The sequence below is a fragment of the Salmo trutta genome, chromosome 6 (assembly GCF_901001165.1).
Source record: "Salmo trutta chromosome 6, fSalTru1.1, whole genome shotgun sequence".
NCBI lineage: Eukaryota > Metazoa > Chordata > Actinopteri > Salmoniformes > Salmonidae > Salmo > Salmo trutta.
The window spans coordinates 41215431-41441549 of NC_042962.1; the positions used below are offsets into that span (position 1 = coordinate 41215431).

The window sequence follows — 226119 nt, forward strand, 5'->3', positions numbered from 1 at the left end:
AATCGACACTGAGCTCAACATTGATAAATAAATAAATACAAATCACAGCCCATCATCTGCAAAACTATAGGTGTCGATGAGTTATTAAAAAGATAGTGTTTATCAGAGCACCTTTATTTTTTCATTATTTTTTAAATTTCTGTACAATTTATTGATTGAAATTCTATTTCTGTGTTGAGTATTTTTATTTGATTTTACACACACAGCCGTCACACACACACACACACGCGTCGTTTATCTGCCATTTTCAAGTATTAAGTAATACATACTTTGGAATGTATTGTTGGAGCGCTCTCACATATAGGACAGTACATACTAATACAGTAAAAAGATCATAAAAAGAACATCAATTTAAAAAGTGTTTTGTGGTAAGATCATTAAAAACAGTTCAGTCATGCTAAAAATAGCTCAGGTTGTTTGGTTTAACCATTTAATTAGGAATTAGAATACTAGAATGGACATGAACCTTGTTATTTAATTTTATTTAACTAGGCAAGTCAGTTAAGAACAAATTCTTATCTACAATGATCGCCTACCCCGGCCAAACCCGGACGATGCTGGGCCAATTGTGTGCCGCCCTATGGGACTCCCACGGCCGGATGTGATGCACCCTGGATGCTGCATCACAAACAGAAATGTAGAATATTTTTTTTTTTACATTTATGGTCTGTTTACATATATTGTAGAGGCTATTTATACAGAACATCTGTATTAAACCCCTATAAACTGCATTTATAATTATATTACAATATTTTAGGTTGACAAATATCCTATTACACAATTTCTGATCTATCACATGCCTTACTGTCACAGGCGTCGAAAGGATTAGACCAAGGCGCAGCGTATATAGTGCTCATCTTCATTTATTTTGAGAGAACACTTAAACAAAATAACCAAACGACAAACAGTTCCATAAGGTACACAGATTATACGGAAAACAACCACCCACAAAACCCAAAGGAAAACAGGCTGCCTAAGTATGGCTTCCAATCAGAGACAATGAAAGACACCTGCCTCTGATTGGAAACCATACTCGGCCAACAATGGAAAACGAAACATAGAAATAGAAAACTAGAACAAATTCCCCTAGAAACAAACAAACCCCAAAACACACAAAACAACCCCCCTGCCACGCCCTGACCATTCTACTATGGCAAATGACCCTTTTCACTGGTCAGGACGTGACACTTTCCTGCAAAGTAAAATCAGGATTAGGCCTCTACTGTCTTTCATTCAGACTGGTTTGGATTTCTCCCTGACCAATATTGCTGGCATTTTAACTGCATTCTGGTACTGTGTTCTGGGGTTTATGACATAGTCCCTAAGACCTCCATGGGATTAACACACACACACACACACACACACACACACGCACGCACGCACGCATGCACGCACACACACGCACACATACGCACACACACATACCACTGTGTGTGCTCTTGTAGTCAAAGTAAGGTTTTGGCCCTCAGCAAGTAGCACAAGTCAGGGAGGACCATGTCAAAAATATTCATGGAATGAGCAGGGCATGGATTTGGCTCTTCTGAGTCCTACCCACGCCATGCCTAGGGCCTATTGAGTGAATGAACAATGAGCCAGCTAGTGCTAGCATGCACTGTGCTCAAGACCAAAGGGCCAGCATAGTGAAATGTGTGTGAATGATAGCCTTGCACATGATCAGCTGCAGATGAAGGGGGAACATTGACTCATCTTTAGGGATTGTCAAGGTCATCCTTTACAACTGTATAGTAAAGGCATGCTTTTTATGGTTAAGTAAATAGAATGAATTATATGGGCAAAACACTGAACATTCGTCAATTTAAAAAAGTTATGCAATTGTAGCCGACGGCGACAGTAAAATGTCCCATGTGGGTCTCAAACCCAGGTCTCCCAGTCTGATAGAAAACGTACTAACTGTTCCAATAGGGTTAACACACATGGGGGAGATCACAATTATCTTACCTAGATAAGGATCGCTACACTATCCCCTCCATTCAGGAGAGCACATCCCCACATTTCCCTATACCAAGTCCTCCACATACAAGCCACTCTGATGGCCGCAAGGCCACCAAATCCCACTTCTGACACCAATGTAGTAAATGGCGCAAGCGTAATGCCATTGAAAACTATGTGAGGGACCTATGACAATATTTTAAGTCTTACACAATGTCTGCTCTTTATTTGATGTGTAAACAAAATTGAAAAAATCCTTTTGAGAGACAGTAATAAGCTGCTTATCAGGCCTGTGATATTGGTTGGCAGACATCTTGTATTGTCCTGAGCATCTTGTCAAAGTTATCTTTGTTATGTTGTTGTCAAGTTTGGAATAATTGGCGATACATCGTTATTCGGTTATCAAGCATATCTTAGATAATTAGGCACCACAGCAAGTGACCACAGCAAGTGACCGTCTCTGCCATTTACAGTTTTTAACAATCACTTTGGCACTAATTTCAGAACCTTGTGGTCATTTTTCATTTTTCAAAACACAGGCTGTCCAATGTTCAAAACATTGCATTGTGCATTCATATCTTTAAAGAAACCTTGCACTTGCAGAATCATCGGTTCAAATAACAAATTTATCATGAAATACCATAGGAACATTAATTTAGATCACCCACACACAAGATACCGATAGTTTCACTGTGTAGTTGTTTTTACAATCATTAAATATTGTAGTACAAAATATGTGACACGTTTCATTATGCTACGACACGTAAATACATCACTGTAAAAGGACTAGACACAGTGGAATCATTGAACAAAATATGACATTTATTGATGAAATACAATACAATCACAACATTTGAATCAAAGCAAAAATAATTAGCTACAAAAAAAGACAAAAACTACAGTAAAACGTCAACTTCAGCATTCCTCACCTGGCTTACTGTAAAAAGCAAAACAAAGGATTGACTACTGTACTTATATATTTCCATCAACCCTGTCTTGTGGATTTGGCCACAGGTTCTCATCCACATCACAATGGATGTTTTCATTAGCCAAACATCTTGGGAAGAATCTTCGGGCATGGCGAATCCAGGCCTGACACTGGTCTGCCGTGATGTCATTGCATGCGTCATCCATGGCCTGGAGAAGGGTGGTTTGTTCGTGAGGGCGCCTATTATATACCTTCCACCTCCATGTGGACAAAAATTCCTCAATCGGGTTAAGGAAAGGAGAGTATGGGGGTAAGTACAGGGTGGTAAATTGTGGTTGGGCCTGAAACCATGCTTGCACCATTTGAGCATGGTGGAACCTGACATTATCCCACACAATGACATAGCTCATGCCATCAGCTCTACAGACCTGATTTAGCTCATCAAAGAAGGTTACATTCGAACAGCGAATCATGTGGCTGCCTGCAACTCAATATATAGAGTAGAGAGCTTTAGATGTTGTTCGACCAAACATTAGAACAGGCAAGATGAGTAATCTAAGCAACTTTGACCGTGGTATGATTGTTGATGCCACACATGGTGATTCTAGCATCTCAGAAACAGTTGCCCCCCTGGGATTTTTACGTACTACAGTCTCTAGAGTTTAAAAAGAATGGTGCGATAAACAAACACATTCAGTAAGCGGCATTTCTGTGGGCAAAAACACCTTGTTAATGAGAGAGGTCAGAGGAGAATGTCCAGACTCATTCAAACTAACAGAAAGGTCACAAATGCTCAAATAACAGCTGTTTAAAACAGTGGTGTGCAGAATGGCATCTATTAACGTACAACACCATGAATAATTCAGGCTGTTGTGGAGGCAAAAGGGGGTCCTACCCAGTACTAGGTAGGTGCACCTAATAAAGTGGCCAAAGTGAGTGTACAGCAATGTAAAATCTGAAAACATGGTCTGGAAAAGGGGTACATGGGACCATAGAAACAGTGTCTGATAAAGAATGATGATGAAATATTACAGCCGTAGATAATGTAGTCCAATTGGTTCATATTCCACGGTAATTGGTGTCAATGGATCTCATTATCCTGAAACTTTCATGATCTAAACATGGAATATTGTTTGTCAGTTTCCATAAAACTATGCATTAAGAGTAATGCAACATCTACTTATCATTTTGAGCAGTTGTATCAATTGATAGTTAGATCATTGTAATGAAATGAATAGACAGTCATCTCAGATGTACCGTAAATTCCGGACTATGAGCCGCAACTTTTTTCCCACGCTTTGAACCCCGCGGCTTAAACAATGACGCGGCTAATATATGGATTTTTCCCGCTTTCAATTTTTTTTTCTAAAAAAAAACATTCTGTGACGTGCTCAGTTTTTTGGCGGCATGAAGCTTTCATTAGACCAATGAAATTGCCGAACGGGTCAAGGTCAAACAATTTTTTTGTTTACTGTTTAGATTAAATCGAGCGCTCTCAAACTTCCCATCATTCTGATTACTGTAGTCATTTTGTCACCCTCATCATGGCAAAGACACGGAGAAATGCATATGATGCAGCTTTCAAGTTGAAGGCGATTGATCTGGCTGTTGGAAAAGGAAATAGAGCTGCTGCACGGGAGCTTGGTCTTAATGAGTCGATGATAAGACGTTGGAAACAGCAGCGTGACAACTAAAGCTTACTGCAAATTTTTTATTTTTTGTTACAAGCCGTGTTTCGTTAAAGCCTATTTATTTTTGTTACAAGCCGTGTTTCGTTAAAGCCTATTTATTTTTGTTACAAGCCGTGTTTCGTTAAAGCCTGTGTAAAGTTCATTTGTTTCAATGTACCGGTAGGCACCTGTGGCTTATAGACATGTGCGGCTTATTTATGTTCAAAATAATATTTTTTTTTAAATTCAGTGGGTGCGGCTTATATTCAGGTGCGCTTAATAGTCCGGAAATTACGGTAATGTGTGAATTGCATTTTGAAATGGTAATACTTTGATGTTAAGTTGTGTCATTTTGAACAGGTGATTTTAGTTCAATGAACAAATTATCTTAGCTTTATGTCTATTGTATCCAAGCAATTGGAAAAAGTGTCAGAGTTTTGAAGAATTTGCATTTTGATCATTGGTTGTGAGTTTTGTGTCTAGAGTTTTGAAAAATGACATCAAGGTTCCGAAATTAGTGGCAAAGTGATTGTAAAAAACTGTAAGTAAGCTTAATTCACAAATGGGACCTCGTTACTTTTTGTCATTGGACTTTCCTTAGCAAAGAGAGCAAGTCAGTGTCTGTGTCCCAAATGGCACCATATTTCCTTTATAGTGCAATACTTTTGCATGGCACTCTATGGGCCCTGGTCAAAAGTAGTGCACTACAAAGGGAAAAGTGTGCCAATTGGGACATACACAGTGTCAGATATGTGGAAAGTCTTTTACAATAGTGCTAATGTTTGAGGGTACTAGAGTCAGATGTAGTTTGATTCTGCTGACTGTGAACATACCCTTACATACACAGCCTGTTACTTCTACGTGTGTGCGTACATGTGTGCATACCTGTGTGTGTGTGTCACAAGTTAAAAGGTTTCACAAATAATGTGCATAGAAACCTTGTCAGTTAAGGATTTCATGGCAGTGGAAAAATTACTCTTTATTTTGACACAATGTGCTGAATTCGCCTCTGAAAACTCAAAATGGGGCTCATGTGTTTTTCCTTAAGTGGAAAGTGAAGATTGTACGACAATGGAAATTAACAAATACAACCCAGACCTTTAACCCCAGAGAATGATGTTAACACTTAAATGGTAGAATATTTGATAAATATATGTTATTGCATGTCAGGTATGCAACTGCATGGATAACAACACAACAAAATGTAAATGAATCCCATCTATACTGTACCCTTCTATTGTGTGTTACAAGAAATAAGTATATGAATGGCGTCATGGTATTAAACAGGGAGTTATTGTAAATACTTTGTTTAATGAATTTGAGGGTAGATTTAAGGGTATCCTCTTCACCTCAGAAAGCCCACTAGTGACAACTAGACCACCTACTAGGCTACCAGCAAGAGAGAGGAATCGTTTATACTGGCAGATATAGATTCATCACAACACCTTCAATATCCATATGTTTGACATTGAAATTAAAGTTTGATATTCAAATATTATACTGAACAAAAATATAAACACAATATGTAAAGTGTTGGTCCTATGTTTCATGACCTGAAATAAAGGATCCCAGAAATGTTCCATATGCACAAAAAGATTATATCTCTCAAATTTTGTGCACAAATGTATTTATCCTTTGCCAAGATAATCCATCCACCTGTCAGGTGTGGCATATCAAGAAGCTGATTAAACAGCATGATCATTACACAGGTGCACCTTGTGCTGGGGACAATAAAAGGCCACTCTAAAATGTGCAGTTTTGCCACACAACACAATGCCACAGATGTCTCATGTTTTGAGGGAGCGTGCAATTGGCATGGTGAGTGCAGAAATGTCCACCAGAGCTGTTGCAAAAAAATGGAATGTTCATTTCTCTACCAATGTCGTTTTAGAGAATTTTGCAGTACGTCCAACCGGCCTCACAACCACAGACCATGTGTAACCATGCCATCCCAGAACCTCCACATCCGGCATCTTCACCAGCGGGATCGTCTGAGAACAGCCACCAGGACAGCTGATGAACCTGAGGAGTATTTCTGTCTGTAATAAAGCCTTTTTTCTGGGGAAAAACTCATTCTGATTGACTCCCCTATTGGGTGGGTCTAAGCCCTTCCAGGCCCGACCATGGCTGTGCCCCTGCCCAGTCATGTGAAATCCATAGATTAGGGCATAATTTATTTAAATTGACTGATTTCCTTATATTATGAACTTTAACTTAGTAGACTCGTTGAGATTGTAGCATGTTGCGTTAATATTTTTGTTCTGTATAGATTCTACTACAGTACAGTCGTGGCCAAAAGTTTTGAGAATGACACAAATATTAATTTTCATAAAGTCTGCTGCCTCAGTTTGTATGACGGCAATTTGCATATACTCCAGAATGTTATGAAGAGTGATCAGATGAATTGCAATTAATTGCAAAGTCCCTCTTTGCCATGCAAATGAACTGAATCCTCCAAAAACATTTCAACTGCATTTCAGCCCTGCCACAAAAGGACCAGCTGACATCATGTCAGTGATTCTCTCGTTAACACAGGTGTGAATGTTGACGAGGACAAGGCTGGAGATCACTCTGTCATGCTGATTGAGTTCGAATAACAGACTGGAAGCTTCAAAAGGAGTGTGGTGCTTGGAATCATTGTTCTTCCTCTGTCAATCATGGTTACCTGCAAGGAAACACGTGCCGTCATCATTGCTTTGCACAAAAAGGGCTTCACAGGCAAGGATATTGCTTCCAGTAAGCTTGCACCTAAATCAACCATTTATTGGATCATCAAGAACTTCAAGGAGAGCGGTTCAATTGTTGTGAAGAACGCTTCAGGGCGCCCAAGAAAGTCCAGCAAGCGCCAGGACCGTCTCCTAAAGTTCATTCATCTGCGGGATCGGGGCACCACCAGTACAGAGCTTGCTCAGGAATGGCAGCAGGCAGGTGTGAGTGCATCTGCAGGCAGGTGTAAGTGCATCTGCACGCACAGTGAGGCAAAGACTTTTGGAGGATGGCCTGGTGTCAAGAAGGGCAGCAAAGAAGCCACTTCTCTCCAGGAAAAACATCGGGGACAGACTGATATTCTGCAAAAGGTACAGGGATTGGACTGCTGAGGACTGGGGTAAAGTCATTTTCTCTGATGAATCTCCTTTCCGATTGTTTGGGGCATCCGGAAAAAAGCTTGTTCAGAGAAGACAAGGTGAGCGCTACCATCAGTTCTGTGTCATGCCAACAGTAAAGCATCCTGAGACCATTCATGTGTGGGGTTGCTTCTCAGCCAAGTGAGTAGGCTCACTCACAATTTAGCCTAAGAACACAGCCATGAATAAAGAATGGTACCAACACATCCTCCGAGAGCAACTTCTCCCAACCATCCAGGAACAGTTTGGTGACAAACAATGCCTTTTCTAGCACGATGGAGCACCTTGCCATAAGGCAAAAGTGATAACTAAGTGGCTCGGGGAACAAAACATTGATATTTTGGGTCCATGACCAGGAAACTCCCTAGACCTTAATCCCATTGAGAACGTGTGGTCAATCCTCAAGAGGCGGGTGGACAAACAAAAACCCACAAATTCTGACAAACTCCAAGCATTGATTATGCAAGAATGAGCTGCCATCAGTCAGAAGGTGGCCCAGAAGTTAATTGACAGCATGCCAGGGCGGATTGCAGAGGTCTTGAAAAAGAAGGGTCAACACTGCAAATATTGACTCTTTGCATCAACTTCATGTAATTGTCAATAAAAGCCTTTGACACTTATGAAATGCTTGTAATTATACTTCAGTATTCCATAGTAACATCTGACAAAAATATCTAAAGACAGTGAAGCAGCAAACTTTGTGGAAATTAATATTTGTGTCATTCTCAAAACTTTTGGCCACGACTGTACACTCCAAATAGGTTCTTTGATTGTTCCCATATGAGAACCCTTTTTGGTTCCAAATAGAACCATTTTTTATTCCAGGTAGAACCCTCTGTGGAAGGGTTCCACGTGGAAACCAAATAGGTTCTACCTAGAATCAAAATGGGTTTTTAAACGGGGGATAGCCGAATAACCCCTTTAGGTTCTAGATAGCACCTTTTTTCTAAGAGTGTACTACACAGCATATGAGACAACAGACAAAATCTGTTTATCAGAATGTAAAAAAGACTCAAAACACATCGATGGGAGACAAAAACATAGGAGTAGTTTTATACTGACAGTGGCAAGACTGTAATAATGACTAAGAAAAACTGCCAATGCCTGAGTCACGCTCATCCCTATCGATTTCACTGCAGAGGAGACTTTACCGTAGTTTTGCAAATACCTCTCTGTGCCCCTATATGTTTTCAGGTGATGAATTGTAATCGTATGGGTATGGAGAGACCATATAACTAAAAAGAACACAAAACAGGAATATAGACCATATAATTACAAAAAGAACACAGAACAGGAACATAATGTACTGTACAGTATCTCAATATCTAAATATCAAAATTACCATCATATGGTTCTCCACAACTGAAATACAGCACCCGTGATTGATGGGTAGTATCTCTCCCATATGACATCCTGACCTACTAGCCTGGACTACACAGGCTCCATGGCAGGGCTTGCAAACTATTACAGACTACAAAGGGAAGCACAGACGAGAACTGCCCAGTGATATGAGCCTACCAGACGAGCTAAATTACTTCTATGCTCGCTTCGAGGCAAGGAACACTGAAACATGCATGAGAGCTACAGCTGTTCCGGACGACTATGTGAGCACGCTCTCTGCAGCCAATGTTTGTAAGACCTTTAAACAGGTCAACATTCACAAGGCCACAGATTACCAGGACATGTACTCCGAGCATGCGCTGACCAACTGACAAGGGTCTTCACTGACATTTTCAACCTGTCCCTGACTGAGTCTGTAATGCCAACATGTTTCAAGCAGTCCACCATAGTCCCTGTGCCCAAGAACACTAAGGTAACCTGCCTAAATGACTACCGACCCATGGCACTCACGTCTGTAGCGATGAAGTGCTTTGACAGGCTGGTCATGGCTCACATTAACATCATTATCCTAGATACCCTATACCCACTCCAATTTGCAAACTACGCCAACAGATCCACAGGTGATGCAATCTCCATTGCACTCCACACTGCCGTTTCACACCTGTACAAAATTAACACCTATATGAGAATGCTATTCATTGACTACAGCTCAGCGTTCAACACCATAGTGCCTTCAAAGCTCATCACTAAGCTAAGGACCCTGGGACTAAACAGCTCCCTCTGCAACTGGACTTCCTGACGGCTGCCCCAGGTGGTAAGGGTAAGTAACAACACATCCGCCACACTAATCCTCAATACAGGGGCCCCTCACGGGTGCATGCTCAGTCCACTCCTGTAATCCCTGTTCACTCAGGCTGGACTCCAACAGTGGTAGGCCTGATCACCGGCAACGACGAGACAGCCTATAGGGAGGAGGTCAGAGACCTGGCCGTGTGGTGCCAGGACAACAACCTCTCCCTCAACGTGATTAAGACAAAGGAGATGATTGTGGACTGCAGGAAAAGGAGGACCGAGCACGCCCCCATTCTCATCAACGGGGCTGTATTGTGGCAGGTTGAGAGCTCCTTGGTGTCCACATCACCAACAAACTAACATGGTCCAAGCACACCAAGACAGTCGTGAAGAGGGCACAATAAAACCTATTCCCCCTCAGGAGACTGAAAAGATTTGGCATGGGTCCTCAGATCCTCAAAAGGTTTTACAGCTGCACCATCGAGAGTATCCTGACGGGTTGCATCACTGCCTGATATGGCAAATGCTCGGCCTTCGATCGCAAGGCACTACAGAGGGTAGTGCGTACGGCCCAGTACATCACTGGGGCTAAGCTTCCTGCCATCCAGGACCTCTATACCAGGCGGTGTCAGAGGAAGACCCTAAAAAATTGTCAAAGACTCCAGCCACCCAAGTCTAGGTCCAAGAGGCTTCTAAACAGCTTCTACCCCCAAGACATAAGACTCCTGAACATCTAATCATATGGCTACCCAGACAATTTGCTTTGCCCTCCGTCTTTTACACTGCTGCTACTCTCTGTTATTATCTATGCATAGTCACTTTAATAACTCTACCTACATGTACATATTACCTCAATTACCTCCACTAACCGGTGCCCCCGCACATTGACTCTGTACTGGTACCCCCTGTATATAGCCTCACTATTTTACTGCTGCTCTTTAATTATTTGTTACTTTTATTTCTTATTTTTGGGGTATTTTTCTTAAAGCTACATTGTTGGTTAAGGGCTTGTAAGTAAGCATTTCACTGTAAGGTCTACACCTATTATATTTGGCGCATGTGACAAATACTATTTGATTTGATTAGGTTTGGTGAAAAGGTTACTGTGTGATTTTGTGTGTTGTCCTTAGTGAATTGAAAATGTGCATAAAGGTTTGAAAAAACAGCCTTTTTGATGATATGAGTTTTGTAATAAGAACACATACTTGTGAAAATATTATTAAAGCGATAAAAAAAACTGTAATGCAAAGGAGGCCATACAGGGCAGAAGTGTGTGTGTGTGTGTGTGTGTGTGTGAGTGTGTTTGCGTGTGCTATGTGTTTGTGTGCATGTATTTGTGTGCATGCATATATGCATTTGCGTGTACAGTATGTGTGTGTGTGTGTTTGCGTGTGTTGTGGGCATCTATCCTCTGTCAGTCACTTTGATTGATTGAGCCTAGCTCACCTGGGTATTCGACATTCTAGTTTTGCCATTCATGTGCATTCCCCTAATCACTATGCCTAAGTAATGATGGATTCGTGATTTCCCCATAGTCATTCCTTATGCTCAAACGATAGCTGATGTGCTGAGTGTTGAATTCTTGTCAAATGGCACCCTATTCTCTATATATTGCACTACTTTTGACAAGAGCCCATAGGTTAAAAAAATATGTAAAAAAGGAAAACAAAAATTAGCATTTCTTATTGGACATTTCCCGGTTGTCCTTCCCTGTTTCAATATTTTTTATTTGTATTTATTTCACCTAAATTTAACCAGGTAGGCAAGTTGAGAACAAGTTCTCATTTACAATTGCGACCTGGCCAAGATAAAGCAAAGCAGTTCGACACATACAACAATACAGAGGTACACATGGAGTAAAACAAACATACAGTCAATAATACAGTAGAAAAATAAGTCTATATACAATGTGAGCAAATGAGGTGAGATAAGGGAGGTAAAGGCAAAAAGGCCATGGTGGCAAAGTAAATACAATATAGCAAGTAAAACACTGGAATGGTAGATTTGTAGTGGAAGAAAGTGCAAAGTAGAAATATAAATAATGGGGTGCAAAGGAGCAAAATAAATAAATACAGTAGGGGAAGATGTAGTTGTTTGGGCTAAATTATAGATGGGCTATGTACAGGTGCAGTGATCTGTGAGCTGCTCTGACAGCTGGTGCTTAAAGCTAGTGAGGGAGATAAGTGTTTTCAGTTTCAGAGATTTTTGTAGTTCGTTCCAGTCATTGGCAGCAGAGAACTGAAAGGAGAGACGGCCAAAGGAGGAATTGGCTTTGGGGGTGACCAGAGAGAGATATACCTGCTGGAGCGTGTGCTACAGGTGGGTGCTGCTATGGTGACCAGCGAGCTGAGATAAGGGGGGACTTTACCTAGCAGGGTCTTGTAGATGACCTGGAGCCAGTGGGTTTGGCGACGAGTATGAAGCGAGGGCCAGCCAACGAGAGCGTACAGGTCGCAGTGGTGGGTAGTATATGGGGCTTTGGTGACAAAATGGATGGCACTGTGATAGACTGCATCCAGTTTATTGAGTAGGGTATTGGAGGCTATTTTGTAAATGACATCGCCGAAGTCGAGGATCAGTAGGATCGTCAGTTTTACGAGGGTATGTTTGGCAGCATGAGTGAAGGATGCTTTGTTGTGAAATAGGAAGCCAATTCTAGATTTAACTTTGGATTGGAGATGTTTGATGTGAGTCTGGAAGGAGAGTTTACAGTCTAACCAGACACCTAGGTATTTGTAGTTGTCCACATATTCTAAGTCAGAACCGTCCAGAGTAGTGATGCTGGACGGGCGGGCAGGTGCAGGCAGCGATCGGTTGAAGAGCATGCATTTAGTTTTACTTGTATTTAAGAGCAGTTGGAGGCCACGGAAGGAGAGTCATATGGCATTGAAGCTCATCTGGAGGGTTGTTAACACAGTGTCCAAAGAAGGGCCAGAAGTATACAGAACGGTGTCGTCTGCGTAGAGGTGGATCAGAGACTCACCAGCAGCAAGAGCGACATCATTGATGTATACAGAGAAAAGAGTTGGCCAAAGAATTGAACCCTGTGGCACCCCAATAGAGACTGCCAGAGGCCCGGACAACAGGCCATCCAATTTGTTTTTGTCGCAGGGTCGTTAGTGGAGCGGGGCGTCTTGTCTCAGTCTGGCACCCTGATGCTGCATGGCCACCAAGAAATGTCACAACACACAGCTCAGAATCAGGGCCTACAGTATATTACCATAAATTAATTTGATTGGGCAAGCACTTTGAGCTCAGGAAAAAAATAATTTAAATCCAAGAAACAGTTAATATGTGTACTTGTCACCATTATCAGTGTCCACTTCTGATAGAACTTAATAGTAAGCTATACAAGATACAAAGAAATCTATGGCCGTTATAGATTTTCGCTCTCTTTCCCAAAGAGGTTCCATCCACACTGTACAGTAAACCTCTTTATATTATGAATGTATCAAGGTTGCATTAATAGTTGGAAGTGACTGTGCTCCAAAACCCCACTTCTTCTGCTCCCTCTGCTCCTCTAAGGGTGTGTCCTAAGTGCCACCCTATTTCCTATATGGTGCATTACTTTTGACCAGAGCCCTATGGGGCCTGGTAAAAAGTGGAGCCCTATATTGGGAATAGGGTGCCATTTGGGACGCATATCAAGGCTGCTTAGCAGTTTCCTCTTGGCCGTCAGGATTTAGCTTATTTTTAAATATTCAATAAAGCATAAGGATCGGAGAGAATTCGGCTAATTACGATCTGTCGACGTCACGCTCACTCATGCTCACTCTACTCAGCCCAACCCACCAGCCCAGCAGCACACTATGATGTAGAACAGTTAGACAGCAAATGCTGACTGGCGACATGGGTTTTTGTGAATGAAAAATTAATGGCTGAGGTTGAGGTTATGCATGATGAGTGAGAGTGTGTGTGTGTGTGTGTGTGTGTGTGTGTGTGTGTGTGTGTGTGTGTGTGTGTGTGTGTGTGTGTGTGTGTGTGTGTGTGTGTGTGTGTGTGTGTATCTGTGTGTGTGTGCTTGAGTAGATAACTACTTACATGCCATACACAGTCTGAGAGACAATAATAACCTGTCTCAAGGCGCTCCATCAGTTTGAAATATTGATGGTGCTGCGGCTACAAAGCTGCTACAATAGGTTACATGGACAGTTACTATGACTAAGGGAATGAGAGAGGCAGAACCAAAGACTATGTGGGAAGGACGATGTGCAAGAAATAGACTAGTGACATGAAATATTACAGTAGAGTGACCTGCATCCCTTTAAGAATAGAAAAAAATAAAGTCTCCAATCGATCTCAAATTTTATGAGAATAGCTCGGTGAATAGAACAAACACCATTTTTTTGTGGCTTTAAGATTGAAAATAAAGTATGTTCTCTCAATCTATCTCTCTATCCACATTACTGTAATGGAATTGGGGCGGCAGGTAGCCTAGTGGTTAGAGCGTTGGGCCTGTAACCCGAAAGGTTGCTGGATTGAATCCCCAAGCTGTAGTTCTGCCCCTGAACAAGGCAGTTAACCCACTGTTCCCCGGTAGGCTGTCATTGTAAAGAAGAATTTGTTTTTAACTGACTTGCCTGGTTAAATAAAAAATAAAAAGATTGGTGTAGCTGTGCATTCAATTGCTCAGTGAATACAACAAACATGAATGAAACGAAAATAAGCTATGTTCTCTCACATTACTGAATTGATGTAGCTGCACATTATAAAGCTCAGTGAATGGAACAATTATAAACATTTTCACAGTCATTAGTGTCTATTAGTCATCATTCAAGTCCAGCAACTACTGTAGTGTATTACTGCAACAGGTGGTGTGGACTAGTAAAAAGGCTATATTTGGTTTATGCTAAATTTACAACCTTGCAGCCACATATTGCTCTAGTTTTTCAATAGACATAATATGCATACAGTATACAGAAGCTAATGGATACAGTATGTATGTAATGGATACAGTAGCAAATGCTTGCAGTAGCTAATGATGCATGCAGCACCTTCAGAAAGTATTCACACCCCTTGACTTTTTCCACATTTTGTTGCGTTACTGACTGAATTTAAAATTGATTTAATTCAGATTTTGTGTCACTGGCCTACACTTGTTACATAATGTCAAAGTGGAATTATGTTTTTTGATAGGTTTACAAATTAGTTGAACATTTAAAGCTGAAATGTCTACAAAACATGCATCATGTTTGCAATAAGGCACTAAAGTAAAACAACAAAAAAAATGTGGCAAAGAAATTGACTTCATGTTCTGAATACGAAGCGTTATGGTTGGGGGTTGGGGCAAATCCATCACAACACATCAATGAGTACCACTCTTCATATTTCCAAGCATGGTGGTGGCTGCATCATGTTATGGATATGCTTGTCATTGGCAAGGAGTAGGGATATTTTTAGGATAAAAAAAACGTTATTGAGCCAAGCACAGGCAAAATCCTAAAGGAAACCCTTAAAAATGATGCAATGTGATTTTCTGGATTTTTGTTTTAGATTCCGTCTCTCACAGTTGAAGTGTACCTATGATAAAAATTACAGACCTCTACATGCATTGTAAGTAGGAAAACTTGCAAAATCGGCAGTGTATCAAATACTTGTCATGACGTTGGCCTGTGGGTAAGGTTTATGACCCCCCATAAATACCTTTCTCCCTTCCCCTCTCTCTCTGACCCTACTGAAGGACTTGAATAGCCTGTGTTAAATATAGAGAGTCTGGGAACATCAAACAAATGGGGAAAGGAACCATATTTTGGTAATAAAACCAGTTGGAAATATGCTTTGGAACGTAATGAGTATGGGTTCGGTTGTCATCTGAGACATTATGACTGATGACAGGACGACATAAACTGTGCCTGAGAAAGTATACACCCTCTAGTTATCAGAGTAACATGGAATTGTTATGCAATTGAAATGTTTGATATTGAAATTGTTTGTTAGGAGATTAAATGTAATTTTAGCTTCCAAATGAAAGATTTGGGTTTTCATAAGGAAAGTGCCCTGCTTGATCAGTGACCCACCCCTGTGAAGAGGAGGGGTTATAAACGATGAAACACATCCTTCCCCCCTCTCCACTATATAAGCCTTTGATGAAAAGATAACCAGGTTGTTCCAGTACGGGAGGTCTGCAGCCTCTACGTTAGAAGGACACACATGTCAACTAAGCCAACCTCGGCGTGAGCTATGGTATGAACTGGTATGAACTTTGAGCTTATTCACTACAGATACTTCCTAGTCGTTGAGTTAGCAGCGGCCCGCTGTAGACGTGGGCTAGGAAAGGACGGACGACGGATCCAGTCTAACAGACGGACGAAGATACCACCACGTATTCAATTTACCACCAGAGACATTCTCGGTTTACAGGAAGATCTGTTGGCCAACCCGGCCAGCATCTACGACCAATATACCGAAGCGCAGCTCAGAGTAAATATTTATTGCATTTTCCTTTTCCAAATGGGCGGTAATTTAGAATGCATAAGATAATGTATTTACGATAGCATAGCTGCTGTTTGTTTGTTCCTAAGTCTTCCCGCTTTTTCATTCAAGCCCAACCCCCTTTCCTTTGTGTAACCAGCCGTCATATCTGTTCCGTCCACCGGGACGTTTCTGTATGACATCATTTGTATTCTGTGTATTTGTAATTCTGTGTGATTAGTTTAGGTATTTAGTAAATAAATAATTAAACCCAATTTTGTATTGCTGATTCAACTTGTTAGCCAGGGTTCGTGAAGATAGCCAAGAATTTACAACTTTCATTATGAGACTGAAAATTAGATAAGGGTTAATATTGACTGCTATCGATGTAAAATATTACTAAGTATTTTAAGAGTTTATTCGGAAGATAACGGCTCTATAAACGTTCTTCCGTGGTGCCCCGACTTTCTAGTTAATTACATTTAAATGATTAGCTTAATCAAGTAATAATAATTACAGAGAAAGAATTGTATAGGTTAGCATGTCATATCACTTAATCCGGCATAGCCAAAGACACGACATACTTGTTCTCCCCACTGTACATGCCTGTCTGATGTTTGCCAATGAACATCTGAATGATTCAGAGGACAACTGGTGAAAGTGTTGTGGTCAGATGAAACCAAAATGGAGCTCTTTGGCATCAACTCAACTCGCCGTGTTTGGAGGAGGAGGAATGCTGCCTATGACCCCAAGAACACCATCTCCACCGTCAAACATGGAGGTGGAAACATTATGCTTTGGGGGTGTTTTTCTGCTAAGGGGACAGGACAACTTCCCCGCATCAAAGGGACGATGGACGGGGCCATGTACCGTCAAATCTTGGGTGAGAACCTCCTTCCCTCAGCCAGGGCATTGAAAATGGGTCGTGTATGGGTATTCCAGCATGACAATGACCCAAAACACACGGCCAAGGCAACAAAGGAGTGGCTCAAGAAGAAGCAGATTAAGGTCCTGGAGTGGCCTAGCCAGTCTCCAGACCTTAATCCCATAGAAAATCTGTGGAGGGAGCTGAAGGTTCGAGTTGCCAAACGTTAGCCTCGAAACCTTAATGACTTGGAGAAGATCTGCAAAGAGGAGTGGGACAAAATCCCTCCTGAGATGTGTGCAAACCTGGTGGCCAACTACAAGAAACGTCTGACCTCTGTGATTGCCAACAAGGGTTTTGCCACCAAGTACTAAGTCATGTTTCGCAGAGGGGTCAAATACTTATTTCCCTCATTAAAATGCAAATCATTTTATAACATTTTTGACATGTGTTTTTCTGGATTTGTTTGTTGTTATTCTGTCTCTCACTGTTCAGATAAGACTACCATTAAAATTATAGACAGATCATTCTTCTTTCTTACAAAATCAGCAGGGGATCAAATACTTTTTCCCCCCACTGTACATTTAATCGAAAAATAGAGCAGATACTATATGTTGATGTTATTATTGTTGTTGTGTTTTCCATCTCTCTCTCTGGCCAGGCACAACACCAGTGAGGACGGGGTGGTGGGTGGCAGGTCAGTGTGAGAGAGGAGCCAGGAGCGAAACAACCCACACACCTCCCACAAGCCCTGCCAGACCTGCCAGTCATACATACACACACACACGCATCAACACATGCACGCATGCACACCACACACACGCACACACCTACACACATTGAATGTGTATGTTGCAAATTTTCATGTTGACTTTCTTCAAGTATTAACGCTATAGGAACATCATACAATCTACATGCAAAATTGCCATTTTAGCCTTTGGTACCTGTTACCTGATACCTGACAATGATGTCATTAATGACAATGTGTTAACTGTGATATGTAGCTATCACCACTTAAATTAGCCTTATCCACCTTGTGTTCTTCAAGTCAAGTGTTAAGTGGGATCAAATATTGAAGTGTATCTTAAAAGTCCAATAGTCAAATGTTGCTGTTTCATTTTCCTAATTAGAGTCTAATTAAATATACTGTTTCAGATACACACAATAGTATAATTCTACTATTGAAAGATGTTTGCAAAATGATATCTAGCTGCAGAAAGCTTCAATGAACACTTCCATGTTGACTGTTCCCCATCTAGTGGGCAATTATGGTACGTCTTGTATCATATTGTAAGCTCTAGTTCAGATGTCTTCAATTACGTTCAGGCTTGTGACGATTTTTCCTTGAGCGGATGGTCAGGTAGCCTGAACATAGTGCAAATTGTACTGTGCAAATTAACTGTCTCTCTATTTATGCGTGGGAATACTTGGGAACTACAGGAGACTACTGAGGGGAGGACGGCTCATAATGGCCAGAACAGAGCTAATGGAATGGCATCAAACCCATGGAAACCAGGTGTTTGATGTATTTGGTACCATTCCACTTACTCTGCTCCAGCCTATTCCAAGAGCCCGTCCTCCCCAATTAAGGTGCCATCAACCTCCTGTGTTGGGAACAGATTTCCTAAACTAAACACATTTCCTGGTGATTTTACAGTCATTTAGTCCAGGAATTAAATTACTCCAAGAGCAAAAGTATAAAAAATGGAAATGGGCCAGAGGAGATGGCTGCCGTTTTACGGGCTCCTAACCAATTGTGCTATTTTGTGTTTTTCGCGTTGTAACTTATTTTGTACATAATGTTTCTGCCACCGTCTCTTACGACCGAAAATAACTTCTGGATATCAGAACAGTGATTACTCACCTCGAACTGGACAAAGATTTTTTCGCGAAGGTTTACTCCAGACGCGAAGGTTTACTCCAGATACCGGACCAGGCCCAAATCACTGTCATTCACATGAAGAAAAGACACCGATACAGGGGACGCAGGTCAGGGTGCCTTGTGAGAATTTGTTGGTGAGTGTGTAACACGCCTCTACTATCCATCCTATTGGCCAACGTGCAATCATTGGAGAATAAACTGGTTCCGTTTAAGACTATCCAACCAACGGGACATTAAAAACTGTAATATCTTATGTTTCACCGAGTCGTGGCTGAACGACGACATGGATAATAAACAGTTGGCTGGGTTTTCGGTCCATCGGCAAGATAGAACAGCTGCCTCCGGTAAGACAAGGGGTGGCGGTCTGTGTCTATTTGTCAATAACAGCTGGTGCGTGAAATCAAATATTAAGGAAGTCTCAAGGTTTTGTTCACCTGACGTAGAATATCTCATAATAAGATGTACTGAAGGCCACACTATTTACCAAGAGAGCTTTCATCTATATTTTTTTGTAGCTAGACCATAATTCTATCCTAATGATTCCTGCTTACAAGCAAAAACTAAAGCAGGAAGTACCACTGACTCGCTCAATAAGGAAGTGGTCAGATGACGCAGATGCTAAGCTACAGGACTGTTTTGCCAGCACAGACTGGAATATGTTCAGGGACTCATCCGATGGCATTGAGTAGTATACTGCATCAGTCACCGGCTTCATCAATAAGTGCATCGATGAAGTTGTCACTACAGTGACCATACGTACATACCCCAACCAGAAGCCATGGATTACAAGCAACACCCGCACTGAGCTAGTAAGTGTTGAGCTGCCGCTTTCAAGGAGAGGGACTATAACCCGGACGCTTATAAGAAATCCTGCTATGCCCTCAGATGAACCATCAAACAGGCAAAGTGTAAATACAGGACAAAGATGAAATCCTACTACACCGGCTCCGAAGCTCGTCGGATGTGGACTACAATCTATTACGGACTACAAAGGGAAGCCCTGCCGCGAGCTGCCCAGTGAGACAAGCCTACCAGATGAGCTAAACAACTTCTATCTATGCTTTAAAGGCAAACAACACTGAAGCATGCATGAGAGCACCAGCTGTTTCCAGATGACTGTGTGATCAAGCTCGACATAGCCGATGTGAGTAAGACCTTTAAACAGGTCAACATTCAACAGGGCCACAGGGCCAGATGGATTACTAGAATGTGTACTCCGAGCATGCGCTGACCAACTGGCAAGTATCTTCAGGCAGACCACCATAGTCCCTGTGCCCAAGAATACCATTGTAACCTTTCTAAATGATTTCTGACCCGTAGTACTCACGTCTGTAGCAATGAAGTGCTTTGAAAGGCTGGTCATGGCTCACATAAACACCATAGTGCCCTCAAAGCTCATCACTAAGCTTATGACCCTGGGACTAAACACCTCCTTCTGCAACTGGATCGTGGACTTCCTGATGGGCCACCCCAGGTGGGAAGGGTAGGCAACAACACATCTGCCACGCTTATCCTCAACACGGGGGCCCCTCAGGGGTGCGTGCTTAGTCCACGCCTGTACTCCCTGTTCACCCATGACTGCGTGGCCAAGCACAACTCCAACACCATCATTAAGTTTGCAGACGACACAATGGTGGTAGGCCTGATCACCGACAATGATGAGACAGCCTATAGAGAGGAGGTCAGAGACCTGGCCATGTGGTGCCAGGACAACAACCTCTCCCTCAACGTGATCAAGACAAAAGAGATGATAGTGGACTACAGGATAAAGGAGGACCGAGCATGCCCCCATTCTCATTGACGAGGCTGTAGTGGAGGAGGTTGAGAGCTTCAAGTTCCTTGGTGTCCACATCCCCAATAAACTATCATAGTCCAAAAACACCAAGACAGTCGTGAAGAGGGCATGACAACCCCTATTCCCCCTCAGGAGACTGAAAAGATTTGGCATGGGTTTGGCAGATCCTCAAAAAGTTATACAGCTGCACCATCGAGAGTATCCTGACTGGTTGCATCAAAATATGTCACTTTCTCATTGGACAACTTGGAACTGGGAACTGGGAAATTTCTGACTTCCGACTTCCGTGCGCTGAAAACAACTGGGAGCTCTGAAAAAAAACCCAGCTCCGACTGGGAAAAATCTATTTGAACGGTCATCAAACTCAGAATTCCAACTCGGGAACACGGTCTCTTTCTAGAGCTTCAACTGTCCAACCTGAAGATCACGGACGTCATGATTTTACCTCATATTTTTCTGAGCATTAATGCCGCGTGCAAAACAACTTGGAACTCGAAACTCGGAAATCTCTGACTTCATGACGGAGCTGTACGATTTTTCCCAGTATGCGCTCGAGTTCCCACTTGTCTTGAACCACAGAGAATGATAGAGGCTGATAGTGGCAAAAAGGCTGTGTTAGCATGAGAAGCGCTATTGAGGGCTTCTACAATTTGAATGTAATCAACTGGGTGGGACTTCCAACTTCTTTGGCGGATCCCTCCTGGTGACCCTGTTGGAGTCATGTCCAACTGGATCATCAAGAGGGATTAGCCAATCGTGAAGAAGAAAATGTACTACTTCAAAATGGAGATTGCCTCAATGTTGTTGCCTATGCTGTCACAAAGGCTATAATGGCACATATATGTCTATCTGTATGTCTTGAACGCACGGAAGTCGGAAGTCAGAGATTGTGGCAAGAGTGCCATCTGATCAGGTCGCAATTGTAAATGAGAACTTGTTCTCAACTTGCCTACCTGGTTAAATAAAGGTGAAAAAAAACAATAAAAAAAAAAAAACAATAGAGTGCGCATCATCTGATCCACTGTCTGTGGAATGGTAGCATACAGTATGTTAATATGTGTTAATTGCATGCAAATAAAGGTTGCTTCTCTACCACACCCACAATGGAAGAACAATCATGGCTTCGTACTCGCAGGTGGAGGGCTTCTGTGAGAGGTCGCTGTTAAAAAATCAAATCAAATCCAATACAATTGTATTTGTCACATGCCCAGGAATACAACAGGTATAGACCTTACGGTGAAATGCTTACTGACAAGCCCTTAACCAACAATGCTTTAAGAAGTTCAGAAAAACAAGTGTTAAGTAAATTTTTTTTTACAAAAAATAAAAGTAACAAATAATTAAACAGAAGCAGTAAAATAACAATAGCAATATGTACATGTAGGTAGAGTTGAAGCGAATATGCATAGATAACAAACAGAGAGTAACTGCAGCGTAAAAGAGGGGTCTGGGTAGCCCTTTGATTAGCTGTGCAGGAGTCTCATGGCTTGGGGGTAGAAGCTGTTAAGAAACCTATTGGACCTAGACTTGGTGCTCCGGTACTGCTTGCCGTGCGGTAGAAGAGAGAACACTCTATGACTAGGGTGGCTGGAGGGCCTTCCTTTGACACCGCTTGGTATAGAGGTCCCGGATGGCAGGAAGCTCTACCCCGGTGATGTACTGGGCCGTACGCACTACCCTCTGTAGTGCCTTGCGGTTGGAGGCCGAGCAGTTGCCACACTAGGCAGTCATGCAACCCATCAGGATGCTCTTGATGGTGCAGCTGTAGAACCTTATGAGGATCTGAGGACCCATGCCGAATATTTTCAGTCTCTTGAGGGGGAATAGGTTTTGTTGTGCCCTCTTCACGACTGTCTTAGTGTGTTTGGACCATGATAGTTTGTTGGTGATGTGGATACCAAGGAACATGAACCTCTCAACCTGCTCCACTACAGCCCCATCGATGAGAATGGGGGCGTGCTCAGTCCTCCTTTTCCTGTAGTCCACAATCATCTCCTTTGTCTTAATCACATTGAGGTAGAGGTTGTTGTCCTGGCACCACATGGCCAGGTCTCTGACCTCCTCCCTATAGGCTGTCTCATCGTTGTCGGTGATCAGGCCTACCACTGTTGGGTCATCGGCAAACTTGATGATGGTGTTGGAGTCATGCTTGGCCATGCATTCATGAGTGAACAGGGATTACAGGCGTGGACTGAGCACGTACCCCTGAGGGGCCCCTGTGTTGAGGATAAGCGTGGCGGATGTGTTGTTACCTACCCTTACCACCTGGGGGCAGCCATCAGGAAGTCCAGGATCCAGTTGCAGAGGGAGCTGTTTAGTCCCAGGGTCCTTAGCTTAGTGATGAGCTTTGAGGGCACTATGTTGTTGAATGCTGAGCTGTAGTCAATGAATAGCATTCTCACATAGGTGTTATTTTTGTCCAGGTGGGAAAGGGCAGTGTGGAGTGCAATAGAAATTGCATCATCTGTGGATCTGTTGGGGCAGTATGCAAATTGGAGTGCATCTAGGGTTTCTAGAATAATGGTGTTGATGTGAGCCATGACCAACCTTTCAAAGCACTTATGGCTACAGATGTGAGTGCTACGGGTCGGTAGTCATTTAGGCAGGTTACCTTAGTGTTCTTGGGCACAGGGACTATGGTGGTCTGCTTGAAACATTACATTTACATTTAACATTTACATTTAAGTCATTTAGCAGATGCTCTTATCCAGAGCGACTTACAAATTGGTGCATTCACCTTATGATATCCAGTGGAACAACCACTTTACAATAGTGCATCTAAATCTTTTAGGGGGGGGATTAGAAGGATTACTTTATCCTATCCTAGGTATTCCTTAAAGAGGTGGGGTTTCAGGTGTCTCCGGAAGGTGGTGATTGACTCCGCTGTCCTGGCATCGTGAGGGAGCTTGTTCCACCATAGGGGTGCCAGAGCAGCGAACAGTTTTGACTGGGCTGAGCGGGAACTGTGCTTCCTCAGAGGTAGGGGGGCCAGCAGGCCAGCGGTGGATGAGCGCAGTGCCCTCGTTTTGTTGTAGGGACTGATCAGAGCCTGAAGGTATGGAGGTGCCGTTCCCCTCACGGCTCTGTAGGCAAGCACCATGGTCTTGTAGCGGATGCGAGCTTCAACTGGAAGCCAGTGGAGAGAGCGGAGGAGCGGGGTGACGTGAGAGAACTTGGGAAGGTTGAACACCAGACGGGCTGCGGCGTTCTGGATGAGTTGTAGGGGTTTAATGGCACAGGCAGGGAGCCCAGCCAACAGCGAGTTGCAGTAATCCAGACGGGAGATGACAAGTGCCTGGATTAGGACCTGCGCCGCTTCCTGTGTGAGGCAGGGTCGTACTCTGCGAATGTTGTAGAGCATGAACCTACAGGATCGGGTCACGGCCTTGATGTTAGTGGAGAACGACAGGGTGTTGTCCAGGGTCACGCCAAGGTTCTTAGCACTCTGGGAGGAGGACACAATGGAGTTGTCAACCGTGATGGCGAGATCATGGAACGGGCAGTCCTTCCCCGGGAGTAAAAGCAGCTCCGTCTTGCCGAGGTTCAGCTTGAGGTGGTGATCCGTCATCCACACTGATATGTCTGCCAGACATGCAGAGATGCGATTCGCCACCTGGTTATCAGAAGGGGGAAAGGAGAAGATTAATTGTGTGTCGTCTGCATAGCAATGATAGGAGAGACCATGTGAGGATATGACAGAGCCAAGTGACTTGGTGTATAGCGAGAATAGGAGAGGGCCTAGAACAGAGCCCTGGGGGACACCAGTGGTGAGAGCACGTGGTGCGGAGACAGATTCTCGCCACGCCACCTGGTAGGAGCGACCTGTCAGGTAGGCGCAATCCAAGCGTGGGCCGCGCCGGAGATGCCCAACTCGGAGAGGGTGGAGAGGAGGATCTGGTGGTTCACAGTATCAAAGGCAGCAGATAGGTCTAGAAGGATGAGAGCAGAGGAGTGAGAGTTAGCTTTAGCAGTGCGGAGAGCCTCCATGACACAGAGAAGAGCAGTCTCAGTTGAGTGACCAGTCTTGAAACCTGACTGATTTGGATCAAGAAGGTCATTCTGAGAGAGATAGCAAGAGAGCTGGCCAAGGACGGCACGTTCAAGAGTTTTGGAGAGAAAAGAAAGAAGGGATACTGGTCTGTAGTTGTTGACATCGGAGGGATCGAGTGTAGGTTTTTTCAGAAGGGGTGCAACTCTCGCTCTCTTGAAGACGGAAGGGACGTAGCCAGCAGTCAAGGATGAGTTGATGAGCGAGGTGAGGTAAGGGAGAAGGTCTCCGGAAATGGTCTGGAGAAGAGAGGAGGGGATAGGGTCAAGCGGGCAGGTTGTTGGACGGCCGGCCGTCACAAGACGCGAGATTTCATCTGGAGAGAGAGGGGAGAAAGAGGTCAAAGCACAGGGTAGGGCAGTGTGAGCAGGACCAGCGGTGTCGTTTGACTTAACAAACGAGGATCGGATGTCGTCGACCTTCTTTTCAAAGAGCTTCCTAGGGTTAGAGGCAGATGCTTGGAATTTAGAGTGGTAGAAAGTGGCTTTAGCAGCAGAAACAGAAGAGGAAAATGTAGAGAGGAGGGAGTGAAAGGATGCCAGGTTCGCAGGGAGGCGAGTTTTCCTCCATTTCCGCTCGGCTGCCCGGAGCCCTGTTCTTTGAGCTCGCAATGAGTCGTCGAGCCACGGAGCAGGAGGGGAGGACCGAGCCGGCCTGGAGGATAGGGGACATAGAGAGCAAAGGATGCAGAAAGGGAGGAGAGGAGGGTTGAGGAGGCAGAATCAGGAGATAGGTTGGAGAAGGTTTGAGCAGAGGGAAGAGACAGATAGGATGGAAGAGGAGAGAGTAGCGGGAGAGAGAGAGCGAAGGTTGCGACGGCGCAATACCATCCGAGTAGGGGCAAAGTGAGAAGTGTTGGAGGAGAGCGAGAGGGAAAGGGATACAAGGTAGTGGTCAGAGACTTGGAGGGGAGTTGCAATGAGGGACAGTCAGGGACAGGTTGATAATGTCAGTGAAGACACTTGCCAGTTGGCCAGCGCATGCTCGGAGTACACATCCTGGTATTCCGTCTAGCCCTGCGGTCTTGTGGATGTTGACCTGTTTAAAGGTCTCACTCACATCAGCTACAGAGAGCGTGATCACACAGTTGTCCAGAACAGCTGATGCGCTCATTCATGTTTCAGTGTTACTTGCCTCGAAGCAAGCATAGAAATAATTTAGCTCGTCTGGTAGGCTTGTGTCACTGGGCAGCTCACGGCTATGTTTCCCTTTGTAGAATGGTCCCGTGTTCTGTGTGGCTCAGTTGGTAGAGCATGGTGTTTGCAACGCCAGGGTTGTGGGTTTGTTTCCCACGGGGGACCAGTACGGGGGAAAAAAATGTATGAAATGTATGCATTTACTACTGTAAGTTGCTCTGGATAAGGGTGTCTGCTAAGTCACTAAAATGTAAATGTGGTCTGTGATAGTTTGCAAGCCCTGCCACATCTGACGAGCATCAGAGCCGGTGTAGTACAATTCAATCTTTGTCCTGTATTTATGCTTTGCCTGCTTGATGAATCCTTGGAGGGCATAGCAGGATTTCTTCTAAGCTTCTGGGTTAGAGTCCCGCTCCTTGAAAGCAGCAGCTCTACCCTTTTGCTCAGTGGGGATATTGCCTGTTATCCGTGGCTTTTGGGGTATGTACGTACAGTCATTGTGGGGACGACGTCATCGACGCACTTATTGATGAAGCCGGTGACTGATGCGGTATATTACTCAATGCCATCGGAGGAATCCCTGAACATATTCCAGTTTGTGATTGCAAAACAGTCCTGTAGCTTAGCATCTGCTTCATCTGACCACTTTCTTATTGAGCGAGTGACTGGTACTTCCTGCTTTAGTTTTTGCTTGTAAGCAGGAATCAGGAAGATAGAATTATGGTCAGATATGCCAAATGGAGGGCGAGGGAGAACTTTGTACGTGTCTCTGTGTGTGGAGTAAAGGTGGTCTAAAGTTTTTTTCCCTCTGGTTGCACATGTAACATGCTGATAGAAATTGGGTAAAATGGTTTTCAGTTTCCCTGCATTACAGTCCCCGGCCACTAGGAGCGCCTCCTCTGGATGAGCGTTTTCCTGTTTTCTTATGGCCGTATACAGCTCATTCAGTGCAATCTTAGTGCCAGCATTGGTTTGTGTTGGTAAATCGACAAATACGAAGAATATAGATGAAAACTCTCTTGGTAAATAGTGTGGTCTACAGCTTGTCAAGAGATACTCTACCTCAGGCAAGCAAAACCTTCCTTAAATTTCTTTAGATTTCATGCACCAGCTGTTGTTTACAAATATACATAGGCCTCTTACCCTTACCCCTTGTCTTACCAGAGGCCGCTGTTCTATCCTGCCGAAAAAGCGGTATACCCACCAGCTGTGTTATTCATGTTGTCGTTCAGCCATGACTCAGTGAAACACAAGATATTACAAGTTTTAATGTCCCATTGGTAGGATAATCTTGATCGTAGGTCTTCAATTTTATTTTCCAATGATTGCACATTGGCTAATAGAACCGATGGCAGTGGGGGTTTACCTGCTCGCCTACAAATTCTCAGAAGGCAGCCTGACCAACCGCCCCCTTTTCTCTGTCTTTTCTTCACGCAAATGATGGGGATTTGGGCCTGTTCTCGAGAAAGCAGTATATCCTTCACGTCGGACTCGTCGGACTCTCTAAATGAAAAAGCTTCTTCCAGTTTGAGGCGAGTAATCGCTGTTCTGATGCCCAGAAGTTATTTTTGGTTATAAGGGATGGTAGCAGCAACATTATGTAGAAAATAAGTTAAAAAAACAAACATAATAGCACAGTTGGTTAGGAGCACGTAAAAAGGTCAGCCTTCCTGATATTAACATTTGTTATGCCTGAATTAGACTCAAAACCAACAAGGAAGTCTACTGCAGTGTTGATTGAAAGCAGTTGTATGAAATCAGTAGGCTATGTCAAGAAAAGCTCTTAACCATGCTAACCTGCTCTTAATTTATATTCAGTTCGACTCAACATAAATTTGGCATCTGAACGTGCGTAAGATTTCCTTTTCTATATCCATTCCCATGTATGGATATTTCATCTCATGATTGCTGTTTTTGTCTAAATTAACGAAGCAAACATAATTTTATTAACTAAAATACACATTAAAATGAAACAATTAAAAATGATAAGAGGTGAACAAAATGCAAGAGCAGAGAACGCAGGAACAGTGGTTGAATGACAAGTAGCATGTGCCACATCTTTGGGTTTCCAAGAATACAATGTAACTCCCTGTCTTTTCCCCCATCACCTGTCTGTCTATAGTATCTAGTTTGAGTTTATTTGAGTTTATTTTATTTTTACAGGGACAGTGCACATTAATCAACGTTTCAGTAAAAGTGCCGGTTTTAGCCAGCCGGCTAATTTTCAACCGCAGTCCCTGGGCAGTACCAATTCTATACCAATTACAGGTTTTATACCAATTCTTTCTCCTTGATGAGACATATGATATAGGATGCATCTCCTTGTTTTCTGTTCTTCATCTTTACTAAGGGGAGAATCCTATCTTCCACTTAGGTAACATTTTCACTTTGTCTCCCATAGACTTCAATGCATGACTAAGTGAAAATTCAATTAAAAGTTAGGATTTGCCCCTAATATTTTTTTAAAGGACAGGTGAAAGCAATATGGAGGATACCTACCTGGAAAGTGTTTTCACCTGTCAAATTTCTTTCCCATTACTGCAGATGAAGGAAAGTAGTGGAGGAGATGAAGCAATATGGGGATGCACCCACAGTGTGAATTTTGTTTTTAACACATAGTGCTTGAGCTGCAGGGGGCAATATTGCTCTTCTCTACACATTTCACTGCATTATCATCCCACACAGTTCTTGAGCTGTGAGGGAACAGTCGAGGTAAATCTGCTTTCACTGTACGGATGTTTATTGTAGGCTATACCTGGAACTGGAAGAAAGACTGATAACCACTCAAATACTAAAACAATAATTTAAATATAGTTGACCTTACTTACTCACTCACTCACTTAAAACAGAGAAACACACTTGACAGGCAGTTTATTGTGTTAACTATACACTGAGTATACAAAACATTAAGAACACCTGCTCTTTCCAAAAAAATCACCCTAATTCAATCTTTAGTCATATCCCATTATTTGCTTATGGCCTTGCCTACATCTAGAGACTTTTAAAAATATATGATGGCTAGAAGACCGGCGACGCCGAACGCCGCCAGAACAAGGAGAGGCACCGACTTCGGCGGAAGTCGTGACAGTTAGTTGCAATTTCAGTTTTATCCACCAGAAAAGACAGAACAAATGTCGTGGTTGAACTCAAATATAATAATTTATTAAAAAAATATATATATTTGATAAAATGTTAAAAAAATATATAATCTTTGTAAATGATATCATAAACAGGACTGGTGGAGTTATGTCACACATGCAGCTAACATAGACATATGGAAATGTCTGCTCTACCCAAAATTACAACAAACTAATTGCAGCATTACCACAAAAATGGAAGAGGCAAGTGGAAGGGGGGAAAAGTAAGGAACTTGTCTGTCATTAAAGACCAAAATTGGTTCAAGAAAATTGTGATAAATAAAAATATATACCAGTTTCATTAGAGTTAACTGTACCTCACATTGCAGCCCAAATAAATGCTTCACAGAGTTCAAGTAACAGACACATCTCAACATCAACTGTTCAGAGGAGTCTGCATGAATCAGGCCTTCATGGTCGAATTGCTACAAAGAAACCACTAATAAAGGACACCAATGAGAATAAGAGACTTGCTTGGGCCAAGAAACATGAGCAATGGGCATTAGACCAGTGGAAATCTGTCCTTTGGTCTGATGAGTCCAAATGAGAGATTTTTGGTTTTAACCGCCGTGTCTTTGTGAGATGCGGAGTAGGTGAACGTGTGATCTGAAGCATGGAGGAGGAGGGGTGATGGTGTGGGGGTGCTTTGCTGGTGACTCTGTCAGTGATTTATTTTGAATTCAAGGCACACTTAACCAGCATGGCTACCACAGCATACTGCAGAGATACGCCATCCCATCTGGTTTGCGCTTAGTGGTACTATCATTTGTTTTAAAACAGGACAATGACCAAAACACACCTCCAGGCTGTGTAAGGGCTATTTGACCAAGAAGGAGAGTGATGGAGTGCTGCATCAGATGACCTGGCCTCCACAATCACCCGACCTCAACTCAATTGAGATGGTTTTGAGTTGGACCCCAGAGTGAAGGAAAAGCAGCCAAGAAGTGCTCGGCATATGTGGGAACTCCTTCAAGACTGTTGGAAAAACTGTTGGAAAAACATTATGAAGCTGGTTGAGAGAATTCCAAGAGGGTGCAAAGCTGTCATCAAGGTGGCTACTCCAAAATCTAAAATATATTTTGATTTGTTTACCACTTGTTTGGTTACTTCATGATTCCATATGTGTTATTTCATAGTTTTGATGTCTTCACTATTAGTCTACAATGTAGAAAATTGTAAAAATAAAGAAAAAGCCTTGAATGAGTAGGTGTGTCCAAACTTTTGACTGGTGCTGTACATTTACCCAACAAATATATGGGGGATTGGAATTGATGCAGACAATTACCTTGATGGAAGCCCCAATCTATCTGGAACATTAAAGCTGATCTACCCCCTAAAAAAACATTCAGGCTGTAACACAACAAAATGTGTGAAAAGTCAAGGGGGAATCCTTTCTGAAGGCACTGTATGTGCTACAAATAGAGATTAGATATTTTTGCCATTGATGTTGCCTATTTGGATGTAGCTTCACTGTGTTCATTGAATGTCATTAGGTAACATTGGTATTGTTAGCATGAGTGCCATTTGGGACTTTTGTTACTATGTAACACATGGTTATTAAAAACAGTCCTTTGCTCCAATTGTTCTATGTATTATCATTCCTTCATCCATAACTTATCCCATTCTATTGCACTCTGCACATATCGATGCAATGTATTTATATCCTGTGTATTATATTCATAATCTCTGTCTCTGTACCTTTACAGAACAATCCCCATGTTTATCCTCCTCAGTGTGTTTAAATAAAGTTACTGTGTGTGTTAACTCTTGGCCTGTTTGATTCCCCTCTGTCAGTGGGTCACAAACCAGTAAAATGCATAGAGCCAGGATGCTCTCGTTGGGTCCAGGCCGGGTTACTGTTAAAGCAATTTGTGACAAATGCTGATGTAAAAATGATTTTATAACATTGTATTGATTGATTGACAGATGGAAGTTGTGGTTGGGAATTATGAGGAACAGACAGTTTTAGAGGGTGTAACCAAGGAAAATCCTGTTTTCATACCTGGGTTTTTCAGCAAGGCCATAGATTTATCAACTGGTGAAAGATATACCAGAAAAGCAGGAATGGACATTTTTCTAAAAGGTGAATTCTCTAACCTGTGACATAGACACACACACACACTCACGTGTACAACCACACGCAATGACTCTCTCACACACACACACACACACACACACACACACACACACACACACACACCTCCCTTGGGGCAGAAAACCAGGAGGACAAAGAAAAACAGGATTCCATTTCTCTGTGTAGCAAAGGAAAACCAAAACAGAAGTGCTGACGGCTTCCTTCACTCAAACCCGATGGGAGCATTTATCACATTGGTGCCGCAAGATAGAAATCTGCTTTATTTTTTCAGGTTGACGGTTCATCCTCATTTAAATGATAAGGAATGCGTTGTTATGCTGGCTTGATGCCGTTTCCTATATGCCAGTCAGGATTTAAGGTCACACTCTACTAGACATGAACAATATTGGTATATTAGGATTCATAAACGTTGAGCAATTGCACATTTTTTGCTACTCCAGGGAGGAACGCTCTTTAGCTCCCATCTCAAAACGGGGCTCAGAGATAAGTTTCCTATAATCTGCCTTCCTCCTATCTCCCTAATACACACTCGGTGTATTACTGCACACACAGAAATACAGTACACGTTTTGTATACGTACACAGACGCACACACACATACATACATGCACTCGCACACACACCTGGGATCAAAGGAACATTTGCTACACTTTAATCCACCAAAGGAAAAACAATTGCATACTTTTGCCCAGTGTCTAATACCACATAAAACCACAGTAAAAGTAAGACAAACAGTGCTTTTGGTAGAGGTTCTACTCATAGCGGATGGAGGCAAGGTGCCATGTTTGCTTTGGGATGGATTTCTGCTTTGTCAGAGGAGAAAACCATCTGCCTCACAGTAAGAGATATCTGTATTAAGTTCCCTGTTGCAAACAGTTCCATGGGCCGACCATCTATTTGTATCGTTACGCTGGCTTCGAGGAGTGTGAGAGGCCTCCTCCTCGTGTTAGAACAGCTGATATAGGGAATCACAGGAAAATAGTCTAGCAAGAAATAGGTTCTTCTTCTGTCTTCAGCTGAAGTCTGTGATGATAGATTTACTGTCCAATTGAAATACAAGGAACATATGTATGGCATGTCATCGATAGTCAGAGTAGATGGAAAGGCTATTACTTGAACACTTCTCCAGGCATTGGGGGATCTGATCATACAATTTGCAGCCCAACTGCTATAAAGACAACCTGGAACATACCCAATAACAAAGATATAATAAAACTAGCAAGGCTGTAAGCGATAATATTGAGGTTATATGCTGCTGATGTAGGTTTATTAACTAAGAGAGTACACTGTGACACATGTTGCTCTGGGTTAGAGACTAGAGAGAGAGCAACCTCTGTCAAACGATCTCTTCCGACGATCTCCATCATGGCTCATAATGAACCCCGTTAATTAAGATCCTGGTTAAGGAAGAAAAAGAGGTTGATAATGGAGGAAGAGGATCTAATTAGCCTCCTCAGATCCAGACTCACAGGACACAATTAAGGATCTCTTATCCCGCCTTAAATGGGCTTCAGTGAGGGAGAGCCCCTCATTCATTCTCTCTTATTTAGTCATTCGCTAATACGCTGATTACATGCTACCACTAACCTCTTTTAGAGCATCACAAACGGATGGGAATGTGTGTCAGAAGTTGAGGCTAAAAGCAGCCTAGTCTATTGGTAGAAAAAAGAAACGGTTTTAAATACGTTGAGAATAGTTCTTCATTCTGCAAAAAACAGGTTCCCCTCAATCTGTCTTTACTGTCATTTCAATCTTTTTTTAATAATCGTGACTTGTTTTCATTTCTTCGTCTAGAGGAAATTGATATTGTCTCCAGAATGGAGTGTTTTGTGTTGAGTAAATAGAGGGATGGCGAGCTATCCTGTCTCTGTATCTTCCAGTAAATCTGTCTGTCTGTCTGTCTGTCTGTCTGATAATCAGTCTCCTGATGTTCTAGTCCCTTTCATCCATCCATCCATCTGTGTGTGTGTGTGCGTTCATGTGAGTGCATGCATGTGTTCGTTTGTATATTTGCTTGGTGTGTACGTATGTGTGTGTATGTGTGTGCATGTGTGCGCGTTTGTGTGTGCTAGGAAGAGAGAAAGGCTGCGGGGCAACCTTCAACCTTTGCCTGCTATAAGGTCACTGTCCCTCCCAATGGAAGGAAGAGGGGTGACTGCCCTAAAGAACCACACCTCATAACCCCCAAAAACATCCCCAAAGGGAGCTGCAAGAATTCCTGTGATCTTTTTTGGTATTGCACCCTAAGGTCAATTGATGCTATTGTGAGATTTGTTTTCCCATCCATGTTCAAAGCCATCCATGACCACTTGATGTTAACTATCCTTTGTTTGGAAAGAATCCTTCCTACTGACAGCAACTTGCAGATTCACATCCTATGTCTCAACCACGCTACGCCTCAGGACGACAACTGGGGCTAAAGTGTGGAGAGTTAACATCTCAGGAATCACATTGATATGATGTGCAGCATGACTGCAGTAGAAGAAGACCTGTAATACAACCAGTTATTTTGTTAATGTAATTTATTGGCTGGTGAGCCCATTTATTTAATCAGACCTTTTTATATATATATATGAATAGGTTAGATTTTAGAGCAAAGACCAGCAGACAATGTGCTTCTCCGTGATTGGAGCTAAATCAAAAGAGCCAATGAGCTTGGTTGCTGTCACGTCTGATTTGGACTGGCGGATAGGCGGAATCAAATGCAGGAGACAGAGGTGCTGGAGGTGAGTGTCTTTTAATAAAACGGACACACACAAACGCCGAAAAGCACAGGGCGCTATACAAAGTTCGCCTGGGAGAAACACTTTCCCATAAAACACAAAATATAATTCCAAGGCACAAAAAGGCAAGGAGCGCAGCCGGTAAATCCTTCGATAATAATTGTCGGTAACACAACGTGGACAATAAACAATCCCGCACAAAATCCCAACTGAAAACACACCTTAAATAAGCCCCCACTAATGACATACACAAAACAGGTGCGGAACAGACAGACAAAACTAAAAGACACAGAAACAACGATCGGTGGCAGCTAATAGGCCGGCGACGACGACCGCCGAGCGCCGCCCGACCGAGGAGGGGTGCCACTTTCGTTGGATCCTGTGACAGTTGCAGTACCACCGCTCCCCGGTAACATTTACAAGTCGACACTTAAAACGTAATATAGGGCAGTATTCAATCTGCATTGCTGAAGTATTACTGATTGCGCAATATAAATGTTAAAGTCATTTACGATTGAGCCGACATGTAGCGGTTACTGTGAATGCAGTCTCCACTAAGGCGGGAACATTGACTTTACGTTTCAATCACGCTGTACTTGTCACGTCCTGACCATAGCAAGTTGTTATTTTCTATGGTAGAGTGGTCAGGGCGTGACAGAGGGTGTTTGTTTTTGTATTTCTATATTCAGTTTCTAGTTTTGTATTTCTATGTTGGTTTTTGTTTGGCATGACCTCCAATTAGACAAACACCCCCTGTCACGCCCTGACCACTCTACCATAGAAAATAACAACTTGCTATGGTCAGGACGTGACAGTACTTCCGCTATATGGATTGAACACAGCCCATACACTTTTACTCCACAAAAGCACATCCTACAGAACCATATTTTCAAAATTGCTATGACCATTACCAAACTAACATTGTCACAGGGTTAGCCTAGGCTAGCCTGGTTAATCTTAAAATGGACTGACATGAAGATTAATTCCATTGTTTTTATTAGTGTACTACAATTTAGAGCTAAAATTCCTGGGGCGGCAGGTAGCCTAGTGGTTAGAGCGTCGAATCCCCGAGCTGACAAGGTAAAAATCTGTCCTTCTACGCCCGAACAAGGCAGTTAAGCCACTGTTCCTAGACTGAATTTGTTCTTTAACTCACTTGCCTGGTTAAATAATAAATAAAAATGATAGTCCAACAAGATGGGTTTTCCTTCTAGCGGTTGCCATCTTTCTTGCAGTACCAGCGGCGGTGAATTCATGAAACATGGTGCTTATCATGAACTGTTGCTTACCAGCCTTGGAAGATAAATAGACATGATTAAAAAGACCATACATGCAATACTGTGAGCCTTTATTACAGTAATATGTAAGGCCCCACTTTAATAGGGTGTTTGTTCCCGTGTGCAGGCCTGGCGGCTGTGTGTGTATGTGTTGTGTGCGCTACACGCATGCTCGTGCCTGCCGGCTGGGTATTTGATTGGTAGGGTAGGGCTGACCCTACAGAGTATGATGTAATGAAAGACATGTTTAATAAAGCATCGGCAGGCCACATGACAGCAGTTTCCTGAATCTCCCTCACCCCTGGAAGTTTCACTGGAACAGGACAAAAGCAGGGCCTGAACTAGACTTTAGATAGTGTGTGTCATACAACTTTCACCTATCCAGACCTTTCAGACATGTGAACACAAAAGGTGTAGGAGGGTCTAAGGCTTAAGCCAAAGAGAGGGCTAGGACCAGGCCAGAGAGAAAAGAGACGTTGAACGATTGAGAATAAATTCAGTGCATCATTGTACTGTTATTGCCCGAATGTGTTCACAGATGTCTAACTGTTATTGTTTTGTGGGGGTGCAAATTGACAAGTTAAATAGTGAGAGTATGAGAGTGTGTGTGCGTCTCAATTTGAATGCGTGTGTGTATCAGCCATTTTGCCTAACAGGATACATGACCCAGAGGGCAGCCACACATCAAAGGCCTGTCACATGTCTTGCACCCAGAACATTGTTATTGCACCCAGATCGTTGAATATATATTGCTACATGACATTGGTATGCAACGGCCATATACACATACTTTCATACCACAGCCGTGGGTGATGACAGCGCCGAACATGAAACACCAGACGGCATGTTTTTCATCAAACTACAATGTAATAGTGATGACTGGGATCAGGGCTGGCCTTAGCCTGGTTAAACCAGACTGAACATCGTGCTCACCATTGAGTGAGTCTGGTTCGGTCTGTTTTAACCACGCTAGCGTACAGTAGGCAATCCTTGGGTCAGAATGTAACTGTTTTGTAATGGCCATGGCAACTTTGAATACAGTTTATGTAAGGGATTTGGAAAGGTAAATGTGTATATTGTGTTCAGGGTTGGTTAGGTTACTTTCTGAAAGTAATCAGTGAGTTACTAGTTACCTGTCAAATTTTAAATCAGTAGCGTAACTTTTGGATTAACCAAACTCAGTAGCGCAATCTGGTTGTTGCCTGTGGGTCTTGCGTAGCCTCATATACAGCAATGTCGCCAGTGCAGTGAGCGAGACCACTCCCACAGCAGCCAGCAGTATCCCCATGAGAGACACGCCTGAGGAAGGAAGTTCAATTATTTCACTCAGAATACAATACAACTTTATCATAAATTGAGTAATACAGAATTTCTGTCCAAATGCATACCTACAAGCTCTAGCCTATAGCATGGGGTTTTAGCAGGTTCTCAAAGCTTCAGTTAGTGGAAAACATTTTGAAAGAGGGAGGTATCTTAACATGTCCAATAAGAACACAGATTTTTACTCACCATTGCTAAATGTTTCCTTAAGGTGTGCCCTAGTGAACAACTACAGCCAACGCAAAAGTCATTCATCTGTTGTGCTCTGGTAGTTGACCTCTAGTTGAGACGCCTGCTCCTCAGGGAACTCATTCGTCTGTAGCCCGTCAGAGTCCTGAACTAAGATGGGACTGAGGGCAGCCTCTGCTTCCCATCTATCTGTTGTGAAATGGTAATCAGTCAGTGTACACAATCGGATGGGGAAGAGATGCAAGCTAGACTCCACTTGATAGAAAAGCACCACTAGCACTGACGATCAAATCATAAACTTCAAAGATTACTCTGGTAGAATACAATGTCAGTCGGCAGACTCCTCCCCTTTCTCAGGCCACAGGTGGAGTCACAGCAGCCACACACCAGGTCATCCCCACCTGCTGAAACCCACCTTAGAGGAAAGAAAACAAGACGCCAGTTCAGAAAATGCTAAAAAATTAAAACCATGTATAGCTTTGGGTCCTAGCTCTATACAAATCCAATATATAAACATCCAGGTTTGCAGAATTATAGTTGCGTGCAGTATAAACGCAATCCCCAGAGACAAACCGGTTTGCCTCTGTAATAAACGAGCAAGCCAATGGAATGGAAGTCAATGGAAGCAGAGGCCGACATTGCTCTCAGATGACATGTGACGTACATCTATAGGAAGGTAGGAGAGATATTACTTGTACAGGGTTGTGTTCATTAGAGTAAACAACAGAAAATCAAAGTCCTTGTTTCTTATTGGACAAGTCCAGGTATTCCCCCTGTTTGTTTTCTTCCATTTAGTGCCTAATGAACAAGACAGGTGAGTACAGTACATACAGACTAAAAATAAAATGGCCTTCAGGTGAATGTATCGTTACTCACAGAGCTCCTCTCATCTTGGTGGAACCTGAAGGCCTCAAGCTGAAACTAGAGTTTAATTTACATTCACAATATACAGAAGTACGGTAAGTTGGAAGGGGGACACACACGCACCCATGGTTCTCAATGAAGGAATATCTAGGTTCAGGGGCCAGCGTAGCCACACAGCTGTCCACGTAGACATGGAGAGTTGTGTGGTGAGCTTGGATAATGGAGGCTTCAATGCTCATGACATGCCCCAGAAAGTAGACACTGGAGAGCCTCTCAAATTGCCAGTCATCTGAAAGAGAAGAAAAGCTAAAGCAGCAATAGAGCCTCACAATGGACGTGTCATAATACCCATAAAACGTAGCGGTCAAAAAGGGAAATGGTTCCAATTGTTTTCCACCATTCATTTTTCCCATGGGGGATTTTAGAAACACTTAAAACATGGGCTATGTGACGTTTTGATAGCCATGCAAATCTCTCTCGGACAAGGTTACTTTTAGCAATATATTCTGCTCTATTTACTCTCAGATTCTTAAATGCTAATTAGCATTAATGTAGACATTATGCAAAACTACAAATCCCTGCAAAGTCCTGCATGTCATCTCTAGCTGACACCTTTGCTAACAGGTATTGTGTCAATTTCAAACTTGCACAAGACAGTACAAAGAATTGTCAATATAAAGAGATGTAGCCAATTTATTCATTACTACATTTAGCTATCATTAGATAGTTAATCCAGAGATGTTTACCTTTGCCTTGATTTGGCAGTCTCGTCCAGATCATCATGGCATTTGTAGTGCTTTATGATAGCCACATTAGCAGCTAATTAGCGTTTAATTTGGGGGGGATACATACAGGAGAATATATTAATAAAAGTGACTGTCCTAGAGAGATGTACACGTTATCAAAACGTCATGGCAAAACGTCAAGCCTACACAAAAATGCCCTATGGGGAAAATTATTGGAACCATTTCCCTGTTTGACCACTAGGTTTTATGGGTATTATGACTGATACAGTGGTACTCTATAACCCAAAATGGCAGAGGTCAACTTTAAAGGTGTAGTCTCACCTATGTTATATACCCACCTGTCATGAGCCTGAGAGAAAAGACCAGCTGCTGCTCTGCAACCTTGGTGGAGGCAAAGGGAACCCAGGTAGGCTTCAGAGCATTACTGGTCACATTGTGCTCCCTGATGGATACAAATGTTTTACAGCCAGAGCCAGGGTTGTTTTCATTAGAGCATGACATGGAAAGCATTTGAAAAGTGAGAATGAAGTAAAAGTCCTTACCTTCGATAATGGCATTCAACTCCAACCTCAGCATCATTTGTTCTTACAATGGGAGTGCCTTAAACTGGTGTTGGTGTGTAGATAAGGGTAAAGATATAGATGAGTACATCCTCTGTTATCTAAAGAAAACAAAGTCACTTTCCAGCACTACATATTGTACTACAACACCACTAAGCATCAATACAATCTACTCTTCCTTGTACAAAGACTGACTCTGGAATCTACAGATGTTCTGTTCCATTTCTCATTCCAAACTAAATCAATTCATGTGTTCTTTTGTAGCTTGCAACAATTATGGAAGATAACTATTCGTTGTACAAATTCCCCATACACACACACTAGGCCCAAACATAGCATTAGCATGCTCCTATATCCTAGCAGCTCAGTCTCAAACAGCAGCCTCTGGCCAGCATGGTCAAATTCTGTGGATGCATGGTGCTTCCCGAGTGGCACAGTGGTCTCAGGCACTGCATCGCAGTGCTAGCTGTGCCACTAGAGATTCTGGGTTCAGGGATGTCCTTGTCCCATCGTGCACTAGCGACTCCTGTGGCGGGCCGGGCGCAGTGCACGCTGACACGGTCACCAGGTGTACAGTGTTTCCTCCGACATATTGGTGCGGCTGGCTTCCGGGTTAAGTGGGCATTGTGTCAAGAAGCAGTGCGGCTTGGTTGGGTTGTATTTCAGAGGACGCATGGCTCTCGACCTTCGCCTCTCCCGAGTCTGTATGGGAGTTGCAGCGATGAGACAAGACTGTAACTACCAATTAGATACCACAAAATTGGGGAGAAAAAGTGGGTAAAAAAACCCAAAAAACTCTGGATGCACAGCCTCCCAGGGGTCAGATCAGATGGTCGGAAGAACTGACCGTTCCCTAGGAAATCCTGCTTGACCTCCACCCGAACCACGTCCTGCCTGTACTGGACCACTACACTGGTCACAGACACTGGATTCTTCAGCTCAAACTTCACTCGGCCCTGCACAGGCGGTTTCCCTGGTTGAAACGCCTGTTGCTTTCTGGCAGGCTGTTGAGGTTCATATTTTACAGGCACCTGGGTTGGTTTTTGAACAGGTTTCTATATTCAAACTGTATAGGAGATGGTGCAGGTTTTCCATACTCAGTTTGCACAGGGATTTGAACAGGTATCCTTTGTTCAAATGGCATAGGTGTCTGAAAAGGCCTGAATAGGTCTTGGGTGGGTATCCTTGAGCCTGTGCTCATAAGCTCTTCTGCTTGCTACTGTGGACCATAGCTGACAAAGTTAGATGTTTCTTGATTACGTGATGGCATTGGAAAAAGCAAACTCTGAGCATCACTGAATGACCTGAATGAGACAAGCACAACAAACCCAACCAAATCTACTCTCAACCCCATTCTGAATTTTGACATAGTGTCCATTGTGGATTCAATGACATTTCATTTTAAAGCAGAATCTGTGAGCTTGCTCCTGTTTCCTTCCACTTGTCGTTTGTGAAATTGCAGCCCGGGGAGTTGTGCAAGATTATGGGTGTGTCTCAGTACTCTTTCATGGTTTTCTTTCCTTGTCTCCTGTCCCTCATAGAGGGTAGGACATAAAAGGACTCTACACTTTTGAGATGCACCCTCAGTATGACTGACTTTTGCTTATAAGCTGTGTTCGAAAACTCATACTAACTGCACTAACCGTACTATTTGTGACGTGAATTGAGTATATAGTGTGCTTGTTGGTCATAGATTGGATATAGATTTTTCATTTTAAATAGAGTTTTATGAGCCCTATGAGCAAAAGCCACCACACCCTGGGGGTTTGAAGCCTGGCCTTTAAACGGGGATCTTAAACGTCCACGTCAGATGATCAAGTGGCTCCAGTGGCTTGAAGAATGTGGACTGTGACTCTGTGTGTGTGTGTGTGTGTGTGTGTGTGTGTGTGTGTGTGTGTGTGTGTGTGTGTGTGTGTGTGTGTGTGTGTGTGTGTGTGTGTGTGTGTGTGTGTGTGTGTGTGTGTGTGTATGTGTGTTAGGTGATTTATGATCGTTCCCTGTGGTGCGTCAGATGGAGGGGAGTGCGGGGACAGTGAGCAGGCCTCATCTGGAGCCTATATGGGCTGTCAACAGGCCTGTCAATCACACCTAAGGGGCGGGGAGACAGAGGGGCAGGAAGTACATGGCCCCAGTCTTTATGGTTGAATTCCAATATGAAAACCTCCTCACTTACTGACCTCTACCCTTGTTGATTTGCTTGTAAAGAAATAGATAAATGCTTGGCAATAATATAGTAGAAATGTTCTCTAGGCTTCTGTTCAACAGGCTAACCAGTCTGGTTGTGTGTAGATGACTCAGGTTTAAAGACACACACACACAGCCACACAAACAAAAATGTGGCAATAATATAGTAGAAATGTTCTCTAGGCTTCAGTTCAACAGGCTAACCCAGTCTGGTTGTGTGTAGATGACTCAGGTTTAAAGACACACACACACAGCCACACAAACAGGCACACAGACATCCACACACAAACACACACCAACTCGTCTGTGGAAATCACATCACATATTAATTTGCAAGGACTGTTCTTGGAAGAATTAGCAAACCCATCTCCCATAACTCATAATACAATACCGTAGCTACCTTTGCGTTGAAATACTGGAATACATTAATCATCTTTCCTCAGACGTTTTTTTTCCAAAATACATCCTACCTGAAAAGCCTCCATTGTCAGGAACTGGCTGTTATCTCCCGATCAGCAGGCAAACAAAAGGCAGTGGAGAGAATAGAGACTATAGCCCTGAGATGAGTCTGAGGCTGCCCCAAATGGCACCCTGATCCAGTCTGGCAGTGCACTATATAGGGAATAGTGTGTCATTTAGGATGCAGTCTGAGTCTGAGCCCCGGTCTGTCAGTCAGCTCCCTTGGTCCATTTCTCCATCTAACTTAGTTAACAGGCTCTAATGTGGCCCTTGGGGAGCCCTAATTTGGCCCCCGAGGGCCTCCAGATAGGGCCTGGCAACCTCTACGACTCTGTTTCCAATAAGCCTGGCCCATCTGGAGCTGAAGGGGAGCGCAGGAAGCAGGTAGCCATGACAACAACCCCCCTCACACACACACACACACACACACACACACACACACACACACACATACACACACACACACACACACAAAGTAACACACACACACACACACACACACACACACTTGACACACACAAACACCCACACTGCTGCACCAGCAAACCAGCTGCTCATGTGTTAATTAAATGAGAGAGCGGGGATTGGGGAAAGCTGTTGACCATAGGAGGGCACTGTGCTCCTCACTTGACCCACCTTGTCTGACTTTGCACTCCAAGGGATAGTCACCGATATGAAGTTTCAGGTTAAAGTTTTTTAATTAGTTGTATGGCATACACCGTCCAGCAAAATGCTTACTTGCAGGTTCCTTCTTGACAATAAGAAATAATAAAAGACAAGAATAAGTTGTGTTTTTGATTGAGATTCTAAAATTCACCTACAGTATATGGGTTCTATACTTAATTCCATGTTACACCTACTCAGATTTCACATGGACACAGAGTAGCAGTAGCATTGGCACTGTCCTGTTATGAGCCTCATCAAAAAGTGTTGTCTGTGTGTGGACGATGTAAACAGGATGGAAGCCAGCACAGATGTTCTGTAACACCAACACACTCATATAGACCAGCAGTAATACACATGTATAATACAACCTCGCAAAGTCAGAAATAAGGTGATTTTGCCACTGCTCTACAGTGGAACATATAGGTAACGGTTATGATACTCATTTAGGATGTGTAGGAGAGACAGAAGGAGTTATAGCCTTCTGCTTTGGGGAGAGAGAAGTGTTCAAGATTAGCAGGTTTATTGCTTGTTCATCATCATTCCACAACAGTGATTGCAAAATGTGGAGGCTGGTTGGGACATGGTTGGATTTTGTGAGGATTTTATCACACCATCCTCTCCCAGTGACTTCTTTTGCAGCCTTGACATCTGTGATTATGTTATTTTACAAACCTTAGCATGATTCACATAGCTGCTTGCTTTATGGTCACTGTACACTGATACACTGATACACTGTACAATTATCTTGTATTATGTTCCATTGGGGGCCGTTTTTCATTTTGGTTAGAATCTGGTGGAGAGAGAATAGGTAGAGGTTAAAAGGTAGAGGAAGAAAACTATAGAAGAGAGGGGAGGAGATAAAGAGAGAGAAGGAAGAGACGAAGAGAGAGAGAGAGAGAGAGAAACAGACAGGCAGACAGAGGAGAGAATGTGAAAAAGAGAACAAGAGAAAGAAAGAGAAAAAGGGAGAGACTGCACAAATAATGGAGATACAGGAGGGGCAGAGGGATGGTGTTTTACTCTGGGTGCAGAGAGAAGGATAACAGAGAGAGAGAGAGGGCAGGTCTGCCAGGTGCTGGTCTGCTGGTCATCCCAGTGGGAGATTCAATGGGTTCATCCCAAATGGCACCCTATTCCCTATTTAGTGCACTACTTTTGACCAGGGCTCAGTTGTTTCTGTTGTTATCTCTAAAGGAAGAGATCATCTGAATTAGATAAATACCATCCAATTTCCAGATTATCTTTCCTTTCCAAAGTTTAGAATCCCTGGAACTTTTTTAACTTCTCCCTCTATTCTAAATGTGCACCAATCCAGTTTTAGACTTGGACATACAGTATCAGCGTTTCAGCTGCTATGCTTGTTTTACATGATGTGTTAAATTGCTTAGATCATAAAAATCATTGTGCTGCCTTATTTATAGAACTTTCCAAGGCCTTCGACACTGTTGACCACATTCCCATTCAAAGGTTGACTGAAATAGGCCTGGATCAGGCTTCTTGCAAGTGGTTTGAGAATTATCTGTCAGACAGGACACAATATGTGATTTCTGATGGTGTTAAGTCTAGTTTCCTGGAATAAAGAATGGTGTACTGCAGGGCTCAGTATTGGGACCTGTTCTCTTTTTTATTTATGACAAAATGTTGGTCTATCTATCTGTATGCAGTAGATACTGTTATTATATGCCATAGCCCCAACTGTAGACCCCCCACCCCCACCCCTGGTGATATCGTGTGGAATTATCTATATAATGATCTACTGTACACTGAGTGCACAAAACATTAGGAACACCTAAATAATATTGAATTGCACCCACTTTTGCCCTCAGAACAGCCAAATTTCGACACAGACATGCAATCACAACAACAAGGCTCTCTGATTCACGGGCCATCATACTCAATTTCCAGCAGATTAGCAGAGAAGAAGGGTCTGGTCCACCAAATGTCTAATGTACTGTTATTAAAGATGTGCATCACACCACATCCTTGCAGACCACACTAGACCCCATACACACACACGGCCTCAGGCAGGCAGGCGCACACACACCCACACGCAAGCACACACACACACGTCACACACATACACACTAAAATAATATTCTCAGTCTCCGGCATAGCTGCTGTATCACTTAGCAAAATGGTGCAATGACGTAACATGGTGCTGACAGAGGCAGGTTGACAGTTTAGACTTGGTCTGTGTCCCAAAAAGCACCCTATTGCCTATGTAGTCAAAAGTGCACTGTATAGGGAATAGGGTGCCATTTGGTTTGCATCCTTGGTCTAATGTTACACAACTCAGATTCCTAAATGGTAGCCTACATACAGTGCATTCAGAAAGTATTCAGACCCCTTCCTTTTTCTACATTTTGTTACCTTACAACCTTATTCTAAAATATATTATTTATTATTTTATCAATCTACACACAATACCCAATAATGACAAAGCAAAAACTGTTTTTTAGAAATGTTTGCAAATTTAGTAAAATAAAAAAACTGGAATATCACATTTACATTACTCAGTACTTTCTGGAAGCACCTTTGGCAGCAATTATAACCTTGAGTCTTCTTGGGTATGACGCTACAAGCTTCACACCCTTGAATTTGGGGAGTTTCACCCATTCTTCTCTGCAGATCCTCTCAATCTCTGTCAGGTTGGATGGGGAGCGTCGCTGCACAGCTATTTTCAGGTCTCTCCAGAGATGTTAGATCGGGTTCAAGTCTGGGCTCTGGCTGGGCCACTCAAGGACATTCAGAGACTTGTCCCGAAGCATGTGTGCTTAGGGTCAATGTCCTGTTGGAAAGTGAACCTTTGCCCCAGTCTGAGGTCCTAAGCTCTCTGGAGCAGGTTTTCATCAAGGATCTCTTTGTACTTTCCCTCGATCCTGACTAGTCTCCGAGTCCCTGCCACTGAAAAACATCCCCACAGCATGATGCTGCCACCACCATGTTTCACCGTAGGGCCAGGTGATGAGCGGTGCCAGGTTTCCTCCAGACGTGATGGTTGGCATTCAGGCCAAGAGTTCAATCTTTTGGCAAACTACTAACGAGTGGCTTCTGTCTGGCCACTCTTCCACAAAGACCTGATTGGTGGAGCACTGCAGAGATGGTTGTCCTTCTGCAAGGTTCTCCCATCTCCACAGAGGAACTCTGGAGCTCTGTCAGAGTGACCATCGGGTCCTTGGTCATCTCCCTGACAAAAGGCCCTTCTCCCCTGATTGCTCAGTTTGGCTAGGCGCCCAGCTCTAGGAAGAGTCTTAGTGGTTCCAAACTTCTTCCATTTAAGAATGATGGAGGCCACTGTGTTCTTGGGGACCTTCAATGCTGCAGAAATGTTTTTGTATCCTTCCCCAGATCTGTGCCTCGACACAATCCTGTCTCTGAGCTCTACGGACAATTCCTTTGACCTCATGGCTTGCTTTTTGCTCTGACATGCACTGTCAACTATGGGACCTTATACAGAGAGCTGTGTGCCTTTCCAAATCATGTCCAATCAATTTAATTTACCTCACGTGGACTCCAATCAAGTTGTTAGAAACATCTCAAGGATGATCAATGGAAACATGATGCACCTGACCTCAATTTCGAGTTTCATAGCAAAGGGTCTGAATACTTATGTAAATAAGGTATTTCAGTTTTTTACTTTTTATTCATTTACAAAAAAATCTAAAAACCTGTTTTTGCTTTGTCATTATGGGGTATTGTGTGTAGATTGATGAGGGGGGGAAATCATTTAATCCATTTTAGAATAAGGCTGTAATGTAACAAAATGTGGAAAAAATGAAGGGGTCTGAATCCGAATGCACTGACTATAGAGACAAAACAAAGCAGGGTGGTCGTGGTCAATTACTGCACTTCTATAGGGAATAGGGTGCCATTTGGGATGCAGTGAAAGGTTTTCCATCTGAAAAGGTCATAGGCTAGAGATTATATGGAGCAGAAGACTGATCACATTCTAAAGGCATTTTCCATGCGATGATTGACAGGTGTCGCTGACTCAAGCAGTGGACAATAGCGTGGTCATTGAACCAGGGCGTGACCTATACACTTCCTTGGAAGTAGAAGAGAGCTAGTGATAACCATTGTGAAAACCATACAAACGGAAACTTTTGTTGTTAAAAGTTGTTTTCTCAGCTGTTACCAAGTATTGACAAATTAAATTATTTCACATTTAAAATGTAGGACATCATGAAAAAGATCCATGATATGGGATTTGCTTTGATAATACACTATTGTGGTACAGTACTGTATATAAAAAAATCTCTTGCCCTGCCTCCCGAGTGGCGCAGCAGTCTAAGGCACTGCATCGCAGTGCTAGAGGTGTCACTACAGACCTGTGATCAATCCAAGGATGGGTCACAACTGGCCATATTCGGTAGTCCCATAGGGCCGCACACAATTGGCCCAGCGTCGTACGGGTTAGGGGAGGGTTTGGCGGGGGGGCTTTACTTTGCTCATCGCACTCTAGCGACTCCTTGCGGCGGGCCAGGCGCCTGCAGGCTGACCTCGGTCGTCAGTTGAACGGTGTTTCCTCCAACACATTGGTGCGCCTGGCTTCCGGGTTAAGTGGGCGGGTGTTAAGAAGCCCAGTTTGGCAGATTAAGTTTCGGAGGACGCATGACTTGACCTTCGCCTCCCGAGCCCGTTGGGGAGTTGCAGCAAAGAGACAAGATCGAAATTGGGAGAAAAAGGGGGTAAAATAGAAAGAAATCCCAAAATGTATAAATAAAAAAATCCCCTACACACACACACACACACACACACACACACACACACATACACACATACACACACACACACACACACACACACACACACACACACACACACACACACACACACACACACACACACACACACCAGAGCAAGGTTATGCCTCCTGCTCCCCACTGAATCGCTGTCATTTATATGGAAACCGAACCCCTTTTGTTTAATAAACAATTTGTCAGTGATGTATCGAAAACCAACTCTAATTTGATTACCCATGAAACGGAGCAGTCGGCGGATGTGCATGGGACATTTTACTTTCTTTGTGAGGGTAAACAGAAATGTTATAGCCAGTGAGTGAGTGCAATGCAATATGCTGTTTGTGTGTGTGGGTCTGTGTGCACGCTGCCTGCATATGTGGAGAAGCGATCCCTAGGGGCTTGCAATTACATCTAAATGACATAATCAGTCAAGATGGATGACTGCCTCCCGTCCAGAGTGTTTTGAACTCTCAGCCGATCCAGCTCAATCACGTCTGGAGGGAAATTATGAAATGTCTAATGGTTTTCCACTGTGTTGCTCTTATTCCCTCCCATTTTCACATAACTTTATGGTTTTTGTGAATTACTGGCTCTGCTTACATATCTGAAGGAAACTGATGTAAAAATGGAATGTGTTTTTTGTCTATAGTCTAGGGCTGCGTCTCAAATGTCACCCTTATTGTGCAGAACTTTTGACCAGGGCTCATAGGGCTCTTGTCAAAAAGTAGTGTATCCTTCTATATAGGGCAGAGATGGGCAACTTTGATGGGGCTGGGGGCCACAAAAAAAAAAACACATCCATACCCACACATCTTGTCAGAGCCCTAGCCTTTTGGAGGCCCTAAGTGAAATTTTGTTTCCCCAACCTTGCGAGTAAAACCTTTTAGCGGCCCCCCTCTTGACAGCGGAGAGAAAAAATTCAAGTTTTAGAATTCATTTCCTGCAATTCTACACATTTTGCTATGGGGCATAGAGAACATGTTGTAGTTTTTAAGCAAGTTTGCTGCAAATCTACACGTTTTGCCTTGGGGAGGAGTGAAATTTAGAAATTGTTTAACTAATTCCATGCAGTTCTACTCATTTTGCCATCGGGCAGAGATTTATAAAAAAAAATGTTTCAGAGCTAATTTCCTGCAATTCTACACATTTTGCCATAGGGTGGAGAGCAATGTTTGCAGTTTTTAGTATGATATATGTGTGAGAGTGATAAACAAAATCAATGGGGGCCTCCTTGTCGGTAATTCGACCATGCTTACTACAAGTTTAGATAGCTGGCCGCTAGACTAATTCAGCAATCTTTAAAAATAATGCTGCCAGAAGATCTCTTTCACAGGAGTAATACTACATAGCTGTGGAGTGAACAGTGAAGAGCTGTAGTCTAAATCTGAAGGGAGCATACAGTAATAATCAACACACACAAAAATATTTATCAAGGTGTCTCTGTCATATTCTTTTCAAATCATAAAATAAGTGGTTGAGAAACCCTGCAAAAGCTATAACCATGGTTTCCTTGTATTTTGACTTCCATCAAACAAACCTTTCAAGTTTGAATTGTTTGTGTTCCTCCTGACGCTGTGACATCATCAGAACCGCTGGTACAGTGCCACATCCACATCTCCCACGGGAGCCTCATCATTACCCACAATTCCAGGGTTGGCAAAGAGGAGATGCTCTGCCTGGTGAAGCCGCCGCTGCCTTCCTCGCTCTGTGCCAAGCTGTCTGTCACACGGGAGACCAAAACAGATGTTTCAGTTACGAAAAACAAACAAACAACAAACAACTTAAAAATAGACATCATCTGTGTTGGGAAAAACAAATCTACGTGACAATGGTTGATATTTGAGATGATATTGAGTGTGAAAGGCAAATTTCCTCTGATCTTTTGATTACTCTGGAAACTGGATGAAACACTAACATAAGGCAGAGCTACTTTCCCAGTAGATTTTTGTATATATTTTTTGTTTCCCTATGATCCAGGCTAACCTACCTGGGCCAGTCCAATACCCTTTTCACACTACTGTGATGACACAAACCATTTTCTTTTCATATTGTCCTTTCCAGAACGTTCCAGCTGCTATGGTGGATATGTAACCAGGCCACCCCAGCTCGGCTTGGTTCGATTGGTATAACAATACTGTACAGGACCGGCTTTGAGCTGTGTGTATAGCTTTCCTAGTCTCTAACGGCCAGACACAAGTTCAAGTTTAATTCTAGTTCCATGTAAGTACAAGCACATACATCAGGGGATGAATTCACTATAACCTAATCCAGGCATGTCGGTCAACTCTATCCTAAACCACCACCTACACCAACCTATAGCCTACAGAACGTGTAATAACCACTAGTTAGTTACCATAGGTATTGCCTATTTTCCATCCATTGTCTGTGATCTCCGCTGCCACATAGTGTTTGAGATCAAAGCCATCTCAAAGCCCCCACAAGCATAACGGCCAAACAGTTGCCCTGCTCCCCTGCTACTCAACAGCCATTAGAATGCAAACAACCACACCACAACGATCAGTGAAAACACGACAGAAACAAATGACTCTGTGAAATCACCCATGGCAGAAAAATCATTCATTCCTAATGTCAGCCCCGATCTTGACAATGAGGAGGAAAATAATTTTGGAAACCCTCCAGGTGACATTTGAGAGATATTTACCTTTTAAAGATCTTGACATTTCACTGTGGCTGTCTAATAATATCCTGTATATGAAAAACAGTTTGTGTGGAGTGTCTCGGGGTCCGAGGTAGCTGTTGTTGGAAGATATTGATCTTGCCTGCGGGAGTGAAAACCCATGCCAGGATATAGACACCTGCAGAGAGACTTTCTTATGGATGATCCCTTAGCCTTGTCTAAGGGGTGTGTGTGTGTGTGTGTGTGTGTGTGTGTGTGTGTGTGTGTGTGTGTGTGTGTGTGTGTGTGTGTGTGTGTGTGTGTGCCTACCTATGGTCAGACTCAATGGACTGAGCTATTGACATGATGATTTAAAACACTTCTCTTATAAGTCAGTAATAAATAATTATACTGTCATATTTTATGATGAATAGGGCATACTACGCATAAAATCAATGTGTGGCTTTACATACTTAACTTTATTCTACTTTCAGAGATGTAATGAAATTGTTTAGATAGATAAAAAAAAGATTTACTTTAAGCTAGTTCGAATCAATACTTCACTGCAATCTGAATGAAAGTTGCATGGTTTTCTAAAATTGCCGCCATTGATCCCTGGTTGTCATTCATTTTAACTCAATTTTAATTGATTTTTTAAAAGAGGACGGAGGAGACCACTGCCAGGGTTTCTTTGTTGGAGAAGATGTCTTATTGTTCATTGACTGTACTGCTGGGGGTAAAATTAAGAGGCTTGTCGAAAAAAAAAGGCTTGCAGAAAACCCAGATCAATCATCCAAAAAACAATTAAATATGTGTTTCCATCGATTCACTAAGTGGATCTGACTGAGACAGAAATGTTGTGAGTTTGAGTGAAAAGTTCCACATCTTTAGTGAGTTTTCTGTGTGAGTGGTGATGCATTCAAAGATTTTCAAATGTAGTCTGCCAACCAGGCCGTGGAAGAAAAATAAAGGAATATCGCTAGTGTTTTTAGTTGGCCACCAGTGCACTTCTGCCGATATATATTTTTATGCTTTCACCATCTTCGAACAGCTCTATTGCCTTCTCCTCATTTGCTCACATACAGTACAGGCTCACCGACACTCCAGTCTTAGGCTGCAACCCAAATGGCACCATATTCCCTTCCCATAGGGCTCTGGTAAAAGGTATATAGGTATATATATAGGGCATAGGGTGCCATTTGGGATGCAAGCTTAGCCTAAAGAAATGGTATCAGAGAGGTGTATTATGGTCTGGCTGTTGCCATGGCTGTTGCCTAGGGGCGGCAGGTAGCCTTGTGGTTAGAGCGTTGGGCCAGAAATCGAAAGGTTGCTGGATCGAATCCTTGAGATGACAAGGTAAAACTCTGTTGTTTGGTCCCTGAGCAAGGCAGTTACTCATTGTAAATAAGAATTTGTTCTTAACTGACTTGCCTTGCCTTTTAAATATATATCTATTTTTTTTATCAGATACGGCAGTAATGTATACAGTAATCAGTGAAGGCAGTAATGTATACAGTAATCAGTGAAGGCAGTAATGTATACAGTAATCAGTGAAGGCAGTAATGTAATCAGTGAAAGCAGTATTGTATACAGTAATCAGAGACGGCAGTAATGTATACAGTAATCAGAGACGGCAGTAATGTATGCAGTAATCAGTGAAGACAGTAACGTATACAGTAATCAGTGAAGGCAGTAATGTATGCAGTAATCAGAGACGGCAGTAATGTCTACAGTAATCAGGGAAGGCAGTAATGTATACAGTAATCAGTGAAGGCAGTAATGTATACAGTAATCAGTGAAAGCAGTAATGTATACAGTAATCAGAGACAGCAGTAATGTATACAGTAATCAGAGACGGCAGTAATGTATACAGTAATCAGTGAAGGCAGTAATGTATACAGTAATCAGAGACGGCAGTAATGTATACAGTAATCAGAGACGGCAGTAATGTAGGCAGTAATCAGTGAAGACAGTAACGTATACAGTAATCAGTGAAGGCAGTAATGTATGCAGTAATCAGAGACGGCAGTAATGTATCCCTGACCAGTTTGTGACCAATTACCCAGTCAGAGCCATGGATGTTCACCTCCTGTGACTGGCAGGATTAGTGGCCAAGTCCCAAATTACTGTATGACAGACCACATATTCGCCCTGCACACCCTAATGGACAAACAAACAAAGGCAAGGTCTTCTCATGCTTTGTTGATTTCAAAAAAGCTTTTGACTCAATTTGGCATGCTATACAAATTGATGGAAAGTGGTGTTGGGGGTAAAACATACGACATTATAAAATTCATGTACACAAACAAGAAGTGTGCGGTTAAAATTGGCAAAAAACACATTTATTTCCACAGGGCTGTGGGGTGAGAGAGGGACGCAGCTTAAGCCCCACCCTCTTCAACATATATATCAACAAATTGGCGAGAGCACTAGAACAGTCTGCAGCACATATGACATTTGAAATGTCTTAATTTTTTGGAACGTTTGTGAGTGTAATGTTTACTGTGTAATGTTTACTGTTTATTACTTTTGTTTATTATCTTATTTCACTTGCTTTGGCGATGTAAAACATATGTTTCCCATGCCAATAAAGCGCTGAAATTGAAAGCGTGGACAAGGTATTTAATACACGAAAAACACCAGTATAGAAACAATACAACGGTGCGTGAAATATACCATACCACGAAAATTACACGGGTGCATATTACAAAACCCGGCAACAAAATACCAGCCGTCAGATACAGCCATCAACATAGAACAAACACATACAATGACATGTGGGAAACAGAGGGTTAAATAATGAACATGTAATAGGGGAATTGAAACCAGGTGTGAAAAACCCACAGACAAAACAAATGGAAAATGAAAAGTGGATCGGCGATGGTTAGAAGACCGGTGACGTCGACCACCGAGTGCCGCCCGAACAAGGAGAAGGACCGACCTCGGCGGAAGTCGTGACAGAGCGAGAACGAGAAAGAGAGCGAGAGCGAGAGAGAGACCGTCTTTAGGTTGAGGGGGAGGGAGAGAGAAAAGGGCAACCAGTGAAGAACAAACACCACTGTAAATACAACCCATGTTTATGTTTATTTATTTTCCCTTTTGTATTTTAACTATTTGCACATCGTTATAACACTGTGTATAGCCATAATTTGAAATGTCTCTATTCCTTTGGAACGTTTTTGAGTGTAATGTTTACTATTCATTTTTAATTGTTTTTTTCACTTGCTTTTTTTCAATGTAAACATACGTTTCCCATGCCAATAAAGCCTTTTGAATTGATTTGAATTGAGCGAGAGAGGTCAGTGGACTGACACTGTGGCTACTCTCCAAAGACAGAGAGAAAAAAATCATCCCTCCATCTCACAAAAAAAATACAAATGTAAAACACAAGACCGAGGATCTGCCTCTCACAACAGATTGGCTCAAAGAACTTAAACTGCTGTTGGTTTCAATCCCTTCTGTATCTTTCTCTCTCTTTCTCAATTCAAATGGGCTTCATTAGCATGGGAAACGTGTTTACATTGCCAAAGCAAGTGAAATAAACAATAAACAAAAGTGAGAAGACATAAAACAACATCAACAAGAAACTATTCGAATTTAACAGTAAATATTGCACTTAAAACGGTTTCAAAACTCTCTTTCTCTCCTTTAGAATTGTTCTCTGAAGTTGAGGGAGTGAGGGAGAGTATTGGGTTGAAAGGAAAAGCAGGCAGTTTGTCCCAAATGGCACCTTAATCCCTTTATAGTGCACTACTTTTGACCACTTTTGACCAGAGCCCTGGTCAAAAGTAGTGCACTATAAAGGAAATAGGGTGCCATTTGGGACGCACTGAGAGTACCTCCTCTACATTAAGAGGTCTAGTTGGTTGGAGACGTCCAGTCTAGGCCTTTGAACTTTGTGACAAGTCCAAGCTGAGGGTAGCTTATCCCTATCACTTCAAAGCCTCGAAAGGTGAGGCAATGTTATGTCAGTGTCTCCATGGTCTCGTGGAGAACACTGCTGCATGCTCTCGGACCAAAAAGCGAAAGCTAAGAAGTGTCTACATCGGCATTGCTTGCTCTTTTGGGTTTTAGGCTGGGTATCTGTATAGCACTTTGTGACAAATGCTGTTGTAAGATGTGCTTTATAAAATACATTTAATTGATTGACTAGGGAATAGGGTTCCATTTGGGATGCACACCTAGAGGTGTAAAAGCTTTGGGTCACCTCATTGTGGGAAGTTTGGGTCATAGAAATCAAATATATTCAATGAATTATATTTCTATGGTCTGGGTTTTGTTTGCAATCTGAGTGCTACGGTGAGTGTTCAAAATCCTATGGTCTCATATCGTGTAAGTGGAGATATCTCCAGAAATTACAATACATTTTTTTGGTGTGTAAGACAGGCCTTTTTGCTTTTTTTTATACCACTGAAACACCAAGTAACTCTGTCTCTCAAGACAAAGTTACGTTTCCCCTTTGTTGGCATCTTTAACCCACCAGCCCAATAGCCTGGTTAAAGGTCCAATGTAGCCGTTTTTATCTCAATATCAAATCATTTCTGGGTAACAATTAAGTACATTTGTTTTCAAATAAAATGGTCAAAAATAAACAAAAATAGCTTCTAATAGCAAAGAGCAATTTCTCAAGCAAGAATGTTGCTAGGACTGTCTGGGAGTGGTCTGAGTGGGAAGTGGAAAACTGACAACTATCTGTAATTGGCAGAGGGGTTTGGAACTCTGTTTCTTATTGGTCTATTAACCAATTTACTGCCTGGTTGTCACACCCTGACCATAGAGAGCCATTGTTTCTCTATGGTGAAGTAGGTCAGGGCGTGACTGGGGGGTATTCTAGTTTATTATTTCTATATGGGGTTCTAGGTTACTATTTCTATGTTGGTGATTTGTATGATTCCCAATTAGAGGCAGCTGGTAATCGTTGTCTCTAATTGGGGATCATATTTAAGTAGTTCTTTTTCCCACCTGTGTTTGTGGGGTCTTGTTCATGTGGAGTTGCCTGTGAGCATGCCATAGCTGCACGTGTTTGTTGCTCTTTATTGTTTTCATGAGTTTCATTTAATAAAGATGTGGAACTCTACATACGCTGCGCCTTGGTCTGAGTATGATTACAACGACGATCGTGACACTGGTGATGTCACAAGGCTGGCCAATGCTCCATCCCACCAAAATGGGCTGAAATGTCAGGCAGTATTTTCAAACAGATCTTACAATAAAAGGGCATTATCATAATTTTCAGAATGTCACAGTATTATTCCAGCCTCATAGTGTGGAAATATAATGAAACACCGGAAATCAACTTTTTGACTACACTGGTCCTTTAAACCAGAATGAATGTTGCACTCACTATTGCACCCATCATCCCAAACCCCTTGTCTGTGTTCTCACAACATTTATTCAGGATCCTAAAACTACAGAGGACCTCCACAACACCCTTGGCTGCTCCTTCTCACTGCCCAGACACCTTTTTAAAAAAAAATGACACACCCCTACTCATTTTCCACATTGAGAAAGCTAAACAAGGAGATAGAGCGCAGTGAACATGACTCACAGGAACAAGCCCCCAATCTGCAGGTTTCCCTTCACACAGAATAAAAGAGAGAGAGAGAAAGACGGAGGACGAGAGGATGGAAACAGGGGTTCAGGAACACCCCCCACCCATCATTTCTCCCCAGCCGACCACTAGCGTGCCCTCTCCGGGCAGAATGTGCCACCGTTCCTACCCTCCACCCCCTCTCCTCTCGCCCAGGTGTCCATGCCCCCCCCCCCCCCCCCCGTCCTCTCCCCGCCTGGCCCAGAAGGAAAGTGCTGAGGTCGGGGAGGAAACGGCTGCCCCGGCTCCTCTGTTTCTTTCAGAGGAATGACACAGGCAGGCTTGCTAGAATAGGAGACTACAGGGAGTCAAAATGAAAGAATAGGAAAGGGAATAAAAGGAGTAAAAATGTGATAACATTTTTTGTTTGTTTTTATTTAACCTTTATTTAACTAGGCAAGTCAATTAAGAACAAATTCTTATTTACAATGACAGCCTAAACTATGTCTGTCATCTAGATAATCAGCATTTTTTGTCAGTGAAAGGTAGTCTTCATTTCTTCCTAACTAGCTATTTTGGGCAATTTCCTTCGCTTTATTCTTTCAAAATTATGGTCATCTTTATCCTCCTCCTTCTTTCTTTTGCTGAGGAAAAACACTTGTAGTATCGATTGAATCACAACAACTGCAGTTTCTCCAAGTGATTAAGTAAATTACAGCCCCAGCATGCGGTCAAGGTTGGGAGGCTATGGATTCATCCACAGCCCTAATTAGAGGAGCTGCAGACATAAATAGCTTCAGCTTTCATCTAAACCAAATGGCTCTCTATTACCAATATATAGTGCACTACTGTTGTCCAGAGCCCTACGAGCTGGTCCTATGGACAGTGGTGTAGGGGAGTGTAAATGCATTTAAACGCCGTTTACACACTTTTTATTTTTGCCAAGCGCTTACCCACCTTTTGCGAAGAAAAGCATTGAAAGTATAGGGAGTGTTACTTCTCTAATCCCGACCAGCGATCAGCGTTTACCGACATATATTTCAACCACTACATCACTGCCTAAGGGCCCTAGTCAAAAGTAGTGCACTATGAAAGTAATATGGGGCCTTTTGGGGAGCAAGCAAGCTGTAGACATGGGTTCAGCTCTGTAATCAACACAACGGTAAGTAGACAATACTATGCTAGTATGGTTATAGCCTACATATCAGTTGTCTTGAGAAGGGAAAATGCATACCTACAAGAAACACTTAGAGAGAAAAAAACAAGGTTGCCACAAATTACATAATTGGTTAGAGTAGACAATAAAATCTAAGTTTTCTAGGATTGTATTCCCTAGCACCAAGTGAAAGAAATCAGACTGAAACAGGAAGCGACTACCTAAACTTGTCCAAATGCTGATTTGAATTTTTCATCGCGAAACACTTTTCTACTGTGTGCACTAATGAATACCAAGTTGAATGGATCAATGAGAAAAAGGACCACAGAGAATGGGAAGTCATGTACTGCATGTAATGAAGAACACACCTTTGGGGGGCAGTGTTCATCCTCTATGAGAAACGAGAGGCTGTTTCCATGATGTGTTAAAGGAAGCTTGGCTGCATAGCTCTGTTAACAGGTCAAAAGAAAACAGACACATTTTCGTATGTCTTCCCTTTACATCAGTCAGAACTGTTCTTAAAGGCTCTGAAAAGGGTGGCAATCAATTGGGAACGTAGCCGTGTGGTGAGGCAGCGTCTGGATAGGGTTAGGAAACAGATCGACAGACAGACAGGCACACACAGACAGACTGCACAAACATCCGTTTACACCTCCATGGAGGTAATCAGATATCCTCGGCTGTACGACATGACTCCAGACAAGCCCTGACTGGCTCCACTTATCCCTCCTCATCGACCAGTGTTCACCTACCTACCTACCGCCTCCACAGACACAGGGGATGTCCACTCTGCTCCAGTGAACAGTTAGCCTTACAGGCCTTACCAGTTATTTGTGTGAAAGCCCATTTAACCGGGAAGACAGAGAGCTTGAAGCTCAATAGTGGATTGATGAGATAGACTTTACCCCAAGTCATGTTTCTATGAAAAGCTGCCGTGTTCATTAGTGCACAGCGTAGCAAAACATAGCTAAACGCTTTGCAACGGGTAATGAAAACAAGCGTTTACTTATTGGATAAGTTTGGGTAGTCCCTCGCTGTGTCCGTTTGTTGTCTTCAGTTTGGTGCCTAGTAAATACGACCCTGGTCCTCGTACAAGGCTTGTGACAGACTAACATCCTGTTCAGGGGGTGTACTTGTACATCAAGTCGCCTCAGGCACGCTACAGAAACAGGAGATAGGCTCCTGCTCTATAGGCCATTCTGGCTTGGGCAAGGCTTACCCTCGTTCAAGTCATGAACAAATATATTGACACATTTATTTACTAGTAGATTGTTTTGCTGCTGTCGCATCAATTTCAGTGGCGCATCATTCTCTGACCATCCAGTGTTTGGATCGCATTATACATAGCCTACATACAAGTCAAAGCAAAGTCAGATGAATCCAAGTTGGTCTGATGAACCAATTATACAGTAATTGTTCTGGTCTAGACGAGCGATACATGATGTGAAAAGGTTGCATTGTGCCTGTCTTCTACAGATTGGGAATGATTATTGTTTTTTTGAATGGCAGTAGGGCCATTTTGATCTTTGTCTTTCTCTTTTTCTTACTTTTTTTTGCTGTCTCCAACCCCCCATCCCTCTCTCTATTGAATATAGCCATCAATGTGGGGGGTAATATAGACAGGGAACCAATCGTACTGTTATGCAATATAAGCTCAGCGTATAATACTTTTTGGAGGGGGCTATTGGGGTTAAATGATGATGTGTGATGGGTGTGGATTTGTAATTAGTGCATATTTGCATAACTTAATTGACTGTGTTTGGTTGATGGAACATCATTAGTTCTGGTACCGCCGTTGACACATGTTAATGTGGTGTGATGTGATGACGAGTACCACACACACACACGCACGCACGCACGCACACGCATACGCATACACGCACGCACGCACACACACACACACACACACACACACACACACACACACACACCAACAAGCTTCTCTTGACAGAGAAAACTGCCTTAAGCTACAGGTCCTTAAATGAGCTTACACATTTATGTTTACGCTCTACTGAAGAACTTGACAGACGTTCGTTTGAATGGAGCTTGATCAGTCCATCCAAACTAAACTATCCATTATGCTAATAAGAGGGCCTTTTATAAAGGTTACACATAATTAGTTAGTTGCCGTTAAAGTCACTCTGATCAGGAGTGTCTTTAATCAGCTTTAATCAGGAGAGTCTCCTATCACCCTTAAAGAGATTCTATTCTCTGGTACTTTTTTATGCTTTTTAGCCAGTAGTTTTGAAAGTAGTGCTCATGAGCCAAAAGTGGCCCCTGAAAATTACGTATTACAATACACTGAGTGTACAAAACATCATGAACACCTGCAACCAGTGTAGATCAATCAATCAATCAATCAATCAAATGTATTTATAAAGCCCTTTTTACTTTAACAGATATCACAAAGTGCTTATACAGAAACCCAGCCTAAAACCCCAAAGAACAAGCAATGCAGAAGCACGGTGGCTAGGAATACTCCGTAGAAAGGCAGGAACCTATGAAGAAACCTAGAGCGGAACCAGGCTCTGAGGGGTGGCAAGTCCTCTTCTGGCTTTGCCGGGTCGAGATTATAAGAGTACATGGCCATTAAGGTTGTTCTTCAAGATGTTCAAACATTCGTAGACAAGGTAGCACGTCCGGTGAACAGGTCAGGGCTCCATAGCCACAGATAAAACAGCAGAAACTGGATCAGCAGTATGACCAGGTGGACTGGGACAGCCAGGAGTCATCAGGCAAGGTAGTCCTAAGGCATGGTCCTAGGGCTCAGGTCCTCTGGGAGGGAAGAGAGGGGGAGAGAGAGATGGGGGAATTAGAGTGAGTATAATTCAGTTCCCACAGGACACCAGATAGGAAAGACTGACTCCAGCCCCCCGGCAAATAGACTATTGCAGCATAGATACTGGAGACTGAGACAGGGGAAGGTCGGGGGACACTGTGGCCCTGTCCGACAATAACCCCGGACAGGGTCAACCAGGCAGGGTATAACTCCACCAACTTTGCCAAAGCACAGCCCCCACACCACTAGAGGGATATGATCAGACCCCCAACTTACTACTCTGAGACAAGGCTGAGTATAGCCCATGAAGATCTTACCCACTGCAAGAGCCCGAGGGGGCGCAAAACCAGACACGAAGATGTCAATGAAGCGGAGGAGACCGGTTAAAGAAGGGTTGTTAAGCCTTGTGCATGTGTGCCATTCAGAGGGTGAATGGGCAAGACAAAATATTTAAGTGCCTTTGAACAGGGTGTGGTAGTAGGTGCCAGGCTTACCGGTTTGTATCAAGAACTGCAACGCTGCTGGGTTTTTCACGCTCAAAAGTTTCCCGTGTGTATCAAGAATGGTCCATCACCCAAAGGACATCCAGCCATCTTGACACAACTGTGAAAAGAATTGGAGTAAACATGGCCCAGCATCCCTGTGGAATGCTTTCGACAACTTAATATTAGGAAGGTGTCCTTAATGTTTTTTACACTCTGTGTATATATACTGTATTCTCGACATAGCTAATCCTATACAACTACCGCTGTACATATTTCCTACTTTTTCTCCATACTGTCTATACACACCACATATTTGTATTCCGGTTTCTGACATGGCTCGTTCTGACATTTCTTAAGGGGGGGGGGCTACAACTCAATATTAGTGTTCTTAAGGTTTTGTACACTCAGTGTATGTGCACCACGTCATTGCTCTCGCTCTCTCTCTGCTGTGTTTGCGTGACGTGCCTCTCACTAGCTGTCACTCAAATGGCGAGGGGATAAAGCTCATTGGTTGAACTCAAATTGCTAGGGGGCTGGGTTGGGGGGAAATGTAGGGAAAATGGCGCAGAACAGCTTTCAGAAAAACAAACGCTTTCAAACACAGGAGGTTGGTGGCACCTTAACTGCGGAGGACGGGCTCGTGGTAATGGCTGGAGTGGAATCAGTGGAATGGTATCAAAGACATCAAACACATGGTTTGATGCCATTCCATTTTCCTCCGTTCCAGCCATTATTATGAGCTGTCCTCCCCTCAGCAGCGTCCACTGTTTTAAAACTAGGGATTTCGTGGATAATTGAGGCAAGACAGTAATTCTGCTCAAAGATTATACATTGACACATCCAGCTCAAAGCGGAAGGCTTAAAACATACATAGAGCCTGTCACACTGTGACGTGTGACTACTATCTAAATTAATTTTCTGTGATTCCTTGCATCCTATTTCTCGCCTTCTTCCCAACCTTATTGGAGTAAAAGGTCCAAGGTCCCGCCCTTCTGGCCTTCTTCTCCAATGGGTTTGAGAAGGTGGCAAGTAAATAAGTTGAATATACTGATAGAGCCACTGTATGGCATCAACCTCTTCACCAGAGGAAACTATATCTAAGCAAATCTATGTAGCTACGGTAACAGAACAGGTCAAGACTGAATGATATCACCAAACGTATCCCTCCGCCCCTTTACAAACCGGGCGCATATCAAGATGAAATAGAGAAACCACTTGAATATGTGAACGTATAGTATGACTCTCAAGGTTTAGAGGTTTATCTCGACTCTGCAGACAAACAGGATATTTCGAATGACGAGGAAAAAGGTGCCATTTAGGCTCATTAAAAGAGTGAGATACGTGGCAGCGGCAAGCTAGTTCCCTCTGTTCCCACACTCTTTCATTTCCACCTTGTTTGCTTTTGTTGTAAACATAGCACATAATTGCCCAAATCAATGTTTGATGTCGCTCTCGGCATGATTAGGCAGAAAATGTGGTTATGCTGCAGTCGCCATGGTTTCCAAGCACAATTATCTTTTTTTGAAATATCTCCCGCAAAGAGATTGCATGGTATAAATAACTTAAATTAAAGCAACTCTCATCTGAATGTAGTTTTACTAATTACCCACTTACTCGCTCTGGCAGCAGCTAGGGTGAGGTGTAAAGTACAAAAAAAGAGGAAAAGAATGGAAGAAGGAGAAAAAAATGACAGGATGAGAGGAGTAAGAAACAGGTTTATGTGACAGCGAACTAATTTGATCCATTAGAGAATGTGTACGTGTGTGTGTGGGGGTGTGTGCGCGTCTGGTACCTATCTGCTTTTTACAGCTTCTCATTTACCCATTGAGGTGAATAGAAAATAGGGAACAGGGTGAAAAACTCAGGCTTCACTTGTTAAACTCTTCTATTCACCACCGTTGCATGGAGATATGAGTCTTATTGTGGTAGACATGTATAGTGTGTTTCCTGACCATGTTACTGACAAGGAATATATCCGGGCCCTATAGCCTCATGAAAACCTGGGCATGGTAAAGAAAAGCTCCTGCCATATAATCACACATACACCTATTTTCTTTTATAGTATCCTCATAGGAAACAATGAGGAAACTTAATTACATCCTTGTAATTAAGAGACACACACACACACAGGCACAGACACACGCATACACACACACATGATAACACATGCACTCTACACGCACGTACACATGGATTTTGTGTTGTAGATATGTGGTAGTAGAGTAGTGGCCTGAGGGCACACACTTAATGTGTTGTGAAATCTGTTGTGAAATGTAATGAAATGTTTTTAATTGTATATAACTGCCTTCATTTTGCTGGACCCCAGGAAGATTAGCTACTGCCTTGGATCCATAATAAATACAAATATAAATAGGGAATAGACAGGAAAGTTTGTTATACTCTGACGTTTTACATGTAATAGTATTTACATATATCTTAGATCTACATGTTCCATCTTTTTCCCTTTTCCTGGTGATATAACACAATGGTTTGGTTTCTTCGTAGAACCTCGCTTGTAGTGATCCCACCACAAAACCATTTTCTGGAAACATTACTCATCTGCTGTGTAACAGACACATTCCAACATCACACTGGCTACTTGTTACAAAAAGCTGATGTTGAGTGTTCTGTCAAAGCTTGTTATGGAGCCTTCCAGCAACTGTAATCCTCTCTGTACAGCTGCACAAAATGACCAAGACAAATATTTGTCATTAAGTTCAGCTGACTTTTCTTCTGTCTAAAAATATCAAGATTTAGAGTCGCAGTAAGAGTAAGAGCCAACTCATTTGGCCTTCTCACATGTGATTTAGCCGTGACTGCATCTCAAATGACACCCCATTCCCTACATACAGGTGTAGGATCTTAATTTGACACTGTTTTTGCCGAGAATTCTCCTGCGCCGCAGGATTTACATAAATTCACTGAAAACCTGTACTAACACACAGTTATATTAACAGTATTGCACTAATATACCCAAATTTTGGCTAGCTAATAGCCAAACCACAGATTACATCGGCGGAACATTACATTACATTGGTGGATAAGTGTGAATGGACTAAACGTTCAAATCCTGTTGCTGCAGGATTTTTTTGCTCCAACAGTACTGGTTAAACTAAGATCATACATCTGCACTGCACTACTTGACCAGGTTCCATAGGGAAAAGGAGTAGGAATAGGGAATAGGGTGCATTTGGGACGCAACCCATATATTGACTGGTTCTAATATGCAACAGGCCTTGTACTCAAAGGTTGTGTTTTTGGCTCTGTTTCACATTGTCCTCAACTCAAACCCTAGTCCATAAACACACTGAAAATAGTCTCTAATTATGGTAACCCACACAACAGCCTTCCTTCAGGATATGGAGGATGAGAATGGTTACATCTGTTTTTTCAACATGTAGGTTTTGGGCCTGGAGAGAATAGTTATGAGTGGAGAGAGAGAATACTGTACTCCATTCATGTCAACGTTAGTTCAGCCATCTACCCACGAACCCGTCTCTTGATACATGATCACCCTGGTGCCCTGACAAAAAAGACGCACTCACATACATACGCGCACGGATAGACACACACACACACACACACACACACACACACACACACACACACACACACACACACACACACACACACACAGACACGTGCATGCAAGCACCTATACACACACTCTTTAGATCACGGACAGTGTAAAGCGGCTGACATTTCGGATAGGTAGACCCTAACCCTTGGTCTGGGTTGACATATTCTCCTACCCCTCTATTGGTTAAGGTCAAGATTGGGGACTGGTTAATATATAAGTTAAAGGTCCTGCATTTGCATTTAGGGGCAACTTTGGGCCATTATGGACTATACTTAAAACTTACATTAACACATTAATGAATTATCAATGACATAAGCACATGAAATGTGCACTTACATTGCCCTGTTTCTATCTACTTTGTCTCCACCACAACATTGGGAGTTCAAGAGATGGCCCGAGGCGGTTCTGACACATAATCCCACCGTTGTTTGGTTACGAGGTGAAATTGAATTGGGGTTGTTAAAAAACATTGCTAGTTGCCCGCCGAATCCTGAGCTGAAAATGAAAACAGAAGACCTGGCGCTCCCTCTATTTGCACAGCTCTCCGTGTGTTTGTGTGTGTGAGCAGCTCTCTCACTGTGTGTGTGTGTGTTACATCCTGGTTCCCGCGGCCTTGTCTCCCATAACATTTATGGAGTGAGAATATCCCTGGAAAAACAATACATCCAAGGCAAAGGCATCCTTTGATTTATCGGCACGCATACTGTATGCTTAACCTCTAATAACAGTGACGACAGATCAAATGGATTGGATCTAAATCTTCCAGTTGTTGAAAGGAGGATGACGAAACCCTTGAGATAAAAGGATGTGGATATGTTTCACACACACACACACACACACACACACACACACACACCCACACACACACACACACACACACACACACACACACACACACACACACACACACACACACACAAACAAACATACATAACGGTCCCTCTGTGAGGCTCTGTGAGTAATCCATGTTACTGTTCTAGCCTGTTATTGTAAGCAGGAGGACGGTTATTGACAAAACCTGATCCCACACTGAGCTAAAACACGGAGGTGGTGGCACGACTGCTGAGAACCAGTCGATTCTGCTCTTTAAAAACCTGCCACTGATCAAAATCTGAAAGCAAATCAACGACATTATTGACCGCGACAACTACCCTCAAAATTGCACTCCAAGAAAGTTAGACACAAAAACATCCTGCGATTTTTACTGTGTAGTATAGCAGAAGTTAATAAAATCCCAAATACACACACACACACACACACACACACACACACACACACAACCCCCTAACCCTCTTTCGCATTCGCTGTAGGGATGGATGACAGTGGGAACTGTTTTTTGCCCAACACATACGGTATTGTTTTACCTCTACCTGCCAGACCAGTGGGACAGGTGGATCAGCAAATAGCTACACTGGCTGAACAAAAGGGAAGTGACATCAGAGAACAAAGAGTCAACAGGAAGAAGGACCGTATGAATATGCTTTGTATTGTTCTTCCCCTTCTAAAGGTAGATATTGTGTGCAAAAAGGATCCATATTGGAAAAGAAAGGAACTGTGGGTGGAGGACGTTACACTTTTCAGGTGCAAGAGTTCTGTTCAATCTGACAATTAATCTGGATGGTTGTACAGTCGTCTCAAATAAAACTGTGAAGGACCTCGGTGTTACTCTGGACCCTGATCTCTCTTTTGAAGAACATATCAAGACTGTTTCAAGGACAGCTTTTTTCCATCTACGTAACATTGCAAAAATCAGAAACTTTCTGTCCAAAAATGACGCAGAAAAATTAATCCATGCTTTCGTTACTTCTAGGCTGGACTACTGCAATGCTCTACTTTCCGGCTACCCGGATAAAGCACTAAACAAACTTCAGTTAGTGCTAAATACGGCTGCTAGAATCCTGACTAGAACCAAAAAATTTGATCATATTACTCCAGTGCTAGCCTCCCTACACTGGCTTCCTGTTAAGGCAAGGGCTTATTTCAAGGTTTTACTGCTAACCTACAAAGCATTACATGGGCTTGCTCCTACCTATCTTTCCGATTTGGTCCTGCCGTACATACCTACACGTACGCTACGGTCACAAGACGCAGGCCTCCTAATTGTCCCTAGAATTTCTAAGCAAACGGCTGGAGGTAGGGCTTTCTCCTATAGAGCTCCATTTTTATGGAATAGTCTGCCTACCCATGTGAGAGACGCAGACTCAGTCTCAACCTTTAAGTCTTTACTGAAGACTTATCTCTTCAGTAGGTCCTATGATTAAGTGTAGTCTGGCCCAGGAGTGTGAAGGTGAATGGAAAGGCTGGAGCAACGAACCGCCCTTGCTGTCTCTGCCTTGCCGGTTCCCCTCTTTCCACTGGGATTCTCTGCCTCTAACCCTATTACAGGGGCTGAGTCACTGACTTACTGGTGTTCTTCCATGCCGTCCATGGGAGGGGTGCGTCACTTGAGTGGGTTGAGTCACTGACGTGGTCTTCCTGTCTGGGTTGGCGCCCCCCCCCCCTTGGGTTGTGCCATGGCGGAGATTTTTGTGGGCTATACTCGGCCTTGTCTTCGGACGGTAAGTTGGTGGTTGTAGACATCCCTCTAGTGGTGTGGGGGCTGTGCTTTGGCAAAGTGGGTGGGGTTATATCCTGCCTGTTTGGCCGTGTCCGGGGGTATCATCGGATGGGGCCACAGTGTCTTCTGATCCCTCCTGTCTCAGCCTCCAGTATTTATGCTGCAGTAGTTTATGTGCCGGGGGGCTAGGGTCAGTCTGTTTCATCTGGAGTATTCTCTTGTCTTATCCGGTGTCCTGTGTGAATTTAAATATGCTCTCTCTAATTCTCTCTTTCTCTCTTTCTTTCTTTCTCTCGGAGGACCTGAGCCCTAGGACCATGCCTCGGGACTACCTGGCATGATGACTCCTTGCTGTCCCCAGTGTACCTGGCCATGCTGCTGCTCCAGTTTCAACTGTTCTGCCTGCGGCTACGGAACCCTGACCTGTTCACCGGACGTGCTTGTTGCACCCTCGACAACTACAATGATTATTATTATTTGACCATGCTGGTCATTTATGAACATTTTAACATCTTGACCATGTTCTGTTATAATATCCACCCGGCACAGCCAGAAGAGGACTGGCCACCCCTCATAGCCTGGTTCCTCTCTAGGTTTCTTCCTAGGTTTTTGGCCTTTCTAGGGAGTTTTTCCTAGGGAGTTTTTCCTAGCCACCGTGCCTCTTTCACATGCATTGCTTGCTGTTTGGGGTTTTAGGCTGGGTTTCTGTACAGCACTTTGAGATTTCAGCTGATATACGAAGGGCTATATAAATAAATTTGATTTGATTTTTGAAGAGGAACAGTAAAAGAGGACTAACTGTTCTACATTTAAGATATGTTATACTTTGTTTAGCGTTTCAATCAGGATGTATAGACTCCCACTTACCTCTTGTAGCATCTATGACGTCGACATGCTCCTACTTATCTTTTGATTTGGTACTGCCGTACAGACCTACATATACTCTACGGTCACAAGACACAGGCCTCCTTATTGTTCCTAGAATTTCTAAGCAAACAGCTGGAGGCAGGGTTTTCTCCCATAGAGCTCAATTTTTATGCAATGGTCTGCCGATCCACGTGAGAGACTCAGACATGATGGTGTGTCATCCCATCTAAAATGAAATACATCAAAAACAAAAGACATGGTGATTGACTTTCGAAGGAACACTACCATGCACACACCATCACTGATAAAAGGTGACATCATTGAAATAGTGGAGGAGTACAAATACCTTGGGCTAGTCATTGACCTCAAGCTGTCCTGGGATCAGTGGACTGACACTATTTAAGAAAATCCAACAGAGACTGTATTTCCTATGGAAACTGCATTTTTTTAATGCTGATCTAACCATCATGGTTCTCTTTTATAAATCATTCATTGAGAGCATTCTGTCCTACTGCTTGACCTGCTTGCTTGAGAATATCAAGGTTGCACAGAAAAATAGGTTGGGCAAGATAATCAGAACTTGCGGAAAAATCATGGGGCAGCAACAGCAAGAACTGTCATCTCTATACCTGGGCAGAGCCCTCCATAAGGTGAATAAATTAGTGGTTGACTCTGCCCATCCACACCACCCTGAATTCCAGCTCCTTCCCTCTGGCCGCAGGTACAGACTTACCTAAGATTAAAAATAAATAGGGCCAAGTACTCTTTTATTCCAAATGCAATTCTGCAACTTAACAAAATGTTGGACTCATTGAACTTAGCACTTGCACTATGAAACTGCACTTACCCTGCCTATTTGCTTGCAAATATCCTTAGCTATTTATTTTTTATATGTGATATGTTTATTGACTGCTGCAAGATGAATTGCCTCTCTGAGGACATTAAAGTTTTCTGAATCTGAATCTCAACCTTTAAGTCTTTACTGAAGACTCATCTCTTTAGTAGGTCCTGTGATTGAGTGTAGTCTATCCCAGGGGTGCGAAGGTGAATGGCAAGGCACTGGAGTGACGAACCGCCCTTGCTGTCTCTGCCTGGCCGTCCCCCCTCTCTCCACTGGTATTCTCTGCCTCTGACCCTATTACAGGGGCTGAGTGACTGGCTTGCTTGCACTTACCCATGCAGTCCTTAGGAGGGTCAGGGTGCATCATGTCATGCCAGCTATACTCAAATTGAATGGCTTGAGTCACTGATGTGATCTTCCTGTTTGGTTTTGCACCCCCTCAGGCTTGTGCGGTGGGGAGATCTTTGTGGGCTATACTCAACCTTGTCTCAGGGTAGTAAGTTAGTGGACTGTTGATATGCCTTTGGTGGTGTGGGGGCTGTGCTTTGGCAAAGTGGGTGGGATTATATCCTACCTAGTTGTCCCTGTCCATGTGTAACTTTGGAGGGGGCCACGGTGTCCACCGACCCCCTCTGTTTCAGTCCCCAGAATCTATGCTGCAATAGTCTATGTGCCGGGGAGTTAGGGCGAGTCTGTCCTATCTGGTGTAATTCTCCTGTCTTATCTGGTGCTCTGTGTGATCTTAAGTATGCTCCCTCTAATTCTACTCTCTCTCTCACATTCTCAATTCAATTCAATGGGTTTTATTGACATGGGAAACATATGTTTACATTGCCAAAGCAAGTGAAATAAATAATAAACAAAAGTGAAATCTCTCTCTATCTCGACCCTCCCAGAGGACCTGAGCCATAGGACCATGACTCAGGACTACCTGACTTGACAACTCCTGGCTGTCCCTGTCCCCAGTCCACTTGGTTGTGCTGCTGATCCAGTTTCTGCTATTCTGCCTGCGGCTATGGAACCCTGACCTGTTTATCGGATCTGCTACCTTGTCCAGGAAATGCTGTTTCGAGCTTCCCCACATGAAAAAATACCAATTATAGTATGGCATAATTACTATAGTATTCACTGTAGTGTTTTTGCAGACTTTACTGTAGTAATCATTAAAATCTGCAAAAACACTACAGTGAATACTGTAGTATCAAATCAAACTTTATTTGTCACATGCGCCGAATACAAGTGTAGACTTTACCGTGAAATACTTACTTACAAGCCCTTAACCAACAGTGCAGTTCAGTATTTACTGGAGTATAGTGTAGTATTAGGTAGTATTTACAGTTCACTATAGTATGCACCTCTCTGATTCAGATGGATTAGGTTAAATGCGGAAGACACATTTTAGTTGAAGGCATTCAGTTGTACAACTGACTAAGTATCCCCCTTTCACTTTCCTTTCCCTTAAAAACACTGTAATAAAAGGAAACTGTGGTATATACTATAGTAATAAATGTTGTGTTTTCTGCAAATTGTAGTATAATGTAGTATATACTGTAGGGTTTTTGCGGACTGTAGTATACTATAGCATTTACTGTATTATTTTTTGCAGACATTACTGTAGTATTTACTATAGTGCTTTTGCTTTATTATCTTTGACATAAAAGTGGAGGCTTTCTCCTTGAGGAATCCTACTGGATAAATACAGAAATAGTACATTTTCCAGAACCTATAGGTAGGACTGGGGTCTGGACAGGTAGTTCCGGGCTTCTGCTCTTTTCTATAACTTGTAGGGGACACAATATATGGTCTATACATGGCATGTAGGTTTCTCACTTATGTGTGACACAAATTGGAATATGGGGCAAGGGTATGAGCAGGGTATCTGCAAATTAAATACTGTAGTATTTACTATAATTAAAAAACTGTAGTGTTTCTGCGGACTGTGGTGTTTTTGTGGACATTACTGTAATATTTAATATAGTGTTTTTTTTCTGGACAATACTGTAATATTTACTGTAGCAGATATGGGCAACTTTGATTGGGGTGGGTGTCACAGAAAATCTGAACTCATCATGAGGGGCCACAGTGGCTCATGGATCTGTGTACCCACATCCAGTCAAAGAGCCTCCCTCCTTATAGTGGAGAGAAAAATATTAAGATTTAGAGTTCATTTCCTAGAATTCTAAACATTTTGCAACAGGGTGGAGAGAAATGTTTGCAGTGAGAGTGACTAACAAAATCAATTGGGGCCCCCGGTCGGTAACTTGACCATGATTACTACAAGTTTAGATAGCTGGCTAGCCGAATTTACCAATCTACAAAATGTTAGCTGACTAACTGAGTGACTGTCAGTGACTGACATAACAAGAGAAAAACTGCTGATGCACAACCAAATTTCAAATTGCACCTTGTGTATTCTATTATTCTTACTCTCAACAGTAAGTTGGGACCCTTACTGAGTTCCAAAAATGTATCCGTGTGCCTAAAAAAGGGGGGCCACGGGCCGCCAGTTGCCCGTCCCTGTACTGCATAGTATTATATACTATACTACAAAATGCTATAGTAAGTAGCACACATAATTGAGAGATACTAAAGCGCCTGGTTCCTCTTTAGGTTTCTTCCTAGGTTCCTGTCTTTCTAGTAGGTTTTTCCTAGCCACTGTGCTTCTTCATCTGTATTGCTTACTCTTTGGGGTTTTAGGCTTGGTGTCTGTATAAGCACTTTGTGACAACTGCTGATGTAAAATACATTTGATTGATTGATGATAGAGATAAAGGAAAAAAACAGCAAGATTAGTGTGTGTGTGTGCCGACTGCACCGCTCTCACTGAGACAATAATGTAGTTCTTTCTTTTGTGTTGAGTCAATGCATGACCACAGTGAAGCACACGTCTGTGTAATGGCTTTCATCCTTCACCTGCCACTGCTCCAGTGTGGACATTGACAATACCACAGCACAATAATGCCCCTACAATGACACTCATTTCATGCAAGTTGAATGGGTTTGACCACTGCCAAGTCTGTGCACAAAAACCAAAGTCCCACAGTACTATACAGTTTGTCCGCCTCCTACTACAATCACATTGTGGGGGAAAACATCAATTGAATCATATATCTCTGCAATGGCGATGCAAATGCTAGGTGTAACACTGTGTAATCCGACATGAATTTTTATTCTGAGTGTGTGTGGGATAAACAGTCCACCTGAGGGAAGGAGGACAGGACACAATGCAAGATTGGCTAGCTTGGCCTGGGCTACCTACACAGATGGCTTGGTCCTCTCCCTCTCTCTCTCTCTCTCTCTGTCCCTTTCATACCTTGTTGATTGCTGCACTGATGAGATGAGCAGAGGGAAGGAGGCATTGTTCAGTTCACAGTAAGGATATCTAGAGGGGGGATTACAATGTCAGAAAACGTAATTGATTGTTGTGATTATGACAGCGTCCCAAATGGCATCCTATACCCTGAATAGGGTGCCATTTGGGACGCATTCTATATGAATCCATCAGTTTGTGCTTTTGGGGTAGATGTGGCCAAAGAAAATAATTTTAGAAAAAAAGGAAACAGCCAGGATTAGAGGAGGTGGAGTCTGTCTTTGTGCATTAATGTGCCATTTAAAATGTAAAAGCAATTTACCAGATGTTTACAGTAGTAATGAGATGGCAGAATCATTCTACGATTATTTTGAGAAGAGAGACAGGTGGGATATTATGGGATCTTGTCAGGAATGGGAGGAGGGGATGAGTTGAGTGGATGTGATAGGAGAGATGAGGGTAGTGGGTTGTGGTTGCACTGTAAATGGGGTGAGGGAGTGGACTAATTCTGAGTTCCAAATCGACTGCAAACCAGGGGATTGGATACGTGGAAGCCATATGGCAACATTTCCTACTTAGCAGTTAGAAGTTGAAGAAAAACAGAACTTAAGACTTTAAATAATAGTGTTCTACCTCACCAAATTAAAAATACATTTTCAGGGATTTCATATTAGCATGGTTGGCCTGCTTGAGAAATTCATTTAATAACCTAAACTAAAATGTATTTCTTATCAACAAGTCTCTTTGGCTAAAGCTGAGGCTTGAATACATTTGTTTAGGCCATGGCTGTGTGTTGGAATTACATGCTGACCACACTGCTCGTCCGCGTGTGCCATCGCACGCATGTTGATTTTGTCACCCCACCAGATGCGATCAGGACATGCAGGTTGAAATATCAAAACAAACGCTGAACCAACTATATTATTTGGGGACAGGTCGAAAAGCATTAAACATGTATGGCAATTTAGCTAGCTAACTTGCTGATGCTAGCTAATTTGTCCTGGGATATAAACATTGGGTTGTTATTTAACCTGGAATGCACACAATTAATCCACAGATAAAAGGGTAAACCGAGTACGTTTCTAGTAATCTCTCCTCCTTCATAGTTTTTCTTTGGACTTTATATGGCGGTTCACACCCAACTTTAAGGTGCATTACCACCACCAACTGTACTGAGTGTGGACCTCATTTCATCTTTCAATCACCCACATGGGTATATGCTCCTAAAAAACAATGAGATGGGAGAGACTTGCAGGTTATATTTTAGCTGCTGGCTACGCAGACTCACAAGCAGTGTGGGTGAAATGATTGAAAGATACATTTATTTTGCAACGCTCGCTCACGCATGCGATCAGCATATTAAGCTCTCAATCACTCGCCATAATTGACCCTGTAACAAAGTCTAGGCAGTGATTTGCTCGTGGTTGTTTGGTAGGCATGTTTCCGCTTTGAACTTGTAACTTTTTAAAACTTAGGGTATAAAATCAAAGCAGGGTTTACGTCGTTTACAATCAGAAAATAGCTTAAAGTAGGTAAGACGAGGAAGTTGAACCTTTGAGAAGATAACTATTCGAAGCAATCGTTGATACGTTTATCAACAGCCTAACATTGGGTCGTCACCAGTTAGCACAGCCAGTCATAAACCATGCTCATTTAAAAAATGTATCTTCTTAAAATCAGATTTTAAACATAACCACTGTGTTGACCTTAAATTCATTTTTGTTTTCATACATTTTTACGATACAGCTGTAGCCAATTTTGACTTAGTGGCTGTAGAAACCTATCATTGACGTGATTTATGTTGATCAACTTCCGGGTGTCAATGCAATGATCAACAGGTATATTTAAGCAGAGAAATAATGAAAGCTACTCCGTTTATTAATTTGACCGATAATTGAGAAAAGCTAATATTTTTTATCGTAAAATGAAGAATTAGTAGTAGTCATTTTGTCAGTGTAAATTCGTCCAGTGACACCTATGCTCCAGTTTCGGTTGAGGCTTGTGCGGTATCAAGTGCTTCGCAGTCTCGCACATGTGAATGAATCACAGAGGAATATACAGATGATCAAAGGAGGCTGTTCTTCAAATAACTTTTTTTTTCTCGGATGACAAGGACAACATGAAAGTCACTGTAACTTTTGGAGCAACTGCAGTGGTCGTTCCGTGTAAAGGAGAATAGTTCGGGAGTTGATAGACCAAGCCAACCAGAGGTATCGAAAGATGCTGGAACAGGTAAGCAAAATGGACTCTTTGAATATATTGACTTATTTTACTTTGGCTGACATTTTTGTTTTTACATCCTTCCTTTTAATCCGGTTAGTTTTCCATTAAAAGTATTATTGATAAAAAATGTAAACATAAGATAACGACATATTTTCCAAGATTAGGCTATATTCATTAACGTTACCTGTGGAAACGGAAGCCGTTTACCCTTTTAACCTAACAGAAGCAAACGGTACGAAACGGGGAGTGACTTACCTGCGTTTGTCCAATAGAAACTTGTTTTCATTGCAAAATAATTTCCAAGCCATAGATACAGATGCTTGAAACACCCATTTTATTATCTGGACAGAGTGTATAACCAGGCTACAAATCCACGGGACACATTGTAAATAACCTTTAATCACTTTCTTTGAAAGCACCAGAAAGCCAGGTGTTAGTGGTCTATATGAGTATCATGTGCCCCAGCTAGCAAGCAGCTGTCTAGAGATGTACCATGAGGCTCTTTTAAAACGGTCAGTATCTCCCTGTGCAGGTGGCACTCAGTGTTTGATGTGCTCTGCATCGTTTCGCCTAGCCTGTGTGGCGGACAACAGCCTTTGTCCTCTGAATGATGGGGGATTAGGGTGGCTGACAGCTCAGTGTTATCAGCTGGTTTTCCCTGGCACGGTGGCGGGAGCCCGGTGATGGACAGGGTTATGCCAGGCAGGCAGTGGGGATGGATGGCTTCCCATTAGAGCTTCCACCCAGGCACCCACCTGCGTTGGTGGGCTCTCATCTGCCAGGTCTCCCCAGGCCCTTGGCTGACTGGGCCTGCTTCCCAAATTGCATCCTATTCCCTATAAAGTGCTCTACTTTTGACAAGGGCTTAAGTGAAAAAGTAGTGAACTATATAGGAAATGGGGTGCCATTTGGGACGACACTGAATTTCATTTGCAGCCCCACATGCAGGTGAGTTTTCCCCCTGCCATTGGTTATAGGACCCTGAGTTTGTCCTGATCAGGTCACATGGAAAAAAACTCAGGGACTTACTATATGTGGCTGCCTAGCTACCCTTGTCGAAATTATGTTTGGCTTCAATTGGTAGAATTAGTAGAAGACTCTTCGTGGCCAATTATGTGTGAGACACATCTCACTGACCTAGAAATCCCTCGGACATGATCAAAACAAACCCAGGGTCCCACAGGGTGAAATAACCCGTTAATGCGTCTAGTGAGATTCATCCTAGGAACAATCAAGAGTTTGGCTGGAGAGGTTCCACTCTATCGTCAACCATGAACTTTACAGCTCTCTAATTGCCTGCCACTAGTGTGACAGCGTTCATAGACCGTGTCAGGTGTCCTTGGCTTAAACAGAGATATCCTGGGTCTGTGGGAAGAGGCACACCGAGGAATGTCAGTCACGCTCTCTCAGTGGAAAAGGGAAGGTAGTGTACCTGCATGGTTTGTCCCTGCCACTCGGGTTACAGCCATAGAGAGCAATGAGTTCTCTGTAGCTATTAGGGTTGCACATTGTGGGGAATATTCGGAGGTGGAAACTTTCCACAGGAATATATGGGAATTAATATTAATACCCTGTAAATGTAATGTTTTTTTGCATTGGATATATATACCATATCATATATAGACAAAAACATAAAGCTTTTACCTTATCATAAGTACACATAATTGCAAATGATTAAATCCTTCCAATAGAATGTTAAAAACGATTTAGTTACGAACTGAACTTTAATTAAATGAGTTGACTCTTCACATGGGATGATTTCACTGAACAACAAAAAACAGGGAATATTGAAAGATACCCAATGATACCCAATGATCCATTGCATCTCCCAAAAACGTTTTCAACATACAGTTGAAGTCGGAAGTTTACATACACTTAGGTTGGAGTCATTAAAATTCGTTTTTCAACCGCTCCACCAATTTCTTGTTAACAAACTAAAGTTTTGGCAAGTCGGTTAGGACATCTACTTTGTGCATGACACAAGTAATTTTTCCAACATTTGTTTACAGACAGATTATTTCACTTATAATTCACTGTATCACAATTCCAGTGGGTCAGAAGTTTACATACACTAAGTTGACTGTGCCTTTAAACAGCTTGGAAAAGACCAGAAAATGATGTAATGGCTTTAGAAGCTTCTGATAGGCTAATTGACATTCATTTGAGTCAATTGGAGGTGTACCTGTGGATGTATTTCAAGGCCTACCTTCAAACTCAGTGCCTCTTTGCTTGACATCATGGGAAAATCAAAATAAATAAGCCAAGACCTCAGAAAAAAAATTGTGGACCTCCACAAGTCTGGTTCATCCTTGGGAGCAATTTCCAAACGCCTGAAGGTACCACGTTCATCTGTACGAAAAATAGTACGCAAGTATAAACACCATGGGACCACACAGCCGTCATAGCGCTGAGGAAGGAGACGCGTTCTGTCTCCTAGAGATCTCAGAACAACAGCAAAGGACCTTGTGAAGATGCTGGAGGAAACGGGTACAAAAGTATCTATATCCACAGAAAAATGAGTCCTATATCGACAACCTGAAAGGCCGCTCAGCAAGCAAGAAGCCACTCAAGCAACATCTCAAGACATCAATCAGGAAGTTAAAGCTTGGTCGCAAATGGGTCTTCCAAATGGACAATGTCTCGAGCATACTTCCAAAGTTGTGACAAAATGTCTTAAGGACAACAAAGTCAAGGTATTGGAGTGGGCATCACAAAGCCCTAACCTCAATCCTATAGAAAATTTGTGGGCAGAACTGAAAAAGCGTGTGCGAGCAAGGAGGCCTACAAACCTGACTCAGTTACACCAGCTCTTTCAGGAGGAATGGGCCAAAATTCACCCGGCGTATTGTGGGAAGCTTGTGGAAGGCTATCCAAAACGTTTGACCCAAGTTAAACAATTTAAAGGCAATGCTGCCGAATACTAATTGAGTGTATGTAAACTTCTGACCCACTGGGAATGTGATGAAAGAAATAAAAGCTGAAATAAATCACTCTCTACTATTATTCTGACATTCACATTCTTAAAATAAAGTGGTGATCCTAACTGACCTAAAACAGGGACTTTTTACTAGGATTAAATGTCAGGAATTGTGAAAAACAGAGATTAAATGTGTTTGACTAAGGTGTATGTAAACTTCCAACTTCAACTGTACATCTGTAAAATGATAGTGTAGAAACTAAAGCTTTGGTTGTCTTCCTTTCAGGCTTCCATGTCTTCTCCCTGGACCTCTTCAATGTCCACCTCTTGAACGTCAGACTGAGGCCTCATCTTTATTGTCACTTTCCAACCTTGTTGAGGATGGCTCGTTGTCAGGCTCAAAAAGCCAAAAATTTGCCAAGATGGCCACCAATTTTTCAACCCTTGTATTGGTCTGCCTGTTGCGGGCTTTGGTGTGTGTTCCCAAGCAAGGACCAGTTGTGCTCTGAGTTGGCTGATGTTGGTGGGATTTCGGAGATGATGGAGGCAACAGGGGAAAGAGCCTCAGATCCACAAAGTCCCTTCCACCAAGTGACTGATGAGATATGTTGGCACGACTGCCATATTGCATCTCCATCCCAAAGCCCTTGCTTGGAAGTGTACTTCACCAGACTTCCAAGAACCTTGCCCTCATCAAGGCCAAGGTGGCGAGACACGGTAGTGAGACACGGTAGTGATGACATCATAGGCCTTGTTGATCTCTGTATCAGAGAGGATGCTCTTGCCAGCATACATGGGGTCCAACATGTACACTGTGGCGTGTATGGGCTTCATGCTGAAGTCTTCACGCTTTTTGATGTATTTCAGAACTGTGGTTTCCTCTGCTTGGAGCAACAGTGAAGTGGGCCAGGCAGTACGGATTTCTTCTCTTACATTTGCAAGCAGAGTCTGAACATCAGCCAGGATGGCATTGTCTCCCTCAAGCCGTGCAATGGCTACTGCTATAGGTTTCAGGCTGCTTACCACTCTCTCCCAAAATACATCATTCAGGAGGATCCTCTTGATGGGGCTGTCCATAGCGGCAGACTGTGATATGGCCATTCCTTGGAGAGACTCATTCCCCTCCAGGAGACTGTCAAACATGATGACAACACCACCCAACAGGTGTTGCTGGGCAGCTTCAATGTGGTGCTCTTATTCTTCTCACTCTGCTTGGTGAGGTAGATTGCTGCTATAGCTTGATGACCCTTCACATACCTAACCATTTCCTTGGCTCTCTTGTAGAGTGTATCCTTTGTTTTCAGTGCATGGTGTCCTTGAGGAGCAGATTCAATGCATGAGCAGCCCAGCCAATGGGTGTGATGTGAGGGTAGGAATCCTCCACTTTAGACCAAGCAGCCTTCATGTTTGCAGCGGTGTCTCTCACTAGTGCAAATACCTTCTGTGGTCCAAGGTCATTGATGACTGCCTTCAGCTCATCTGCAATGTAGTGTCTGTTGTCCCTTGTGTCTGTGCTCTTTTAGAATACTGGTTGAGGGGTGGAGATGATGTAGTTAATTATTCCTTGCCCACGAACATTTGACCACCCATCAGAGATGATTGCAATACAGTCTGCTTTCTCTATGATTTGCTTGACCTTCACTTGAACTCTGTTGAACTCTGCATCCAGCGAATGAGTAGATAAAGCATGTCTGGTTGGAGATGTGTATACTAGGTGATAAACATTCAGAAATCTCTTCCAATACACATTGCCTGTGAGCATCAGAGGTGAACCAGTTGCATACACAACTTGAGCAAGACATTCATCAGCATTTCTCTGACTACGTTCATCCATTGATTCAAATAAAATTCTGATTCCAGGAGGACCATGAGCTGTTGCTATCGATAAGGTGTCTGATTCATCATTTTCACCTCAAATAGAAGTAGAGGGACTTTTGTCAGAGGTTGCTTGTTGTGAGTGCTGAGGGAACTTTATGCACTTGGCCAGATGATTCTGCATCTTTGTTGCATTCTTCACATATAATTTGGCACAGTATTTGAAAATGTAAACAGCTTTTCCTTCTACATTAGCTGCAGTGAAATGTCTCCACACATCAGATGGTGCCTGTGGCATTTTCCTGTAAAGATTAGAAAAAAAGAGTAAAAAGAAATAGAATTCCATGTACAGATAAATAGTTAAGCAGTTAGATTAAACAACTCCTTTGTAAGATGCATGTTTTAAAATGAAACATGTATGGAAACAGGTGAATTAACACTCCTCAGTTAGCAGGCTCAAGCAAGCTAAAAACCACATGGTAGCAAAAACTAACTAGCAGAAATTGTTATCAAGTTATAAATGATTTAAACACACTTTGCTGTTGGCTACTATTTACTAGTTAACAAAAAATGTTTGTCATATAAAATATATTCACCACACCCAGTATTGTAATCAAAACTTACCAGAAAGCATGTAGTCCTTAGCTCAGACAGTTTAGTAGTGTGGGCTCAAGAGCATCTCATTGGTGTGTAATATCTTGAGAATCAGCTGTACATGTGATGGAAAAGTGCACTGTGCATGCAGAGGGTTGAAAATCCATTGAATTGGGGATAGTTCTTCCTGTAACTTATTCTGAGCTTCTATGGTACAGAATTAGTTTTATTTATTCCAATCTACACACAATACCCCATAATGACAAAGCGAAAACAGGATTACATTTTTTTGCAAATGTATTAAATGTAAAAATATAAATACCTTTTATTAACACAAGTATTTGGTCTTTTTTTGTACTTTATTAGGATCCCCATTAGCTGTTGCAAAAGCAGCAGCTACTCTTCCTGGGGTCCACACAAAACATGAAACGTAATACAGAATTTAAATGTTTGTATTTTTAATTTTACCTTTTATTTATACAGGTTTATTCTCATTGAGATAAATATCTCTTTTCCAAGAGATACCTGACATATACAGAACATCAATAGACAAGATCAGCTCAAGGACACAACTACATAATTTTTTTTAAAAAAGGCACACGTAGCCTACATATCAATGCATACACACAAACTATCTAGGTGAAATAGGGGAGAAACACATTGTGCCGCAAATAGGGGAGCAAAATAGGGGAGCAACACCTTGTGCCGCAAGGTGTTGCTTTATCTGATTTTTGAAACCAGGTTTGCTGTTTATTTGAGCAATATGAGATGGAAAAGTCTGTTTTTTAAAATTATTCTATCCTAGTTAAAAACAAGTTATCATCCAATAGGCTTTGATTAAATTCCCAATCCTCGCCCATGTGGAAATTCTGTAAGGGTAATATATATCCAAGTTTATTTGGCACATGCGCCGAATACAACAAGCACTGTGAAATGCTTTCTTACGAGCCGTTAACCAACAATTCAGTTCAAGAAGTAGAGTTCATAAACTAAAATATATATTTTTTGGAATAAAACAACACAATAAATGTACATAACAATAGCGAGGTTATATACAGGTGGTACTGGTACCGAGTCAATGTGTGCGGGTACAGGTTTGTCGAGGTAGTTTGTAAAGGGACTATGCATAGATAATAAACAGTGAGTAGCAGCAGTGTAAAAACAAAGGGGGGGAGGGGATCAATGTAAATAGGCCGTGTGGATTACTTTTTCAGCATTCTTATGGCTTGGGGGTAGAAGCTGTTATGGAGCCTTTTGGTCCTAGACTTGGTGTTCTGGTACCACTTGCAGAGCGAACAGTCTGACTTGGGTGAATGTAGTCTTTGACAATTGTTTTGGGCCTTCCTCTGACACGCCTAGTATATAGGTCCTGGATGTCAGGAAGCTTGGCTCCAGTCATGTACTGTGCTATACGCACTACCCTCTGTAGTGTCTTACAGTCAAATGCCAAGCAGTTGCCATACCAGGGGGTGATGCAACCGGTCAGGATGCTCTCGATGGTGCAGCTATAGAACTTTTTGAGGATCTGGGACCCATTACAAATCTTTTCTGTCTCCTGAGGGGGAAAAGGTGTTGTCGTGCCTTCTTCACAACTGTCTTTGTGTGTTTGGACTGTGATAGATCGTTAGTGATGTGGACACCAAGGAAACCACTTTAACCTCTCGACCCGATCCACTTCAGTCCCGTCAATGTTAATGGTGGCCTGTTCTGCTTTTAGTCCATGATCAGCTTCTTTGTCTTGCTCACTTTGATAGAGAGGTAGTTGTCCTGGAACCACACTGCCAGATCTCTGACCTCCCTATAGGCTTTCTCATTGATGTCAGTGTTCAGTCCTACCCCTGTTGTGTCATCGGCAAACTTAATGATGGTGTTGGAGTCGTGCTTGGCCACGCAGTCGTGGGTGAACATAGAGTACAGGAGGGTACTAAGCACGTGGTGTTGCCTACCCTTACCACCTGGGGGCGGCCTGTCAAAGTCCAGGATCCAGTTCAGAGGGAGGTGTTTAGTCCCAGGGTCCTTTGTGGGCACTATGGTGTTGAACGCTGAGCTGTAGTCTATGAACAGCATTCTCACATAGGTGTTCCTTTTGTCCAGGTGGGAAAGGGCAATTGAGATTGCGTCATCTGTGGATCTGTTGGGTCGGTATGCGAATTGGAGTGGGTCTAGGGTTTCTGGCATGACTGTATTGATGTGAGCCATGACCAGCCTTTCAAAGCACTTCATGGCTTCCGACGTGAGTGCTACAGGGCGGTAATCATTTAGGCAGGTTACCTTCACTTTCTTGGGCACAGGGACTATGGTGGTCTGTTTGAAACATGTTGGTATAACGGAGTCGGCCAGGGAGCAGTTGCAAATGTCAGTTAAGGGGGGGCGCTAGAGAGCGTGCTATTGTGTAGACGTGCTTTGCTAGAGCTCCGCTCAATTTTGAAACAAATGAATGTTTATCTTAACCACTCAAAACCTGTAACTTCAAACGTAGTCTGGCAATATGACAAAGGGAAAAGGGGGCGCAAAACAAGAAAATTTGAATGAGAGACAACAAACCAATTTCATCACCGACCCACGAGGAGTTAGCTGAAGATGCTAGCACCCAAGAGTTCCCCACAGAACCTATTCAGTGACCTACTGGCTGCTATAAACTCACTAAGCAAGAAGGTGGACACAAGGTTGGCTGATATCTCAAGAGTATTTGGACTTTGACTGAAACTGTGAAGGCAACTAAGGGCAGGATGCATGAGTTTGAGCGGACGACAGTCAATCACGAGGACAGGCTACAGGACATAGAGAAACAGTGCACATCGTTCAAAAATGACAACAAAACCCTGAAAGCCCGATTTGGAAATGGTCGAGTGGCATTCAAGACTCCAGAACATCTGAATATTTGGGATCCAGGAAGACACTGAGAAAGGGAAACCCACTGAATTTGTCTCGGAGCCGATACCGGCATTGCTGGGGAGTGAACACTTCAAAACGGCCATCCTGATCGACTGCGCACACAGATCACAGGCAACGAAGCTGGCCAAGGGCGCGCCACCAAGGCCCTTCATCACACGGCTGCACTATCCCCAGACTAGGGATCTCATCCTCAAGCTGGCTAGTCAAAAGTTCCTCCTTAACTACAACAGAGCCAGGGTGTCTTTCTTCCCAGATATTACTTTGGAGGTGAGGAACCAACGGAAAGAGTATGATGAGTTACGCAAGAAATGCAGAGCAGCCAACATCCGATATGCATTCTCTTCCCAGCCCGGTTTAAGGTGACAGTCGTGGGATCGACACGTACGTTTGACAACCCAAAAGAGGCCGATCTGTTCTTGTCAAGCAAGCTCCCTGGCTGAGGATACAGAGCGGCTGTGTCAACTGGCTAAATGGCCAAATACAGGCCAGGAATGTGTTTGAATTTCCTGCCTATGTCTTTTCGATCAGAAATTGGGACTTATTTGATGGGTGAGATGTTAGGGTAAACAATACCATATAAGCCATATCATCTTATAGCGCCACTCACCCCCTAACGTGAGAGTTAAGTGTTATTTAATATTAGGTTATATGCGTAGCATCTATAGATGACGAGTTAGTTCAAGCTGTATGTCTAGACACCCTAAGGTTTGTGTGTTAGTCAAGGAGTGCTTCGTTTGGGGAAGTCACTCAGTAATGGGATGGGAGGGGGGATGGGGTCTGTGTTTTATGTTCACATTTAATACAGGTGGCATGACATGCTCCCGCACGGCGGGACGTTTTTCTTTTGGGTTTTGTATGACAGCAACAATTTGCTCTAAAATAAGAAATGCCACATAGTGACCAAGCACAGAATAGACCTGGTGGAATCAAGATAGTCAGCTGGAACTGTAATGGCTTAGGTCATGTCGTGAAACGAGCGAAGGTTTTTTTTTTCTCATCTTAAATCACTGGGGGCTGACATAATGCTTTCTTCAAGAAACTCATATTAAATGCTTGGCTCAGGCCAAGCTATGAGTCGGCTGGATCGGTCAGATATACCAGTCTAATTTTGATGCGAGAGGGGTAGCAATCCTGATAAGGAAAAACATTCCTTTTGTGCACTCATCCTCGATTTCAGATCCTAATGGTTGGTATATTATTGTGGCTGGTACACTGAATTCGAAATCAATAACCTTGGTCAATTTATATGGACCCAACTTCGATGATCCATTATTTTTTCAAAGGGTGTTTAAGGCCATTCCAAATATCTCGGATACAAGTGTTATTGTTGGAGGTGACTATCTGTACGTTAGATCCTCTTTTAGATAAACGGCTATCAAGGTCACTTCAACATTCAAATGCCAGTGTCTGTCTAAATACATTGATGACAAACCTTAACATTGTCGATATTTGGAGACTGACACACCCAACAGATAGGGATCATTCTTTATTTTTGTCAGTTCATAAATCATATTCCAGAATTGACTATTTTTTTTGTTGGACTCCAAACTCATTTCAGCAACTGCGTCGGTTACCTATCACCCTATTCTAATTATGGACCACTCTCCTCTGTCCATGGCGCTGAATCCTCAACAATATGTCTACAGGTCGGCGACCGTGGCGCTTAGACGCATACTTGTTGAAAGATGAGACTTTTTGTCAGTATTTGAAGGAGCAGATTCCCTTTTTCCTCTGAGCTAACAACATGGGAGATGTTAACGACTCCACCCCTTGGGAATCTTTAAAGGCTGTGATTTAGAGGTTACATTATTTCTTATACATCAGAGAGGAAGAAACGTGCCAATACTAGGCTGAGAGAAATTGAGAGTTAGGGGAACAGGATAACGTTTTTAGGATGAATTCCTCAAATGCAGTCCTTGAGAAGATCACAAAGTTGAACGCGTGGGCTCTTTACTTGCTAGAACGCAACAAAGTTATATTGAACTGGGTGACAAACCACAAATTATTAGCAAGACAGCTAAGGCATGTACAAGCATCTAGCGCTATTCACAAAATAATAATATGAATAAATGCTTTGCGCAGTTTTACTCAGCTATATCAATCAAAATGTGATGCTACTGATCCACAAACTATGGAATGCTTTCTCACTGAATGTGAACTTACTAAACTAGACGGGGGCAGCTTCTGCACTCGATCCTGGGATAACTTTAGAAGAAATTAACACAGCGATAGCACAATTTCCAAACAGCAAGGCCCCTGGGCCTGATGGATATGTAATAGAATTCTATAAGAAATACTGCGCCAGTCTAGCTCCACTTATGTTTGCGAATGTTTGTTTAAACATTCCAAAGAAAATGCCAAACTCCCGCAAACACTGTATGAGGCTACAATAGCACTGATCTTGAAAAAAGATTGAGATTTCTTATCGCCCCGTTTCGTTACTCCCCATAGAAAATAAGGTGTTGACAAAGATATTGGCAAACCGATTGGAAAAAATATATTTCTGACATCATAAACGCTGACCAGATAGGATTTATCCCAGGCCAACATATATACTACAATTTGGGACGCCTTTTCAACGTAATGTATCATGATCATAAAGTTGAGGCAGTGGTAATTGCTCTTGACGCAAAGAAGGCGTTTGATCAGATTGAGTGGAAGTATATGATGTCGGTTCTGGAGCATTTCGGGTTGGAAAGGAATTTATTAATTGGATAAGAATCATTTATGCACACCCAATGGCATCCGTGGTAACCAATCAGGAAATGTCGCAGTCATTCCGCCTGTTCAAGGGCTGCCGACAGGGGTACCCTATCTCACCTGCTCTATTCGCTATAGCCATGGAACCCCTTGCTACTCTCATTCGTGCATGTACGGATATAAAATATAAGACACGCAGCACAAAATTTCCCTATTTGCAGGTTATCTTTTTTTATCCAAGCCTAAAACTTCTATTCCCCCTTACTTAACTTGATAAATACATTCGGCAAAAAGCGAATTGATGCCGATATCACGGCCTGTGGATATGCAATTTCTGCAATCTACCCCATTTAGAACAGTGATGGACAAGTTCACAAGCCTTGGCATTGTAGTGACAACTTGAACAGCTATTGAAGGCGAATTGGGACATGGTCATTTATCAGCTTAAACAAAATATAGATTTTTGGAAAACTCTGCCTATCTCCTTGGTTGGTCGTATAAACGCTGTTAAAATGGTTGTCCTACCCAGGTTTCTTTACCTCTTCCAATTTCATACCACAAAGCTATTTTAAGAAACTGGATTCAATAGTAATTCCATTTGTATGGGATAACAAGGCAGCCAGAATTTCAAAGAAGCATTTATGCAAGTACAAGATAGAGGGGGGCTTTGGCCTTCCTCACTTTAAACTGTATTATTGGGCTGCTAATCTGAACATTGTCTTTCTGGAGGGAAAGTTTACCTGGGATGCGACAGAATGATATGCCTTCATGGCTTTTGATTGAGCAGGCCTCCTGTCAACGGTCCTCACTCCCTGCACTTGTTAATAGTCCAGCATATGTGAAAAAAGCCACTTATGACTCTAATCCAGTCATTTGTCATACTCTTAGGATCTGGAAACAGATGAGGTATTTTCCTAATAACATACCCACTGTATACATTGACAGCCCGATTTGCCTGAATCATGCTTTCCACCCTGCATTCGATGATATGGTGTTTTCACAGTGGAGGGAGAAGGGGCTCACAATAATTGGTAACTTATACATTGATGATCAGTTACCCTGTAATTGTTGAAATGAAGCTAAGTTTAACATGCCAACAACACATTTTTTCAGATGCCTCCAAATCAGGAATTTCTTAAGGACACATATCCCACAGTATGGCATTAAGCCAAATAATCCTACATTAGATAGCTTGATCCTTGTCAAACCCCATTCAAAAGGGTCGGTCTCTAGACTGTATGATGTGCTACAGGCCCACATAGAGGTATCCTCAGACACTATTAAAAGGGCTTGGGAACAAGAACTTGGTTCAGAAATCTCAGATGAGGACTGGGTAGAAGCTCCCAGGAATATTAACCACAGTTCAGTGAATGCCAGACACAGCCTTGTACAGTTTGTGATACACAGGTTACATTACTCAAAAGTGAAACTGCATAAAACATTCCCAGACACCTCACCACTGTGTGATTTGCAAGCAGGATGAGGGGACGTTGACCTAGTTATTTTGGACATGTCCTAAGTTACATGCTTACTGGGCTCTCATTTTTGATGACTTATCTAAAGCCTTCGATAGAGTTATAGCCCCAGCAAAATATGGCAGCCGATACTGGATAAATGGTCTAGTCCCGCTTCATAACTGGGTTGATGATCTGCTGCTACTCTGTGCTGTACTCCACTTAATATTTATTTTTGGCTTAGCTACACTGTTTGTAATGACTATATGCTGTCTTCTTATACATTGACCACCTAATAGGATTTATTTTGTGTATGTGTGAGTTTTGTCCTCTAAATTGGCCATCCCATTCAATAGTACAATGAGTGTCAATGTTTGTATCGCTGTCTTAAAAATGTTTTTTTTTTATTGGAAAATAATAAACATATTATAAAAAAAATCTAAATAAAATGTCAGTGAAGACACTTACCAGTTGGTCCGCAGATGCTTTGAGCACACATACTGGCAATCCGTCTTGCCCGCGGCTTTGTGAATCTTGACCCGTTTAAAGGTCTTGCACACATCGGCTATGGAGAGCGTGATCACATAGTCGTTGCGTAACAGCTGGTGCTCTCATGCATGCTTCAGTGTTACTTGCCTCGAAGCGAGCATAAAAGGCATTTCGCTCGTCTGGTAGGCTCGCGTCACTGGGCAGCTCGAGGCTGGGTTTCCCGTTGTAAACCGTCATAGTTTTCAAGCCCTGCCACATCTGACGAGCGTCAGAGCCGGTGTAGTAGGATTCAATCTTAGTCCTATTTTGACGCTTTGCCTGTTTGATGGTTTGTCTGAGGACGCAGCGGGATTTCTTATAAGCATCCGGATTAGTCTCCCGCTCCTTGAAAATGGCAGCTCTAGCCTTTAGCTCGGTGTGGATGTTGCCTGTAATCCATGGCTTCTATGCCAGTTATTTGATGGTCCGACCGCATTCTGTCCCCAATCGACTCTTTAAAAAAAAAAAAAAAAAATGGTGCCAGAGAGAATGACATAAGAAAGAAGTCAAGACGACTAGCTTGATTGAGCCTCTGCCTTGTATATCTCACTAGATCTTGATATATAAGCCTCCATATGTCCACTAGTTCCAATATATCCATGACATTTGTGACTAACTTACATGCATTAGGCCTCCCGGGTGGCGCAGTGGTCTAAGACACTGCATCACAGTGCTAGCTGTGCCACCAGAGATTCTGTGTTCGAGCCCAGGCTCTGTAGTAGCCGGCCGCGACCAGGAGGCCCATGGGGCGGCGCACAATTGGCCCAGCGTCGTCCGGGTTAGGGAAAGTTTGGCCGGCAGGGATATCCTTGTCTCATCGCGCACTAGCGACTCCTGTGTCACCAGGTGTACGGTGTTTCCTCCGACACATTGGTGCGGCTGGCTTCCGGGTTGGATGTGCATTGTGTCAAGAAGCAGTGCGGCTTGGTTGGGTTGTTTCGGAGGACGCATGGCTCTCGACCTTCGCCTCTCCCGAGTCCGTACGGGAGTTGCAGACGGATGAGATCGTGGATACCACGAAATTGGGGAGAAAAAAAAGGGGGGTAAACTTGCATGCATTAGGGTGATAGTTTGTATTTTCATTTCCTTTACAGTCCATAGAGGTATTTAAAACCACATTATAATCTCCCACCATAATAATAGAGTCTTGTATTGCTTGGTGGGGTTTCCAGTCCTGTGGGCGCACCCCACCACAATCTTCCTGTGGTCCATCTTCCGAGATCATTTCCCTCACTTTGTCCTCAGACTTTGTCCAGGTCTCACATGGAGATTCTGTAATTCTGTCCACAATCATGTTGTTCCGCTGTGATTGTCCCTTGAGATAAAAATTACAGAGAAATATGACTATCATGGATTCACGTACAGAACTGATGCCCTCTCTCAATGACTTTGATTGCTGTCATCTTGCCATTCTCCTGTTAAAACTCACCGAGCTGACCCTGGGAGAACTGCAAACTGTTGTTCAGGTCGTCCATTATTTTATTAGTTGACTCCACCACTATTTGGACAAAACACTTAAAGCAATTTTCTTGTTGTTGGAACTACACCTAACACTTCCTCAGACCCTGCCTTGGTTAGCAGGATCACTGGACAGATAGTAGCGGTCCCAGCAACTGATGCCAACCGCGTTGCGGGATCCAAACTCATAAGGTAGCTAGCAAGAAACTAACTTTTTCAAGACTTTCAAAACTTTCCACAACCACAAACTGTCCAAAACAACAAACTGAGCTATCCCTCGTTCCACGTTCAACAGGAAGCGACGACAGGAAGTGATGTGTCACGGTTTGTCACCTTGATTACCGAAAATTCTTTCGACCTGTTCATCTACACTGTAAACGTTCATTCATTGGCTAGGTTGTAGCAACAAATTTGAGTCATGTAGTGGCCTAAACCTACCTACCTATGTTACATTGAGCTGTGTGAATGGAATATGAATAACAGTCATCCAATAGGCTATAACAGAAAAGGCCATGTTCATAAAAAACGAATTGTCCTCCCTCATCTTAAACGGCACCGACCGCTACTGTTGTCGACATTTATAAAGTTTGAATAGAAAATAGATTTGACAATTGCCTGCTACCATGCATTTCCATTTAACAATCTTGTGTCTATAAAAACAGCTGGAAGTAATGACGTCACACCTAAAAAATAACGACAGTGTCGGGGGAAGAAGGTGGTTGAAGTGTTTCCATGACCTAGTTAGTCAAATTGCGCATTATTAAATTGGCAAAAGCTTGTATGCCCTCCCACCTATGTTTCATGTCTCAGGTCGCCTTCAAAAACCAGCAAGGATAGAATGCAAATTGAGTTCTCACAAACTCACGCTTTTTCCAATACCCTTTTTACACAATCGTGCCAACACTTCTATAACCAGTCTCACTGTCTGTACTGTAGCTAGAGCAAAGCACATCTTGCTATATACGGTAGCTACAGTAGGTAGAGCAAAGCACAACTTCCTATGCTGTTGTTCATCTCCCTTCTAATAATACATTAAAGTGCTATATTCATTACAGTTCCCCTTCTCTTGTACTTTCTCTGAGGTACTCCATAGCTTTCTATTGGCTTGTTCATTAATATGTTTTCTTCTCTCACGCTAATCCCACACATTTCCCTTCAGCTGTGTAATTGTGTTGGGAGGATTAAAGTGTGAAAAACCAGCGCCCCAAATTTAGTGTCGAAGTGCTTCACTAATCGTGACGCGCTTCACCGCTCTCGAGATATGGCTTCAAATAGGCGACTTAGCGGTGTAATTTGACAAAATGTACCCTCTAACTGTCACTGCTAGGCCTAATTCTTTTCTTGTGCTGACTGATCCACCATTGCCACATTTCCCTTTTGGTTTGAAGGGGACCCAGGAAATGTGAATGTCCATGATATCTGGGAATTATGGAGTTTGACAACAAAAACTTCTGACAGATTTTTCTGTCCTGCTTTGTTTTTCAGTGTACTCCTTGAAGTGTCATGAGTGAGACGGGATTAAGGAAGAGTGGTAGAAACTAGGCAGGAGAATAATTACATTTAAGAGCCTTGAGATGTTTGGCAATAGAATCTACATCCTAACCAGATGGGAGTATGCATATATCAAGAGAGCTAGCTGAAATACTGCCAATTAGGCTAATGCCTAATGCGTAGTAATATGCACAGAGTGATTTGAATGAGCAGTCAGGTGCACTGTCTCTCTAGTGTTATGGGTGTTTCCTTTAAGTCCCCATTCCTGAAGATTGCCAGGTGTAGTTACCCTGATACGCTGATCCTTGGTCACTTTAGCATTTTACCCACTAATGGTTAAGGTTAGGATTGGGGGAGGTGATCCTATATCTGTACCTAAGGGAAACATCACTCTCCTACAACTGTGCCATGAACCTGCTCAGGGAGAAAAGTGTGCGTGTCTTCCCACAGGTGAAACTTGTTCGTGCTGTGCCTGGAGACTAGATGGCCTACAGCTGGGTTCTTGTTTTGATGTGCGTGTGTGTGAGAGGATCTGTAAGCCTAAATCTGTTTCTCTGCTCCCACTAGGTAACACTGACTACTCTCGAGTGTGTGTGTGTGTGTTTGTTGTTCGGCCAAACACACCTAAAGCTTTTCTCAACTCTTATTTGATTTGTGTTGTATAAAGCTTGACACTTATTCTCTGCGTAATATTAGGGACTCTATTTTTAACAAACATAACGCAATGGTAAATCTAAGCGCAGGCGGTAGCACTATGGGTTCAGGGGTGTGTCAAATATTTTACTATTTTCACTGTCACAATTATCGGCGCACTTGCTGACGTTGGCGCGAAAGGGTTGGGTTTTGATAAATAACAAGTTGTGGGTGTGTCCCTCACGGGGCAATCAGAACGTGATCCATGGCTAAATATGTGGTTGCTTCATGTTGTGTATTTACGGTCTTTTATGCATTGCCTTGGAATCAACTCTAATTCCAATGTTAGTCCGTTACAGTTTGTTAAATGACTTACAGAAACTAAATAACAAAATGTAGACCTAACTTGAAACCATTTGCAGACCACATTAAGTAATTGCATAGCTTCAATAGCATTCACAATGATATAGGGGCTAGGCTCACTGTAAATTGCATTATGGCTGAGCATGGACATGCTAAACCTTGTCAATAAGCAAGATGAAATTAGTTTTTGATAAGGCAAAAAAAAAGAACATTCTAAACAAAACGAAACCACTTGTTTTAAATGGGCTATGTCACACTTACAGGCACCATCATTTCCCCCCATGGGCATATACAATTAATACAATGCAAACTATGGAGGGTTTTACGCACATCCAAAACGGGACCTGCATGGCTAAAATAATGTGCCCCTGCCTACAATGGATCGATTAAAAGGGAGTGTTAGCTCACTGTTTCATATTTTTAATAAAGCTTTGGTGATTTAAGATTTATTTCCAAACAGTCTCAGGAGCCAAACCCTTTATTGAGAGTCTTGACTACTTCGTGATTGCTTTGGGCAGACACAAAAAAGCCTTCATTGAGAGGAGGGGAGGCTATCCTTGGGAAAAAACATTAGTTTATGTTTCTAAATATAAAGAATACAGGCACCAAAAGCACATTAGGCTACTCTTGTTCCATGTGTATATGGACAGTGTGGATAGGCTGCGTTTCCGCTGTCAAAATTCATGCCATAACCAACTTCGTTACCGCTAAAACCAGCTTTTGGTTGGTCTTAAATATCCCAATCAGCACTGCCTGACATTAGCAGGACACACCTCAAATATTTCCATCTTGCCCATCTGAGTGCAAGCGAGCTGATATAAAACAGGTAAATTGCCGATCCTGGCGTTATGGCTGGAAAATGCCAATGCACCAATTTTTACATGACGAAATTGCAAACTAACGTGCGTTTGACACTAGTGCCAACCTTAACGCCAGCTGAAAATAGAGCCCTGCATCTTTAACAAACTTCTCCAATTCTTGCTTTTTGTGCATGTGACCTGTTGGCCACAAAAAGGTCTGTTCAATTATTTGAATTCCATTTCGTTCATGATTTTCTGTGAGCTCGATGCACACATTGCTAAGTTTTTCTAGATAAATCGGATCAAGCCCGAACTGTGCAGTGTAGTAGGGAGTTTCCAACAGGCCAATATTGTACCTAGTTTAGCTCAGAAAATGTGGTAATTAACTACAATGACCATAATGCATTGCGCGCCTACTTGTCTGGTCTGTTTCTTTTACACCTGCTATTGATATGTAAAAGAAACAGAAGAATGTGCGATCAAGGGGGATAGATTATGTATTTTCAATTCTAAGGGATTGATAGTTGGTATTCAACAAGTATGCCTTATTTACTTTGAAGAACTACTTCGATAGTGATTTTGTCAGATAGCATAGGCAGCAGCTCTATAGAGATGAGATGACTTGGAATAAAATAATAATAAAGTCATCAAATAAAACAAATGTAATATACTAGGGATGTACGATATATCGGTGAACATATTGGAATCGGTTTGTCTAGTTTAACGCCGATGTTCAGTTTAACGCCGATGTACAAAACCGATGTCAAAGCTGATGTGCATACCTATATAACGAAGGTACATGACGTAATAACCCCACTTGAAATTTTGCACTGTACATGCAACACAGCATTCCTAAACTAGCCCACAATGTCTTCTGTGTGGATCGAGCAGTCATTTGAAAGAGTAAGAACATTTCAGCGAGACAACTCAAAGGTGAAATCCATTAAAGCCAAGAAAATGGAATTCATTGCCCTTGATCATTCGTTCTCTGTCGTGGGTGACGTTGGCTTTTGCCGACTGGTCGAGCACCGGTTAACACTACCAAGAGCTCTATTTTTCCGATGTTGCCCTACCGGAATTACCCAGTATTAGTGTCACTGCTATTAGCTTCACGAAATGCATACTATGGAATGCTGTTTGGGTCTTTGCATGTCAGTAGCACTGTCAAAGCTGTATAAAAAAGTATGTAAACAAGCAAACACCGGCCACGAACGATGTGTTTACAATACCACGTTGGTAATAAAGCATCATTTGTTTGACCGCAACTTCTGGGGTAGCTAGCTTTAGCTTGGTACCTAGCTAGCACCAATACAACGATCCTGAAAACAATGACCAATAGAAACTGCAGTCATTTTCATTATTCATAGCAATGATTTTCGGAATCCTTGTGAGGAAGTATTAGCTAGGTTGCCACTTGTTGTTCATCCAATTGAAATTGTAACCTTTATTTAACTAGGCAAGTCAGTTAAGAACAAATTCTTATTTACAATGACGGCCTACCCCGGCCAAACCCGGACGATGCTGGGCCAATTGTGCGCCACCCTGTGGGACTCCCAATCACGGCCGGATGTGATACAGCCTGGATTCGAACCAGGGACTGTAGTGACGCCACTTGCACCGAGATGCAGTGCCTTAGACGTGTGTGTGTGTGTGTGTGTGTGTGTGTGTGTGTGTGTGTGTGTGAACTATTTAAGTGTACTAAAACATTTTTTATATTGGTATTGTTTTTTTATGGCAAGGAAAAGATCTGATATCAGTATCGGTGATCACTATAATATACACAACAACTGAAATATTTTAGTAAAGTAATATGAATAAATGATGATTTAATAAGTGATAAGCCGTAATGGATAGTCAGTACCATCATGGGACTTTTATTGTTTTATTCTGTGTTACAGCATTCAAACCACACAATTCATAGTGCATTTAATGTTAAAAAAGAAAATCGAAAACGTAATCGAACTGAAACCGAGCCTTAAAAAAGCGCTAATCGCTCAGCACCACAGTTTAGTAAAATGTCACACATTTCAGATTGTATCCTAAACAAAAGGCCTTGTTCTTTGTGACAATACCAGGAATATGGTTCCTATGCGTTCTCAGACCTGTGTTGCCATAGTGACACTAAAGGAATGTGCCCACCACACTCACGAAGTGGGGGGGAACTAGAAATGCATTCCTTTCTAACCCCCCCCCCCCCAAACACACCTTTCTAACCCCCCCACCTGTTGTGAAATAATAATGAGGCAAGTAAACAAAAACAAGACCTACACAATGTGTAATCCTCTTCCCATCCATATTTCTGAATCTGTAAAGATGAAACAGTGTGCAGCCATTTTGCGCTCCATAACCCAGTTTTGTCTTATGTAGGTTTGTTGAAATTACACTTTTACTGCAGTTTACTGTATTCATATTAGCAGGTTGCAAATAGTACCATTTCAGCTAACTGCTTTTCAGAAGTGTAATTGTATACCAATTAGCAGATGCTTTTATCCAAAGTGACTCCGTCATGTGTGCATACATTTTACGCATGGGTGGCCCCGGGAATCAAATCCACAAACCTGTCGTTACAAGCGCCATGATCTACCAACTGAGCCATACAGGACCAAACAGTGTGTTTTTACCCAATAACCACCCAATCAGGTTCTTATCATGCTAATGTGTCCATGTTTTCTGTGTACCTACCAGAATGGGGAGGACTTCCTGGTTCGGACCCACCACATGGAGTACTGTGACGGGGACATCTTGGACCTGGATGACCTGCTTACTGACCTGGTGGAGGACCGAGACAAGGTAAGGCCCAATGATGTCAAGATTAATATACATCATGAGAATATCTACATCTGGTGGAGCCTGTGTCTGACCTAGACTCTGATCTTTGGTCAGTTATGCGTTTTCCCCACTAATGGTTAAGGTTATGAGTGTGGAAGGGGAAGTTGATCCTAGATCTGTACCTAGGGTACACTTCACCCAGGAGCAGGTGAGCAGAGTAGTACAACTCAGTGCCTGGTATTAATGCAACACACATGTAACCTCTCACAGACTGGGTTGGAGAAAGTGGTCATATCTCTCATTGCCTAAACACCTTGATCATGATTACCTCCCTTCTTTCAGTGTAAGTGTCATAAAGGGATGACGGCGAGACGCAGAAATTAATTACTGGCTTTCAAACAGAGGCAAAGAAGCCATACCATGTATGTACATACAGTAATTTGTGAACTATGACTGTAGCGTGTGCTGACGACTCTGTGGACTTGGTTATCTGGTCTGTCTGACAGTGGTTGGTTGGTTCATGATGGATTGCATCATACATCTCACTGAGAGGCAGGGTGTAGTTATTAACACTTAGTGCTTTGCAGTTAATCTTGTTCATGCTTTTTCTTTTTCACTCTGAAACAACTGAACCATGAGGAAAGGGAAGTTCCTCAGATGGGGATCAATGGTTCGGTGTGAGAGTCAGAGGATGGGCAACCATTGTTAGGGTATCATGCCTTTCCTGTGTGGTCTCCTTCACCTGCTGTGTACGCACAAACCTACATACCCACCCACACAAACTGCTCCACTTTCTAGGAAGAAAGAAAATGGATATGGTTTTACATTTCCTCCTAATTTGGAATTATGCATTACTAAGATGTGCTAATAACTGCTTGTAATCCATTTTCATAAAGCGGGAAGCAGAATAGAATGATAAATTACCAACACTTACTCAGCAAGAACAGAATACCAAATGGAATATTCATGTTAATTCGGTGGCGGTGCTGTGTTCCGCAATAACAATTTATGTTTAAAACTTACTGGGCGAGTGTAACGCACTGTACTTGTCCTTTGCCTCCAGGATTGAATGTGAAAGTATAGTTAGTTCTGAATATTGAAGGGGCAAGGTGGTAAAAAAAAAAAACCAAAAACTTCTTTCTTTTGTGATATGCTCTGTGGTCATTTTTATCGAGATGTTAGTTTCAAGTTTTATTAGTTGTATGTCGGGGATACACCGTCCAACGAAGTGCTTACTTGCAGGTTCCTTCTCGACAACGCAACAACAATAATAAAAGATGAGAATACTAACATAAAGTAAATGTAAAAGCTAGGGGGATTCGTGTTAAATCATTGTTTTACAAGGCCTTGTTTATGAGTGAGAGGAGGGTTGAGCGATATTACGCCATAACCGAATGTCGGTAAAAGCTTGGATGGTCTACTATAACATTCTCGTTATAGTAGACCAAATGTAAAATTCTAAACATGCTGTTACTGTTGGTGTTATATGTGCTTTTGCTATTAGTACTAGAGGATATCCATGTGTAAGCCGCGGTAAGCGCCTAGGTGATGACTTGAAAGCTTTCTGTGTGCTGTAACCTATTGACTCCTCATCACATTTTTCATTGAGGGTTGTTTGTGTTCTATTGTTTAGCACATTATAAGCGGGATAGCATAGCAAGTACGCACTTGCTTTACTGTTAAAAACACTCGAAGCCTCCTAGTCATTCTGCCAATAGTGTTGTCCCTTACAGAAAGGCATCTCAAAGTTTGAGTGCTGATCTAGGATACGGTTCCTCATGTCAATGCAATCTTATTCATTATGATCTAAAAGACAAAACTGATCCTAGATCAGCAATCCTACTCTGAGACACCTTATGTAATTAAGCTTGATTACATATTATGTCTTTCTGTGACTATGGATTTGTCCCAAATTGCACCCTATTTCCTATATAGTGCACTACTATTTACAAGCCATCAGACTGCTGAACACCTGAAGTGACCACCTGTCTGATTCTCTGCATCTTAGCACATGTTCACTCACTCATGCAAACAAGCGCACAGACATACGCACACATGTACACTGAGTGTACAAAATATTATGAACGTCTTACTAATATTGAGTTGCACCCCCCTTTTACCCTCAAAACAGCCTCAATTCGTCAGGGCATGGACTCTACAAGGTGTCGAAAGCGTTCCACAGGGACACTGGCCCACATTGACTCCAATACTTCCCACAGTTGTGTCAAGTTGGCTGGATGTCCTTTGGGTGGTGGACCATTCTTGATACACATGGGAAAATGTTGAGCATGAAAAACCCAGTAGCGTTGCAGTTCTTGACACTCAAACTGGTGCGCCTGGCACCTACTACCATGCTGCGTTCAAAGGCATTTAAATCTTTTGTCTTGCACATTCACTCTGAATGGCACACACACAATTCATGTCTCAATGCTTAACAATCCTTTTTTAACCTGTCTCTTCCCCTTCATACACACTGATATGAAGTGGATATAACAAGTGTCATCAATAAGGGATCATAGCTTTCACCTGGGGCAATCTAGGTCATGGAAATTGCAGGTGTTCCTAGTGTTTTGTACACTCAGTAGCAGTACATTCATGCTACACACACATCACAACTGCTGCTACCCTACTCCTGTTATACGGCTCAATTTATTCACTTGCCCCATCCCCTTCCCTACCCAATACACTTGTAAATATTTGACTATAAATTTACTGCCATTTTACTTTGTTTGTATTCTTACATTTTATTATTATTGGTTTTACATTGTCGAGAAGGAACCTGCAAGTAAGCATTTCGTTGGACAATGTATATCATGCATATCCTGTACATATGACTAATTAAACTTGAAAGTACTTTTGACAAAAACCCTATGGGCCCTGGTCGAAAGTAATGCTCTACCAAGGAATAGAGTGCCATTTGGAACGCAGCCCATGTCAATGGTTTATTACTCCTCTCTGTGATGAAAAAGTTATCTTTATCGCTTTTGTCCTCTCATTCCCAGCAGCACTCCCCTCTCCATTAATGATCTATGAGGCGCCCATTGTGAGATCGTCCACCGCACAGTATGTGTGCCGCGTTAGCCACAGATGTTAATGGTAGATAATCGTCGTCTATTTGTCTGCTAGCGTAGCGACTAGCGAGCCCTTTACATCCGAGGCTCTCCTACCTGTGGAGCCGTGGGCTAGCAGGTTAGCATAGTGCTGTATGTGTGTAGCGTAGCTCCCGCTCCACTGGTGGTTGATGAGGGGGGAGATGAGGGGCAGGAGTGATTTGATTACAGTACACACACACGCCAGAGGCTCCATTAACCCCCAAGTCAGGAACACCGGCCACAAGTCTCCTCATGAATATTCAGGCCTGCCTGATAAATGATGAGGGGAATGCAGAAGGGAGGGTGGAGGGCGGCTGTATATGTGGCCCCCCGGAGCACCAAGGGGCTTGGGCCACACCACAGAGAGGAGGTAGCTACCTGCTCAGTCATTTAAATACTTACAGCTTTACCACCCATCCAACAATGTCCCACAGCAGTTTATCTCAGTGACTATATTAACAGAAGCAGGGCCCAGGAGGGAGGTAGTGGTTTAGGCTTTGGTGGTATCCATAAAGAATAACATTATATATTCATTCTATTAAATCATCAAATCAACTGTTATTTGTCACATGCACCGAATACAACAGGTGTAGACCTTACAGTGAAATGACTATTTACAAGCCCTTATCCAACAATGCAGTTTTAAGAAAAATACGTGTTAAGTAAAAAAACAAGAAATAAAAGTAACAAATAAATAGCAGCAGTAAAATAAAAATGGCAAGGCTATGGGGGGGGTACCGGTACGGAGGCAATGTGGGGGGGCACCGATAAGTCAAGGTAATTGAGTTAATATGTATGTAGAGTTACAGTGACTGTGCAAAGATAATAAACAGAGAATAGCAGCAGTGTGGAGGGAGGGGGGGGGGGGCAATGCATATAGTCTGCGTAGCCATTTCATTAGGTGTTCAGGAGTCTTATGGCTTGGGGGTATAAGTTGTTGAGAAGCCTTTTGAACCAAGACTTGGCGCTCTGGTACCGATTGCCGTGCGGTAGCAGAGAGAACAGTCTATGACTAGGGTGGCTGGAGTCTTTGACAATTTTTAGGGCCTTCCTCTGACAACGCCTGGTATAGAGGTCCTGGATGACAGGAAGCTTGGCCCCAGTGATGTACTGGGCCGTACGCACAACGCTTGCGGTCGGAGGCCGAGCAGTTGCCATACCAGGCAGTGATGCAACGAGTCAGGATGCTCTCGATGGTGCAGTTGTAGAACATTTTGAGGATCTGAGGACCCATGCCAAATCTTTTCAGTCTCCTTAGGAGGAATAGGTTTTGTCTTGCCCTCTTCACTACTGTCTGTGTGTGCTTGGACCATGATAGTTTGTTGGTGATGTGGACACCAAGGAACTTGAAGCTCTCAACCTGCTCCACTACAGCCACATCGATGAGAATGGGGGCGTGCTCGGTCCTCCTTTTCCAGTAGTCCACAATCATTTCCTTTGTTTTGATCACGTTGAGGGAGAGGTTGTTGTCCTGGCACCACACGGCCAGGTCTCTGACCTCCTCCCTATATGCTGTCTCGTCGTTGTTGGTTATGTTGTGTCATCGGCAAACTTAATGATGGTGTTGGAGTTGTGCCTGGCCATGCAGTCATGAGTGAACAGGGATTACAGGAGGGGACTGAGCACGCACCCCTTAGAGGCCCCTGTGTTGAGGATTAGCATGGCAGATGTGTTGTTGCCTACCCTTACCACCTGGGTGCGACTCGTCAGGAAGTCCAGGATCCAGTTGCAGAGGGAGGTGTTTAGTCCCAGGGTCCTTAGCTTAGTGATGAGCTTTGAGGGCACTATGGTGTTGAACACTGAGCTGTAGTCAATGAATAGCATTCTCACATAGGTGTCCCTTTTGTCCAGGTGGGAAAGGGAAGTGTGGAGTTGAATAGAGATTGGATCTGTTGGGGCAGTATGCAAATTGGAGCGGGTCTAGGGTTTCTGGGATAATGATGTTGATGTGGGGCATGACCAGGATAATGATGTTGATGTGGGGCATGACCAGCCTTTTCAAAACACTTCATGGCTACAGACGTGAGTGCAATGGGTCAGTGGTCATTTAGGCAGGTTACCTTAGTGTTCTTTGGCACAGGGACTATGGTGGTCTGCTTGAAACATGTTGGTATTACAGACTTGGACATGGAGTTTGAAAATGTCAGTGAAGACACTTGCTAGTTGGTCAGTGTGTGCTCGGAGTACACGTCCTGGTAATCCGTCTGGCACTGCAGTCTTGTGAATGTTGACCTGTTTAAAGGTCTCACTCACATCGACTACGGAGAGCGTGATCACACAGTCATCTGGAACAGCTGATGCTCTCATGCATGTTTCAGTTTTACTTGCCTCGAAGTGAGGAAAGAAGTAATTTAGCTCTTCTGGTAGGCTTGTGTCACTGGGTAGCTCGTGGCTGTGCTTACCTTTTTGTAGTCTGTAATAGTTAGCAAGCCCTGCCACATCCGACGAGCGTCGGAGACGGTGTTGTACGATTCGATCTTAGTCCTGTATTGATGCTTTACCTGTTTGATGGTTTGTCGTAGAGCATAGCGGGATTTCTTTTTAGCTTCCGGTTTGGAGTCCCGCTCCTTGAAAGCGGCAGCTCTACCCTTTAGCTCATTGCGAATGTTGCCTGTTATCCATGGCTTCTGATTGTGGTATGTACGTACAGTCACTGTGGGGACGACATCATCAATGCACTTGTTGGTGAAGCCGGTGACTGATGTCGTGTACTCCTCAATGCTATCGGAAGAATCCCAGAACATATTCCAGTCTGTGCTTGCAAAACAGTCCTGAAGCTTAGCATCTGCTTCATCTGACCACTTCTTTCTTGACGAGTCACTGGTGCTTCCTGCTATAGTTCTTTGCTTGTATGCAGGAATCAGGAGGATAGAATTATGGTCAGATTTGCCAAATGGAGGGCGAGGGAGAGCTTTGTTCCCATCTGTGTGTGTGGAGGAAAGGTGGTCTAGAGTTAACTTATTTATTTATTTATTTATTTTTTTCTTTCCCCTCTGCTTGCATATTTAACATGCTGGTAGAAATTAGGTAAATGGATTTAAGTTTCCCTGCATTAAAGTCCCTGGCCACTAGGAGCGCCACATCTGGATGAGCGTTTCCCTGTTTGCTTGTGGCCGTATACAGCTCATTGAGTGCTGTCTTATTGCCAGCATCGGTTTGTGGTCGTAAATATACAGCTACGAGGAATATAGATGAAAACTCTCTTGGTAAATAGTGTGGCCAACAGCTTATCATGAGATGCTCTACCTCAGGTTAGCAAAACCCTGAGACTTCCTTGGATATCGTGCACCAGTTGTTGTTGTTGTTGTTGTTGTTTATGAATATTCATAGACCAATGCCACCCCTTGTCTTACCAGAGGCCGCTGTTCTATCTTGACGAACTACAAGCACATATAGCCTATCAACAGGACATTAAAAACTGTAATTTCTTATGTTTCACCAAGTCGTGGCAGAATGATGACATGAATAGCATACAGCTGATTGTATGTTGGCTAATAGGACCGATGGTAAAAGCAAATTACCCACTCGCCGACCGGATACTTACAAGGCACCCCAACCTTCGTTCTCTATATTTCCGTCTCTTTCTCATGCAAATGACAGGGATGAGGGTCTTGTTGGGTGTTTGGAGTAAATCCCTCTTGTCCGGCTCGTTTAAGAAAAAAACTGTCTTTCAATACGAGGTGAATAATCGCTGTCCTGATTTCTAGAAGCTATTTTCGGTCATAAGAGACGGTTGCAGAAACATGTACAAAATAGCAATAATCGCTGATCTGGCTTTCAAGTCTATGATGCCCTTTTTTGTTACAAATGTAACAAGAACCATGCATAATGTAAATTCACTAATGACTGACTTCTTGTAGTAGGCTTTACAAAATTAACACAGCTCTCATCAACAATCTCTCAAGCCCACTTGCTAGTGATTAGCCAGCTAATCTTTATATTTCAAGTTTAGCTAACTTGGATCTGAACTAAAAGTATGTGGACACCCCTTCAAATTTGTGGATTTGGCTATTTTAGCCACACCCGTTGCTGACAGGTATATAACATCAAGCACACAGCCATCCAATCTCCATAGACAAACATTTGCAGTAAAATGGCCTGTACTGAAGAGCTCAGTGACTTTCAACGTGGCACCGTCATAGGATGCCATCTTTCCAACAAGTTAGTTTGTCAGATTTGCTAGAGCTGCCCCGCTCAACTGTAAGTTGCGAGAAGCAAACCTCTTGCTAAAATTGGTCCAAAATAAGGCCAATGCGCTTCTTTGGCCTTATTTTGGACCTAAGCTTGTCGCCTGCCTATCCGCCTTTGGGACAACGACTCCCATTGTTAGGGCGACGATGTACAACTCGTCATTATGTACAGATCTCTGGTGTAAATGGGAAGGTGCACAGGAGCGAAGGAGACGAGACCAAAAATACAACATGAGAACAAGCAGACAAGGCATTTGCAATATCGTGCAAAAACATCAATTCAAATGAATCGCCCTGCCCTACTTATAGGTCTCACTTTTTTTGAAGCACCCATATACGCACGCACCCCCTCCCCCCACACACACCCACACCCTCTCTTGACAGAACCTTTTTGTGCTAATCAGAGCTCCAGCTCTCTACTCTCTCTGTATGACTAATCCCCATAATCAGCCCTCCGTTCCTGATGAGTGCCCATGATGATGTGAAAATAGTCAGTCTCTCAATGTAAGGGGATATGCACCACGTTAGCAGAACACAACCAGAAAGCCTCTCTACTCCTCGTAATAACTGGTGGCAGCACTTTACCTCTCCCAGACAGTCATTTACCCAGGTAGACCTGTCATTCACTGCATTCAACCACCAGAAAGGCTACATTATCACAGCAATTAGCCTACTCTCGAAGTCTCCGGCTCTCCATATTGAAGTCCTGTCATAATCATTGAGGATTGGGATAGTGCATCATTCAAATGGAACTACATGGTAGCACGTTTTCTGTAGGCCATACGTCTATAGGCACTTAGGAAGTCTATAATTTTGCTGGTAATAAGTAGGATTTAGTAAGTGCACTATGCTTTATGTTGCTGTACTATATTAGCAATTTGTATAGATGGACCTAACAGAAATGGCTTGAAGTTCTGTGTGCACGCGTGCATACATGTGGTGTACTCGCTGTGTATGCATGCGTTTACGTGTGTGTACACTCACTGTCTTTCCCTTCTCGTGTGATGGTCTTGTCAACCACTGTAATTAAACCCAGGGAGCATAGCCGTCCTCATGAACAGACTGTCACTCCTTATTACACATACACACGCACACACAACCCCTAACCCATATGGACATCCACTCTTCAAAAAGGAAACACACCCACACCACCAAACGCGGCCAAATGAGACATCTAATTTCATGGGAAATTTTAGATAAAAAATAACTAATGATTCAATCCATCTTGACTAATTTGCCTTTTTAATTGCTGAGTGTACAAGTTATCAAGGGCCCCAGCTCCGTTTACACTGTGGTACCCTATTTCCTATTTAGTGCGTTACTTTTGACCAGGGCCCATACCATAAGGCTCTGGTTATTAGTAGTGCACTTTATAGGGAATATGGTGCAATTTGGGATGTGGGCTTTGTAAATGGTGGTGTGGATGTCTCGACCGATGTCATTCTTGCATATATCAATGGTAAAGCATTGGTGTCGTTCATACGTGATCATATGTATGGGCTCATCCATGTGTGCGTCCCAAATGGCACCATATTGCTTATTTAGTGCACACATTTTGACCATGGCCTATAGGCCTCTGGTCATTTGTAGTGCGCTATTTAGGGAATGGGGAGCAATTTGGGATGCAGTCTATCAGTATATGTGAATGTTGGTTTAGGTTTGGAATGGATCTGATGAAGGGAATGGGGAGGTTGAATGGATCTAATTTGGAATTGTGGTAAAAACTCAGGAAATGGAGAAGGATATAGCCTATGTATTATTCCAAGGATAATCATTCGGATGCATCGCTCTCAATCCTATGAAAAAGCTTATTGACAAACCCATTTCAACGAAGCTAAAGCTTCTCTGATTCCATGAAAAGTATAGATCTGTGAGTCACAGAAGAAGTTCATTGAATGAAGACTGATTTCAGGAAATAGGCACCATGCAAGACTTGTTGATTAGCCAGTGACGTTGGCTACATTGGGCTTTGTGAGAGTTGTTCAATCCATTCAGTTTGCACAGATGGCAGTATTTGACTGGCATCTGAGTAATATTCTTCTACACATGTAAAAATAAGTAGTGATGAATATGAGCTCAAATTAAACCAGTATCACAATCCAGCCATGTCTATAACCATTTATTGTAATTCAATTGCCATTTATAAAAATGGATTGATTTATTTGTGTTTAACTGAAATTCCAGGCTTTTGAGAAGTCTAGGTCTTTAAAAAAAATATTGTTAGAGCCCACCACGTAAAGTCGTTCCTATCAAAGATAACAAAAGTATTAATTTAGCCGGCAGTGGGGGAAAAAAATGTACGAACATTTGTATTGTGAAGTGGCTAACACCATGTTTTTTTAATCAGGGTTCATATGGTCATGAAAATCCTGGAAAAGTCATGGAATTTTAAAATGGTGTTCTTGAAAAGGATCAAATCCTAAATGTTTTGGAAAAGTAATGGAAATGAATTTCATAATTTCTGTTAATGTAATTTATTTAGCGCAGTTTAAAAAAATATTTTTTTTTAATCATTCAAATAAAAATCCACATATCAGCCAGGATCGGAATTCAACTTTAGCGGGTCTGCATGTTTGCTCGAATGACCTGCATATGTGCGAAATGTGTGAGCTGCTGCTCAAGGAGAGAGAGACAGTTGGACATTGCAGTAGCAGGTAGGCATAGCCTATAAAAATTGATAGAGTACAGACTTACTAGGTACCCTGTAGTTAACTGTTTAGCTATTATAAGCATGTAGGCTATTAATGTTTTCTTCATGTCATGTCCCAACAACCGTATCACCGACACTTGCGAATAATGCCATTCAAAGTCGATATTCTATTTTGAACGATTCATATGATTCACTCAAGCTATTCACTTGGTATTCGGTTCAATCGCATTGAAACGCGCGAATCAAAAGAATAATTAGTGAATTGTGAACATTTCATTTTAGAAAAGAATATTAGATGTTGCCTTTTCTTTTGGATTATGTGGCTTCAAAAATGTTGTAGATTGATTAGGACATCCAACGGATGGGACATTGCAGGCTGACTAGCATCTATTGAGTTGCAAAGTAAACACTTAAGATGGCTAAGATACATTTGACTGAACTAGAAAATGTACATTTCATGAAAAAAATAGTGGTCTTGCTTCAGCAGAATAAAAAGATTTGTAGCCTGCCATAGCCATTTGATATATTGAACGAGTGAATTATTTCACAAGGCATTAAACGTATTTGGTTGGAATGTTACAGGGTTTTACATCAAGGGTGGTGCCCCATCCTCCCAGGAGAGCTAATGCATGTGCAGGCTTTTATCTCTATCCCTCTCTAACAAACCACCATGTCCAATCAATTGAATTTACCACAGTTGGACTCCAATCCAGTTGTAGAAACATCTCAAGGATGATCAGTGCACCTGAGCTCAATTTCGAGTCTCATAGCAAAGGGTCTGAATACTTATGTAAATAAGGTATTTCTGTTTTTAATGATTTTTTAATAAATTTGTTTTTGCTTCGTCATTATGCGTTATTGTGTATAGATTGAGAATAAACGTTTTTTATTTAATCAAATTTAAAATAAGGCTGTAACGTAAGAACATTTGGAAAAAGTCAAGGAGTTTGAATACTTTCCGAATGCACTGTAATGTACCCTGCTGCGTGTTCCCGCCCCATCCAGCCGCCCCGCTAATCGCTCGAATTATCTTTAAATCAAACATCTCTATGTGAGACGGGTGAGTGTGAAGGTGTGTGCGTGCTCTGTGCAGCACGTGGACCCGAGCCAGGGGTTGTGGGGTTAACTGGAGGAGGGAGCAAAAGGCACGGGGCGAAATCCTTTACCGTGTTCCCGCCGCAATTAAACGTCTGAAACTGCACCTGCGTCCTCTCTGATGGGTCATTGACACCGTCATCATTATTTTGTGTCATCCGTCGCTATCAATTTACACCAGGCGCCACCCGCCCGTACGAATTAATTGATTGTCTTAATAAATGGACATCTCTTGATTAGACGGTAATGCATCTGAATAGCCCACTTGAGGTGTTATTGTGACTTTCTGTAAGCCTGACATGTGACAGGTAATACCATACACTTCACAAAATGTAGGAAAATCATGGATTTACATGAAAGGCTTGCCAATACTCTTCAACAGCTGAAAAATAACCATATCTCACCATTTCTAAAAGTGATTTTTCTATATGCTCTTCTGTCATAATTTTTTTTTTTTTAAATATATGTTATATTTTCATGTTTCAAGTCTAACCACAGTCCAGGGTACAAAATGGCACTCTATTCCATATAGTGCATTTCCTTTGTACAGAAAGTACTTAGCAAATAGGGTGCCATTTCAGATTTAACCATAGTTTTAGCCATCAGAAAACAAAATTCTGTCTTGGAGATTCTAGAAGGCTCTATAAGAGTTGAAATTCCTAGCCATAGCTGCGAGGGATTGCTCACCATGGCAACAGTAAGTATGGTGAAGCCAGTAGGCTAAATGTACTGCACATGACTGTATTATGATATGAATGGACAGAGTGCTTATTGAGCCTTGGGTCAACACTGTAAGTCATGATGATATTAGCAGGGTTGACGACCAGAGGCTACAGGGAATCTAGTGGCTCAACTATAAGCCTTTATTTCATCTGCTATTTGTGACACTTATGAGTGGTGGCAGAAACAGACTGGCCAAAGGGCAGTTCAGGCAAATGCCAGATAGGCTGGTCCATCTTTAGCCCAGTGGGCCGGGCTAAAAATGGGGTCTCGAGGAAAATAATGGACCGGTATGGGGAATGCATGTTAGAAATGCCTGGGCTGATTTCTTGTCCCTGTCCGTCCTTGAGTTGTGGCATGAAAGAAGACCTGTTGAAAACATAATTGCCGGAACAGCCGACTTGTTCTGTACTGTTAGTAATAAGCAATATTCTGTGGAGCATCAGTCAGATTCTTTTTTACTCCACTATATTTGGGTCCCAAACACTCACTAGTATTATACTGCTGTGAGCTTGACAGAGCAGACACCCACTCACTACTGCAGAGGTGGATATCACCAAGACACTGTTTAATTGTTCTCATGGCTTACTTGCAAGGTGAAGTTGGAATAAACATTATATGAAGCTGAGCCTGATTCCCTCTTATACTTTCCATCTTCCTTTCTCCCCAGCTTTCCCTTTTCTGCTCTCTCCTACCTATTTCTCTCTTCCTCTCGCCATCTTTTTCTAATTCTATCTTTCCCTCTCCTTCGCTTTCCTTTTCTGTCTCTCTTATCCTCTCCTCCTCCCCCTTTCCTCCCTCCTTCTCTTTCCCTCTGTCCCTCTCATCCAGTCGGCAAACATCAGTAGCATAGTTGGCTAGTCCAAGGCTTTGTTAAATGAGTATAGGAGGAGGTGTGCCTATTAAGAGATGGTTTAGTGTCTATTAAATCACTAAGCGTGTGCCGGTGGTAATTCATTCATTAATTAAGGAAAGGAAGCTTCCTTAATTAAAGAAAAATTAGGATAGATTAACAAAAGTGGACTTGATTGACAGCAAACAATGAAGTGAAATATAATAACAGAGATGGTGTTATAAAGAGAGAAGAGAACAAGTGAGTGTGTGAATGGAAGAGCGAGCAACAAGATCTCCACAGGTGCATGGTTGCTCCAGCATGCCAGTTTCCAGGTTAATCACTCCTTCCATTTCTCTCCCTGACCCTCGGGGGGTGAACGTGGAAAAGGAAGGATGAGGGAGAGGGGTGATTGAGGGGAGCAGCTGGCCTTACGTTCGCCACAGGGTAAAAAGAACCGATTGATTAGCTTCTCACAAGGACTTTTGGGAGGAGGTGGATGGTGGAAAAGGGTAGTGGAGAAAACATTGTGACCATTAGTGATGTGTTTGCACTGTTGGGGTGATAAATTCATATTTTATTTTTTTTTGTCTGTGACTGTGTTGTGTCACATCTGAGAAATATATGAAGCCTCAGGCCCCCCCCCCCTGTCTTTCTCTCCCCCCTCTTTCCTCCCTCCCATCATAAATTGACAAAGACACAGACACATGCACACACTTCCCTCCCGTTCTCCTGGGCACCACGTGATTTGTGAAGAGTTTACCCTGAGTGTTCATAAATACACAACGCACAGCTAGCAAACAGTGCCTGTTTGCATGTGGGCGTGTTTTGTGAATTTAGAATCATCAGTCAGAAATGGACTGCGTGTGGGGTGTAGTGGGCACACACCGGCGAGAGCACTCCGTCATCACGGTGGTTGATAGAAGAGATCAGGCATGGGAGAGGGAGACTGCTTTTACACCTGGATAGATGGAAAGGGCAAGATGGAGTGAGAGAGACATCCTGGGCAGAGTAACCCATCAAATCAACGTTTATATGTCGCGTACAGAGATTAGCAGGTGTTAAAGCAGGTGCAGCAAAATGCTTGTGTGCAATGCGGTAAAATATCATAACAGTACAATACTAATAAACAAATTATCCCCCAAAAAAGGAGAAAAAACATAAGAAACGACATTAAGAAATATCAGCGAGCAATGTCAAGAGTCCGGAATATACATGCGGTGTGTATAGACAGTATGGACAATATATACTTTAAGTAGGGAAAAGCTATGTACAGCAATAGTTGTATAAGATGAGCTACTAAATGTCGAGAATACAGTATGTACACTGGGTATACAAAAAATATAAGGACACCTTCCTAATATTCGTTTTTTTGTCCTCAGAACAGCCTCAATTCATTGGGGCATGGACTCTACAAGGTGTCGAAGCGTTCCACAGGGATGCTGGCCCATGTTGATTCTAATACTTCCCACAGTTGTCAAGTTGGCTGGATGTCTTTTGGGTGGTGGACCATTCTTGATACACACGGGAAACTGTTGAGCATTGCATTTCTTGACACAAACCGGTGCGCCTGGCACCTACCACCATACACCGTTCAAAGGCACATACCTTTTTTGTGTGTCTCAAGGCTTAAAAATCCTTCTTTAACTTGTCCTCTTCATCTACACTGATTGAAGTGGATTTAACTAGTGACATCAATAAGGGATCATAGCTGTTTTTCAGTATCTCGGTCCCAGCTTTGATGCACCTGTACGGTCTCTGCCTTCTAGATGGTAGCAGAGTGAACAGGCCAGGGCATAACATTTTCTTTTTGGTCCACTAGCCACTCAGATTTTGTACCAGCCAAAATATTTTTTCCACTAAAATTACACCAACAAAAAACCCCAAAACAGATGAACCTGCTTTGTAATGTTTCTAAAACAACTGTATTACTAGTAAGAAGTAATGTGGTATATTGTCTTTTAACCAAAATATCACAAACATTTTCACCTTCCCCTTTAAGGCAGGAGGTTACCGTGGTAGCGGGACTCAAGTCAGGTTTGTGTCTGAGATTGAGTATGAATAGTAGAAGCATTGTCTTCTTTTCCCTAGCAGTTGAAACTCAAACATAGAACAACAACCTAGCTTGTGAACAAAACAATATAAATAGCCAAGAAACACAAGGACAAAGTCTCACTTCAGTAGACTTTTGTTTCAAGTAAATTACACCAACTTTTATGCATGTGCACTCCACTTCTAAAAATGAATCTTTCACTTAGCTCTTCATGTGTGCAAAACCCCCAGCCAGGCAGTGTTGCTGCACGCGGTGAAATAGCCTATATATGATTGTCAGTTCTTTGACTTTGTGCCATTAATTTACCGGCTATGAAATGAAAAGGCAGAAATACTTTGAAAACAGCTACTGCAGCATTTATTTGACTGGAAATGTGATCATATTTGACACTTTGTATTCACAAATGCGAGTGAAACGCTCTTTCTGTGGAGGCCTGACCACCCGCCAACGTGGCTGGTCAATAGACATCTTACCCGCCAATGCCAATATCTACCAGTGTCTGGCAGGTGGCGGGTGTTTATTCTAGGCCCTGGAACAGGACGTGGCTCGGGTGACTGAGGTCGTTCATGATCTTCTTGGCCGTCCTGTGACACCGGGTGCTGTAGATGTCCTGGAGGGCAGGCAGTGTGCCTCCAGTGATGTGTTGGGTTGACCGCACCACCCTCTGGAGAGCCCTGCAGTTGCGGCTGGTGCAATTGCTGTACAAGGCGGTGATACAGCCCAACAGAATGCTCTCTGGTGCATCTGCAGAAGTTTGTGAGGGTCTTAGGGGCCATGCCAAGTTTCTTCAGCCTCCCACCATGGTGTCAGTATGGAGGGAGGTTATTTGCTTGTAGACCACTCCACCAGACTCTCACCTCCTCCCTATAGGCTGTCTTGTCGCTGTTGGTAATCAGGCCTTACAAGGCCCATTATAGTAGGCCTGTGTGTGTGGTTATGCATGGAGAGTGAGTTGGGTTGGCTGATGCTCACAGCCATGTTTGTGTGTTAGGAGTGTATGTGCGTGCGTAGCGTTTTGTAGTATGTATGAATGCATTTGTGCAAGATTGGGGTGTGCTGAAACCCAGGTGTGTGTTTCAAGGAGGGCTCCCGAGTAGCGCAGCGGTATATGGCAGTGCTAGTAGGCGTCACAACAGACCCGGGTTCGATCCCGGGCTGTATCACAACCGGCCGTGATCGGGAGTCCCATAGGGCGGCGCACAATTGACCCAGCGTCATCCGGGTTAGGGCAGGCTTTGGCCGGGGGAGCTTTACAAGTAGGCCATCATTGTAAATAAGACTCTGTTCTTAACTGACTTGCCTAGTTAAAGGATAAATAAATAAAATCAAACATCTGGATGTATGTTACAGATGCACAGGGAAGTAGACGTAGGATTAGGGGAGTCTAGATGGTAATCGGTCCAATTTCCTACTTTTTTAACAGCATTGTGTGTGTGTGTTAAGACTGACCGTGTGTGTGCACAGATACGTAAAGCGTTGCATCATTGGAGTACATTTGGGTATGCATGTACTTTTAACATTGCACTGCATGAAAGGATGACTCATGGCATCAGTAGGCAGGTTTTCTTCCATTCATCACACCCTCAGCACCAGAGTCACTTGACACTGGACTCTACAAATACCAATCAGGAAAAGCTCAAATGCCTTCTTTCTTCCTCCCTTCCTTGATGACTTGATTAGTGTACGGTTAGGAACACTTATATCATATACAGTAAGTAGCCTTTCACCAATCCAGCAATGTCAAATCAGTGATTGCTTCAAGGAAAGGAGGAAGGAAGGATGCATTTTTAGGGCCGAGCACTTTTCCCTTCATTCTATTTTTCACTGTTTTGACACGTGATTCCGCAGGAAATTCAGTATCTGAAAAGCGTCTTCCATCAGGTTTGGGTTTGAGATTTGATTCACACTATGACTAAGGCTATGTACCAAATAGCACCCTATTCCATTTGGGTCCTGGTCAAAAGTACTGTACTACCTAGGAAATATGGTACCATTTGGGAAGCAGACTGTGTGCTGACAGAGGTGTAAGGTATTCTACTTCTTTCAGAGGTTTAGAGTAGACCCTATATTTAAGAGAAGGCCCCCCACGCTTTAAGCTGAACAGTTCCTTGACTGTTTGTGCGTGGAGAGGTGTAGGGAGACAGATATGATTGGATAACTGTATTACCATCACGATGCAGCCCGCGCCTCGCTTTCGCATTATGCATTCCAGGAGTTTCAAAGGAGAGAGGGGGGGGGAAATAGGAAGAGAGTGGCGGACTCTTAAGATGCATGACAGGCAGACAAAAGCACAGCAGCTCAATAGAGATGTGCCACACACCAACAGAGGCGATGGAGAGAAGAGAAGGAATGGTTGGAGAGAGATGAAGTATGCATGTGGGGGGAGGGGCAGATGTAGTGTATTGTGGTGCAGTGGTTGTTACTGTGTTTGGATGTAGTGTGTGTGTGTGTGTGTGTGTGTGTGTGTGTGTGTGTGTGATATGGTTGAAAGACAATGGGCTGTAGTTGCTGTTGCTTCGAGCTAGGTGGCACTGTTCATCTGTTCCCATGTAGGGGGTGTGTGCAAGCATGTTTTCCAGTAGCTCCTATATGTGAACCTCTGTAGACTGAGTGACTGATTACTTTGTTTTGGACATGGCGGAAAGGGAGCTTGTTACAAGCCACAGACATCTGCACTAAATCTACCTGGACTGTATTCTCTTTGACAATATGGTCTTATTCATTTGTCCAATGTAAGCAAATGGGTCAAAATGGGGAAGGACTACCTGATCTTTCTTGTCCAATAAGAAACGCTTGTTTTCATTTTCCATTACAAAACATTTTGCTGCAGTGTAATGAATATGACCTAGTCATCCCAGCATTGTGTATAAGTCCAGAGAGCGTAAACATCAGTGTTTAGGTGTTCAGCTTGGCTTTTGAGAGGTACAATATGGGAAAAGTCCCTCAGGAACACACACACACCAGTCCACAACACACTGTTTATTATTGTCTCTGAGTTGTTTGATTCAGATGTAAACTTTTAGCTATGGCCCCTGGTTGTTTGGGGCTGCCAGGTCACTCAAGATCCAAGGTGATTATTCAACATTCGTCCAAGTCCCCAGGACGTCAGGAGATTAATTCAAAACCGGCCACTAGTGGCAAAGGTGAGCGCTATTACCAAGTAGGCTTGCTAGGGTGTTGTGGATGGAGGATGGGTGTAAGCCACGAGAGCTGGCTTCAATCAATCAATCAATCAATCAATCAATCAATCAAATATATTTATAAAGCCCCTTTTACATCAGCCTATGTTACAAAGTGCTGTACAGAAACCCAGCTTAAAACCCCAAACATCAAGCAATGCATATGTAGGGTTGCTCGTTCAATCCCAGTGCTAGGCACTCGTTACATTTTTGGGGGGTTTTAACCCTATCCCAAACCTTAACCCTTACCTTAACCATTTACACTCATGGGAATGGTCCTATATAGGGCTAGGGCTAAATTGAAATGTTTCTTAAAGAAGAAATATGGAAAGTATATGCATAACCATGGAAGTAATCAAAAGGGAACAATTTGGAGATTATCGGAAAATTATTAGACTACACTTTTGATTTTATGTGCATTTTACATTAACTGTAATTTTCGGCGCATTTGTTAACAAAATCTGACAATACTATGGATACGTTCAGTAACATAAGAATATTCTTTGAAAATGTGGGATAGGTGCAACATAAGACAAAAAAAATGACATAGGTTTGAGTTAGAGATCGAGCTGATGTCCCAAGTTTCCACACAGTGTGCACAGTTCCTAAGTAATTTCAATGCACTTTTATGACTTGAAGAAGAGTCCAACTAAATGAAAAAAAATATTATTTTTTTTAGCTCTCCTTGCTGTGTTGTTGAGGAACTAGAGCAAGCACACTTGCAGTTGTGTTTGGAACATAGCCCTGCATCCCCGCCATCACACAATTACTTTTTACACAATACTAAGACGGTCCATTATAAATCGTAATCTGGGTCAGGTGGGCATCATTGGGAATGCTTGTTCTATTGCAGACATGACTAGCTAATAAATCAAAATATATTGACAAAAAATATATATGGGGGATTGGCAATGATGCAGACAATTACATTGATGGAAGCCACAATCTATCTGCACTATTTAAGCTGATCGGAATTTTGGTGTCTTGAGTGCATTCAGATGCGTGGTCCGTGACAAATTGTCTGAGGCTCATTCTGTTCAGGACAACCCAGGGTACGACGCCATGTCATCTTGTAACTAAATCAAATATAGTGGTCATAAACATCGGCACTGTATGTTTGGACTCAGGTGTTTGGCTTGCTTGTATGACATCGACGTGATATTTATTATAATCCTCAACGTCTCATCTTTCGAGTCCTCTTAATTTACAGCATTTCCCTCACTCAGGAAAACATTTTTCAAAAGTTGCCCAGTTAGAGGGAGGGATGGAGGCAACTTGCGGTGCTCAAGTTTCTAACGACTGTCAGTCATAACCCATACAGAGCTGTGAAGCGGAGACCCTGAGCTCTAACGTCATGTATAGCAAAGTCTGCCTAACTTAATTCCTAAACTTAAACGTAGAATTTTTTTTTTTTTATCCCCCCCCCCACTTCAGTGTCCCACAAACGTGCGAACTTGTTGGTTTAAAGCATAATGATGATCGTAGTAGCTGTTGTGTGCAAACATCTTTGTGTGCACTTACACCCTCAGTCTAGTCACACGTTGTAGAGAGAGAGAGCCCTCCGTTTCCACACCTAGTGTGGTGATTCATTGACGGTCTTTATATGACTATAAATAAAGCCAGTGTGTCTATGTATGCGGATGACTCAACACTATATGCGTCAGCTACTACAGCGAGGGAAATCCTTGCAACACTTAACAAAGAGCTGCAGTTAGTTTCAGAATGGGTGGCAAGGAATAAGTTGGTCCTAAATATTTCAAAAGCTAAAAGCATTATATTAGGGAAAAATCATTCACTAAGCCATTATTGACCAGGTTGAGGTGACTAAACCGCTTGGCGTAACCCTGAATCGTAAGCTGGCATGTTCAAAACATGTTGATCGAACAGTAGCTAAGATGGGGAGAAGTCTGTCTATGATAAAGCACTGCTCTGCCTTTTCAACAACACTAACAACAACGCAAGTCCTACAGGTTCTAGTTTTGTCGCACCTGGACTACTGTTCAGTCGTGTGGTCAGGTGCCACAAAGAGGGACCTCAGAAAATTACAATTGGCTCAGAACAGGGCATTACGGCTGGCCCTTAAATGTACACAGAGAGCTAACATTAATAATATGCATGTACATCTCTCATGGCTCAAAGTGGAGGAGAGAGTGACTTCATTACTTGTTTTTGTAAGAATTGTTGACGTGCTGAATGCGCCGTCTGTTTAAACTACCAGCACACAGCTCGGACACCCATGCATACCCCACAAAAACAGCCACCAAAGGTCTCTTCACAATCACCAAGTCCAGAACAGCCTATGGGAGGTGTACAGTACTACATAGAGCCATGGCTACATGGAACTCTATTCCACATCAGGTAACTGATGCAAGCAGTAGAATCGGATAGAAAACAACGGATAAAAATACAGCGGGGACTGTGAAGAGACACACAGGCACAGACACACATGCACATGATAAGAAGCGCAATGTGCACATGGATGGTGTATTGTAAATATGTGGTGGCATGTGGGAACACTGAATGTGTTGGGTAAGGTGTTATGAAATGTAATGTCATGTAGTATTTTTAACTGGATCTAACTGTCTTATGTTGCTGGACCCTTGGAAGGGTAGCTGCTTCCATCCTTAATAAATACGAATACTGAGTTTACAAAACATTCAGAACACCTTCCTAATATTGAGTTGCACCCCCTTTTTCCCTCAGAACAGCCTCGATTCAGCCACATTCCGTGTCTCAATTTTCTCAAGGTTTAAAAATCCTTTCATCTGTTTCCTCCTCAGTAAGGGATCAATAAGGGATCATAGCTTTTACCTGGATTCAACTTGTCAGTCTGTCATGGAAAGAGCAGTTGTTCCTAATGTTTTTCACACTCGGTGTATGTGGTTGTATACAAATGTAAGCAAGGTTTGAAATTATTATGTTTTAGTCAAATATCTGTTTGGGCTTCTTGTGATCAATTTGCAGTCTACAAATTATTTGTAATTAAGAAAGAATCGTCCCGCAGCTGAATCTAGTTGATGATCCCTGTCCTAAAGTGTGCACTTCCACACTTCCCGTCATGAATTTATTAACAATGGTGGAAACTCATTCCAGCTAATGAAACACCAATCCAATGGTTTTTAATGCATGATTGGAGGTGTGCCTGTCCACACTTTGGGTAAAGAGTGGAGAATCGGGATAGTCAGACAGTTTCCCCATCCACCCATCAGGCCAATTAGGACCCCACTGATTCAGGTAATTATATCATCAAGTTAGGTTTAGGTGGCGTGGTATGCGTTGGCACTGCGTATCACCTGTCAGTAGGGTTGAGCGGTATACCGTATACAGGGGTATTTGGAAATGCACACGGAATGGTGTTTACCTATACCGTTGAAACTATTTTGTTAAAATTGTTAATTACATTTCAATATTTGTAGAAACTTTAAGTAAATACCTGCAGTCAACTTGTCCAATACGTTAGGAGATAAAGCAGACCGCGTTCTTCATTTTGCTTGTCACATTATTTTCCATTATGAAGCTTACCATAGTTCCCAAGAACAGCAGTCGAGTGTTGGTTATAAAAGAGCACAATGGGAGAACGTGGGAGCAGGTGAGTCCACAGCGTTCTGTATCTATCACTGAGTCTCTCTCTGTTGTGCGTCGCACATGAGGTGATGAAGTTACCCTTCTATGCAACTCACTACTAAATGTTTGCCATCAGATATCTGCTGTCTAAGATGTGCTACGCTCTCCAGCTGTGTTTTTGTTAGTTGGCTGAGTAAGTGGCTGAATTAATAAGGAGATGGGGTGTTAGCTTTCTGCTGTGTTTGAGAAGTCAAAGAGTTCTGGATGAGCTACAGTTGAAGTTGGAAGTTTACATACACTTAGGTTGGAGTCATTTAAAACTCATTTTTCAACCACTCCACAAATGTCTTGTTAACAAACTATAGTTTTGGCAAGTCGGTTAGGACATCAACTGTGTGCATGACACAAGTCATTTTTCCAACAATTGTTTACTGACAGATTATTTCATTTATAATTCAATGTATCACAATTCCAGTGGGTCAGAAGTTTACATACACTAAGTTGACTGTGCCTTTAAACAGCTTGGAAAATTCCAGAAAATGATGTCATGGCTTTAGAAGCTTCTGATAGGCTAATTGACATTCATTTGAGTCAATTGGAGGTGTACCTGTGGATGTATTTCATGGCCTACCTTCAAACTCAGTGCCTCTTTGTTTGACATCATGGGAAAATCAAAAGAAATCAGCCAAGACCTCAGAAAAAAAATGTAGACCTCCAAAAGTCTGGTTCATTCTTGGGAGCAATTTCCAAATGCCTGAAGGTACCACGTTCATCTGTACAAACAATAGTATAAACACCATGGGACCACGCAGCCGTCATACCGCTCAGGAAGGAGACGCGTTCTGTCTCCTAGAGATGAACATACTTTGGTGCGAAAAGTGCAAATCAATCCCAGAACAACTGCAAAGGACCTTGTGAAGGTGCTGGAGGAAACCGGCACAAAAGTATCTATATCCACAGTAAAACAAGTCCTATATCGACATAACCTGAAAGGCCGCTCAGCAAGGAAGAAGCCACTGCTCTAAAACCACCATAAAAAAGCCAGACTGCAGTTTGCAACTGCACATGGGGACAAAGATCGTACGTTTTGGAGAAATGTCCTCTGGTCGGATGAAACAAAAATATAACTGTTTGGCCATAATGACCATCGTTATGTTTGGAGGAAAAAGGAGGAGGCTTGCTAGCCGAAGAACACCATCCCATCCGTGAAGCACGGGGGTGGCAGCATCATGTTGTGGGGGTGCTTTGCTGCAGGAAGGACTGGTGCACTTCACAAAATAGATGGCATCATGAGGAGGAAAATGATGTGGATATATTGAAGCAACATCTCAACACATCAGTCAGGAAGTTTAAGCTTAGTCGCAAATGGGTCTTTCCAAATGGACAATGTCCCCAAGCATACTTCCAAAGATGTGGCAAAATGGCTTAAGGACAACAAAGTCACATTATTGGAGTGGCCATCACAAAGCCCTGACATCAATCCTTTAGAAAATTAGTGGGCAGAACTGAAAAAGCGTGTGCGCGAGCAAGGAGGCCTACAAACCTGACTCAGTTACACCAGCTCTGTCAGGAGGAATGGGCCAAAATTCGCCCAACTTATTGGGGGAAGCTTGTGGAAGGCTACCCGAAATGTTTGACCCAAGTTAAACAATTTAAAGGCAATGCTGCCAAATACTAATGGAGTGTATGTAAACTTCTGACCCACTGGGAATGTGATGAAAGAAATAAAAGCTGAAATAAATCATTCTCTCTACTATTATTCTGACATTTCACATTCTTAAAATAAAGTGGTGATCCTAACTGACCTAAGACAGGGAATTTTTACTAGGATTAAATGTCAGGAATTGTGAAAAACTGAGTTTAAATGTATTTGGCTAAAGTGGATGTAAACTTCCGACTTCAACTGTACTTGTTTAACTTTATGAGCTGTATTTGCCAGTATTTGCAATTAGTGCACTCGTTACATTTTGTTAAAAGCGCCCATGAATATTCGCTACTACTTATTTTGTTAGCATTCTTTTAAGACGCCCTGTGGGCTTTTTTGCGTTTTTAGCACCCCCTTGTGTGCTATGCCGGTAATACCAAAAATCCTGGGATGGCAGAAGAACGGTATGAAAATCTGGATACCGCCCAAGCCTACCTGACAGCGCTCTTCAGCGTGCGTGTTATCAGCCCTTAGCAGCCTTCCGGATTTGTTAGCACCCTTTGGCAAACGTGAGCCCTCTTTATCCCACTTCAGCCCCCCTTAGCGCTGACTGCCTGCACGTTTGGCTCATCAGCTGAGATTAGGGTTAGATAAACAGTAAGCTTGCATACACACACACACACAGGAAGGCTCCAGAGTTTTCCTGACAGAGTATAAAGAGGTTGGGACTATGTTGAAGACCACTACCTACTGTTCCTATGGCTATTGGCTTGACAACCTGTATAACCCTTTACTACCAATTTACATGCTACTCTAGACTTTCCTTGGTACTAGTGCCCAGAGGCTAGACTAATTGAGGAGAGCTGTGTGTGTGTCACCGTGACTATGGGGACACTGAGGATGTGTGTATCAAGGAGTAGAGATGGCACTTGCTCTCTACAGGTGCTTCTTTTTGATCTGTTTGTGACACTGGGGTTTCTATAACTCTCTCCTCATCACATCTACATTAGTCAACTCTCTCATCCTCTGTAAGGGACAGTCATCTGATTTTAGAAAGAGGTAGAGAATAGGAAAAGACCAGGGAAGAGAGGAAAAAGGAAAAGACGAGGAGGCATCAATCAATCACATAGTGGATATGCTTTTTTTCTGACCCCACCCTGCCTCCCTCCGGCTGATGCTCTGATGTGGCCAATTTCCTCTGGTTTGGGGCGTGGAGGTGTCAGGATATTGAATCATGGCAGAAAGGGAGAGTGAGAAGCGTGACATTCATGATTTATTTCTACCCACCAGTGTTATTGCTTATTGTTTCCCCACCCCCCAGTTATGGGTGCAGATGATTTCAGAAAAACTCTCTCTTTGTGTTTCTCTTCCTCTTTCTCACTCATTTTCTCTCACTCACTCCCTATCGCTCTCTTGCTCGCGTTTGTGCGTGCGCGCGCGCACACACCTCCCTCCTATGAATCTGTGGCTCTCTCTTTCTTGCATTTGTGTCTCACTATTCTTCCTCTGTCTTTGTTGTTTTCTTCTTCCCCCTGTTCTGATTATCATTCTCTCTTTCATTAGGTGGTCATTTCCTGTGCTAGCACTATTTAATGAGAGCGTCACGCCAACAAAGTGCTAATTTGTCAAAAGTCACATTCACAGCAGCGTGTCGGAGGACCATTACCCTCTATTCTCTCTCTGTTCTCCATCCCTGTCTCTCTCTTGCTCTCTCTCTCGCGCCTCCATCCCTGTCTCCGTCCAGCTCGTGGAGGCAACTGTGTCATTGTGTTTGACAGGTTCTGATTCTCCTGTCAGATTTAATTTGACTATTTATTCCGACGTGTACACAGCTCAAATCCTACCACTGCTGGACTGGGTTTCTGTGGTGTGTGTGTGTGTGTGTGTTTAGTAAACACAGTTAACCAATAGCAATTAACACATGGGAACACACACACACACACTGTGCATATGTATGTTTCTGATTGGTATGGCTAACTGGGTTTACTGAACTGGCCTCATGGAATGTGTTTTGCTGCCACGATAAGACAAATTAGTCCTAACTTCTATGTATTATTATGATCTGGAATACACAGATCACATTCGTATGCTCCTCTTGTTGGTATGACCTCATAGACCGACTTGGGTTGACAGAAAGCGATTTTGATCCCAATAAATCACATGTAGGGTTTGGCTGGCATTCACACACACACACACCTTCTCTTTCTCAATATCTCTCTCTCTCGCCATCCCTCACGCTGTTGATTGATGGTATTTGTGGAGCACCACGCACTCCTCCTGGCCTAGAGAATGCGCAGCCCTCTCCCTACTGTTTGGTAGATAAGTCTGTTTTGTGTGTTTGCGGATGCGTACGTGTGTGTGTATCTGTCAGGCTTATGCTAATGTTAAGTGCATTTCCCACCAGTTCGCTTCCCACAGAGATGAATTGCAGTTGTACTTGCAAAAAGCATGAACATGAGCATTTACTATTGTCACACCATTACATCCATAAAAGGGTGTAACGAGGCTAGATTGCCCCTCTGTCTGTTGATAACCACTCTTTCTTTGTTGACGGTCTGAACACTTTCACACATTCTGACACCCACCCACTCAGGTTTGACTTGCCACCCATTTGGAAATAGGCCATTTGACTCTGTGTGTCTGGTTGGTGTACAGTATGACACTATTACAGAATGATTCTATTGATAATTATGTTGTATTTAAATAAAGAAAATGCATGTTTTATTGTCACATACAACGGATAGGTGCAGTGAAATGTGTTGTTTTACAGGGTCAGCCATAGTAGTATGGCACCCCTGGAGCAAATTAAGATGAAGTGCCTTACTCAAGGGAACATCAACAGAATTGGTTTTTACCTTGTTGGCTTAGGTATTCGAACCAGCGACTTTTCAGTTACTGGCCCAGCGCTCAAACCGCTAAGCTACCTTAACGCCCTATTGTTTCTAATCCTGTATGATTCCAGTCCTGTTGTGCGTCTGTGCTTGTATTTCAGTTGGTGGCAGTGTTCGAAGCACAGGAGTTCCAGAGGAGGGCGACAGCGAGCCCAGCGGGCAGCAAGGGGGGCTCCACGGACCGCTCTAGCCCCGGCCCTTACCCCGATCCTGACCCCTACGATCGCCAGCCCTCCTACTTTCAGCCAACCAGAGGAGGAGGGATAGAGGTTAATGCCTCCACCCTCAAAGCCAGTACGTACCACAGTAGAGCGCCACTAACTGATTTTAATGTTCAGGGCTATGGCATGAACAGTAAAGTAACACCCATGATTTGGTGTTACATGTCGGTGTGGGACAATGCTTGAATTGGGCCAGTACACAACTCAAATGTTCAACTGCTTGAGTACCGGCACCTCTTATGGAATATTCACTTTAAAAATATGTTGAGTACCGGCACCTAAATTATAAAGACTAACTGCAGTCAAATTGTGTACTGGCACATACAGTATTTCTGTCCACTTCAACTATTGGTATAGGATGGTAACACCGTTGGGGGATAACATAGTAATGACATTTAAAAAAATATTTATATAGTTTTACGCAGGATTGCAACTTTCACTGGGGATGGGGGCGTCCCCCCCCACATTCTGAAATTGCATTTTTGTCCCCTCCCAGTTTTATCATTGGAATGTGATACAAAATGAGGCAACAGTGTGCTTTAGGAGCATGCGGATGCCTCCGAGCGGTCGGGTAGACTGTTTGGTTTGTTTATCCGACTGGATTAATTTTTTTATATACACTGCTCAAAAAAATAAAGGGAACTCTTTAACAACACAATGTAACTCCAAGTCAATCACACTTCTGTGAAATCAAACTGTCCACTTAGGAAGCAACACTGATTGACAATACATTTCACATGCTGTTGTGCAAATGGAATAGACAACAGGTGGAAATTATAGGCAATTAGCAAGACACCCCCAATAAAGGAGGGGTTCTGCAGGTGGTGACCACAGACCACTTCTCAGTTCCTATGCTTCCTGGCTGATGTTTTGGTCACTTTTGAATGTTGGCGGTGCTTTCACTCTAGTGGTAGCATGAGACGGAGTCTACAACCCACACAAGTGGCTCAGGTAGTGCAGCTCATCCAGGATGGCACATCAATGCGAGCTGTGGCAAGAAGGTTTGCTGTGTCTGTCAGCGTAGTGTCTAGAGCATGGAGGCGCTACCAGGAGACAGGCCAGTACATCAGGAGACGTGGAGGAGGCCGTAGGAGAGCAACAACCCAGCAGCAGGACCGCTACCTCCGCCTTGGTGCAAGGAGGAGCAGGAGAACCACTGCCAGAGCCCTGCAAAATGACCTCCAGCAGGCCACAAATGTGCATGTGTCTGCTCAAACGGTCAGAAACAGACTCCATGAGGGTGGTATGAGGGCCCGACGTCCACAGGTGGGGGTTGTGCTTACAGCCCAATACCGTGCAGGACGTTTGGCATTTGCCAGAGAACACCAAGATTGGCAAATTCGCCACTGGCGCCCTGTGCTCTTCACAGATGAAAGCAGGTTCACACTGAGCACATGTGACAGACGTGACAGAGTCTGGAGACGCCGTGGAGAACGTTCTGCTGCCTGCAACATCCTCCAGCATGACCGGTTTGGCGGTGGGTCAGTCATGGTGTGGGGTGGCATTTCTTTGGGGGGCCGCACAGCCCTCCATGTGCTCGCCAGAGGTAGCCTGACTGCCATTAGGTACCGCGATGAGATCCTCAGACCCCTTGTGAGACCATATGCTGGTGCGGTTGGTCCTGGGTTCCTCCTACTGCAAGACAATGCTAGACCTCATGTGGCTGGAGTGTGTCAGCAGTACCTGCAAGATGAAGGCATTGATGCTATGGACTGGCCCGCCCGTTCCCCAGACCTGAATCCAATTGAGCACATCTGGGACATCATGTCTCGCTCCATCCACCAACGCCACGTTGCCCCACAGACTGTCCAGGAGTTGGCGGATGCTTTAGTCCAGGTCTGGGAGGAGATCCCTCAGGAGACCATCCGCCACCTCATCAGGAGCATGCCCAGGCGTTGTAGGGAGATCATACAGGCATGTGGAGGCCACACACACTACTGAGCCTCATTTTGACTTGTTTTAAGGACATTACATCAAAGTTGGATCAGCCTGTAGTGTGGTTTTCCACTTTAATTTTGAGTGTGACTCCAAATCCAGACCTCCATGGGTTGATAAATTGGATTTCCATTGATTATTTTTGTGTGATTTTGTTGTCAGCACATTCAACTATGTAAAGAAAAAAGTATTTAATAAGATTATTTCTTTCATTCAGATCTAGGATGTGTTGTTTAAGTGTTCCCTTTATTTTTTTGAGCAGTATATATATTCATTATATATATTATATATTCATTTATATATAAATATAAATGAATGATGTCCCCCCCACCTCTAAAACCAAAGTTGGCCCCCTGGTTTTACGTGTTCCTTGTATTAGTTAGTGTTGCCCGGGCCTAGCCTATTGGACGAGGAAACACCACGGCCGTGTCCGAAATTTGTCTTACTTTTACTTACTAAAACTACGTAATCTGCACTAATCAAACTACATACTATTGTTTGCTGAAAACGTATGCAGTAAGCAACAAATATCAACATTGTAGGCTCACACACACTGAGAATGTCATCTTTTGCAAAATAGTTTTGTTGATTCCCTTCCTCCATAGCATGCAACTAATTCGTACTAAATGAAAAGACTAAATGTGTGTAACATTTTGGCATTTATAGCATACTACATTTCACATATTATACATTTTGAATACCCCAGCGGCCTACTATTTAGGATGCAGCAACGGGTATCCGGACACCGCCCACATCTCATGTTTTGTCAAATGGTGTTTCACTGGCTCTGTGAGAAATATGAGTATCCGACAGCAAGGTATGGCTGTTGAGCCAGACGCTCTCCCTGTATATCCCAGCTTGGGGCCCTCCTAGACAGCTGAGCCCTTTTTAGGAGGCTCTCCAGGGTTAAGCAAACACTACGTTTCCCAGGTCTCCCCTCTGCGGTGCTCCTCAGGGCTACCCATGCTCCTCAGGTGGGTTTCACTTTAGCTGCCTGCCAAGGCCAGGCTGAACGCAGGCACACGCACACGCACGCACGCACACACACACACACACACACACACACACACACACACACACACTAGATGGGGAAAAACATTGGGGCTCTGTGTGGGGGTGTGTGTGTGTGGCGTGCGTGTGAGATGGCGAAACAATGTACGTGTGTGGGCACTGTAGTTTGTTATTATACGTGTGCAGTTTTAGGTGAGTGGTTGCATGACTATGCATACTTGCGTGCATGTTCATTTAACAACCTCACATAATTTAGAACTTCTATGTAAAGAGAAGCTCAGCTTTTAATTCACTGCCTGTGAAAGAGGATTTAAGTGCGGCTCTGGCATTCTTTGGGATAAGTCATGTCCTTTAATGTAAACATCTAGGCCAAGGTGTACCGTTACAGAAAAAACTTAACCTCCGGCTCTCACACTTTTCCCAAATCCCCTTCTTCCTCCTAATTTTCTTCTTCCCTACTTCCCCTTTCTTTCTCTTCCATTTCTCGCCTCATTTTCTTTTTTCCTCACTCCCCCTTTATTTCTCTCTTATCCTTCTCCTCAATTTCTATTTTTTTAATTTCACCTTTATTTAACTAGGTAGGCCAGTTGAGAACAAGTTCTCATTTACAACTGCAACCTGGCCAAGATAAAACAAAGCAGTGCGACAAAATCGAACAGCACAGAGTTACACATAAACAAACGTACAGTCAATAACACAATCGAAAAAATCTATGTACAGTGTGTGCAAATGTAGACGAGTAGGGAGGTAGGCAATAAATAGGCCATAGAGGCGAAATAATTACAATCTAGCATTAACACCGGAGTGATAGATGTGCAGATGATGATGTGCAAGTAGAGATACTGGGGTGCGAAAGAGCAAGAGGGTAAGTAATAATATGGGGGTGAGGTAGTTGGGTGTGCTAGTTACATATTGGCTATGTACAGGTACAGTGATCGGAAAGCTGCTCTGACAGCTGATGCTTAAAGTTAGAGAGGGAGATATAAGACTCCAGCTTCAGTGATTTTTTTTTTTTGCAATTCGTTCCAGTCATTGGCAGCAGAGAACTGGAAGGAAAGGCGGCCAAAGGAAGTGTTGGCTATGGGGATGACCAGTGAAATATACCTGCTGGAGAGCGTGCTACGGGTGGGTGTTGCTATGGTGACCAGTGAGCTGAGATAAGGCAGGGCTTTACCTAGCATAGACTTATAGATGACCTGGAGCCAGTGGGTTTGGCGACGAATATGTAGTGAGGGCCAGCCAACGAGAGCGTACAGGTCGCTGTGCTGGGTAGTATATGGGGCTTTAGTGACAAAACGGATGGCACTGTGATAGACTACGTCCAGTTTGCTGAGTAGAGAGTTGGAGGTTATTTTGTAAATGACATCGCCGAAGTCAAGGATCGGTAGGATAGTCCGTTTTACGAGGGTATGTTTGGCAGCATGAGTGAAGGAGGCTTTGTTGCGAAATAGGAAGCTGATTCTAGACTTAATTTTGGATTGGAGATGCGTAATGTGAGTCTGGAAGGAGAGTTTACAGTCTAACCAGACACCTAGGTATTTGTAGTTGTCCACATATTCTAAGTCAGAACCGTCCAGAGTAGTGATGCTAGACGGGCAGGAGGGTGCGGGCAGCAATCGGTTGAAGAGCATGCACTTATTTTTACTAGCATTTAAAAGCAGTTGGAGGCCACGGGAGGAGTGTTGAATGGCATTGAAGCTTGTTTGGAGGTTTGTTAGCACAGTGTCCAAAGAAGGGCCAGATGTATACAGAATGGCGTCGTCTGCGTAGAGGTGGATCAGAGAATCACCAGCAGCAAGAGCAACATCATTGACGTATACAGAGAAGAGAGTCGGCCCGAGAATCGAACCCTGTGGCACCCCCATAGAGACCCAGAGGTCCGGACAACAGGCCCTCCGTTTTGACACATTGAACTCCATCTGAGAAGTAGTTGGTGAACCAGGCGAGGCAGTCATTTGAGAAGCCAAGGCTATTGAGTCTGTCGATAAGAATGCGGTGATTGACAGAGTCGAAAGCCTTTGGTCAGGTCGATGAAGACGGCAGCACAGTACTGTCTTTTATCGATGGCGCTTAAATCGTTTAGATATCGTTATGATATTGTTTATTCTTTCCTCACACCCCTTTCTCTCTCCTACTACTGTCCTCCTTTTCTCTCTTCCTACTCCCCCTTTCTTTGTCTCTCCTCCTCTCCCACCATCCATCAGATGTTCCATGACCCAAAGCAGAGTGCCAACCCCTCTGACCCCCCCATCCTCTTTTAGCCACCCCCTACCACACCATTCACCACCTGCCAGTCACTCACCCAACCACCCAGCTGCCACCCCCTGACCCCCCTCCCCCCCATCTCTCTCACCATATCCTCCCTAACCCTTGGCGTTCTGGATCACAGCTCCTCGCTAACCAACCGCAGTGCTCTGGGATGGGGCTCAGCCACTAACTGGATTAGCACTGTAGCCTGTTAGCTTGCCCAGGGTCCAGCCGAGCATGAACACTTTTTTTCAATGCCTATCATTTTAACCCTTAAAAAAAAAAAAAAAAAACTTTTAGGACCCCTTCCTGCCACCCCTCAACCCTTTACTGAGTTAGGACATGACCCTGTGGAGCTCTCCCACCTAGGTTGAGATGACAAAATAAGCTTATTTAATTAGTCTCAGCCTACTAACAAAAGCATGGGTGGAGAACTCACTTAAACAGGCTCAGCCTAAACCCGATCATCCAGCCACTGCTATGACTGTCTGACAGGGACCACTCTGTATGTGTGCACAGGGGCCTTTTTTGTTTTCTTTATCACTTAAATTAAGCAGATTGGCTGTTTGCTGTGTATCGTATCACATGCAGCTGGTGGCCGGCGTGGGGGAGAGCGAGATATGGGGAGTGAGCGAGAGGGGCAGAACACACAGAAATTTGGACTAAATTCAGTAGTTCTACCAGTCGCCATTCTACTAGCTTTGTGCATTATAAGTATGTCCCACTCGTTATATATTAATGTGTTAGGCTCAGTGGCGGTTTCAGCTTGTACGGCTCCCCGGGGCGACCCCCTCTGTAATTTTTTTCAGACATCTGGAACAACACAAATAAATAATCATAACATTTAAAACTATATAAATATATACACTACAGTTAAAAAGTTTGGGGTCACTTAGCAATTTCCTTGTTTTTGAAAGAAAAGTACATTTTTTGTTCATTTAAAATAACATCAAATTGATCAGAAGTACAGTGTACACATTATTAATGTTGTAGCTGGAAACTGCTTTTTTTATTCTATTTTTTTAACCATTTTAAAAGGCTAATTGATCATTAGAAAACCCTTTTGCAATTATGTTAGCACAGCTGATAACTGTTGTGCTGATTTAAAGAAGCAATACAACTGGCCTTCTTTAGACTTCCTGAGTATCTGGAGCATCAGCATTTGTGGGTTCGTTTACAGGCTCAAAATGGCAAAAAACAAAGTACTTTCTTCTGAAACTCGTCAGTCTATTCTTGTTCTGAGAAATGAAGGCTATTCCATGCAAGAAATTGCCAAGAAACTGAAGATCTCGTACAATCCCTGTGTACTACTCCCTTCACAGAACAGTGCAAACTGGCTCTAACCAGAATAGAAAGAGTGGGAGGCCCCGGTGCACAACTGAGCAAGAGGACAAGTACATTAGAGTTTCTAGTTTGAGAAACAGACGCCTCACTATTCCTTAACTGGCAGCTTCATTAAATAGTACCCACAAAACACCAGTCTCAACGTCAACAGTGGAGAGGCGACTCCGGAACTCTGTCCAGTGTCTGTGTTCTTTTGCCCACATTAATCTTTTCTTGTTATTGGTCAGTCTGCGATATGGCTTTTTCTTTGCAGCTCTGCCTAGAAGGCCAGCATCCCGGAGTCACCTCTTCACAGTTGATGTTGAGACTGGTGTTTTGTGGGTACTATTTAATGAAGCTGCCAGCCAGTTGAGGACATGTGAGGCTTATGATGGAGAAATTAATATTCACTTCTCTGGCAACTGCTCTGGTGGACATTCCTGCAGTCAGCATGCCAATTCAAATAAAATAAAATTGTATTTGTCACATGCGCCGAATACAACAGGAATACCTTACCGTAAACGGCTTACTTACAAGCCCTTAACCAACAATGCAGTTAAAGAAATATAGTTTAAATATTTACTAAATAAACAAAAGTAAAAACATTTATTGAATCAATCAAAAGGTAACACAATAACTTTTCATAACAATAACGTGGCTATATACAGGGGGTACCGTACCAAGTCAATGTGCGGGAGTACAGGTTAGTCGAGGTAATTTGTAAAGTGACTATGCATAGATAATAAACAGCGAGTAGCAGCAGTGGAAAAACAAAGGCGGGGTCAATGTAAATAGTCCAGGTGGCCATTTGATTAGTTGTTCAGCAGTCTTATGTCTTGGGGGTAGAAGCTGTTAAGGAGCTTTTTGGTCCTAGACTTGGTGCTCTGGTACTGCTTGCCGTGGAGCAGCAGAGAGAACAGTCTGTGACTTGGGTGACTGGAGTCTTGGAAAATGTTTGGGATCTTTCTCTGACACTGCCTAGTACACCGGTCTTGGATGTCAGGAAGCTTGGCCCCAGTGACGTACTGGGCCGTACGCACTACCCTCTGTAGTGCCTTATGGTCAGATACCGAGCAGTTGCCATACCAGGCGGTGATGCAACTGGTCAGGATGCTCTCGATGGTGCCGCTGTAGAACTTTTTTGAGGATCTGTGGACCCATACCAAATCTTTTCAGTGTCGTGCGGGGGGGAAAAGTTGTTGTGCCCTCTTCACGACTGTCTTGCCTCTTCACAACTGTCTTGGACTAGGGTTGCAAAGGGTCTGAAACTTTCCGGTAAATTTCGGAATTTTTCCATCGGAAGTTAAGACCTGGAATTTGGGGAATTTTGCTTAAATTCGTCAAAAAAAGTTAGCTTATAACTTTTCATTTAAAAACATTTATCTTACAAAGGAATTAATCTAACTGCTTAACTATTTATCTGTACATAGAATTATATATATTTTTTTTTCTTCTAATCTTTACATGAAAATGCCACAGGCACTATCTGATCTGAACCTTTTTTTGTGGGATGCACAAGGCAATTATAGGTCTTGTGGCATATTTTGGATAAGCTATCCCCAATTCAATGGAGTTGCAACCCTCTGCATGCACAGTGTATTCTTCCATCACATGTGCAGTGCACTCTTCCATCACATGTACAGCTGATTTTCAAGATCTTGCACACCAATGAGATGCTGTTGGGCCCACACTACTACACTGTCTGAGCCAAGGACTACATGGTTTCTGGTAAGTTTTGATTACAATACTGGGTGGGATGAAATATATTTTATAGGACGTACATGATTTTTGTTAACTAGTAAATAGTAGCCAACAGCAAAGTGTGTTTAAATCATTTATAACTTGTTAACAGTTTCTGCTAGTTAGTTTTTGCTACCATGTGGGTTTTAGCTCGCTTGAGCCTGCTAACTGAGGAGTGTTAATTCACCTGTTTCCATACATTTTCATCTAAAAACATTTATCTTACAAAGGAGTTTAATCTAACTGCTTAACTATTTATCTGTACATAGAATTGTTTTTTTCTTATCTTTACATGAAAATGCAACAGGCACTATCTGATGTGTGGAGACATTTCACTGCAGCAAATGTAGAAGGAAAAGCTGTGTACATTTGCAAATACTGTGCCACATCATATGTGAGAATGCAACAAAGATGCAGAATCATCTGGCCAAGTGCATAAAGTTCCCTCAGCGCTCACAACAAGCAACCTCTGACAAATGTCCCTCTACTTCTATTTGAGGTGTAAATTATGAATCAGACACCTTATCGAAAGCAACAGCTCATGGTCCTGCTGGAATCAGAATTTTATTTGAATCAATGGATGAACGTAGTCAGAGAAATGCTGATGAATGTCTTGCTCAAGTTGTGTATGCAACTGGTTCACCTCTGATGCTCACAGGCAATGTGTATTGGAAGAGATTTCTGAATGTTCTTTGCCCAGCATACACCCCTCCAACCAGACATGCTTTATCTACTCATTCACTGGATGCAGAGTTCAACAAAGTTCAAGTGAAGGTCAAGCAAATCATAGAGAAAGCAGACTGTATTGCAATCATCTTTGATGGGTGGTCGAATGTTTGTGGGCAAGGAATAATTAACTACATCATCTCCACCCCTCAACCAGTATTCTAAAAGAGCACAGACGCAAGGGACAACAGACACACTGGTCTCTACATTGCAGATGAGCTGAAGGCAGTCATCAATGACCTTGGACCACAGAAGGTATTTGCACTGGTGACAGACAATGCTGCAAACATGAAGGCTGCTTGGTCTAAAGTGGAGGATTCCTACCCTCACATCACACCCATTGGCTGTGTTGCTCATGCATTGATTCTGCTCCTCAAGTATATCATGGCACTGAAAACAAAGGATACACTCTACAAGAGAGCCCAGGAAATGGTTAGGTATGTGAAGGGTCATCAAGTTATAGCAGCAATCCTCCTCACCAAGCAAAGTGAGAAGAGTAAGAGCACCACATTGAAGCTGCCAAGCAACACCTGTTGGGGTGGTGTTGTCATCATGTTTGACAGGCTCCTGGAGGGGAAGGAGTCTCTTCAAGTAATGGCCATATCACAGTCTGCCGATATGGACATCCCCATCAAGAGGATCCTCCTGGATGATGTATTTTGGGAGAGAGTGGTAAGCAGCCTGAAACCTATAGTGGTAGCCATTGCACAGATTGAGGGAGGCAATGCTATCCTGTCTGATGTTCAGACTCTGCTTGCAGATGTAAGAGAAGAAATCCGTACTGTCCTGCCCACTTCACTGTTGCGCCAAGCAGAGGAAACTGCAGTTCTGAAATACATCAAAAAGCGTGAAGACTTCTGCCTGAAGCCCATACACACCGCAGCGTACATGTTGGACCCCAAGTATGCTGGCAAAAGCATCTTTCTGGTGCAGAGATTAGCAAGGCCTATGGTGTCATCACTACCGTGTCTCGCCACCTTGGCCTTGATGAGGGCAAGGTTCTTGGCAGTCTGGCGAAGTACACTTCCAAGCAAGGGCTTTGGGATGGAGATGCAATATGACAGTCGTGCCAACATATCTCATCACACGCTTGGTGGAAGTGACTTTGTGGATCTGAGGCTCTTTCTCCTGTTGCCTCCATCATCCTCCAAATCCCACCAACATCAGCCGCCTCAGAGCGCAACTGGTCCTTGTTTGGGAACACACGCACCAAAGTACGCAACAGGCAGACCAATACAAGGGTTGAAAAATTAGTGGCCATCCAGGAAAATTTTAGGCTTTTTGAGCCTGACAACGAGCCATCCTCAACAAGCTTGGAAAGTGACAGTAAAGATGAGGCCTCAGTCTGATGTTCAAGCAGTGGACATTGAGGAGGTCCAGGGAGAAGACATGGAAGCCTGAAAGGAAGACAACCAAAGCTTTAGTTTCTAGACTATCATTTTACAGATGTATGTTGAAAACGTTTTTGGGAGATGCGATCGATCATTTGGGGATCGTTCAATATTCCCTTTTGTTGTTCAGTGAAATCATCCCGTGTGAAGAGGCAACTCATTTAATTAAATCGGAACAAATTTGTATTTCTCTATTGGAAGGATTTAATAATTTGCAATTATGTCTACTTATGATAAAGTAAAACGTTTGTTTCTGTCTACATATGATATTGTAAGTATATCCAATGCAAAAAATATCTACATTTTAAATGCTATTAATATTAATTTGCATATATTTCCGTTAATTCCCATATATTCCAGTTAATTCCCACGGAAAGTTTCCACCTCTGAATATTCCCCAAAATGTCCAACCCTAGGTTGAACCATGATAGTTGGTTGGTGATGTGGACACCAAGGAGCCTGAAACTCTCAACCTGCTCCACTTCAGTCCCGTCGATGTTTATGCTGGCCTGTTCGGCCCTCCTTGTCCTATAGTCTACAATCAGATCCTTTGGCTTGCTCATATTGAGAAAGAGGTTGTTGTCCTGGCACTACACTGCAGAGTCTCTGACCACCTCCCCATAGGCTGTTTCATTGTTGTCGGTGATTAAACTCTTCATCGTTGTCGTCAGCAAACTTAATGATGGTGTTGGAGTCGTGCTTGGCCATGTAGTCATGGGTGAACAGGGAGTATAGGAGGGAACTAAGCACGCACCCCTGAGTGGCCCCAGTTTTGAGAATCAGTGTGGCAGATGTGTTGTTGCCTACCCTTACCACCTGGGGGCGGCCTGTCAGGATGTCCAGGATCCAGTTGCAGAGGGAGGTATTTAGTCCCAGGGTCCTTAGCTTAGTGATGAACTTTGAGGGCACTCTGGTGTTGAATGCTGAGCTGTAGTCAATGAACAGCATTCTCACATAGGTGTTCCTTTTGTCCAGGTGGGAAAGGGCATTGTGGATTTCGATTGAGATTGCGTCATCTGTGGACCTGTTGGGGTGGTATGCGAATTGGAGCGGGTCTAGGGTTTCTGGCATGATGGTGTTGATGTCAGCCATGCCAGCCTTTCAAAGCACTTCATGGCTACCGACGTGATTGATACGGGTTGGTAATTATTTAGACATGTTACCTTCACTTTCTTGGGCACAAGGGCTATGTTGGTCTGTTTGAAACATGTAGGTATTGCCCACTCTGCCAGGGAGAGTTTGAAAATGTCAGTGAAGACACTTGCCAGTTGGTCCGCACATGCTTTGAGTTCACACCCTGGTAATCCGTCTGGACCCGCGGCTTTGTGAATGTTGACCTGTTTAAAGGTCTTGCTCACATCGGTTACGGAGAGCGATATCACGCAGTTGTCTGGAACAGCTGGTGCTCTCAAGCATGCTTCAGTGTTGCTTGCCTCGAAGTGAGAATTAAAGGTATTTAGCTTGTATGGTAGGCTTGTGTCACTGGGCAGCTCGCGGCTGGTATTCACTTTGTAGTCTGTAATAGTTTTCAAGCCCTGCCACATCCGACGAGTGTCAGAGCTGGTGTAGTAGGATTCAATCTTAGTCCTGTATTGATGCTTTGCCTGTTTTGATGGTTCGTCTGAAGGCATAGCTGGATTTCTTTATAAGCATCTGGATTAGTGTCTCGGTCCTTGAAAGCTGCAGCTCTTCCCTTTAGCTCGGTGCGGATGTTGCCTGTAGTCCATGGCTTCTGGTTGGGAAATGTACATACGGTTGCTGTGGGGATGACGTTGTCGATGCACTTATGGATGAAGCCGGGGACTGAGGTGGTATACTCCTCAATGTCATTGGATGAATCCCAGAACATATTCCAGGCTGTGCTAGCAAAACAGACCTGTAGCATAGCATCCGTGTCATCTGACCACTTCCGTATTGAGTGAGTCACTGGTACTTATTACTTTTAATTTTAGCTTGTAAGCAGGAATCAAGAGGATAGAATTATGGTCCGATTTGCCAAATTGGTGTTTCTGTATGCGTCTCTGTGTGTGGAGTAAAGGTGGTCTTGAGTTTTTTTTCCCGGTGGTTGCACATGCTGGTTTAAATTAGGTAAAACCGATTTAAAGTTTGCCTGCATTAAAGTCCCCAACTGCTTCTGGGTGAGCATTTTCTTGTTTGCTTATGGCCTTATACAGCTCGTTGAGTGCAGTCTTAGTGCCAGCATCGGTTTGTGGTGGTAAATAGACTTCTACGAATAATATAGATGAGAACTCTCTTGGTAGATAGTGTGGTCTACAGCTTATCATGAGGTATTCTTCCTCAGGCGAGCAATACCTCGAGACTTCTTTAATATTAGACTTTGCGCAGCAGCAGTTATTGACAAATAGACACACAGCCCCACCCCTCATCTTACCAGATGTAGCTTCTCTGTCCTGCCGATACCTGGAGAAGACGGTCAGCCCTAATTATCCGTGTCGTTGTTCAGCCAAATCTTGGTGAAACATAAAATATTAGTTTTTAATGTCCCGTTGGTAGAATAGTCTTGATCGTCCAGTTTGTTTTCCAATGATTGCACGTTGGCCAATAATACTGAGTGTAATGGGGGTTTACCTACTCATCTGCGAATTCTTACAAGTTACCCCGCCCCCCCCCCCCCCCCCCACACACTTTTCTCTGTCTTGTCTTCACGCTTATGACGGATTTGGGCCTTGTCTTGACAAAGCAGTATGTCCTTCGCGTCAAACTCATTACAGAAAAAATCTTAGTCCAGTTCGAGGTGAGTAATCGCTGTTCTGATGTCCAGAAACTATTTTCGGGACATAAGAGACGGTAGCAGCAACATTATGTACAAAATGAGTTACAAACAATGCGAAAAGACTAAAATAGCACAGTTGGTTTGTAGCCCGTAAAACGGCAGCCCTCCCCACCGGCGTCACTCTCCCTCAAAACTTGAGACATCTGTGGCATTGTTTTGTGTGACAAAATTGTTCATTTTAGAGTGGACTTTTATTGTCCTCAGCACAAGGTGCCCCTGTGTAATGATTATGCTGTTTATTCAGCTTCTTGATATGCCACACCTGTTAGGTGAATGGATTATCTTGGCAATGGAGAAATGCTCACTAACAGGGATGTAAACAAATTTGTGGCCAAAATTTGAGAGAATTTCTGAGATTTTATTTCAGCTCATGAAACATGGAATCAACACTTTACATGTTGCACTTATGTTTTTGTTCAGCGTACATGGTCTTGTTTTGATCGGTCATGATGTCCTACTTATGTGCCATAACTAGGGCACAGACTTTTTTTTTCTGCTCATAGTTTTTTCCTCTGGTGAGTGCATTTTCACTTCAGTTTTCTCCTCAATTCATGCACCTTGATCGGAAAGCGAGATGATAACGGCAGACAGCAGTAGTTCCTTCGCTAGGCTCTGTGGTGAGGAAATACTTCTGTCCCCAGTCATAACACTGGGTGTTGTTTAGTGGTACAATTTGAACGCTGTGTGTTGTTGTGCTATAGCAGTGTAGATTGACAGGATTCGAACTTGGTTGTTTTAACATTGTGATTGAGCTCCACCAGAGTCCCTGTCGGATGATTAGACCTGCATCGATCCCTGTACTGCGCTGAACACACACACACACACACACACACACACTCCTGTCGACACACACACTCCTGTCGGCGAGGGGGAATGACAGTCCTTATCACTGCGTCCCACGAGCACCCTGGGCAGGAGGGTTCTATTGATCTGACGAGACAAGATCACTCTGGGCGCACAGAGACGCGTGCCCACTCAGACACAGGACTGCATGCAGCCAAATGGGAATGGTTATTTCATCTGTGGCTTTGCCTTAGTTTAGATGAGATCAATAACCGTTTTGAAGTGATTTTTTTTTTTTTTTTTTATATTCAAAATTCCATTACAGATTACAAACTGAATTAGCAGTCCATTAGGATACATAGTCCTCAATGGATTATCATTAAACTCAACATTGAGAAAAAGACAGAGAAGACTAAACAATCTACTGCCCTCCTCTTCTGGGCCTTCTGATCTCCCATGAACCTATGCTCTAAGGTCAGAGGTCAGAGATGTTTATCTGTGGGGTTGGACCTCTGGCTTTCTCATCCAATGGGTTTTGGGAAGGAGGCGAGGCGAGAGGACGTGAAGAATATGCAATTGAGATTCTCCCTAGCTCTCCCTAAATGCCTCAGGTTTAGGAAGCAAATGTTCAATCCTACTTAATCAAAAAACTTAATCTCCCATTGAAAATTCTACTTAAAAGTGGGAGTTAGGATTTGCCCCTTAAAGTGGGAGCATTGAAGAGAGAGACATTTTACTGATCTGTAGTTAACCTCTACCTTGGTCATCAGAGTTTTTCCTGGTCAAGTCAGGTGAGGATAAACTCTGGGCCCTAATTATGTGTACTCAGCCTCTTCATATAACAAAATCGTAGGTACCTTTCCCTGGGACGACTCTGAAGTGCTTTGTCCATGACTGAGTAGTCTGAACTGGTATTTGGTAGGGCTGGGAATTGCCAGAGACCTCTCAATACGATATTATCATGATACTTAGGTGCCGATACGATACTGCGCCTTCAGAAAGTATTCATACCCCTTGACTTATTTCACATTTTGTTGTGTTATTGCCTGAATTCAAAATGGATTAAACCGTTTGTTTTTTACCTCACCCATCTACACGTTATACCCCATAATGACAAAGGGAAAATGTGTTTTTTGCCAATTTATTGAAAATGAAGTACAAGAAATAACTGTTACGCAAGTATTCACACCCCTGATTCAATACTTTGTAGAATCACCTTTGGCGGTGATTACAGCTGTAAGTCTTTTTTGATAAATCTCTTAAGAGCCTTGCACACCTGGACTGTACAATATTTACCCATTATTTTCAAAATTCATCAAACTCTGTCAAGTTGATCAAATCAGATTTATTTATAAAGCCCTTCTTACATCAGCTGATATCTCAAAGTGCTGTACAGAAACCCAGTCTAAAACCCTAAACAGCAAGCAATGCAGGTGTAGAAGCACAGTGGCTAGGAAAAACTCCCTAGAAAGGCCAGAACCTAGGAAGACACCTAGAGAGGAACCAGGCTATGAGGGGTGGCCAGTCCTCTTCTGGCTGTGCCGGGTGGAGATTATAACAGAACATGGCCAAGATGTTCAAATGTTGATCATTGCTAGACAGCCATTTTCAAGTCGTGCCATAGGTTTTCAAGTAGATTTTTGTCAAAATTGTAACTAGGCTACTCAGGAACATTCAATGTCGTCTTAGTAAGCAACTCCAGTTTTGGCCTTGTGTTTTAGGTTAATGTCTTGCTGAAATGTGAATTAATCTCGCAGTGTCTGTTGGAAAGCAGACTGAACCAGGTTTTCACCTGTGCTTATAGATATCGTTTCTTTTTATCCCCCCAAAAAATCCCTAGTCCTTGCCGATGACAACATACCCATAACATGATGCAGCCACCACATGCTTAAAATGTGTAATGTGTTGTGTTGGACAAACAACAATTTTTTTTTGCAGTATTACTTAAGTGCCTTGTTGCAAACAGGATGCATGGTTTGGAATATTTTAATTCTGTGCATGCTTTCTTTTCCGTCTGTCATTTAGGTTAATATAATGGAGTAACTAATGTTGTTGATCCATCCTCCGTTTTCTCATTTCACAACCATTAAAATCACCATTGGCCTCATTGTAGCGGTCTTTATATGTACCACAGAAGAACCAAGAAATGAAGAGCGACACCATGGCGGTCTTTTCGGCCTTTTATGTAGATCTGCAATGGTACTATGAAAAGTCAGGTTAGGAATGATTATCAGTCTTCAATGCACCGTCTGACAAGTTGTTCTTTCTCTCTGTTTTCACGGACCCACACAATCACATTTATAGATAAAGCAATAATGTATAGACTACAGTAATAAACAAACTTCAATACAAAGACTGTATAATAATAATTCATAGACAATATAAGCAAACCTGCAATGGTATTATTAAAAAGTCAGGACTGGAGTACATCATTCTTCAATGCACCATCTGTCATGTTGTTTATGGAGGAGCATAGAGAAAAGTAAAACACATTCTGTCTCACATCTCCATTTATTTATTGTGCATTATGGACTTCTACACAGGAGTAATCAGCGACACCCATTTCTCTCTGTGTTTTCACGGACTGAGGAGAACGGGAGCTACGGGTAGTACCAGGGTGTTAGTAGGTGACGTAAGCACCAAGATGAAATGAAATAGATTTAATCAAATAAAAACCGAAGATGTTAATATCATCCAGCTACTGTAGCTACCTCCTGAACATCAACAGGCAGTACTAGTAGTGAAAAAAAATGAAAATATAAATCAAAAGTAAGGTTCCTGGCGATCATAGCGATCCGATTCCCCCTTCTGTCTGAACTTGGAACATTCCTGTTCGCGAGCATGCGCCTCTGAACCTTAACCTGGATGTTCTGTTTTGTGTAATATTCTAATAATTTGAAGTTTGATGGAATAACCATTTTAACACTCCTATACTATGGTGAAATCCACTTTTAGCCACTATTATTGAACACGTAATGAGTTCATGCAACGTATTATGCAATTTGTTTAGCACATTTTTACTCCTGAACTTATGTAGGCTTGCCTAAATAACAGAGGGGTTGAATACCTATTGACATTTCAGCGTAACATTTTTTTTATTAATTTCTAAAATGTACTACAAACTAAATTCCACTTTGACATTATGGGGTATTGTGTGTAGATCAGTGACACAAATCTAAATTTAAACAATTTAAATGCAGGCTGTAACCCAACAAAATGTGAGAAAGGAAAAGGCTTGTGAATACTTTGAAGGAACTGTATGTATTGCGATTCTCACAATTCTATATGTATTGCAATTCAGTATTGCCATTTGATGTTCCAAACATCTTGCTCACTATATGACTGCTGCAGAGACAGCATGAGACTATTTGTTTTGATCAGTAATGGAAATAAAATTGACATCGATACTCGTAGTCAAATATCGATTATAATGTAGTCCATAAATAATATTGCAATATGTAACTGTATCAATTTTTTTTAAAGAACAGTTTAGTTAATTTAAGTCAGAGAACCGAGAGTAATTGAGAGAAAGACACACACACACACACAGAGAGAGTAACAGACAAAGGCTGTGATAGACAGATAGGACACAGATCCAAGTGACATAGAGAGGATTAAACACAGAGCTTTACCTCAAAGACAGACAATACATCATCGCTTAACAGAAGCAGTGTTCGGTTAAACATTGGGGACACTATTCTAAGGTGTCTGTTTCTTTGTAAATCGTCGGAGAAATGTGCTTCCAGATGGTAGGCCTTTTTATAGGAGCATAGCACTGTAGGGGTTTTGAAATTGGTTGTTAAGGTGGATGCATTTCTGGATTCCTTAAGATGTGTGTGTGTGTGTGTGTGTGTGTGAGCTCCTCCTGGTTGGTCTGGTCTGAGGTTGTCTGTATGGTGTAGGGTGACCTGCTTGGTTGACGTGGTCAGCAGACTGGGTGGGTCAACACTAGAGCAAGGAGCGCTTGTCCTGGTCAGGTCATGCGTTCAATAAAAATGATTGGCCCCTACTCCTGTCTCTGCAGAGGATCTATCCTTTAGGCCTTTCATACAGCCGCTACCATATGGAAGGAGCTTCCATTATAGTCCTAACATCAAAGCAAGGTCAAAGGAGCAAAGAGGGACTGGCCGATACAGTGCAGTAACACTTCTCCTTTGAACTTTTTCATATACTTGATACTCATCCGTTTTTTTTATTTTGGCCCAATTGGACCAGAAAGACCTGGCCTCTTCCCCTTTAAAGTGAGATTGATGACGGGATGATAAAGATCAGAGGGATCGCTTTGACTTCTCTCCACTCCTCCCTCTCCTTCGCCTTTTTCTATCTCGCTCCTCTGTGGTGTCCAGGTCTAACCAACTCTCTTTAGGTTACAGTCGTATAAAAAGCTCAGTTGCCCCTACAGCGCTAGATGTGGTTTCACATGATGTGTCCCAAATTGCACCCTATTTCCTATGTAGGGCACTACTTATTACCAGGGCCCACCCTGTTCTCTATATAGTAGTGTACTATATAGGGAATAGAGTGCCATTTGGGAGTTAGCCCGGGCCTATTTGAGGTCTGGCCCTGATGCCGCTTTTAAAAGCAGAGTAAAAATATTTTCCTCCCCTGTAGTTCAGTGTACCTCTCTGGTACCCCAAGCCGTTTCATGTGGTGTAATTGGCTTGATTGCGTAAGGGGGAGTGGGTTAGGTTGCAAGGCATGGGTTTGGGGGGGCAGCAGCTGCTGATCAGATTGACTTTCCATTTAGGGAGGGGTGGGGGGGGGGGGGGGGGGCGCAAAGTGTATGTATGTGTGTGTGTGTGTGTGTGTGTGTCCCAGCTCACTCGCTCTTTCTCTCCCTCCCTCTGTTCCTCCGATGCTTATTTCATCCTCTCATCAAAAGGCACTGAAATCATATCTTGATGATTCGAAATCTTGGGCAGATTTACAGTGGATTTGTGTTGTTGGAAAACAGTGCCTAACTTAATACCAAGCGTAGATCAGTTTACACAAACACAATCGGTGTACTCACATTAGCATTGATGGACAACGTTGACCTCCTCTCTTTCTCTTTCTGTGTGTTGGTATTTCCCAGGCATCCCTCTACTGGTGAGGAGCAGCAGTGACTCTGCCCTGGCCCCACCACTGGAAATTGTGACACCTCCCCCTGATTACCTCAATGCCAGACCAGCTGAAATGGTGAGAAAGACTTCATCTTAAAGTACAAACTGTGGCAGCTGAGTAAAATACAGCAAGCCTAGAAAATGTAATACAAAGATGAGAACAAACAAAAAAGTCCATGAGTCTGTTTGTGTCCAGAGATGTGGTTGGAGTCCTCAAAAACAAATCTGTACCTCAAAGACAGTTCCACTGCTTTTTTAAAATGTATTCTTCCCCGCTAATCAGGGACTGGTTGGGGACTGATTTAGACCTGGGAGACCGGGTGGGTGCAATTTAATTATCAAGAACAATAGAAACCAGCAGTACTTTGGACCTCCAGCAGGGCCTAAAATTACATTTACAAATTCATTTCTCCCGTTTTGTTTAATATCTAGTAATGCACAAAGAAATCTGACTCCTACCGTTAAAGATATCCCACCTCATGCAGCAATACTATCTGTCTGGGGTCTGTGAGCACTGACCGTGAAGTACTGAAAAAGTAGTTTTTGGAAGCAATGCGCACAGGCATAAAAGTTGGTCTAATTTACTCAAGTCTACTAAAGTGAGACATTGTCCTCATGTTTCTTTTGAATTTACATTGTTTTGTTCAAAAGGTTGCTGTGAGATTCTCACAGGAACAAGTGATGACTTGAGTGGCACTCTTACCAAAGTAACCTTAAAGGGGCAGCTGAACATTTTTGCCTCTGATATTTTGGCTAAAAGGCCAACAGAATATTAAATTAACAGAATATTAAATTAAATTGAGCAATATACCACATTGTTACTAGTAATACATTTCTTGTTTTAAAACATTAATAAGCATGCTCAAGGTAAAAAATCTGAGTGGCTGGTAGATTTCTTTATTTACCTGCCACAGTGGCTGGTATACAGAAAAGTTAGTCTTAGGCCCTGACCTCCAGTGTAGGATTTGAACACCCCTGACCAGAGGTTAGTTAATTTCTTCTCTCTTTTTGAGACTTGGCTATGTTTCCACCATCTGACAATTTACATCCTGTAATCCAGACAAATCACTGTTGCCCTGTCCCTGCGTTGGAGGACATGCATTTGTACTCATACCCCTATACCTCCATCCTTACCTCACACCTGTCCCCTCTTCAGAAAGCAGACTCCTACAGTCACTCCTTGTAAGAAGCTCTGCCACACAGAGCCGAGCGCATATACACACACGCAATGTTCCCTCAGCCTCCCAAACAGTCCGTGACCGGGTCATGGAAGTATGATCTGTCTCGCTTGACACGCTCTGTCTCTCTCCATTGTCTTTACCCCTGGCTCCCTCTCTTCCCGTTTGGGAACGCTCCCTGTATCACCTATTGTATTCCTTTCCTCTTCTCCTAGTCTGCAGGCTATTGCCACCTGTAAATTTCTCCCCCCTTCTTTTTGTCTCTCCTTCTCTAGCACCCCCTTTCTCCCTCCTCCTTGCGCCCTCTAGCTCATTCTGCCCCCCCCCCCCCCCCCCCCCCCCCCCCCAACCTCCTTTCCTCCGAGCAGCCCTGTGGTCTCAGTAATTTCCTCTCTCTGAGGTTGTTTTTAATCCTCAGGGCTAGCAGCACCTGTGGCCCTCTGTGAGACCTCAACACCAAGCCTCCCCCACTACCAACCACAGAGTTATTTTTGTCCATGGTCTCACAGCACATAAAATATGCAGGGATGCAAACTAGTTGCCTTTCGGCAAAATTCGCTGTTTTGAATCCAAAATAGGTGACCTACGTGAATCGTGTAGATCCGATGAGATACAGTTTGGGTGGGAGTGTGGAGGGGGGCTTTGGATCATTACTGGTTGTAAGCGAATGAGTGATGCACATTTGGAGCAATGCTGGCTGTATCCAAGGCTCAGCCAATCGTTCACATAACAGAAGAATGCCGCACGCGACTGTAGAGTGAAGAGACAACCAATTTGCTGGTTACAGAATCAGCTGGCACTCTGGCAAGACAGCAGATAGTGCAATGCAGTTACAGCAGCGCGTCCCCTGAACGATAATGAAGAGGCAGGTGAGAAGCCTTACAGGTTGACTGCATGCGATGCGAGCATTGCAAAATACATTTTGAAATCTATATTATTCAATTATTGCTAGCGTGCGCAAACGAGCGTCTGCGTTGCCAAGGGCTAACGCGGAACCCAAACCGGCTATGCGCGTGCCCCATCGTGCAAAAATGTATTTTTTCCCCCCACACACAACTTGATCACGACACGCAGGTTAAAATATCAAAACAAACTCTGAACCAATTATATTAATTTGGGGACAGTTCGAAAAGCATTGAACATTTATGGCAATTTAGCTAGCTAGCATGCACTTGCTAGCTAATTTGTCCTATTTAGCTAGCTTGCTGTTGCTAGCTAATTTATCCTGGGATATAATTTGTCCTTCTATTTTAGCCATTGGAAATGCAGTCGCTCGCGAGCAGTGTGTGTGCAATAATTGAATAATATAGATTCAAAATGTATTTTGCAATGCTCGCGCACGCGACGCGAGCGCGACGCGAGCGGTGTAGTTAGCCTGTTACACGGTATCCAAACCGGCTGCGCGCATGCACCATCGTGCATAAATGTTTTTTGTCCCCCACACCAAACGCGAATACCTGCGTGTATTTTATCCTGCGTGTCATGATCGCGTTTGGTGTGGGGGTCAAAATACATTATTGCATGATGGCGCACGCGTGCTGCCGGTTTGGGTTCCGTGTTAGCTAGCCAGAGAAATGTTGAGCAACATTAGCCTACTTAGCTGATCAAATAATTGAGTTTGTAAAATTAGCTGACTAATAAAGTCAGACAGCTAACGTTAGCTAGCTAACGTTACATCATCAGATGAGCTAACATTAGTAACCTAACCAATTCGCAATACTATTAGCTGGTATACGACTCCTTGCCGTTCCTCAAGTTATAACGCGTTAGTTGCTTACACGGAACCCAAACCTGGCGCGTTCATGCGCCATCGTGCATAAATGTATTTTGGCCCCCCACACCAAACGCGATCACGACACACAGGTTAAAATATCAAAACAAACTCTGAACCAATTCTATTAATTTGGGGACAGGTTGAAAAGCATTAAACATTTATGGCAATTTAGCTAGCTAGCTTGCACTTGCTAGCTAATTTGTCCTATTTATCTAGCTTGCTGTTGCTAGCTAATTTGACCTGGGATATAAACATTGAGTTGTTATTTTACCTGAAATGCAGAAGGTCCTCTACTCCACCAATTAATCCACACATAAAACGGTCCACCGAATCATTTCTAGTCATCTTTCGTCCTTCCAGGCTTTTTCTTCTCTTGACTTTATATTGCGATTGGCAACTTTCATAAATTCGGTGCATTACCGCCACTGACCTTGTTCGTCTTCAGTCACCCACGTGGGTATAACCAATGCGGAGATGGCACGTGGGTACCTGCTTCTATAAACCAATGAGGAGATGGGAGAGGCAGGACTTGCAGCAGGATCTGCGTCGGAAATAGAACTGACTTCTATTTTAGCCCTTGGCAACGCAGACACTCATTGGCGCGCGCGAGCAGTGTGGGTGCAATAATTGAATAATATAGATTTCTACATTTATTTTGCAACGCTCGCACGCATCGCGAGCGGTGTAGTCAGCCAGTTACTGGTCCTTGGCAATCTGTGTGAAATGTTAACTAGCTAACGAACTAACTGCTATTTTTTGAACTAATGTTTTCCCTCTACAGTATGTGGATAATTTTTAGAATGAGAGAATTAGATGAAAATTAGGTGTTGCTTGTTAAACAAGTGGATTCAGGGATCAAGTGTAGTTGGAGCTGGGCCTGGCTTATTTTGCTGGATGCCAATAGAGGTGAAAGAAACGCCACACATGTTCCCTCTTTCAATACAGTGGATAAAAAGGGGTATGCCACTTGTGTACTCTCTGCCTGAAAGAGATTATGCCAACAAGGTATCATGCTCCGCTGGCACATTGTAGAACAGATGTCTGCAGGCAAAGTGTACAATGTAATAATGTGCAGTGTAGCCCAAAGATATTGGTTTTGTTGTGTTGAACTTGACAGTAACACTTTTGTGTGAGTGAGGGGGGGGGGGGTATTTTTGCACACATGTAGCCTTGTGCACTTGATCGACGTCTACTATAGTGGCCACTAATGTAGAGCAAACAGAATGAAACAGGCATTCTATTTCTACTTTAACCCTAGGATGCATAGTAAACATGGTGCACCAAGAATGCATATGCTGGGTCAAAATGACCCGATAATGTAATATCTGTGTTTTATTTATATGGGTCTAAAATATTATCCTTTTTGTTGAACATAATTATTTTGAGTGATGATTTGGACCTTTCAATAATTATTTTCTTGTTTGAAATGTTTTTAGTCGCTCTTCAACAATTTCATACACATTTCAATGATAACATATTAAGAAAATTATAACAGCTGTTGAAAATATTAGCATATTTTTCTTACAATCAAAGTTTCACATTCAACCTTTTAGTGTGAAAAACAAAAATAAAACCACCTTAAGCATGTTTTATAATATAAAATGAAAAAAAAATGAAAATCCAAAGTTCATCATCAATATAAACGACAACACTAACAATTGTGAATTCAGAAAAGTGTACGTTTGTGTGATGCTTACGTATGCTGTCTTAGTCTGTGCATTTGTTACAATTCAAAAGCATGTGACTGTGCTCTTTGCAGACAGGTGTGTTGCACTGAAAACTCTAGCAACTGACTTTTAGTTCCTTTGCGCTTGGGCAGAGCTGGCACCTCTTCTGGCCCTGGCTGATCTGAGTGGTGGTGGCATGGCTCTTTCATCACCCCACATCTTTCCATTGCCTCAGTTCTTCTGTGGAGATGGGAGAACCTTCCAGAAGGACAACCATCTCTGCAGCACTCCAACAATCAGGCCTTTATGGTAGAGTGGCCAGACGGAAGCCACTTCTCAGTAAAAGGCACATGACAGCCCGCTTGGAGTTTGCCAAAAGGCACCTAAAAGATTCTGACCATGAGAAACAAGATTCTTTGGTCTGATGAAACCAAGATTGAACTCTTTGGATGGAATGCCAAGCGTCACATCTGGAGGAAAGTTTCTTATCCACTGTGACGCAGTCGCTGGAGATGACCCTTTACAGTTTGCTAGGAAAAGGTCCCACACATACTGGAATGCTGACAGGTGGTCCGTTGCCTCTCTGAACACTCTGGTCCTCTTGTCATCAAGCCTCAGGTAGCGAACGATATCCTCATATCTTCCGACCGACATGGTGGCCTTGTACATTGGATTCTGCAGTGGATCCAAAAATAGCTCTCGTTTGGAGACATCCCACCTTTTCTCCATGCCGATAAAGGCCTTAAGTTCCTCTTTGTTGACCTCTCTACACTCTGTCCCCTTGCTATTCTCCATCCTTCTAAATTTGTACACTTTAGGACCTCCTCAATGATGCTGTCACTAATGAACCGCTCCCAGGCAACTTTTGGTGACACATCTGTTGAGCCCAGTACAGGCCCTGGGCAGCTCCTCAGGATGTTATGGCTTCTGGTCCAGCCTTTAGTGGGTGGGGGGTGTTCACTTCAGTAAGATCCCTTTTTACTCAGTCTGTTTGACTGGTTTTCACTCTCTTCAGAGGAGGAGTCCTCCCCATCTGTAGAATCATCTAGGACAGCTGGACTACCAGTTGCGTCCACAACTCTAACTTGAGCCACAGGCACATAGTCTGTGTCATCTGAATTGGATACCTCAGATTCTGAGTCAGAGGCACCAATGGCTTCCTTATCCAACATCTGTAAAACCATTTTGGTTGTATATCTGGCAGCATTCTTATGAAACTCCTTTTACTCAATGAGTAAATGAAACCGGTGATTTAATGAACAATAAAAACAAGATATTTAATAAATATTTTATTAATTACTTAGGTTTTATTATTGTATTTCCATAGGAAATACATACTGGTCATATTTGACCCACATATGAAAACTTGGGGTAGTGACGCAAAAACTATTTTTACTTAAAAAAAATAATTAAAAAAAACAACTAGGATGTTAGAACATTAAATACATTATTTAAGGAATTCCTGGAATATTAGAAAAATTTGATCCTAGGGTTAAGATGTTTTTTTCCCAAGTGCAATATTTAGATGTGTCTGTGGTCACACGCATTCTATTATAAAGGCTGTCATGGCTAACTGCAATATTATATTTTTTGAAGACTTGAGTGTCATTTGCAGTAAAGTCTAGGCAACAAATAACATTGGATTGCTTTCCTTAGTTTTGATCTGTGTTGCGTTCAAATTAACCACTTTTTATTTTACACAGAGACTGATCATGTAGATCATTTTAATTGTTCTTTAATTAGTTAAAACCTGCATTTCCCCCTAGCAGGGATTTTTTGCATGTTTCGGTGTAAAAAAAAGAGAGAACTGTCACCTTTTTGGGCCCTCACCAGTTTGCAACCCTGAATAGGTCTCTGTCTGATCATGGGGCGTGGCTTGTGTGATTTTATTTATTTCTGCCCTTTTTCCTCTGAGACACTGCTTCCCAATATTTTTGTTTTCACATTTTACATTGTGGGGCGGCAGCGTAGCCTAGTGGTTAGAGCGTTGGACTAGTAAGGTTGCAAGTTCGAATCCCCGAGCTGACATGGTACAAATCTGTCGTTCTGCCCCTGGACAAGGCAGTGAACCCACAGTTAACCCTCCTAGGCCGTCATTGAAAATAAGAATTTGTTCTTAACTGACTTGCCTAGTTAAATAAAGGTAAAATAAAAAAACATTGGTGTATGTGTGTAACTGGCCCCTATCCTGTAAACCTATACGTTGCGTACCAATAATAATAAAATCATTGGACTGGTGGAGGCATGGGCTTTCTTTATACCAGTCATTTCCTTTCAAATCAGTGAAGGGATGTGAACAAGATAACACTTTGGGATGAAGAAGAGATAATTGGGACACAATCATGGATTGAGAGAGAAAAAGGGATGCCGCCCCCTCTCAAAATCAAATCACATTTTATTTGTCTCTCCTGCTGGCTCCTGCACGATGGGATGGACTGTTGCATAATCTGAGTCACTCTCTTTCTGATGGATGGGAGAGAGAGAGCCCCCCCCCCCCACCCCGAATACAGACCCAGAGGCATGAGTTTGAAAGGGTTCAGCGTTTCAAGAACTCTCCTTTTGAAAATGGGGAACCATTAAGGAAGCCCTCCACTGTCTTTTCTTTTCTGGGGGGGGGTTCAGTGAGGTCAGAGTGTTTTGGCTCGTGTGTGCAGGGTTGGGTAGGTTACTTTCTAAATATAATCAGTTACAGTTACTAGTTGCCCATCCAAAATTGTAATCAGTACTGTAACTTTTGGATCACCCAATATCGGTAACGGGACCTGACTATTTTCACTTACTTGTAGATTACTTTCCCCTTAAGAGGCATTAGAATAAGACAAAAATGAATATTACCAATTGAACAACATCTATTGCAAGATAAATCAATGAGTTTATGTAGCTGGCCATAAACTGATGTTGCATTTTAGTTTATGGGTTGGATATGTAGGCTTCTTCTAACCCATTGCTTTCTACTACAGATAATACGATTAGGCTATATCGTTACATTAAAAACCAAAGTCTGTCAGATTTCCAGTCATTACAATGAATTTTAACACCCCTTGATCTTCAATAATAGGACTTGGAAATATACATTTAGCCATTGTTTCACCCAAAACCCCGAAACAAAGGACTTTTACAGTGCCTTGAGAAAGTATTCACACCCCTTGACTTTTTCTACATGTTGTTGTGTTACAGCCTGAATTTAAAATTGATTAAATTTAGATTTTGAGTCACTGGTCTACACACAATATCCCATAATGTAAATGTGGTATTATGTTTTACAAGTGTTTACTAATAAATAAAAAATAAGTATTCAACCCCTTTGTTATGGCAAGCCTAAATAAATTCAGGAGTAAAGATTTGCTTAACAAGTCACAGTGCATGAACTCACTGTGTGCAATAATAGTGTTTAACATGATTTCTGAATGACTACCTCATCTCTGTACCCCACACATACAATTATCTCTAAGGTTCCTCAGTCGAGCGGTGAATTTCAAGCACAGATTCAACCACAAAGACCAGGGAGGTTTCCCAATGCCTCACAAAGAAGGGCACCTACCTATTGGTAGATGGGTATAAATAAATAAAAAGTAGACATTCAATATCCCTTTGAGCATGGTGAAGTAATTCATTTCACTTTGGATGGTGTATCAATACACCCGAAGATACAGGCGACCTTCCTAACTCAGTTGACGGAGAGAAAGGAAACCACTGAGGGATTTCACCACTACGCACACCTTAAACTTAAAACAACTTAAAACAGAGTTTAATGGCTGTAATCGGAGTTACTCCACAATACTAACCTAAATGACAGAGTGAAAAGATGGAAGCCTGTACAAAATACAAATATTCCAAAAATATGCATCCTGTTTGCAATAAGGCACTAAAGTAAAATGTGGCAAATAAATGCATGGCTGCATCATGTTATGAGTATGCTTGTCGTCAGCAAAGACTAGGGAGTTTCTGGGGAGATAAAAATCTAGGGAATAGAGCTAAGCACAGGCACAATTCTAGAGGAAAAACTGGTTGTCTGCTCTCCAATAGACACTGGGAGACAAAATCACCGTTCAGCAGGACAACCTAAAACACATGGTCAAATATACACTTAAGTTGCTTACCAAGAATACATTAAATGTTCCTAAGTGGCCTAGTTACAGTTTTGATTTAAATTGGCTTGAAAATCTATGGCAAGGCTTAAATGGTTGTCTAGCAATGATCAACAACCAACTTGACAGAGCTAGAAGAATTTAAAAAAGAATGTGCTAATATTGTACAATCCAGGTGTGCAAAGCTCTTAGACACTTACCCAGAAGACACACAGCTCCAAAGGTGAATCTGACATGTATTGACTCAGGGGTGTGAATACTTATGTAAATTACACTTCTGTATTTCATTTTCAGTAGATTGCTAATATTTTTAAAAATACGTTTTCTCTTTGTCATTATGGGGTATTGTGTGTAGATGGGTGAGAGAAAAATATTTAATCAAATTTGAATTCGGGCTGTAACACAGCGCTGTATTAGCCCATTAGCCCATATGATTTTGTTCTTATGGAGGACTGATTGGGCTCATTTGCTTCAAGTTGAAAAATGAATGCTGCTCTCATTGAATGGGATGGTTTGAGCACTACTGAAAAATGCTATTTGCATGTGAAAAATGACTGCTATATGCTGCATTTGCTATAGGCCTGTACTTTATGATTTTGTTGGTGACACTTTAAAATCGTGATAATATGCAGCTGTCTAAGTCTTTTAAAAGTGTGCATGTCCGTTAGGCCTTTAGACATTGATCAGCATTTTGATCAGCACTTATTAGATTGAGCAATAAAATCCCCACAGATGGTCTTCTTAAATGAACTTGTTTTTGACAGTATGGAGCACAATACCACGGAGGAGTTTAGAAGGGAGGAAACATTTATTCCATCAGCTGGGATCCGCACTATGCAGCTGTTGCGAAAGCGCGTTTTTCACTGACTGTCCACTGGTCGCAAAAACAATGATTGATTGGCAGCTTCAATTTTTAAATTCAACCATTATTGGGTTAAAATAAGCAAACACATTTGTGAACAGCCATCCACAACAACCACAATCTGTAAAGCGCAAATAGCTACTAGAGGGCAGCAGTGTGATTCACATCAATGTGGTATAGTATGTAGATATCAATGAAAGTGATATCCGTATCGCCCATAGGCTACACCACGGCTGTTGGCCTTACCAGTTGGAATATGTGGTGGCAACCCTAGCTCCCTTACTGTCACGCCTTTAAACCAGATTGAGGCTGCAGTCCATATGGCACTGTATTTCCTATGGTGCACTACTTTTGACCAGAGCCCTATGGGGACCTTGTCAAAAGTAGTGCGCGATGTAGGGAATAGGGTGCCATTTGGGACGCACTCTTTTTCCAAGGATCGATGCACTACCGTCTCATCCGTACTCCTCTACTGCATCCTTCGCTTCCCTCCTTTTGATCCAGCTCTCTCTCGTTCTCTCTCCCTCATTCCCTCCCACCAATCTTCTCCTTTATTCTCTTTCCTTGCATACTCCTCGGGTCATCTCTCATCTCCTTCTCAAAACTCATCGGATGCAAAAGCCAGAGGTCCCTCCCATCTGACCTTCTCCTCCAATGGGCTTTGAGAAGGAGGCGAGGACGCGAGGATTATGCAAGTTTCTCCCCTTCTCTTCCCCTCCCTCTCTCCCTCTCTTTCTGAAGAGGGGATGGTGAAAGTAAGATTGTGTAATTAAGGTCAGTGCAGCAATAAACATCCCAGTTCGTCCCCAAATAGATGTTTCTGCTACGGTGATCTCGGATGACGCACAGAGTGAGGTATCAAACGCAGCAGGACCTGCTCCCCCTCTCTGCCGAGGCGGCTCAGGTGAAACCTTTCCACCCTGGAGCTGTCTACACACACTTGCGCACACACACGTGCACATGCAAAAACACATATGCACACACACTCCTGTGGGCTTTCTTTAGGGAAGTGAACAAGTGAACACTGCCCGTGAGAAAGAAAGTCTTACACCCCCTTGAGCTCTCTTCACATTTTGCTGCCTTAGTTTTTAAATCGACCTACTACACATTTTCAAAGTCGGTTATAGAAAAATGTACAAATTATAAACATTTGCAAATATCCAATTATGATATTTAAGTTTAAGTCTCCACGCCCCTGAGTTAATACTTGGTCGAAGCACCTTTTGACAGCCATTTAAGCTGTGAATAATTTACTTCTTCTTTTTTTTTTTTACCTTTATTTAACCAGGAAAAGCCCATTGAGACCCAGAGTCTCTTTCTCAAGGGAGTCCTGGCCAAGAAGGCAGCAACAGTAGATACATTGCGTAATTAAAACATACAACAATACAACAACAGCCTAAAAAAAACATTTACACTCCTCTGTAACAGAGTCTCCCATCAATATTTTAAATTAATTCAGTGGCACTAACATATCTAGATAAAGCATGGATTGTAGAGTATTCCATGCTTCTGGTGCACAAGAAGAGAAGGCAGTCTTGCCTAATACTGTGAATGTCCTGGGGACTTTAAGTAGCAACCACCTAGCAGACTGGGTATGGTGACTGCTGGTAGTGAAGGAGCCCAGACTACAGAGGTAAAGGGGGAGTTTACCCAAAGGGACTTTGTTGATGAACACATGCAAATGTATCTTTCTGCACATATAAAGTGAGGTCCAACCTACCATTTGGTACAATGTGCAATGGTGGGTGAGTGACTTGGCATTTGTAATAAAGCGCAAGGATGCATGATAAACAGTCCAGTCTCTGTGAGACGGAGGAGGTTGCATGCATAAACAACAAGTCACCATAATCAATTACAGAGAGAAAAGTGGCCTGAACAAACTTCTTTCTAGCCATAAGAGGGAAGCAAGCCTTATTACGAAAATAAAAACCCAATTTCAATGTCCACAATATTCTACCAACTTTACTCTTAGGACAACATATATCCATTTTTTTGTCAAAATTGCTCAAGTTCATTCAAATTGGTTGGGAATCATTAATGGACAGCAATATTCAAACCTTGTCTCTGATTTTTAAGCAGATTTAAGTCAGGACTGAGACTAGACTGCTCAGGAACACTCAGCACCTCTTGGAAAGTGTTTTGCATGTAAAAATGTGTAGAATTGTCCCGCAGAAAAAGTAACTTTATCTGATCTTTGCTCCTTTCATATTTATTTTGATCTTAACAAACCCCCCAGTCCCTGCTGGTGACAAGCATACACATAACAGGATGTTGCCACCACAATACTTGAAAACACAAAGGGATCAGCAACATTGCATTAATCCCATTTTACTGGCCTGTATGACAAAGTCAAAAGAAAGAAGCCTTTGTTAAAAGAAAATCTACTCCAAATCATCCATTCTGTTTGCAACAGGGCTGTTAGGTAAATCTGCATGACATGGCAAATAAATTAACTTTTTGGCCTTACTTAAAAACTACAAGGTTAGGTCAAATTCAATACAACACAACAGAGTGAAACCCTCTCCATTTTCAAATATTGTGGTGGCAGCATCATGTTATGAGTATGCTTGTCATCGACAGGGACTGGGGAGTTTGTCAGCATCAAAATAGATAAAACAGGAGCGAAGCCCAGATAAAAAGTTTGAGGAAAACCTGCCTCAGTCTTCTGAAAACCTAACCCTGGGTTAGTTTAATTTTTCAGCGAGGCAATTACACAAATGTAGATGCCGAAGACACACCAGATTGGCTTTCCAAAAGGTGGTGAGTGTTCCTGAGTGGTCTAGTCAAGGTTTGACTATTGCAGTCCATCCATCACTGATTTCCAACAAAATGTAATGACCTTGAGCAATTTGGACAAAAAATATAAACGCATGTGAAGTGTTGGTCGCATGTTTCATGAGCTGAAATAAAAGATCCCAGAAATGTTCCATACGCACAAAAAGCTTATTTCTCTCATATTGAGCACAAATCTGTTGACATCCCTGTTAGTGAGCATTTCTCCTTTGCCAAGATAATCCATCCACCTGACAGGTGTGGCATATCAAGAAGCTGATTAAACAGCATGCACATTACACCTGCGCTGGCCACGATAAACAGCCACTCTAAAAAGTGCAGTATTGTCACACATTACAATGCCACAGATGTTACAAGTTTTTAGGGAGTGTGCAATTGGCATGCTGACTGCAGGAATGTCCACCAGAGCTATTGCAAGAGAATGTAATGTTTGTTTCTCTACCATAAGCCGCCTCCAACGTCGTTTTAAAGAATTTGGCAGTACGTGCATGGCATCGTGTGAGCGAGCGGTTTGCTGATGTCAACGTTGTGAACAGAGTGCCCATGGTGGCTGTGGGGTTATGGTATGGGCAGGCATAAGCTATGGACAACAAACAATTGCATTTTATCAATGGCAATTTGAATGCACAAAAATACTGTGACGAGATCCTGTTGCTCTTGTGAGGCCCATTTTGTTTTAAGATATCTGTGACTATCGTGTGAAATCCATAGTTTTGTGCCTAATGAATTTATTTCAACTGACTGATTTCCTCATATGAACTGTAACTCAGTGAAATCTTTGAAATTGTTGCATTTATATTTTGGTTCAGTGTGTGTGTGTGTGTGTGTGTGTGTGTGTGTGTGTGTATTTGGTTCAGTGTGTGTGTATGTATGTATGCTGCCGTAAGAGTTGTCATGTCAAAAGATTCACAGCTGTAATGGCTGCCAAGGTGCTTCCACCAAGTATTAACTCAGGAGGGTGGAGACTTATCCAATTCTGATTTTTTTTAGATTTTCTCTTTAATTTGGGACATTTTCTACAACTTTCTTTCACTTTGAAAATGTGGAGTAGGTTGTGTAGATCTGTAGGGGAAAAAATGTAATTGAATCACCTTTTAGATCACATGTTGCTGTCTTAAAATGTAAAGAAAGTTCAAGGGGGATGTAGACTTTCTATAGGCACTGTATTGGGACCTAGGTCATATTTCACCTCCAAACACTGAAACTAACATTTTTCCCCCCTGTATGTGAAAAAGGGGAGCGACGGGCGTGGGTGTAGTGAAAGTTTTAAATGGCGGCAGTTTTGGTGTGGTTTTACTGCCCATACCCTGTAATGTTGAGTGCGAACTGTACAGAGGAGCTCACATCAGTAGTACGGTTGTGTGTGTGTGTGTCCTGACCCCTTCCCTAGAGGGGTAATGCTTCAGCTATGAGTAAGGGGCAATTCTGTGATGGATATGACAGGGGTCAAGGGTCACAGGAAAGTACTCCCCGACACAGACACACACACCATTTCTCACCACATCTGACGTTTAGCAGATCACAGAAGCGTTCCCAGAGAACACACTCACACCTCATTTCTCATGCGTATGACAACAACCACACACACACACCTCATTTGTCATGCGTATGACAACAACCACACACTCACACCTCATTTCTCATGCGTATGACAACAACCACACACACACACCTCATTTGTCATGTGCGTTCTCGCTAGCCCCGGCATGTATTTGGCCACAGAATACTTAATTTTTCCTGAGAAAAAACAGTCACACGAAGAAGAAACACAGCAGCATACTATTATATTATTTACTTTATTAAATCCAAGCGTCAGTGCGTTTTTATTAGAATGTATTCGATACTAATCATGGGAGATAATTAATAAGGCAGTTTGAGTACCGCAACAACAAGAAGTTGTGGCCAACTTTTTTGTTGTCTGAGTGAGGGTAATGCTGTCATTGACGAGAACTCCCGTGAGTCCAAATGTGCACTTCACATTTCCATATCATAAAACTCATGTGTCAACGTTTATGATCACAATGTTTGATGTACAGTTACAAGATGACATGCCGCCATACCCCGGGTTGTTCTGAACGGAATGAGCCTGTGTTAAGTCTATTGTTAAGAAAATTAGCTGTGGAACACTCACCTGAATGCACTCCAATAACGATCTGTTTCTCTGAATTGCCTTGTGAAAACCTAACCCTGTACGGTAGTATTTTCTTTAATTTAACTAGTCATGTTGGCAATTGAACAAGCTTTCAAATGATGCCCACCTGACCCAGATTGCTATTTAAAATGGGCGGTTTTTGGATTGTGTAAACAACAACAGTAATTGTGTTATGGCTGGGATGGTGGGTTTCTGTTCCAGATGAAACAACTGCAAGTGTGCTTGCTCTAGTTCCTCAACAGCACAGCTAGGAGAGCAACACCTTTTAATAAATAATACGTATTGTTGACTGTTCTTTGAGTCATAAAAGTGTATTGAAATAACTTAGGAACTGTGCACACTTCAGAGGTGTGTAGCCACTTGGAGACGCAGTTAGTCCTCTCACTCAAACCCTTCAAAATGTCTTGTCTAATGTTGCACCTACCCCACATTTAACAAGACTATTCTTATGTTACTGAATGTTTCCAGAGTATTTAAACATTTAGTTATCAACAAATGTGGCAAAAAGTACAGAATGTAAAATGCACATAAAATCAACAGTGTAATGTTTGGATTCAGTCTTGTCAGGTGAACTGTTGTGTCCTCAACTTTGGTCTAATACTTTTCCCATAATCTCCAACACGTCCCCTTTCAATTGCTACCATGCTTATGCATATTTCTTCTGTAAGAAACATTTACATTTACCCCGATCCATATAGACCAATTCAGATGAGTGTAAAGGGTTAAACCCCATTTTAGCCTGTTGTCCTCTCTCTCCCCCTCCTCTCTCACTCGCCCTCTCCCCTTCTTTCTCTGTTTCTCTCTTTTCCCCTGGGCCGTGTGAATAGAGCAGAACTCTTAATGGATGAGATGGAGGAATAGGTGGGGCGATGCACAATAACAATGGAGACATGGTAACATGTGGCCCATTGTGGATAACAGCTTAGCGGCCTAATAACTGGGCCACTATTTGTTTATCTGTGCACGGAGCGTCGTGTGTCGTGGAGATGTGTATTTAGGAGAGGAGAAGCAGGGGTTGGACCGAGGGTCCTGGCTGGCCAAGGGATCGGGGGAGGGGTAAGTGGGAGGCCCCCCTGTATGTGTCAGTACGAGGGGGTTGAGACAATGGAGGAGGTTGGTGACACAATGAAAGTGACTGGGCAGAAGGTCGTAATTGGGAACCTCCTTTTTGTATTGCGTTTTTTTCCCCCATTCTTTTTTCTTCCTCGTCCGTCAACACTGATTGCGCCGTTTTTAAAAAAAAATTATTTATTTTTTTCCTCTTTCCTTTACATTTCACCCCGGGGCTGCTGGTGTGGCGCTAGCATGCATGACTTAAAATGAGCCTCTCTCTCCTGAGCGATATGGAAGGAGAGCAAAACAAAGAAGAACAGATTGAGTTGACGGAGGAGAGGGGGAACACTCACGGATGAGGTTGGAACCCAGGTCCATCTGGCCATTGTCTTGTCTAAAGGTCTCGGGATTGATATCAACTGAAGATATTGATTGATTGGTTGGTGTCCCTGTTAGTGGACTAGTGGAGAGTGAGGGACTGAGATACCAACAGTAGACTTGGCTAAGTGTGTGTGTGTGTGTGTGTGTGTGTGTGTGTGTGTGTACACAGGATGACAGCCATGCACTGACCCACAGAGGAGAACCCAAAGACCGACTGAGGCTTGACATCCCCACTACAGCCAAAATGAGCCGGGTCACACTCAAGTAGGGGGTGTGTGTCTGTGTACACACTACATATTCACATGTTTGCATGGGTTGATATGTTTACAAGGTTTGTTTGTGTGCTGTTCTCTTTTTTTCATAAGCATGTTTGTGTTTGCATATCTGTAACTACTAGTCGCTTATGTGTGTGCATCGCTCGCTCGCTCTCTCTCTTGCTCGCTCGCTCGCTCTCTCTTGCTCGCTCGCTCTCTCTCTTGCTCGCTCGCTCTCTCTCTTGCTCGCTCGCTCTCTCTCTTGCTCGCTCGCTCGCTCTCTCTCTTGCTCGCTCGCTCGCTCTCTTGCTCGCTCGCTCGCTCTCTTGCTCGCTCGCTCTCTCTCTTGCTCGCTCGCTCTCTCTCTTGCTCGCTCGCTCTCTCTCTTGCTCGCTCGCTCTCTCTCTTGCTCGCTCGCTCTCTCTCTTGCTCGCTCGCTCTCTCTCTTGCTCGCTCGCTCTCTCTCTTGCTCGCTCGCTCTCTCTCTTGCTCGCTCGCTCTCTCTCTTGCTCGCTCGCTCTCTCTCTTGCTCGCTCGCTCTCTCTCTTGCTCGCTCGCTCTCTCTCTTGCTCGCTCGCTCTCTCTCTTGCTCGCTCGCTCTCTCTCTTGCTCTGCTCGCTCGCTCTCGCTCGCTCGCTCGCTCTCTCTTGCTCGCTCGCTCTCTCTCTTGCTCGCTCGCTCTCTCTCTTGCTCGCTCCCTCTCTCTCTTGCTCTCTCTCTTGCTCTCTCTCTTGCTCGCTCGCTCTCTCTCTCTCTCTCTTGCTCGCTCGCTCTCTCTCTCTCTCTCTTGCTCGCTCGCTCTCTCTCTTGCTCGCTCGCTCTCTCTCTTGCTCGCTCGCTCGCTCTCTCTCTTGCTCGCTCGCTCGCTCGCTCTCTCTCTTGCTCGCTCGCTCTCTCTCTTGCTCGCTCGCTCTCTCTCGCTCGCTCGCTCTCTCTCTTGCTCGCTTGCTCTCTCTCTTGCTCGCTCGCTCTCTCTCTTGCCTGCTCACTCTCTCTCTTGCTCGCTCACTCTCTGGGCTGGATTGACAACATTGAGAGTGATTACAAATGCCTCCGTTCTTTGTTCTCCTGCTGTGACCAGATTAAACTGCCTTGGCCGTGTGTGTGTGTGTGCGAGAGAGAGTTCCAGTGCGAGAGAGTTTTTAGTCCACCATACCTTTGACTCCTGCCCAGTAGCCTCCCAGAGACTTCACTCTGCAAGCTGGATTTGTAGAGACCTGGCTAGGCGGGGGTGTGTGTCTCTCCATGGCAACCGCTGCTGTCTGTTAGTGCCGACAATGGCTAGTGCCCCAAGGGACCATAATATCCCAGTCTATCAGTGGTCATGTGACTCCCTGTGACGTGTGACTGTGTGTGTGTGTGTGTGTCTCCACTTCCTGTAGTTGTCACAGTCCCAGGAGCCAGGATGCACACCCTAAACTGATATACAGTAAACCATGACCAGTATATTGACAGTGTGCTCCAGTATTTTCGTTACGATTTAAGAATGGATTCGATGCGTATAGAGTTTAAAGAACTGTACTTTGTAAATGGAGAGAACTCACCTATCTTACTAGCAGTGAAAATACTTTCAACACCAGCAATTGGCTTCGTTTATCACCAATAATTTGCCATTTATATGGCAAAAAAAAAAGGAAAGCAAGTTTGTTAGTGAGGAGATTCTTCAGACCAAACTTGATCTACGACTAGTCAGAAAAGAGTGGGTGTTCCATCTTATTCTCCTCTCCCTCTTTCCCTCCCTCCCTCCCTCCACCACCTCAGAGGAATGGATGTGTTTGTTTGTGTATGCACGGGATGCTAAAAAGGGAGAGGAGCATAGCATGCATGTATTATAGCCTGGCGCTAACAAGCTCTGGCTTCCTCTGATGAGCTTGTTTGTGCCAGCGTTTGTTTTTATGAATGTAGATTTGTTGCGGAGAGGGTGTGTGTGTGTGTGTGTGTGTGTGTGACCCAGGAATGCAGGTGTACTTTATCTATGAACTTCCCCATAAACAAAAAGGACAGAACAGAGGAATAGAGAAATATAATAAATGACAGTGATGAGTTTGTGTCTCTCTTCCACCAGTTTATCTCCAAAGCACTGAGCTGTGGCTGTCAACCAGAGATGAACAAGGACATCACAACCCGATACTGAGAGAGCACGGCCTTTGATAGTGATAGAGTTCCCATAGATAAGATCAGGGGAAAGCGCAGCTTGTATGCGTATTCACGTGTGCGTGTGTGCATTTGCGCATGTGCGGGAGTTTGCACACGTGTGCCCGTGTGTGTGTAGAGCTCAGGGACATGACTAATGTATGAGGATCATTATGGTAGTGATTAGTGTGTGCGTTATAATGACTAGGGAAGGGTTGTTTTGAGAAAGGACAGAAGGGAAAACGGTCACTGTGGGAAGTCCAGGATATGTTAGAATTGAGTACTGGTTGTATCTGGGTGGAATGGGTCAGGTTTATTACCTGCATGGCTGGCATCATTTGAGAGAGAGGACTCCTCTGTCACACTATTATTTTTAACCTCCGCTAAGGTCTCTCTCTCACTCTCTCTCTCACACACACACACACACACACACACACACACACACACACACACACACACACACACACACACGCGCACACTGCATACATACAGTACTGGATTGTACTGTGCACAACCTCTATCAAATGACATTCACACATACTCACACATCCAGTTATGTTCATTGTACATTCAGGCGAACACACACTCACACAGCATACCTAAATTGAATGCATACAAGCATGCATCCATACTAGTGGTGCATGTACCTTAAAATGAGAAATATTCCCCTACCTACCTTATTAAAATTACAGTCGTCTAAATGCACAATTCACACACGCTGTCTGTCTGTCTGTCTGTCTGTCTGTCTGTCTGTCTGTCTGTCTGTCTGTCTGTCTGTCTGTCTGTCTGTCTGTCTGTCTGTCTGTCACTAACGTGCGCACACAAACACACACACCCTTCTTTCCTCCATTGTTCCACCTTGGCACACCTACCTTTTAAGCTCATTTGTTTGCCTTAGTGTAGCTCTCAGGAAACAGCAAATGGATCTGAAGTGGATGCTAAGGGGAGGGAGAGGGCGAGTGTGTGCATCTGTGTTTCTCTAGTGTGTGTGTGTGTCTGTCTACCATGTCCTTTCTGCTCTCCACTAACACATGGTCCTATGTTATTGATAGGCAGTTGATTACCTTGCTCATTCAGGTTGATTTGCTTGCATCTCATTTTCCCCGCCCTCCCTTTCATCCTTTTATTCCTCATTTGCTGACTTACCTGATGCTCATTCCTCTCTCTCCCCCCTCTTTTTCTTGTGCTCCCTCTCACTCTCTCTACCCCTCTCTCCCTTTTTCTGTGACGCATAACCACTCTAATCAGGCTCCTGTTCTCCTTCTCTCTCTCCCTCTTTCTCCACCTTCCTTCCCCCCCCTCTCCCTTCCTCTCTCCTGTCTGTGTGTATGAGTGACAGTCAGTTCTCCTGTGTTTTGTAGCAGACCCCCAGAACCACAACTAATTACACTACCCTAATGAGCAGGACAGGCAGCCAGCCAGCAGGTCATTCCTGGTGTGTGTGTGTGCGAGAGAGAGAGAGAGAGAGAGAGGGAAAGTAGTTGTGTTTGCGTATGCATGATTTGATTGGATTTTATTTTTATTGTAGTGGCATCCCTCTTCAGGGTGCCCATCCCACATGGGCCTATAAGACAATGAGCAATTGTCATGTAAACACTACTCTGCTTATCTTGAAAGTTCAAAATCCAAGTAAGCATACACCGATTAAAACACCCGGTTTTCTGAGCAATCTATTGAATGATTAGGACACGTAAACAGCTTAATCAGCGTTGCAGCAGTGTGTTTGATCTGGTCATGTGCCAGCACCGGTAGAGCAAGCCTCCCTCTTATTCGCAAGTGAAGTGAGTTCACATAAAAAGAAAATGTAGAAAACGTTATAGTTTTCACATACAAACTTTATATGTCCAAACTCCTAATAGGCTTCGCAAAAATAACATGGTCGCCGTGGTAGAACTTTTATTTTGATTGTTGATTTTCTGCATTTAAGTCCGATCAGTAGCCTCATTTCAGATGTTAACAGGATTATTGGGGAAATGATTATTCTTGCAAAGCATGTAAACATTTTAAACAAACTATTACATTAATATATCCATAATAATTGTATTATTGTGTGCATGTAACCGTACTCACTGTATTTGGATTTGAAATGATACAACGATTGAGACTAAAGTGCAGGCTTTCAGCTTTAATTTGAGGGTATTTTCATCCATATCATGTGAACTGTTTAGAAATTATAGCACTTTTTGTATGTGGTCCCCCAATTTTACAGAACCAAAAGTATTTGGACAAGTTCCCTTATGTGTATTAAAATAGTCATACGTTTGGTATTTGGTATTGTCATTTTGTAGTCACTTTTATTGTAAATAAGAATAGAATATGTTTCTAAACACTTCTACATTAATGTGGATGCTACCATGATTACAGATGATCATGAATTAATTGGGCTCCCGAGTGGCGCAGGGGTCTAAGGCACTGCATCTCAGTGCAAGAGGCGTCACTTCAGGTGCAAGAGGCGTCACTGCAATCCCTGGTTCGACTGTATCACATCCGGCTGTGATTGGGAGTCCCATAGGGCGGCGCCCAATTGTCCCAGCGTCGTCCGGGTTTGGCCGGGGTAGGCCGTTATTGTAAATAATTGTTTTTTCTTAACTGACTTGCCTAGATAAATAAAGGTTAAATTTAAAAAATTGTGAATAATGAGGAGTGAGAAAGTTACAGAGGAACCAAGGTCATACCCGCAAAAAAAGGTTATAACCTCCCCTGGTACTGGTAATGGTGAGAGGTTAATCTCCCCTGGTAATGGTGAGAGGTTAATCTCCCCTGGTACTGGTAATGGTGAGAGGTTAATCTCCCCTGGTACTGGTAATGGTGAGAGGTTAACCTCCCCTGGTACTGGTGAGAGGTTAATCTTCCCTGGTACTGGTAATGGTGAGAGGTTAACCTCCCCTGGTACTGGTGAGAGGTTAATCTCCCCTGGTACTGGTAATGGTGAGAGGTTAACCTCCCCTGGTACTGGTGAGAGGTTAGCCCCCCCTGGTACTGGTACTGGTGAGAGGTTAACCTCCCCTGGTACTGGTGAGAGGTTAATCTCCCCTGGTAATGGTGAGAGGTTAATCTCCCCTGGTAATGGTGAGAGGTTAATCTCCCCTGGTACTGGTAATGGTGAGAGGTTAACCTCCCCTGGTACTGGTGAGAGGTTAACCTCCCCTGGTACTGGTAATGGTGGGAGGTTAACCTCCCCTGGTACTGGTAATGGTGAGAGATTCGCATCCCCTGGTAATGGTAAGAGATTAGCATCTCGCGGGGGTATCTTTGTCCCTCTGTAACGTTCTCATACATAATTATTCACGATTCATTCAGGATTATCCGTAATCATGGTAGCATCCACATTAATGTAGAAGTGTTCAGGAAGCATTCCTAGGGAAATGAAAATAATTTAAACTTAAAACGTAAAAACCCTCGTCTTATCTTCTAAGCTTTGGAAATAACATTTGCACCCAGGAACACTTATTTTTCTAAATAGCCATTCAAGTTTGTCTTAATCACTAATCCACAATTGCACAATTGCTATGCTTTCTGTTGTTGCATTTCATCCTAGTTACTCTTAAATCATCATCATAAAGTACAATAAAATAAAAGTACCATTCATTCTCCATCCCGTTCATTCTTCTTCCCTAAATTGCGGACTGTACATAGCCGCTTTTCTTCATCAATGGCATTGGACCTACATACTTCAATTGCCAGTGGCAGTATACCGGTTCTCAACTGGGCATACAAGGTCTTTCGGTGCACATTTGAGTGTGTATGTGTGTAAATATGTGGCCAGCCAGATCTAGTTATTAGCTCCATTCCCCTGCTCAGTGGTGTGTTGGTAAATCTATGCACATTCTCTGTGGGAATCCTTCCCCTCTGTCTACTAGGGTCTAATGGCAGCCTGGCGTGTGTGTACGCAAGAAAGATTTGTTACAGTAGAGGGGGTGTGTAAACAGTCTTGGAATGCGTCCCAAATGATACCATATTCCCTCTATAGTACACCACTTTTGAACAAGGTCATGGGGCTCTTGTCAAAAGTAGTGCACTATATATAGAATAGGGTGCCATTTGGGACACACTCTAGGTCGAAGGGCAGCATACCCTGTGGCCTGAAACCAATCATGTTCGAAAGGCAAGCAGCTAAACCTAGCATCACACACCTCTCCGCTCCACCACGCTCCAGCATCACACTTACACAACCTGTCAGGGCAGGTTTCACACGCTTGCATAAGCGCAGCTGGACCATGTAAATGCCAGTTAATTCACCTTGACCTTGTTCACTCAACCACTGCCTGTCTCAGAGAGCGAGGGAAGGGGGGAGAGAGAGTGACTCTGTTTCTGTCTCTGTTTTCCAAGGGTTAAAGTTCTCAGTCACTGCGACACATATCCATCATATGGATTCTGGAGAGGTTGTTTGTTGAGATCCGCAATAAAAAATCTCTTGGGTGTTTGGTGGTGGGCTGGTTTGGAGATGCCAGCCTAATACAGAAGCATGTCTGTTCTACGAAATAAAAGAACATTTTATTTTCTCTGTTACTCTTTGTGTGCTGAACTGACATGCGTGATTGTTGCTGACACCGATGTTCAGATGAAGGGAATTAAATAGTCTAATGTTCACCACCACCACAACGCTCAACTAAAACTGCACACATTTTTACATAATTCTTACCAATATGTTAGTGGGCTAATTTCTCGAGGTGGAAATGATATTTTAGATGGTGTCAGTATAATTACATTTTTATTCATTTGGGAGTAGAATGTCCTTTTTAAAAAGTCACCAGAACTGAGCTTCTCAGTCCTTCTTCATATAAATAATCTCGAAGGACACCGGACCCCCTTAAACAAGGGGATTGGAATTGGTCAAACTTGCAGTTAAATGCATATACAAAATAATCCTCTTTCCCTAGAAGCACTATGGTCATTACTTTTTTACATGAAAGGGGAGGTTAACTTGCCCCCAGAGATAGATGTATTTATTTGTTGTTGTTTTAACCCCGGTGTGTGTGTGTGTGTGTGTGTTCGTCTCACAAGTGCCAGTAAAAGCTTGTAAATGTAAAGACTGAACGTACTCTAGAAAAGTGATGTGGGTGAGTGTGTTCCTATTTGTAGGTATCTGTGTTTCTGTTACCGTTTTTGTGTGTGAGTGAGATTGACGAACACAAACTATCTCTGACCGTGTGTTTTGTCTCTGCAGCCCCCTGACCGAGACAGTGGAATTCTCTGGAGAACAGGGACTGCTGGGGATCCACGTCGTCCCCTACTGCTCCTCGCTGAGTGGACGGTGAGGAACACACACACACACACACACGTACTTTCACTCACTCACTTTCACGCGCTCTCTTACACGTTCTCTACCCATACATTGAAGGCTGTTTGTGTGTGTGTTCAGACTGTGTTTATCACCCGTTCTCAGGACCCTGGGCCAGCACATTAAAAGTATCGAGGCGAACAGTCGCTCCAAGAGAGAGGGCATATTCCGGGAGGATGAGTGCATCGTTCAGATTAGCGGCACCAAGCTAATGGACAAGACATTTGCCCAGTACGTACCTCGGCTCTACGCTATCGCAGGATGAGTCTCAAACGTCTCCGTATTCCCTTTATAGTGCTCTCCTTTTGACCTATAAGTCCCTGGTCAAAAGTAGTGCACTATGTAGGGAATAGGTTGCCATTTGAGACGCATCCTGTGTCATTTTGGATGCAAGCCTGCCCTACACTATCACAAATCTACCAGTGTGAGGCCGGTCTGTCACTCAGTTTCCCTTTTATTTCCCCTTTTATTAGGAGCCCTTCTTAATCCCTGCTCTTACAAATCCTCCCTATTCCTGGATTTATCTCACACCACATCTCCACAGCAACAAAAGCGTGTGAGAGAGAAAACGAAAGCGAGAAACACTCATTGTCTCGCTTCACTGTTGTCGGGAATAGGTTCATTTATGACTATCGCAGCATTGGTTAGACTTCAAAAGGAGTGGGACAGTAGCTGTGAGGGCTAGTGAGTGAGAAAGATAAGAGAGAAACAAACAGTAAAAAGAGAGAGAATTGGTGGGCATCAAGGAGGATTGTCTAATACCCTACCTGAATGAAATGCCCAGTAAAAGAGGTGGACCTTGTTAGATCTGATAGTATAGCCCAGAAGTGGCTTGATAATAGGTCTGACACTGCTGCCCTGGTTCTGGATAAGGAGTTGCTACTAGTGACTACTACTATAGATTACTTGTCTAAAGACTACTTGTCTCTAGTGAATTGACTCTTGAGGGTCTAGTCTGTGACCGCTAGTCAATACGGGTGTTGAATGAGAACTTAGTAAGCTTGAGTTTGTACTGGTGTTGATACCAATGGAAGCTCTGTGCTTGGTATACTAGTAACTACTACGTGAGTGAGTGTGATCTTCCAACACATTTCCATAAATACGTAGTGGAAAACCGTACAATCAAGTCTGCAATCAAGCAGTATTCTCAACCTTCAGTCATGTCCTCCAGAGACGGACATTGATGATGTCAGTTCCTCCCACCCACAGGTCCCAGGAAGTGTTCCGTCAGGCCATGTGTTCCTCTCTGGTGCGCCTGGAGATCCTGCTGCTGGCCAACAAGCAGCGATATGAGAAACGCCTCATCGGGCAGCTCTTCACCGACAGTCACGACTCCATCCCCAAAGCCAAGAGCCCCCTCATGATCCACCAAAAAATGGACGCTAAACCAGAAGTGAAACCAGAAACCGTGAAACCAGAGCAGATCAATCCCAAACTGGAGCCGAGACGTCCAGACCTCCGTGTCCTCAGCTCCAAGACCCCCGATCTCCCAGCCTCTCTCACCCTGCTTGGGGAGCACCAGACTGGGCACGTCCCAGAGGAGATGTCCCTCAGTGTGTCCCCAGCCCCAGTGGTCAGAGATCGGGATGGGGCCTCCCCCATGGCGGTGGGGGGCAGCGAGAGCCCCCTGGCCCAGGGAAAGAGTCCCACTGGGCTCCCTAACCTGGCCAACCTGACCAACCAGAAGGGAGGCCTGAAGATGAATATTGACCTGGGGCAAGGTATGGAGGCACTATGGAAAAGGGGGTATAGTTGTGTTCGAATACCCATATTAACATATTGTATACTACATACTTAAGGAGTATATACTATATACTATTAGTTCATTTTAGTATACTGGAAACGAACTATATCCTTCCAGTTGAGCGTACTAGAGCTTCGCCTGTCTACCGGCATTTGATGCTGTTGCTATGCAACCTCTTCCTAGCTTGTTAGCTTAACAAATGACTAGCTAAACATTTTACGATTTCGGGTGTGTTTGTAAATTCAATCTGGGGTGCTAGAGTGCGCTCTGGGCGTTCGTAAATCCAGAGCGTTGTCAGAGTTAAGAGCGCACACTGGACGCTCTGGCCGAGGAGTAGGGTGGAACCGAGCGTTCAACGGCAGTCAAGCACCCAAGCTAACTGGCTAACTTTGGCTAGCTACTTCCAGACACGAATGAGAGAACACCTCACTGACCATTTTACTTGCCCTAGCCGAGCTGGTTAGGCTGTTTTCATGTTATCCATTGTGTTGGTGACTGTAACTGTGCTGCTGGCAACAATTTAATGACGCTTTTTTTGCTGATGTTTACTGACACCGGCGTATTCAACGGGTGTTGAGCGTTCGTATATTCATCAGTTATTCTTCGCGAGAGTGCTCTGAAATCGGAGTAGATAGCCATTGAATCGCACGACTATACCACTTAGCTAAGAATGATGTAAATAATCAAGTCAGTAAACATTGGGCAGTTAGTTAGATAGCAGATAGTTAATATACTGCCTGGCAAGTTCCATGTACACTACCGGTCAAAAGGTTTAGAACACCTACAGTACTCATTCATGGGTTTTTCTTTATTTTTACTATTTTCTACATTGTACAATAATAGTTAAGACATCAAAACTATGAAATAACACATGAAATCATGTAGTAACCAAAAAAGTGTTAAACAAATCAAAATATATTTTATATTTGAGATTCTTCAAATTGCCACCCTTTGCCTTGATGACAGCTTTGCAAACTCTTGGCATTCTCTTCACCTGGAATGCTTTTCCAACAGTCTTGAAGGAGTTCCCACATATGCTGAGCACTTGTTGGCTGCTTTTCTTTCACTCTGCGGTCAGACTCATACAAAACCATCTCAATTGGGTTGAGGTCAGGGGATTGTGGAGGCCAGGTCAACTCATGCAGCACTCCATCACTCGCCTTCTTGGTCAAATAGCCCTTACACAGCCTGGAGGTGTGTTGGTTTATTGTCCTGTTCATAAACAAATTGATAGTCCCACTAAGGCCAAATCAGATGGGATGGCGTATCGCTGCAGAATGTTGTGGTAGCCATGCTGGTGAAGTGTGCCTTGAATTCTAAATAAATCACAGACAGTGTCACCAGCAAAGCACCATCACACCACCAACACCTCTATGCTTTACGGTGGGAAATACACATGCGGAGATCATCCGTTTACCCACACCGTGTCTCATAAAGACACAGCGGTTGGAACCATAAAAGGACAAATTTCCACCGGTCTTATGTCCATTGCTCGTGTTTCTTGGCCCAAGCAAGTCTCTTCATCTTATTGGTGTCTTTTAGTAGTGGTTTCTTTGTAGCAATTCAACCGGTAGGAACCCACTAAGCTCCACAACAGATTTTTGTACTTTTGTAAAGGTATAAGGTTTTGCCGTGTTGGGGTCAATTTAGTTTTCAATCCAGTCGATTCAGTGAAATGAAATTTAAATCATGAATTGAGTCATCGTAGAAAACTGAAAAATTGGTAACTGAGTTCTTACGCTGCGTTTACACAGGCAGCCCAATTTTTTCATATCAGATATTTTGCCAAAAGATCAGAATTGGGCTGCCTGTGTAAACTTAGCCTTAGAGATTGTGGTTGTGCTCTTCCATGGTTAAAGCGCCAATCAGCTGTAGAAACAATAACAGTTTATCCCTGCCCCTGTTTCGGTATAAAGCTGAGGTATGGGGCTGGAGAAATGTAACCACTCTCATATCAATAGTTTAGATAGTTTTAACCATGTTTTGAGGCTATATTGTGTTTGTGTTTTACATTTTCTTTGTTTACAAACATTTAAGTAATTTAATATTTTATTTATTTAACCTTTTTTCAACTAGGCAAGTCAATTAAGATCAAATTCTTATTTACAATGACGGCCTACACAGGCCAAACCCGGACGACGGTGGACCAAATGTGATAGTCTGGATTTGAACCAGGGTGTCTGTAGTGACGCCTTTAGCACTAAGATGCAGTGCCTTAGACTGCTGCGACACTCGGGAGCAAACAAGCTTATATTTTGTGATCTGATGGGGGTACGATAGTTGAACTAAGCTCATGAGGCGTTCAGAAATTATATTCTTCAAGAATCAATGGGTACATACCAGTAATTTGTAAGTGAAAAAATGGATGTAGCAACTAATGATTTCCCCTTTTAAAGACTACTCTCCCACTGTGAGTGACTGCTAGGAGGTTTAGAAGCGTTAATGGAAGGTAGGCAGAAGCTTAGCTGCCAGATGAGATTTCATCACTCCCTATCTTTTAGTATGCCTCTTTTGGCTTATCTCCACTGCTCACCATGGTGGCAGTTTTCACTCATTGCTTGGAGTCACGTACACACACAGGTATGCACGCGCGCACACAAATACACACACAGGCGTGCATGCACAAACACACAAATAGATACACATGTGAGCTTGGACACACACACACACACACAAGCACTCTTGAAATCAAACTGAGTCCACAGGGAGAGGAGCCATGCGAGGGAATGATATCTCCGGATACCTCTCTCTCTCCCTCCTTCCCCTCGCCTTCTTTCTCTCCCTTCACCTTCTTTCTCTCCCTTCACCTTCCTCCATCAGGCAGTGTGAGGCCTGCTCACACGTGAAATTGAAGGCAGTCCTCCTCTTAATCCACATAAGAAAACAGTTTTCCCACTGGCTTTTGGCTGAGGCTGCGTCCCGAATAGCACCCTATTCCATTTATAGTACACTACTTTTGACCAGGGCCCGTGTGCACTATAAAGGGAATATGGTGCTAGCAGAGAGGGCCCCGCAGCAGACCAGTGGAAGTTGATCACCAGTTTACTCAGGAGGAACCCACTAAGCCCCACACAGAATGCAGGGCAAGTGGAGAGATGTCGCCCTCCATTTATTAGCACACCAAGTGACCTTGTTGCGACGTGATGGGATGATGTGGGGTCATGATGATGGGGACAGGTCTGTCCATAATGAAGAAATGCTCCGCTTTTTTGACACCACACTCCACAAAGCAAGTCCTGCAGGCTCTAGTTTTATCTTATCTTGATTATTGTCCAGTCATATGATCAAGTGCTGCAAAGAAAGACCTAAGCTGTGTTCGAATACCCATACTAATGTACTGTATACTACATAATGAGTATATACTATATACTATTAGTTCATTTTAGCATACTGTTCAGTTGAGCGTACTAGCTCTTCGCCTGTCTACCGGAAGTTGATGCTGTTGCTACGCAACCTCTTGCTAGCTAGTTAGCATAACAAATTACTAGTTAGACTTTTTTAGAATTTTTTTTTGTTGCCCTTTTTCTCCCCAATTTCGTGGTATCCAATTTTGTCTCATTGCTGCAACTCCTGTATGGACTCGAGTGAGGCGAAGGTCGAGAGACATGCGTTCTCTGAAATGCAACCCAACCAAGCCGCACTGCTTCTTGACACAATGCCCACTAAACCCGGAAGCCAGCCGTACCAATGTGTCGGAGGAAACACCGTACACCTGGCGACCGTGTCGTTGTGCAGAGTCGCTAGTGCACGGTGGGACAAGGACATCCCTGCCGGCCAAACCCTCCCCTGACTTGGACAACGCTGGGCCAATTGTGCGCTGCCCCATGGGTCTCCCGTGAACACAGCTAGCACTGCGATGCAGTGCCTTAGACCACTGCGCCACTTGGGAGGCCCTCTAGTTTGACATTTTACAAATTCGTGTGAGTTTTTAAATTCAATCAGGAGGCTCGGGCCGAGGAGTAAGGTTGATTTTGAGCGTTCTGACCTTAAAACGACAGTCAAGCACCCAAGCTAACGTTGGCTAGCTTGCTAGCTACTTCCAGACACAAATGAGACCACTCTGACCATTTTACTCGCCCTAGCAGAGCTGGTTAGGCAGTTTTCATGTTATCCAGAGTGTTGGTGACTGTTACTTTGCTGCTGGCAACAATTAAATTACGCTTTTTTTGCCGGCGTTTACTGACACCGACCATATTCAACAGGTGCTTGTAAATTCTTTGTTCTACGCCCTGGTACACTCAGACAAGAGACATGACGTCGGAGTAGCTAGCCAGAGCGAATTATCGAAAGAACGCACAAATACCATTTAGCTAAGCTAAGAATGATGGGAATAATCAAGTCAATAAACGTTGGGTAGTTAGCATATAGTTAATATACTGGCAAGTTTGATGTATAATTAGCCAACTAATGTTAGGTAACTATCTAACATACCGGTACATACTGCTGTAATGATATGCTACAGTATGTGGTTCGTAAGGACAGCATAGCTAACACATTGTCAGCCAACATAACATGTAAGGTAACATTTTAAACATTTGTCATAATTAGTTAAAGCAATGAATTTGTATCTGCTCTCGTTGTACTTTGGCTGTATATTTTCTGCCATTTACTTCAAATCTGAAAACGATGTGAAGACACGCCCATTTCCTGAAGAATTGCATTATGGGCCCTAAAGTACAGTAATAGTGTCCTCTGCGTGTATACTTCATATTTTGGCAAATTTAGTACTACATCTGGGAACTTTTGGCATATTAACTATATCCATACTATGACCACTAAGCATACTATATACTCAATTCACATCACAAATATGTTAGTGCTGTTAGTATTTGAACACGGTAGGTAGCCTAGTGTTGGGCCAGTAACCGAAAGGTTGCTGGATCGAATCCCCAAGCTGCCATTCTGCCCCTGAACAAGGCATTTAACCATTTAACCCTGGTAGGCCGCAATTGTAAATAAACATTTGTTCTTAACTGCCTAGAAATTGTTTTTAACTGCCTAGTTAAAATAAAGGTTTTTATTAAGCTTCAGCTGGCCCAGAACAGAGCGGCCTGTCTTGCTATTCATTATAATCAGAGGGCTACTATTAATACTATGCATGCCAGTCTCTCTTGGCTAAGAGTTGAGGAAAGCACTTCTTGTTTTTATAAGAAACATTGTGTTGGAAATTCAAAATTGTTTGCGTAGTCAACTTACACTCAGCACTGACACACACACTTACCCCACCAGACATGTCACCAGGGGTCTTTTCACTGTCCGCAGGTCCAGAACAAATTCAAGGAAACATAAAGTATTATACAGAGCCATGAGTGCATGGAACTCCCTTACATCTTATATAGCGCAAGTGAACAGCAAACCTGGTTTCAAAAAACAAATAAAGCAACACCTCACAGCACAATGCCTCTCCCCATGTCACCTACTTGTTGTGTGTGTACTGACATGTATGTGTAACTGATTGATGCGCGCGCACGCACACACACTACGTGTTAATGTTTTTAAATGTATGTAAATTGTAAAATATTTTTCATTATGTCGGACCCCAGTAAGACAAGCTGTCGCCATTGGCGTCGGCTAATGGGGATCCTAATCAATCAAATCAAGGAAAAGAATGATGGTATAGTTAAGACTGTTATCAGGATAACTGATAATATCCCTCTGTCCCCCACTCCCCTCTATCGCTCTTGTTTTTTCATCTCTTTTCCTATCTGTTCTTCATTCTATTTCTTTCCCTCTCTCTGTGTCTCTATCGTTCCTCTCCAGGTACCGAGGGGCTGGGTTTCACCGTGGTGACCCGGGACTCGACGGTCCATGGCCCGGGGCCCATCCTGATCGAGAACATCCTTGCCCGGGGCGCCGCCATCAAAGATGGCAGCCTGGCGACCGCATCCTGGAGATGAAACAGTCATTTGACCTCTGACCTTTGAATTCCTTAAAAGTGCATCCTTCCTTCCTGCCATCCTTGAAGTAATGACTGATTCGGCATGATTCGGTAAGTGAACTCAAGTGTTCCACCACATGGCATTCACCTGTCCATTCATTTCTAATCATCAGCGATTGCTTCATGGAATAGAGGAAGGAAGCACTTTTTCAAGTATTCAAACAGTGCCGTCTGTGGATGATTAAACTAGTTGTATTTTTTTCTGGAAGGTGGTCCTTAAACCTTTAAATATCAAGGTGGAGGTATTTATTCTATGTATTTATATGCACTGTGAAGCACATTGTGTATATACTGTACATGTTTTAACCCTTCCCTGTGATGTATGTAGGTGAACGGTGTAGACCTGACGGATCGAACTCAGGAGGAGCTGGTGGCCATGCTGCGCTGCTCCAAGCAGGAGTGTGTCTCTGTGGTTGTGGCCAGACAAGAGGAGATCTTCCTACCCAGAGAGCTCGTGAGAACAGACACCTTTATCTCTCTCTAGCCACCTTCAATTGCTCTTGACTCTGCATGATCTTTGATGCAGATACATTACCAGGAATTTCCACCTTTCCCCTCCTTGTCTTATACATGTTGTTACCCCTTGAAACATCTTTCTCTTCCTATTGCTATTGAAAGGCGTTCAGCCTCTTTGAACTGCCCTTTTGCCCCCCTGCACACATTCCATCACCTACAAACAAGCACTGACACACACACACCCAGGCCCAGCACACGTACCCAGCACCCCATTCCTCTTCCTGCCCTTATCTGGGTTTGTTGACTCAGAGGCTGACAGGAAGTCACACACACGTCCCTGCAGCCTCGCAGGAAGTGGTGCGTGCCGACACACACGGGTGTTAAGTGACCGTTTAGCTGTGGCCAGAGACCTTTCTGACTCCTCGCTGAGTGGCGTGTTTTTACCCCTTTATCTAAATAAGCTGCCTGTCAACTGCCCCGGTGGTACCCTATAGGAGAGTGTGTGTGTGTGTGTGTGCGCATGTGTGTGCATGTGCCACTCACTACTCCTGTGATTATTCACATTATTAAATTTCCTCAACTTCAAAGCGTTCAGGAGGGACAACTCTGACGCTTTGTAGTGAATGATGCATATTCACATGGAAATACGCACGCGTGCGCACACACACACACATACACACAGTGCTCACATTAGCCCTCATTAAAATACCCAACATTTCCACAACATCCACACTAAGGTGCTTCTTGAATTCCTCTTTTATCTTGTTCTTTTTAACTCTGTCTTTATCTGGGCTGTTGAAGTTAGAGGCCCTTAAAGATGAACTCCTTATCTTCTCTGCAGACCTCCTCCTCAAATCTAGTTTCATGTCCCTCGAACTCATGTACATGTTCACCCTCACTCAAGTTCAGCAATGCTCACAGACAGAACTTCTGCAGGCAGGCACACATGCGCAGGCTCACACAATCAACCACAACTCATTCCAATACCTTAAACTTCCACATTTAGATGCAATTGTGGTCCAGTAAATGCGTACATACATAACACTTGTCTTCTCCTTATTATGCCTCAGTCACAACCCTAATATTGCAGCTGCTCTCACAAAGCCCCCCAACACAAAGACCCATCTATTTAACCTCAGCACATGGACACCAGACCTGAATACATGTTTTTAAAAATACCAAAAAATCCTCCCCAACCCATTCTGATGTAATTGGGTTAGCATCTCCCAGCTCTGTGAAGAGGCCAGTTATAGCTGTGTGTGTACGTGCGTTTCTATGGGCTATAGTAGTAAAGGCCAAAACAAATAAAATAATGTATACCTAAAGGGGACTTAAGATTTCAAAATCAAATAGCCAAATGATCCATGGTATGCCCCAATGCAGATGTAGAAGCCCGGTGGCTAGGAAAAACAAAGCACGGTGGCTAGGAAAGTGCCCCTGTGGAATGCTTTCGACACCTTGAAGAGTCTATGCCCTGACGAATTGAGGCCCTTCTGAGGGAAAAGGGGGGGGAAGGGTTCTTAATGTTTTATACGCTCAGAGTATACTGCCATCTAAATTACTGCCACTTGCTTATTCATATTTTTGGGAAATATTCATACAAGTCACAAACTGTGCTGTCCATCAGATGAGCTGATACTCTTGTTTAAGGAATGTTTAGAAGTGAAATGATAGCTTCAAGTTCAATTTGCACATGCGCAGAACGTTACTCCGGTTACTTAGACAATAAGAATAGGCGACCGGGTCCCGGGCCTGTTCTTAGTAGTTTGTATTGAGGTGTGATCCTCGCCTTTCAAGAATAACTTGATGATTAAACCTGATCTGGACAGTGTTTAGTTTGTCCTTCGGATTGAATTTGTGATGCAAGGTGATTTGTTGATCTCAATCATTCTCGACTCGCCTTTAAAAGTGAGCTACGATGGTCGAAAGCTCATTTTTGTCTTTCTGTCCGTCCGTCCGTCTTTGGACAAGCTCAGCGTGGTGGTCACCTATACGTCTGCATGCCCATCACGCATAGAACTGCTTTCTCTTCCTCTCCCTTCTCCACTCCTCTGCACTTTTCCCATTCTTGGGTTGGCACCAGGATGGTTGTGTCCTGGAACCATGGTAGCTAACCACTCAAGGTCACACACACACACACACACACACACACACACACACACACACACACACACACACACACACACACAAATGATCCCAACCATCAGAAATTTGGCTTCCCCTCCTCCCCCTACTGAGGCACAGGTACAGAGAACATAAGAACTCAACATTACTGCCAATAATTGGCAGGCTTCATTTCTCTCCGATCGAGCAGTGGCGAGAGAGATCTCATCTTAATTGAATGTCGCTCTCGTCGCTAATCTGCCACTTTGAAAGCGTCTATTCAGAAGCCCGGCTGACAGGAGTGTGTATAATTCGGTCTCCTTACACCCCCACCTCTTCTTCTTCCCCATGGGTAGAAAGGTTCCTTTTGTCTTCCTCGTTCCTCTGATCAAGGGTGGTCTCCCCTCCTCTTAAAGCCTGTTAACAAGCACTTGAGGAGAGACAATGAGGCGTGTTGTGCGCCAGCGGAGCCACAGGGCTCAGGAATGGAAGGGTTTTGCTCTGTGTGTGTGTGTGGGGGGGGATTATTTGTGTGTGGGGGTGTGTGTGTGTGGACCACCAGGGGTGTGTGTCTCACACCGGGAGATTTAGTTGGCTGTTTAAATGTGGTTTAGTCCCTTAAGAACGGTGGACATATCTGGTGTGTGTGTGTGTGTGTGTGTGTGTGTGTGTGTGTGTGTGTGTGTGTGTGTGTGTGTTTTAAACTTAGCCTGCCACACAGTGACCCAAAAAGACAGCTCTTTGCATCAACAGATCAAACCAAAGACATTCATACAAAAAAATGTGCTGCTTCTTTAGTTACAAAGTGCTGCTGGAATTTCTATCCCCTCACACTGACAATGGAATATCCTGCAGCTGTTACGTCTCTTTAGATTCCACCTCTCCTCTCCTCTTCTCCTCTCCCTTATGGATGTGTGTCAGGGATAGAGATGCCCAAAGAGGTCTGTCTGTCTGTCACGTCAACTGTCAAAGTGTCTAGTCTGAGCTGGATTGCTGGATCCTTGCGTCAGTCTTCTCACTGACTCCGTTGAATAAAGAGTCAATGGATACGCGTTCAGAATGAAAGCTTCCCATCTTTACTACTCAGCGTACAACGGAGTTTCCACAATAGCTCGAGGTGATGGTGATGGAGCTCCATGAGAGTGAGGCCCCAGACTAGACTGCCCGTCTTTCCTAAGGGGCTCTACCCAGGAAAAGAGGCTGTCAGGTCTTCCCCTGCTGAGGATCCAGGGGTGGAGAACTGTGGGGGGTGTTCTGTTGGCTAAACAAGGGCCTCCTCAGGACTCAGGTGAATGTCACCCAACACCAGTGGGATTATAGTGAGAAACCTGTAAAGCTACACTGAGCCGTTCTTTCCTGCCTCTGTCGCTAGAGCGCTGGCCATATTATATGGCAACCTGGGAGGTTCAAAATAAATCTGCTTCCAGTAACAGATAAGGTATGAAGGAAAGCAGCTCAATGAGCTTTTGGATTTTATATTGGGCAGCTGTGAAAAAACAAATCATAGACACTTCACATACTGTGTCTCTTAGTTTGGACTAATGTGGCGTAACACACACAATTATTGTTAACAAATGTAAGCATATACAGTACACACAGTATTTTTCCCCTCCTGCGTTGTTCGCTCTCCTCCTCACAGGAAAATAGGCCGGCTATGTGAAAGAGCCTCAAAGCACCTCTTTACAGGCCCGTTTCCCTGGTGACAAAACCCTAGCACCACTTTCTCTCTCACCATTCTGTCATAATGACAGACATTTTTCTTTTCTTTTGTTGCCATTTCTTTGTCTTCTCTCTCTCCCTCTCTTTCTTTCATTTGGTAGCCAATTCTCGCTCCCCAAACCACCGGGTCATTTTGTTCACGTTAAGAGTGGGAGGAAGGAGGAGAGAGAAAAGAGGGGGGAGAGCGACAGAGGGGGAGAGAGAGTGGGTATCTCCAGGGATGGGTTATTACTTTTAAATGATCCCCCTGTCGCCCTCCCTCCATCGCTCTCTAGAAGGATGTATAAAAAAGGTTATTATGTTTCCTTTTGAAATGGCACGCTCTCTGTCTGTGCCTTTCATGTTAAAATGGAATTACCTCTCTGCCTGCCGTCTTCCTCCCTCGTTCTCTCTTTCTCACCACCTGCTCCTTCTTGCTTCCCATCATCCTCTTCCTCTTTTTTATTCTTCCTCCCCTCACCCGTTTTTCACCACCTTGGATCCATGATGCAAATATCCCTCTTCATTTGTTTTTGTTTCTCTTTCTCCCTCAACCTCTACCTTACCCCTTATCACCTTTTTCTTTCATCCTCTTTTCCCGCTCTCTCTCCCCGTCATCCTCATTCGATGAGTTCTCATATTGACGAGATGTTTCATTTTCTGTGTGTCTATCTCACTCTCAGCATTGTATTTTTTTTATTTTCATTATCTGCCCTATGCTTGTTTCAATATCAAAACAATCTCTCTGTCTCTCTGTCCTCCTCTTCATTCTTCTCTTTCCCTCTTTCAGAAAAGGGAGGAGGCAAGTCCCCTGGTGCTGGAGGATGGGCGGGAGCAGCTGATGTTCGAGGTGCTCCTGAACGACACTGGCTCAGCCGGCCTGGGCATCAGCCTCAAGGGCAACAAGTCCCGGGAGAAGGGCGAGGACCTGGGCATCTTCATAAAGTCCATCATTCACGGAGGGGCCGCCTACAAGGTACAGAAGCAGGAATGAACTGTGCTGTTTTGCTTCTGTCTTTTTACTATCTCAATGTTTCCTTTCTCTGTCTGTCTCCATTTCTCTGTTGTCTGTCTTTTCCTCTTTCCAATTCTCGCTCAGCCTGCTCTCTTTCTGTCTCTCTCTATCTCCACCTTGGTTCCCTTTCTACTGTCTCTTTTTCCTTCTTTCTTCTGCTCTCTCTGTCCCATCTGTTTCTCTTTACTCTGTAAACCCCGATACTCAGCAGTCCTGCCCAGTCTGAAGGCCACATCTGTTTCAGTTCCCCTGACCTCTGACTCCTGGTGACCCCATTGACCTCGCCCCTCTGGCAGTGTGCTCAGACTTTTCTCTTTTCGGGTGGATCGGATTGAGGGCCCTTTCTAGAATCTTCCACTGAAGGCCACACTCCATCACTGTAGTGACACTTGGAGTTGATAGATACTCTCTGAACTCCCCTGGTTCCCATCTCTTTCCACAGATCAGATGAAAGCAGTAGGGCAGGTGTTGTGTCCCTGTGTAGATAAGGCCTGCACTGGGAACAGGGTGATGAGGTACTTGAGCGATACTAGTACTTCAATACTTTGATGGAAGCCTCAAACTGGACTTATAAACTGTTCGCTCAGAGGTATTTGGTATTCATTAGGATCCCCATTAGCCGCTGCAAAAGCAGCATCTACCCTTCCTGTCCACATGAAGCATGGTATAATACATAGTACAAAACATTGTTAGTCAAGGACTGAACTACATCAATTCAAAACGTCTCACACAGCCTACATCTCAGTACATATATACTATATCTAGGTCTAATGCATAATACAGTGCAAATTACAGTACAAGATATATAAAACGGATGTGTCTCTTCACAGTCCCCTTTTGTGCAGTAAGGTATTATTTTCAATGTTTTTCATTTTTAAATCCTGGTTTTATTGCTAGCTTGAGATACCTGGTGTGCAGAGAGTTCCATGTCTTCATGGCTCTATTTAATACTGTGTTTTTTCCAAGCCTCCGTTCTGGACCTGGGGACTGTGAAGAGACCTCTGGTTGCGTGTCTCGTGTTGTACCGATGAGTGTCCGAACTCTATGCCAACTGCTTGAAGAAACAGTTCGCTACCTTCAACACATCAGTAACTCGCACAAAGACCAATATTGATGCTGTCAATCTCTCCTTAACTTTGAGCCAGGAGAGATTGACATGCATGTTACTGACACTTGCCCTCCATGTACATCTAGGGGCGATTCGTGCTGCTTTGTTCTCCATCACTCTCCTTGGTCAAATAGCCCTTACACAGCCTGGAGGTGTGTTGGGTCATTGTCCTGGTGAAAAACAAATGGTAGTCCCTCTAGGCGTAAACCAGATGGGATGGCGTATCCCTGCAGAATGCTGTGGTAGACATGCTGGCTAAGTGTGCATTGAATTCTAAATAAATCACTGACAGTGTCACTAGCAAAGCACCCTACACCATCACACCACTTCCTCCATGCTTCACAGTGGGAACCGCACATGCGGAGATCATCCGTTTACCTACTCTGCGTCTCAGACACGGCGGTTGGAACCATAAATCAAACATTTGGACTCATCAGACCAAAGGACAGATTTCCAGCCGCCTAATGTCCATTGCTCGTGTTTCTTGGCCCAAGCAAGTCTCTTCTTCTTATTGGTGTCCTTTAGTAGTGGTTTCTTTGCAGCAATTCGACCATGAAGAACTGATTCACACAGTCTCCTCTGAACAGATGATGTTGATGTGTCTGTTACTTGAACTCTGAAGCATTTATTTTGGCTTTAATCTGAGGTGCAGTTAACTCTAATGAATGTATCCTCTGCAAATCAAAGACAATTTTATTGGTCACATACACGTGTTTAGCAGATGTTATTACGGGTGTAGCGAAATACTTGTGCTTCTAGCTCCGACAGTGCAGTAATATCTAACAAGTAATATCTAACAGTTAAACAACATATACCCAAAATACACGTAAATCTAAGTAAGGAATGGATTAAGAATATATATATACATATGTCAGAGTGGCGTTGGACTAAGGTAGTGGTATAGTATAGAGTACAGTATATACATATGAGATGCGTGATGCAATATTTACAAACAATTAAAGTGACTAAGATGCCGTAGAATAGTATAGAGTACAGTTTACACATATGAGATGAGTAATGCATTTCCTTAAAGTGGCCAGTGATTCCTATTCTATGTCTATAGGCAGCAGCCTCTGATGTGCTGGAGATGGCTGTTTAACAGTCTGATGGCCTTGAGATAGAAGCTGTTTTTCAGCCTCTCGGTCCCAGCTTTGATGCACCTATACTGACCTCGCCTTCTGGATGATAGTGGGGTGAACAGGCAGTGGCTCGGGTGGCTGACGTCTTTTTGGCCTTCCTATAGCATCGGGTGCTGTAGGTGTCCAGGAGGTCAGGAAGTTTCCCCCCAGTAATGCGTTGGGCAGACCACACCACCCTCTGGAGAGCTTTGCGGTTGTGGGCGGTGCAGTTGCCATACCAGGCGGTGATACAGCCTGACAGGATGCTCTCAATTGTGCATCTGTAAATGTTTGTGAGGGTTTTAGGTGTTAAGCCAAATTCCTTTAGCCTCCTGAGGTTGAATTGGCGCAGTTGCAACTTCTTCACCACACTGTCTGAGTGGGTGGACCATTTCAGTTTGTCCGTGATGTGTACACCGAGGAACTTGATGCTTTCCACCTTCTCTATTGCTGTCCCATCGATGTGGATAGGGGAGTGCTCCCTCTGCTGTTTCCTGAAGTCCACGATCATCTCCTTAGTTTTGTTGACGTTGAGTGAGAGGTTATTTTCCTGGCACCACACTCCCAGAGCCCTCACCTCCTCCCTATAGGCTGTCTCATCGTTGTTGTTAATCAAGCCTACCACTGTAGTCTGCAAACTTGATGATTGAGTTGGAGGCATGCTTGGCCACGCAGTCATGGGTGAACAAGAGGGGGCTGATCACTCTGGGTCTTCCTTTCCTGTGGCGGTCCTCATGAGAGCCAGTTTCATCATAGCGCTTGATGGATTTTGCGACTGCACTTGAAAAAACATTACTTTTTTGACATTTTCCAAATTGACTGACCTTCATGTCTTAAAATAATGATGGACTGTCGTTTCTCTTTGCTTATTTGAGCTGTTCTTGCCATAATATGGACTTGGTCTTTTACCAAATAGGGCCATCTTCTGTATACCACCCCTACCTTGTCACAACACAACTGAGTGGCTCAAACGCATTAAGAAGGAAATCATTTCCACAAATTAACTTTTAACAAGTTACACCTGTTAATTGAAATTCATTCCAGGTGACTACCTCATGAAGCTGGTTGAGAGAATTCCAAGAGTGTGCAAAGCTGTCATCAAGGCAAAGGGTAGCTACTTTGATGAATCTCAAATATAAAATATATTTTGATTTGTTTCTGGTTACTACATGATTCCATATGTGTTATTTCATAGTTTTGATGTCTTCACTATTATTCTACAATGTAGAAAATAGTATAAATAAAGAAAAACCCTTGAATGAGTTGGAATGAGAACTTCCATCTCCTCTTCTGGTTGCCTTCTCAAAATGTTTTAGTCCAACCCTTTTTCAAATACAAGAAACAGGGAAGAAAGGAGATTGAGAGAGATAAAAAAAGGCAAACTTGGAACGAGAGAAAGTTGATGTGATATTTTAGCATAAATTGAAAGTGCGTATGTTTGGGGGGCTGAGGTGTGTATGTGCGCGTGTCTCTCTCTTCTTGTGTGTTGCCTGTGCGTGTTGCCCGTTGTCGCAGGCTCCCTCCCTGCGCTCTGTGTGTGTGTGGATGCTAATTGAAAACTCTAAAGAGGCTAGCTAATGAGCGTGTGCAGGGAGGGCTGCGACACTCCGTCTGTCTCCAGTGTCTCTCTCTCTGGCTGTCACATAGTCTCTACAGGCAGTCAGGGGAGGAGAAGCCACAGGCTCACACTGAAACTGGGACCTAACCCAATTCTGACAGTGTTTGTGTGTTTTTGTTTGAGTGTGTTGGGGAGGGTTACTATCCTTGTGGGGACCAGAAGTCATGTGGAAGTCAGTTTCCTTGTGGGGACCAGAAGTTGAGACATTTTGCTGGTCCCCACAAGGAAAAAGGCTTAGGGTTAGGTCCATTTTTTTTATTTATTTAACTTTAGGGTTAGAATTGGGGTTAGGTTTAGGGGTTACGAAAAATCGGATTTTAAATGGTAATCAATTGTTTGGTCCCCACAAGGATAGTGAAACAAACGTGTGTGTGTTTGTGTCTGACTTCCTGTTTGTGCGTGTCTAAAGGTGTGTGTGCGCTTGCTCGCACACGTATGTGTGATTTTCTGTTTGTGTGGGCTTCTGCTTGTCTGTACGTGTTACTTGGTGTGTGTGTGTTCTTGCATGTCTTTGAAATTGTGTGTGATCTGATAGGATCAGAAGGTTATTGGTGGTGTGAGAGGTCAGGGCCCGGCGCGGGCTGCTTAATGACTGAGGTCAGAGGTCAGTGGTGACTAATGGCTTGATGGGGCTGGTAGCACTGGGGAGTCTTTAGTACCCTGGCCATGTCTCTGTATGTCAGTTTCTCTTTCTCTCTCTCTGTCTCTCTCTCTGTCTCTCTGTCTCTCTCTGTCTCTCTCTGTCTCTCTCTCTCTCTGTCTCTCTCTGTCTCTCTCTCTGTCTCTCTCTCTCTCTGTCTCTCTCTCTCTCTCTCTCTCTCTGTCTCTCTTTCTCTCTCTCTGTCTCTCTCTCTGTCTGTCTCTCTCTCTCTCTGTCTGTCTCTGTCTCTCTGTCTGTCTGTCTCTCTCTGTCTCTGTCTCTCTCGCTCTCTGTCTCTCTCGCTCTCTGTCTCTCTCTGTTTCTCTCTCTCATCTACAGGTGTGTTTTGGTCTCTAGTACAGTAGCTACTACAGACAAATTATCTCCCTCTCTCTCCACCTCCTTGTCGCTCTCTCCTTCTTAATCTCTCCATGCCTCTCTCCCTCTCACTCTATCATTGTTTTTACCCCTCTCTTTCTCTCTCACTGCTCTCCCCCACCTCTATAATTTCCCACCGACTCCCCTCTCCAGGACGGCCGCCTGCGGGTCAACGACCAGCTGATTGCGGTGAACGGCAAGGAGCTGCTGGGCCTTCGCCGGCGAGCCTCTGACCCGAGAGGTCTCCGATACAGGCACAGATATATGCAGGGGTCAGCGCAAAGCTATACACTCAGTGATACACACAGGCACACAACGCAAGGGAACTTGCGTAGTCCAACACTCGGTAACATACACAAACACATGCAAGGCGCAGCACACAGCAAGGTACAGAGCAACACACACAGATACTCTGAAGGCCTGGCGCAGGTATACACACAGGAGAACACACACAGCTACACAGATGACAACATGCAGACACACACACTCAGCAATGTGCCACACAACAGGCAATGTCGTCCGTAGACGGCAATGTCTACAGGTACACGCAGTCACACTCCTAACAATTTACTCAGACCTATACGCAGCCACACACCCGTCAACCTATACATTCACTCAAGAAGCCAAACAGACGACAACGTACACAGCCGCACACGCAGCCACACACCTGACAACTTACGCGGTCACCCTCCCGACAACCTATGCAGCCGAACAACTGACAAAATACACCATTATACACACAGCCACACACCCGACAACATACACAGCCACACAAACCGTTACACACACAGTCAAACGCATGACAACACACACAGTCACACACGTCGCCACTGAGCCGACAATATACACATCAGCAACACACATGCCTATGCAGAGAGCATAAGGGCGCTGACAGGGGCAATGAACGGTGACTTACACAGACACGACAAAACACACAACCACTTAGACATAAACAGAAACGCACACGGATCCAACTACACACACAACCAGGACCTGATGCGACATCACCACCGCAGGCTCTCGGGGGGACTTTGAGAGAACACCACATGTTTGTGCGGATATTTATGTGTGTGTGTGTGTGTGTGTGTGTGTGTGTGTGTGTGTGTGTGTGTGTGTGTGTGTGTGTGTGTGTGTGTGTGTGTGCATTTATTGATAATTGTGTATTTATGTGAGGTGTGTGTGTGCGTGCAGCATTAACTCTTTCCCCTGCCCAAACTTTTCCCTCTTCCCACAATGACAGGCGACTATTAACCAAAAACCCACTGTGACTAAAACTCAGGTGAAAAACAATGTCTGTGCACTACTTAATAAATAATTAATTGCGTATTAATGATCATTATTAACAAGTTACCACTAATTTTGTAGACAATAGTTGTAACTCACAAAAATGGGCACTGTTGTTTCACTGTCTTCAAATCTTTGTATGCAATGCTATTGACAATCTGGTAATATTGCCATTATCCCTGAAATGCTTGTTAAACCTATTCTGTTTCTTGTATTTACTAACTTATTTATTTTCATTATTTGCTATTGTTGATTTGTCACCAGACTAGTCACTCAATGTTATGGTTTTAATTTCACAATAGTCCGTTGTTCAATAAAAAGTCTTCCTCTTGCATGCTGTCTGTCTGTTTCACTGTGGTGCTGTGGCGATTCCTTGCTTTCTACTGGCTAGTACTCCTGTCCTGTCTTTTCCTGATGTTTATACACCTCTCCATCTCTTTTTGGAGGGATTTGTTTCTATCTTTGTCTCTTTCTCTCTCTTCGCTGGGTATCGTCCCTATCCCCCATACTGACCCCTAACACACAGTCAAGTGGCTCACTGAGTCTCATCTAAAGAGGCCAAAGAAATTTGTAAAACCAATTTCCCCTTAGGGATGATCACGTTTTCTACTACTGTGTAGTTTACTCTTTCTATACGTATATATACGCACTTCAGAATTCCACAGTCAGAAAAGGAAAAGCATTATATAAACGGTTATAGCGATATGACAGAAAAGCAGACTCATGACAATATAATACAGACAGACTACCATACTTGGTGTTTTTTTGCACTACTACCAATTATTTACAAGGTTTTGTTACTGATTTGTTCTTGTTGTAATAGTAGAATGCACAAGGTGCAATTTGTAAATTGGGTAGTGTATCATCACTTCCTCTTGTCATGTTAGTCATTATATACTTTAGAGCTGTTTAGAACTTATCAGACATGTCCAGATCAACTAGCCCATGTCAGCTAAAAAAAGTGTATTTCAGTTTTTTAGCCAATAGATATTGTAATTTTTTTGTCACTCAAATATCACAAATACACATTAGACAATTTCTTTGCACCCCTTGACAAAATGTGTAGAATTTCAGGAAATAAGCTTTAAGCCTGCAAATTCTCTCCACCTACAAGAGGGGTGTGAACAGTTTGTGTCATGAACAGTGCTTGTGCCTATAGAAATAGACGTGACACGTGCGCACGGGTGGCGCGGGATGTTCCCCAATGCTGGGAGGGCCCCCCCCCCGAGTGAAAAAGTCCCGAGTGAAAAAGTTTGTGAATCCCAGACCTAGTGAACAGCTGCATCTTGGTTAATCACAACAGCCATTCAGAAGCGTTGTGAACCGTGACGGGGTAGCTATTAGTGAAAGAAGAAAGACTAGAAAAAAATGAACTATTACGGTGTTAATGTCTGATGGTAGGGTATATAATGGAGGGGCAGGGTGGAGAATGAGATGAGACAGCAGGGGGTTACGGGATTAAATGGGTGTGACCAATGACCTTCCCCTTTTGTGTCCTCCTGTCAGTCTCCATGGCCATACCAAGTGGTGCGGTCTTAGGAAATTAGCATGGAAAATTGTGTATTTGGGTGCAAGATATCCCCACCCCACATCCTTCCAATTCGGCAGAAAAAACATTGTGTTTGTGCACCCTCAGAGCCTGTAGGAAAATGGTATAACTGCCAGTGCAGTTCTCACTGCATATCTCGGTCAGCCTCAGCCTATGTTCACTCAGCAATCCACACACACACCAGCTCTAATCTTATCAGACCACAAGACCCCAAGATGAAAGACCAAAGCCTTGAGGGTAGCTCCAGGACCCCCACCTCTCTCACCCTACCCAACTCAGAGGAGCGGGTGTTGGGGGACACAATGTGTATTTTGTGGGGTGTTCCTCCATAGCCTCATTGTGTTGACCAGCAGGTTCTTATTGTTCTGCGGATTAGGATGTGAGCTCCTCTCTGGCTGCTTTGATGGCTCTGCCTGGCTATCAAGCCCCATGAGGCAGATGGGTGGATGGAGCGGTACCGTGTGTGTGTGTGAGCCGTTCTGACAGACTAAGATGTGTGTGTGACAGTAATACATGTAAAGAGCTGTGGTTTGCCGGCTAATGATACCATTGGGAACGTGTGTGTGTGTGACTGCACGCAGGAACAAAAGCACAACGGACACCCCCCCAAAGCCTAACTCACACACTGTGCTACCGAACGCACACAATGAAAATCCCCTTTGATATGAGGATGATGGCCTAATGAAAAGAGTTATCACATAGAGACAGTGAGCGCGTAACGCCACCACTGCTCATTACGTATAATGTGACAATGATGCAAAGCCCATAGCCACACACCCACAGAGTTAGAGAGAGACAGGGTGTGGGTGATTTTGTGTCTATCCATTTATTTGTGTGTGTGTGTGTGTGTGTGTATGTGTGTGTGTGTGTGTGTGTGTGTGACAGCTGTAGATCCCACCACACATCGCTCTCAAAGGAGAGTCATCTTCTATCTGCAGTACATCTCACTCTGCCACCAGCCCTCTCTATCTGTCTGTGTGCGTCCCAAACGGCGTCCTATTCCCTACATAGCGCGCTACTTTTGACCAGGGCCCATAGGGTGCTTTTCCACTTGTTCCTCTGTGGCGGTGGAGACTGTCCGTTAACATGCCTGTCATCAGCATGAGGGATTAATGTAATTACACTATTTACAAACCCTCAAACAAACAGCGAGTCTCAGTGGCGCTATTGTCCTCTCACTGATGAAACACAATGTAAGCCAATGGGAAGATGTCTGTTATGATTTCACTATGAAATAGGTAGAGTTCTTGTACAGTGCATTAGGTAGAGTGTGTGTGTATAGTGCATTGATTCTGTGCAATAGCTGTTCAGAAACTGATACTACGTCCATGCTAGCCAGTGCATGCTACCGCCAGATAAGCTTGAAAATTGATAGACTCAATAAGCGATTTGATTACTTCCTGTGGTCTGTCATGAGCATGAGGAAGATTCAGACTGAAGTCAGTGGAAGAGTGGCTCATTCTTATATGCTGGCGTGTTGAGTTCCTCGGTTTTCAAGCTTCTCTGACGCTAGCCCACTATGGCTCGAATGGAAATAGAATGATAGTGGGTAAGCGGCTACTGTGTCTCCAACTGTAGTCAAAGATATAGTACTCTGACGCTCAAAGATATTCTATGATCGTAAGTAGAGTCGTGGCCAAAAGTTTTGAGAATGACAAAAATGTTAATTTTCACAAAGTCTGCTGCCTCAGTGTCTTTAGATATTTTTGTCAGATGTTACTATGGAATACTGAAGTATAATTACAAGCATTTCATAAGTGTCAAAGGCTTTTATTGATTACATGAAGTTGATGCAAAGAGTCAATATTTGCAGTGTTGACCCTTCTTTTTCAAGACCTCTGCAATTCGCCCTGGCATGCTGTCAATTAACTTCTGGGCCACATCCTGACTGATGGCAGCCCATTCTTGCATAATCAATGCTTGGAGTTTGTCAGAATTTGTGGGTTTTTGTTTGTCCCACCCGCCTTTTGAGGATTGACCACAAGTTCTCAATGGGATTAAGGTCTGGGGAGTTTCCTGGCCATGGACCCAAAATATCGATGTTTTGTTCCCCGAGCTACTTAGTTATCACTTTTGCCTTATGGCAAGGTGCTCCATCATGCTGGAAAAGGCATTGTTTGTCACCAAACTGTTCCTGGGTGGTTGGGAGAAGTTGCTCTCGGAGGATGTGTTGGTACCATTCTTTATTCATGGCTGTGTTCTTAGGCAAAATTGTGAGTGAGCCCACCCCCTTGGCTGAGAAGCAACCCCACACACGAATGGTCTCAAGATGCTTTACTGTTGGCATGACACAGGACTGATGGTAGCACTCACCTTGTCTTCTCCGAACAAGCTTTTTTCCGGATGCCCCAAACAATCGGAAAGGGGATTCATCAGAGAAAATGACTTTACCCCAGTCCTCAGCAGTCCAATCCCTGTAACTTTTGCAGAATATCAGTCTGTCCCTGATGTTTTCCTGGAGAGAAGTGGCTTCTTTGCTGCCCTTCTTGACACCAGGCCATCCTCAAAAAGTCTTCGCCTCACTGTGCATGCAGATGCACTCACACCTGCCTGCTGCCATTCCTGAGCAAGCTCTGTACTGGTGGTGTCCCGATCCCACAGCTGAATCAACTTTAGGAGACGGTCCTGGTGCTTGAAGCCTTCTTCACAACAATTGAACCACTCTCCTTGAAGTTCTTGATGATCCGATAAATGGTTGATTTAGGTGCAATCTTACTGGCAGCAATGTCCTTGAAGCCCTTTTTGTGCAAAGCAATGATGACTGCACGTGTTTCCTCGCAGGTAACCATGGTTGACAGAGGAAGAACAATGATTCCAAGCACCACCCTCCTTTTGAAGCTTCCAGTCTGTTGTTCAAACTCAATCAGCATAACAGAGTGATCTCCAGCCTTGTCCTCGCCAACACTCACACCTGTGTTAACGAGAGAATCACTGACATGATGTCAGCTGGTCCTTTTGTGGCAGGGCTGAAATGCAGTGGAAATGTTTTTTTGGGGATTCAGTTTATTTGCATGGCAAAGAGGGACTTTGCAATTAATTGCAATTCATCTGATCACTCTTCATAACATTCTGGAGTATATGCAAATTGCCATCATACAAACTGAGGCTGCAGACTTAATGAAAATTAATATTTGTGTCATTCTCAAAACTTTTGGCCACGACTGTATACTTCAACACGACATAAGTGCATCTATACTATGCACTTATTGTCCCCATACCTTTTCAATTAAGAAGCACATATATATTTTTCTCACTCAATGATTTAATGTCCAGTGTCATCCTTCTCATATTTTACATACATACCTTTTACATACCTCTCACATGAAAACCTAAAAACACATTGAATGTGCATCCAATGTAGGAAAAACTCTGGGCCATTCCAAATCAAGTGATCAGGAAAAACTCTAGGCCCTAATGCAATGCACTGACCTCTGTTCCTCTCCCCCTGGCTGTGACAGGAGAGCCAGGAGGCGGCTAGCCACCAGGTCCCAGATGGCCCCTCCGGACCCCCGGCTCTAGCTGCAGCCCTGGAGTCCCACCACCACAGCAACGCTCCCAGCCGTCCATGGTCCCCAACAACATCTACTACAGCTTTGGAGGTGAGAGGGCACAGTAGGGCCTGAACTAGAGAAGAGATGGACACACTTATACTGGTGCTTGACTTAGACACACAGAGATGAATATAGTATACACACAGTCACACACACACACACACACACACACACACAAATATTCACACTTGCCATAAAAAAAACTGTACAGCGGCTTTATCACAACAGTTATATACCCTGAACAAAAATATAAACGCAACATGTAAAGTGTTGGTTCCATGTTTCATGAGCTGAAATGTTCCATACCCACAAAAGACCTTTACATTTTGTGCACAAATTTGTTTACATCCCTGTTAGTGAGCATTTCTCCTTTGCCAAGATAATCCATCCACCTGACAGGTGTGGCATATCAATAATCTGATTAAACAGCCTGATCATTGCACAGGTGCACCTTGTGCTGGGGACAATAAAAGGCCACTTTAAAATGTACAGTTTTGTCACAGAACACAATGCTACATATGGATCAAATTTTGAAGGCGATGGCAATTGGCATGCTGACTGCAGGAATGCCCACCAGAGCTATTGCCAGATAATTTAATGTTCATTTCTCTACCTTAAGCCCCCTCCATCGTTTTAGAGAATTTGTCAGTATGTCTAACCGGCCTCACAACTGCAGACCACATGTATGGCGTCATCTGGGTGAGTGGTTTGCGGATTTAAACGATGTGAACAAGGTGCCCCATGGTGGCGGTGGGGTTATGGTATGGGCAGGCATAAACTAAGGACAACGAGCACAATTGCGTTGTTTCAATGGCAATTTGAATGCACAGAGATGACGAGAGCCATTGTCATGCATGATAATGCACGGCCCCATGTCACAAGCATCTGTACACAATTCATTATATAAACTGTAACTCAGTGAAATCTTTCAAATTGTTACAAGTGTTTATATTTTTGTACGGTGTGTGTTAATATATAAACTCAGCAAAAAAATAAACATCCCTTTTTCAGGACCCTGTCTTTCAAAGACAATTCGTAAAAATCCAAATAACTTAACAGATCTTCAATATAAAAGGTTTAAACACTGTTTCCCATGCTTGTTCAATGAACCATAAACAATTAATGAACATATACCTGTGGAACGGTCGTTAAGACACTAACAGCTTACAGACGGTAGGCAATTAAGGTCACAGTAATGAAAACTTAGGACACTAAAGAGGCCTTTCTATTGACTGGTCAAGCGATGGTGGGTTTGTGCCCATAGGTGACGTTGTTGCCAGTGATGTCTGGTGAGGACCTGCCTTACAACAGGCTTACAAGCCCTCAGTCCAGCCTCTCTCAGCCTATTACGGACAGCTTGAGCACTGATGGAGGGATTTTGCGTTCCTGGTGTAACTCGTGCAGTTGTTGATGCCGTCCTGTACCTGTCCCGCAGGTGTGATGTTCGGATGTACTGATCCTGTGCAGGTGTTGTTATACGTGGTCTGCCACTGCGAGGACAATCAGCTGTCTGTCCTGTCTCCCTGTAGCACTGTCTTTGGCATCTCACAGTACGGACATTGCAATTTATTGCCCTGGCCACATCTGCAGTCCTCATGCCTCCTTGCAGCTTGCCTACGGTACGTTCACGCAGATGAGCAGTGACCCTGGGCATCTTTCTTTTGGTGTTTCTCAGAGTCAGTAGAAAGGCCTCTTTAGTGTCCTAAGTTTTCATAACTGACGTTAATTGCCTACCGTCTGTAAGCTGTTAGTGTCTTAACGACCGTTCCACAGGTGCATGTTCATTAATTGTTTATGGTTCATTGAACAAGCATGGGAAATGGTGTTTAAACCCTTTATAATGAAGATCTGTGAAGTTTTGGGGATTTTTACGAATTGTCTTTGAAAGACAGGGTCCTGAAAAAGGGATGTTTATTTTTATGCTGTGTGTGTACACTTCCATTCAAAAGTTTGGGGTCACTTAGACATTTCCCTGTTTTTGGTCCATTAAAATAACATGAATTTGATCAGAAATACAGTGTAGAAGCAGACGCCTCACAAGTCCTCAACTGGCAGCTTCATTAAATAGTACCCGCAAAACACCAGTCTCATTGTCAACAGTGAAGAGGCGACTCTGGGATTCTGTCCTTGTAGGCAGAGTTACATAGAAAAATACATATCTCAGACTGGCCAATAAAAAGAAAAGATTAAGATGGGCAAAAGAACCCAGACACTGGACAGAGGAACTCTGCCTAGAAGGCCAGCATCCTGGAGTCGCCTCTTCACTGTTGATGTTGAGACTGGTGTTTTGCGGGTACTATTTAATGAAGCTGCCAGTTGAGCACTTGTGAGCAGTCTGTTTCTCAAACTAGACACTCTATTGTACTTGTCCTCTTTCTCAGTTGTGCATCGGGGCCTCACACTCCTCTTTCTATTCTGGTTAGAGCCAGTTTGCGCTGTTCTGTGAAGAAAGTAGTACACAGTGTTGTATCGAGATCTTCAGTTTCTTGGCAATTTCTCGCATGGAATAGCCTTCATGTCTCAAAACAAGAATAGACTGATGAGTTTCAGAAAGTTCTTTGTTTCTGGCCATTTTGAGCCTGTAATATAACCCACAAATGTTGATGCTCCAGATACTCAACTAGTCTAAAGAAGACCAGTTGTATTGCTTCTTTAATCAGGACAACAGTTTTCAGCTTTGCTAACATAATTGGGTTTTCTAATGATCAATTAGCCTAACTTGGATTAGCTAACACAACGTGCCATTGGAACACAGGAGTGATGGTTGCTGATAATGGGCCTCTATACGCCTATGTATATATTCCATAAAAAAGCTGCCGTTTTCAGCTACAATAGTCATTTACAACATTAACAATGTCTACACTGTATTTCTGATCAATTTGATGTTATTTTATTGGACAAAAAATGTGCTTTCTTAAAAAATCAAGGACATTTCTAAATGACCCCAAACTTTTGAACGGTAGTATACGTACGTACGTACATACATACATACATACATACATACATACATACATACATACATACATACATACATACATACATACATACATACATACATACATACATACATACATGCATGCATGCAGTGCCAGTAAAATGTTTGGACACACCTACTCATTTTTTCTTTAATTTTACTATTTTCTACATTGTAGAAGATATAGTGAAGACATCAAAACTATGAAATAACACATATAGAATCATGTAGTAACCAAAACAGTGTTAAACAAATCAAAAGATATTTTATATTTGAAATTTTTCAAAGTAGCCACCCTTTGCCTTGATGACAGCTTTGCACACTCTTGGCATTCGCTCAACCAGCTTCATGAGGTAGTCACCTGGAATGCATTTCAATTAACAGGGGTAACTTGTTAAAAGTTAATTTGTGGAATTTCTTTCCTTCTTAATGCGTTTGAGCCAATCAGTTGTGTTGTGACAAGGTAGGGGTAGTATACAGATGATAGCCCTATTTGGTGAAAGACCCAAGTCCATATTATGGCAAGAACAGCTCAAATAAGCAAAGAGAAACAACAGTTCATTACTTTAAGACGTGAATGTCAGTCAATACAGAAAGTGTGTGTGTGTGTGTGTTCTGTACATGTTTCATGAGACGTACAGAGTTGGCCTTGCTAAGCTAAATGAAGTATGGATCCATTATTCAAGGAGAATCAGTTGCATTCATTTCCATTATGTATGTGCTTGCGTGCACACAGTTGAAAATCTATCCCTCAATACTGTTTGGCTCCGTTAGATGATTGAGTGTGTGTAGGTCTACTGCATTACTCTCCTAGGCAGGCAGTCTTACAGACAACTAACGTTGACACAGCTTCCAACGCAATGGCTGTATACCAAATGCACCCATCGGGCTCAGAAGTATTGCACTATATAGGAAATAGGGTGCCATTTGGGACATATCCAATGCCTCCTGTCTCAGTGGCCCTTCATGGAAAGTGATGACTGCTTTAGCTCCAGCCAGAGGAAGGTATATTTCTCCTCTTATAACAGGACTATCACTTTTGCCAAATGTGATCCTGCATTTACATGGCATAGACCTCGGTCATGTGTCTGAGATTTCATGTATGCTTGACACTAGTAGTAGAGTAGACGTTGCCTGTCAGCGCTGATCTAGGTTCCCCTCAATCCTAACCGTAGTCTTTAGGGCGTTAGACTCAAAACTGGCCTTAGATGGAACACTCCATCCTACTCTTTTAAAGGCACTGGTCACTGGTGGAATTTCTGATTGATGTGTGTCTGTTTGTCCGTATCCTCTCCCCGTCCAGCTTCTCCCACTAACGGTGGCCACGCCCATCACGAGGAAGAGGAGGCGATAGAGAAGGATTTCCCCTCGCCACCTTCGCCTGGCTCCGTGGAGGAGATGAACGCTAAACTCCAATGCACAACACAACCTCACCGGAGGTCATTACACTGTGGCCCCGTTTGAATTCCAAACCAGGTCAAAATTAGTGCACTAAATGGGGAATAGATTGCCATTTGGGACGTATTCCTTAAAGTTCCTTTAAAATTAAACATTGGTCATATTCATTAGTGTACATCGTAGCAAAAACTTCTGCAACGGAAAACGAAAACCAACGTTTTTTTACTGGACAAAAATAGGTCCAAGATATGTCCCTCCCTGCTTCGGCCCACATGCTTCCATTTGGTTCCTAGTGAATAGGACCATGATTGGATAGGTGAATGCAAGGGTTTCCACTACGTACTGTAGCTTTCACCTGTCAAGTCCTTTCAAATCAGTGATGTATGATTCAGATCATGACACAACTGTGTTATACACTGAGTATACAAAACATTAAAAACACCTGCTCTCCATGACAGACTGACCAGGTGAATCCAGGTGAAAGCTATGATCCCTTATTGATGTCACTTGTTAAATCCACTGTGCTCAGTGTAGATGAAGGGTAGGACACCGGTTAAAGAAGGATTTTTAAGCCTTGAGACAATCTGGGAGATGGATTGTCGTAGCGGTTTGTGTCAAGAACTGCAGCGCTGCTGGGTTTTTCATGCTCAACAGTTTCCCGTGTGTATCAAGAATGATCTACCACCCAAAGGACATCCAGCCAACTTGACACAACTGTGGGAATCATTGGAGTCAACGTGGGCCAGTGTCCCTGTGGAACACTTTTGACACCTTGTAATAATCCATTCCCCGACGAGTTGAGGCTTTTCTGAGTGCAGGGGGGGCAACTCAATAGTCCAAAATACTTATGACACCTTCAAATGGGGGGGACAAGATACATTCAGTGCATTCATTTCTAAACGGTAAAACATATGTACTTTCGCCTCATATATTGTAAAACATTTGACCTCAAGTGAAATATTATCTAGCTTAGCACCCGTATTATCCACATATTCAACAGCGTTTAAGAAATATATTACCTTTAACAGTGTTATCTTGTGATCAAGCCATCAATGTTTTGTGATTATTGGTGTCGTAAAAAATGTTAGCTAACGGGTTAGCAATTAGCATGTTTGACATTTCAGTGGAAATACTACTACTATCAGCTTTTTAATAAGAGGTTTATCACAAAAGAAAATGTCCCGTATTATCGGCATACGGTCTCCAGTTATTGGCCACCTTAAAATGTTGTTCAATTACAAGATATATCCTTTTAAATTTGTTAAAAAAAAGAGACACAACCTCGTATCTGAAGTCTTTACTAGATAGTTGGCTAGCCTTCTGGTTAAAAAAAAAAAAATGACTTGCCTGAAGTCCATTAGCCATATTCCAGAGGTAAAAAGTTGGATGTTAAATTATGTGTGGTCTGTCGCGCAGTCGAATTTTACAATATACAGCGTGTCCCACAAAATGTGTGTGTATATATTTTTCTTTTTTTTTTTCTTTTTTGAAAACTCTCAACCTAACTCAACTTAGATAAATTGCAATGAAAATCTTTAGTCGCAAAACTTACTGTTATTTTCCAGTCCATTTAAATGTTGAGCTCGAGGTGATTTAATCCTCTAACCGCTAGAGAGTGTCCGAAGTTAGGTGGTGTCCCATGTTAGGGGAAAATTAGCTAATACATGTGTAAGATTTGAATATATGCTTGGAAATGTGTTTAGGTGGCCCACTGCCACCGCTACAAAAAATATTCTGTAAATGTGGTTGTATAATCATTTTTGCCAAGACGTTCTTTTAAATGGACTGTCATTGGCTCAGTGACTGGAAGTCTATGGAAACAGCTACAATGTTATTGCTCTAATGCTAGTAGCAATGCACCCCCCCTGCCCCCCAATACCCTTGCCACCACTGCTGGAAAATAAGTAACACTGAAAGTATACTTACATAAAATATACTATGAAAGAGAGGTTAAACATTAAAATAGGACATAACAAAAGTGCAGGCTACAATGTTAATAGTGTTGATTATAATCTGTGGGGGTTTTTCTCAGTGAGTGGAACAAGACTCCCTATTCTCCTGAGGGTCCCCTTCACACAGAGTGCACAGCAACCCAGGCAGACAGACTACCCTCAGACAAGGAACTCTAAGAGCATGGACCTGGGTGAGCACACACATGCACACAAGTGTTGCACACATGCACTCACATTCTGATATGGAGGGATTTCAGTGCCAACCGAAATTGTATTTGAATTTCATAGTTTTACATTTTTAAGATATTGAATTTGAATTTATTATTTTTTAATTGGTAATGTACAAATGGAATAATTTAATTCATAAATTCAATATTGTATTTCCTGATTTGAAACTGACTTAAATGAATATTGCATTCAGTTTAAAAATCACTTTTCAAAAAAAGATTTATATATTGAATTTCAGTATGCTAGATATTGCTTTCATTATGTGTTTCAAGTGTACAAACTATAATTTCAAGTTAACCATAGTTTCATACAGTGTCTTGCAAAAGTATTCACACCCCTTAGATTTCTTCACATTTTATACACATTTTACTGTATAAATATATACACTGAACAAAAATATAAACGCAACATGTAAAGTGTTGGTCCCATGTTTCATGAGCTGAAATAAAACAAAAAGCTTACTTTTAAATTTTGTTTACATCCCTGTTAGTGAGCATTTCTCTTTTGCAAAGATAATCCCTCTACCTGACAGGTGTGGTATATCAACAATCTGATTAAACAGCTTGATTATAACACAGGTGCACCTTGTGCTGGGGACAGTAAGAGGCCACTATAAAATGTGCTGTTTTGTCACAAAACACAATGCAACAGATGTCTCAAGTTTTGAGTGAGCGTTCAGTTGGCATGCTGACTGCAGAAATATCCACCAGAGCTATTGCCAGAGAATGTAATGTTAATTTATCTACCATAAGACACCTCCAATGTCATTTTAGAGAATTTGTCAGTACGACCAACCGGCCTCACAACCGCAGACCATGTGGATGGCGTGTGGGTGAGCGGTTTGCTGATGTCAATGTTGTGAACGGAGTGCCCTATGGTAGGGTTATGGTAAGGGCGAGCATAAGCTACGGACAACGAGCACAATTGTATTTGATCGATGGCAATTTGAATACACAAAAATACCGTGCTGAGATCCTGAGGCCAATTGTGAGGCCCTTTTTTGGTCTATGACCAACTGATGCATATCTGTATTCCCAGTCGTGAAATCCATAGGTTAGGGCTTATTGAATTTGTTTCAATCAACTGATTTCCTCATATGAGTGTCTGTCACTCAGTAAAATCAATGAAATTGATACATGTTGTGTAAATATTTGTTTTATTTTTTGATATATATATATATATATATATATATAGAACAAAAATTTTGAAAATAGTAAAAAATTAAGAAAACCCTGGAATGAGTAGGTGTGCAAACTTTTGACTGGTAATAAATATATATATATGTATATAACCAAAAAAAGTTAAACAAATCAAAGTATATTTTATATTTGAGATTCTTCAAAGTAGCCACCCTTTGCCTTGATGACAGCTTTGCCAGTCTTGGTATTCTCTCAACCAGCTTCACCTGGAACACTTTTCCAACAGTCTTGAAGGAGTTCCCACATATTCTGAGCACTTGTTGGCTGCTTTCCCTTCACTCTGCAGTCCAACTCATTCCAAACCATCTCAATTTTATATATATTTTTTATAAATAAAAAATTCATAACAAGTATATATTCAACTTAACAAATCACATAAGTTACATGGACTCACTTTGTATGAAATAGAGGTTGACATGACCCTTCCACTGTCCACCATGCATGCAACATCTGTAAGGTCCCTAGTTAAGTATTGAATTTCAAGCACAGATTCAACATTGTTATCACATGGGCCCATTGAAATGGTCTTATAATGTTATGTTAATGCACATATGACCATGAAAGGTTTGCCAATTTTTTAACATATCTTTTTGGGGGTATTATTCCCTCTTTTTCACCCAATTTCAATTATGATCTTGTCTCATCGCTCCCCAACGGGCTCGGGAGAGGCCAAGGTCGAGAAATTCGTTCCCCGAAGCATGACCCGCCAAAGTGCGCTCGTAAAAAGCCCGCTTAACCCAGAAGCCAGCTGCACCTATCTGTCAGTGTAAACACACTGAAGTCAGCCTGCAGGCGCCCGGCACGCCACAAGGAGTCACTAGAGCGCAATGAGCCAAGTAAAGCCCCCTAGCCAAACTCTCCCCTAACCCGGACGACACTGGGCCAATTGTGCGCCGCCCTATGGGACTCTGTGACACAGCCTGGGATCGAACCTGGGTCTGTAGTGACCCCTCAAGCGCTGGGATGCAGTTCCTTAGACCGTGGGCCACTTGGGAGGCCTGACCTTTTCAAGACAACGGTTCCTGAACTAGACTGTGTCTAGTCAGTCTAACACTGCTCTGTGTGCATGCGTGTGCGCACGTCTCCGCAGGACACTGCTCAGTCTGTGCCAAGCATGAATCCTTCAGTCATAACCAACTTTCTCCCTGAAAGCTGAGAGCACAGCAGCTTATTTCCTCATATTAGGTCCTGGGTGACCTTGTTAGCCTCTCATTTATTTTGCTCTCACCCTCGCACTCTCACTCCCACCCTCTCTGTCTTTTCTTCTTTTTCTCTCCCTCTTTTTTTGCTCTCTTCCCTCATTCTTCCCCCATCTCTCTCTTTTCTCAATCCCCCACCCGTCTCTCTTCCTTTCTCTCTCTTCTCTGTTTCAGAGTGAGGTATATCTCATTCTGTAAAGTTTTTTTGCCTGTCGCTGGTTTCCAATCCCAGTTCATTAGTGTTCTGGATTGGGTTCCCCCTCCGAAACTAGTTGCACGCCGCTACTGCACATTGATTGGCTTTTATTAGGAAGACACACCCACATCCTACTCACTGCTTCTCTTGTCTTTCTCTTTTTTTCGTAATCTCTTTCCTTCTTTCTTGTTCTTTCACTCCCGTCCGTCTTTCTCCTTCTTTTCGCGCTCTCTCTGTGGATCTCGATCTCTCTCTCTCGCTCAATGCATCCACCTTTTTCTCTCTCTCCATATTTCTCTCACTTCACCTTTCTCCTACTCTCTACCCCCCTTTCCTCTCCCTCCTTCATGAAAATGACAGACTGAGATGAGGGTGTTATCTGAGGATGGGGGGGTGTGTTATCTGAGGATGGGGGGGTGTGTTATCTGAGGATGGGGGGGGTGTTATCTGAGGATGGGGGGGTGTTATCTGAGGATGGGGGGGTGTTATCTGAGGATGGGGGGTGTGTTATCTGAGGATGGGGGGGTGTTATCTGAGGATGGGGGGGTGTTATCTGAGGATGGGGGGTGTGTTATCTGAGGATGGGGGGTGTATTATCTGAGGATGGGGGGTGTGTTATCTGAGGATGGGGGTGTGTTATCTGAGGATGGGGGGTGTGTTATCTGAGGATGGGGGGGTGTGTTATCTGAGGATGGGGGGGGGTGTTATCTGAGGATGGGGGGGTGTGTTATCTGAGGATGGGGGGGTGTTATCTGAGGATGGGGGGGTGTGTTACCTGAGGATGGGGGGGGGTGTTACCTGAGGATGGGGGGGGTGTTACCTGAGGATGGGGGGGTGTTACCTGAGGATGGGGGGGGTGTTATCTGAGGATGGGGCGGTGTGTTACCTGAGGATGGGGCGGTGTGTTACCTGAGGATGGGGCGGTGTGTTACCTGAGGATGGGGCGGTGTGTTACCTGAGGATGGGGCGGTGTGTTACCTGAGGATGGGGCGGTGTGTTACCTGAGGATGGGGCGGTGTGTTACCTGAGGATGGGGCGGTGTGTTACCTGAGGATGGGGCGGTGTGTTACCTGAGGATGGGGCGGTGTGTTACCTGAGGATGGGGCGGTGTGTTACCTGAGGATGGGGCGGTGTGTTACCTGAGGATGGGGCGGTGTGTTACCTGAGGATGGGGCGGTGTGTTACCTGAGGATGGGGCGGTGTGTTACCTGAGGATGGGGCGGTGTGTTACCTGAGGATGGGGCGGTGTGTTACCTGAGGATGGGGCGGTGTGTTACCTGAGGATGGGGCGGTGTGTTACCTGAGGATGGGGCGGGGGGGTGTTACCTGAGGATGGGGCGGGGGGGGTGTTACCTGAGGATGGGGCGGGGGGGGTGTTACCTGAGGATGGGGCGGGGGGGGTGTTACCTGAGGATGGGGCGGGGGGGGTGTGTTACCTGAGGATGGGGCGGGGGGGGGTGTGTTACCTGAGGATGGGGCGGGGGGGGGTGTGTTACCTGAGGATGGGGCGGGGGGGTGTTACCTGAGGATGGGGGGGGGGGGTGTTACCTGAGGATGGGGCGGGGGGGGGGTGTTACCTGAGGATGGGGCGGGGGGGGTGTTACCTGAGGATGGGGCGGTGTGTTACCTGAGGATGGGGGGGGGGGGGGGGTGTTACCTGAGGATGGGGGCGGTGTTACCTGAGGATGGGGGGCGGTGTTACCTGAGGATGGGGGGCGGTGTTACCTGAGGATGGGTGGCGGTGTTACCTGAGGATGGGGGGCGGTGTTACCTGAGGATGGGGCGGTGTTACCTGAGGATGGGGGGGGGCGGTGTTATCTGAGGATGGGGGGGGCGGTGTTATCTGAGGATGGGGGGGGCGGTGTTATCTGAGGATGGGGGGGCGGTGTTATCTGAGGATGGGGGGGCGGTGTTACCTGATCATGGGGCGGTGTTACCTGAGGCATGGGGACTGTATGACACTGACCCTGTGCTGTGTGTCACATTTGTAGAGATCACCCCCTTTAATAGGGGGTAGTTTCCCATTTCGAAATGGGGGTTAAGCCGGTTGAGTCAAGTCTGAGGGTTTATTTTTGCGCTAAGCAAAAAGTAATAAAATAAGCTTTGGTGCTTAGCAAATGTTTTCTTTTGGGGACTGTAGGGTGCACAAGCAAAACATGGCCTGCATCTCAAATGGCACCCTATTCCCTATTCAGGAACTTTTGGCCAGGGTGTGTACTTATACATCAAGCTGCCTCATGCTACACGGCTATTTATTTGACTTACTATATAGGGAAGAGAGTGCCATTTAGAACGCACAAATGGCTTCTTCAGCGTTTCAGAGGTATCTGACATTGGTTAAATATGCTTAGTCAAGACTGTGATCCTAAACACTCGCTTTCAAGTCTGTCTTAATGGTTGCACCTGGGCCCGTATTCATAAAGCCTTTCAGAGTAGTAGCGCTGATCTAGGATCAGTTTTGCTTTTGAAATCATAAGGAATATAAGGTGGGAACTAAATCGGCGCTTTTACTCTTGAGACACGTTTTGAATTCAGACCCAGGAGTTTTTCCCTGACCACATGACCTGATCTGACAATAGTTGAGTCATGTACATCAACGCACACACGTGGAGAAGAAACCATGCGATTCGCTGAGCAGTAGCCATAATGAGCTCACTAACGCCAGCAGCAAATTCCTATCCAAGCAGCAGAACATTTATGTATCTGTGGGTGGGTGAGAGGTTGTTGATGCTGCTCTCTCTCTGTAACAATAGAAGCAGATTCATATGCACATTATTTTTTAGCTTCGAGCCACACAGCTTACACACACACACCCACCACCACCAACCTTTTTGTGGCTACTGTATTTGAGGGGAAACGTAACTCGTGAAGCCAGCAAATCTAACAGCCAGTCTAATCCATTGTCCCCTCTGTCGCAGCTGCATTTTCTCTCCCTCTCTCTCTCGCTCTCTTTTTTTTTTATTTTTCTTCCGCTCTCTCGTTTCTCTGCCGGGAGAAAATTGACCTCATAAAATATGAAAAGGGATTATTTCAGAGAAATTGCAACGTAATGAAAACCTCTTATTGTGTCCCGTGGTGCAGTGCCCCTCAGGCAGCTGATGCCGCTCCCTGCCTGCCTCAATCCTGTTGGTGTGGATTAGAGAGAGGGAAAGAGTGATGAGAGGGAGGAGGGGGGGATGGGGAGGGGTATGAGGGAGAGAGTACCCAGTTCTTGCCCTCCCCACCCTATCTCTCTTTCCCTCTCGCTCTTCTCTCCGTGTCTTGCTCCCTCTCTCTTTTTCTCCATCTCTGCTCAGAGAAAACAAAGGTAACCGTTTATGGCGTTCCAATATTCACTGTGTGTGTTTTCTGTGTTTCAGTGGCTGATGAGAGCAACATGAGATCCCTGGCAGAGCAGAGCCCAGGTGAAGACACACGCTCTTCCCCCTATCCATATCCCCAACACACACACACACACACACACACACACCACACACTCACTCTTCAGACACCCGAACACACACCTTCTCAAACAAAGAAAGCGACTGAACATTGAAAAGAGGTATGAAAAATAATCCGAATTTTCAGTGCGCTGTCATACTGACCGCAAAACAAGTTATGACCTGGTCAGGACTCCTCCGACTCTTCCTTCCGTAGTAGGGTGAAGTTGTCCCTAGACACTGGTCATGGGTCAGTTTTGCATTTCCCCACTAATGCTTAATGTAAGGATTGAGGGAAGGGGAAGCTGATCCTAGATCTGTACATTTGGGCTAACTTCACCCTGGAGCGAACACACTTCAGCGGGGAGATGCTTTGTGTCACTGCACCTGTTTTATGTGTTCTCCTTACTCAGCTGGAAGCAGCAGGAAGTGATTTGTTAAGCTACCTCTTTGCTCCGACAGCCCTAGATTGCATTAGACCGGGATGTTCTTAATTTGTCTCCTTTCACTTAAGTGAGAAAGAGGGTGCAGGGATTGAGTGATAGGCTTGAACGCGCTCCCCCTGCAGACACGCGCCCACACACACACACACACACACACACACACCTTAAATCTACCGCAGCATAAACCTGTTGCCGCATAACAACAACTCTACAAGTCCCACCCCCACTGTAAAGTACCACACTCAGCTTCCCCCCCCATACACCCAAACCTATTTTTACCCATATGATTTCCCTCAAAGCCCATTTTCTGATCGGTAGTCATAATAACCCTTATGGGCTATGATAGATAAAGAGATTCATTTTCTACATCGGCCTCTAACTGATGTGGAAGCTAATGTTTATTGACAGGCTGCACTGAGGCCAGTTTGCTGACGGGGCTGTTTTGGACTTGGCCCCGTGCATGATTCTTTAAATGGCCCCATGCTTCTTTATAGGCCTTGACATATTTCATTAGTAGGATGGTCTTTAAGAGGGGCTCCGCCTCCGGCTTTAATCTGGCTAAAACCTCTGTTCGGGCTGAGGAGGGGGGGTGAGGGAGGAGAGAGAGAGAAGAGATGTCTGATGCAGAGTTACTCTTTCCTTCTATTTCTCTCTCTCGCTCTCCTTCTATTTTCCTGTCTCTCTCTCCCAACTCGCTCGCTCTCTTTTCCTACTATTTCTTTCTCTCTCTCTCCTATTTCGGTCTTGCTTTGTCTATCGCTCTCGCTCTCTCATTTGCTTTTGTGATTTCTTCCTCTCTTGCGCTCACTCTCTCCATACCTTCTCTATTCCTCGCTTTCTCCGTGCTCTCACTCTCTATCTTCCTCACCCTTTTTATGTTTGTTTTACGCCTCTTTCTTGTTACTCTTCTTAGTCTCTTTCTCTCTTTCTCTCTCTCTCTCTCTCTCTCTCTCTCTCTCTCTCTCTCTCTCTCTCTCTCTCTCTCTCTCTCTCTCTCTCTCTCTCTCTCTCTCTCTCTCTCTCTCTCTCTCCGGAGCGGTCTGTCTTGTCTCTCTCATGCTTAGTCTGTCCCCTCCTATCCCCATTTCATCTTCTCTTATTCTCCATATCCCAATTATCCGCCTTCCTCTCTCTTCCACTATTCTCACCCTCTCATGCTTCTCTGTGCTTTCCTAGTGTTATGTGATTATAGGTAACATGCTCCATCCTTTGAGCTTCCCTTCCAAATAATCCTCCCTTTCCCTTCTCCTAGTGCCCCTATATCTCCTTCGCTCTCTACCTTCTCATAGCTACAGCCTGTATAAGCCCGGTCTTTAAAGCCTCCTGATTTAGGTTCTCTCTCTCTCTCTCTCTCTGTGTGTGTGGCGTGCGCGCAAAGAACCACTAACGCATAGACACAAGAAACGTGTGGATTACACACGTGCGTGTGTGTTTCTTTGCATGTGTGTGACATAGAAAGAGGGACAGCTCCAGTAATCCTCAGGTCCTCTGAATAGACCAGAGTGTGTATCAACAGCCGGAGGAGAACCTGCTCGTGTAGGAGAGGGGGATAGATGGATGTTTTGGAGGGGGACTCTCTCACTCCATCTCTCCGCAGTGGTCTCTGTCACCGTCTCTCCATCCTCCTCTTTGTCTGTCCCCCGGCTCTTAACATCTCCCTCTGGCAGCTCTACTCACACACAGGTCTGGGAACGCTTCCAACGTGCGCGCACGCACACACACACACTCCACTTAGTAGCCCTGCGCACATACAGGTCTTCTAACAAATTTTGTCTCAGCTGTTTCAAGCGTTTGGTGCGTGCGTGTTGTGGTGTGCGCGTGCATGTTTTGCTCCGCTGATGCCTGAGTTTGTTTCTGTTGGAGATGGGGGATATCCACCCACGCTGAAGCCCTGTTAGATGCGGCAAACACCAGCTAGCTTCTGGCCCGCTGTGCAACTGGCAGTGTCCATTATTCTGTTTTGTCCCCTTCTGCAATTAGACTTTGAAAACATGTAGCCTTCCCTTTCCCCTGCCAACATGGAACCTTGCTTTGTTGTAGTTTGTATCGCTCACTCTACCCAGCCCCCTTCTCCCCCATCTCACTGTTGTTGATTCAAGTTGAAAGTCACCATGTTGTGCTGATTTGAATTGATGGATCACTCCGTAGCGGGAAGGGCCATCTGTCTGTGTGTGCGTGTGTGCGTGTGTGCGTGCGTGTGTGTGTGTGTGTGTGTGTGTGTGTGTGTGTGTGTGTGTGTGTGTACGTGTGTGTGTGTGTACGTGTGCTCTGCCCACACTACATGCTTTGTGTTCTACCGCAGCATAGTAGTGCATTTTATTAAACCTAGCTTTAACAAATGGCACATGTCCCATCTCTAGTCCATGCCGTCCCCCTCACATCCCTCCACGCGACTAATCCAAAAAAGGTGAGTCTGTAATGATGAAATGGCCTTTTAAGTCCCCGACCATTATTAGAGCCATACGTCTAAGGGAGCAAATATGCAGCCATAGGCTCCATCTATCTAAACACGATTACTGCCTACTGCCTGCATCTGTGTCCCGTCTGGGGATGCAATGTTAGTGATTTACCAGAGTGCACTCAGGGAGAGTAGATAAACTATGATTGGTTGCAACGTTGATTGGAACTAAACTGTGATTGGTCGGGACCTTAATTGGACTGTACTTTGATTGGGTGGAACTTTTGGGTTAAGTTAATTATTTCACACGAGACAAGGTAGTGGCCACTTTCATGTGCATTGCTTACTGTACCACTCTAAAACCGGTTTGTTTTGTTGTATCTGCCTCTCCTATACTTTACCTGGCCCTATGAACACTAAATTATTCGGTTTTCATCTGGTAAAGCTCAAATGTCAACACCCAAAGGTTGTGCTATTAAAATAGGTTTGAAGGTTTCTACCAACATTGAAACCGTTATATACCTTTTCCATTTATTGGAAAGGGTTAAAATATAGGTTGTTTTACTAGTTCCCATCACAGTGAACGTGGTTTTATAGGCTAGCCGAGAGATTGAATCCAGGGTTCTCCGAGTTGGAAAGATAAACCGATAATGTCTATCCTCCACACACACACACACACACACACACACACCCCGACACGGACAGAGGTGTCTCCATGACAACTGACCTTTTTAAATCATCCACTGCAGGGAGAGGCTGCTTAAAAAGTGGCATTTCCGTCACCGGTGGTGCCCTTGCTCAGTTGAGCTGCAGAAATGCTCACTCTAGTCAAATAGTGAAATGCTTACAAATGCAGCAATATCTCAAGTGCCACCTACTGTCGATGTTCCCTTGAGCAAGTAACTTAACCCCCTAAATTGCTCATTGGGCGACGTTCCCTCGGCCCTATGCGCGTTCCCTCGGCCCTATGCGCGTTCCCTCGGCCCTATGCGCGTTCCCTCGGCTTCCAGTGTGGCTGCAGTATTCAAGTCGAGAGGCATTCTGGTGTGTGCGTCTATGCTTCTCTGCATCGTACTTGTGGTCCTAATGTGTTTTGATTTGTGTAACGCAGGTGTGTGTTGCTGGAGGCAGTTGCGTAACATTACTCATATTGCTCAAAGTTGTATTCAGATGGGAAGTATTGGTTTGTGTGAATCCCCTACGGAACTCCTGTCTTGCGCTGCATTGTCAGGGGATTGCACCTATCACCAATGCTTGTTGACCTGACATGATGAGTGGGTGGGTGGGTGAGTGGGTGAATGAACCCACACTGAGCATCTGGTCCACAGCAGGCAGTGATAGGAGTCAAATGCTGGTTTCACCCTTGAAATTCTGCATGCGGATGATCGCCCTCCTGTAGCGCTCATTATTCATTTACATCTACCTTCACCCGTTTGACATGCCTACACTGGATATGGACGAAGGGAAGACACACACACTCTCAAACACGAAGACACACGCGCACACATGTGCTCACGGGCACACACAAACATGTATGTGTGCATTTGCGCACGCAATGCACACACACACATATACAGGTGGTGTTATGCTTGCAAATGCACACAAGCGTGTACTGCACACACACACACACACTCTGAGCCAAGCGTTCACTGCAGAACTCAGCAGCAAGCGGCTTAATTCTATCAAGCTGCTAGCCGGACAGCCACAATTACATTTGTGACACAAATCCTGCTTCTCAAATTGAGTGTTTTATTCCTAAACGTACCCGCTCTCTATTTATAACCCCTTATTTCACACAAATCCAACTTCTTCCTCAAAGTCAATTTAGGACTTAAAAGCCACTGCCGCTGCAGCTCTGGCTCACTTTCCCTCCTTTCCCCTTGACTCTATCGCCCACTCTCCAAAGATCAATTTCAATGAGGAATATTCTCATGCTTTGAAGACTGAGTCGACAAAAGAGAGTCTAAAACGAGAACATTTTGAGCGTTTACCATCTCCAAGAACGTTTTGAAGCATAAAAGTCTTGCAAATCCCTGGTGGGAGTTAGAAACAGACACTTAGAAATAGTCACTTTTTCAGTCGGTTTGAAACTATTTTCCATACCTTTTAGCAAAATAGCGTTAGGGCCAAATGAAGGATAAGTGAACGATTAGGGACTGGCTGTGTGTTTCTCGCCACATCCCCTTTGCTTGTCTGTCTCTGCGGCCTACTTATGCATGCTCTGGTCTGGCGATGGACCTCTGTGACTAACCTACAGCACTAGCCATTGGACCAACCTTTCTCCTGGAGAGCTATACCATCCTGCGGGCTTTTGATCCAACCCTAATTTAGAACACCTACTGCTCTAGCTGCCCACCGGGACCTTTGTTGTGTGTTACCCCAGGGTTGAAGAAAACACCTGTACACCCAGTAGCTCCCCTTGAAGAGGGTTGGCCATGTGTATGACATGTGCAGTAGACCTTTCCTGCATGGCCCTTTTGTTCCTTTTCTCTTCTTTCTTTGTCTGCTCCCTTCTCCTCTGTGTCCATGCCTGTGTACTCACGGCAGTCCTTTGGCACTCCTTCATCCTCTTCCTTTGCTTCTACATGAATGCATCCTTTCCCTCTCTCTTGCCTCCCATCTCTTACACCTGTCCCTATCCTTCCTTTTTACTCTAATTCCCCATTTTTTAAATTGTTCATCCATTTCTCCCCAACTGCTCATCTCTCTCTCTTCCTCTTCCTCTCTTTCCACTTCCAGTCCTCCTCCTCCATCCTTCTATCCATGCTGACCAGGGGCTCCTTCCCCTCCCTCCCTGTCTCTCCCCTTCTCAGAGGTCTCATCCAGGGAGAGTGACCTGGGTCCCACCTTGGGCCTATGGAAGTCCTGCTCCTTGGAAAGCCACCAGTCGGCCGTATCGGAGGCCCGGCAGCTGAGCCAGCAGAGCCAGGTGCCCTTCCACCGTCCCAGGCCTCACATTGTGCGGGGGAGCGGCTGCAACCAGAGCTTCCGCACCGCCATCGACAAGTCCTACGATGGGCCCTCGGAGTCGGAGGACGGTAAGGGAAATCACCATAAATGTTAATGCAACACTGAGCATGACTACTAGATGCATGTACCCTGGGTCCTATGTTCCCTCAGTTCCCACAGCCCAATGTTCCCTCAGTTCCCACAGCCCAATGTTCCCTCAGTTCCCACAGCCCAATGTTCCCACAGCCCAATGTTCCCACAGCCCAATGTTCCCACAGCCCAATGTTCCCACAGCCCAATGTTCCCACAGCCCAATGTTCCCACAGCCCAATGTTCCCACTGCCCAATGTTCCCACTGCCCTATGTTCCCACTGCCCTATGTTCCCACTGCCCTATGTTCCCACTGCCCTATGTTCCCACTGCCCTATGTTCCCACTGCCCTATGTTCCCACTGCCCTATGTTCCCACTGCCCTATGTTCCCACTGCCCTATGTTCCCATAGCCCTATGTTCCCTCTGCCCTATCTTCTAAACCAGGGGTCGAAGGGGCAGGGAGGACAAATACGTATTTCAATTTTGAGTATTTTGTAATTTGGTGAAAATTGACACTTTGTTCATTGACACATGCAAAGCACACTGGGTATCATTCTAATTATCATCTTCCCCAAACAAGGCCAAATCTTTTTTCCCAAATTTTTGGGAAAATAAGCATTTGTGCCAATTTTTGATTTGAAATTGGTCAGTGGGTGCTGAGGGAACGAACATGGAGTCGAGGGAACGTAGGGTGGACCCCAATTTTGTGGTATAGAGACATCATAGTGATGTTAGTTATCCCACTGTATTTTTAGAATCTACACACTTAGTTTTCGCCCAAGTGACTTCAAATAACTTCCAGTAGGTAGAATTTTTTTGGTCCATTGAAATCAATGGGGAAGATGCTGCACTGTATTGTAGCTCGCTGTAGGTGATTTCTAAGTTTTACCACAAAGTTAGTCTTTTGTCACTTCATATTTTCTCGACTGACATTTGAGATCAAACGTAATGTACACGGACTGTACAAAACATTAGGAACATCTGTTACTTCCCGTGACATAGATTGACCATCCAGGCTGTATCACAACCGGGCCGTGATTGGGAGTCCCATAGGGTGGCGCACAATTGGCCCAGTGTCGTCCAGGTTTGGCCGGTATAGGCCGTTACTGTAAATAAGAATTTGTTCTTAACTGACTTGCCTAGTTAAATAAAGATTCAATACATTTAAAAAACAAGTGAATCCAGGTAAAAGCTATAATCCCTTACTGATGTCACTTAAATCCACTTCAATCAGTGTAGGTGAAGGAGAGGAGACAGGTTAGAGAAGGATTTTTAAGCTTTGAAGCTTTTTTATTTAACTTTTTATCCTTTATTTAACTAGCCAAGTCAGTTAAGAACAAATTCTTATTTACAATGACGGCCTAGGAACAGTGGATTAACTGCCTTGTTCAGGGGCAGAACGACAGATTTTTTTAACCTTGTCAGCTCGGGGATTCGATCTTGCAACCTTTCGGTTACTAGTCCAACGCTCTAACCACTAGGCTACCTGCCGCGCGCACACCCATTGAGACATGGATTGTGTATGTGTGCCATTCAGAGGGTGAATGGGCAAGACAAAAGATTTAAGTGCCTTTGAACTGGGTGCGAGGCGCACTGGTTTGATTGTGTCAAGAAATGCAACACTGCTGGGTTTTTCACGCTCAACGGTTTCCCGTGTGTATCAAGAATGGTCCACCACCCAAAGGACATCCAGCCAACTTGATACAACGGTGGGAAGCATTGGAGTGAACAAGGGCCAGCATTCTTGTGGAATGCTTCTGACACCTTGTAGAGTCCATTCCCTGACAAATTAAGGCTGTTCTGAGGACAAAAGGATTTGCATCTCAATATTAAGGTGTTCCTAATGTTTTGTACACTCAGTGTATGATTGCCTTTGGACCGATTATTCAGAAACATCCACACATGAGCTGTATAAACTTTGATTTATCACTGATATTAATAATGAGTAATTTAGCCATTGCGTAACTCGCTGACATTCAGCAAACGTGGGGTCGCAAAAGGACACACTGTTGAGCAGCTCAATGAATCAGCGTTTCTGGCCAGGGAACTTTTTTAATCCCACAGCTGCACATTTTTGATGTAACATCTTTCATGTGAAGCCAAAGATTTGTGTGTGTGTGCGCGTGTGCGCGTGTGTGTGTGTGCGCGTGTGTGTGTGTGTGTGCGTGTGTGTGTGTGACCATCTGAGCATCCACACTGAACCGTGAAGCACTAGAATTGCCTCTGACTTTCCCTCTGGCCTCAGGGAGTGGTTGCCTCAGGCTTAGAGGGGGGAACCAGTGATTCTGAATACAAGATTGGAGTCAGCACCACCCTCTCTCACTTTCCCAAAAAGACATGTCGGTGAACCCGGCTGCAAAGTATTGAGTCACTGCAGGAGGGATGGGGTAGGTATATGAGTGTGTGTTTGTCCGCCTGTCTACTTCATTGTGTGTATGGCATCTGTGTTGAACTTAATGCTTTTCCCGGATAAAAAAAAATCTTGGTCGACCGTGAGTCGTCCTTTTCTTTCGACCAATTGTTTGGTCGAAATGTTTAAACTTATTTTTCCACATATAGACACACCCAATGTGTTTGAATAAAATCAACTACATATGCACTGAGCTTGTCTGATGCTTTAAGCACACAGTTTGATTAAATAGTTAAAAAAAACACAAACAACTCAAGAAAGAGCTCGATGGTTACACTGTTAAAAAAATGACAGCGAGTGCCTGTGTGACTGGCACATGTTGTCTCGCTCCGCTTCCTACTGCGGCGTGACGCCAGCACAGCAAGTGTTTAATAATGCACGGTGTTAGCTGCAACATCATTTCAGCCATTTAGTTTATTACTTGTTACTGACAGAAAAGTTCTGTTACGGAAATCCCTTGTTTAGGAAAAACATTCCCTATTCCCTGAACCCTTGCTCTCTTTACTTGAAACATGCAAGCGTCGCATGTACAGTATGTGGCCAATAGGGCCTGACTTATAGCCTTTCATAATCACATCAATAAATTGGTTTAAACCGTCTCTGAACACAGTAACACGTGACAGCAAAATGGATGTGGAGGACGTGAAAAAGAAACTCGAAACGGGTGAACGTTTGCTCAGGAGGTAGAGGGGTTAGTCAGATCTGTGGAAGACATTTGACTTAGTTGTGGAAACTACGAGTGATCAAGGTAAAGGCGGGTATAGGAGCAAGCGTTGCGCGAGTATTATTTGTGCCAAACGGTTGCTGTTAGATTACAATATTCTATTTTTTTCTGACCATTTAGAACAGTGTAAACAACACTAAATATGTAAGCGTACCAGATAGTCTGTTCTAATTACAGCAAACTAAAAACAGTTGCATGCGTTCGTGAAATGCACTTTATTTATTGTTTAGGCTAATTATTCAAAGCTCCCTTCATTACATTTTTAACTAAAATGCTTGATTCCATTTCAAAGCATGAACGCCTCGTATGCTGTGTGATGGCATGAACAAATGAATGATTGATTGATAGATACTATATATTGAAACATAGGCCTAAATAAGTTATGGTATTAAGACGAAACAGGATGTGCTCTTAAGCCTACAGCTCGATGGTGGTTGTTATACAAAGCCTACTAATGATAGCGCCATTGCTTATTATAATAATAATGATGATGATAATAATTGAAATGACTCAGAAGGAGATCAAGAAAACAACACTAAATAAATGATAAGTAATAGCAGTCTGTTGTAACGGGGGGAAAAGTGTAAAGCATTTATTAAAGCATAGCAAAGATTAAAAACAGCCGAATCTGTGAAATTGCTTTATTCAACATTTTGCCGTTGCATGAGGCTTGGTGCTCACGGAATCAGTAGGCTATTAAACAAACACTCAAACAGGCAACAAAAGCAAGATCTGTCTTACTTCTGTAGATATATAGGGATGATTTATAAAGCCAGGCACATCTAAGTTAGACTATTGATTATAGACCTAATTAAGTTGGGTTTCCCACTCTCCTACATTTTTTTTTAGATAATTAGGCTAAGGCAAGGGCTGTTTCCTCATCTCTGCTGCTGTTGCCTCAGCTGCATTGTTCTAAATCTCAATATGCTGCTTATCTTTGCTATTATGCACATAGCAACATGGGGAAAGGCGCCAATTCTACGGCGAGTTGAAGATTATGTTTCAGAACTGAAGACAGTGACCGTATCCAACGCAGGAGAAAACGCATTTGTTATAAAATAATATTAGGGTTGCGCCGTTATTTTGACATAATATAACCATATACAATTTCAGTATCACATGTCTTAGCGTGATGGACTGTGCCATCCACGTGACCTCCACGATGGATAAGTCCACTGAGACAGGCGCGAATCAGACAGGTGTTTTGTGCACCATGAAAGGAAGGAAGGAAGGAAGGAAGGAAGGAAGGAAGGAAGGAAGGAAGGAAGGAATTGTGACTGCTCGACTAAAGAAATCTCGGTCGACCATCAGCCTATTGACCGAACAATCATCCAGTCAAGTAAATGGGGTCAGCCCTAGTTGACATTTTAACCTCTGATACCTCCCTCTCAGATGACCTGTCAGAGCAGAGCTCCGGCCGAGACACGCCCGTCAGTGGCTCATCCCGCCAGGACCAGATCAAATCTGGGGCAGGGAAGAAGAAGAAGAGGACCAAAGGGAAGAAGAAGAAAAGCAAAGAAAAAGTGAAGAAAACTGAGAATTCTGAGGACCAGAAGGCCAAGAAGAAAGGATTTGGGCTCTTAAGGTAGGCATCCATTTACAATTTGGAGATGCTCTTATCCAGAGCAACTTACAGTGGTGAGTGCATACGTTTTTGTACTGGTCCCCTGTGGGAATCATACCCACAACCCTAGCGTTGCAAGCTCCATGATCTTCCAACTGAGCCACACGGGACCAATGTTTCCCCTCTTTACGTTTCATAATATGTATCTCTGAATTCTAGTTCCATTCTTGCCTCTTTTAGCACTCCCCTTTTCCAACTGTTCAGGTCATTCAGCCACTGCTTATTCCAGTATCACTCACCCAACGTTTTCTCAACGTTTTCCCCATCCCAATAAGCACCTAACACAAATCTCTCAATTTCTTTCACTAGTACAGGGCATTCCAACCCTGTTCCTGGATAGCTACCCTCCTGTAGGTTTTCACTGTAAACTCAGTTGTAATTAACCTAGTTCAGGTTATCAACTAACTAATTATTAGAATCAGGTGTGCTAGATTAGGGTTGGAGAGAGAACCTACAGGAAGGTAGCTCTCCAGGAACAGGGTTGGAGAGCCCTGCACTAGTTCTAAGCTAAGAATTATCTTGCTGAGATTTTGGGTAATGTGATGCTGTATAGTAAAAAGATGGTTATCAATCTAGTCTTGTTATTACACCATAGAAGTTCAAACATTTGTGATTCGATTGCGATCATAGATGGGCTTATATAGAGCCTCAGTGTCTATCGATTTTAGGCCCTCAGATAAGAATCCAATCGTCCAGCATGTCAGTTGCAATTGTGGGGAGATGTATACTGTTAACATCTGGCTTGGTACCAGGATGGACACACACACACACACACACGCAATCTTTTACTTGGTTGGTTTCTGGGAGGGTTGCAGGCGGGAGATGGAGAGGTCACAGGACAGGGCTGTTGTTATTGGACCTCTTATCACACACGTACACAGATATGCATGCACACAGATGCTCACAGTGCACACACAAATTACAGGAAATGGCCGTTGATATCCAACTGGTAGTTACGATCTTGTCTCATTGCTGGAACTCTCCAACGGACTTGAGAGAGGCGAAGGTCGAGAGTCATGCATCTTAACGGCTTCTTAAAACACTCGCTTAAGCCGGAAGCCAGCCACACCAATGTGTCGGAAGAAACACCGTCCAACTGAAAACCGAAGTCAACTTGCAGGCGACGGCCCGCCATAAGGAGTCGCTAGAGCACAATGAGACAAGGGAATCCCCCCCCCCTGGCCAAACCCTCCACAAACCCGGACGACGCTGGGCTAATTGTGTGTCGTCCAATGGGGCTCCCGGTCAGTAGTGGCGCCTCAGCACTGCGATGTGGTGCGTTATTCCTCTGCGCCACTCGGGAGCCCCTACACACACACAGACTTGCAAGTGAACACACACACACACACCCATGGTCACACACTTACACACTAACCACACTCACACGTACTCTCACTTACATTCACCACACACACACACACACACACACACACACACACACACACACACACACACACACACACACACACACACACACACACACACACACACACACTCCATCACATACTCACTCGCTCCCTCCCAAGCTTGTTCTGATACAGTGAGGGGGAACCTCAATGGAGAAGGTTAGAGACATAGCCTTGTGCTCTCTCTGACTACTTACTAGGTTGAAGGCTTTAGCCAGGACATTCTTGAACCATTTGACTGAATCAAAATTCCAAGAAACATTTACATTGGAATTCAACATCCAGCCAAGTGTAGCCTTAAGCGCGGAGTGCAGTTTTAATTTTTTTTTATTTCACCTTTATTTAACCAGGTAGGTAAGTTGAGAACAACTTCTCATTTACAATTGCGACCTGGCCAAGATAAAGCAAAGCAGTTTGACACATACAACAACACATGGAGTAAAACAAACATACAGTCAATAATATAGTAGAAAAATAAGTCTATATACAAAGTGAGCAAATGAGGTGAGATAAGGGCGGTAAAGGCAAAAAAGGCCATGGTGGCGAAGTAAATACAATATAGCAAGTAAAACACTGGAATAGTATATTTGCAGTGGAAGAAAGTGCAAAGTAGAAATAGAAATAATGGGGTGCAAAGGAGCTAAATAAATAAATAAATAAATAAAGACAGTAGGGGAAGAGGTAGTTGTTTGGGCTAAATTATAGATGGGCTATGTACAGGTGCAGTAATCTGTGAGCTGCTCTGACAGCTGGTGCTTAAAGCTAGTGAGGGAGATAAGTGTTTCCAGTTTTAGAGATTTTTGTAGTTCGTTCTAGTCATTGGCAGAAGAGAACTGGAAAGAGAGACGGCCAAAGGAGGAATTGGCTTTGGGGGTGACCAGAGAGATATACCTGCTGGAGCGTGTGCTACAGATGGGTGCTGCTATGGTGACCAGCGAGCTGAGATAAGGGGGAATTTTACCTAGCAGGGTCTTGTAGATGACCTGGAGCCAGTGAGTTTGGCGACGAGTATGAAGTGAGGGCCAGCCAACGAGAGCGTACAGGTCACAGTGGTGGGTAGTATATGGGGCTTTGGTGACAAAACAGATGGCACTGTGATAGACTACATCCAGTTTATTGAGTAGGGTATTGGAGGCTATTTTGTAAATGACATCGCCGAAGTCGAGGATCGGTAGGATGGTCAGTTTTACGAGGGTATGTTTGGCAGCATGAGTGAAGGATGCTTTGTTGCGAAATAGGAAGCCAATTCCAGATTTAACTTTGGATTGGAGATGTTTGATGTGAGTCTGGAAGGAGAGTTTATAGTCCAACCAGACTCCTAGGTATTTGTAGTTGTCCACATATTCTAAGTCAGAACCGTCCAGAGTAGTGATGCTGGACGGGCGGGCAGGTGCAGGTAGTATTTAAGAGCAGTTGGAGGCCACGGAAGGAGAGTTATATGGCATTGAAGCTCATCCGGAGGGTAGTTAACACGGTGTCCAAAGAAGAGCCAGAAGTATACAGAATGGTGTCGTCTACGTAGAGGTGGATCAGAGACTCACCAGCAGCAAGAGCGTCATCAGTTGGAGCAGAAGCGGAGGGCAAGACACTTAAACGCTCCCAGATTTTCCACCAAACACAGTCTCGGTTCACTCTGGCCTGATGATTGAATGTGAACTATGACTTAACTAGCTGGAATACGGCGTAGCTCCATCTGCATCCGAAATGGCACCCTATTCTCTATATAGGGCACTACTTTTGACCAGGGCCCATAGGGCTGTGGTCAAAAGGAGTGCACTATATAGGGAACCGGGTGCCATTTGGGAAATATCCAATCTAATTGTAGATCACAAATGTTGTTTTACTCTGACGGCTGTTTTTCAAACTGGAAAATTAAAAACGTATGATTCCAATTCCCCTCTGATCGAAAGTGTGTGCAACACTGTAGCGGGACAAATGTATTTTGAGAAGCGGAATTATTTTCGTGGCCGTTAGGGTTTTTATGCATGTACCGTATTATTTTTGGACGGCCAGATCCTTTGTTTGCTTAGGCAGGACTTCCACAATCCGTTTTGTTAGTTGGACTCACCTCTCAACAAGGCTGTTCTGAAATCAAAACACTGACGGTGCCAATATTAACTGGATTATTGTCTTTATTGCCCTCTGTCTTTTTCTTGTTATTTTGCTCTTTCTTTCTATCGTACTTAGTTTCTTTATTTTTCTCTTTTCTTTATTTCTCTCTTTCCCTCTTTTTTGTTCCCTTTTCCTTTATTTGATTTTATAACAGTATGGTCTCTCTGCATTCACAAAATGTAGTAGATACTTCCATCTCAGATTCTTCTTCCAAACAACTTCTTCTTCCAAACCATAAGACTCCTGAACAGCTAATCAAATGGCTACCCAGACTATTTGCATTACCACCCCCCCCCCCCTCTACGCTGCTGCTACTCTCTGTTATTATCTATGCATAGTCACTTTAATAACTCTACCTACATGTACATATTACCTCAATTACTTTGACTAACCGGTGCCCCCGCACATTGACTCTGTACCAGTACCCCCTGTATATAGCCCCGCTATTGTTATTTACTTCGGCTCTTTAATTATTTGTTGTTCGTATCTCTTACTACTTTTTTGGGGGGGCGGGGGGTTTCTTAAAACTGCATTGTTGGTTAAGGGCTTGTAAGTAAGCATTTCACTGTAAGGTCTACACATGTTGTATTTGGCACATGTGACAAATACAATTAATTTGATCTCAACTGCACTCCCCCCGCCATCCACACACTCCTACACACTTCATATTCATATCCCCCCCCAACCATAAAGACAGTCTTCGTTGCGAGATGACTGGTTGTCCCTTCAGTACCTACAACAGTAGAGATTGAAGTGTCCTTGCTGAGCGAACCGCCTGAGGGAGTTTCGGAATTGACAGGCCTTTTGAAGATCAGCCACATTACACGTCAGCCACGTGAGACTCCTCACCGTGTGCATACATATACAGTACCCTCTCTCATAGGCTCTTATGAAAGATGTGTACAGTATGTTCAGTACAGAGGCTGGTGTGGCAGCTTTTTCAAAGTGCTAGGGAAGCCTAAAATTGACTATATATCCTCAGGGGTATGTGTGCAAGATGTCTACATTTACTGTATGTTGAGGTGTCTCAATGGTCCTGTCAACACGAGCCTGCCTGTTTTGAGGTCCACTTCCTGACTGTGGCCGACTGACCGTGCCCGAATACCCAACCCATAAATCTATTCTTAATAGTAGGCTGATTGGGTATGCGAAGATAGGTAGTTTTATAGTATGTGACATTTAGAACCTTTAGTGCGCTTTAAATGCCAAGATGTCATACTCATTTCAGCTTTTCATCTTGTACAAATTCGCTGCATGCTATTAAGGAAAGAAATCGTCTGTTCAGACCCACGTGTGTTTGACAGCAGCTGATAATCAGATAAGGGCAATTCCACAGTAACAAAGATTTTTCACTTTAAAATGTATGTCAAACAAAAACCGATCATTGCAAAGTTAAACAAACCTTATAACTCTACTTTTAACAATTTCTCCCCCATAAAATAAAAATGACCTGAAGAACAGGGCAGATGCAAAGTTTGGTAACAGGAGGACTGTTTGTGCCGTCATTCTGTTACCAAACATTGCACTGTTCTTCAAGTAAATGTGTTTTTGTAATACTTTCAGTGAAAGTTGATAAAAGTCGTTCTCGTGCATAGAGTTGTATGGTTAAACTTTGCAATCATCGGTTTTAGTTTGGCTTACATTTTAAAGTAAAAAATGTGAGTCTCAGTATCATTCTGTTACCAAGGAATTGCCCATAAGGAATTGCCCAAAAGGCATGAATGGCGCCAACCTTACACTTGCGCATCAGTGGATGCATTCTCAGTATGGGTGAGCCTAGTATGTTATTTGTTGCTTACTGCATTTTTTTTTTTTTACTAAACCGTATGTTCTAAATAGTATGTAGTATGATAAGTACACAATATTTTGTTTTAGTAAGTAGTAGTAAAGACAGATTCCGGACACGGCCTGTGTGTGTCTGTATGCATTCGTCTGTGTGGCTGTTTGTAGGTTGTATTTACTCGTCTGCCTGATCACAGCTCCAATAACAGGCACTTTCCTGTGACCTGTATGTGTGCGTATCCATGTACATTTGTGCGCCCGGTCTTTCTATCCCATACTGCTTCCTCTCTCTCCGTCACCCTCCCCACCTCTTCTGCCCGTCACTCCGGCTCAGAATGGCTGTCACTAAGGCCCCTCAGTGTGACAGACAGACAGGACACAGCCGTCCCCGCTACTACTGCCAAATTGGGGACATGAAAGCCAGCACGCTGATCCGCTGTTTACAAATCCCCTTCCGCTTGCTTCGATCCTCTTCCCTCTCTTTCTCTCCCTCTTCCCGGGGACGGATGAAATCCGACAGGGAACCAAGCCAATTAGCGCGGCCAGTTCCGGACCTAAATTCTCTCATTTCCATCAAAAATCCCAGTATGTGGTTATGTTGTCCTAAAGGATGGGCGCCTTAGACGGACAACACCCTCCTCAGACCTACTGTAAATCCCCCATAGATGGCCTGCATCCCGATTTGCCACCCTTCTCCCGAAGTGTACACTTGTACTTTTTCCATCATGGATTTAGCCAATGCTTACACCAATCCAATGCTTTTAAATCCATGACGGGGAGTGTGCAAGTGCACACTTTGGGTGAATTGAGACTTATGCATAGTTCTTGTAAGTGGACTAGAGTGATGCTGGAGTTGTAAGACGTGTTTAGATGTGTTTACGTGTCGGTGACATTAAGCTGTGACGAGCTGAAGCTGGGATGTTTTTCTTAACCATAATGTTGTTAGCTAAGTTTGTCATGGTTTGTCACGTCATGATTTTACCTTTTTGACGCTTTGAAGGCTGGTGGCTTTTTGTCCTCACAGGAGGGGATTTGTTGACCTTAGGTTTTCACCTCGAAAACATGTCAGAGTATCTTGGAGAATGTTTGTCTGTGTGTTTTTTGTGTCTGTTTGCAGGTTGTGTTCACTCCCAAGTTTGTCTCACCACTCATCCTGTGGGTAAATTACTTACAACTATAATGTTTGAGTAGTCAGGGCAGTAGTTTTCATTTCGTTTTTTTTCTCTTCCGTTTTCTGGAATGTTGATTTTAAAAACCTGTCCAATGTCCATCAGCAACCACCACCAAAATGCCTCCTGCCTGAAAATGTTTGTCGTTCTGAGGCACGGTGCATCTTATATCCTATATTTCTAGCATGGCGCAATTCAAATTTATATCTTTCCTATGGACGTCAACAGCGGGTCACGCTATCGAGGTACGCAGCCCGAGAAAAACAAATTATATATATTTTTTGCTCTATGTTGGACTGCTTCCTGAAATGATTTGGTAATTTACTTGTTGCTGTGGTGACCTGTCAATCAAGCATTAGAGGGATTTTGGAAGAAGAAAAAACGGCCAAATAAAGGGAAAATCCTCATGCATATATATCGGCTACTAAACCGTCAACATGACAGGCAGGCTTCTTCTTTCCTGTATAGCATAGCTCCCTTCGTACAACACCATTGATCTATGTCAAGAGGTTTGGACCTCTTGGTGTAATGGCTTGGGCTTTGGCCTGACAAACAAAGGGCAGTGGGTTCAAGTCCCTGTTTTGCTAATCCCGAATTCAGTGCAATATACTGGCATGTACGATGATGGATAACAAGACAATCTCTATTAAGGTAAATTGCTTCAGGATACGTATATATGGACGTCTGGATATTCCAGACATGTATATGGCTAGACGAAAACACCAGTCAACCTCAAACGACGGATGCTCATCATCGACCAATGAAAGCAGCTCATTGAGCCATTGGCGAGTTGTCTCCTGGTCATCTGATCTCCAGCACTTCAGGTTCTTCACTTACCTGGCTGAGTTCGACGTTGCAGTCGAGACTGACTGATCTATGAATCTCCTTGCATCATAAATAACTACTCAAAATGATTTGTAGATCAGTCACAATTCAGCCATGATGCATCACGGTTTTGATGCTCGTGATCATGGCCTCTGTCTTCATGGAGGCTGATCCACCAATGAAAGAAGCTCATTAAGATCAAATCAAAGTTTATTTGTCACATGCGCCGAATACAATGTAAATGCTTACTTACAGGCTCTAACCAATAGTGCGAAAAAAAAGGTGTGTGTGTGTAAGTAAAGAAATAAAACAACAGTAAAAAGACATTAGTCAGGCTTATTGAGTTAGTATGTACATGTAGATATGGTTAAAGTGACTATGCATATATGATGAACAGAGAGTAGCAATAGCGTAAAATGAGGGGTTGGCGGGTGGTGGGACACAATGCAGATAGCCCGGTTAGCCAATGTGCGGGAGCACTGGTTGGTCGGGCCAATTGAGGTAGTTTGTACATGAATGTATAGTTAAAGTGACTATGCATATATGGTAAACAGAGAGTAGCAGGGGGAGGGCACACAATGCAAATAGTCCGGGTAACCATTTGGTTACCTGTTCAGGAGTCTTATGGCTTGGGGGTAAAAACTGTTGAGAAGCCTTTTTGTCCTAGACTTGGCACTCTGGTACCGCTTGCCATGCGGTAGTAGAGAGAACAGTCTATGACTGGGGTGGCTGGGGTCTTTGACAATTTTCAGGGTCTTCCTCTGACACCGCCTGGTGTAGAGGTCCTGGATGGCAGGCAGCTTTGCCTGCCATCCAGTGATGTACTGGGCCATACGCACTACCCTCTGAAGTGCCTTGCGGTCGGAGGCCGAGCAATTGCCGTACCAGGCAGTGATGCAACCGGTCAGGATGCTCTCGATGTTGCAGCTGTAGAACCTTTTGAGGATCTCAGGACCCATGCCAAATCTTTTTAGTTTCCTGAGGGGGAATAGGCTTTGGACCATTCTAATTTGTTGTTGATGTGGACACCAAGGAATTTGAAACTCTCAACCTGCTCCACTACAGCCCCGTCGATGAGAATAGGGACGTGCTCGGTGCTCCTTTTCCTGTAGTCCACAATCATCTCCTTAGTCTTGGTTACGTTCAGGTTGTTATTCTGGCACCACCCAGCCAGGTCTCTGACCTCCTCCCTGTAGGCTGTCTCGTCGTTGTCGGTGATCAGGCCTACCACTGTTGTGTCGTCAGCAAACTTAATGATGGTGTTGGAGTCGTGCCTGGCCATGCAGTCATGGGTGAACAGGGAGTACAGGAGGGGACTGAGCACGCACCCCTGGGGAGCTCCAGTTTTGAGGATCAGCGTGGCAGATGTGTTGCTACCTACTCTCACCACCCGGGTGCGGCCCGTCAGGAAGTCCAGGATCCAGTTGCAGAGGGAGGTGTTTAGTCCCAGGTTCCTTAGCTTAGTGATGAGCTTTGAGGGTAATATGGTGTTGAACGCTGAGCTGTAGTCAATGAATAGCATTCTCACATAGGTGTTCCTTTTGTCCAGGTGGGAAAGGGCAGTGTGGAGTGCAATAGAGATTGCATCATCTGTGGATCTGTTTGGGCTGCATGCAAATTGGAGTGGGTCTAGGGTTTCTGGGATAATGGTGTTGATGTGAGCCATTACCAGCCTTTCAAAGCACTTCATGACTACGGACGTGAGTGCTACGGGTCTGTAGTCATTTAGGCAGGTTGCCTTTGTGTTCTTGGGCACAGGGACTATGGTGGTCTGCTTGAAGCATGTTGGTATTACAGACTAAATCAGGGACATGTTGAAAATGTCAGTGAAGACACCTGCCAGTTGGTCAGCACATGCCCGGAGCACATGTCCTGGTAATCCGTCTGGCCCCGCAGCCTTGTGAATGTTGACCTGTTTAAAGGTTTTACTCACGTCGGCTACGGAGAGCGTGATCACACAGTCGTCTGGAACAGCTGATGCTCTCATGCATGCCTCAGAGTTGCTTGCCTCGAAGCGAGCATCGAAGTGATTTTAGCTCGTCTGGTAGGCTCGTGTCACTGGGCAGCTCGCAGCTGTGCTTCCCTTTGTAGTCTGTAATAGTTTGCAAGCCCTGCCACATCCGACGAGCATCGGAGCCGGTGTAGTATGATTCAATCCTAGCCCTGTATTGAAGCTTTGCCTGTTTGATGGTTCGTCGCAGGGCATAGCAGGATTTCTTGTAAGCTTCCGGGTTAAAGTCCCGCACCTTGAAAGCGGCAGCTCTACCCTTTAGCTCAGTGTGAATGTTGCCTGTAATCCATGGCTTCTGGTTGGGGTATGTACGTACAGTCACTGTGGGGACGACGTCCTCAATGCACTTATTGATAAAGCCAGTGACTGATGTGGTGTATTCCTCAATGTCATCGGAAGAATCCCGGAACATGTTCCAGTCTGTGATAGCAAAACAGTCCTGTAGTTTAGCATTTGCTTCATCTGACCATTTTTTTTATAGACCGAGTCACTGGTGCTTCCTGCTTCAATTTTTGCTTGTAAGCAGGAATCAGGAGGATAGAGTTGTGGTCGGATTTACCAAATGGAGGGCGAGGGAGAGCTTTGTACACGTCTCTGTGTGTGGAGTACAGGTGATCTAGAATTGTTTTCCCTCTGGTTGCACATTTAACATGTTGATAGAGATTTGGTAGAACTGATTTAAGTTTCCCTGCATTAAAGTCTCCGGCCACAAGGAGAGCCGCCTCTGGGTGAGTGGTTTCCTGTTTGTTTATTTCCTTATACAGCTGGCTGAGTGCGGTCTTAGTGCCGGCATCTGTCTGTGGTGGTAAATAAACAGCCACGAAAAGTATAGCTGAGAACTCTCTAGGCAAGTAGTGTGGCCTGCAATTTATCACAATATACTCTACTTCAGGCGAGCAAAATCTAGGGACTTCCTTAGATTCCGTGCACCAGCTGTTGTTTACAAATATGCACAGACCGCTCCCCCTCGTCCTACCGGAGTGTGCTGTTCTATCCTGCCGGTGCAGCGTGTATCCCGCTAGCTGAATATCAATGTCGTCATTCAGCCACGATTCCGTGAAACATAGGATATTGCAGTTTTTGATGTCCCGTTGGTAGGATATTCGTGATCGTACCTCGTCTAGTTTATTGTCCAATGATTGCACGTTGGCGAGTAATATTGACGGTAACGGCAGCTTTCCTAGTTGCCTTCTGCGGGTCCGGACAAGGCGTCCGGCTCTTCTTCCTCTGCGTCGCTTCCTTTTGCGAATGATTGGGATGTCTTCCCTGTGGGGTGTTTGGAGAATATCGTGTGAGTCCTGCTTACTGCTGTTGTTGTTGAAAATCTTTGTCTAATCCGAGGTGAGTGATCGCTGTCCTGATATCTAGAAGCTCTTTTCTGCCGTAAGATACGGATGCAGAAACATTATGTACAAAATAATTTACAAATTACGCAAAAAAAAAAACACATAATAGCACAATTGGTTAGGAGACCGTAAAACAGCGGCCATTTCCTCCCGCGCCATTTTGTCAAGACCTCTTCAACCAATTGAGCTATCAGGAAGTTGTCTCCTGGTCATCTGATCCACAGCACTTCAGGTCCTTCACTCTGTCTTCATCCAGCAACATGGAGGCTCATCGACCAATGAAAAAAGCCAATTGAGCCATCAGGAAGTTGTCTCCTTCTACTGGTCATCTGATCTCATTGCTTTGGGTCATTCACTCTGTCTTTATCCAGAAAGCGATTACACCTCTTCCCATTGCCGCCGTCCCGTCGTCAAGCTCAATGTGATCGATAGGTGTCTGCCGGCCGTATGTCCGTCTTAGGCTGTCTGTGTGTGTGTGTGTGTGTGTGTGTGTGTGTGTGTGTGTGTGTGTGTGTGTGTGTGTGTGTGTGTGTGTGTGTGACGTACCCTCCCTCACAGGAAAATATTAAGTGGCTCTTATGAGGTCTAAGGAGAAGGGCAGGAGTGGTCACAGCACGTTAACCTCTAACCCTGCCCTTTTCATGGGGTAGGAATGCTGTCTGTAGGGGGGAGTTGGGGATATGGAGGGTCACACTTCTTTCTTATTCTCTCGCTTTCTTCCTTGGACTGTTTTGAAATCAAAGTGCAGTGCATTTATTGGCTGGCCAATGGTGCGGCTGCCTTTTTCCTCTCTCTCGCTCTCTTTTCCTTTTCTCAGTCACGTACATTCTCTCTTTCCCCCTCTGTCTTTCATTACACCTGCTCACTACTTGTTAGGGTCTACGCACACACATGCTCACTCGCACACACAAAGAAACGCAAATAATCACTCACTTGCCCGCACGCACACACACACGCCAAAGATCACTCTCTCCCTCCCAAATGAGTGTGAAAATAAGACGTGTAGCTGACTTGTTAAATATTCATTTGTTTTTGACAGAAATGGGGGGAAAATGGAGACAAGACAAATTGCCTGGAGCAAGCGCTTTGTGCAAGAATCGTTAAAATATGCCAGAAGTTAGAAACGCAAACAATTGAAATAAAGCCCATATTTCACGTGCCGCCCTTGGGTGACAGATGCATCTCTCACTCTGTGGCTGTCAGAGAGGGAGCGCCTCCCCCCCTCCCTCCCTCCTCTCATTCCTCTCTCGGCTAAGCAGCCTGATTGACACAGTATTACACCCGGGACTGGCCAGACATTGTTTAAAGATGCACACTCACACGCACCTTTCACTTTTGTCACACAGACACACCATACACCTTTCACTTCACACACACACACACACACTCTCCCCTCGTTAATGAAGACGCTCCTGAGAACATTATATCTATCACACCAGTCCGACCTCACACCCTGAAAATACATTTTTCTCTCTGTCTTGACGCTTACTCACTTTAACTCTCTCGGTCTCTCTCTCTCAACTCACTCTCTGCTTACTCCCTACTTTCTCCTCGGCTCTTCTTCCATTCCCCATTCTGCCTCTCTATATTGGTAATCATATTTTGTGTTGTGTTCATTTCTTAGACTTTGCGTTTGGAGGTTCCTGTATATCTTGATTTGGTCTGTGCGTGCTGCTGGATTCCCATGCAACTGGGACGTCAATGCAACTGGATGTGTGCGGGTGCACAAAGTGTGTGGGCTTGCACGCGTATCGCATCCATCGAGAAACTGATGAATCAATAACACCGTACATTCTGGGCCTACAGCTGAACTAAACGGTATTTCACTCAAAGCTCGTTTCAACACCGTCTTTATTGCGACGATCCGAGTTGGCTTGACGGCAGTGGTGGTTCTAACGGCAATAGCTTCATCTGGGAGGGTGGTTTTGATCTATTTGGTCGTATAACTCGTAATACGAAGCGTTAATGGGAGGTGATTTAGCCCAAATTGCCGCCGCCTGCTGCGGTATGCATATGGAGGAAATAAGATAAATAGATTTAATTATGCCCAGTGGGAATAACGAGAGACGAGAGACTCTGTTTTAATTATTGAAGAGGGGCGTAGCTTTCTGCTGCCAGGAAGGAACTGGGATTAGCTTATCATGCTGTCAATCAAGGGAAGAGGAAGGTAGAGAAAGATATAGTGAGGAAGAGTGTGGAGCGTGGCAGAGTTCTTTGTGCGTGTCTGTTTCTGAATGAAAGAACACAAATTATAGTAATGATTTTTAGATGGACCGTTTCATTCTTTCTCAACATACTTGTAAACTTCTAGCTTCTTAACCGCCCTCTGTGTGATGTACACTACTGCAGCATTCCAGTGTTCTGTACCAGAAAACACCAAAGAGCCCCTGTTACATCACACCTCTTTATGTACAGTTGAAGTCGGAAGTTTACATAAACTTAGGTTGGCGTCATTAAAACTCATTTTTCAACCACTCCACAAATTTCTTGATAACAAACTATAGTTTTGGCAAGTCGGTTAGGACATCTACTTTGTGCATGACACAAGTCATTTCTCCAACAATTGTTTACAGACAGATTATTTCACTTATAATTCACTGTATCACAATTCCAGTGCGTCAGAAGTTTACATACACTAAGTTGACTGTGCCTTTAAACAGCTTGGAAAATTCCAGAAAATTATGTCATAGCTTTAGACATCATTTGAGTCAATTGGAGGTGTACCTGTGGATGTATTTCAAGGCCTACCTTCAAACTCAGTGCCTCTTTGCTTGGCATCATGGGAAAAGCAAAAGAAATCAGCCAAGACCTCAGGAAAAAAAATTGTAGACCTCCACAAGTCTGGTTCATCCTAACAATAGTACACAAGTATAAACACCATGGGACCACGCAGCCGTCATACTGCTCAGGAAAGAGACGCGTTCTGTCTCCTAGAGATGAACGTACTTTGGTGCGACAAGTGCAAATTGATCCCAGAACAACAGCAAAGGACCTTGTTAAGATGCTGGAGGAAACCGGTACAAAAGTATCTATATCCACAGTAAAACGAGTCCTATAACGACATGACCTGAAAGGCCGCTCTGCAAGGAAGAAGCCACTGCTCCAAAACTGCCATAAAAAAGCCAGACTACGGTTTGCAACTGCACATGGGGACAAAGATCGTACTTTTTGGAGAAATGACCTCTGGTCTGATGGAACAAAAATAGAACTGTTTGGCCATAATGACCATCGTTATGTTTGGAGGTAAAAGGGGGAGGCTTGTAAGCCGAAAAACACCATCCCAACCGTGAAGCACGAGGGTGGCAGCATCATGTTGTGGGGGTGCTTTGCAGCAGGAGGGACTGGTACACTTCACAAAATAGATGGCATCATGAGGTAGGAAAATGATGTGGATATATTGAAGCAACATCTCAAGACATCAGTCAGGAAGTTAAAGCTTGGTCGCAAATGGGTCTTCCAAATGGACAATGACCCCAAGCATTCTTCCAAAGTTGTGGCAAAATGGCTTAAGGACAACAGTCAAGGTATTGGAGTGGCCATCACAAAGCCCTGACCTCAATCCTATAGAAAATTAGTGGGCAGATCTGAAAATCGTGTGCACGCAAGAAGGCCTACAAACCTGACTCAGTTACACCAGCTCTGTCAGGAGGAATGGGCCAAAATTCACCCAACGTATTGTGGGAAGCTTGTGGAAGGCTACCCAAAATGTTTGACCCAAGTTAAACAATTTAAAGACAATGCAACCAAATACTAATTGAGTGTATGCAAACTTCTGACCCACTGGGAATGTGATGAAAGAAATAAAAGCTGAAATAAATCATTCTCTCTACTATTATTCTGACATTTCACATTCTTGAAATAAAGTGGTGATCCTAACTGACTTAAAACAGGGAATTTGTTTCTAGGATTAAAAGTCAGGAATTGTGAAAAACTGACTTTAAATGTATTTGGCTAAGGTGTATGTAAACTTCCGACTTCAGCTGTACTTGTTAATTGAACTTATCCCTACTTGTCTCTCCGGCTTCCAAAACTTCCAACTCCACCGAGGTACCGGTAGAAAATACACACAGCAATCTAATTACCGTGATAACATTTATAGGCTGTGAGATTGTGTTCTCTGTCTATCTCTCTCGCCGCCTCTGGAAGCCTCACTGTTCTCTCTCTATATTCCTAAGCTCCAACCGTGCCATACTTTCGTGGGAGCTTTGGCTTATCCCTCCCTTTCTCATTTTCTCTCTCTCTCTCTCATTGTCGTTCTCACTCTTTCTCTCCCAGCTTGTTATTTTGGTACTCAAAGGCAGATGCGTATTTAGCTGGCATTATGGGCGATCAACTCCTCGTCCTGTGGAATGTGTAGGAATGAGTGTATCATCCTTGTGTGTGTGTGGTGCTTCAACTGGCCTAAGAGGTCAGGCCTACCCACCTGGAACGATGTCAGAGTGTTTGTGTGCGTGCGCATGCAACTGGAAGTGTGCGGCTGCCCGCTGTGTGTGTACGCATGCTTGCATGCGTATATTGCATATGTAACACCAGATGCACCATCTCAGCTATTCGCCTCATTCATTTCCATCCTAAAAGACAGACGCCGTCAATGAACTCCCCTGACAGACCGACAGACAGTCTGTAAACTGTCTCCTGACACATCACTCTTGCCGACTGAACGCCTGCTTGGACTGAATGCCTGTTTAGCTACTCAATAGTGCTCCTCAGTAACCAGTGTCCCACTGGCTCCATCCAACAGCTCTGAAGGAAGCCTATTTATTCACCACTCCCTGCTCTCTGCTTGTTGTCACACTGTAAAAAATAAAAGCAGCTTCATTTCCCGAGCTGCCAACCACGGAGGTGATAATGGAGGAAATGAGTCTAGCACACATAGGTAAAAACTGTTATATAGTGTAGCTAGCACACATACTGGTTAATAGGCCACAGTATGTTTCTTCTCTTACTCTCTCGATTTCCCTCCCTCTCTCTCACTCTCTCTGCCTCCGTCTCTGTTTCTCCCTCTTTTTACCCTCCTTCCCGCTCTCCCTCCCTCCCTAGGGAGCCAATTCCACAGGTCGCAGGGCAGTTACATCACCCAGGCTGTCTGTGATCTCACTGTGTTTTGAACCTCATTAGAAAGAAGGCACAATCCTTTTCTTTTACTCTTCCCCCCCTTCTCTCACCCACTTCCTCAGAATATCATGTAATGAGCATGGGGAAGCTTCTGGAAGAGGTGATTAAGATGATGAGTAAAGGCGCCTTCCAAAAAACCTGATTTTCACTGGAACTCAACCGGACAGTCTTTTGTCTTGTCATACTTGGACATTTTGGGGATATTGGTTCTAGTTTTTTCATTTCCTTTCAGGAGGAGTGTCACCATCGTAGACCCAGGAGACATTCTGGTGACTCTGACACACCGGCAAAGGCAGACTAATGATGACAGTGCTATGCTAATAATGGTTCCGTTTGGCTCCTTGTGACAGTAGGACCACATTAAGCCGTGACACCAATGACCCAGTAACCCAGAGCATCCATCTTATACCATTATGTGAAAGTAATGCAGCCAGTGCTATGATGTTGGTGTAGTGTGTTTTGAATTAGGTCTCCCACTCTTTGTGCGGCTGTGTGTGGCTCCCAATGAGCTTTCCCACACAGAGTGGCGGCCATCTTCCCGTGTTGTTTCTCTAGCTTGTGGGACTGTCAGGTATCTCAGCATCAAATGGGAACAGGAAATGACAATGAGAAATGACATCTGTATTTCTGAATAAACATGATTTGATATAAGGACAAATTTACACAGCTAGATAGAATCCAGCTCCGAAGTCTCACTCGATACATTTCATTTTCAAACTGTTTTAGAAAATTCAGAGTGTTTTCTATCCGAATGTGTTAATAATATGCATATCCTAGCTTCTGAGTTGGTGTAGGAGGCAGTTAAAAATGGGCACATATTTTTTTCAAAATTTCTCAATACTGCCCCCTAGCCCCAACAGGTTAAAACAAATCTGACTTCAA

The 226119-nt window shown here is 43.5% G+C and overlaps 3 protein-coding genes and 1 pseudogene across 7 annotated transcripts; 3 read left to right on the forward strand and 1 right to left on the reverse strand.

The window, feature by feature from the left end:
* Positions 1-36741: 36741 nt before the first annotated feature.
* LOC115195123 (zona pellucida sperm-binding protein 3-like) lies at positions 36742-41522 on the reverse strand (annotated as a pseudogene).
* Positions 41523-72777: 31255 nt separating this feature from the next.
* LOC115195927 (partitioning defective 3 homolog B-like) lies at positions 72778-161969 on the forward strand. Its single transcript, XM_029756282.1, has 6 exons — positions 72778-72858; positions 93183-93287; positions 119279-119471; positions 138423-138526; positions 154568-154669; positions 161953-161969. Exons 1-5 carry the CDS (start codon positions 72847-72849, stop codon positions 154664-154666), a joined length of 513 nt encoding a protein of 170 aa, XP_029612142.1. The 5' UTR covers positions 72778-72846; the 3' UTR covers positions 154667-154669; positions 161953-161969.
* Positions 161970-162208: 239 nt separating this feature from the next.
* LOC115195924 (partitioning defective 3 homolog B-like) lies at positions 162209-186274 on the forward strand. Of its 3 annotated transcripts, XM_029756278.1 has the most exons (6): positions 162209-162297; positions 169571-169799; positions 170077-170202; positions 174796-174981; positions 180036-180154; positions 186174-186274. In XM_029756278.1, the coding sequence occupies exons 3-6, from the start codon at positions 170125-170127 to the stop codon at positions 186232-186234; spliced, it is 444 nt and encodes a 147-aa protein (XP_029612138.1). In that variant the 5' UTR covers positions 162209-162297; positions 169571-169799; positions 170077-170124; the 3' UTR covers positions 186235-186274. The 3 variants fall into 3 exon arrangements, with proteins under 3 accessions (XP_029612138.1, XP_029612136.1, XP_029612137.1); XM_029756276.1 differs by lacking the exon at positions 186174-186274 and having other exon boundaries at positions 180036-180730; XM_029756277.1 differs by lacking the exons at positions 162209-162297; positions 186174-186274 and adding an exon at positions 163724-163787 and having other exon boundaries at positions 180036-180730.
* On the forward strand, positions 186244-209370 carry LOC115195926 (partitioning defective 3 homolog B-like). 3 transcript variants are annotated; one of them, XM_029756280.1, is made up of 6 exons: positions 186244-186314; positions 192671-192781; positions 198772-198816; positions 204486-204710; positions 206959-207100; positions 209240-209370. In XM_029756280.1, the coding sequence occupies exons 1-5, from the start codon at positions 186281-186283 to the stop codon at positions 206994-206996; spliced, it is 453 nt and encodes a 150-aa protein (XP_029612140.1). In that variant the 5' UTR covers positions 186244-186280; the 3' UTR covers positions 206997-207100; positions 209240-209370. The 3 variants fall into 3 exon arrangements, with proteins under 3 accessions (XP_029612140.1, XP_029612141.1, XP_029612139.1); XM_029756281.1 differs by lacking the exon at positions 186244-186314 and adding an exon at positions 190513-190679; XM_029756279.1 differs by lacking the exon at positions 186244-186314 and having other exon boundaries at positions 191542-192781.
* The last annotated feature ends 16749 nt before the right edge of the window (positions 209371-226119 follow it).

What these genes read in the sequence shown, in the direction of transcription:
- LOC115195927 (XM_029756282.1), top strand. An exon ending in TGGTGGAGGACCGAGACAAG is followed by an intron (nt 93,288 to 119,278) that starts GTAAGGCCCAAT and finishes CTTGTATTTCAG; the next exon opens with TTGGTGGCAGTGTTCGAAGC. An exon ending in TGCCTCCACCCTCAAAGCCA is followed by an intron (nt 119,472 to 138,422) that starts GTACGTACCACA and finishes GGTATTTCCCAG; the next exon opens with GCATCCCTCTACTGGTGAGG.
- LOC115195924 (XM_029756276.1), top strand. Translation starts at nt 170,125, where the DNA reads ATGCTGCGCTGCTCCAAGCAGGAGTGTGTCTCTGTGGTTGTGGCCAGA. An exon ending in TCTTCCTACCCAGAGAGCTC is followed by an intron (nt 170,203 to 174,795) that starts GTGAGAACAGAC and finishes TCCCTCTTTCAG; the next exon opens with AAAAGGGAGGAGGCAAGTCC. An exon ending in ACGGAGGGGCCGCCTACAAG is followed by an intron (nt 174,982 to 180,035) that starts GTACAGAAGCAG and finishes TCCCCTCTCCAG; the next exon opens with GACGGCCGCCTGCGGGTCAA.
- LOC115195926 (XM_029756279.1), top strand. Translation starts at nt 192,577, where the DNA reads ATGAAAGAGAGGTTAAACATTAAAATAGGACATAACAAAAGTGCAGGC. An exon ending in CCTGGCAGAGCAGAGCCCAG is followed by an intron (nt 198,817 to 204,485) that starts GTGAAGACACAC and finishes TCCCCTTCTCAG; the next exon opens with AGGTCTCATCCAGGGAGAGT. An exon ending in GCCCTCGGAGTCGGAGGACG is followed by an intron (nt 204,711 to 206,958) that starts GTAAGGGAAATC and finishes CTCTGGCCTCAG; the next exon opens with GGAGTGGTTGCCTCAGGCTT.